Source organism: Cydia fagiglandana, chromosome 19, assembly GCF_963556715.1.
Source record: "Cydia fagiglandana chromosome 19, ilCydFagi1.1, whole genome shotgun sequence".
NCBI lineage: Eukaryota > Metazoa > Arthropoda > Insecta > Lepidoptera > Tortricidae > Cydia > Cydia fagiglandana.
In genome coordinates, this window is record NC_085950.1 from 7,088,940 (window position 1) to 7,377,297 (window position 288,358).

At 38.1% G+C, this 288,358-nt stretch overlaps 5 protein-coding genes across 8 annotated transcripts; 3 read left to right on the top strand and 2 right to left on the bottom strand.

Annotated features, from left to right (window-relative positions):
* Positions 1-17,039: 17,039 nt before the first annotated feature.
* On the top strand, positions 17,040-150,494 carry LOC134673980 (RNA-binding protein fusilli). 3 transcript variants are annotated; one of them, XM_063532024.1, is made up of 16 exons: positions 17,041-17,470; positions 67,338-67,430; positions 91,409-91,491; positions 97,658-97,809; positions 102,915-103,004; positions 103,285-103,339; positions 124,177-124,287; positions 128,734-128,866; positions 129,505-129,642; positions 130,524-130,739; positions 135,449-135,610; positions 136,248-136,328; positions 136,996-137,112; positions 137,526-137,610; positions 145,079-145,219; positions 145,777-150,494. In XM_063532024.1, the coding sequence occupies exons 1-16, from the start codon at positions 17,342-17,344 to the stop codon at positions 145,941-145,943; spliced, it is 1,953 nt and encodes a 650-aa protein (XP_063388094.1). In that variant the 5' UTR covers positions 17,041-17,341; the 3' UTR covers positions 145,944-150,494. The 3 variants fall into 3 exon arrangements, with proteins under 3 accessions (XP_063388093.1, XP_063388094.1, XP_063388095.1); XM_063532025.1 differs by having other exon boundaries at positions 17,043-17,470; positions 145,079-145,206; XM_063532023.1 differs by lacking the exons at positions 145,079-145,219; positions 145,777-150,494 and having other exon boundaries at positions 17,040-17,470; positions 137,526-142,248.
* A 1,001-nt stretch (positions 150,495-151,495) lies between these two features.
* LOC134673984 (zinc finger protein ubi-d4) lies at positions 151,496-191,188 on the bottom strand. Of its 2 annotated transcripts, none has more exons than XM_063532036.1 (12): positions 191,096-191,188; positions 190,828-190,937; positions 190,627-190,720; positions 189,428-189,608; positions 188,670-188,873; positions 188,006-188,087; positions 176,633-176,803; positions 173,678-173,832; positions 173,222-173,327; positions 162,963-163,075; positions 162,451-162,583; positions 151,496-160,766 (listed from the first exon to the last, which is right to left on the bottom strand). In XM_063532036.1, exons 1-11 carry the CDS (start codon positions 191,149-191,151, stop codon positions 162,455-162,457), a joined length of 1,401 nt encoding a protein of 466 aa, XP_063388106.1. In that variant the 5' UTR covers positions 191,152-191,188; the 3' UTR covers positions 151,496-160,766; positions 162,451-162,454. The 2 variants fall into 2 exon arrangements, with proteins under 2 accessions (XP_063388106.1, XP_063388105.1); XM_063532035.1 differs by having other exon boundaries at positions 176,591-176,803.
* Positions 191,189-191,932: 744 nt separating this feature from the next.
* Positions 191,933-213,706, top strand: LOC134673829 (nuclear transcription factor Y subunit gamma-like). The gene is made up of 8 exons (XM_063531857.1): positions 191,933-192,196; positions 192,792-192,927; positions 194,409-194,594; positions 196,290-196,418; positions 197,225-197,302; positions 198,000-198,095; positions 200,258-200,365; positions 212,090-213,706. Exons 1-8 carry the CDS (start codon positions 192,171-192,173, stop codon positions 212,159-212,161), a joined length of 831 nt encoding a protein of 276 aa, XP_063387927.1. The 5' UTR covers positions 191,933-192,170; the 3' UTR covers positions 212,162-213,706.
* A 7,875-nt stretch (positions 213,707-221,581) lies between these two features.
* Positions 221,582-232,334, bottom strand: LOC134674134 (uncharacterized; the record flags this gene model as incomplete). Its single annotated transcript, XM_063532190.1, has 4 exons — positions 221,582-222,111; positions 224,102-224,227; positions 224,659-224,752; positions 228,539-232,334. Coding segments are annotated over 4 exons (4,149 nt in total), but the record flags the coding sequence as incomplete, so codon positions are not given.
* Positions 232,335-245,931: 13,597 nt separating this feature from the next.
* LOC134673988 (ceramide glucosyltransferase) lies at positions 245,932-247,645 on the top strand. Its single transcript, XM_063532041.1, has one exon. It carries the CDS (start codon positions 246,226-246,228, stop codon positions 247,417-247,419), a length of 1,194 nt encoding a protein of 397 aa, XP_063388111.1. The 5' UTR covers positions 245,932-246,225; the 3' UTR covers positions 247,420-247,645.
* The last annotated feature ends 40,713 nt before the right edge of the window (positions 247,646-288,358 follow it).

The following is a 288,358-nucleotide window of genomic DNA, read 5'->3' on the forward strand; positions in this document are numbered from 1 at the left end:
CCCCGTCACGGCTGGCCGCCCGCGCTTTTTACTCGTCTATCCGTTGCAATGCAACTCGACAAGTGTATTTCTAATTTCTATGCATCGTTGGGGAACGGACCATATTAGATATTAGCAACTATAGTACCAGTGGCATTTTACTTAACCTCTTGAGGTTCAATGTCCTAATACTAGTACAAATTACCTCCAATGAAATTTAAATCTTAATGAAATGGAATAGAGTTTCTTTTATTTTGTTTCGTTCGATTTTAAAACAAAACAAATTCAACTCTATTTTCTAATACCGTTGATTCAAATTCGATTGCCAATTTTCCTTCTATGGTGGGCCGCTAGAGGTTAATGGGGTTGGTCATCGGTGTACCCTTGTTTTGCCGACAAACTTTTCATCGAATATTATTTCATCGACAACGATTCATCGAAACGTTAGTACTAGTAATATTGTTTGGCGTTATTTTGTTTCATATACTATTTATTTCAATTTTTCTTACTGCGTAGAAATACTATTCAACGAATATTACTTGATCACTAATTCGTTTCAAAATATTTTAATTGGCACAACTACTAAACATCGCAATTCATTTGTTCGACGTATTACTTTAATACATTTTTATATGTCGTACTATACATTTATACATTTTTCTGTTGTAAGAATTTTAGATTTAGGTTACGAACGGCTTTCAATGTAGGTTTTGGTTAGGTTAGAACTGTGACCCTACACAGAAAAGGACGGCTTTTAAAGTAGGTTTAGGTTAGGTTAGAACTGCGATCCCACACAGAAACGAACGGCTATCAAAGTAGGTGTAGGTTAGGTTAGAACTGCGACCCCACACAGAAACGAACGGCTTTCGAAGTAGGTTTAGGTTAGGTTAGAACTGCGACCCCACACAGAAACGAACGGCTTTCAAAGTAGGTGTAGGTTAGGTTAGAACTGCGACCCCACACAGAAACGAACGGCTATCAAAGTAGGTTTAGGTTAGGTTAGAACTGCGACCCCACACAGAAACGAACGGCTTTCAAAGTAGGTTTAGGTTAGGTTAGAACTGCGACCCTACACAGAAAACTTAAATTATACCTATTTATAATTTGGCCAAAATGAAAATGGCAGCCTTGTTTCGATAAGAAATATTACAAATTGAAGTAATTTTACGCGTAAGAAATTTTATTAAATACAATACAACATGAAATAAGAAAACCCGTAAAGAAATACCACGATATGAACTATATACAAAATAACTCAAGTACCAATTAAAAGTCCCCGATTTAAATTTACAAGTATCGATTCTTCGACGCAATAACTTGTCGATGAAATGAAAATACTTGAAACGTTGTCTTCGAAATAACATTCGATGAAATGTCTGTCGGCAATTCAAGGGGTAAACCTTGGTCATCGAAGTAATTTTTCAGTTCAGATAGTGTCAGCATATTACATGCCAATCTTATGACTCCTCTACACGATGGGCCAACGCCGGCCACATGCTAATCTTATGGCTCCTCTACACGATGGGCCAACGCCGGCCACTCCAAGGGAGGCATTTATGCGTTAGAGGGAGCAAGTGATATTGCTATCTCAATCTACCGCATGGCTGCGTCCCTTGGAGTGGCCGGCGTTGGCCCATCGTGTAGAGGAACCATTACAAATAGTGTCAAATTCTTGTTTTATTTGAGAATTTTATGGTCTGGATGCTATCCCTTTAAGCCAATTTCATAGAACAAAAACTAGCGACACGTAAAGCCTATGCTGGTGTTATCTATAAAAACTTGTGTGTGACATTGCTAATCCTATTGTTAGGGGCTCAACACTTCTCCGAGCAGTATTAAAATTTAACTTCTAGCCGCCCAGAGACCTATAAAAAGGTCTCCTGTTCCATTCTAATTTGAACTTTGTGTTCACAAAATAAAATTTAATTTTGCTTGGCAAGAACTGTGGTTCTAGACCGATGGCCTGCAAACGAGTGGTGGTCCCCGGAAGCACTTATTCTGCGAATTTGCAAGTGCAAGGTTGAGAACAACTGCATGAAGGCTTCTATAATATCTTCTATCTTCTTCTATCTTCTTATACCACAGAATAAATATAAAAACAGCTTGTAATACCATGGATGCAATATATATAATAAACGAATATTGAATATGAAAAAAAAAAAATAAGTAGTACAGAAGACTCACTCTCAAACAAAACGCGTCTGTTACGATCACGACACGTATGGCCGCTAGGTGGCGAGTGACTGGCGACAGCGCCACGCACGGCTTATGGCTAGCCACCAAAATTGGTGTGGAACGGAGGTACTTTTAGCTACCTGTTGCAAAGCGACACAATCGCGGAGTGAGCCACGCCTGCTTCTACAGACCTTGCGACAAATAGGTAGCTTGAGATTTAAGATAATTTGCGGCTAAGTAAGAGAAACGATGTCAATCTATCGATCAAATGTCGCAATGTATTTGCAAATTGCATGCGGTGACGATTGGAGAGGTGTCCGGTGTAGATACTATAGTTGGTCAAGCAGAGCATGTCAGTAAAAAATGCGGCAAATTTTAAAAATGTAGGCGCGAAGGGATATCGTCTCAGAAAATTTGAAGTTCGTGCCTTTTTCTACTGACAAGATTTGCCTGACCATCTATACTGGGTACAGCTTCGCAAAAAAGAGTAGAAATTAAAAAGTGGCAACACTGTAGTGTCGTCCCTTTCAAACCAATATATATAAGAAAACGAGACGACACTACAGTGTTGCCACTTTTTAAATTCTACTCTTTTTTACCAAGCTGTACCCACACCACACCATCTCCTAGTGAGTATTATATTCTTTGCACACCATTCTATGTTTCACAAAGCTTCGCCCTCTATTGTCTAAGCAAAGATTTGTACTTATTAAGCCCCCTCCAGACTATGCGCGTGAATCGCGAGCGAAGCCGCAAACGCGAGTGTGGAGTCGATTTCGCTGTCTGCGAAAATCGACGCCACACTTACGTTCGCGGCTTCGCGCCGCGATTCGCGCACGAGTGTGGAGGAGGCTTTAGGCAAACTATGTGGTTAGAAACTAGAAAACCATTATTTGTGTTCCCTTTCCTTAACACGCACAAGGAGAGGGCCTATCGCGAATATCGATATTGGAAATTTCACTTTTGCACTCACTCTATCCCGGGACCTGGGTATGTCCTTAAACAACGTCCAAGACCACCGGTGGACGGGCAGCAGCGTCCCTCAAATTCGGTGTACTCGACTGCTATCGCCAACCCGCCTGCCAAGCGTGGCGATTATGGCATTCACCCCCCATTAGGGGGAGGGAGGCCTATGTTCAGCAGTGGACGTCTTATGGCTGAGATGATGATGATGATGACTCACTCTATCACTCTTGCATATTTGGGCGATAGAGGCAGATAATAAAATCGCAGATCAGTTGGTTTCTCGTGACCTCTTCTCTATATAATAAGTCAATGCGACAAAATGTTGGCTGATTGATTGATTGTACGTGCACGTGCCTTTTGAATATTATCACCTCATCATCATCATAGGCCTTTTCGTATATTGCAGATAATTTATGGTGTAACACCGGAGAAACACTGTTTTTGGTGGCTGAATAGAGAAATGCGAGAGCGACATGGTCTACCACAGCCACCACAGGTCTGACTAGAAAAGTTTGCGGAAACGGTACTTGTGAGACACCTTGTCGTCGTTTTTGCCTCTTGTCAGCAAGTGCGGCGAACCAGAGCGGCTACCGCGAAAATCTCGCGATCTTTCTCTTCTACTCCAATGAAGGCGTAATTAGATTGACAGAGAAAAATCCCCGCAATTTGCGAACTTCGATTTTCGCGGTTACCCCAAGCGCGCACCACGATTTTAATTTTTGCGACACGATTTTAGAATCGCGCTGTAATTTATCGCAGAAAATTCAGTACGCGCACTGCGATGAAAAAGTCGACGATTTGTTCATTCTCGACATGGATGTCGTACCAGTCGCTTGTCGTGAAACAATATGCAATCGCTGTACCTATGACTGAGCATTTATACCACAAAGGTGATCTCCTTCTATTTCTATAATTACACAGTCAACATCTAGCGTCTCATCTTGTAACTCCATTGGGGAAGCAGGTTCCGATATGTTGACGCTTGGTATGGAGAGCGAAATGCCGACTGAGGTCCGGGGTGCGATTTTATTATCGCAGTGCGCGCGGGGCCATACAACTCCGTATGCTGCAATTCACTTTGCGACAATCGCGTCGCGAGCAGTCGCGGAAAAATGTGACAAATCACAATTTTAAAATCGCTGCGATTTTTTTTGTCGCATATGCGCGCACTGCCATATAAACACATACGTTACATTTCTGCGACTAATTTATCGCGCGACAAAAAGTCGTGGTGCGCGCTATTATTATGGCTTTCCCCAAAATTGGGGTGGAACGGACGTACATTTAGCTACCTGTAGCGGCTGTAGCAAAGCGACGAAATCACGGAGTGAGCCACGCCTGCCAGTGCCTAGGTCTCCTATAGGTATTTTATTTATTATTACTTATAGTCTTAAGGAAATTTGTTTTGCAGGTGTGAGCTTGAGATGCTTAAGTTTGTCCGTAAATAAGTACTTACATAGACATTTACATGTATGCAAACAAATGTGTTTGTTGTAGCACTTGTACCTTACTTCCCTGGTAAAAATAACGATCTTAGGGCGACTGGCGCTAACGTCTTAAAATATTGCATTTGTAGTACCTAGTATATAGGTAGTAGTAGTGGTGAACTCTTACTGTACAAAAATACATATTAATAATTATTAAGAAAAAAAAACCGACTTCTATGGGGCCCGGTGAAAGATTATGGTAGATGGTACACTATGTAGAAAAGGAGGTAAAACCAGTACTTTCTAGTAGCATTTCGTTTCCGTGAGGATCGCAGTTCGAACCTAATCAAACCCACTTTTCTAGTAGCTTTTCGTTTCTGTAAGGCTCGCAGTTCTAACCAAACCTAACCCACTTTTGTTCGGTTCTGTGAGAATCGCAGTTCAAACCCACTTAACGGCGCATGCGGTGCGGTGTACGGAAGTTTGAGATAGGGACGGGTTTGGCATCATCATACTTTATACCTACATTTTATGGTAGGTAATCATAGTGGTTGATATGGTTTAGGTATCATAGTGGTTTCCGGGTCAAGGTCCGGGTCTGAGCCCGAGTCCGAGTCCGGGTCCGAGTCCGGGTCCGGGTCCGAGTCCAAGTCAAAATCGAAATTCGAAATCACTAAACGTGTACTATATGCGTCGTTGAAGAGTTCTGTTCTGATCATCATCAGCAGTTCCACTTCATCAAATGCGACAGTTTTTAATGGTAATGCTTTATTTTATGATGAAAAATACAGAAAATTAAGATTTGAGGAGTTCCCTCGATTCCTCATGGATCCCATCATCAGGACTCGAGCTTGAAAAAAATGTGGCTTAAAAACTTAACTTGCTTAACAAACATAACGAAGACGACAAATCGCCAAACGTGAACTATGCGTCGTTGAAGAGTTCCGTTCTGGTCATCATCAGCAGTTCCACTTCATCAAATGTCACGTTTTTGAATGTATATGCTTGATTTGTTGATAAAAACACAAAAATCACCATATGTATGCCTTTAAGATTTGAGGAGTTCCGTCGATTCCTCATGGATCCCATCATCAGAACTGGATTTTGACAAAAACGGGACCAATCTGTATGCATATACATACAATCAAAAAAATAATTTTCAAAATCGGTCCAGTAATGACGGAGATATGGAGTAACAAACATAAAAAAAAAAAATATATACAACCGAATTGATAACCTCCTCCTTTGGGATTTGGAAGTCGGTTAAAAAGTGGGTTTGATTAGGTTCTAACTGCGATCCTCACAGAACCGAACTGCTATCAGAGAAGTGGGTTAGGTTAGGCTAGAACTACGACCCTTACGGAAACGAAATGCTACTAGAAAGTACTGGTTTTACCTCCTTTTCTACATAGTGCACCATCTACCATAATCTTTCACCGGGCCCCATAGAAGTCGGTTTTTTTTTCTTAAAAATTATTTATTTTATGTTTGTTACTCCATATCTCCGTCATTAATGGACCGATTTTGAAAATTCTTTTTTTGATTGTATTTATATGCATACAGATTGGTCTCGTTTTTGTCAAAACCCAGTTCTGATGATGGGATCCATGAGGAATCGAGGGAACTCCTCAAATTTTAAAGGCATACATATAGTGATTTTTGGGTTTTTATCAACAAATTAAGCATATACATCCAAAAACGTGACATTTGATGAAATGGAACTGCTGATGATGATCAGAACGGAACTCTTCAACGACGCATAGTTCACGTTTGGCGATTTGTCGTCTTCGTTATGTTTGTTAAGCAAGTTAAGTTTTTAAGCCACATTTTTTTCAAGCTCGAGTCCTGATGATGGGATCCATGAGGAATCGAGGGAACTCCTCAAATCTTAATTTTCTGTATTTTTCATCATAAAATAAAGCATTACCATTAAAAACTGTCGCATTTGATGAAGTGGAACTGCTGATGATGATCAGAACAGAACTCTTCAACGACGCATATAGTACACGTTTAGTGATTTCGAATTTCGATTTTGACTTGGACTCGGACCCGGACCCGGACTCGGACCCGGACTCGGACCCGGACTCGGACTCGGGCTCAGACCCGGACCTTGACCCGGAAACCACTATGATACCTAAACCATATCAACCACTATGATTACCTACCATAAAATGTAGGTATAAAATATGATGATGCCAAACCCCTCCCGCTCAAACCCCCGTACACCGCACCGCATGCGCCGTTAAGTGGGTTAGGTTAGGTTTGAACTGCCATCCTCACAGAACCGAACTGCTATCAGAACAGTGGGTTAGGTTAGGCTAGAACTACGACCCTTACGGAAACGAAATGCTACTAGAAAAGTGGGTGGTTTTACCTCCTTTTCTACATAGTGCACCATCTACCATAATCTTTCACCGGGCCCCATAGAAGTTGTTTTTTTTTTCTTAAAAATTATGTTCAGATTGATCCTTTGACACTAAATCTCCTTGACATAAGCAATATTGACCTTCAAAACAAGATTCTGACTACTTTGATGGATTCTAATAAGCATTTACTTTATTTTTATTTTGTGTACTTTAAGTACTTATTCGTATTTCTCGGTTGTCAAAAAGGTTTTCGGTTTTTGTCTGATGATTTAATTTAACGCAAGGTTTTTCAACCTTTGGGGTCATCCATTAATTACGTCACACGAATTTCTAGGTTTTTTGACCCCTCCCCCCCTCCTTGTCACACTTGGTCACATTTGGCAAACCCCTCCCCCCCAGTGTGACGTCACATATTTTCTTCGAAATCTCCAAATCGAATTAAATAAGTACCTAAGTATTATTAATATTTTATCAAAATATTTTTGACGATATAAATATTACTAATTTTATAACCCAAAACTGCTTAGGAAAGAAAATTTAACGAATAGAAACGATTATCGTTTTAAAAACTTGTTAATTTAAATGTACAGCGAATAATATAATTTAAATAAATTTTCGGTTACTGATGAAGTTAAAGTGACGTCACAAAGTTTGTGTCTCCCCCCTCCCCCATGTCACAATATGTCACAGTTTCTTGACCCCCTCCCTCCCCCTAAACGTGTGATGTAATTAATGGATGACCCCTTTTTCGTGATGCCATCGCTTGGCGTGAAATAGTTAATTATACAAGGGGATAAAACCTCCTTTTGAGATTTGGAAGTCGCTTAAAAAAAGATATGATTGGTCACATTCTTAAAGTACAACCACAGAATAAAGGCTTGGCCACACACAGAGCGTGACGCAGCGCCGCGTGATGCCGACGCGAAGCCTGGTCAAACAGGACGCGCGCCGATCGCGCCGGCCTCACGCTCTCAACACGCCCTCAAGGCGCGCGTGAACGCGGCGCGGCCGCGCGGGAACGCGGCGCACCGCTCGCTGCCTAACGTCCGATCCTACTGATGTGACCTTGCGCGACGCGGCGGGCCGCCACGTTCGCTCGGCGCAGCGCTGCGCACGCGCCGCGCGGACGCAAGGGGCCGCGCGGCGCGGGGCGCGACAGAAGCGGGGCGTGATACCGGCGGGACGCACAGTGTTGCCAGATCTACTGATTAAGCAGTAGATCTATCTGATTTTAAAAATATCTACTGATCTACTGCTTTTTGCTGCTGAGCTACTGATTTTTCGAAAATGAATGATTATTCGTCGTACGTCTCTCTCGTGTACGTCGTATCGTGTAGTCTAGAGAACAGTGCTCGATAAAAAAGCGCCGCGCTTAAAAACCGCCTGCGTGTGACTACATATACTTGGTCAAACAGATATTATTAGTAGAAAAAGGCGGCAAATTTAAAAAATGTAGGAGCGAAGGGATATCTTCCCATAGAAAATTTGAACTTTGCGCCTTATTTTACTGACAAGATTTGTTTGACCGGCTATACATGATTATCCATTTGTGTCATTCAAACGCTTTTTTAACGCGCGGTGAAAAAGCTCCCGTGCGAATGTCCCACAAATTTTCTATGGGAGGTTGGTGTCAGGTCAGAGCATAATTTTTTTTTTGTTTAATTTTACCTATTGCAGACATCGCTTTTTAAACCTACTGAGTTTTTCCCCTAACTACTGCTAAACCGATTTTTTTTCTACTGAAGATTTCAGATTTCATCTGGCAACACTGGGGACGCAGTCTGTTTGACGTCGGTAACCTGTTAGCATGTGCCGCGGTCGCGCGGCGTGGACGCGGCGCGGACGCGGCGCTGCGTCGCGCTCTGTATGTGGCCAGTGGCCAAGCCTTAAATATTAGTACTAAGTACAGAAGACTCACTCCCTAACAAAACGCGTCTGTTACGATCAGCACAGATATGGCCGCTAGGTGGCGACAGCGCCACGCCGGGCTTATGGCAAACCCCAAAATTGGGGTCGAACGGATGTACTTTTAGCTACCTGTAGCAAAGCGACGAAATCGCGGAGTGAGACACGCCTGGTACAACTACTAATGATCGGCGAGTTATTTCCATTTTTGCGTCGACATAACACAATTCAATGGACAATTTAATCAGATTACGAATCTTGTTTCGTCTCTCGGGTAATAATGTTGTAGGGACCATATTACTGCCGGGCTAGCACATGATTGGCGCGACAGTATCTCGCCGCGATATAGACTATACCCGTCCCTCTTTACTTAATTATTATTATTTGTATGTCTTTTCCATTTCTCGGGACCATGGGGTCCCGGACCTTTGGGAGGCGTACGTGGGGCCGAAGCCAACAGCGCAGAGGCCCTTTAAGACACTTTAATCTAAAAGCAAGGGATACATATTATTAAGCCTATTCTTTCCTTAAATTACAAATATTTTCAATTGCGTTTGGTTGAATATGTAGTTGAAGTTGTCTCATTAAGTTAAGGCCCCTGTCCGGGTATAGGCCTCCTCCAGTGATCTCCAGATTTTACGGTCTCCTGCTTTGTTTTGCCAGTTTTTTCCTGCTGTTTTTTCTATGTCTCCAACCCACCGTTCCCGGGGGCGCCCTTTATTTCTATAGTTAACTGGGCCAGACCATGTAGTAACCTTTTTAGTCCATCTATCTTTTGGTGCACGTGCCACATGGCCGGCCCACATCCATTTCAGGTGCAAGGAGTGCTGTACAGCATCTATTATATTTGTTTGTTTTCGAATGTCTTTACATTTTTTCCTTTCCCTTAGTTTGATATTAAGTATGCTCCTTTCCATTGACCGCTGGCATGTTTTTCTTTTTATTCTGTTGTCAAATGTCCAAGTTTGTGAGGCATAAGTTAAGCTGGGTAATATACATGAGTCTATAACTTTTTTCTTTAGTTTAACTGGCATTTTTGATTTAAGAATCTCTTTGTATCCCCAGAATTTTCTCCAAGTTATATTTATTCTTCTTTCTACTTCGTCTAAGTGCCTTGAAGGTTTAAATGATATTTGTTTTCCTAGGTATATGTAACTGTCTACGTATTCCAGTGGCGTCTCTTTGACTAATATAGGTACCTGGGATCTATTTGTAGCAACTTTCGTTTTTGAGGTATTTAGTTGAAGCCCAATATTTTCACTCACTCTACAAAGATCATTTATCATGTGTTCCAGTTGTGACGGTGTTTTTGAAAATAATATTATGTCGTCTGCAAATCTAAGGTTTGATAAGTACTGCCCGTTGATGTATAGTCCTTTTTCTTTCCAGTTTAGGTCCTTCATTATATCCTGTAGCACTGATATGAAAATCTTTGGGGAGAGTGGGTCTCCCTGCTTCACACTGCTGCTTTACTTAATACAGTTAGAATAATAATATTATATTCTAGAAGCCAGTAAATTTGTCCGCAAGAATCCAAGTTTATATACAAAAGCAACAGACCGCCACACGTGTGCCATAAATATAAGAAATAAAGATAAAATAGCCGTACCATCAAGTAACTTACAAATTAACACGTCAACGTAATGACTATAAGAATTTATAATTACCTTCCAAAAAAAATAACCAACGAAAAAAAACATACACAAAATTTGTTACCAAGTTAAAAACCTACCTAATAGACTACAGTTTTTACTCCCTGCAACAATTTTTCAATGAAAATAAGTATAATTCTAAGATACTAAAATAATATTTTTGTTATATATGATAGGCATAGAAATAGATAAATTATAGTGTACCTTTCTTATGTGTAATACATATTTTATATGCACGTGTAGGGTAGCATGTTGTAATCTTATTGTACTTGTAGAGTAAGATCAATATGTGAGCAATAAACTTATTCTTATTATTATTCTTCTAATTCTTATTATGACGGGTAGTCTATCTCGCGGCGAAATACTGTCGCCCCAATCATGTGCTTGGCCTACTGTTACCTCAGTGCTTTACAATCTTTTGTTTGCCGGTAAACTCGGTAAACCCAACAGCACAATAGAAAGTCATAAAAATAACTGGAGGGTAGGATACATTGTAAGTTTTTATAACTTCACTTGAAGATAACAACTCTGTAATAGCTTTTATCTATTCTAGATTAATTAGGTAGGTACTTCGTTGCTTTTAAGTGATTTTCACCATCAACTATCATAAGTTACCATGGCATTTGCCAATGACGCATTTTTATGACTTGGCTTGACTGTTTTGATTATACGTACGGCTCCCTCTCTCAATGTAACTATCGGGACCGTGCGCGTTGTAGGGTCTGCCATTTTTTGGCCTGGATCGGAAACATATGTGCACATGTACAATTGTACATTGCCATAGCAAGTGCTATCATCTACCATTCTCGTCGGTACGTTTCCTTGTGCATAGTAGGTTTTGCTATCTTGTGGGCTACATATACATCGGAAGCATAAACAACACATTTACGTCTCGCGCCAAAAATCTATGCTGGCCCTCTATACTTATAGTTCGTTTTTTTTAGCATTAGAAAGAACTTGAAAGAAGGTAAGCGATCTTGACATGACTTTTAATTGAAAGACGCTTATTAAAAATCAATAACTATTACTTATGAAAGCAGAAGAATATAAATGATCGTATTAGATTCATAATTGTTACATATTTGCCGTAACTTATTTTTAAAATGTGTTTGTCAATTAAAAGACACATCAAGATTGTTTACCTTATTTCTAATGGTAAAAAAACGAACTATAGTTCATGCACGAGGCCTATATGTAGGATTGACAGTATTAATTTATAACTTATAACCCATATACTTAGAGAAAAACCAGCTGTTATTTTAGAAATAACACCTTGCGGAATTATGACGTTTAAATAACACTGGCACTGCGTGTGCTATCAAAACGTGTAGGTGACAGTTCCGAACAACTGACAGGCTGATATCGTCCGGCGAACTGGTAATCAGTGGGCCCCTTTTAACTCTAGTAACCTTACCCGTGTGTCTTTAGATATAGTTTTTTTTACTAAAGGTTCCGTCACACAGGGGGGGGAGGGCGTGAGCGTTTTATATGTAAGAGCGGCCATACACGGACTGCTCGAGTAGTAAAGTAGGTAACCCAGTGATCAACATACACGGACTGCTTTTGCAGCTTGACCGCATGATGATATTTCACCGCGCAGCCAACCGCCCGAAGCAGTTCAACTGCTTGAGCGGTTCGTGTATTGCGAATGACGATTTTGTATTGAAACTGCAGATCACCCAACGGCGACCGCTTGAACCTGCCGGCACTGATTGCTGAAAGCTGAAAGCAAGTGTATGATGGCGGCCCTAAAACGCTCACGCGCCGCCCGGAAAACGCGCCTGTGTGACGACTGACGAAGTTTTAAAGGTTTTGCGAGGCTCAGTGACCCTCTAGGATTCTCGACTCCCAAGGCCCCGTCCAACAGCACGACACGTAATTTGTTTATTTATTATTACAAGCTTTTTATTTACTTTCACCTGACCGTTGTCTGTTTGTCGGTCTGTAATCAAATCTTGCAAGTTAAATTTGATCCACTTCCCGGTTTCCGATTGAGCTGAAATTTTGCATGCATGTATAAATCGGATGACAATGCAATATTATGGTACCATCGAGCTGATCTGATGATGGAGACAGGAGGTGGCCATAGGAGCTCTGTGATGAAACAACGCAACCTATCCTATCAATATTTGCCCAGTCCGCTGTGCTCGAGGCATCTGAAGGGCTTCGTAAACAGTTAAACACTTCCCTTCTGCATAATAAAGCTACTATAGGCACAGACAAAACATCCACCAGACTGAGAATACTTAGTCGCGCTACCCCCTCTGCCGCGCATACGGCAATTTTACTCCATGTTCGAGTCGAAAGTGTCTTTGTGTGACGTCCGTGTCTTTGAACGGACCAATCACGGCACGGGACTTCGCTCACCTCGTCCCGCGCACCCCCGCATTTTTGGCATCATCGGTTGCATGAAATAATTGCTCTAAACTCGGTCTAGAGGATTCCTAGTCTATGACTATAGGTACTGGTGGCTTAGCGGTAAGAGCGCGTGACTTTCAATCTGGAGGTCGCGGGTTCAAACCCCTGCTCGCACCAATGACTTTTTCGGAACTTTTTTTTTTGACGTAATTCTTTTTGGTGATGGTCAATCGGTCCTTTTTCGGAACTTATGAGTAGGTACTCACAATTAATAACATTTGACATTTACCAGTCGCTTTTCGGTGAAGGAAAACATCGTGAGGAAACCGGACTAATCCCAATAAGGTCTAGTTTACCCTCAGGGTTGGGAGGGCAAATGGCATTTCGCTTTCGTAAAAACTAGTGCCTACGCCAATTCTTGGGATTAGTTGCCAACCAGACCCCAGGCTTTCATGAGCCGTGGCAAAATGCCGGAACAACGCGAGGAAAATGATGACGTAATATTAATATTTTCCTTGCCGTGGTGTGGTGAAAACTCGCTACGCTCGTGGTTCAATTTTGGAATCTTTCGCTTGCTCGGGTATCAATATTAGCACGAGAGGTTAAACAACAACTTTGCCCCCTTGTAAAACAAATAACTAAGTATTAATTAATGTAGGCACATAGGCACAAGGTGAGATGTGGTGCTTACGTGACTTAGGTACAGTCGACGTCAAAGATATGTTTACACTTTTGCACCTTACTCCTTTTTAATAAGGCGAAAAGTGTAAACATATCTTTGACGTCGACATACTATAATATAGAGATGGCACGGGGGAGGGGCCAAACGACCGAACGAGATGCACTTATGGAAATTTCAGTAGGAGTAGCAGAGAAAGCGGTAGTTATTATTGCTTATTGTCCACTTTTTGTTTGTTCCCCACCAAAAATTTAGTATGGTTTATGGTGGGTAACAAATAACCCGACCGAATTACGTAGATTGTTTTTGGTATGTTGTCAGAAATGTTAAAACGTGTTTTTAATATTGTCGCTTTTTGTATGTTTTGTCCCTCACGGTATGTAATATGTATATGTAATACTAGGTCTATGGTCGCTATTATTATGTGGTAAGTCCATAAGCCAAATACTTAACTGAATCCTATAGTTAATACGATATCGCTTGGCGATAATTGAAACGCACCAATCATTGTGAAACCGTTGATTGGACTCAGTTCATTCATACCTACACTCAGTGAAATGGGTCACATAAATGTGTCAGTAACGCGAGAGATGGGCCGCCATCTTTGAATCCCACCAATGAGAGCGCGGGGCGGCGCGCGCAGCGCACGGGAAAAGATGGACGAAAATGAGAGTTTAGCGAATTAGAACTTGGAAGTTGATTAGAATGATTAGTTGGGATATTTCATAGGCTAGCTGTAACATACATGTAACTTTAGAGTTTGATTCTCTATATGCACTAATGAGCATTTCTCAAAAAGCAAATTCCCAGAATTGTATTTTCCTTGAATTCAAATATGGTGGAAGTTGTTCAGCTTCATGTACTTTACCAGCATACCAATTTTTATAGAAATCTAAGAGGTGATCGAAATGTACAAACTTTTTGAGAAATGCTCTAATATGCAGTTTTCAAAGGGCATCATAATAGGTAATAGCCTACCCTTCAAGTTTCGAGTTTTGATTTTGACATGGGATTTCCTGTTATAACTCGGTAGATGGCGCTATATGGTGTAGAATTGTTGTTCTGAAATGAGCTAAGTTTATGTTTTCCCAAGTTTGGATGTATTTGTAAGTATTTTTAGAGTATTCGAAATTTTATTTAGTAGAAAATAATATATGTAGACGTATTTACTTTACAGCATACCAATTAAGTCTACCAATCTCGAAGGTAGGTAACCGTATTTTCAGCAGATTAGGCAAGTTGTTTAGGATTATTGCAAAATATTTACTGGCGACAGAGGCGACCTTAATACCCAAGTCAAGTCTTAACCCAGTGACTTAAAAATGTAGGGAAGTATGTCTAAGTTATTTTTAATACAGTTGCTCAAAAAGTGCTACTTTACGTAGCTGTTTAGCGTGCGGAAAGTTGGTTATCTCGAACTAGTGCTTTTTACTTTTCCAATTTTTTTAAATTTATACTTGTTCCAATTCACGACTACTTATTGATGAGTGTTAATATTAGTTTCCTTTAAACGTCGTAATCAGCATAAAAACCTACCGTATAATGTAAGAATACGAAAAATATTACATATTTCATATTTAACTACTTACCTTTTCATCATTATAACACGTTTATTTTTTAATATTCAATATTGAAAATTCCGTTCTTAATAAGTTAACTGAATGGAACGGAATAGCTGCCAAACGCCCATAGATATAATATACTTAAAGACGACGTCTAACCGAGCTGTCACTGTTACCACTTTTGTTTAGTGTACGATTAACAATGTTTTTCTTATTTTTTCGCAACTGTATTAAAAAACGTCGTTCGATACACGTGCGGAAATGTCATTCTTCACTCGTCCCGAGTCTTGCCACTCGCCTGCGGCTCGTGGCAAGATATCTCGGAACTCGTGAAGTAATGACATACCTTCCGCACTAGCATCGAAATGTACTATTATGGATCAATATTAACTTCATCTAAAACATTTTAGTGACGGCCATTAAAATCAACTTCAATCCAAGATTTATTACTTGAATGTCACGTAATTACCTCTTACCACATACTAAATATAAATAATTATTTTATCCATCCATCTACATTGTATATAACCAATATAAGATGGACTCTAAGCCGTATATAGATTGCCGAGAACTACGGGTCAAGTAAAATTGGTGTTTTTCAACGTCGTTGAAGTCGTTTACATGAGGTCAAGAGAGGTCTACGGAAAAATACTGAAAATATGTTAATTTGTAAACAATGTTACCTTCGGAATAATGGAAAATCATTTAACAATAGGACATTATGCAGTTGAGAAAAAAAAACTTTTGGATTTATGTTTGAATATTATTTCATGTAAGTAGGTAGGTTAAAATAAATTGTACATTACGTCCTTTAATCACATATAAAATAATTATATCGAAGAAAAACAATTAGGAACATTTTTTTAGGTGGCGAAGTCCTAATCGTCCTTCCTCCAAAATCTAAATCATGCTTATAATATAAGTTTTTTTTGCAACCTGACATATACATATTGCTTGACAATCTTCACATATCCTGCTAGTGATACCACGCATGAGATCAATAGTTATTTGTACAACAAGAGATCAAAGTTTGATATTTCTTCGAGTGCTTATTTTGAGTCCCGTGCAAGCGAAAGATTCTATAATAGATTCACGAGCGTAGCGAGTGAATCTAATTTAGAATCTTGAGCGTAGTAAGGGATTCAAACGCGCACGAGATGTAAATAACTTTGATCTCGTGTAGTACACAACATTTTTCACCCTAAGCCCTAAGCAGTGAGAACATACCTAGAGGAACAGAGATAATAGAACCCAAGTATATCGAACTTGTTATTAGACCCCGCATGTTGAAATGACATTTGACTATGAAAGTCACTTGAATGACATTTTGTCTCACTCAGTGAGCAAAATGCGATTTTGCTCACTCATACTGTCTCACTAAGTGGGCAAAATGCGATTTTGCTCACTGAGTGAGACAAAATGACTCAGTGAGCAAAATCGCATTTTGCTCACTGTTTTTAAGAAGCAAAGTACCCTTGTTCGAGCTGCTGAGGTGAAAAATATAATGTTTTTTATACATTGCTGTACTTCATAAGAACTTTATAATTAGGTAAAGCAATCGCGCAATGTAAGTGATTGACAAAAACGCTAACCGGTCGAGTCGTTACGTATCAATAACGCATACACAGCAAGATAGCGATATAGGTTTCTAATATCACGATAATAAATAAACAAATCCGGATGTTCCATTAGTACAAATATAAGCCTTCTCGTAAGGGGTTAAAGTGCATAATCGAATGGTACGAGACATGTGAAAAGGGGCGAAAATGCTGGCCGGTAACTTTTATATTTAAATAAACAAAACGTTCCATTGACGTTTCAAAAGGGAATATTTGAATTTGGAATGTTGTCGGAGAGGTAATGAACCGCGTTGGCAACGACGCGTGGATAAATTCAAGCTATCTCATCAATGATAATGGCGGAGCGGCAACGTCGCCTCACCTGGCTTACCTGCGCACGCACTGACAAGGGGGCAAGCGAGCGGCACTCGCAGTCTCAATCATACCATCCCGCAGACAGACCGTTTTAAAAAACAAAACGAAATTATTAAGAAAAAAACACCAGTCTGTGTTTTTCCGTGCGGGCTTTTAAAAACTACAGTTCCAAACAGTGCAACGTACAAAAGTGATGTGATTATTCGATTTTCAAAACGGATGCTCGATTAGCGGTACATTGCTCAACGAGTTTCTAGCGGCAAAACGGTGGGCATAAACGAGAATTCGGGCATGAGAGTGTAGTTTTTTTTAAAGTGTTGTCATCGTTGTATGGCACGATGATATCCGGAGGATGGGTTTGCGCGCTGCACGTGAGGACGGCAGGCCTAGGGGGCGCAGCCCTGGGCTCGGATGAGGAGGAAGTAGTCTACCTGGCCTATATTGTCATTGACGTGAGCAATAATCAGGTAAGAATAAGAAATATAAGAATCTTGCCTCGTTAACAAAAGTCTAGTGTTGTAAGAGACGCGTCAATTGGCTGTATGGTCTATAGTCTGTGTACAAACATAATTAAAAAAAGTTCTTGACCAGTGATGCGAATGAGACGAGCGCCTAACCACCCTATCTATAAGGCCTGCTACACGGTCGCCGACAAACCCCCAAACCGCGTGGCCTTGGTCTGTCCCGGACCGTGTAGACGGTTGTTACCAACAAAATTTGACCAAAACTGTCCAAGGACAGACCAAGGTCAGACGGTTAGATGGCTTGTCGGCGACCGTGTAGCAAGCCTTTATGGCTTTAGCTTGCCACTGTAAACAATTTAAAAAGTTAAACCTAACCTAAAAGCTAACCTATAACCTAAGTGAGAAATTAATAATATTCGTAGGACATAGTTGTAGGTAGGCTATTTTTCTCTGGTAACAGCTGCCTCCCGCTCTTACCGAACCTAATAACAAGGTAAACATGATTTAATCTTATTATTTTTTCAATTGCGCGTGCCAAATTATAACTATAAGGTAGAATGACTGTCATATCCCAAAGCTGAAAAAGTCATGAAAATGTATAACGACCTGTAGGTAGGGATCCAGTAGACCAGTATCCACCAAAGAATAACGTTGAGAAAACTTTGTATTGGCTATGTGTTCATTGCTAAAAGATTCAAAATATTTTAATTTTAAAAGGACAGGTTGATATGTCACAGTTGTCACACTGACAAATAATGTTGCCAGCTTTATTACAAAAATAGTGCTGTGCCATCATCAGATACCGGTTTCAGCAAGTAAGAGTAGCTATCGTTTTTTCGTAGGGACATTTTTCGTTCTACTAAGAGTGCTGAGACTGCTGTCACCACCCTTTAGCAAAAAAAAAATCCTTAAGCAAATAAATACCTATTAACGCTACTTGTACCATCCCACTAATCCGGGGTTAACCGGTTAAACCTGGAGTTACCATGGTTGCCAGTACAATCTGACACTGGGTTAACGGTTTAACCGCTTAATCTCGGGTTAGTAGGATGGTGCTAGTGGCCCTTGTGTATTTGTGTCAACGAACTGACTACCGGTCCTACCGGGATCATAATTGGTTTCTCTTTCACACCTGCTGCGACCGTACAAGTGTGTAAGAGTAAGAATTATAAAAAAATGTCTGACTGTACGGAACTTTCCGTGCGCAAGTTCTCCCGCACTGAAGATTTATTTTTGGCGATAATCTAGACACGCGGCAGCGTGTCAAGCCAAGTTCAAGCAAAGGAACTGGCTAGCCAGCGCCGAGTGTAATATTACACGAACCACTTGGTGCCACTTTTGACCCTTCTATAACTCAAAACATCTTTGACGTAAACACATAAAACTACGTGTGTTTAATTATATCCATAAGGATATCTAGAAGCCCAAATTTCATGAAGCTAGCTCAAACGGATACAAAGGTATGAAGGTCAAAAAGTCGTAAATTTTAAGACTGACTTATGACTTATAGTACCTAAACCTAACCTACTTCCAGATGACCTAGAAGGATGAAATTTGGAATCCAGCTTGGTTATTGTGTGTAACCGTAGGAAAAAATCTAAAAATAAAATAAAGTTTAAAAATAGGGGGGGTCCCCATACAAAAAAACCATTTTTTATTGGGACTGATATAAGTACCTAAACCTAACCTACTTCCAGATGACCTAGAAGGATGAAATTTGGAAGCCTGCTCGGTTATTGTGTGTAAGCGTAGGAAAAAATCTAAAAATAAAAAAAAGTTAAAAAATAGGGGGGGTCCCCATACAAAAAAATATTTTTTTATTGTAGCGTTGGAACCGTTACAAGCAGATATTTGAAACTACCCCAATATATGTATTATTATATTTGCTATATTAAAATAAAGTTTAGTCAAAAAATAAGTGGTGCCCCATACAAAAAACTTTTAATACGCTCTAAACAACCGGCCAACGGTGTGTCGTCGGCGGCGCGCGGTACCACATAATTATACAAAGAACAGAAGTAAAAACCATACAGCGGAAACACAAGAAAAAACATTAAATCTCAATACCTGCCTAGTTTTCTTTACAAAAAGTATTGATATCCCACCAAAAACATAAATGTAAAAAAGGAGAGCCAAGTTCAATACAAAAATTATGCTTGGCTGTGGGGCTCGCCGCAAAAAGAATGGAGATCTAAATGAGTGCCACTGCCAAGTTCTATGCAAAATCCAAATATGTATTTATAGGAACAAAATAACATTATAAACAAGTATTAAACTCTATTTCTTTGCTTTATTGGATACCTATAACAATTGCTGTTATTTAAAAAAATGTGAGATCTTAAAGTAGGTTAGATTTGGCTTGGCCAGGTTTTATCAGAATTACAATATATATATATAAAATGATTGATATAATGAAAACTGGCCAAGTCAAATCTAACATACTTTAAGGTCTCACATTTTTTTAAATAACAGCAATTGTTATACGTATCCAATAAAGCAAAGAAATAGAGTTTAATACTTGTTTATAATGTTATTTTGTTCCTATAAATACATATTTGGATTTTGCATAGAACTTGGCAGTGGCACTCATTTAGATCTCCATTCTTTTTGCGGCGAGCCCCACAGCCAAGCATAATTTTTGTATTGAACTTGGCTCTCCTTTTTTACATTTATGTTTTTGGTGGGATAATAATTAAAAAAACCGTCTTGATCATAACGGACAGAAATTATTAGAATAATTTGGAAGTAGAGTAGATAGAAGTAAATAAACACATTGTAACAACTGATAATATGATTCGTAATCTCAAAAACCTTGACTAAATTATCGATTGTGAAGCTAATCCTTAACCGATCATCATTACTTTGGATATTATTAGATCATTTCGCATTCTTTTGCATAATGGTACGGAACCCTTCGTGCGCGAGTCCTACTCGCACATGTCCGGTTTTAGCAATAAATAAGAAATGATGTCGATACTCGCGTTTTGTATAGAGACGATTCTTCTTTATTTTTATTTTCTCTTCTTCCTCGCGTTATCCCGGCATTTTGCCACGGCTCATGGGAGCCTGAGGTCCGCTTGACAACTAATCCCATGATTTGACTTTTTCTTTGATGATTTTTTCTTTATTTTTATTTTATTTCTCTCTTTCTCATACTTAGTAATAACTAACTTATTTCGACGAAAATTTATTCGTAAAGGCATAGAAATCCTGATTAGCGCCAGTTCTCTCAGTTGTGTATCCAACAATCCCACAGCAACTGCGCATTGCCTCAAAACCAACATAACTTGAAATACCTATAACAATATTTGCGAGCCAGACATTTGGTATACCTATACCAAATGTATATTTATAATATATTTATAGTACATTGGGGCATTTTATCGATCCATTGAATTCGTTACACCTACTTAGGCCCACCTGCACCCACTAACCCGGGGTTAAGCGGTGAAACCGTAAACCCAGTGTCAAAATGTACTGGTAACCATGGTAACTCCAGGTTTAACTGGTTAACCTCGAGTTAGTGAATGGTGCATGTGGTCCTTAGTCGGCAATTATCGAAAATCGCACAGGATTTGTTACTAAATCTGTGGCTAATAAAAGTTAAAGCTAATAAAAGTGGACGACCGCGCGATAACACATTTCCATACAAACGTAGTTCCCATTTTCTCTCTGAATGTTAATATTGAGTACCTACTAAGGAATGCAAACCGGTTATTTTTTGTATGGAAATAACCGCGGTTTCGGTTAAAAACCGATTATTTCCATACAAAAAATAACCGATTTGCATTCCCTAGTACCTACCTATAGAAAATTTATTTATACACAATGCTTATTGTGTGTATGTATATGTATAACCACGTATATACCCTGTCGTTTGATTTTTTTAATTATTATCAAACTTGGGAGCTTTTGCTTTTTTTGCATTTGGGGGCTTTTTTAATTATAAAAATTTGTTTTTCGCTCATAAGGTTTTAATATCCAAAATGTCAAACGATGGGACATCGCTTTAGTGAATATACATATATTAAATCGTGCAAAGATATAATGTCAATGTCCAGAGAGGAAAATGGGGACTACGTTTATCTGTCCTCCACTATCCCCTTAGTCACTAAGGCTTAGTGTAATCAGAGCTCACTGTTTCATTGGTCAGGCTGAGATGCGCTCAGAAGCGAGTTCCAAGATGGCGGATGGTCTAGGGGTCAATATCCCACGAAATTGCCTAAAAAAGAAGAAACGAGCTGTGACGAACAAGTCAAAAGCCAAACCTGTACGCCTACGATTAGTGTCTATGGTTGGATACTTTCATAAAATAATTTAATTAGCCGGGAATTGTTAACTCGTTTGTGTACTTATGTACCTTAACAATAATAGCAAGTAATTTTCCATGTTTGACCATTGCACCAAAAATAATTACATGAGCACAAAAAAGTTTCGTCGTAAACATACCTTTTTGGTAGTAGTAACGAAAGCACGAATCGTTATAACACTATTTAGCAGGTCTCTATTGTTTCCCAAATAGTTTTAAGTCATAGAGTCAGACCAAGAAAAGTCTGCAGCGGATTTGATAGCCCACGCAGTGCAAGTGTTATTATAAACGTCAAACTTCTATGAAATTATGACGTATAAATAACACAATTATACTGCGAGTGCGTGGGCTATCAAATCCGCTGCAGGCTTTTCTTGGTCCGACTCTAATGTATTGTATGTCCGAATTTTCGTTAGTCATAATTAGTTTTTCTCAGAAACGCGTAACTTTTCAGGATTGCCATAGAATAAATCTAACCTAACCTATCTATAGAATATCCTTACGACTTACTGAAAAGTTAATGGTTTCAGTTTTATGAGTAACGATAATATGACAAACAGTACATTATGACTTCAAACTTTATGGGAAACAAAGGGATCCCCTATTTAGCACTATTTTACAAACGATATTAGCAAAAGTTTCAAGACCCTAAAACAGGTCTACTCATTACTCAGGATAATTAGTTCTTTGTCAGGATTGCGGGGGGACATGGCGAGTGTCAGGATTTTTAGGGTTCCGTACCCAAAGGGTAAAACGGGACCCTATTACTAAGACTTCGCTGTCCGTCCGTCCGTCCGTCCGTCTGTCACCAGGCTGTATCTCACGAACCGTGATAGCTAGACAGTTGAAATTTTCACAGATGATGTATTTCTGTTGCCGCTATAACAACAAATACTAAAAACAGAATAAAATAAAGATTTAAATACAACAAACGTGATTTTTGACCAAAGTTAAGCAACGTCGGGAGTGGTCAGTACTTGGATGGGTGACCGTTTTTCTTTTTGCTTTTTTTTTTGCATTATGGCACGGAACCCTTCGTGCGCGAGTCCGACTCGCACTTGCCCGGTTTTTACAAACTTTAACTAAAAGCAAGCTGTTTGGAGCAGGGACCGAATACCGGTATATTTTTCATATAAATTAACCGGTATTCAACTTCGGTATCACGGTTGTTTATGTTTATTTTTGCACTAAATTTAGCTGATCTGGATAAATCATTATCGTTACCTAAATACTATTCTATAATAACAAAAAAATATTGTGAATTTTATGAGATATTTTGATTTTTAGTTATACCGGTAACGGTCCCTGGTTTGGAGTCGGAAAGACGGGTTTTATGCTACTAGCTACAGCGTTTTCTGGCGAAATAAGGATTTGGAATTAGGGGTCTAATAGGAATAAGTTACCGTTTAGGAAATGTCGGTATGTTTCATATGTAAACGTTAGGTCTACGGTACGCACGGTAGTTGTATTTGAAAAAGTTCTATACCTAATGCGTTTATACTTATGAAATCTTTGAAACATCTTCCGACCCTTGCTTTCCTGCAGCTAAAAGTCAGATTCTTTTGATTTGAATAGAGATATAATAAATCTTAACGATTCACTGTATGTATACAAAAATAAAAATAACAATGAATTTTAGAGCAACGAGACTTGAAAACCTAATGCCATATTGTTTTAAACAATTTTACGACAGAGTATGCATAGCCTAACTTGATCAAAGTGGTGTTTAAATCAAAAATGGTTTTTACGACGACATTTACTACTTCTAAACGGTCGAATAATGTGTAGTCACGAAAACTGAGCAAATTATATTTAATTTATAGTTTTATGTAATCAAAAACAAGCACAAAGACCACCTGATGGTAAATTTATGGGCTGGGATGACTTTGGAAATATGCTAATTATGGAAATATTTATTCTCTCCAAACGAATTGCGTATATCCAACATCTTTTATATTATCAGGTGTTTAATTATTATTAATTATTATACAGTGCTACTTAAATAACCTAATTAATAAGATTCTTACGAAAAGAGAATTTCATTTATTAATTTTATAATTGGCATGTAAATTAGTTTACATATACTTTGCACGTGTGCAGTATATTATATACATTTATCAAATCATTACTAACAAATTGACATGGTGTCACAACAAATAATTCACAGATTTTTTTAAGTCATGTCACATCACTGTTAATAACTGAAAAACCGGCCAAGTGCGAGTCGGACTCGCGCACGAAGGGTTCCGTACCATAATGCAAAAAAACCACAAAAAAATGCAAAAAAAAACGGTCACCCATCCAAGTACTGACCACGCACGCCCGACGTTGCTTAACTTTGGTCAAAAATCACGTTTGTTGTATGGGAGCCCCACTTAAATCTTTATTTTATTCTGTTTTTAGTATTTGTTGTTATAGCGGCAACAGAAATACATCATCTGTGAGAATTTCAACTGTCTACCTATCACTATTCGTGAGATACAGCCTGGTGACAGACGGACGGACGGACGGACGGACAGCGAAGTCTTAGTAATAGGTTCCCGTTTTACCCTTTGGGTACGGAACCCTAAAAAGCAGACAACATCCTATTTATAATTTTAGTATTTGGAAGCTAAAACATTTAGCTAGGCAGGTATAATGTCTAACAACCAAAAAACTCGTTACATGTTTGTAGAATAACTTAGAAGTAATGTTTTTAGACGTTGTATTCGTTTGCCATTTACATACAAAGACCTGTGCAAAAACGTCAGTTTTTCTAACCACATTAAATATTGCGTTTTACGTTGTTTTTTAGGGTTCCGTAGCCAAATGGCAAAAAACGGAACCCTTATGGATTCGTCATGTCACTTTTTTCCCAAACTATAAGAACTATACTGTTGAAACTTGGTAAGTAGATGTACGAGTATTCTGTGAACCGCATTAAGGCTTGGCCACACACAGAGCGCGACGCAGCGCCGCGTCCGCGCCGCGTGATGCCGACGCGAAGCCTGGTCAAACAGGGCGCGCGCCGATCGCGCCGGCCTCACGCTCTCAACACGCCCTCAAGGCGCGCGTGAACGCGGCGCGGCCGGCGGCCGCGCGGGAACGCGGCGCACCGCTCGCTGCCTAACGTCCGATCCTACTGATGTGACCTTGCGCGACGCGGCGGGCCGCCGCGTTCGTTCGGCGCAGCGCTGCGCACGCGCCGCGCGGACGTAAGGGGCCGCGCGGCGCGGGGCGCGACAGAAGCGGGGCGTGATACCGGCGGGACGCAGTCTGTTTGACGTCGGTAACCTGTTAGCATGTGCCGCGGTCGCGCGGCGTGGACGCGGCGCGGACGCGGCGCTGCGTCGCGCTCTGTATGTGGCCAAGCCTTTAAGATTTTCACACAAAAATAGAAAAAAAAACAATAAATTTTGGGGGTTCCCCATACTTAGAACTGAAACTCAATTTTTTTTTTCATCAAACCCATACGTGTGTTATACGGTATCTACGGATAGGTCTTCAAAAATTATATTGAGGTTTGTAATATCATTTTTTTCTAAACTGAATAGTTTGCGCGAGAGACACTTCCAAAGTGGTAAAATGTGTGTGCCCCCCCCCCCCCCCCCTGTAACTTCTAAAATAAGAGAATGATAAAACTAAAAAAAATATATGATGTACATTACCATGCAAACTTTCACCGGAAATTGGTTTGTACGAGATCTAGTAACTAGTTTTTTTTTAAATACGTCATAAATCGTAAACTGCAATTTTATTATGTTACTTGCTGCTACGGAACCTTTCATGGGCGAGTCCGACTCGCACTTGGCCGCTTTTTTTGTTTTATTATAGGCAGCTTAGGTGTAAACAAACTCGTTTCAAGTATGGTAAGATGCAATAACGTAAACACGAATGGCAAAAATATGTATACATACATAGTTGGTTGTTAGGCAGCTTATTTTCGTAAAGAACGTGTACCTTTACGAAATTTGTTTAAAGTGTATACCTCTGTAACCAGAAACCAAAAAGAAGAATCATTTTCCAAACAGGTGCTGTAGCCTAAATGGCAATCGATTATCGAAAAACGCCTTTGACATTTAGCGTCGCATAAGGCATAAATGTTAGTAGACGAATTGACAAACGTATAATAAAAAAAAAGAAATAAGTTCGTAGCTTACCGATCTCGCACTCTCAATTAAAAATGGTCTCACACTGGGAACTCTTGGTTCGTGATAAAATAAATTCTGTAATAAGTAATCTGTAATACTTGTTTGTTTTTAAACGGTTCTCACTGCACCCATCTTGACATTTTTCTGTTTGACCCTATGGGTGACTAGTAGAGCAAAAAAATGCCGCAAGGTATTAAGTCCGCCTTTTGTACTTATTTTTATGTGAAATAAAGTATAAAATAAATAAAATTTAGGTTATTTAGGACAACATTAATGCAGGATGGCCGGGTTAGGATTCTCCAAAATCAGGATCAAACGTAAACGCGTGTGCTCCGAATGCTCCGATACCATCCTTTAACTGTTTTATATAGTAATATAATGTAATAATTCAGTATACGTCCCACGGCTGGGCACAGGCCTCTCATACGTGAGAGAGCTTGGGCTATAGTTAACAGTTTTAACACTTTTAACATTGCCGCAATCAGGTAAAACGAGCAACAGGATTTTTAAGCCATTCCTCATATGGATTGATTGACAGCAAATCATTGCCTTACACAAGCAACTCATCGACGAGGTCATCGCTAATTGTCCATAGCTTCATTAAAACATCGCGTGTCGATTCCATTACGAATGCAATGTGAAATTGGATACAGGTAGGAAAGGGATTTATACCTGTTTAACACCCTGTTCTTGCCTAATCCCTGGTTTCGATTTATATCGAGTTTAGTAGGTACATCACTATTTAAGGAACGCAAAGAACTGGCAACACCTGAAATGTCATTCCTCACTCTAGTCGGAATAACTAATAGTACTACGAAGTTCAGTATATGAATGGTACACGGAAACTGTAGGGAAGGAATACCTACGTCTAGGGTCAGGCCAAGCTAATTTTGCAGCGATTTTGATAGCACAGACTGTGTTATTTTAAACGTCAAACTTTTATGGCATTTAAAATAAGTCGCGCAGTCATACATTGACATATATCTAAGGACGGGCCTTACGGGCACGAATAATGGTGCTAGTTCAGCGGTGTCACTCACAAATTCGAGCCAATCGTGTAGTCTAATAATTCGGTCAAATTGTGTTTTTTGAAAAACTAATTATAGCCAGCATTCTATGAATGTAGTATGATACCTTTAGGTATGGTGCTTTACGCAGGCTAGCGTCCCATCCCCTCCCCCTGACGCAACCCCCCCCTTTTAGCATAAATATGTCCCGATTGGGAGTTTTTTTTGTTTTTTGGGGAAAGTATACAATATAGGAAAAAAGTGTCAATGAAAGAAATGTTTCCTATTAAATTCTAAACAAAAAAGGTTATATTCATTTTTTTGATACGACGCACCATATTCATGCTATGGCTAGATGAACTTCGACAAAATTTAACCGTTGAAAAACTTGCAGAAGATCAATATAACATAGTACGTGATAGTACTAAAAGAAATCATACAGGACAATAACCTTGCAAGCTTATTTTCCGTATAAGATTTTTTTCAGTACTATCACGTACTAACTTATAGTGAACTTCAACAAGTTAATACATGAATATGGTGAGTCTTACTAAAAAGTTGCATATAACCTTTTTTGTTTAAAATTTATTAAGGATTATTTCTTACCTTGACACTTATTTCCTAACTCTAATACTTTTCTCAAAAATAAAAAAAAACCGTAAACCGGGACATATTTCATGCTAAAAGGGGGGGTTGCGTCAGGGGGAGGGGGAGGGACGCTAGTGTGCGTAAAGCACCATACCCAAAGGTATCATACTACATTCATAGAATGCTGGCTATAATTAGTTTTTCTTGCCCATACATTAGAACATAATTTAACCGAATCATAACGCAACTATTTGCGACCAATCGCGCGCGTGACTTGAACTTAGCAACCAGTCGCGTTGCGGCGTTGCGTTGCGTATGCGAAATCATATATATGTCGGAGCGTGACTCCAGAAGGACGTATTGCAGCGTTACAGTTCATAGTTAAAGACGCCTGTATAAAGTCGATTAGCAATGTTTGGCTACGTATTACTGGGTTGTAACGAAATTCATAATGTTGCGTAGAGAGTAACGCCATCTATTGGCGTGTTGTTGAACTAAAATGACAGGTAGAAGGCTTTGGAACGTCAAGAGGGTTCTCTTGGGTGAAGGTAGGCACGAGTTGGTAGTTTTGTCGTTATGTTGGTGGACCGGTCGAGCAGGTGTGCCTGCTTGACTTAAAAGGCGGGAGCGGTGAGGCTCCGGAATCAGACTTGATCGGACCGCGCTAGAGATCGGACGTTAGCCAACCTCGTGCCTAATTCGCCACGTTCCTGAAGGCTTATACCTGAAGGATTATTCTGAAAGCTTATAGAATCCAACGTTCTTTAACCATTTAGCTAAGTGTTTTATTCCAAGTGTTATTTTGATTTCTTACGTGTGATTAGAAGCTTACCTTTGTAAAGAGAAGAAGTTAGTGTTGTTTTCAAAAGATGTGAATAAAGACTTGAACGATTTTATGCGATCCTTTTGTTTGAGTGCTATCCAAATACATCCCAATAGCGACTAGATATTTTAGTAGGCACTAGTATGGTTAACAAGTCCGAAAGTTTATTTCATGCACTGGTAGCATACTGAGTTGGCTGTGAAGTAATACATTGAGATACTACGCCCACCCGCCATCCTGTGTAAACACCCGTGCTGCCTGGTGCACTCCGTCATATATTTCAGGTCCAAAAGTTCAAAACAGAAAATCTTGCGGCACAAAAAACAATGTTAGATTGTTTTTGTTTTCATTGAGCTGTTTGAGGACCTTGGTATTAATTATCACTAACCAATATAATATTAAATTTATTGTGGAAACAAGGAACCAATAAGCATTTAACGCTTTGGTGTTAAACGATGTCATTCTCATATTCTAATAATAATGGCTGAAGAGGTCTAATTGAGGTATTTGTATTTTATTGTTACTGAATATACATTGATTACTGATTACAATCACTTCTCTTTGTTTATTTATTATGACATACTAATGCCCAATAGATGACACCCTGCTGTCACCTCTATTGACAATGACTTAAGTTTCAAGATGACATGTACTGGGACCGCGTCGAGCACCAGTACGTTTACCTTATACAGTAAAAAACACCAGTATTACTACCACCATACCAACTGGTAAAAGCTCTCTCGATTGTTCAAAAACTGATAAGAAAGTTGCATTTTATCCACATGTGAGGCAAAGTAATCTGATGTAAATTTTGAGTTGTGTCCTTACTTTTACTGATAGAATTTACTTTTAAATTATGATTTTGGATATTTAATAACATTTATTTTAAATTGATTTTGTTTGATCTTTACAGTTAGTATTTTCCCTGTGTTGGTGAAAAATGTTGTGTTTCATTCGGGGGCAAATTTTGTTTAACCCTCGTGCTTTGAAACCCTCGCAATGCTCAAGATTCTCGCTGCTCTCGTGGTTCAATTTTGGAATCCTATGCCTGCTCGGGTATCAATCTTAGCACGAGCCGTGAAACAACTACTTCGCCGCTTTGTTCGTCTTGGCGTAGGCACTACAGTGCCCCCTGATTTTACAATTATGTACAAATAAGAGAGAAAGAGAACGCTTCATAACAATGACTTTGCACTTTAACAGAATAGATAATAATAAAATAAGATTCATAAGGTACTTAATATGATTAACTAGCGACTTTGTTCTTCGATACAACATAATACTTGTAAAAAGAAGACTGACAACCAAGGCTCGGAACCGGTTTTTCCTTCATACAAATAATACCGGTATTACTACGTTCTTTTTCGTTCTTTGGTTTAATATTTAATTTCTGATGGGTCAATCTAATAATACGAAGGGTACCTAAAACCATGATTCAGTCCAACGGAAAGAGCATACAACTATTAAAAATATTGGGCTATTTTGGGATTAAAAAAACCGGTTCGGAAGCCCTACGACAACTAGAAAACTAAAATTCTATAGGATTTTGTCACGTGTTGTTAGTCACTCGACATGTTAATATTAGTATGTCTCGCGACAGTTTAAATTCGTTTAAATTTTGAGGTCGTAACATGTAGTTTTTTTTATCTATTACTTGTATATTTTTAGTATATTTTTAGCGTCAAAATTATTGTGATTAATTGCTCATTTTCAATAAGTATAACTACATTTTGTTATAAAATTCAACTGTAATTCAATTGGACTTATCTTTTCCTACAACCAATGATGGGGCACGCGGAAAACGCGGTGTTGTATAGATGTTTTACGTCTTGAACATTTACTTGTCTTTGATAACACTTACTCTTTGAACTGTAGTCCATAATCTGCGGATAAAAAAACATAACACCTGCTGATACCGATAAGATTTAGCACTCAATCTGATGGATAAAGCATTTGACATATACATATTTATATTCAGACACATAAGTATATACAGGGTGTCCCAGAATTCGACGTCAAGCCGTAAACGGATGATAGACCAAGTCATAACAGTTATCATAAAAATACAAAAAAAAATCCAACTCATGTTCTTTAAAAAATATGGTCACTTTAAAAATTCACTAAAAAATCCACACCCTGTAATTATTCAAGATTACACAATAATAAAAAAAATAGAATAAATTATGGAATTTGTAGTAACAAGAGTTAAAGAACCATTACATAGGTGTGGATTTTTTAGTGAATTTTTAAAGTGACCATAATTTTTAAAAAACGAGTTGGATTTTTTTTTGTATTTTTATGATAACTGTTATGACTTGGTCTATCATCCGTTTACGGCTTGACGTCGAATTCTGGGACACCCTGTATGTGTATTAAATGACTCATTAAAATATAAAAGGATATTGAAGCGGATAGCGATAGGTTTGCTATTATTAACAATTGTTCAAATGTGACACTGCAACTTAAGGATGACTCACTTTAGACCGGGCCGTGTCCGGGCCGGAGCTTCGTTTTCTATGGAAAGCATCACGTGATCACCTGTCATAGAAAAATAAGCGCCGAAAGCTCCGGTCCGGACACGGCCCAATCGGCCCGGTCTAACGTGAGTGATCCTTTAAGGGGCACTCACGCTTGAACGGTCCGGGCCCGAGCCGAGTGCCCATGGCTAGGGTTGCCATATGGAAGAATAAATGTCCTGATAAAAATCCGGACATCACCCTAAAAATCCGGACATTTCTTGTAGCAGAGATTTGGCGTAGCTTGAACAACGCCCCGGCGGCGCGCTGCTCTCTGTGGTGTGCTGTATCGTGGATCTACTTTTCCCTTTCCCTTCGCCCGATCCCGTAGCCCTCGTACATTACACGTACATTACATCCCTCCCCGGGCGCGCATTTTATTTTTATAAGGTCATTCCTAAAAATCCGGTCACATGCCAAGTCCGGCCGCAATCCGGACAAAGGGTCAAAAATCCGGACATGTTCGGATAAATCCGGACGTATGGCAACCCTACCCATGGCCGACATGCAGGCGCCACTGTCGTACACACAACCGATAACGGTAACATTTCGATTTCCATTTTAGTTCTAAATTGCCCAAGCATTGACCAAAAATGGGTTATTCCGTACAGGTAATCTATTATTAATTAATTACATCACTTAGGTTCTAATATCTTCCAATTACTTCGTTCTAATGTAGGAATCGATTAGAAAGCCGCATCGAAATCGGTTAAGTCATTTGGAAAATGATAAACGGATATTAGAAGGTAAGAATTAATGTACAAACAAATCTACATCCTATTGCGTTGACGTTGAGGAAAATCGGTGCTTAAGGCTCCGTCACACAGGTACGTGAGCGGGGCGCGCCTCTTTTACTAAAGCGCTCAGAGGGCCTACCGCGAGACACGTTCGACGTGTTACATCCCTGTCACACTTACGTACGAATTTACAAGTGCGACATAGAGGCCTTAAAACCTTATAAATACACGTTCTTGGGAAAAAATGCGACTTACGCCAAATGTCCGGGTTTTTTCATGTTTTTTTAAGTCTGTCGGGTTCGGCGAATTTCGAGATGGCAGCCCTACCCTCAAATGAACAAATCTAAGGTTGAAACAAATGAAAGTTGCAGACACAGAACATATACCTAGATGGTCAAGCAAATCTTGTCAGTAGAAATAAGTTTTTGGCAAAAATTTCATTTTTGGTACAAGCTTTTATCGCTGACTGTACTTTTCTTCCCACAGGCAACTAATACTCATCGAGACAATTCTAAAAACCCCAAACACAATAAGGTTTCGTTGTTTTATCATAGAGTTCCTATGCACAACTCTGGTCTACATCATTAGATCAGCTCAATGACACCATAATATTTCATTGTCACCCGACTTACGTATGTATGCAAAATTTCAGCTCAATCGGAAACCGGGAAGTGAATCAAATTTAACTTGCAAGATTTGATTACAGACCAACAGACAACGGTCAGGTGAAACTAAATAAAAAGGGCGAAATTCAAATTTTTATGAGACGATTCAGAAGATATCCCTTCGCGCCTATATTTTTTCAAATTCGCCGCCTTTTTCTACTGACAAGATCTGCTTGACCAACTATATTAATAACGATGCAGATCTCTGCTATCCTCAGTCCTCACCATAGACCTAGTATTACATAGACGAGCTATACGCGTGCCTCCGTGAGGGACAAAACATACGCAAAGCGACAATATTAAAAACACGTTTTAACATTCCTGACAACATACCAAAAACAATCTACGTAATTCGGTCGGGTTATTTGTTGCCCACCATAAACCATCCCCAATCCGCATTGGGCTAGCGTGGGGACTATAGCCCAAGCCCTCTCGCGCATGAGAGAAGGCCTGTGCTCAGCAGTGGGACGTATATAGGCTGAAATGATGATGATGATGATGATGATGATGATGACCATAAACCATACTAAATTTTTGGTGGGGAGCAAACAAAAAGTGAGACTGTGACAAGGACAAGCAATAATACCGCTTTCTCTGCTACTCCTACTGAAATTTCCATAAGTGCATCTCGTTCGGTCGTTTGGCCCCTCCCCCGTGTCATCTCTATGTTATTGTACTATCGGGTGCAGCGACGGTTGAGCATTTCTCAACGAAAATCGCTTGCACCCAAAACTTTAAAACGTCACGCCTTCTTATATTACAAGTATTACAACCAATCACAGTCGTGCCTTAAGTATATTGCATCGATATTGTTTTTGGGTTCTTACCTGACCAACCCAAACATGTGTTGACCATCGTTATCAGTTGCATTTTAAAGGGCATTCTATGTTAGAAAGATTACACATCTGGTGCCCGTAAAACAATTGTGCGACCAAGAATACGTGGAAACTTATTTTAATAGCCATAATGTTTGTCCAGAATTGTTAAATTTTGCGCACTTTGCGTGCAGAGACCGACCGTGCGGCGTCTTAACTTAACATCTGCCCGCTTGAACGAATCTTAAATTGTTTAACGACCCTTACTTTTTTGGGCACGTATTTAACCGGTCAACTAATTAATCGGATTTCAGTAGCTTAAAAAATAGAAATAGGTACTAAAATGAATACCTACTTTGGCAACAAAAGCGTTAAAATATTTCAATATGAGCAAGCTACCAATTATTTATTTGGCAACTGAATTATTATGACTCGCGCACGAAGGATTCCTTACCATTGCGCAAAAAACGGCAAACAAGTCACGTTTGTTGTATGGGATACCCCACTTAAATATTTATTATAAAAGTAGTTAAGTATATTTTATTCTAACCTATATTATAATATAAATTAAACACATCAATAGTATTATTTATTGATCTTTGTTGAACTCGTTAAGCACTCAACTTTTATGAGACTTAGATATAAAAATGTGTCTAGAAAAAAGGAAAGTCGTCAAGAGATTTAATTTTACAACCGAAACTGCGAGGTAAGGAATTTGAGTTGGGTCATTAGAATGCATTCAATTTTAAGTGTTACTAGCCAGATGTTTCTTGGCGGTTTACTTATAAAAAAAGGTAAAAAAAGCTACTCCTTTCGATTTCATATCCGTTGCAAATTGTACCGTATTGTTAGGCACGTTACGTTTATATTAAAAATTTAGACTTACTGGTCAAAAATTTTGGACTGTTACCATTGGTGGATAATGTAAATAAGTGACCGCGTCTGGGGTGCATTTGAAATCGAACTGAAGGATGCTCAACCGTCGCTGCACCCGATAGTACCTCTATGGTCCTCACTCAGTAGATAAGCAACAAACCTTACGTAGCCTTCCTACGCAAAGACAATCACATAACTTCCTTTTTAGGGTTCCGTACCCAAAGGGTAAAACGGGACCCTATTACTAAGACTTCGCTGTCCGTCCGTCCGTCTGTCACCAGGCTGTATCTCACGAACCGTGATAGCTAGACAGTTGAAATTTGATGATGTATTTCTGTTGCCGCTATAACAAAAAATACTAAAAACAGAATAAAATAAAGATTTAAATGGGGCTCCCATACAACAAACGTGATTTTTGACCAAAGTTAAGCAACGTCGGGCGTGGTCAGTACTTGGATGGGTGACCGTTTTTTTTTTTTTGCAACGGAATGGGTGACCGTTTTTTGCGTTATGGTACGGAACCCTTCGTGCGCGAGTCCCACTCGCACTTGCCCGGTTTTTCTTACGCAAACGGACTGGAATCCTAACGGACGTTACGTGGGGGAGCGTTGTAAGAATCTCCGTTAGATGCGCGGGAAAGTAAGGCCGACACACTCCGTCATATGTTGGTTATACACGTATACTGCAAAACGTAATTCAAGACCAAAAAAAGTAAGAAATGTTGCCACTTTTTTACTAGCGCGTCTTGTATTTATGTACAAATAAATAAATAAAAGTACTTTTTTAAATAGTAGGAGTAAAATTACTAATGAATAAATTATCTTAGCGTGATTATTTATCAAAAGGAATTTACAATTTTAGAAAGAAATTATTGCAATGGCAACATTGTCTCACTTTTTTTGGTCTTGAATTACGTTTTGCAGTATAGGTATTAATATATGTGTACTGTAAGATTTAAAATACCGTAAAATGAGGTGAGTTGGGTGAAATTTGACTTTCAAACCTCGTTAAAATTTTATTTTTAGATGTGAAAACTGAATGGTGTATATAATAAGTGGTTCGGACGTTTGTATTTTATTTTGGGTAGTTCCATTTCATAACTTTGACGATAAAGAGGAAAACCCACCTCACCCCGTAGTGCCTCGTATTTGGGGTGAGAGGGTTTTTCATACAAGGGTGATTTTGGAAGATTGTTGGATCGTTTTTTTTATTATCCGTATTACTATAGCCCCATTTTAAATTGGAATACATTATTTTTGTAGCAGTAGCCTTAAAATCCTTCTCACCCCCCTCTCAAACCTTCTCTCCCCATTCATAACCCAACTCTCCCCGCGAAACCTACTCACCCCGTTTTACGGTACAGTAAACATACAATAAACTTTAATTCTTAATTTTGGTACCTATATCTTATACCTTTAAACGAGCAATCCTTGTTTAAGTGTAGGTATATGGGGCTGTCCATAAATTACGTCATCGATTTTTGACGATTTTTGACCCCCCCCCCCCCTATAATCATCCAAAAATCATGCTTCAAATGACCCCATTTCCTCCTACTTCATGCTACCGTCATCCGATGCTCAGACCCCCCCCCCCCAAATTGAAATGACGTAATTTATGAATAGCCCCTATGTATATTTATTTATATCTTACTCGTATATATACCTTTAAATATTTCGGGGATCCCGGAAACGGCTAACGTTTTAGATGAAATTTGCTATATGGGGGTTTTCGGGGGCGATAAATCGATCTGGCTAGTCTTATCCCACCAAAAACATAAATGTAAAAAAGGAGAGCCAAGTTCAATACAAAAATTATGCTTGGCTGTGGGGCTCGCCGCAAAAAGAATGGAGATCTAAATGAGTGCCACTGCCAAGTTCTATGCAAAATCCAAATATGTATTTATAGGAACAAAATAACATTATAAACAAGTATTAAACTCTATTTCTTTGCTTTATTGGATACCTATAACAATTGCTGTTATTTAAAAAAATGTGAGATCTTAAAGTAGATTAGATTTGACTTGGCCAGTTTTCATTATATCAATCATTTTATGTATATTGTAATTCTGATAAAACCTGGCCAAGCCAAATCTAACCTACTTTAAGATCTCAAATTTTTTTAAATAACAGCAATTGTTATAGGTATCCAATAAAGCAAAGAAATAGAGTTTAATACTTGTTTATAATGTTATTTTGTTCCTATAAATACATATTTGGATTTTGCATAGAACTTGGCAGTGGCACTCATTTAGATCTCCATTCTTTTTGCGGCGAGCCCCACAGCCAAGCATAATTTTTGTATTGAACTTGGCTCTCCTTTTTTACATTTATGTTTTTGGTGGGATATCAATACTTTTTGTAAAGAAAACTAGGCAGGTATTGAGATTTAATGTTTTTTCTTGTGTTTCCGCTGTATGGTTTTTACTTCTGTTCTTTGTATAATTATGTGGTGCCGCGCGCCGCCGACGACACACCGTTGGCCGGTTGTTTAGAGCGTATTACAAGTTTTTTGTATGGGGACACCACTTATTTTTTGACTAAACTTTATTTTAATATAGCAAATATAATAATACATATATTGGGGTAGTTTCAAATATCTGCTTGTAACGGTTCCAACGCTACAATAAAAAAATATTTTTTTGTATGGGGACCACCCCTATTTTTTAACTTTTTTTATTTTTAGATTTTTTCCTACGCTTTACACACAATAACCGAGCTGGATTCCAAATTTCATCCTTCTAGGTCATCTGGAAGTAGGTTAGGTTTAGGTACTTATATGTCAGTCCCAATAAAAAATGGTTTTTTTTGTATGGGGACCCCCCCTATTTTTAAACTTTATTTTATTTTTAGATTTTTTCCTACGGTTACACACAATAACCGAGCTGGATTCCAAATTTCATCCTTCTAGGTCATCTGGAAGTAGGTTAGGTTTAGGTACTTATATGTCAGTCCCAATAAAAAGTGGTTTTTTTGTATGGGGACCCCCCCTATTTTTTAACTTTATTTTATTTTTAGATTTTTTCCTACGGTTACACACAATAACCAAGCTGGATTCCAAATTTCATCCTTCTAGGTCATCTGGAAGTAGGTTAGGTTTAGGTACTATAAGTCATAAGTCAGTCTTAAAATTTACGACTTTTTGACCTTCATACCTTTATAACCGTTTGAGCTAGCTTCATGAAATTTGGGCTTCTAGATATCCTTATGGATATAATTAAACACACGTAGTTTTATGTGTTTACGTCAAAGATGTTTTGAGTTATAGAAGGGTCAAAAGTGGCACCAAGTGGTTCGTGTAATATTACACTCGGCGCTGGCTAGCCAGTTCCTTTGCTTGAACTTGGCTTGACACGCTGCCGCGTGTCTAGATATCTCTTTTTATATGTTTTCCGAGCAAAGCTCGGTCACCCAGATATTGTTGGTAATACACGTAGTTATTAATATCTATGTAGGTACTCTAAGATTTAAAATACAGTAACTTACATTCATAAGTAACATCTTACGAAAACACAAAAGGTGTAATCTACATACATTCAATATTAACCTACAGGGTGGCTAAAAAATAAGTGCATTCCCGTTGCCAGGGAGGTTTTGGCGGTATACACCCACTTGCCAGAATTTCATTTGCCATAATTTCACTTGCCATAATAGTCAACAGCCATTATATTGTTTCCCATAATTACATATGCAATACTTATTGTTTACTATATTAGTCACGTGCCAGAAACTTTGTTTCCCATAAAATCAATTTCAATAATATCGTTTGTCATCATCATTGTAAGCCATAATTATCACTAGCCATAACATAATTTTTTTACAAAAACCAAATGCTACTAGAAAAATGGGTTAGGTTAGGTTTGATCTGCGACCCTTACAGAAAAGTAATGCTACTGGAAAAGTGGGTTAGGTTAGGTTTGAACTGCGACCCTTACAGAAAAGAAATGCTACTGGAAAAGTGGGTTAGGTTAGGTTTGAACTGCGACCCATACAGAAAATAAATGCGACTAGAAAAGTAGGTTAGGTTAGGTTTTAACTGCGACCCTTACAGAAAAGAAATGCTATCAGAAAAGTGGGTTAGGTTAGGTTTGAATTGCGACCCTTACAGAAACCAAATGCTACTAGAAAAATGGGTTAGGTTAGATTTGAACTGCGACCCTTACAGAAACCAAATGCTACTGGAAAAGTGGGTTATGTGATGTTAAATATTCGATTAAATAGTATTATTACAATTAATAATATAGACAACAACACGTATGGCACTCGTACGTTCTGGAATCTAATAATCGGGTAAACAAAGAGTATGTCAAATCATTTTTATGGTAAACAAACAATTCGGGCAAATGAAATTCGGGCAAATAAAATTCGGGCATATGAGTATTATTTTATATAATTTTCGGACAAACAATAGACAACCAGGTTTTGGCATTATACTGAGCAACTTTTACTATGGGATCAACCTCGAAATCGCGAAATTTTGGTCCCATCGATATTTATGGCCTTGACTCTAAAGGCCAGTAAGGCCACAATAATTGTAATTTATAATGATAATTTTATAAAGTTCGTGAAGGAACGTAAATTGCTAAACTAGAGGATTATAATGTTGTTGTCTGCAATAGTTGCAACGAATGATGACGTTGCACTACTGCATCGGCGTCACTGAGAAGGCTGGGAAAAACACAGTATTGAAATAAGTATTTTATACAATCGTGATATAATATATGACGTTACAGTCGAGAACCGTGTTTAGGCTACGGAGCTTGCTGAGTGGTAACTTCGGATTTCGGATCCCTACACTGAGCATAGCCCGACATGCACTTTGTCAGTTTTTTTTTCTTATACAGGCTGTCCCAGAATTCGACGTCAAGCCGTAAACGGATGATAGACCAAGTCATAACAGTTATCATAAAAATACAAAAAAAAAATCCAACTCATGTTTTTTAAAAATTATGGTCACTTAATAATTCACTAAAAAATCCACACCCTGTAATGGTTCTTTAACTCTTGTTACTACAAATTCCATAATTTATTCTATGTGTTTATTATTGTCTAATCTTGAATAATTACAGGGTGTGGATTTTTTAGTGAATTTTTAAAGTGACCATAATTTTTAAAGAACATGAGTTGGATTTTTTTTTGAATTTGTATGATAACTGTTATGACTTGGTCTATCATCCGTTTACGGCTTGACGTCGAATTCTGGGACACCCTGTATAAGGTAAACGTATTGGTGCTCGACGCGGTCCCAGTACATGTCATCTTGAAACCGAAGTCATTGTCAATAGAGGTGACAGCAAGGTGTCATCTATTGGGCATTAGCATGTCGAGCACTAAGTTTACCTTAATGTGCCGAAGATAACTATATGTAATCACCGACCCTTTTTACCACCTTCATGATTTCTTCCTATTTGATGTCACAATGCACAATGGGATAATAAACTTAAGTTTATTGACCATAATTGAGATGTTAATTCACACTTGTAATAAAATATCTTTCAATAGGAAACATAATACAAAAAACATTTATTTACATACAAGATACTACTAAACAAAATTCATAACTAGCTTTAATCTAAAATAGGCCTCAAGAGGCATTGTACCAAGGATGCTGGCGGCATTTCCTCGCTGTATCGCAATGCTGATACGTTGTGCGGGGAAGCCGCCAGCTCTTCGGTCACCAATTACGTCAACAAGACGCTTCGCGATTTCTGCGAACAACTTGTGCGCGCTTGGACCCCATGGACCTAGAGTTTCAAGTAGTTTCAACTCCAAATGGTACAAAATGGTACTCTCTCTACCGACGCTCTTATATTTGTTACATTTTTAAATTTCGACGCTTCCGGCCGCCCCGCCCGCTTTTACATTAGCACAGAATAAATAATAGTGCTAGGTACAGAAGACTCACTCTCTAACAAAACGCGTGTGTTACGATCAGCACAGATATGGCCGCTAGGTGGCGACAGAGCCACGCGCGGCTTATGGCAAACTCCAAAATTGGGGTCGAACGGATGGACTTTTAGCTACCTGTAGCAAAGCGACGAAATCGCGGAGTGAGCCACGCCTGACATTAGTCCGTTGGAGGTGGGACGGTGCCACTGTGTCTACGCAGGTAGCATCCCACACTAACATCCGACCCAAGCTCCAAGGAACCAAGGACACCTCATCGGGCCTCTTGCCATCATCCCTGATAATGCAAGTCCTCTCATCGTCTCAAGAAGAGCAAGCACATTGATTGTGGCAACTTGGCAAGGGACCGACGGATTATTCTAATTAAAATTTGTCCAAATTGTTTGACCTTAGGCTGCCTAGACCTTGGCAGCGACTTGGTCGCCATTGAAACCGCCATTTTTGTCATAATTGTCAAATTGACCAATTAGTAAAATAATCCAGTCACGTTTCTAAAATATTTGATTGCACCTATTTATAACACGTGAGTATACCTACCATAACTATACATTGACTATGTACAGTTAGCTACAACAGAACTGAATTAGCTACAAAAGACTCCACTCCAGATAGTGGAGTCTTAGTAATAGGGTCCCGTTTTTACCCTTTGGGTACGGAACCCTAATAAAAATGAACACTAACTATACTATAGGTACTTAGTATTCTTGCTTTTACCTATATTTATTTATTCGTATGGTAAACATATTGTAAAAATATAGAAACAAATTTATGTAATTAATGTCTATATTTATTTTATTATAATTATATGGAATATAAGTAATCAATTAACGATAATATAATTATAATTTTCTTTCTATTCCCCTGAAATTACCACGACAATGCTAGGTCGCCTTTGTGACTTTTTTCTGCAAATAAATATGTAATTATGTGTACTTACTAGGATCCTAATTGGGCGATAAAGCGATGCCATAGACAATTTATTGTTTTTATTGTCACAATTACGTTATCTCGTGCTTCGTTTAATTTCCCTCCACGTTAAATATGCCACGGCAATCAAACGGACTCCTTTATTTATCAATTGGAAAAGGTTTAGGTATTGAAATACATACTTTTCTCAAAAATGGACGGCAAAGTCGACCTTGCCGTCTAAAAAATAGGTCGCGAAGCACGTAGTTTATGGTCAGTCAAAAATTAAAAAGTTAAAAACATTGCAGTCTCGATTTTGGGACTGCAATGTCGCATACAAATTCCATTATTTGTCGTGTTCCAAACTTTTTAAAAGTTCTAATGGCCATATCAAATAAAGGCACCGGCCCATTAAACAGCCAAACAGATGATAAGTACAGCGACTATTTAGCTGTCTCAAATAGGTTGGCGTATTTTTGGCAGAAAAATACACTTCTATTTTTTTAATAAAAAAATAAAAAGGCGGCAAGGGCTTTTTTCTGTGAAAATATATACGTAAGAACGTTGCTTTTGTAAAGTATTTCTATGATATTTATATTTCTTGCACCATTTTTGAGAAAAGCACTATATATGACTCGGCTGGAAGGCTACTTGCTGGCTTCGGATTCAATTAAACGGACTCCCAAGGTCGTCCGTTTAAAACGAATCCTCAGCCTGCAAGTAGCTACTTCCGAGCCTCGACAATAATGGACTATTAAGTGTTTCTTTGTGATATAATTCATACTGAACAGTTAATAGAATAATGGAATCGGGCGTTACTTTGCGGAAATCCGAAATAAAATAAAATATTACTTCGCTAATCCGCGAAATAATGCCGTGCTTAGGCTCACTTGCACCATCCCACTAACCCGGGGTTAAGCAGTCAAACCGTTAACCTAGTGTCAAATTGTACTGGTAACCATGGTAACTTTAGGTTTAACCGGTTAACCCCGGGTTAGTGGAATGGTGCAAGTGGGGCTTAGTCAATAAGTTCTTTTAAACCCGCTATACTTAAGTACTTGCGTATTTGTTGCATGTAATTAGTGTTAACACCACAAAAAAAAATATAAAAAACAAATATAAGTATTTATTTTCACAATGGGAGGGTGGGAACATTAAATGCATGCAAAAAACGTATAAGTTTTTTTTATACTTATATCGTAAGTAGTAAGGTTAGCAGTTATTGACTATTAGCACGTTATCATTTCGCGGATTAGGGGCTGTCCATAAATTACGTCATCGTTTTTTGACGATTTTTGACCCCCCCCCCTAAAATCATGCTTCGAATGACCCCGTTTCCTCCTACGTCATGCTACCATCATCCGATGTCCAGACCCCCCCCTAATTTGAAATGACGTAATTTATGAATAGCCCCTTAGCAATGGAATAAGTTAGTTTTAATTCATATTAAACAGTTATACCCATTCCCTATTGGATTGAGTTGACTGTACAAAGTTCATAAATTATTTACGAACTAAGATCTTAGAGATCACTCGCGCGTTATGAGAAAATAAAAATAAAAACAAACCAAGGCTAGGACGTAAAGGAAGACTACAAAAACTAAACATATTTGACTAGTTTTAACCTGAGTCAAAAATCGGATCCTATTAGCATTAATGGGTATCTATTCAAATTAGTTTTTATCGTAGGTTTTTAGGGTTCCGTACCCAAAGGGTAAAACGGGACCCTATTACTAAGACTTCGCTGTCCGTCCGTCCGTCTGTCACCAGGCTGTATCTCACGAACCGTGATAGCTAGACAGTTGAAATTTTCACAGATGATGTATTTCTGTTGCCGCTATAACAACAAATACTAAAAACAGAATAAAATAAAGATTTAAGTGGGGCTCCCATACAACAAACGTGATTTTTGACCAAAGTTAAGCAACGTCGGGAGTGGTCAGTACTTGGATGGGTGACCTTTTTTTTTGCATTTTTTTCCGTTTTTTTTTGCTTTATGATACGGAACCCTTCGTGCGCGAGTCCGACTCGCACTTGCCCGGTTTTTATTTTTACGTCTGCTGTTAAAGATATAACTTCGACATATTATTTATGTCATTGTGAGAATCAAACGCCCAGCACGACAATAATGCATATCTTACCTACAATACCTACATGAATATCAAAGGAACATTGTTTCATAAAGAGGTATTTTAAAATGAGGTTTCATTTTTCATGGGTCAAAGTCATGACCTCTGTTTTCTTGTAATGGAAATATATTTAGGAATTGCAGTTTGGTTGACACTTATGGTTAGGGAGGCGAGGTAGCTAAATGGCGTAATTCAACGGCGCCGTCGAGACCTATCAAAATCGAAAGATAAAATAATTTCGAAAAGAAAAGCTCGTATGGCAAAAACCATTTTAGCGGTGGGTTTGGCGTGTACGGTTTTTCAAAAATGTTAAAAAAAACAGTTACTTGGGCATTCTCGAGCGCGTCAGATATTCATACTACGTATGCCCCGAGTGCCTCTGATAACAACGGTATACTAATCTGCCGGTTTGCGTGGTGGGGGTAGGCATATAAAGTAGTCAAAAATGCAAAAAAAAAAAATTTACTCGGGCGCGTCTGATTTTCGGAAGGGGTGTTAAGTAGGCCCCAAGGAAGCTTCCTTTAAAAAAACTGACGATTTCGGCGTGACGATAAGTTACGATGAATTTTTGAAAATGCAAAAAAAAAAAGTTTTTTTGAAATACTCGAGCGCGTCAGATTTTCATAGGGGAGGTTTATCTCGGTATCCTGAAAGCATATTTTTTTAATCTGACAAAAATGTTGGTGGGTTCTCTTAATCTGACCGATTTTATGATGCTTCAAGTCAAAAAGTTTTAACTTTGGACAAAAATGTAAAGAGACCTTTTTTGTGTAAAATAAAATTACCTTTTTTGTTTATTTAAACTTTTTTTTTGTAAAATGTATCGTTCGCGACTTATATGCCGCAACGCGTTCTTAGGAAGACGAAATGGCTCCTCCACACTTCCGGTCATGCGGAAACCGGCAGATTTTGTATTTTTAGTAAGTTTTAGATTATATTCTTCAAAATAAAAAATAAAAAAATCGCGCTCGAGAATACCGGATTAACGTTTTTTTTTTACAAGTTCGCGACCCTATAACTCGGCGGCGTCAAGGACTTATCGTCAGATTAGTTAAATTTAGTCTTTAAACACTAAAATCAAACCCCAATATCTTAATCTGACGCGCTCGAGTATTTCAGACTATCCATTTTTTTTTACTAATCTGATCGTCTATCCTAGGCGCGCGTCACTACATATAGAGCTAAATACTTTACAAGGTTGTTCTATTAGGTCTAAGGTATCTCTCATATCTTAAACTGCCACGCTCGAGTATTGCAAAAAATTCCCCTATTCGCCTCCCTAACTATTATGTTTGTGTATTCTTGTAGTTCTATTTTTTTTAGTTATTATTAATTGTTAATTTTACTTTAATGGTTTCTGAAATGGTTACAAATTTTATTAATATACTACTAATGTAGCAAGTTTATAAAATACTATATTGAAGTGTATAATATTTTTCACCACACCAGCTCGGAAAGGCTTACTTTGCACTTCGAAAACTGATAGCAAAGTTGCATTTTATTCACATGTGAGACAAAGTAATCAAATGCAAATTTTGAGTTAGTTTCTTATGTTTGCTGGTAGAATTGACTTTTAAATAATGATTTTAGATGACAAATATTTAATAACATTGATTTGGATTTGATTTTGTTTGATATTTTACATTTAAAATTTGCTTTGGGTTGGTGTGGTGAAAAATTTTGTGTTTCACTCGGGGGCAAATTTTGTTTAACCCTCGTGCTTTGAAACCCTCGCAACGCTCAAGATTCCATTTTCGAACCACTCGCTGCTGAATCTTTCGCTTGCTCGGGTATCAATATTAGCACGAGCGGTTAAACAACAACTTTGCCCCCTTGTAAAACAAATAACTATAAATAGGTAGAGATACTAAAAGTAACACCTACATATTTTTAGGGTTCCGTACCCAAAGGGTAAAACGGGACCCTATTACTAAGACTTCGCTGTCCGTCCGTCCGTCCGTCCGTCCGTCCGTCCGTCCGTCCGTCCGTCCGTCTGTCACCAGGCTGTATCTCACGAACCGTGATAGCTAGACAGTTGAAATTTTCACAGATGATGTATTTCTGTTGCCGCTATAACAACAAATACTAAAAACAGAATAAAATAAAGATTTAAATGGGGCTCCCATACAACAAACGTGATTTTTGACCAAAGTTAAGCAACGTCGGGAGGGGTCAGTACTTGGATGGGTGACCGTTTTGTTTTTGCTTTTATTTTGTTGTTTTTTTTTTTTGCATTATGGTACGGAACCCTACGTGCGCGAGTCCGACTCGCACTTGCCCGGTTTTTTAATTAAACAAGCCTTTGATGAGATGAGACTAAAATGTTTAGTTAGCATCTGAAAGCTTTATAAAAAGAAATTGTCTCTATATGTGAGATAACTAGGGTGACATATGTCATCTCCATATATTTTATAACCTAAAATTTCATTCTATGGAACTTGCTAACCATGCCAAAGGGATAAGGCACACAAATGTATACATATTTATGTAGACGGGGGCTTGTAGAGGCGCGTGGGCGACAGGCCGTTTATAATGTTCATATGTATAACCATAATTAAAGGGACTCTGCCGCAGAATAAATAATAGTACTAGGTACAGAAGACTCACTCCCTAACAAAACGCGTCTGTCACGATCAGCACAGATATGGCCACGAGGTGGCGACAGCGCCACGCGCGGCTTATGGCAAACCCCAAAATTGGGGTCGAACGGTTGTACTTTTAGCTACATGTATGGAACTTGCTAACCATGTAAACAAAAGTCACTAGTAAATTCATCATTCTTTGACAATTTCAATATGGCGGTTTGTTTACATAGTTAGCAAGTTCCGTAGAATGACACTTTATAAACGCCTGGGGCCCATTTCTCGAACGATATTAGTCTAATATTATTAGTGTGTTGTCATGGCAACCCATACGATTTGACAGTTCGTGGACTAATAATATTAGTCTAATATCTTTCGAGAAATGGGCCCCTGGAGCCCATTTCTCGAACGATATTAGTCTAATATTATTAGTGTGTTGTCATGGCAACTCATACGATTTGACAGTTCGTGGACTAATAAATAAGTCTAATATCGTTCGAGAAATGGGCCCCAGTTCTCGCGAAATTGAGTCTGACTTTACCCATCGCGTTCTGACTGTACTCCTGAGTTTCGGCTGACACCTGCGTTGCTGCGAAGGAAGTCCAGTCAAGTCTAAACATAGTTTACAATTAAGTTAGCGCAATTTGCTTAAACGGCGCCGTCCGCTCACTCTTACTTAATGGGCCAGTGAAATTATGTTTACTGTTTGCTTATTATCAGATAGTTAACCTGTAAAGTGTAAACAATTATATAGTTACGTGAATTAGGAGCGGCAGATATATCTGAAAATGCCAATGTCTTTTTTTAATATATATTTTTGTGCTTTCGGATGCATTACTATGGTAAAAAAAAATTGTGCGTGACAAGCAAATAAAGAAAGTGACGATCCGGAACGGTTACTTTTCGAGCTAAAGAAATATATTTGTCTAAGAATTAAAAGTAAGAAAATTTGAAAATAATACGCTCATTTTGACAGAAGTAGAAATTTACACCAATATCAATAAAAAAAACAATAAATATACGTTTAATATCGTTGCTGCATTCAGAAAAGAAATATCAAATAGACATTCCCGTTGCCAGAGTTTGCCAGCCTAAGGGTTGATCCACGCAATGCCAGCTAGGCGTGTCTCACTCCGCGATTTTATCGCTTTGCTACAGGTAGCTATAAGTACACCCGTTCGGCCCCAATTTTGGGGTTTGTCATAAGCCGCGCGTGGCGCTGTCGCCACCTAGCCGCCATATCTGTCCTGATCGTAACAGACGCGTTTTGTTAGAGAGTGAGTCTTCTGTACTTAGTACTATTATTTATTCTGTGCCAATGCTTGAAATGATGCAAAGTAACAAACGCATTTGTGAAGTAAAGGCACTGAAAATAGGTTTTTCTTACAATTACATTGTAATTTTTTATCTAGTCACGTTCATTATGTTACAACCTGACGTGACCTAACCCACCGGTTAAACCTAGACCACCTAGTCTAATTGCTAGATCTAGTTAAGCCATTAAGCTAAGTACTAGGGCGATATGAACGCGAGAGGCCTTCGTAACGCGGGTGACGCCTCGCAAATCATAAAAATCATTAGAGGCCGATGATTTACTTAGATGTCGTTAGTTAACCCTTTAGCGCCACTTGTACTATCCCACTAACCCGGTGTTAGCCGTTTAAACCTGGCGTTACCGTGGTTACCAGTACAATTTGACACTGGGTTAACGGTTTAATTTAACCGTTTTTAAACCGTTAAATTAAACTTTTTAATGGCTTTCTCCTCTTGTGTGTATTGACAGGAGGGATTTTGCCAATGACGACGTTTTAAATAGGATGGTGCAAGTAGCGCATAGTCGTCAAAGACGTCAAACGTCAAGTGACGCGCGCTAGCCCAGTATCAACCTTCGTGCATTACGGACTTCAATACAATTTTCGTGAGTTGCGACACTCGACACATAATATCAAGTAGCGGTACTGATAAATTCCGCTACTCGATGCTAGATGTTGACTACGTAAATTAATAGTCGTTTTAATTGCATTAGTTTTACCAAAACTAATCAACCAAAACTAACCATCAAAGAAATATACACTCGTGGACGGAATAGCCCCTATCTCCTACGACGCAATTAGCCACATTGACTCATGAAGTGAGCACTCTATACATATACCCCGTGTGGCCTGTAACATGAGCAAATAATTACAACATAGATTGTACTCCTCAAACGGTGACACTTTTGTTCAACAACTTTTAAAAATTATGAAGTATTTAGTCTCCTTATTTTTCATACAAAATAAATATTATCTTCAATGGACGCCATATCATTGTGATTGACGTTGCTTGTCAAGCCTTAAACATAACAAAATTCGCAATACATTGCGTCTTTAAATAACCTTTTGAACAAATGTTGATTAGTATGAGGAGTACAGCCTACAGTTAATTTTTTTGCTCATATTACAGGCCACACCCGGTATATAATATATAATGCTATATTCTTCTATGGTAATAGGGACATTCTATGCGAGAGGTACAGTAAGATGATGACATCCTCACGGATGAGTTGAAATGTTAAAATCATCTCAAATGAGCCGATTACGAGTGAAACCGCAGGCCGGTCTAAATGGGGTGACCGCAGCGGACATTAACTAACAATTTTCAGACTATTGCGTTCTACTAAAAATATGGTGAGCGTCTAGGAAACGTGACGTTAAGGACACTGAAATATGACGCTGCACTGCAACGCTGCATGTACGGGCCATTTTATTTTAAGTTGTAATATGTATAAAGACCCATGTAAGACCCAGTGCCTAACAAAGCCTACTTTTTAGTTACCGTCAACCGGGGTGAATAGGGATGGATGGCTGGGGTGAATAGGAACAAAATTTAAAACGTGATTTAGCTGACAATTTCTTAAAAAACCGGGCAAGTGCGAGTCGGACTCGCGCACGAAGGGTTCCGTACCAAAAAGCAAAAAAACAAAAACAAAAAAAAAGCAAAAAAAAACGGTCACCCATCCAAGTACTGACCCCTCCCGACGTTGCTTAACTTTGGTCAAAAATCACGTTTGTTGTATGGGAGCCCCATTTAAATCTTTATTTTATTCTGTTTTTAGTATTTGTTGTTATAGCGGCAACAGAAATACATCATCTGTGAAAATTTCAACTGTCTAGCTATCACGGTTCGTGAGATACAGCCCGGTGACAGACGGACGGACAGCGAAGTCTTAGTAATAAGGTCCCGTTTTACCCTTTGGGTACGGAACCCTAAAAAAATACCCACAAATTGTATCACACAAAACCTACGATTATTTTCAATCGAATAATACAATTTGTGCGAGTGTTTTTTAGAAATTGTCAGGCAAATCACATTTTATATTTTGTCCCTATTCACCCCAGCTATCCCTATTCACCTCAGCCATCCCTATTCACCCCGGTTGACTAATTCTCTGAGAATATGTCTGCGGTTAGTTCTAATTGCCACGACTCTTTTCATACATTTTGTATGGGTCGCGGCATTAGACCTAAGATATTATTTAAATATTAGATCCTTTTTGCAAAAAGGGTCTCAGTTTACGGTCAATATTATTTAGTACTTTAAACATGTTAAATAATATGTATTTTCTTTTCCAGGTAATTTATCACACGTATGATGTCATGTGAACGATTGACGTGTGTCCCGTCCTTGCCAAGTTGCCACCATGAGTGGCCTTATGGCCTCTGAGAGCTTCGCGAGTATATTTAATACACAGTGCAGGTATACTTACACATACAGTATGTTAAATCATGATCTAACGCCCAGACCATGGTCTGGGCGTCCAATATTTTGAGATTCATAAACTATGCCAAAAAGAATAGATAGTATAGAGGGGTCCTGTCATTGTAAATTTTGTAGTCACAGTACATTTACCGCCATCTATCGACACGACTAAAACTCAAAATGAAAACGTATAAAATTATCACAAAAAATATATATATATATGGATAAATGATTTTATCATTTTGATCCATGTTCATTCACTGATATCTATGTGTTAAAATTGTTAAATATGAAACGGTGTCGTCACGCCATCTAGCCGAGGATAGGCTAAAGGTGTGTGCAGCGTCTATCCGAGAATGACTTTTTCTTGATTTCCGAGGCACGTTTTTTCCTTGGACTTTATTCATCTTATACGAAGTTACATATATCTTTGACTATGCTATGCCATTGTATTGTCCGCGTCAGATTACCGTTGCTCATAATATTTTTGACGTGATAACGTCTTATAAATCGATGAACACCGGTAGCATGCATGAAAAATTGTCACGGTGTGGACAAATCTCCATGGTAAGGTTGTGGGCAGATCTCCATGGTAATGTTAAGGCCGTGTTTTCCACAACTCCCGACATAGCGCGTGCTCTGGCAAAGTGGCCAGTTACTGAGAAAGGTGTGTAACTGTCTAGGTCGTCCCGCCGTCTCCGTCTGGGCCAGCCGCGTCCGCGCCCTTCTTCTGGCATCCAGGTGGTAGCAACGCTAGCCCAAAAAAAAAATTTACATAATTCATCGTCAGAAAATATATGTAAGTAACAGACGATCCTCTGATCGTACTAAGTTACTATTAACCCATTTTAAACAACATACTTTTGTGATGAATCAAAGTCCTTCGTACAATCAATTACCTTTATTTTACTCTAAGTTCTTACTTCAACACTTTCGACATTCTTAACTTAACAAGCAGTAAGCCTTGCTACTCAATGTTACCGGTTCAAGCGCCAAAGCGAGAATGCCCCTTCCGCCCCATCGTAAGTTATATAAATTTATCCTTTTTCATCATTAGAATTGGCGGGTAGGAGAGAAGGGTCATTTTCGCGACTACCGACAGATTAATTAACAAATATTCGGGCAAACACAAATCATAATTTTAATCACTACCCATTGAATGCCAAAAGTTTAACATACCTCACACAAAATAATTACAATTTATTCTCGAAATCTTATGAAATATCACACTTTTAGGTAAGAAAGAGAACTAAGTGGTTGTGCTGAATATTTTAACTGTGTTGGATGCTTTTCGTTATTTGCCTGTTTGCTATGTAAATCCACTTTCCTATTTATACGTGTGTATTAAGATGTCTAGCATTGTAGTGTTGTACCTGAGTCAACAGTAAACACGTTTAGGTAGAGCAATTGTTAAATGTTATTATAATTATTATGTGGGGCATTATCTATGAAAAGGGACCTTATTGTCGATGGCGCTTACGCCGCACAGCGTCGCGCGGCATTTGTATTTATATCGGAGCATCATTAATAATAGTGTAAGCGCCATCGACAATAAGGTACCTTTTCATAGATAACGTCACATATGTATAAATATAGATAGGTATAAAAAACCGGACAAGTGCGAGTTGGACTCGACCAACCAGGGTTCCGTACTTTTTAATATTTGTTGTATAGCGGACATAGCGGGTAAGTCGCCAATAGCGACTAAAAATTGAAGTGAGTGAAAACCGTTGTCGTCTAAATAGTTCAACTTAGCCCTACTGGAAGGGCGTTCTAAAATGCCCTAAACCATTCACCTGTCACTCGTTCATTTAATTCACGTATGCTTTTGCAACGTTCATACGAGGCCGCTCGACTCAGTATGATATAACTTAAAATTATCTAATCTAATCGGAGTGTTTATTTGCTTTAGTTTGCATTTTTGTCCCTAGTTACGACAGGTAGTATAATAGTGAGTCATAAATAGAGTAAACTATGTATTTACCGTCTGTATCTTTAGGTATTTAAATAAAAGTAAACAGATAATTTGTGCATTTTCGGGTAGTACCTATAACGTTTATTGATTAACCAACCAAATACCAACCCCACCTGGATCTGTCACTGAACGACCTGACTTTAACCTACATTATTTGTTCATGTAATGTTTTCATCTACCCTCAACTGGCTTAAGAGGCTATATAGCGAACTTTAGGTAATAACCTAAAACCAATTTTAAGGCAATTTCGAGATTCGCTTCCATGTTTTTTCCACCCACTAACAACAAGTCAACACGCACGTACTTAAAAAAGAAAGTAACTTGCAACTTTCATGTCTGTCGTATCATTTTACCGCATAATTTACGAAAGGTCGTATCTACCTAAGCATTGCATAAGGAGTTTCGTCTTTTTGTGATTATTTTTTGTCCCTTGACTTCGTTGCCAAAAAGTCGTAACAGCCGACGACATAAAGCCAGTAGGCCGATTCAGTCAGATGTAACATTTTGTTATGGTTTTTAAACTGGTTTTGACACGATTTTGAAGATGACGACGACTTTTACTTCATATGCACCAATCAACTGGAGCGATTTTCAAAGCCGCATCAAACCCATAACATGTTTTGAAATCTGAATCGTATCGGGTTCCTTCCATGTTCCTTCTTTGTGTTACGACTCCTTAGAGCATTTAGAAACTGGAGACGCCTTGGCTGTCATTTTCTGTACAAAACAGTCTGCTGATTTTTGAGGGGGAGGGGTACGTCCAATGTATAGCTATTTGTACATGATTTGTACGTAGGTAACGTACAAATGTGTCGCTTAACTTCAAACTCGGGTAAATCCATTGGACCCTCTCAGCAAATATCTACCCTATTACATTTTCTTAATACTAAAATCGCATAATCTGACAGATGGATTTACCCGAGTTTGAAGTTAAGCGACTCAAATAGCCATGTCAGATAAACGTCAGTCCATACAAAAGTTTGCTCAATTGTGCAAGGTTTTTTGGCAGAGGGGTGACTGGGATAAGCTCTTAAAGGCGACTCCGGCTATTAAATACTCTATAGTTCGTTTTTTTTAGCATTAGAAAGAACTTGAAAGAAGGTAAGCGATCTTGACATGTCTTTTAATTGAAAAACGCTTTAAAAAAATCAGTAACTATTACTTATGAAAGCAGAAGAATATAAATGATCGTATTAGATTCATAATTGTTACATATTTGCCGTAACTAATTTTTTAAATGTGTTTTTCCATTAAAAGACACATCAAGATTGTTTTCCTTTTTTCTAATGCTAAAAAAACGAACTATAAGTACGACCATACTGACCATAGTACGACTCCCTTCGGCTGTTACGCCTTTACGAAAGTCAGTTTAGTCGTTTTTTTGGTAAAGTTGTCACCTTTATTTTGTTTTTGCGGTCTATTTTGTTGCACAATCCGGTTGTAACCAGTTATTTGGGAGTTAATAGCCATAAAACTGGTATAGAGGTAGTTATTACGGATCTTTTCCCGCGACGTAAGTATAATCAATACACCTTTGCACTATAATGACTGATATAGTACCGTAAAACCATCCAATTATAGTCTAAAATACAGGGTGTTACTGACCATCAGGCTTTAAATCCAGGGCTCGATTGTACTCGCTAAACTGAGCTACTTTTATTATGGCACCAACCCCGAAATCCCAAAAAAAATTTTTGAGTTTTCATACATTTTGTCTGATCAGATGTCGACGTTTTCTATGGATAAGCCAAAAAAAATTCCCCGATTTTAGGGTTGGTCCCATAGTAAAAGTATCTCAGTTTAGCGAGTAAAATCAAGCCCTGGAATTAAAGCCCCACGGTCAGACACATACTGTATGTATAGCCGAACACTAACTCTAGTATATTATACTCTGCTGTATCTTTAGGTATTAATATAAAAATAAACAAACAATTTGTAAGTTTTCAGGTAGTTATAACATTTATTGGTTAACCATTAACCAACCAAGTACAAAACCGCCTGGATCAGTCACTGAACGACCCGACTTTAACCCACATTATTTGATCATCTAATGTTTTCATCTACCCTACTGGTTTAAGGAGCCATTTGAGGGTAGATTTTGTTTACTTTTATTTAAATACCCTAAAGATACAGACTAGTTTAAGAGGAATATACCTATCTTGTTTGTAAATAAATGATTTTAAGATGCCTACACAAATTTTTACTAAATTTTATGTACTTATATTAACCATAGCTACATAACGTCCATTACGTTTGACTTTTTTAGTATTTAGGGTTCCGTACCCAAAGGGTAAAACGGGACCCTATTACTAAGACTTCGCTGTCCCGTCCGTCCGTCCGTCCGTCTGTCTGTCACCAGGCTGTATCTCACGAACCGTGATAGCTAGACAGTTGAAATTTTCACAGATGATGTATTTCTGTTGCCGCTATAACAACAAATACTAAAAACAGAATAAAATAAAGATTTAAATGGGGCTCCCATACAACAAACGTGATTTTTGACCAAAGTTAAGCAACGTCGAGAGTGGTCAGTACTTGGATGGGTGACCGTTTTTTTTTTTTGCTTTTTTTTGTTTTTTGTTTTTTGCATTATGGTACGGAACCCTTCGTGCGCGTGTCTAACTCGCACTTGCCCGGTTTTTAGTTTTTTTGATTACTGTAAAATTTCTTGTAAGTTTTTAAACTTTCCTAACTCTTATAATAATTTTAAATTCGCTGTGATTCATATAAATACAACAAATTGTGTCTAAATATTTTCAATAATGTTAATATCCAAAGAAGCGCTGGTGGCCTAGCGGTAAGAGCGTGCGACTTGCAATCCGGAGGTCGCGGGTTCAAACCCCGGCTCGTACCAATGAGTTTTTCGGAACTTATGTACGAAATATCATTTGATATTTACTAGTCGCTTTTCGGTGAAGGAAAACATCGTGAGGAAACCGGACTAATCCCAATAAGGCCTAGTTTCCCCTCTGGGTTGGAAGGTCAGATGGCAGTCGCTTTCGTAATAACTAGTGCCTACGTCAAATCATGGGATTAGTTGTCAAGCGGACCCCAAGCTCCTATGTGAGCCGTGGCAAAATGCCGGGATAACGCGAGGAAGAAGAAGAAGTTAATATACAAAGAGAAAAATGGTTACTACCAACCACTTTCATCATTTTAGAATAAAGACTAATATTTGAATTAGTTCATAAATGGCGAATAGCACCCAATATATACTAAAAATAACATTGGTATTGACACTTCATTAATTGTTTTGAACTTGTAGGCCACAGTTCTTATTGGACAGAGGTGAAACCACCTCACGTTTCGATTTTTATCAAAGTTAAAATACTGGTTATGATAATTAGACTAGTCTACAGCATGACTGGATTCTAGACTTCTAATTTTAATGGCTCCGGTTTGGTCATTTGCGGACCATTTCTGAATACACGTGCATAATTATAGAAATATGATTGGTATGCGTATATGTTTGAAGAACACTTTAAGACAACACTGACACCACAACAGACTGGGTGCCTAGCCAACGTGCCAATTTTGAGCTTTTGAGGAATTACTTTCTTATGCGACTAAATATAATGCAATTCAAGATGGCCGCCATTTTATGATCGTGAAAAAAAATAACAAAACGCTTTTTATGGATCTAATATGATTGGCCTAGTAATATTTATATTTCTAGCAATTTTTTAAATCGGGCAAATAATTTGCATTATTACTAATAATTCGGATACAAGTATGAATAAATATTAGCGCTTTATATTCGCAAATATTCAATTAGAATTCAGTGCAGTAGCCTCAATACTTAATTACAGGAAACGACTTTCAAATGGATTTAATAACTAGCAAGGCGCCATTCATTTATCACGTAAGACTGTTTTTGCCAGATTTTGACCCCCTCCCACCCCTATGTAAGAAAAAATAAGAATAGTCTGGCCCCTCCCTCCAAAATTACCATATGTTACGTAAAAATGTAAAAGAAAAAAATAGTACACGTGTGGTTTATTTAAAAAAAAAAAACGTGTGTGTGTTTTTAAAAAAAATGTTTGGCATGTTTATTTGTACCTACAAAGGTACTGGAATTCTATCTACCAGTAGACATAAGAAAGCAATTCAAAATTTGCATTTTTTTACTTTGCTTCACATGTGAATAAAATGCAACTTTGAAGACTTTTTGCAAGTGCAAAGTAAGTCTTTCCCAGCTGGTGTGGTGAAAATGATCTTGACGCCACTCTATTGTTACGAGAATAAGAGCGCGTCAAGGTAATTTTGAACACCTCGCCCGCTTAGCAAGTTCTGCTGTTGAATGTAGTACCATTAATAAGACTTATAGTACCATTGACTAAGTTCCAAGGAAAATAAAACTAGGCGCAAAGGTCTAAGGGCGAGTTCAAGAGCAAAAAACCACGTATAATTACCTACAGAATAACACAACGTAAACAACTAGTTAAATAGGTTTCTGAGAAATGTACGGACATTTTACGGCGAACTAGGTATAAGCGGATTATAAATGTTATAAAACTTATAAATTAAAACACGACTTTACACGACTCATAAATATGTAGGTACATTCGCCATCAGATATATCGGAGCGACCGAGGTGCTCAAAAATATCTGAACACGCACTCTAAAGGTGGGATCAGACGGTTCACTCGGATGAATGTTCACTCGAGTGAATGTTTCATTTTACTTTCACTTCACGTTCACACGGCTGCTGAAAAGATTAATTAATTTTTTCCTTGCCCTTTGCTGTGCCCATGGCATGGGCATTGGGCACATAAGAATTTGGAGCCCTTTTGGAAAGTAGAGAAAGCTAATTAAACTAACATTTTTGCTCTATGATCTTCTATTTAATAAGGGTAATTAAATATACTGTTACTCTCTGTCCTTTGGGGCCCCCTGAGGATGGGGGCCCGGGGCTCGGGCCCCGTGTGCCCTTATGGTAAAGACGGTACTGCGTTTAGTAATAGGTACCACTGTTGTATATGTACATTGTAAATAAAGGCATAGGATTAAAAAAAAACGCTAACTCATACTAAAAAAGTGTGGATTTCGGTCCGTCATTTCGTTTTATTGTTGTCATATTCGCACCAACGAATCATATAAAACATTAAATTCATTAAACATTCTAAAATTATATGAGAGCTAGCCGTGTCAACGACCTTTTGTGTTATGTAAACTAGACGAACATATACAATAAACTGTAATAGATATAATACCGGGTGTGGCCTGTACCACGAGCAAAAAATTAAAACATAGATTGTACTCCTCAAACGGTGGTCCTCAAAATTATGAAGTATTTAGACTCGCTATTTTTCATACAAAATAAATATTATCCTCAATGGACGCCATCGCCACGCCATATCATTGTGATTGACGTTGCTTGTCACGCCTTAAACATAACAAAATTCGCAATACATTGCGTCTTAGAATAAACTTTAAAGTGTATTAAAAATCAAACCACAAGTTATTTTTAAAAGTCGCTGAACAAATATTGGTCAGTATGAGGAGTACCTACAGCCTTTTAATTTTTTGCTCATATTACAGGCCACACCCGGTATAATACATTACATATGACTAGTTTCGTAATGTCTAGCGGATTATGTAGATTGTATTGTAGCTATATATAGCTCTTATTTAATTTCACAGTGTAAACCAGCGGTTCTCAAACTTTTTTGGTGACGGAACCCTTTTGGAAAGCGAAATATTTGACGGAACCCCAAATGTAATATTTTCGTTCGTCACTGTCGACCAGATATACCTATTGTTTTTTTCTTATCACAACAGAGGCTTTGCGGAACCCTAGGGTTCCGCGGAACACACTTTGAGAATGGCTGGTGTAAACATATATCAGATATATGTACCTATATAACATAAACAAAACATACAGTATGTATATAAACAATACATGTTAATATTTTAACAGTAAATATTACTTCTTACTACGTATTATTTGTTTTACAAGTCAAGTCAATAATAATTATATGTTTTACAAAGTTTTACATCGTACTAATATTGATACCCGAGCAAGCGAAAGTTTCCAAAATATTTTTTTAAACGATTAAGGCCTGGATGCGTCAGCATGTTTTAGGTTTTTACTATAATTAAAGGCGTTTGGTTAAATTAATATTGATTTAGGTGTGTGTTCACACATTATAGTTCGTTTTTTTTAGCATTAGAAAGAACTTACAAGAAGGTAAGCGATCTTGACATGTCTTTTAATTGAAAAACGCTTTATAAAAATCAGTAACTATTACTTTTGAAAGCAGAAGAATATAAATGATCGTATTACATTCATAATTGTTACATATTTGCCGAAACTTATTTTTAAAATGTGTTTTTCAATTAAAAGGCCCATCAAGATTGTTTATCTTATTTCTAATGCTAAAAAAACGAAAGGTAAGAGTTATTTTCGTCTAATTTCTATCACGCGCGATCCACATGTCTATAAATAACCAATAAATTCGTATTTCTTAATTATTGGTGCGCGAGGTTGTTGTGCAACTGTACAGTCAGCATCAAATATATCGGAGCGGCCGAAGCGCTCACAAATATCTGAACACGCCTCTATTGTCAATGCGTTAGAGTGCGTGTTCAGATATTTTGACCACCTCGGCCGCTCCGATATATCTGATGGCGACTGTACTGTATCGTCAATATCGTCATCGTCTGCGGTTTTTCCTCTTATTATACCTCATAAAAAACTGGCATGTAATGATAATGACAGATTAAAGTTATTAGGAGGTTGATCGGTCATTATCATTGCTGCTTATCTGCAATTATAATAACTATAAAATTAAAAAATCTCCTTGCCTAGAGAAGAGTCGTGGAACGTAAGGATTTTCCATGGGTGCCATACATTCCACGATTCTTCTCTTTCCTCGAAGATTCTAAGCTACTTATACATACGCTATAACTAGCTAGGGAATCAAATGGGTTATTAAGTAACTCTCACTAATCTTCCGTAAAAACCACGCTTTATGAGCAAGTATGATGAAAAGAAAATGAATAAACTCTCGAAAGTTATTTGGCACCTTCCATTTTTCGGCTATAAAAACCTTCGTTAATTATACAAAAAATTATCATATTCATTCAATGAAAGGGCTTTAATAAAAATAAGGAAATATGTATGTCAAATTTGAAAGGTTTCCATCAGATACAAACAAACATTACGTCAAACCGGGCCCGTCAAGTTTCTTAACCACAGGTATAAATATCTGTACATATTGGGACCTTATCACAAAGGGATAAGGCACACAAATGTATACATATTTATGAAGACGGGGACTTGTAGAGGCGCGTGGGCGACAGGCTGTTTATAATGTTCATATGTATAACCATAAGTAAAGGGACTCTGCCACAGAATAAATAATAGTACTAGCTACAGAAGACTCACTCCCTAACAAAACGCGTCTGTCACGATCAGCATAGATATGGCCGCGAGGTGGCGACAGCGCCACGCGCGGCTTATGGCAAACCCCAAAATTGGGGTCGAACGGATGTACTTTTAGCTACATGTATGGAACTTGCTAACTATGTAAACAAAAGTCACTAATAAATTCATCATTCTTTGACAATTTCAATATGGCGGTTTGTTTACATAGTTAGCAAGTTCCATAGAATGACACTTTATTTGATTTGAACTTTCACGATTTTCACAAATTATTTAATTGTATAACGGGACTTAAACCCTAAAATCCTTTCACAGAAGAGCGGAGAGCCATTAAAATAAAAAAAACATTGCAATTTCAATCGAGACGAGGATTTTAAGATCTCATCCACATGGAATCCAGTCATTAGTGTTTTTCAATTAAAAGACACATCAAGATTGTTTACCTTATTTCTAATGCTAAAAAAAAGCAAGCAGATAAACAAAACCAAGTGCGGGTAGTTCGATAAACTCGCGCGGCAGATGTTAGCCAGTCTTCTCCGAGACCACGGGGACAACACCGTCCTCGAAACGTTGGAGGTAAATCTTAAAACTTACATATACGCGCGATTAAGACCCGTTATACAATTTTATAATTGTAAAATCAGTGTTTAAAGAAAAACTGCCTGTAATGCACCCGAATAGTCGTGGAATCTCTAATCGCATCAGCTATACACAGGGCGCCGTCTTAAACTATGCTGGGGCCCCTGGGCACTTAAGAATTTGGGGCCCTTTTGGAAAGTAAAGAAAGCTAATTAAACCAACATTTTTCCACTAATGATCTTCTATTTATTATGGGTAATCAAATATACTGTTACTGTCTGTACTCTGTAGTTCGGGGCCCCCTGAGTATGGGGGTGCCCTTATGGTAAAAACGGTACTGGCTATACTGATTATCTTAATAACACAAACCTGTTTGGCATCGCATCGCACTGATATGATAACTACATTAATATACGTATGAATCGCCTCCTAAGGCCCGGACATACAAATCAAAATTCTAAAATTTGCCATGGAAATTCGAATCTATAGTGTAGGAAATAGAGTTGATTTTGCGTTCTTGGAAAATTTAACGAAATAAAGAAAAAGCGACTCTGTTCCGATTGAATAGGATTTAAGTTTCATCGAACTGATGAGGTACTATAGGTAGGACTTTGGGCCTTAGGAGGATAGGATTGTTGTGTTTACGTGTTAAAAGAACAGGTTGCAGTGTTATGTTTACGAAGCGACATCGCCGTAAGTCTTAGCCAAGGTAAACAAATAGTGTCAATTAGCAGATAAATCTGGTTTTTAGTTTTAAGCCGACTTGCACCATTTCACTTACCCAGGGTTAAGCGGTTAAACTGTTAACCCAGTGTCAAATTGTACTGGTATCCATGGTAACTCCAGGTTTAATCGCTTTACCCCGGGTTAGTGGAATGGTACAAGTCGGCCTTAGTGACCCATTATTCAAAAACCGGTCAAGTGAGAGACGGACTCGCCCACCTAGAGTTCCGTACTTTTTAGTATTTGTTGTTATAGCGGCAACGGAAATAACGTGTGAAAATTTCAACTGCCTTAGTTATCACGGTACATGAGATACAGCCTGGTGACAGACAGATAAATAGACAGTGGAGTCTTAGAAATAGGGTCCCATTTTTAACCTTTGGGTAACCCTAAAAAGGCAGTTTCAATTTAAAGGTCCTTTTCAAATCCTGGGTGCGTATCGTTTCGCGAACGAAACGCAACTGTCACTGTCGCACTAACATAGAAGAGTGAAAGAGCTAGAGACACAAAGCGTATCGTTATCGTAGCGCAAGAGATTGTCACCTTAGCTAGACTCCCAGGGATTACATTGCAAGTTTATAAATTTACTATAATTTAGTCTGTATTATAATTTAATTATAGTATATTTATGACTCTGCGTAATGCCTGATCAAGGTTTTCCACTCGAGTTGAATAACCTAGTCAGAATAATAGATGCATTAGAAACTCATTCCTTAATTCTATACCTATACATTTGTGTAATAACCTAGGTAATAACATACCTTAAACAGCTTGTATCTACATACATACTTGTTGATGGAATTTTTATCGATGCTTTTCTATGTACATATCTGTTTTCTGATTAGTCTGTACGGAAAGAGAAGAGTCGTGGAATGTATGGGGTTAAACGAGATACAATAATAGTAGGTATATATGTCAGCGGCCGATCGTAAGATCAGGCATATCGTGAAATTTCTAGGCATATCGTGAAACGTGAAAATCTTTGACTCGTTCCCTGAGTCGACGGACCCCCGCTACGCGGGGCTCCAATTTCTGGGCAGTTTGCCCTTCGGGCATCTGAAGCAACCTAACGAACTTATCTTACCTATAGATATTGGTTTAATGTGACTAGTTATCCTCAAAACAATACACAGGAACGATCTGTTTGATCTTACGACCGGCTGCCGACATATATATCTGGATCTCGGTAACGGCTTTAACGATTACGATGAAATTTGCTATATGGGGGTTTTCGGGGGCGATAAATCGATCTGGTCTTAGGTATCTTTTGGAAAACGCGAATTTTTGTATTTTTATGTCCCCCAGATATTATTTTAAACGTCAAACTTTTATGAAATTATGACGTATAAATAACACTTGCACTGCGTGGGCTATCCAAATCGCTGTAGACTTTCCTTGGTCTAACTTTACCCATTATTTAATGGTAACATTCCATTTCTAACCGCAGCTGCATAGAGCTGCACTACCGGTACTAAAAGCGTCGCTGTCATTGTCAATTTCCATAGTAAAATTGACAGTAATGCAGCTGCGGTTAGAAATGGAATGTTACCATAAATCTCCAGTCTCATAAAACCAGAAACGAATGAACAATATCAAGTACACAAGCATTATAAACATATGTGACTCATCATCAATTGCACGTGCAATAAATGAATTAAATTTACTACTTGAGTTGTCCCATTCACATGTTTATGGGCAATTAAGTCATATAATTTATAATAACTTATAATTTATAAGCGGAGAATCATAGGTACTATCTCTTTCTGTCGCCATTACTATCACCTAGAAGAAATATAGTGTCTGTATCTTTAAGTATTTAAATAAAAGTAAACAAACAATTTGTAAATTTTCGGGTAGTTATGACATTTATTGGTTAACCGACCAATTACAAAACCGCCTGGATCAGTCACTGAACGACCAGACTTTAACCTACATTATTTGATCGTGTAATGTTTTCATCTAAAGTGTCATTCTATGGAACTTGCTAACTATGTAAACAAACCGCCATATTGAAATTATCTTTGAATGATGAATTTACTATAGTTAATTTTTTTTAGCATTAGAAAGAACTTGGAAGGAGGTAAGCGATCTTGACATGTCTTTTAATTAAAAAACGCTTTTTAAAAATCAATAACTATTACTTATGAAAGCAGAAGAATATAAATGATCGTATTAGATTCATAAATGCTACATATTTGCCGTAACTTATTTTTAAAATGTGTTTTTCAATTAAAAGACACATCAAGATTGTTTACCTTATTTCTAATGCTATAAAAAAACGAACTATAGTGACTTTTGTTTACACGGTTAGCAAGTTCCATAGAATGTCATTTTAACCTCAACTGGCTTAAGGAGCCATGTGACGGTAGATTTTGTTTACTTATGTTTAAATACCTAAAGATACAGAGTATAAACATGGGCAAATAGGCACTAGAGTTCAGTGTTGCCAACTTGGCATAAATGATGCCAGATCTGGCATATTTTCACTTGCTTTGGCACCAACATTTCCATTTAGCATCTGGCATATTTTTTAGCATAATCTAGTCTAAGCCAAGTTTGTACCAACTTGGCAGCAACAATATGCGCCATCGCCTTATGTGGTTCATATTTTCATATGAATTTTGACTTTTGTGGACGGATGGACGTCGACGGACTATATAAAGTTGGTAGGTAGATCTTGTCAGTAAAAAAAGGCGATGTGTTTTTTTTTTGTGTTTTAAGTGATTGAGTAATTTCAAGTGATATTTTATAACGCCACCTAGCGGCCATATCTGTGCTGATCGTGACAGACGCGTTTTGTTAGAGAGCGAGTCTTCTGTACCTAGTACTATTATTTATTCTGTGTCTGTGGTTAGAGTACGTGTTCAGATATTTTTGAGCATCTCGATCTCGGCCGCTCGACTAAGATGAGCTTCATTCGATAGGTCGGTAAGTGGTAGCGGTTAGTTTCCGATGCGCACACGCACGCTATGCTTGTTAGGTCCGATGATTCAATGTAATATGGTATTCGAATGTTATGTAATGGCAATCATCATAGATTACTTTATCATCTTGATTCGATGAAGGATGACAGCGTGAATGTCGATTTTCCGACCTGAGGGGCTACCGCGAAAACCGAAATTCGCAAATTGGGGAGATCTTTCTCATTTACTCCAATGAAGGCGTAATTAGAGTGACAGAGAATGATGCCCGCAATTTGCGAACTTCGATTTTCGCGGTTATAGCCCTGGAAACGTAAAACGTGACTCACAGCACGTTTATTCACTGAAAGTAAGTGAAAAATACTCTGTCAACTGATGGTAGAGGCACTGATCTGGGTGTGTAGCCAAGGGGTCGTCCAGAAATCACGTGGTCATATTTGCCCTATTTTTGACCCCGCGTTCGCGTTCACCACAATCTTCAAATTTTATTGGGTAAATACGCATATAAAATAGAGCCGATTATTTGAGATGATTAAATTTTTGAGTAATATTGCAGATTTGGCTTTCCCGTTTTGAAAAAAAATTACACGTGATATCTTCTCTGACCCCCTCTACCCCATCGTGTTCATTCGTGATATTTTTCTTGCGTAGGTATTGGCAAGAAATAAGCGGTTTTGGCTTATTTACAATGTCAGTGGTGGTTATTGCTATAACTGTTCCAAATTTTAGGTATTTACTCGTACGTCAAACGGTGTCCGAGAAAAACGCGTTTACCTAACTGATTTGCAAGACCGAAGTGATCCCATAAGTGTTTTGTCACAGAATAAATAATAGTACTAGGTACAGAAGATTCGCTCTCTAACAAAACGCGTCTGTTACGATCAGCGCAGATATGGCCGCTAGGTGGCGACAGCGCCACGCGCGACTTATGGCTAGCCACCAAAATTCTTGTGAGACGGATTGTAGCTACAAGGCCTGCTACACGGTCGCCGACAAGCCCCCAAACCGCGTGGCCTTGGTCTGTCCCGGACCGTGTAGACGGTTGTTACCAACAAAATTTGACCAAAACTGTCCAAGGACAGACCAAGGTCAGACGGTTAGAAGGCTTGTCGGCGACCGTGTAGCAAGCCTTTACCTGTTGCAAAGCGACGAAATCGCGGAGTGAGCCACGCCTGGTTCCGTGAACAAAGTTTTGCACGGAACACTAAAAATATGAAATATATCACCGAAAAGTCACAAGAATTTTCATTCTATTAATGCAGCTCGACACATACGTAGTCTTAGAGTCTAATGTCTCCTCTACACGATGGGCCAACGCCGGCCACTCCAAGGGACGCAGCCATGCGGTAGAATGAGATAGCAATATCACTTGCTCACTCTAACGCATAAAAGCGTCACTTAGAGTGGCCGGCGTTGGCCCATCATGTAGAGGAGCCATAAAACGCAATAACAAATAGTTAAGGTGACAGTCTATTTCCAACGACAGCTGCATTACTGTTCATTTTACTATGGAAATTGACAATGACAGCGACGCGTTCAGTACCGGTAGTGCAGCTGCGGTTAGAAATGGAATGTCACCATTAGGTATCCATTCGGCAGCAAAGTAAACGAAAAACTAAGACATAACCGGTAATTTAAAATCTACAATTGTCTCTACACCCATGTTTAATAACAATTAATGTCAATGTCGAAAGACAGACGTAGCATTATCTAAATTAATTTGTGTGCTCAGATCCAAGATGGCGGCCCATTGTCGCGATGACATTTGGCCGTACCGAGCATGCGCAATGCGTGTCGCGACCCCTCTTTGCATACAATGCTTAAAAAAAAACGCTAAGCTCTCTGGTTTTGGAAAACATATGGGAAATTAGGCGATGAATAGCGAAAACGTTTGAAAAATGTGTGATTTCGTGTCGTACTTTCTATTTTTTTCCTTTTTAAGGACGTCGTTGTCCTTATCTGTCATTTTGACTTATGTATTTGTAAGAAACAACCCCTGTTTTATGAATAACCCCTTATTCATAAAACTTTATGGGCCTGATTTATCCTTTTCTTACAAATACATAAGTCAAAATGACAGATAAGGACAAACGATTATTAGCTAATTGGGGTTTGTAGCGCGTTTATGAAGAAGGGGGTAAAGGGGGTTAATTAATACAGTAGAGTAGGGTTTAAATTTTGGTAGGTACTTAAGTTCTGTATGATAAAAATACGAGATATAAAAAAGTTATTCTGTGTGTGTGCGTCTGTGTGACTATATTTTCACAAACATATTTTTTATTTCAAATTGGGATAGAGTCGCACCAAACAAAGTCTGCAGCGGATTTGATAGCCCACGCAGTGTAAGTGTTATGTAAGTATAAGTACGTCACGATTTCAAAGAAGTTTGACGTTTAAAATGACACTTGCACTGGGTGGGCTATCAAAATCGCTGCAGACTTTTTACGGTCTGACTATAGCGAAAATTATATAGTGATTGTAAAGATAAGGCCCACTTGCACCATCCCACTAACCCGGGGTTAAGCGGTTTAACCGTCAACCCAGTGTCAAATTGTACTGTTAACCATGGTAACTCCAGGTTTAACCGGTTAACCCCGTGTTAGTAGAATGGTGCAAGTGGGCCTAAGATAAATAAAGTCTCAAGATTATTCCCGCCTCTTGTTTACTAACATTGACTGGAGCCTGGAGCTGATTGGTTAACGGTTCAAATTGAAAATTGCATTTCACTACCACGAAATTAGACTTTAGCATCGTAGTAATAAGATTTAAAATCAACTACAGCATAAATAGTTGGCAAGCTGGCTTCTCATTCGCCAGGCGTTTGAAATTGGAACATGCTGGTCGCATGTGGGTTCGGATTGCGAGAAACAATATGGCTACCGTTTCTCCGTAAAATATAGGAGGATTAGAGATGAAAACTCTAAGGCAATACTGATAAAGATTATATTTGAATGACTGACGTATCATGCCGTTTTAAAATAGGACGTTAGCTAGTTATTTAAGCAAAAACGTATTTGCCTAGATGGTATTGCATTAAGGACATTAGGTTGTTTGGTTAAAGTTCAAATTTTAACTAAGTTGCCCATGTCAGCTAACCACTTGTAGCAATAAAATGACTACATAATGTTACAAGTGTTACATACAACCTATGTAATCCGTAATTCCGCACGAAAAGGGACTTTTTGTAGAATGAGGTATACGTCATTATTCAATAATAACAAGTTTTGTGACGTACCGTAAAATGGGGTGAGTAGGGTCAAAACTGAAATTCAAACCTCGATAACATTTTATTTTTACATATGAAAACTGAATGGTGTATATAATAAGTGTTCCGGACGTTTGTATTTTAGTTTTTATTTTATTTTGGGTAGTTCCATTTCCATTTCATAACTTTGACGATAAAGAGGAAAACCCACCTCACCCCGTAGTGCCTCGTATTTGGGGTGAGAGGGGTTTTCATACAAAGGTGATTTTGGAAGATTGTTGGATCGATTTTTTTATTATGCGTATTACTATAGCTCCATTTTAAATTGGAATACATTATTTTTGTAGCAGTAGCCTTAAAATCCCTTCTCACCTCCCTCTCAAACCTTCTCTCCCCATTCATTACCCACCTTTCCCCGCGAAACCTACTCACCCCGTTTTACGGTACGGTAGTACAATTAGTTATTCTGTGGCACAGACCTGTATTACTGGAACCACACATTTATCAAATATAGTCTGCCACAAGACAACTTTTCAACGTTTCACATGTAGAAAATACATTGTTAAAAATTGGGTAATGTACGGAAGTACGGAACCCTTGGAACGCGAGTCCGACTCGCACTTGGCCGGTTTTGGATACGCATTACGCAGATTGTTTGATAGCGAATTAGTGTGAAGTGAACCCTCTAATGGCGTGTGACGTAACGGATCCCTCTATTTTTGGCGTTTTTATAGGACATGTATTACGCAGTATTAGTGTGAAGGTGACAGAGGTTTCAATGATTGTAAGGGCGTTAATTAATTTGTTTATTTTATTAAATTACAGAAGTTGTAATCTAAATTGTTTATACGACAACGGTTTCACTCACTTGAATTTTTAGTCGCTAAACAATAAACAATTTAAAATATCACGAAAGTTTAATATCGAAGTTGTAATCTATCTGCGAAACTTACTGATTATACGAGCCAGGATTTGAACCCGCGATCTCATTATTGGAAGTGAGAGTGAGAAGTCAGATCCACTCGGCCATCATTGGCCTGTCACATAAATAGGATGATGGTTTAAACAGCGTCTACAGTGCGGCACTTCCGCAAATGACTATTAAGCCCAATGCGAGAGCGGCAGCCGCGACCGCATAGCTGGCAGCTGGCAGGAGAATGCCGAGCCCGGTGACGAAGGTGGGAGAGCGGCGCGCTGGTGTGTGTCTCAGTTCTCGCCTAGTGTGAAGTAGGCTAAACCACGCTTTATCGTGTGCAACTACCCCTTCACCCAGGGTTTTCCTCCAGTGGTCGCGATCTTCAGCCTCCCTTTCCCACTCGGCCACCACCGCTCATATTACGTTCTATTTTGTTTGCAGGTGATCGGAGAACGGGAGTATGCCGTCCGGCCGACGCGGAGGCCCTCGGAGGAGCTCCAGACCGGGCAGCCCCTAGAAGTAGTTGTACAACAGGTGAGTTGTGCTAAAATAACCCTTTTAGGGGTTATTTGCGGACGGTCTACAACGCAAAATGACTAGTGTAATAGCTCCTCTACACGATGGGCCAACGCCGGCCACTCCAAAGGACGCATTTATGCGTTAGAGGGAGCAAGTGATATTGCTATCTCATTCTACCGCATGGCTGCGTCCCTTGGAGTGGCCGGCGTTGGCCCATCGTGTAGAGGAGCCATAATATTTTGCCTAATATATCACTTTTAGTCTACATCGCGAACGGTCCGCTTTCGCGGGTCTCCTATTCTATGCTGTTTGGCCTTCGGCTATTTAAACATAACTTACGAACCTAACCTACCCTAGTGATATAAAAAAGTGGGCATTTTGCGATCTAGACCGTTCGCGACGTAGACTAGAAGGGATATAAGCAAAATATTATACTAGTCACAGACAAAACATCCTCGTTACAACAAAACATAGTCGCGCTACCCCCTCTGCCACGCATACGGTAATTTTACTCCATGTTCGAGTCGAAAGTGCTTTGTGTGACGTCCGTGTCTTTGAACGGACCAATCACGGCACGGGACTTCGCTCACCTCGTCCCGCGCACCCCCGCATTTTTGGCATTATCGGTTGCATGAAATAATTGCTCTAAACTCGGTCTAGAGGATTCCTATTAGTCTGTGATACTAGTCATTATGCGTCCTAGACCGTCCGCGATTAACCCAATTTTAGGGGCTTTGCTTCCAACTTTGAAAATTACCCTAATATGTCTCCGACTTAAGGAATGCAATCTCGCACCGAGATTGGCGATTTGAGATCTCGCACGAAAAATGTGAATCGAGATTGAGTGTTTCGATATCGAAATTAATCTCGAACAGGTTAGTTTGTATGTTTTTAATTGGTATACATAAAAGACACTTGACAGGTCATATTTTAACACAAGTTTATGACACTTTTGAAGGTCAACGCGATGTAAATATATGCTAAATACCGAGTATGGGGCTCACACAGTTATCAGATGCACTTTCTCTGAACCTGAACTGTAAACAATATAGGTATGAGGAACTTATTATGTGAATACAGATTAAAAAATGAATTCAGCTTACCCCTCTCAACCCTCCAAATTTCCCCCTAAAATAAGAAATGAGCAGTATTTACTTATTTACAATGTCAGTGGTGGTTATTGCTATAACTGTTCCAAATTTTAGGTATTTACTCGTACGTCAAACGGTGTCCGAGAAAAACGCGTTTACCTAACTGATTTGCAAGATCGAAGTGATCCCGTAAGTGTTCCGTGAACAAATTGCACGGAACACTAAAAATATGAAATATGTCACCGAAAAGTCACAAGAATTCATTGTAATGCAACTCGACACATACTTAAGAGTCTAAAATATCTGCACAAAGGCTAGAGTTAGACCAAGAAAAGTCTGTAGATATTTTGATAGCCCACGCAGTGCAAGTGTTATTTATACGTCATAATTTCATAGAAGTTTGACGTTTACAATAACACACTGCGTGGGCTATCAAAATCGCTGCAGACTTTTCTTGGTTTAACTTTAACTGCGCAAAGGGTATTGAGGTTGAATGTTACCACACCCGGTAGTCTGTATCATAAACCTTTGTTTTTACGGCTGGTAACATTGTAATAATTATATGGCAACCTTGACTCTTGCGCAGCTGACGTCTTCGCGTGAAAACTGACGCGTTTTTACTACACTTGGTGATTGCTTTGTATCTAGAGTTAGAACAAGAAAAGTCTGCAGAGATTTTGATAGTCCAAGCAGAGCAAGTGTTATTTTAAACGTCAAGCTTCTATGGAATTATGACGTATAAATAAATAACACTTGCACTGCGTGGGCTATCAAAATCGTTGCATATTTTTCTTAGTCTAACTTTATCAATACATTTCTTCTAAGTAAATATGTGACGTTCCACGGGCAAAGGTCGACATCGGCGGTCGGCGCTTATGCTCTGAGGGCCTACCGCGAACCACGTTCGACGTGTTGCCTCTCTGTCGCACTTGTAAATTCGTACGTAAGTGTGACAGGGAGGCAACACGTCGAACGTGGTTCGCGGTAAGCCCTCTGGTTTCCTAGGATAGCGGTGCCGTCATATAGCGGCTGTCTCTATACAAATACTACGACATCCATATTTAGCCGTATTATTTAGTATGGAGACGGCCGCTATGACTGCACCGCTGCTGTCCTAGGAAAACCGATCTTTACTGTTATTAACGAGGCCCCAATACTGCGTTGCTACGCGATATAAGCGCCAACCGCCGCCGCCGTTGGAACCTAATGAATTTCAATACTTAACAAATTAACACATATGCGTGAAAGAATAAGGATCAAAGTCAAATGGCGTTTTAATTTAACAGTTTAAGGGCGATTGTGCACTACAATGAATTTTACTGTCCGGCAGTCCGAGTTTTCATGGTCCGATATGGCATGAAAAAAACGGATGATTGGCTTGTGCACTTGTCCGTCTTTTTACTCGCAGGTAGGTACTTACGGCGCAGTGGCATGAAGCACGTTTTTCATACCTGTCATCTCAGACCGAAAAAAAACTGTCCGGAATGAGGTAAAGTAAAATGTCGAACGGTAAAATTACGTCTAGTGCACAAGCTACTATATACATTTAATGGTGTGCCATATCGGACCGTAAAAACTCGGACTGCCGGACAGTAAAATTCATTCGCCCACATTCGTGCACAATCGCCCTAAATCTTCTGTCGAAAGATGGCAGTAAATTTACTGTGGCTACATAATTTACTTTGACAATCCGCGTCTATTTAAAATTCTCTTTGGTTTTAGTAAATAATAATGTTATACAGGGTGGCCAACGGGCATGCAGTTATTTTTTGGCCACTGTGTATATTCCATGTTATCGAATTAATATACTAAATCTACTTATTCATGATAATCAAAGAGAGATCTTGTATAAAAATGTAAATAAACTAGTTTCGATGACAGATCGCTGTTGAGATACCGTAATTAAGTTGATTTATATTGAAATATGCAAAATTTAAATTTCAATACCTGTTTCGCTAGTTCTTCGGAAAAAAGTGACGGGTGCTGTTTGTTTTGCTAATGATAGTCGATGTTACCTAAAAGGGAGCTAATGGGAAAGCTAATAGGAAATTAGAGAGAATCAAAAGATACCGGGTCGCCGCGCGAAATTTGCGACGGAAAATATAGCCGTCGCGCGTGTTTTTTTTTTCTCTTTGAAAATAACATCTGTGCCATTGATCGTTAGATCTAGATCCCTCGAATAGGTAAAATTCTACTGCTATTATGGCATGCAAGGTAACGATATCTGAAGGTAGGTACAACTAAAAATAAGTAAAAAAAAAAAATTTTTAGGGTTCCGTACCCAAAGGGTAAAACGGGACCCTATTACTAAGACTTTGCTGTCCGTCCGTTCGTCCGTCCGTCCGTCCGTCTGTCACCAGGCTGTATCTCATGAACCGTGATAGCTAGACAGTTGAAATTTTCACAGATGATGTATTTCTGTTGCCGCTGTAACAACAAATACTAAGAACAGAATAAAATAAAGATTTAAGTGGGGCTCCCATACAACAAACGTGATTTTTGACCTAAGTTAAGCAACGTCGGGCGGGGTCAGTATTTGGATGGGTGACCGTTTTTTTTGCCTTTTTTGCATTATGTAACGGTGCGTGTAACGAAACGTTACACTATCGACCTTCATACTATTTCTGGCACCATACAAATTCTAAATTCCCTTTTGAAATTCAAATCCTATTCCAAATTCCATTCAATGATTTTTATTTTCAGTTCGATCACATACTTTGATCGATAAACATCATTTTATCTAACGGACTGTACTTCCCAAGTTTCTAAACACGACCGTTTAAGTGTGATTTTTATTAGTAAACGTAATAATTCATAAGTGCGTGCAGTTCAGTATAGTGCTCGTTTTGTGGCCCTGCACACCTTCCAGATATATATCTACATCATCACCAAGGCACATATTGTAAGTTATTTGATTTCTAACCTTCTGAATTACGAAAGTGTTTTTATACATACCTATCTGTTAACACGTAACCTGTATTGTTACAGGTGCCTTTTTATATAATTAATAAATACCCCTCATCGCTCTGGATCCTGCCTTTTTATTCCCATCATCCCTGTGAGGCTCCTCTACCTGCCCCCTCACACTGGCGCCATCAACGTGATCAAACCCACCCGCCCTACGACGCAGAGCAGCCCTTCTCTTCGTGCCTCCTCCGCTACGCTCGTGCTCCTACTCCACGCCGACGCCTGCTACTTTTTGAAGACATATTTTTTTTTTTTTATCAATTTTATATATCTTGTAATAGTTAGCATAAGATTTTTTTCAAAATTCTAAAAGGTTATAGTCGACCCAACTCAAATTTTCGCAATATCTCTTGGCCTAACATCATTTTATTTAATTTTCTATTTTACAACCAACCTTTTATCTAATCCTCAACCGTTTAACCAAAATTCCCCCCTTAAATAACCAATTACATATACATCTATCATCATTCATCATCTTATACCAATTTATCTATATCTATTTTCTAATCCCTATTATGCCAGCGTCCTACGCTTTTTGTCGCGCCACATAACAAAACTCTTAACATAGTGATTACACAAAACATCTATCACATACAATTACACAATCCAAGATTTCCACTGAAATCTCACAAATTGGTTTCAATCCTAAGTGTTTTTAAAACTCCTTGGAGTCACTGAAGTGCGAACCAATCCTGACTTACGGCAGTACTGTTGGAGATAATCCGATAGCTTATCCTTCACCCGATTAAATAAATATACACAACTAAGCCTAATATCACAATAAACTTCTCCTTTCGATTCAATAAAAAATAAAATTTAATAACTACATATTTTATTTATATTGATAACATCAATTATTCTCTTCGTAATAGGTATCCACTTTAATAAACAATGAATCCAGCACTATTAAATAAACCTGAACTCATCTATGAGCTCAAACTCAGGAACATTCAGTTCCCAGCCACCGCGCAGGCTGATGATTTAAGACAGCTCCTAACTCCAAATTTATTCGCGGACCCGTGTTCGAATCTCTCCAGCCCATATGATCTTGAACAGGATATCACCGAAATTAGCAGATGCCTCACAATAGTTTCTTCTCAGCTACAGCTTGCGACCACCAACCAAGCGAAGCACGATAGAATAGCGGTTTTCTTATTTCATTTATATAACAGAATAGAACGTCTCTCTATTACCACTGAATTATCTCCAGAAATTATTGACAACTATTCGAAAATATGCGAATTATTGTCAAAATGTCAAACAAAATTTAACATGTCACAACCGTCAACAACAACGTCAACTTACGCGTCAGCAACCTCTTTGATAGATGATTCCACAAATTTAGACCTACTTGCTCGAAAATTAACCAACCTCTCTGAAGCAAAACCAAGCGATTTTAAAAAATTCAACTATAAAGGCGATAGTTGCCCTTATGATTTTATTCGAAACATCGAAGAGTTTGCAATTGCGCGTAACATTGACGACAAACGCTTACACAAATATATATACGATTTTTTATCAGGCACTCCTTTAGATTGGTATAGGTCAAAGAAAACAACCCTTACAGATTGGAAATCATTTAAAACCCACTTCTTAAAAGATTTCGAATTGCATGACCATGACCACAACTTACTACAAAATATACATTCCCGTAAACAAAAACAACATGAACGAATAATAATGTATTTTTCAGCCATGGAAGCCCTCTTTTCCAAATTACATGAACCCCTTTCTGAAAAACAAAAAATAGATATCCTCCGTAGAAACATGAGCCCTTATTACAGTTCCAGATTAGTTCCTACAGATGTTACGTCTATAGACACATTATTCCAATCGTGCAAATGGTACGAAAGCTGTAATACTACCTCTACTTATAGCTCTAGCAACTATACCAACATTCAACAAGATTCTAACCATACCCCCCCTTCCCAACCGTATATACCACCATTCCCATTTAATAAACCGGTCCATACTGTAACAGCACCACCTTCTACGTTACGTTACTCCTGTCCGCGTTGCAGAACAAACGATCATTCTTTAGATATTTGTACAAGTAAAAATATAGTATGCTTCCGCTGTGGCAAACAAAATGTCACTTTTGCAAAATGTACAGTTTGCCATAAATTTCCAAAAAACGCATAAAGGAGAAAAGTAACTTAAATAAAACTACTGCTACAGAATGGAACCAATGGTTAGATACCATTAAATTATTTATGTCATCATACAATACTACATCAGCACTTTTCACTCAAGATCCATACGATGAACGACCTTATGTCAACATCCAGACAAATAATTTAACTTTATGTGGCCTCTTAGACAGCGGCAGTGCTTTAACTATTTTCGGAAATAATTCCCATAAAATTCTCTTATCCCACAATTTTACCATAAATTACGACCATAAAGTCGTAGGCTCTGTAGCCGACGGCTACCCTATATACTCTATTGGTACAATTCAACTACCAATTTCGTACAAAAATATTGTGGCTATTATTACCGCTCATGTTATCCCTACTATAAAGCAACCCTTGATTCTAGGCACAAATTTTTGGAGAAAATTCAATATAGCTCCCCACATATTACCTGACATAACGTCATATTCTGATAAACATATAGATACCCTAGTTATTTCCACCTGCGACCAACACATCACTAATTATGACAACCTTTCTGAAACTCAACAGTTAATTTCAGATACTATTATTGAAAAATTTAAAAATATTTCAACAGAAACCAAACCCTTAGGACGAACCCACCTCATTGAACATCACATAGATACCGGTGACCATCCACCAATCAAACAGCGATGCTATAGGCTTTCTCCAGAGAAACAAAAAGCTTTATGCAAAGAAGTTGATGAAATGCTAAAGCTTAATGTTATCGAACCCTGTGAAAGCCCATGGCTAAACCCTGTCATAATAACTCCTAAAAAAGATGGAACGTGGCGTTTTTGCATCGACAGCCGTAAACTAAATTCGATTACGCGCAAAGATGCCTACAAACTCCCACTCATTTCTGACATTTTAGATAATCTAAAAAATGCTAAATATCTATCATCGATAGACATAGCAAAAGCATTTTGGGAAATACCCCTACGCCCTTCTGATAGACCTAAAACTAGTTTCCATGTACCCTCAAAAGGCATGTACATGTTTCGCGTAATGCCTTTTGGATTGACTAATGCCCCTGCTACCCAACAACGCTTTATGGATGCGTTATTCCCTTCTGAAAACCTTGATAACTCAGTATTTACCTACTTAGATGATATTATCATCATAAGTAATACTTTCGATGAACACATCACTTTACTTAATAAAGTTTACCAAAGGCTAGTACAAGCCAACATTACTATAAACTTCCCCAAGTGTTCATTTTTCAAAAAAGAACTTAAATATCTTGGTTACATAGTTAATGAACACGGCTTTCAAACAGATCCTGACAAGGTTAAGGCAATACTTAACATCCCACCTCCCACAACTCCTCGAGAAGTTAAAAAGTTCCTAGGTACAGCAAGTTGGTATAGACGCTTTATCCCCGATTTCAGCACAAAGGTTGCACCACTAACTAAACTTACCTCCACTTCCAAAAAAGCACCACCATTTAAATGGACATCACTAGAAGACAATGCCTTTAAATCCATTAAAGAAGCTCTAGTCTCTACCCCTGTTCTTGCTTGCCCAGACTTCTCAAAACCCTTCGCAGTCCACTGTGATGCATCCAGCTTCGGCATCGGTGCCATGCTGACCCAAGAATTTGATGGCGTTGAGAAACCCATTGCTTATATGAGCAAATCCCTAACTGGTCCCCAAAGAAATTACTCAATTACAGAAAGAGAACTCTTAAGTGTCTTACTAGCCCTAGAACATTGGCGTTGCTATCTTGACAACGGCTTAAAGTTCACAATCTACACAGACCATTCCGCATTACAATGGTTTCTCCATCTAGATAATCCAACCGGACGTCTAGCCCGCTGGAGTATTCGTCTATCTACATTTAACTTCGAAATTAAACATAAACGTGGTAAAGATCATCTAATCCCTGACGCTTTATCACGCTTACCTTCAGTAGACGTTATTAACTACAATAGTTCTAATACCAATGACGACTGGTATAATAATATCTACGCTAAATGCAGTTCTAACCCCAACACCACTCCAGATTACATAATACATAATAATAAATTATACCGATACTCAAAAACCCCTTCGTTACTCCAATCTGAGTATAATTGGAAAGAAGTTATCCCACTAGAGTACAGAATACCCATTATCACAGAAAATCATTCCACCCCAACTTGCGCTCATTTCGGAACATTTAAAACATACAATAAAGTTAAATTGAAATATTTTTGGCCAGGAATGTACAAAGATATTTCAAATTTTATTGCCAAATGCGAGACTTGCTTAGCTTGCAAACACCAAACCCAACTAAAACTTGGCCTAATGGGTAAACCTAAGCAATGCTCTCGACCCTTTCAATGCATTTCAATAGATTTGATCGGCCCCTTGCCTACTACACTAAAACACAACAGATTCATCTTTGTCGTTACTTGCTGCTTTTCAAAATACTGCCTCCTCTTTGCGATTAAACGTGCTACGTCATCAGTAATCGTTCATATTCTAGAAAACCTAGTTTTCCTAGTGTACGGAATCCCACAGACCATAATTCTTGACCATGGTCCTCAATTCGTTAGTCAAGAGACAACGGATTTATTCCACTCCTATCAGATCCCAAAAATACACTATTGCGCAATTAAATGCGCCCAACCAAATCCCGTGGAGAGATATAATAAAGTTGTTACCACAGCAATATCCTCATTCATACAGGATGATCACAGGAATTGGGATATCAACCTACATAAGATACAATTTGCTATTAATACTTCCGTAAATGAAACAACAAATTATACTCCTTCTTTCCTTGTATTTGGTCGCGAATTAGTCACATGTGGATCAGCATACGATAAATCTGATCTCACAGATGATATTATATTCGCGCCCAGAGACGAATACGCTGATAATCTTGGTCTTCTTCAGCCTGTCTTCTCCGAAGTACAAGCCCGTCTTTGGAGAGCACACCAAACCAATTCTTCATCGTATAATAAACATCACCAACATTTCGAATTCAACGAAAATGACATCGTCTGGAAACGAAATTACGCAATTAGTAATTCTCCTAAACACTATTCTGCTAAACTTGCACCCAAGTTTATTAAATGTTCTATCCTAAAAAAAATATCACCCTTAGTATATGTCCTACAAGACATGTCCGGCAAAATGCTCGGACGATGGCATATTAGAGACCTTAAACCTCTCCCCAAAATTCTAAAATAAATAATATACTGTTTTTCCTTAATTAGATTCTTATTTGGCTCAAACTTAGCTACTTTTCTCCTAAGCTCCTAACTTGTAAAATATTGTATATAATGTTATACATTTATAATTATATCTCATCCCCATTATACATTTCGGACTCATTACATTTCGTACATACCTACTTAGTACGAATTTATACGTTCATTTATACTATTTAATTTATATAACGTTATATTACGTTCATATAACGTTATTCAAAGCTAACTCTACCAGAGTTAGAACAATACTTATTTATATATTTCTTCCCTTGACATAACGTTCATATTTACGTACTTAGGTACATACGTACCGTACAGTACATTTATTAATTCCATTAAGGAATTATCTTATGATATTTTGTAGTAATCCTACATTCCATACGGCATTATTTTGTTGAATAAATTTCAACAATCGTACTCTTTGTAGGTACACATTATTGTAGATATTATATTTAGATTCATTAATATTCAGCGGGTGGTTACTGATTAATAAGCCTTAATACTAATGGAGAGCGATTTAATGAGTACGTCCTCTACTTAAAGGAGTACTCTATTGAAACTTATTTTGGTTAAACAATTAACCAAAATTTTATAAGATGATGTATGAATGACCTTTGGTATGCATGTTTAAATCGCCTCTCTTGTATGATAAACATTGTATATAACATCCCCACCTTCTAAATTTATCACTCATACCCATATTCATTACATTATATTTACATTACGGAAAAATCCTTTGGCCATAAGCCCCAGGATTTTCCCTTCCAGGGCGACCCCGGTAGTGTAACGGTGCGTGTAACGAAACGTTACACTATCGACCTTCATACTATTTCTGGCACCATACAAATTCTAAATTCCCTTTTGAAATTCAAATCCTATTCCAAATTCCATTCAATGATTTTTATTTTCAGTTCGATCACATACTTTGATCGATAAACATCATTTTATCTAACGGACTGTACTTCCCAAGTTTCTAAACACGACCGTTTAAGTGTGATTTTTATTAGTAAACGTAATAATTCATAAGTGCGTGCAGTTCAGTATAGTGCTCGTTTTGTGGCCCTGCACACCTTCCAGATATATATCTACATCATCACCAAGGCACATATTGTAAGTTATTTGATTTCTAACCTTCTGAATTACGAAAGTGTTTTTATACATACCTATCTGTTAACACGTAACCTGTATTGTTACAGGTGCCTTTTTATATAATTAATAAATACCCCTCATCGCTCTGGATCCTGCCTTTTTATTCCCATCATCCCTGTGAGGCTCCTCTACCTGCCCCCTCACACATTATGGTACGGAACCCTACGTCCGCGAGTCCGACTCGCACTTGCCCGGTTTTTTCTATAGAGCCAACTTTAATCATTTAAGGCAGCGGTCGGCAACCTTTTAGCAGCCATTAAGGTTTTGGTTAGAAACTGTACCCTTGCAAATATAGTTTAGTTTCCGAGTGATTTATTTAATGGCATTTGCCCTCGATTAAAACGCGTCATTTGCCTTGATAAAATGAGTGACGGATTGAATGTCATTAACCGCTGAATAATTTTACGGTCGACTCACTTGTTTTAAGTCACTCGCGCGACATGTTTCTAGCCTAGGTCTCCTTTCTCAAGCACTAACAGTGCGAGCAGCGTTCACGACGGCCGTGTAACGCAAGTGCATTAATACAAGTGAGACTAAACCGTAAAATAATTCAATGTTAGTATGTCTCACAACAGTTTATATTCGGTCATAATCGCTCCTGTAATGCGGCAGCGAACGTCACCACGGAACGTCACTCATTGATCAAGCAAACTGACAGATACAGCGTAAATTCAGCTGACATTAATGTCACAACTGTATAATGCACCTGCAGCTGCCATCCGAACGTCACTTTAAGCTATAGTCGCACCAAGAAAAGTCTGCAGCGGATTTGATAGCCCACGCAGTGTAAGTGTTATTTATACGTCATAATTTCATAGAAGTTTGACGTTTAAAATGACACTTGCACTGCGCGGGCTAGCAAAATCGCTGCAGACTTTTCACGGTCTGACTCTACTTTGCTATAAGTAAGAAAATAGTTACTTGTTTTACAAGGGGGCAAAGTTGTTGTTTAACCGCTCGTGCTAATATTGTTACCCGAGCAAGCGAAAGATTCCAAAATTGAACCACGAGCGTAGCGAGTGGTTCGAAAAATGGAATCTTGAGCGTTGCGAGGGTTTCAAAGCACGAGGGTTAAACAAAATTTGCCCCCGAGTGAGACACAAAATTTTTCACCACACCAAACCGAAGCAAATATTAAATGTAAAATATCAAACAAATTCAAACCAAATCAAATCCAAATAAATGTTATTAAATATTTATCATCGAAAATCATCATTTAAAAGTCAATTCTACCGGCAAACATAAGAAAACAACTCAAAATTTGCATTTGATTACTTTGCCTCACATGTGGATAAAATGCAACTTTGCTATTCGTGTTTGAAGTGCAAAGTAATTCTTTCCGAGCTGGTGTGGTGAAAATGCCCTTGTTAGTATACTGACCGTACAAACATCACTAAATGTTTCCAAAACCGAGTTAAGTATGGCATTTATATTCGCTCGGATTAGTCGTTGCCCAACCTTAGGTACTCATATGCTTAGAACGTGACCTGCAAGGGTACAGCCCTATCATGGCACAATGTCGACTTTCCTAATTTTTGATGGAAACGCCCTTTGCCTCCTACCCATAGTCTGTGCTCCTACTTCAATAAGGCTCATCGATCCTACCTAAAGTCCTGCCTAATAAGTTTGATAAAATTGTAATTTAGTTCAATTGGAACAGAGTTGTATTTCTTTTGTTTGTTTCAATTTTGAAATAAAACAAAATCAATTCTAGTCAGGCGTGTCTCACTCCGCGATTTCGTCGCTTTGCTACAGGTAGCTAAAAGTACATCTGTTCGGCCCCAACTTTGGGGTTTGCCATAAGCCGCGCGTGGCGCTGTCGCCACCTAGCGGCCATATCTGTGTTGATCGTGACAGACGCGTTTTGTTAGAGAGTGAGTCTTCTGTGCCTAGTACTATTATTTATTCTGTGCTCAAGTTCCTATCCCTATATTATAAGCTCAATGGCAAATTTTGGACTTTGCTTCTTCTTCTTTCTTCTTTGTCGTCACACTCTTGTCAGAGTGGTCGTGGTCGTCATGTCAGGGCCGGTGGCAAGCTTCACAATCCGTCGCCATTCCTCCCGTACTGTAGCCCTTCTTGTACATTCATGGAGTGGTTCATTGAATGCACTTTTGACTAGGTCTGACCAACGCATTGGTGACCTACCGCGCCTTGTGCCTTCGACTTTTCCCTGCACTACAAGTCGTTCCACAGATGTATCATCTCGACGCGTAATATGTCCAAAGAAAGTGAGAATACGACACTGGACGATGGAAGAAAGACGTTGTTTAATACCAAGTTCCTGGAGAATTGAGACGTTGGTTCGGAACTTTGCTTCTATGGAATGTGAAATTGTTCAAAATCGAGGCACGATTTTTTCGTAGACTTTTCTACCTCTACAGTCAATTAAGTACCTGTTGTTTGATTCGGCTCAATAATTTAGTCGAAAAAAAAAGAAAAGCCTCATTACAAAATTAACAAAGATATCCAGCAAATGTAAACATGTAAAAAACACAATTATATGTTCCATAAGCAGAAATAAGGACCACCTTTTTAAGTCGGGGTGATGAAAATAAACTTTCTTCTTTATATTGGTTGACTGTACGAGTATTACCTCATTTCGTTGAAAAATTCACTTGGCAAGCGCGAGACGGCTCTGTTCTTTAATGGTTCCATAAACTCTAGCAGAAATAGCAAAATAGCAGAAACTGACTATCAAAAATCATAAACAATAAACACTACACAATAACAATAATATTTTCATCACACTCGCTCAGTAAATGTGGAATTGCACGCAGGTTTAGCGGGAGTTATAGAAAAAGCGTTCTCCCTAGGGAGTTATGAAGTATCTAGTGCCATAATTAACAGTTTTTTGTCTTTATACTTAATTTTTGTATCGCAAGTGTGATGAAAAACATTGTGTGTAACTCGGGGCGTAATAATATTGCAAATTCGAGTCTATTAATCGCTCCGGCAAGCCGTCGCGATTTAACTTACTCTCGTTTGCAATATTCAACTTACGCGCCATGTTGCACAATGTACTATTATAATATTATAAATGCGAACGTGTGTCTGTCTGCATATTACCTCTTCAAGAGCCAACAGGAGTGGTTATTTGTCCATACAAACGTACGTACGTACGTACTCGACTGTTTCCTCCGTGGTTTTTGAAGCTAGAGCAATTTTCTTTTTCAATACAGATTAATAGTACACATACATACAATATAAATACACATACCTTTATACATATTTACCATGTAGGGTTAGGACAAAGTTGTATGGTTGTATGGTATCGAAATGAATCTCAAACCTCTCAAAATTCGGTAGAGAGGTCCACACGAGTACGGGACCCTAAACCTGATTCGTGAAAGCCAGTCCGGAGCCCTTAATTATGGGATACGCCCGAGCCGAATAACTGTGAAGGGAAATCGAAAAAAATGGCGGTGACGCTCTCGATCAGGGCCCACCGCGAACACCGAAGTTCGCAAATTGCATCTTACTCTGTTACTCCAATTAAGGCGTTATTAAAGTGATAGAGAAAGATGCCCGAAATTTGCGATACTCGGTGTTCGCGGTAGGGTCTCTGATAGCGGTCTTTTAAAAGAGTCCCTAGTAAGCTCGGTTCTCCATACAAACGTAGTTTCGCTCCCATTTTAAAACGACTAGCTAGATTGCTCTGAAACTCGGTACTTACAATAGGATACGGTATATCTAGTCCCTGTGATTAGGCCGGAAGATCAACGCTGCCTTTCGGGTCAGTATTGTGCTGAGGCGAGACCATTTCGTGGTAAACTATTTTATGTATATTTGTAGTTTTTGTATGTTATTTTAGTTTTAAGTTTATCACTAATAAAATACTTGATACTTGATTCTGTAATTAGTTTACTTATCTTCAGATATAATAGGTAAAGAAAGGGTATTAAGTTTTTCATACAAAACTTGTTTTTGATATATTTCGTTTGTTTTATAAACTGAAGCTATATAAACTAATTACAGGACTAGATATACCTCATGCATATCATTGTATGTGCAAAGTTTCATTACAATCCAACACGTAGTTTTATAATGAGAACGATACTCCGTTTGTATGGGAAGGTGGAAAGTTTAAAATTCAAATAGATTTTCAGACTTCAAATACAGTTTATAAGATAAGTTCGCCTTTATACAGTTAACTGTAAAAATATGGGTGTAGCTAACTTATTCAAAAATAGTTCTTAATTCACTGACATAAGAGTTATGGGACATATTTTTGAGATGATTTCTGCACCCATATTTTTACAGTTGATTGTACTAATGACGAATGTTATTTTTTCTGTTTTGTTTTGATTTTTGTACAATAAAGTGTTTTACTACTACTCCTAATTTATTCATGTAGCCCTAGAAAGGTCTAGGGTCCAGCTTCTAGGCAGGCCTGAAATTCGGCCGAGCTTGCTGTGGATTCTTAACATAACTAATAGGAAGCGGAATTTTTCTATCGGCGCGATTCGGGAAATGTATTAGACATTCACAAGATATGAAATAGTAACGATATGTGACGTTCCACGGCAAAATGTACCCTATGGCGGTTGGTGCTTAATACGCTATTATTAACGCCGCTCCAATATGATTGCGGCCATAAGGTACCTTTTGTCGTGGAACGTCACATATCGTTACTATTTCATATCTAGTGAATGTCTAATCCATTTCCAGAATCGCGCCGTATGTCTATACTCTGTATCTTTAGGTGTTTAAATGAAAGTAAACAAAATCTACCCTCAAATGGCTCCTCAAGCCAGTGGAGGGTAGATCCAAACATTACACGATCAATTAAATAATGTAGGTTAAAGTCAGGTCGTTCAAATAAATGTTATAACTACCTGAAAATGTACAAATTGTTTGTTTACTTTTATTTACATACCTAAAGATAGATACAGACTAAAGTGTCATTCTATGGAACTTGCTAACTATACGTATAGCCTGACAACAGTTTATTTGACCCTCGCCATTTTGCGGATTTTCAATGGTACTAATTTCTTTTACTGGCAACAAGTACTCTTTGACAACGAACGTTGGATGTCATCGAATGTCACCGATGTAAACAAACGGAAAATATCTACGAATATATTCAAATATAAACGGTTTTATTTCAAAAATGCCAAAAATAATTACCAAAGATGCGATAAAAATTTTAGTGCATGCAATCAAATACTTACAGCTTAAAAAAGACGAAGGATTACATATCATTCCAATAAACAATGTTTTAAATTTGGTTGTTCACATGACCGGTGTTGACATTTTATAGTGTGGTTTTATTGAACTGGTTAGTTGTTTGTTGTTTGGTTTAAACTTTAATATTTCATTTTAGGTTTATGTAGATCGACGATAAAAATCCTATAATCGAATTGGAGACTGAACGTTTTATAATCGAGGTTGGTGGTCCTGAAAGCGACACAACATTGAAATTGAAAGAACCGAATTCTCTGTAAGCAATGTTTTGACATTATACGAGTATCAACATGAAGCCAATGCCCACTACCCCGACTATACATGACTTACGCACATTATTGCCATACGTAAGCTGTTTGCAGCGACACTATCTCAGGGTTAAATAAACTGTTGTCAGGCTTTTAAATTCATCATTCAGAGACAATTTCAATATGGCGGTTTGTTTACATAGCAAGTCCGATAGAATGACACTTTATAGCAAATCTAGCAATGCAGGAAGACCTTTGAATTAATGTTAAAGAATGTTAATGATGACAATAATGATAACATCTGCTTTAATTATGAAAAGTACTTGAGCATGAGAGAATATTATGCATCTAATGACTTCAATCATGTCTAATATCAATAGATTGTACATCAAATCATTTGTAATTTTTATGTAATTTTACCAGCTTCCTCATCCTATAAGCTATTGTATTACAGATAATATACTATTTTACAATGTGAATCGTGTTCGTCCTATTGTTCGTATTAACAGGCATAATTATAATAATTATTATTGCCAATAAATACTCTTTAATTGGTGACCGAAGAGCTGGCGGCTACCTCGCACAACGAATCAGCATTGCGATACAGCGAGGAAATGCCGCCATCATCCTTGGTACAATGCCTTAAGGGCCTATTTTAGATTTAAGCTAGTTATTAATTTCTTTTAGTAATACCACTGTAGGTATATATCTTGTTTGTAAATAAATGTTACAAGCTTTTATTTAGTTTCACCTGACCGTTGTCTGTCTGTGTGTAATCAAATCTTGCACGTTAACTTTGAACCACTTCCCGGTTTCCGATTGAGCTGAAATTTTGCATACATACGTAAGTCGGGTGACAATGCAATATTATGGTGTCATCGAGCTGATCTGATGATGGAGACCGGAGGTGGACATAGGAACTATGTGATAAAACAACGAAACCTAATTAATTGTGTTTGGGGTTTTTAGAATTGTCTCGATGAGTAGAGCATTAGTTGCCTGTGGAAAGAAAAGTACAGTCAGCGATAAAAGCTTGTACCATAAATTATTTTTTTGCCAAAAACTTATTTAATCTTTAATCATTACTTGTTATAGATATAATGCATAATTGTTTTCCATCGTATTTTAACGGAAATGTACGAACGTGGTTTGCAAGTAGGGTTGCCAGATGGTCGGAATTTGGCGGGATTCTCCCGATTTTTAGCATGTGTTCCCGATTCCCGACAAAGTGTAAACTGTCCCGAAAAACAGCTTCACGTTTTAAAACAATAATTTCAAGCTCCGAACTGTCGTCGAGCGAGTGAGCTGACGTAGTGCCAATAATGTAAAATATCGTTGTTTTTAATACAATTACTTTAATTTGAATGTTTTTATTTTTCCCGACTTAAGTCCCAAAATCCCGAAAAATTTCTCATGTTTCCCGATAATAGCGCCTTTCGATCTGGCAACCCTATTTGCAAGTAGCGTCTGCGTGAACTCGATCGCATGGCCCTCTAACGAACGCATCAATAGATTACGGCTACCATCAGTTTGGCATTCATCATCGTGAACGTAATTTACTTTCTATGCATCTCGCTCAGTGTTGCTAACTCGGATTTTGAAAAAATGCTAGACTAATGTCTAGATTATACCAAAATTATGCCAAAGTTTTTTGAAATACCTATGCTAAAAAAATGCTAAAATATCACTTGAAATTAGACACTTAAAACACATACATTTTTCATATTTGCCGCCTTCTTCTACTGACAAGATCTGCTTGACCAACTTTATATAGTCCGTCGACGTCCATCCGTCCACTAAAGTAAAAATTCATATGAAAATGTGAACCACATAAGGCGATGGTGCATATTGTTGCTGCCAAGTCGGTGCAAACTTGGCTTAGACTAAATTATGCTAAAAAATATGCCAGATGCTAAATGGAAAATTTTGGTGCCAAAGCGAGTGAAAATTTGCCAGGTCTGGCATCATTTATGCCAAGTTGGCAACACTGATCTCGCTCGTACTGACATATTAGTGCGAAAGAGATATATAGAAAGTAAACTACGTTCACGATAGCGTTTATGTCAATGCCAAACTGATGGTAGCCGTACAGTTGTAGAGTTTTAATACCTACCTACGCAGGCGCTAATGAAAACGTCAAGTGTCGACTTGTGCTAGGGCTACTAATAATTCGTCACTACTTTGAAAAATTCTCGTATCTCGCACTGCTACCCAGAGTTAAAACGCAGGAACTCTGTACGCATCCCATACATTAGGGGTCATCCATTAATTACAGCACACGTTTAGGGGGAGGGAGGGGGTCAAGAAAATGTGACATATTGTGACATGGGGTAGGGGGGAGACACAAACTTTGTGACGTCACTTTAACTTCATCAGTAACCGAAAATTTATTTAAATTATTTTATTCGCTGTACATTTAAATAACAAGTTTTTAAAACGATAATCGTTTTCATTCGTTTAATTTTCTTTCCTAAGCAGTTTTGGGTTATAAAATTACTAATATTTATATCGTCAAAAATATTTTGATAAAATATTAATAATACTTAGGTACTTACTTAATTCGATTTGGCGATTTCGTAGAAAAAATGTGACGTCACACTAGGGGGGAGGGGTTTGCCAAATGTGACCAAGTGTGACAAGGAGGGGGGGAGGGGTCAAACGACCTAGAAATTCGTGTGACGTAATTAATGGATGACCCCTTAGTTACCACATTTTTCTTTTTATTGACAGAATAAGATAGGTACGAGTTTTTTTCAAAGTAGTGACGAATTATTATCATAAAGTAATTTTATGATTCTTATTATATTTATGTAGGTAACTTGTTTCATTATTTTATTACTAGGTAGTATTAAAGATATAAGCTGAGATAAATGTCAGAGACTGACTTAATCAGCTATAATATCATTAACCTACATTAATTAAGACACTTAACTATAAAACTAGTCCAAGATATAATCTTTTAGTTTATAGGTACAGTCACCTGCAATATGTACACAACGAAGGCCGCATAAATATCTGACACGATCTTATTTGTAGAGCCATAAGAGCGTGTCACATATTTTTGCAGCCTTCGAAGAGTAACATCTGACTGTACCTGGGTGTATCATTTTTGCGGATACGATAACGATACCGATTTTTAGGGTTCCGTACCCAAAGGGTAAAACGGGACCCTATTACTAAGACTTCGCTGTCCGTCGGTCCGTCCGTCCGTCCGTCTGTCCGTCTGTCTGTCACCAGGCTGTATCTCACGAACCGTGATAGCTAGACAGTTGAAATTTTCACAGATGATGTATTTCTGTTGCCGCTATAACAACAAATACTAAAAACTGAATAAAATAAAGATTTAAGTGGGGCTCCCATACAGCAAACGTGATTTTTGACCAAAGTTAAGCAATGTCGGGCGTGGTCAGTACTTGGATGGGTGACCGTTTTCTTTTTGCATTTTTTTCCGTTTTTTTTTTGCTTTATGGTACGGAACCCTTCGTGCGCGAGTCCGACTCGCACTTGCCCGGTTTTTGAAGTACCTAAATAATCGGCGATACCGATATTACCGATACCGATATCGGTGGTTTACTAGTTAGTGAATAAATCAAGATAATTATGTAGGTACTTTAAAAAGTTGCGTTGCGACTTGACCGAAACTCTCACCATTTCGATTCCCGATAATTTAACCAGAATAAAAACGCCAACAACCTTCACCCAAATCCTAACCTTATTTCTACAGCTACACGGTTGTTTTTCGCTCAACAGGCGTTTTGGCTGAAAAGGAACCTGTTCCCGGTAACTGTACCATGGTACAAATCATTGACCGTGGTTAAACCTTATTCTAAGGGGTTAAGGTCGACATTGGGTCGCTGTTCCCGGTAACTGTACTATGGTACAAATCGCTGACCGCGGTTAAACCTTATTGTAAGGGGTTAAGGTCGACATTCAGCTGTTAGGCTTTGCGCAAGGGTTCACTGGCCGCCATTGCTGTTTTTCAACTGTCAATGGATAGACACGTGTATAATAATGTAGCGTAATACCGTAAGCTGTGATGCTGTCGTCTCTTTCTAGTTGGTACGTGTGAGAGAAGAAGGAGGAATGCGTTTTTGCATGAAGGTTAGATACGTAATCGTTATGGGTCTCGGAGTAATTAACAATGGAGCCGCCATTAACAGGCGTTCCCCTCTGTCGAAAATAGGCGGCCAATGGTCAACCACATGTCAACCATATGTATGGACTGACGTTTATCTGTGCATTTCCTAGTTTTTATTTAATTTAATTTTATTGACCGAAATTCCCACTAGATGTCGCTGTGTTGTGTAACGGGCAGCCTAAATAAAACAAGTATATGGTTACGGACCCATAACTCGGAGTAATTAACAACGGAGACGCCATGTCTAAAATTTTCGGTACAAAATAGTCTGCTGTTTTTTGCGGGGGAGGGGCACATCAAATGTATACATAACACAGCGACATCTAGTGGGAAATTCGGTCAATAAAATTAAATTAAATAAAAACTAGGAAATGCATGCAACGATTAGATAAAGCATAAAACGATTAGTTCGTGGCCATTGAATGTTCTAAAAACTAACAATTCGTTAATTACCAGAGCTCGGATAGGGTGAGCTATTTGCCTTATATATGACATAAGACATGTCAAATTATAAGGCAAATAGCTCACCCTATCCGAGCTCTGTTAATTACTGTTACTATAAACAATAACATTAGCATATAAACAACTCTTGGTAATTGTAAACAATATTTGCTTACGTTTTTTGGTGGTTATTTTTTGTACCCATAACGCCACGCATTATACGGTAACATTATTATAAACGGTACATTAACTCTACGCCTGACGCTTAAAGGATGACTCACATTAGTCCGGGCCGTGTCCGGGCCGGAGCTTCCGGCGCTTGCTTTTCTATGACGTGACAGGTGATCAGGTGATGCTTGAGAAAACGATGCGCCGGAAGCGCCGGCCCGGACATGGCCCGGTCTAACGTGAGTCATCCTAGGCCTGTGCACACCGGCTGCGTGTGCGTGCGGCGCTGTAGTATACATAGCCTTACGAGAGACGGCACACCACTTGCGTGACGTGTGCGTGTGCAGCTCCAACATTTTAGAGCACGCGCATGTGCACGTCACGCACACGCAAGGCGGTGTGCACAGGTCTTAATTCGGTTCCTTTCCTACGTTAGGAGGAGAGGTGTAAGCGCTTATAATTTTTATTACAGTTACTTCATGATACATGATGAGATAGTTCAACAAGATTTTTCTGAGGAGTGTAAAGCCATTTTGATAGACACAGTGTGACAAAATAGTCTATGACAACTATGACATCCAGCCATGCCCCACTTTCGTTAATGACGGCAATTAGCCTCATGCGTAACTTTTTTAAATCATTATTTATATCGTTTCTTCTTCTTCTTCTTCCTCGCGTTATCCCGGCATTTCGCCACCGCTCATGAGAGCCTGGGGTCCGCTTGGCAACTTATCCCATGATTTGACGTAGGCACTAGTTTTTACGAAAGCGACTGCCATCTGACCTTCCAACCCAAAGGGTAAACTAGGCCTTATTGGGATTAGCCCGGTTTCCTCACGATGTTTTCCTTCACCGAAAAGCGACTGGTAAATATCAAATGATATACATATTTGATATTTATATTGTTTGAACACCAAAAAAATAAAAATATTTTTTAATACAGTTGCTCAAAAAGTGCTACTTTACGTAGCTGTTTAGCGTGCGGAAAGTTGGTTATCTCGAACTAGTGCTTTTTACTTTTCCAATTTTTTTAAATTTATACTTGTTCCAATTCACGACTACTTATTGATGAGTGTTAATATTAGTTTCCTTTAAACGTCGTAATCAGCATAAAAACCTACCGTTAATGTAAGAATACGAAAAATATTACATATTTCATATTTAATTACTTACCTCTTCATCATTATAAGACGTTTAGTTTTTAATATTCAATATTGAAAATTCCGTTCTTAATAAGTTGACTGAATGGAACGGAATAGCTGCCAAACGCCCATAGATATAATATACTTAAAGGCGACGTTTAACCGAGCTGTCACTGTTACCACTTTTGTTTAGTGTACGATTAACAATGTTTTTCTTATTTTTTCGCAACTGTATTAAAAAACGTCGTTCGATACACGTGCGGAAATGTCATTCTTCACTCGTCCCGAGTCTTGCCACTCGCCTGCGGCTCGTGGCAAGATATCTCGGTACTCGTGAAGTAATGACATACCTTCCGCACTAGCATCGAAATGTACTATTTTTTCTGTGATAAAAGGTGTATAGTGTAAACATTCTCTTGGGATTTGTCTGCGTTTTTTTTCCATTTGTAATAATGTTTAGCCATAGAACTATTAGATTTAAATGATAGTCCCACCTAAACGAACGTAGGTACTTATGCAAGTTAATTTTGTACCATAGCTGGGAAGTTTTACGATAACAAACAGCTAAACGTTGCTGTCAGTGTCAATATACTGGTATTTATAATTAAACTATGGTTTTGTTTGCCATGGCAACGGAATGGCGTCATTGCGCGTCGACTGCGTGGGCATTACGTAAGAATGCCGTATGTTTTTAGGCACGTTTGTATTTGTATGAATTCTACATGAATTCTAAATATAGAAACCGATATTGCAATAAAATATAATTGTTAAATAAAATTGTTATTACCGGAGGTTATCGTGTGTTTCTACTTGAAATAAACACAAAATTTGAATATTTTGACACTTGTTTGACACTGACACATCTAATCTAATCCATATCGTTTCTAGATCTATTCATTGACGTATCTTACTACGTATTCGAACTTTAAGATACGTCAGTTAATAGATCTAGAAACGATATGGATTAGATGTGTCAGTGTCAAAAGTGACGTTTCTTCAAACAATAACGTCACTTTTGTCACTGACACATCTGATTCATCGTTTCTAGATCTATTCATTGACGTATCTTAAAGCTCGAATCGGGCAGTATACCTATTTATCGCAATCAGTGCATGGAAATAATCTATTCTCACATCTTAATAATTAGAATTTGTAATTAATGTACACCATAACCTGTTTACTTACGTAATCTCATCATAATGTGTCCGATTGGAAAGTGTTATTTTGAAATTACAACTTTGCCCATTAAATAGCAACTATGTCATAGAACAAATACTTCCCATTTAAAAGTTTTAATTTAATGACGTTACAGACGGCATCGTCTGTAGCAATGTCTGCCTATATTATGTATGTATATGTTTTCACAACGATATTACCAGTATTATTTACCACACTAATATGTGTCCGAGTGGAAGGTGTTATTTTGAAATTAAAGTAACCTATCAAAATTGCAAAGAGTAGTATCATAATTGTACAAATTTGCCCATTAAATGGCAACTCTGCAATAAAACAAATACTTCCCATTTAAAAGTTTAAGCACATTTGTATTAACGTGACGTTACAGACGTCATCGTCAGTAGCAAAGCATAGATTTAGAATTATTTATTTCATAATATGAAATTACAGTATAAATTATTTTACACTAATCTATACGAATTTATATTATGATCGTTATATTATCTATGTTTTCACAAAATGAAAAAAAAAACTAAACGTTAAAATTAAAACTTAATTATGTTATACTAATCTTAAACTAAAGTTATAACGATATTATCAGTATTATTGACCAGTATTTGCCACACTAGAAACGGGCGTTTTATTACATAATTAACTTTTTTGTAGTTATTAATATTAGTTTCCTACTATTCGGAAACCTTCAACATTATACTTTTTTTTTCTGCTGAATGGGCTATTGTTTTATAAATTTATAAATTACAGACTTTGCCTAATAACGCGCGTTATTTTGTTAGGTACCTATAGGTATTAGGTACTTACAATTTATTTTTGTAACTACCTATACCTACCTAATTAATCTTACATAACTTTGCCCACTTGCCCAGCTTTGTTTTTTTCCCATATGCTTACAAGTGTGTTTTGATCATGTTTCAGTTCGACGAGTTTGCGCGCTCGCTACAAGTGGACCCCCACTCCCCCCTCTTCAGGCTAGTCACAGACGGACAACCTCCACTTAGGTGTGTATACAGTTAGACCAAGAAAAGTCGGCAGCGAATTGGATAGCCACGCAGTGATTTATACGTCATAATTTCATAGAAGTTTGACGTTTAAGCTTGCACTGCGTGGGTTTTCAAAATCGCTGCAGACTTTTCTTAGTCTAACTCTTTATAAGTATTATTTACTAATAATCACTAGACGTATTTTATTTAGATTTCTGAAATATATTTCTATAGAGCTGTACTAAAATTGCTATAAAAGTTACGATGTCTGATAATCGTCGCCTATCATTTTCACTTTTTCAAGCCATTATAGGTATAATGATGAAATTACCTAGCACTTACACCGACGCTAAGACGTTCCTGTACCGGATGTCGAACACATCCGCATTAAGCTCCGCATTGATTTTATGCGGATGCAGATATTGCAGATGCGGATATTGAAAAAAATGCGAAAGTTCCGCGGTTGTGGATGCTAATGAGAATATTCGCAACATCCCTGGAGTTAGGGTTGCCATATGGAAGAATTAAATGTCCTGATAAAAATCCGGACATCACCCTAAAAATCCGGACATTTCTTGTATCAGAGATTTGGCGTAGCTTGTACGACGCCCCGGCGGCGCGCTGCTCTCTGCGGTGTACTGTATCGTGGATCTACTTTTCCCTTTCCCTTCACCCGATCCCGTAGCCCCCTCCTCGGGCGCGCATTTTATTTTATAAGGTCATTCCTAAAAATCCGGGCACATGTCAAGTCCGGCCGCAATCTGGACAAAGGGTCAAAAATCCGGACACATGTCAAGTCCGGCCGCAATCCGGAAAAAGGGTCAAAAATCCGGACATGTCCGGACAAATCCGGACGTATGGCAACCCTACCTGGAGTAGACGTATAATAGAAATATTGGATCGCTTTGTTTTAGTATAGACAAAACAAACAATTTCAGTGCTCTTAAGTATAGATTACGTTCTAATTTTAATACGTATTATCCTCTTCCGTTTGATCCATATCTTTGCCTTTTTTGGTATGTAAACAGGCGCGGATCCACCGTTGTGGGCACGGTGGGCATGCCCACAACCCTAATAGGGTGCCCGATTGTTTCCCCGAGTCGAATTACGCCGATTTTTGTTTCGCAGACGCTTTGGCAGAGGAACATTTGATAGAATTTCATTAGGTAAATATAAATACGCAGAGTAGGTAGTCAGTTGATCGATAGGTAAGCAGATTTACTTATCGTAGAATGATCGTTGAGTTTGGTAAAAGTTAAAATTGCCCGAGTAAATTCCATTGGCTGAAACACGGTAGGTACCTTCAACTCAAATTATTAGTGATACAGAATATAAACAGCATTTTTTTTAAATTGTTAACTTATGGAGTCTTAAATTTAAATTTTAAACGTGCCATGCCAGCTTTTAAATGACTTTGACTGTCATAGGAGTTTTAGAGCGCAGGTCTATATGGGCATGGAAAGGGCTCCATAGACCTTACAAAAAATCGCATGCCATTTTTGGTAAAATTCCGACTACTTAAGTGTAGGGGCATGTGCTCTACATGTAGACATTTTCCAGATTTTGGCCTTATTTTGTTCATAAATCATAAACTATTGACAATGTCATAAACTTATTTATTTCTTTTGAATAATTATTATATAGTCTATAATTGCAGACTAGTTTTCCCACGTTAGCTTAATAGGAACCATAGACATAAAATATAAATGTTAAAATTTATATTTTTGTCCATAGGTACAACTACTGTTTGCATAGGCAGGGTTTGTACCTATGGACAATATTTTTGGTGCAACTTTTCAGCAATTATTATGGACTTGATATTGTCTCCAGGGTCTACAAAGACCTCGAAATCATCGTTTAGTATGCAAAGCTTTAGACAAATAAAGCTTGATTTTTCGTTAGTCAGGGTGTCCTAACTTCGCTTCACTTCGGAGTTTTAGGCCCAGATGAAGATTGATACCCGGCCTTTTTGCGATATTGTTAACAAAAAATTCACAATTTTTTGTTAACAATATCGCAAAAAGGGCCTATTTTCACAATTTGCGATATTGTTAACAGAAAATTTCGCGCTCGCTGCGCTCGCGTTTCTTTTTTGATTCTTTAGATGACCCTGTATCTACATATTAGCTTGACTAGTAAATGAATAGAGTAAGACCAAGAAAAGTCTGCAATGATTTTGATAGGCATACGCAGTGCAAGTGCTAATTATAAGTCATAATTTCATAGAAGTTTTGAAGATTAAAATAACACTTGCTCTGCGATTGTATATAAATTAAAAACGCAAACTTATTACCCTGTACTGAATATTGTGTGTGCAGAATTGACTGTAAGGGGCCCCGTGCCTCGCACTGCCTAGGGCCACATGCTTAATCCGGCCCTGGCTGCGTCCCTTGTAGTGGCCGGCGTTGGCCCATCGTGTAGAGGAGTCATAAGCAAATGCATTTTTTTAAGTTCACGATGGTAGTCTATCTATCGTTAGTAGTTCTTTAAATACCGGCAGTGTCTACAGGCAAAACCGTCCACAATACTTATATGTAGTGTGATCGAGTGCCACTTGACAAAAACTTTAAAAAAAGTTATATGTATAACGTTACTCGACTGAAGGTTGCTTGATGAAAAGATTACTCTACCAAATTGGTTTGCTAATTTAAGTACACAGAAGCGATCTGAATGATATGTGAATCAAGAGTCTACCAAAAGTTAGTCGACCAAAAGTTACATCTACGAATAATTGACTCTGCGAAACCATTTTCGGCGAAACGTTGTAAGCGAATCGACAATTTGCTAAAAATTGGTCGGAGAATTATTAGGCTAGGTACCCCAGCTGAATACAGAGCCCTAATTATTTGCAAGAATTATATATTTACTAACAGGGGCAATTATTTCTAGCTTAGTTTTTAGCTTTTTAGCGTAGTAATCTATCTAAGTGTGTATAAGTAGACTGAAATAAATCGCTTGCGATCCCTCTGCGAATTTATTGGTCGGGGATCATCAGGTACCCTCGACTCGCACTTGGCTGTTTTTGGAGTGGCTGTGACCACAACCCTTTTTGAGGGCTGGATCCGCGCCTGTATGTAAATAAACATTCCAACAATAGAATATGAATATATGCCGCGATTCCACTATCAAGTCTATTTTTAAACTTCAATACTATTGTCATTAGTGATATTGTCATCCAAACGTCATTAAAATTGAACGACGCTATTGTATACCATATCGAAATTATCTATCGCTAGATTACAGATTTACTAGATACAAAACATACCGGATGTTTCTGAATTGTATCTATTCTGTCGCAAACATATAAATTTAGCTTAATATTAGCTTTGTAAACATACAAAATAAATTTACTGCATTAATGAGACATGTATTTAGGTAGTAATTTATTTTTAGAACTCGCACGTGATGATTGTTTAATTTGCACAATTTTCGATGACCACAAAAAAAGTATGGGCCAACTTTCAACTTTGCCCACTGTGTTGACTGCCAGCTGGAGAAAAAGTCACAAAATAGGATAATTCCGTAGTAGCATTTGTAACATGAATATAAGTAAAAAGAATATCTATTACAAAAATTGCATTCCAAAATATATCCTCGTTACACTATGTTTTATAACATTTTACGTCTGTTAAGTGGGCAATGTTATAATTTGAGAGTTAGTACCAATGACAAAAAAAAATGTCTTTAAACCGAAATATCTTATCTTATACTTACCTTTAAACGAGCAATTCTTGTATATATTTTATTTTTTGGAGATCTCGGAAACGGCTCTAACGATTTCGATGAAATTTGGTATATGGGGGTTTTCGGGGCCGAAAAATTGATCTAGCTAGCTCTTATCTCTGGGAAAACGCACATACAAGTTTTGATATGTTTTAGGAGCAAGCTCGGTCTCCCATATATTACTATTACACATATTACACATATACACATATTACTTGGATAAACATAGAACGCGAGTATAGGGTTTTTGACTACTAGTCAAATCAGTTTCTTTTTTCGAACTGTCTAAACGATTTTCTGCAGTCTGCAGCGGATTTGATAGCCCACGCAGTGCAAGTGTTATTTTTACGTCATAATTTCATAGAAGTTTGACGTTTAAAATGACACTTGCACTGCGTGGGCTATCAAAATCGCTGCAGACTTTTTACGGTCTAACTCTACTATGGAATTTATATGAAACACTAGCATGTGGCGTCACAATCAAATTACCTACTCTTTATAGTTTTATACGGGTTTTAAAATAGAAATTGTGTCTAACTAAATGTAAATGCTGTCTATGTTCCTCTATTAATCTTCTGGTGCTTTATTTCTTGCACGATGTAGAATAATTTATTTTAAATACAGTCAAATACCCTATTATGTTTAAACTGCTTAACCGTTTTCGTTTCGAACGACACGTCATCAGCGGGCCTACCGTGAACCACGTTTGACGTTTTGCCTCCCTGTCACACTTGCGTACAAATTTACAAGTGCGATAGAAAGGAAACAGGTGGAACGTGGTTCGCGGTAGGCCCTCAAAGTTCAATGGAGTCGCACCTGAAACTAATGTCATTCACGCATTAAAATGGAAGCGTCTCGCTTCCTGCGCCAGAGGTCACGGGTAACCTGGAGCCATTTAAATACACAAAGCAATTGAGTATTATCCTATACTCAATATAAATTATTTCACACCGTGCACGAAATAAAGCACCAGATAATTATTAGAAAAACATAGATAGCTGTTATTTTTAAACATAATTTATATTTAATAAATCGGATTAAAATATAAAAAGTAGGTGAGTTGACTGTGACGTCACTACACAAGGTTTCATATAAATTCCATATTAGAAAATAGTTTTGACAGTTCTAAAAAAGAAGCTGATTTGACTATAGTTCGTTTTTTTTAGCATTAGAAAGAACTTGCAAGAAGGTAAGCGATCTTGACATGTCTTTTAATTGAAAAACGCTTTATAAAAATATAAAACTATTACTTATGAAAGCAGAAGAATATAAATGATCGTATTAGATTCATAATTGTTACATATTTGCCGTAACTTATTTTTAAAATGTGTTTTTCAATTAAAAGACACATCAAGATTGTTTACCTAATTTCTAATGCTAAAAAAAACGAAGTATAGTAAGTAGCCAATTGGGTGTTTGACTGTGTTTAAAATAAATTATTTTACACCATGCATGAAATAAAGCACCAGAAGATTAATAGAGAAACAAAGACAGAAGTTGACAGAAGTTACTTTAAGCCTCAATTTCTATTTTAAAATCTCTATAAAACTATAAAGAGTAGGTAATTTGATTGTGACGTCACATGCTAGTGTTTCATATAAATTCCATAGTAAGGTTTACTCGGGTAATTCCGAATGTCGAAAACTGTCGGATAATTCCGAAAAGAGACTTTTATTATGATGGAATTATGGGTGACTTTCATCTGAATTTCGGAATTATCCGACATTGGGTATTACCCGAATACACCTTAGCAAAATCGATTTGAGAGTTCGAAAAAAGAAACTGATTTGACTAGTAGTCAAATACCCTATTAAATGTGCAATTCAGCAAAACGGCACTTATTGACAGCAGTCAAAAGGACGATATTGCCATAAAAATTGGAATGGAAATCGACCTTATCGACAATTGATGTTCAATACTTAGATAAGTGAACTCATTTGGGAAATTTTGAACCGGATTTGTAATGTTTTGTTGATCGTCATTCTTAGTCTTGTCACCTAAACGAAGCAATACTTATTTATATACATTTCGGGGATCTCGGAAACGGCTCTAACGATTTCGATGAAATTTGCTATATAGGGGTCTTAGGGGTCGAAAAATCGATTTAGCTAGATCTTATCTCTGGGAAAACGCGGAGGCCGTAGAGGTCCTTTTAACAGTTTTAACAGTTTGAATTGATATATCCCGTGTCATGTGCGGCACGCAGAGGCAGCATTTGCAAGGGTTTGGACTATTGGGAGTTGATGGAATCTAGAATGAACTAGGCTATTGAGAGAAAGCAATTAATACTGGGCCATATGTTAATTTTGTATAATTCTGTGTACCGTAAAAAGTACACTTTCTGATCTGTAACTACTTCTAAGTTATTTCGCCTTTACTGAACTGTGACGAGGTGGGCAAAGTTACGTGAAAGGGCAAAGTTATAATTTTACGATACTAATAATACCCTCTATCATTCCAGACAATGTCTCCACCCGGAAGCGTGCAGTAAGGAGTTAACGCTGCCCGCGTATTACGCGCGTTTCCACGACCTGCGCAAGGAGTTCATGCGCGCGTACGCGCTGCGCGCCGTCCCGCCGCCCGAGCCCACGGCCCTACAAGACATGCTTACTTGTATCCTTTACCAAATGTTCATGAATGAGATCCGCGATCGAGATTTTCACTAGATGGCAGCACCGTGACGAGAGGCCTTTTTAAGGTTCCGTACCCAAAGGGTAAAACGGAACCCTATTACTAAGACTTCGCTGTCCGTCCGTCCGTCTGTTTGCGACCAGGCTGTATGAACGTGATAGCTAGACAGTTGAAATTTTCACAATGTATTTCTGTTGCCGCTATAACGACAAATACTAAAAACAGAATAAAATAAAGATTTAAATGGGGCTCCCATACCATACATACAACAAACGTGATTTTTGACCAAAGTTAAGCAACGTCGGTCGTGGTCAGTACTTGGATGGGTGACCGTTTTATTTTTGCTTTTTTCCGTTTTTTTTTTTGCATTATGGTACGGAACCCTTCGGGCGCGAGTCCGACTCGCACTTGCCCGGTTTTTTACAGCTGCTGTCAAAATTCACTAATAAAAAAAACATGGTTAAACATGATTGGTGGATTATGACAGGTAATAGACCTCTCACCACGGTGCTGTCATCTAGTGAAAAACTTGATCGCGGAAACCCTTATTGGGAGACACAATTAAGAGCCCTTATTCCTTAGAGCGTTCGCCGATTTTGCGAAATAACACTCGATAGATGGCGCTGGCGCTTGATACGCGAGCGCCGGCAAAGCTATGCGCGTTTCAACGCAGACGAGAATAATATTGATACTTTTCAATTTAATTTGCAAGTAAATTTATTTTAACGTTATATTGGCACTCTTTTATAAGCATGATAGTAGTGAATAGAGTGTATGTGTTGAGAAAATATATAACCAACGACGAATAAATAATAATGATTGTTTACCTATGTCATGGAATTATTGCGACAAGTTCATCCATGAAGTCAAGGAACTATTCAAGTCAGTTCACCAAGGAAGTTGAATAATTAAATGTTTGAAAGATAATATTATACTAAATTATAGTATATACAGGGTGATTCAGGAGACGTGAGCAGGACTAACACTGCGCATTTTGTAAATTATAAGCAACTGTTTCGTATCACTATTAGTGAGATTAACGTTAATTTTCTACTAGTGTTGAAAAAAAAATTAATAAATTTATTTACGACATGCATAACATATACAGACATGCTAAAATTAGAACACTAAACTACCGATATTCTGTGTCAAATTAAATGTCATCACGGCCTGGTTACTTTTGAAAAATCGTATCTCACTCAAGTTTGACAGTTTATTTTCTTCGTAATCAAAAAACTGTCATTACGGTTAAAGAGGTTTTATGTTTATTAATTAGGTATTGTAGGGTAACCATGATTGTAGAGAGTTAAATTTGCCCTCACCAAAAATATAAAAATAGGAAAAAGTGTCGTTGTTTCACCTAAATACGACGGTGATCGATCAATTATCAGTTACTGAGTGTGCAGGATTAGTCCTGCTCACGTCTCATGAATCACCCTGTATACATACGGTGTTGCTTATTTCGTCGAAATTGAAATTTTCTATGTCTCAACCCCTTAAATTGTTCTCTTTCACTAAAAAACAAATGTGTATTTTTTTCAGAATTTTCAATTATGTTTTAGGGGTCGCTACCGAATTTTGAAAATTTGCACCCTCCATACAAGATTATTTTTTTTAGTCTTTTTTCTTGTTTTTTTTTTATATGAATCAACGGGTCAGGATCAGGGTGTATTAATGTGCAGTTTAACATAAAATAATACCACTATTTTTTTATAGCTTATTATGCGTGTTTTAGGCGTTCTAAATATTCATTCAGCAGTGCGCACTCCTAAAATAGGAATAAAAATTAAAATATATTGACTATACCTAGTATTGAATTACATGTAAATAGCTTCCATATACTTTGACTCACTGTCTCACTAATTAAAAACTAAAAATTAAAAAAAAATCATAATGTATGAAGGATTCAAATTTTCTAAATTCAGTAGCGACCCCTAAAACGAAATAAAAAATTCTAATTGTTTTTTAGTGAAAGAGAACAATTTAAGGGAGTGAGACATAGAAAATTTTAATTTCGACGAAATAAGCAACACCCTAATATATACCTGTATGCATATACAGGGTACCCAAATATAAGGGCATTCCCGTTGCCAGGGAGCTTTAGTGATTATACTGAGCAACTTTTAGTATGGGACTTACACCGAAATCGCAAAAAAAAAATTACTGTTTCATAGATTTTGGCTAGTCCATTTTCTATGGGAGGGTACATTTTTTAGCAACCATTTTCTTGCTAGCAACGGAAAAGCACTTATTTTTTGGCCACCCTGTATAAAAACAATAAATTTGAGAGTACTAACAATGTAACAACTCTCTGCCACCCAGATTTTTGATGTAAATTTTTAGGGGGCGGAGGGGGCGGGGGGGGGGGGGGCGGGGCTCACAACTTGATCTTGATATCTGTATCATTTAAGCCACTAGGCCAAGTTTAGTATCATTTTCGTATAAATCGGGGGTGCCGAATTCATTGTCATTATCATCATCATCATCAGGTGTCACCATTCCGAAGTAAAAACACATAAAATATGAAGAAAAAAAATACTTTTTTTAATTCCTCTTCACACTTAAACTGCTGAACCAATTTAGTTAAACCCACATTATAGACGGGTCTAACGCGGGTATGTGAGTTAATATGTGTTCAAAACGCGAAAGTTTAAAATATTCAATTTAGTTCATATTTGGTAGGTACAGAGATAGTTTGAGTCCCGGGGAATAACATAGCAAACTTTTAATCTCAAAAATTATCCCTTAAGGATGTGAAAAGGGAGGAAGCAAATGAAGCTTTATTTGTAAGTATATAAAATAAAATAATATTAATAATCTATCAACCGCATCTAGATCGATAGTACTCGTCAAGGCAAATCTATTGAGCCCAAATACGATGGAGTTATGATGAGTAGATTCGGAGTTCTGGTGACCAACTCCTGACTCCATCATGAGAACCTGGGCTTCATCTAGATCGATGGTGCTTGTCGGGGCAAATCTATTGATCCCAAACACGATGGAGTTATGATGAGTAGATTAGGACTTCTGGCGTCCAACTCCTAACTCCATCTCATTAATGGAGTCAGGAGTTGGTCACCAGAAGGGGCTCGTGACTCTGGACATCATCTAGATAGATGGTGCTCGTCAGGGCAAATATAATGAGCCCAAACACCATGGAGTTATAATGAGTAGATGAGGATTTCTGGTGACCAACTCCTGACTCCATCATGAGAACCTGGACTTCATCTAGATCAATGGTGCTCGTCGGGGCAAATCTATTGAGCCCAAACACGATGGACTTATGATGAGTAGATTAGGACTTCTGGTGACCATCTCATCATGGAGTCAGGAGTTGGTCACCAGAAGGGTCTCATGACCCTGGACCTCATCTAAACAGATGATGCTCGTCAGGGCAAATCTAATGAACCCAAACACGATGGAGTGATAATAAGTAGATTAGGAGTTCTGGTGACCAACTCCTGAGTCCATCATGAGAACCTGGACCTCATCTAGATCCGTGGTGTTCGTCAAGGCAAATCCATGGAGCCCAAACACGATGGAGTTAAGATGAGTAGATTAGGAGTTCGGTGGCCAATTCCTGACTCCATCAAGAGAACCTGGACATCATCCAGGTCGTCCGGGTATAATTAAAATGCAAACCCTAACCAGAATTCAAGTAACACTGAAAATCTATCACATAAGCGGGAGTCGGTTGTTAAAATTTAATATGGTGTGAAAAATGTACTCTCCCTTGGATCAAGATTTTCTAATCATAGTATACAACAGTTCTCGGAACTCGCTCAATGTTTACGAAGCAATGAGCGCCTGACGATCGAGCGCAGGTCCGTTCCCTAAGCGCGCTCGGCGGAGAATGAGCGCGCGGCGTCGCTGCAGCGTGATTTATAGGTCTTTTAAAAAAATATATATTTACGGCAAGGTAGGTCCTATAGTTATGATTTTTTTTTTAATGACTAAACATAAAGTTACAGTTTGTTAAAAGATTTTTTTTGTGGCAAAATATAAGTCCAATTAGCGATAAAAAAATGTAATGTAACCCTGTTTTCACCAAAAAAATGAAGAAAACTCGGAAGGTATTTTATCATGTTTTTTAAATGAAAGTTCGATTTTCAAGCATGTAAGCCCCTCGTATAACATATGATGAGTTGAATTGTAATCATTCATATACCAAATGATTCTTGTTTACTGCAAAATTGATAGCCGAAACGACCCTTCTCACAGCAAATTTTGAAAAAGACTTCTAAGAAAACTCATTTATTTTAGGTTCAAAAAGAGAAAATGAAAATTAGAACGTTTGCAGCCCCTAGTTTAAGAAATGATTATTTAAGTACGTTATCAGTTTTTGAATAAATACTAATAGTTACGTCGTAATCTTGAATGAAAAAGGAAGCATTTTGCAAAATACGCTCGTCTGTAGGAGTAAGGACTCTTAATGTTATTATTTTAAATTAATAATGTATTTTTGACGATCATGATGAGAAGATAAACATAATTTTGACGATACATTCGTTTTTTAATGTCTTGTTTAGGACTGGAGAGACTTGCTTGACCAGGCTAAGGCCCACCCGCGGCTGTAATGCCTCAGACAATGATGATGAATCGTTTAATGTTTATATAGTACCTAGTGTTTCTACGTGAAATAACATAAACCAAAGTATTTTCATAAAATAATTTGACTGGTTTACTAAGTACTGGTTTACTTACGAAGCGCTGGTGGCCTAGCGGTAAGAGCGTGCGACTTCCAATCCGGAGGTCGCGGGTTTAAACCCCGGCTCGTACCTACCAATGAGTTTTTCGGAACTTATTACGAAATATCATTTGATATTTGCCAGTCGCTTTTCGGTGAAGGAAAACATCGTGAGGAAACCGGACTAATCCCAATAAAGCCTAGTTTCCCCTCTGGGTTGGAAGGTCAGATGGCTTTCGTAAAAACTAGTGCCTACGTCAAATCATGGGATTAGTTGTCAAGCGGACCCCAGACTCCCATGAGCCGTGGCAAAATGACGGGATAACGCCAGGAAGAAGAATTTGACTGGTTTACTAGTAATGTTATCATATTACAATTTTTTCTTACATCCGTCCATCAGATTTAGGTATACCCCCGTACACGGGAGACAATTTTTACGCGGCTGAGGTCAAAGACATGGCCAGTGTCATTAGAAGAATAATTTCAGATGGTGAGCTTTCATTACATTTATTATTTAATTATATTATAAAAAGTCCCCATTTCAATTAAATTTTAATCTTTTGAGGGTTACTTTGCCCAACGTCTTTTAACTTTGCCCACTGACTAAATATGTGTGATAACATAGGAGCAAAATTAATCGGTTATGATTGTTATGAATATATAAATTCTTACCTATTTTTTATGATAAATGAAAAAAAGGAAATTTTTGCAATTGCATATTATTGTAGGTACTATATAATTGTACAAAAAATGTCATATTTACTTTCCAGGTTTCCGGTTAGAGCTACCGGAGACGGTCGACTTAGTATTAGAAACTGGAATATGGTGAGTTTATTGTAATCATAAAATGAAATGAAATACACTAAAGACAAAGGGCCCAAGTCCACCGGTGGCGAGGCGGAACCGAACCCGCGTTCAGCTTACGCGGCTAACGTCCTGATCACTAGACCACCCGGTCACGGCGGTACCGGTACCCGTCCCAAATTCTCTGGTGTTTGGGGTCATCCATTAATTACATCACACGTTTAGGGGGAGGGAGGGGGTCAAGAAAATGTGACATATTGTGACATGGGGGAGGGGGGAGACACAAACTTTGTGACGTCACTTTAACTTCATCAGTAACCGAAAATTTATTTAAATTATTTTATTCGCTGTACATTTAAACAACAAGTTTTTAACACGATAATCGTTTTTATTCGTTTAATTTTCTTTCCTAAGCAGTTTTGGGTTATAAAATTACTAATATTTATATCGTCAAAAATATCTTGATATAATATTAATAATACTTAGGTACTTACTTAATTCGATTTGGCGATTTCGTAGAAAAAATGTGACGTCACACTAGGGGGGAGGGGTTTGCCAAATGTGACCAAGTGTGACAAGGAGGGGGGGGGGGGTCAAAAAACCTAGAAATTGGTGTGACGTAATTAATGGATGACCCCTTTGCTATCAACAATCACTGTTTAGACGACAACGGTATCACACACTTGAATTTTTAGTCGCTATTGGTGACATGTTTCGGGCCCGTCGGGGGTCCTTCCTCAGGCTTGAGTGCTCGCGGCGGCTGCACAACTGTTGTCGTCTAAACAGTTTAAAATATGTCTCACGTAAGTTTAATTTCGAACAATAATCACTTTTATGAATATTAACAATGTCAATATATTCGCATCTGGTTCTCACCGTAACTTTTGTACCTCTCTCATACAAGCATACAACAATACAATACAATATTATACAATAAGATTAGGAAACTGTTATTTTAGGTATTTGACTCGAAGTGTTTTTATGTAGCGCCTACGCTATTTCTCATAGCTATAATCTCTTCGTACAACATTCAACCCATGCTTATAAATATCTACAGGCGTTATGGATGTATTTTTATTATTGAAACGATTTATTTTCTTCTATTATCATTATTATCGTCCTGTAATCAAATAATGATTACCCCCATTGATAAGATTCGCTGACATATATGTTATATACTTTAATCCATAATTACTGTCGATAAATATGATCATTTATAACACAATAATAATGATTCATGTTGTTCATGGATTTATGACGAGAAGAGTGATTCATTCAGTTTTAATGAGTTATTGTAAAACTGAGTTGAACCTGAAATTGAGATAAATTGTGACGTTTATATGAATAAGTTTTTGGCTCGGATTTAGACGTATATATCTAGGGACTGGCCTTACGGGCACTAAAAATGGTACTAATTCAGCGGTGTCACTCACGAATTTCAGCCAACTAGTTGCGACCAATCGCGCGCGTGTTGCGAACTCATCAACCAATCGCGTTGTAGCGGTGTCACACCGCCGTACTGGCCCCCGTCGTGCTTCATCATTATTGCCCGTACCAGGGGTGCGAAACTCCTGAGATCGGTCAAACTCGGCTCCGCTCGGCTCACCATTGCTCCGAGCAATTATTAGGGTTGGCACCACTTGACTTCCTTCTGCGTGCACGACCACAGATAAGATAATCACTTGAATTTTGACAACCCTAAATAGCCGAAAGGGATAGTGTCATATATTAGAAAGGGATAGCATGATTCGACCCTGAACCGCTGTCAAACTTCGGTTTTGTAGGAAGTTTCCTTTCTGTACGGTAGTACTATTATTTATTCTGTGCCCGTACGGCGAGTCCCTAGATATCTTATCTATGTCATTGATCTACACTCACTTATATTTTTAGAGTAGTTGCATTTGCCCCATAGTTGCAATTCTCCCAGGCTGACCGTATAAAAATGTAAACACACGAGATGTAACATTTTTGCCACGGCAATCACTTCCACCACTAATTTCCTACTCATAAGAATAATTATAGATTTAGCCCACGAAAAGTCTGCAGAGATTTTGATAGCCGACGCAGCACGCAGTACAAGTGTTAATTTAAACGTCATAACTTCTATGAAATTATGACATATAAATAACACTTGCAATGCGTGGGCTATCAAATTCGCTGCAGACTTTTCTTGAATCAACTCTAGGTCATAAAAAATACAGAAATATCGTTCTTAATATCGCTTTTAAAACGCAGGAAAATTTCATTTTTTGAACCAATATAATGTTGACCTAAAATCCATAATACTTATGTATAATTGGGGATCAAACTTATAATGGTTCTCTGTTTTGGTTCGGTTGGTTGTTAGAATATTACTCAAGACGTTAAAACATAGATTACCTCCGGCAGACTTTGCATTGAAGCATTTAGGACTCAAGATCTCCACGTAGAGACGATTTTTTACTTCTTTGTGTTTGTGTTTTTATTCGTGCGTCTTAAACTTCGAAAATTCGCTCTCACGTATACGTATCTTTTGTAATTATGAATGCCGTTCTCTAAAATTTTGTAGAAACCGCATTTGACACATGACCTTTTGTGCATTTATTTAGACCCGAAAGTGTACCTAGAACCTCCAATTTTATAAATTTCAAAGGGTTATTGAGATACCTACAGACATCCAAAAATGGGCAAATTTTATCACTGCCTAACTGACACATTATGCGAGCCTTAATGGATACGCATTGGATCGAGCATAAACCAAGCTAACTCTATATGGCATTTAAAATTTATGAAAATATGACGTTTATAATGATAATGACACTAATGACACACACAAAGTGACGACTTTGTATAGCCTGACAACAGTTTATTTAACCCTGAGATAGTGTCGCTGCAAACAGCTTACGTATGGCAATAATGTGCGTACATCATGTATAGTCGGGGTAGTGGGCATTGGCTAATGGCTTCATGTTGATACTCGTATAATGTCAAAACATTGCTTACAGAGAATTTGGTTCTTTCAATAGGGGATATTACTGCAATGTTCTGCCGCCAGAGTGCAGCACTATCGAGTAAATTCATAGACTAACTTATACATACTGTGCCTTAAACTGTTTATTGACAAGTTTTCACAGACAATAAAATATGACATTGATGCATCAAGGCGGTTTGTTAACAAGGGCCTACCGGTAAACGCGAAAATCGAAATTTAGTTATCAGCCTCTTTATCGCTCGAATATGCAAGAGTGATAGAGAGATTAGATAACGAAATTTCGATTTTCTTGTTTCGCAGTAGGCCATGTGATTGACGTGACGTGTGATCTGTCAATGTGGTTTGTTTACTGTATATGCCACAAAGGTGCCACCTACGCAGAGCTTTGCCTAATATTCCCTATTTCCTATTCGTCGAAATCTGATTCTAAATATTTAATATTAAACCAAACAGCTAACCCGTTCAATACAACCGCACTATAAAATGTCAATCCCGCGGTCATGTCAACAACCAACTTTAACACATTGTTTATTGGAATGCTCTGTAATCCTTCGTCTTTTTAAGCTGTAAGTATTTGATTGCATTCACTCCATTTTTTTCGCATTTTGGATTTTTTTTTTGGCATTTTTGTAATAAAACCGTTTATATTTGAATATATTCGTAGATATTTAATAGAAAATATCTACGAATATATTCAAATCAAAATATATGTTTACATCGGTGACATTCAACGTTCGTTGTCAAAGAGTAAGTACTTGTTGCCAGTAAAAGAAATTAGTACCATTGAAAATCCGCAAAATGGCGAGGGTCAAATAAACTGTTATCAGGCTTTACTGGTCAAATCTAGCGCTTCACATTCACCTATCTTACTTAACCTGCCGTCTACCAAGATTTCATAAAAAAGCAGCTCTCTATCTACCCCGGCCGGAGATCTCCATCAATTATTTCGTAAGGATAGGTTTCTCGCCCCCTGAACTCCAGGCAAGTCGAATTTTTCGAGTGTTCTATCTACCGTGTGTGCTCTGCGATGCCCCACCACGTCCCCACTCCGTCCCCAACCGCCAACTCGTGCGCACGTCGGTAAACAGTGTGGTGATAACGTGTTGTTACTTGTCAGTGCTTTAGGGAACGATAAGGAGGTGAGTGCCGATAGCTTCTTGATTACGTCTGCTTCTGGGATAGTGGAATTATCCTCGCGTGACTTTTGCTTTAATGTCGGCGGCCGATCGTAAGATCAGGCAGATCGTAATGTTCCTGTGTAATGTTTTGACGATAGTCACATTAAAGCAATACCTATATAGGTAGGATTCGTCAGGTTGCTTCAGATGCCCGAAGGGCAAACTGCCCAGAAATAGGAGGGGGCTGGGCTCCGTCGACTCAGGGAACGAGTCAAAAATTTTCAAGTTTCACGATATGCCTAGAAATTTCACGATATGCCGGATCTTACGATCGGCCGCCGACATAATATATATGATAAAAAGTCAAAACGCACGTAATGTGAGTGTCCAAACATGTTTTCAAGAAAACATTTTATAGCATGGAATACTTGTAAAACGCTGAGACTGACTGCTTGAAAGCAATATTTCTTTAACCTCTAGGTACTACCCAAGTAGCACAGATTAGCTGTATAGCAGCCGCATAATGAAGTACGAATACGCTTGAAGCTGGAATATAAAAGCTGCATAATAGTTGTATAATCGTCTATTCAGCTTTTATAACTCTTAAATGGGCACAAATTATGCAGCCTTAAGTTCACATAGCTGTTTAAGAGCATTGTAGCAGCAATTTAATGGAATTATAAGGGGTAACAGGAGTTATAAGAGGTGTATATTGACTGGGTAAGAGACCACCAGTTACCCTTTATTCAGTTAATATGTCACATGTGCGCCCTAATACCGGGAAAGATTGACGTTGGGCTGAATAAAAGATAATTATTAACATACTTTTACACCTCTGCCTTAAAAAACATATTTATATTGAAGCAAAAACGTTTAGCGCAACGACACTAAGTATAAGTCATTTTGTTAAAGTGTTTAGTTAAATGTTAGTACATGATCTTTTATATATGAATGCGCGAAAGATGTTTGGGAATGCAAGTTTATTGACATTATATATATACATTATCTAAGAAAATTTCAGTGCGCCACGAAAATAATCAGGATTTATTTAAATTAATGATATAATTAAGCTATTGTGTAAAAACTATTTTAGTGGTTTGGACAGAATTATGAGATAAAAAGTCAATAATACGTTATAGGAAGTGCTAAACTAATGATTTAGGTTAAGAACTCATGCACAAAACGTTATTGTTGCCCTTAAAAGTTGGAAAAGTAATTTCAATTTTGTAGGTTATATACAATAAATGGCGGTCAATGTTAAAAAGCAACGTGAACCGTTAAAATTCTAATATGCAGCATACGACTGTTATATATCTGATAAAGATACTTAAGTGAACCACTATAAACTCCAAGTCGTTATTTCGATACACTAGTGAACCTCTAAACAGTAATAAGGTATCTTGTGAACGTTTAAACAGCCGCTATACACACAGTCTCAATGGTAGTATAATAGGCTGCTTAGCGGTAAGCATGTTCAGCGCTAAGCCATATTATGCGACACACGTGTTTGATTATACGTCTATTGGTTTCATAATAGTTCACTCGTTCTCCCTTATTAATAAGTCAGCGAAATAAAAGCTGCTTTAGCGGTAAACATCTTCAGTGATAAGCAGTATTATGCACCCCATGTGTTCCATTATACGTCTATTGGCTTTATAATAGTTCATTCGTGCTTCCTTAAAAAGTCAGAATAATAAAAGCTGATTAGCGGTAAACATGTTCAGCTATAAGCTGTATTATGCACCACATGTGTTTCATTTATAGGTCTATTGGCTTCATATTAGTTCACTCGTGCTCCCTTAAAAGTCAGCGTAATAAAAGCTGCTTAGCGGTAAACATGTTCAGCGATAAGCTGTATTATGCGCCACGTATGTTCCATTGTACGTCTATTGGCTTCATAATAGTTCATTCGTGCTTCCTTAAAAAGTCAGCGTAATAAAAGCTGCTTAGCGGTAAACACGTTCAGCGATAAGCTGTATTATGCGCCACAGGTGTTCCATTATGCGTCTATTGGCTTCATATTAGTTCACTCGTGGTCCCTTAAAAGTCAGCGTAATAAAAGCTGCTTAGCGGTACACATGTTAAGCGAAAAGCTGTATAATGTGCCACATGTTTTCCATTATACGTCTATTAGCTTCATAATAGTTCACTTGTGCTCCCTTAATAAGTCAACGTAATAAAAGTCCACAATTACCTCCTTATACAGCACATGGCGTAATTTTATCCACTAAACAGACCTTATAACGGTTAAAGCATTTGATAACCCTTAAAGCTGTATAGGTTCGTAGCAAATATACCTTTATATCACTCTTTGCGTATTAATGGTAGTTTTCAGAGCCGTAATGCAGCTTTTAATCAGCCCTAAGCTATATAAATATCACTGAAATCTATTATACAGCTGTAGGACCACGAGTGTGCTGTTATAAGTGTCTTAATACGCACAGAGCGTTAGATAGAACTAAAAGTGAGTAGTTATAGAGCTATCTGTGCTACTTGGGTAGAGTCTAGTAGGTATGCTTTGTGGTGAAACTCCGTGAAATAAACCACACGAGCGTTAAGTACTGGTGTACGCAATGTCTCCAAACCGTATTAAAAAGAGTGAAAAAACACACACTTGTAAAGCGCGAACATTCCGTGACGAAGTGTCGCAGTGCCACAATAAACTTTGTATTTTCAATTTTTCTATCATTGCAAAATACTTGTACTTCGGTCCGACTCTGACGACCCTCTGAAGAATGTTTCGATTGACATGAAATATTTGCGTTTGAAGAGTGATAATATATATACATGATCATATTACCTACTTGTAATTAAAAAGCTGATTACATAAATATATAGTGTAAAGGGAACAGCTCAACTAAATTTAACCGAAACAAATATATTTTATCTTTATGCCGTTTAGTACAGCTTTTATGTCTACCGTTCTCCAATTCTCCCTCAATTTCTCAAAGGTTAACTGGAAGAGATCCCTGAAAGGCATAAGTTCGCCTTTGTACTAATGATGTGTGCTCTTTCATGTTTTATGTTTCTTTTTGTTCAATAAAGTATTTTACTACTACTACTACTACTAACTACAAAGCGAAGTTCTACAAGAAATCGACCGCGGAACTTACTTATATTGAGTTAAAGGTTACCTGGAGGAGACACTACTTACTTAATAAGATGTCACTCAAGAACTACCTACAGTACCTAAGATGGTGGTGCTAGCGCTCGACATGCTAATGCCCAATAGATGACACCCTGCTGTCACCTCCATTGACAATGACTTAAGTTTCAAGATGACATGTACTGGGACCTCGTCGAGCACCAGTACCTCACCTACCGTTTTGATTTTTCTAAGAACTCTATTAAGGATTGTAAATGCTACAAGATTCTGTATAGAACTGCAGACCAAGTGCAAATAAATCTATACCTATATCTAGATTGTTTCAAACTTGGATCTGGCTTACGATCTCAAGTTTTAAATAAATGCTTTATGCCGTGCAGTATGATTCTGTGCAGACGGCCTACCGTGAACACCGAAATTAGCAAATTGCGGGCATCTTTCTCTAAAATGCAAAGGAGAAAGATGCCCTCAATTTGGGAGCTTCGGTGTCCACGGTAGGCCCTCAGTCAGCAGAAGACCACATACATACATATAATCACGCCTATTTCCCAGGGTAGGCAGAGACCACGGATTTCCACTTGCTACAATCCTGACATACCTCTTTCGCTTCCTTCACTTTCATAACATTCCTCATCCACGCTCGCCGGATTAGGGTGCTCTTGACCTGGCCTTTCTTCAGGATTTCCCCGATCTGACCAGAGAAAGTCCGCCGAGGTCTACCCCTTCCAACTCCCACTTCCACTTCAAGACCAAAGTATGTCTAGTGATAGATGGATTACATAACGTTCCACCTCCAAACTTCTTATTCTGGGCCGTCTGGCTATTTCGCGGTTCGAATTGTGATATAGAATTTTCCAGTTTTCTCGGGCCAAATTGGTAGCCCAAGAAGCATCCAACCCGCGACCGGCAGTTTGTAGCTCGCTGGTTTAATAATAAATAACAATAAAATAGCGTTTTACTTCCACATTTTTAAGGTTACAATATTTTAAATAGATTTAAGTTATACATTTTGTTTCACGTTTTCTTATGTGGATCCCTTATGGATGAAAGCCTCCTCACACTTCTTCCATTTATATCTGTCTTGAGCTGTATTAATCCATTCTGGACCCGCTACTGAGATAATATCATCTATCCATTTCTTTTTAGGGTTCCGTACCCAAAGGGTAAAACGGGACCCTATTACTAAAAGACTTCGCTGTCCGTCTGTCCGTCCGTCCGTCCGTCTGTCACCAGGCTGTATCTCACGAACCGTGATAGCTAGACAGTTGAAACTTTCACAGATGATGTATTTCTGTTGCCGCTATAACAACAAATAGTAAAAACAGAATAAAATAAAGATTTAAATGGGGCTCCCATACAACAAACGTGATTTTTGACCAAAGTTAAGCAACGTCGGAAGTGGTCAGTACTTGGATGGGTGACCGTTTTTTTTTGCTTTTTTTTTGTTTTTTTTTGTACGGAACCCTTCGTGCGCGAGTCCGACTCGCACTTGCCCGGTTTTTGGTTTTCCTTGGCGTCTCTTCCCTGCTGGTCCCTTCCATTTTGTCGATTCAAGTGTCCACCTTCTGCCCATTTCCATTTGAGGCATAGACAGACATCGATGGAGGGCATCTGTTAGCTTAGTTTTCTTTCTTATGTTTTCACTTCAAATTTTTTGTATTTTTCTAATTTTAAGGAGGCTCATCTCGCTCGCTGAGCACCTTAACTTTATTCACTTCGGGTTCTAGAGGGATTTGCAAGACCTGCAAGGGCAGATTTAACTGACGTCATTTCATTAAAGAACGTCATATTGTTTATATCAGAAATGTCGTTGCAAAGGATATCGCATTGAAATACCTACGTCGTACGTTTGGAATGTTACTAGCAATATCACTACAATATTTCATACATATTTGTGCTTGAAAAGGAATGTCAAGCAACTACGCAATACCACGATCGGTATAGCCCATAATACAAGTATAGGCTTTTAAATATCGGCATAGCTAACCATGTCAAGTTTCGTGCTCAAATTTTTGCAGATTAACATGATAGCTGTTCAAATCAGTAGGGTACCGATAAAAATAAATGTTAGGTTATGACAGGGTTCAAGATAGGGTTCAGTTTCAGGGTACACCTGAGGAGAACTCGTCTATTACCAACCTGTCAACCGGACATTTCACCCAGATGGCTCCAGCCGTCTTATTAAACACACATACACGCATGCACCCTTTTTTCATTCCTTTTTTCTTTCTTTGATTTTCATAATTTCCTTAACTATTGCCTATTAGATTAGTTACCACGTCACAGGCATAGGCTTAGCCATAGCCTAGGGTGGGGCCACAGGATATTGATACATTTCTTAACAAGGGTTTTTTAAATAAATATTATTCTTATTCTAAATCACTAGTCCGTGAGTCTGTATATTTACGACCTAGTATTTTTATACAATACCTAACTGGCTTGAGCACGCATGTGATATCGACGATAAATGTGACCTAGAAGACCTAGGGTCAAAGATCGTAGCGTCTCGGAACTTAAGACAACATATCAGCCGATCGGTGTTTATTATCAATACTTAACAATAATTTAACAACAACTATATATTAACCTTCAGTTCATTAAAATAGTCGTACCGTAAACGTAGGTTTCGCGGGAAGAGTTGGGTTATGAATGGGGAGAGAAGGTTTGAGAGGGGGGTGAGAAGGAATTTTAAGGCTACTGCTACAAAAATAATGTATTCCAATTTAAAATGGGGCTATAGTAATACGCATAATAAAAAAAATCGATCCAACAATCTTCCAAAATCACCTTTGAATGTAAAAACCCTCTCACCCCAAATACAAGGCACTACGGGGTGAGGCGGGTTTTCCTCTTTATCGTCAAAGTTATGAAATGGAACTACCCAAAATAAAATACAAAGGTCCGAACCACTTATTATATACACCATTCAGTTTTCATATGTAAAAATGAAATTTTATCGAGGCTTGAAAGTCAAATTTCACCCAACTCACCCCATTTTACGGTACTCGTAATTTGCTAATCATCTTCATCTTTTACATATAAAACACTCACGCGCCGCGCCCGTAAAACGCGCCTGTTTGAAGGAACCTTTAGTGTATGTGCTTAATCATTGTTGTAGATGCTATTTTACCCGACTACGGCAACGAAAAAAAAGGAGGGTTATGATTTTGACCGGTACTTTATTATTTCCACGACTGGAATGGAGGAAACTCTGATTACACTAGTTCGTTTTTTTAGCATTAGAAAGAACTCCACAGAAGCAAGCGTGCAGTTTTTATCAGGCTCTTTAATTGTTAATAATTATTGAATTATCTAATGTAGCATGGTCAATACTCGTACATACAATTTACTCCAAATTATTACCGCTAAAAGTGCCAGATTTGGAACCACAAGCTTACTTCTGCGAAGTTCTTTCTAATGCAAAAAAAACGGACTATAATTTAGAACCAAATGAAGGTATTAAGACGATTTAAGACGAAAAAATCTAATTTGTTTGGCATATTAATGAAGATAAATTATAATTTGTAGCTACTTATAACAAATCTTTTTCAAAACAAGCGCACACTTAGGACGGTCTTATCATATCATAACCGTAATGTTATTTTTAACGACACGCAATGTATTTCGAATTAGCCCTTATCGGCCCACGTTCCGAGTTAACGGCCGAGCGTAAACACTCGAAGGTGACGATGACGGACGGACTGTTCTTAGTAAAATGATCAATGATTCTTGGTATGTTTTGTGAATCTTAGCGTTCCCTGCCTCTCTTAGGTGCCGTAAAAGTATAAAACTTTGCTCTTTAACATAACTTTGCACACCGCGTCACAGTTCAGTAAAAGCAAAATAACTCAAAAGTACTTAATCTTATACCTAAACGAGCAATTCTTGTAGGTATATTTATTATTTATATATTTCGGAGATCTCGGAAACGGCTCTTCAATTTCGATAAGATTTGCTACTTATATGAGGGCTTTCGGGGGCGAAAAATCGATCTAGCTAGGTCTTATCTCTGGGAAAACGCGCATTTTTGAGTTTTTATATGTTTTCCGAGCAAAACTCGGTCTCCTAGATATTGTTATGTTAAAGGGCAAAGTTTTATACTTTGAAGGTACTGTAAGTCCCTCGTGGCCATAGCTGCCCAATGGACAAATATATCGTAACATACATTGATACCATGGAAATGAGTTTGTGTCCTCATATATTTGATCACCTTGACCGTCACTATCTATTTGATGTTACAGTCAACATTAATCTGATTCTAGAAAAAGGTTGGATTTAAAATTATTTTGTCTTCATTTTCGAATGCCATCTATTCTCATCTATATCATAGAATTCATAGATATTCTAATCTGTATGCTTATTTAAATCGGTTCGGTAGTTGAGCGCGGTAGAAAGGTATCAAAAATACATACAGAGAGTTACATTTGCCTATTTATAATATTTGTAGGTATGCATTGATAGGGTTAGTTTTGACCTTGCAAATCTTTTGTCCAGTTTAGTGGCATCAATCTGTCTAGAGTTTAGTTTCTGTTTTTAATCATTTTAGAATTTAATTCCTATCCTCTGATCCTCTCTATGACTACTAAAGACCTATTTGTGTCGAAACCGTTAAACTATGGAACCATAGCATCGCCTTAATGATTTAGCCAGAATGTAATCGGACTCACCACGTCGCCCGAGCACGTTTTGCGTGCCCAAGCGCACCGCGCGCGTAACCGAACACGTTCGGAAACCTACGCGTATTACATCCTAACTAAAAACTGTTTGCGTGTTAAAATAAACCTTATTAGTATCACAGTAAGGTTTTTATTTGATTGTGATATTTGTGAATGTATTAAGTTTTAGATTGGATGAAATTTAGTGCTGATTTTGAGTAGCTAACATAAGCTGTTTGGTAAAGTAGTCGTTGTTATGTTTCGCATTAGGTAGATATTCGAGTGTGATTTTTATTTATTGTGCTCTTAAGGTTAGATTATTATTATTTATTATGTTTAATGCTGATTTGAGAAACGTTCATTTTTAAATTATTATTATGTATATTATTTTTCTGTCATTTAGCTCATTTCAGTGGACTTATATAAACAGTCCGATTGGTTTATATATTATAATCAGCAAAACGGTATGAAACCATTGAGAAAACACCATCAGAATTTGATTAAAGGGGCCCGTCAAACTTCTATGAAATTATGACGTATAAATAACACTTGCACTGCGTGGGCTATCAAATTCACTGCAGACTTTTCTTGATGTAGCTCTAGAATGTAAAGGGCCCCACTGATTAACAGTCCGCCGGTCGGTATCGGCCTGTCAGTTGTTCGGAACTGTCAAAATGTTGTTCTAACTGGCAGGCCGATACCGTCCGACGGACTGTTAATCAGTGGGGCCCTTTACATGCTAGAGCTACACCAAGAAAAGTCTGCAGTGAATTTGATAGCCCACGCAGTGCAAGTGTTATTCATACGTCATAATTTCATAGAAGTTTGACGTTTAAAGTAACACTGGCACTGCGAGGGCTGTCAAAATCGCTGCAGACTTTTCTTGGTTTAGACCACGTCTACAGTCTCTAAAATAAAAGAATTTAATTCCTATTAGTAAGTAATAAAGTTGAGAATCGGTTAACACGTTGGATATGTTTTTTGTACGGATATTGATGACTTTCACATGGTGTTAACGACTGTCCTTTTCTTTTTGGTTTTGTTTTCACTTAGCTTAAAGTGTTTTGTCCCTTTTTTGTACCATCCGACTACTTGAACTATTTGTGACGTTATCTATGAAAAGGGACCTTATTGTCGATGGCGCTTTCGCCATTATTAACGATGGTCCGATATAAATACAATGCCGTGCGACGCTTTGCGGCGTAAGCGCCATCGACAATAAGGTCCCTTTTCATAGATAATTAATGCCCTATTCAGTGATGCACCTACTTAAACAAGTGCGAGTCGGGGTCGCTCATGAAGGGTTCCGTAGCAGCAAGTAACATAATAAAACTGCGGTTTACGATTTATGACGATTAAAAAAAACTACTAGATCTCGTTCAAACCAATTTTCGGTGCAAGTTTGCATGGTAATGCACATCATACATTTTTTTTAGGTTTATCATTCTCTTATTTTAGAAGTTGCAGGACACACACACACACACAGACACACATTTTACCACTTTGGAAGTGTCTCTTGCGCAAACTTTTCAGTTTAGAAAAAAATTATATTAGAAACGTCAATATCATTTTTGAAGACCTATCCATAGATACCCCACACGTATGGGTGTGATGAAAAAAAAATTTTTGAGTTTCAGTTATATGTATGGGGTACCCCCAAAATTTATTGTTTTTTTTTTCTATTTTTGTGTGAAAATCTTAATGCGGTTCACATACATCTACTTACCAAGTTTCAACAGTATAGTTCTTATAGTTTCGGAAAATAGTGACTGTGACATACACGGACAGACAGACGGACAGACATGACGAATCTATAAGGGTTCCGTTTTTTCCCATTTGGCTACGGAACCCTAAAACCTACTTATTCTAGCACAGATGGGTGTGCGAGAGAAAAAAAATGAAGATTTTGCTGTCAATATTTCTTCTCATAGTAACTATGATTGTGTGAGAAACAAAATTGACGATGAAAATGTATACTTACTTAATTATTTATTTTTCGAAAATCTCTTTAAGCACCGATTATTCAGCCTTCGCTGTCTTATCCAGTCGTTCGTTCCCCCCATCGGCTCCATCTCTCAAATCCATAGCCTCCTAAGGCCTAAGGTCCTACCTATTAGCCCCCGATCAGTTCGATGAAATATAAATCCTATTGGAACAGAATCGCTTTTGCTTTGTTTCGTCCAATTTTCCAACAACGCAATATCAACTCTATTTCCTACACTATAGGTTCAAATTACAATGGATAATTTTGTACATTTCATTTGTATGGCTGGGCCTTAGGAGGATATTGTTATTACAGCGCGACGCGACTGGCGATTGTTCGCCGTTGTTATGGACGACGTTGGTAAACTTGCGGGATTGTTAGCATAGCGCTTTCAAAACTGACCGCTTGCAGTCTTTTGAGTTCCCACTGCCTTATAACTGAAACAGATGTCATCCTATAGCCGCCCAGAGGCCAATAAAAAGGTTTCCCATTCACTTACTATTCATTTATTAATTAACAAAACCAATAAACTAGTAAAATAAATGTCTACCAAACTCTCACCAAACTAGTCTTACAGTTGGTTTTTTTTTTAGCATTAGAAAGAACTTGCAAGAAGGTAAGCGATCTTGACATGTCTTTTCATTGAAAAACGCCTTTTAAAAATCAAAAACTATTACTTATGCAAGCAGAAGAATATAAATGATCTTATTAGATTCATAATTGTTACATATTTGCCGTGACTTATTTTTAAAATGTGTTTTTCAATTAAAAGACACATCAAGATTGTTTACCTTATTTCTAATGCTAAAAAAAACGAATAGTGTCTGGCGGCCTTACCAGCAGGCGCATTTTTTGCACAAAAACGCAGCCTCGCTATGCAGAGGGGGAACGCGGCCAGTGTCCTGGAAACAATGCCTCAGGCTAATTTAGGATTTGATTTATGATAATTCTCTAATTGTGTAATAACTAATAACGAATCAATAAATAAATAATACTCATTTCTTATTATTTGCTGCAAATACATCTATAACGATAGTATCTACAGCCAAGGGTGAAATGGCAGATCCCAATCTATCTAATATTCGCCCTTCACACAACCTCCTTATCAAGTAAACATATTGATTTAATCGTCTACTCATTGAGAAATTGCATGTACCTACTGCTACTTAACCTCTAGCCGCCCATACGTCAAACCTTGCCAAGCAAAATAAAATTTTATTCTGTCAACACAAAGTTCAAATTAGAATGGAACGGGAGACCTTTTTATAGGTCTCTGGGCGGCTAGAGGTTAAACCGGGCGTGGCTCACTCCGCGATTTCCTCGCTTTGCTACAGGTAGCTAAAACTCCATCCGTTCGACCCTTTTGGGGTTTGCCATAAGCCGCGCGTACCGCTGTCGCCACCTAGCGGCTATATCTGTTGATCGTGACAGACGCATTTTGTTAGAGAGTGATCTTCTGTACCTAGTACTATTATTTATTCTGTGCTTAAACCGAGAAAACATGTACCTACTGACATATGGAATATGTCACTAGATTCTTACCAAGCTAGCAGCAATCAAATTGTATGGCGACGTGGGTACTACTAAGGGCCAATACAGATGGACTGCAACCCGACTGCACTTTGTATGGGAACTGCACGCCAACTGCAACGTCCGACCGTCCGTCTGTACCGGCCTTTACCGTATTGCACTTTACATTTTAAAAGTTTTACAACTATTCCGAAACAAGATATATATACAGTGGTATTACTAAACGAAATAAAAACTAGCTTAGATCTAAAATAGGCCCTTCAGGCATGGTACCAAGGATGCTGGCGGCATTTCCTCGCTGTATCGCAAAATGCTGATTCGTTGTGCGAGGTAGCCGCCAGTTCTTCGGTCCCCAGTTACGTCAACCAGACGCTTCGCAATTTCTGCGAACAACTTGTGCGCGCTGGGACCATGGACCTAGAGTTTCAACTGCAAATGGTACAAAATGGTATTCTCTCCATTGGAGAAGTGAATGTATAAATACATAGCGATAACGGATAACCGTTACGAGTTCTTATCAATAACGAGTTGATAATCTTGCCCCCGATTACACGATAACTATTAGTGGTTGTCAAGTGTTACAAGTGTCTTAATACACTTGGAGACGCCATGGTGTCATTTTCTGTACAAAACAGTCTGCCGATTTTTGCGGGGACGGGCACGTCAAATGTATGGCTATTTGTACGTTATATACGTACAAATAGCCATGTCAGATATACGTCAGTCCATACAAAAGTTTGCACAATTGTGCAAGGTTTTCGGCAGAGGGGTAAGCTCTTAAAGGCAACCCCCATAGGCCCCAGCCATACAAATGAAAAATGCAAAATTTGCTACAGAAATTTGAAACTACAATGTAGGATATAGAGTTGATTTTCCGTTGTTCAAAATCTGAACGAGACAAAGCAAAAGTAACTCTGTTCCAATCGAATATGATTTAAATTTCATTAAACCGAATAAGTACTATAGGTAGGACCTTGGGTCTTAGGAGGTTAAATGTAATTCCCCTCACCTTTTCCTACACGTATGATACCTATTTGTTTGACAACACGCCAATAGGTGCATATTATGACAATGAAGTAAGACTGCACGTAATGTCGCTGTTAAGTTATTTTGTCATTGTAGTAATATAGGCATTTAGAACTATTCAATTGTATGGCTTCACGGTCAAGATAATATGTGACGTTATCTATGAAAAGGGACCTTATTGTCGATGGCGCTTACGCCATTATTAACGATGCTCCGATATAAATACAATGCCGCGCGACGCTGTGCGGCGTAAGCGCCATCGACAATAAGTTCCCTTACCATAGATAATGCGCCATATACTAGTAGTAATTGTAGTAGTAGTAACAATACTACCTAAATATGACACACCGCTCGCCGTCCGCACTTCGGCAGGGTGTTTATCTTTACATCCTAGAACTTAAATGGACCCGCACTGTGCGTTTTTAGAGATACTAGCGGCCCGCCCCGCAGAGGCGTAGCTAGAGGATATGGCGCCAGGGGCAGGCACCAAATTTGCGCCCCCCCCCCACACAAACGAAATGAACTTCAAAAGGGTTACTTTTTTTTAACTAAAATTTACTTTTAATTTAGACAATACAGTGTATATGTGTTTTTTTAATACATCGGCAGGCGTGGCTCAGTCCGCGATGTCGTCGCTTTGCTACAGGCAGTTAAAAGTCCATCCGTTCGACCCCAATTTTGGGGTTTGCCATAAGCCGCGCGTGGCGCTGTCGCCACCTAGCGGCCATATCTGCGCTGATCGTGACAGACGCGTTTTGTTAGAGAGTGAGTCTTCTGTAACTAGTACTATTATTTATTCTGTGACATCGGTGGGTAACATGTTTACGACCCACCTGATGGTAAGTGGTCACCGCATCATATGGACGTCTACACTCCAAAAGAGTTACAAGCGCGTTGCCGACCATTTTAAAACTTATGCACTTTTTTGGAGATCTCCATACTGTAGCCTCTCGAGAAAAAGGAACTTAATCAATTTATTGTGGAATGAGCTCCCTTTTTTCGACAAATTTCCTCCCGACCACTGTGGAAGGAATTCCTCTTAAACCGCACAGTACGCGACCATTTAGGTTCTAGGGTGTGAGGATAAACACTCTGCCTATCCTAATACGGCGAGCGGTGCAGTGATGGCAAGCTGTCACCGTTGGCAACTAGGCAGCATGTCAAACAATTCTTCAGACAACAGCTCATTGTACTTACCTACGAGCGGTAGAGAACATCCTGTATACAGGGTGGCTAAAAAATAACTGTATTCCCGTTGCCAGGGAGGTTCTGGGATTATAATGAGCAACTTTTACTATGGGACCAACCCCTCAGTCGCGAAAAAAAAATTTGGCTGGTTCATACATTTTGGTTGGTCCATTTTCTATGGGAGGGTAAACTTTTTTTTTTGAGATTTCGGGGTTGGTCCCGTAGTAAAAGTTGCTCAGTATAATCCCAAAACCTCCCTGGCAACGGGAATGTAGTTATTTTTAACCAGCCTATATAGGAATCCCCGTACCTACTGTCGTCCGATAGACATGTCACAGATATGCAGCATTGCAGCAGCAGCTATTGGAGTAGGTTCCGTCTACTACGGCTCATATATACTTATGCGCCTGCCGGACAAAGGGCTAGGGATCCATTTGCATAGGTAGTCTCTTGGACTGTCCATAAAATGGTAACTTCCCGACAGGAGACCCCTGAGGGAAAAGACGCGCTAGCACGGAACACAGCTCTGAACTCTCTGAAGCACTCGGCCCGCTCGCCTTATAAAATGAAAGCATAGCAACTCCTACCGAATATCCCTCTGCTTGATAGAAGTTTCTGGCATAGAGTATTCGCACTGAAGGATGGTGGGCGGTAGGGCGCTACCGTCGTCTTTTAAGGTCGAGTTCTAGGCAAAAAAGAGTACCTAAAAGATCGGCTTTCTCTTTGCTTTTCTGAGCTGTGGGCCAGATTACCAGGATGAGGGGTAGTCTTTTGCCCATTTTGGCGCCCCCCCCTTGGACGGCGCCCGGGGCACTTGCCCCCTCCAACCCCCCCCTAGTTACGCCTCTGCCGCCCCGGCTTCCCACGGGTTACACAAAACCTTAACAAATTATACACCTAAACCTTACTCAAGAATTGGCTACTTTCCTACTAGTCAAACCAGCTTCTTTTTTAGAACAGTCAAAACGATTTGCTAATATGGAATTTATATGAAAACTTGTGTAGTGACGTCACAGTCAACTCACCTACTAAAAATAGTATTAGTTAATAGTACTAGTATAAAAATACTTCCATCCGATTTATTAAATATAAATTATGCTTAAAAATAACTGCTATTATGTTTTTCTAATAATTATCTGGTGCTTTATTTCGTGCATGGTGCGGGATAATTTATTTTAAGTATAGGAAAGTACCCAATTACTCTTTTGTTAGGTGAAACCCGCATGAAAATACGACCATTTTTATAGTAGTGGTTTTCGAGTAGTTTTTGAGTTTATCGCGAACACACACGCGATACATACAAACAGACAGACGAGGCGGGGGACTTTGTTTTATAAGGTGTAGGGATTTCCCGGTTTAGAATGAGCTCCCATCCGAGGTTTTTAGGGATAGGATAGGGGTTTTATAGGAGTATAGGATTCTACAAAAAAGGAGTGTATAGCTTTTTAAAGGGTTGGTAACGCGCATGTAATGGCTCCTCTAAGCGATGGGCCAACGCCGGCCACTCCAAGGGACGCATTTATATAGAGGGAGCAAGTGATATTGCTATCTCATTCTACCGCATGGCTGCGTCCTTTGGAGTAGCCGGCGCTGGCCCATCGTTTAGAGGAGCCATAAAGCCGACCACTGACTAACAGGCCGCCGGACGATATCGGCCTGTCAGTTAGAACAAAAATTTGACAGTTTCTAACAACTGACAGGCCGATACCGTCCGGCGGACTGTTAATCAGTGGGCCCCTTAACACCCCTGGAGTTGCAGGCGGCCGACCGCTTACCATCTGGCGGGCCGTATGCAAGCATTGCTGAAATCTACCCAAGTTTTATTATGTTATATGTTGAACACAGGTACATAAACGAATTTCGATAACGTAAAAGACTTTTATATTGATAAGAATATCGGTGCCAAGTAGGTATTATTTAACTTCGCTGAAAGTGTGTTGATTTTGAAATCCAATCGATCAGTAATCGGTCGTTGTAAATTTTTATCGATAAGAGTAATGATGACATAAATGTTTAAGATAAAGAATGATGAAATGTAAAATAAGTAAGTTGAGTTGTAAGTACGTAGGTAGAGTCGGACGTCATAATTTCATAGAAGTTTGACGTTTAAAATAACACTTTCACTGCGTGGGCTGTCAAATCCGCTGCAGACTATTCTTCGTCTGACTCTATATGTTCCGTTTTTAAGGAAAAAGATAACACACACGTTACAGACTTACAGGTGTAGTGCATAATTGTTTGGCATCGTATTTTCACGGAAACGCACGAACGTGTCAAGCTATTTCAGTTAGTCTCAGTCATAGACTAGGAATCCTCTAGACCGAGTTTAGAGCAATTATTTCATGCAACCGATGATGCCAAAAAGCGGGGGAGCGCGGGACGAGGTGAGCGAAGTCCCGTGCCGTGATTGGTCCGTTCAAAGACACGGACGTCACACAAAGACACTTTCGACTCGAACATGAAATAAAATTACCGTATGCGTGGCAGAGGGGGTAGCGCGACTATGCTCAGTCTGGAGGATGTTTTTTCTGTGGTCTCAGTACAATAATTACTGAGGTTGACTGAAGTAGCATGCGAAATACGAACGTTTCCGAGAAAATACGATGGAAAACAATTATGCACTACATCTTTACTTCTATAAAATACCGCCAGTGACTGAAAGAGACACCAGTACGACTACGCTCCAGCTTACCACTGACGACACTGTCATATTCGCTAACGTCTGCGTAATTTACTTTCTATATATCTCGCTCTCACTAATATGTAGTACGAGCGAGATGCATATAAAGTTACGCACAAGCTAGCGAATGTGTCAGACAATATGTTTTCATGGTCTATCTTTCGCCTGTTGGCTGTGAAAGAGGGACCCTATTACTAAGACTTCACTCTCCGTCTGTCTGTCTTACCAGGCTGTAAGTATCTCATGAACCGTGATAGCTAGTCGGTTGAAATTTTCACAGATGACGTATTTCTGTTGCCGCTGTAACAGGCGTGGCTCACTCCGCGATTTCGTCGCTTTGCTACAGGTAGCTAAAACTCCATCCGTTCGACTCCAATTTTGGGGTTTGCCATGAGCCGCGCGTGGCGCTGTCGCCACCTAGCGGCCATATCTGTGCTGATCGTGACAGACGCGTTTTGTTAGAGAGTGAGTCTTCTGTACCTAGTACTATTATTTATTCTGTGGCTGTAACAACCAATACTAAAAAGTACGGAACCCTCGGTGGGCGAGTCCGGCTCGCACTTGGTCGGTTTTTTATTTAACATCATGTTTTTGTTCCAGTTCAAAAGACGATGAGATCGACGGCAACTGTATAGTTCGCGCGCGGGGCCTGCCCTGGCAGTCTTCAGACCAGGACATCGCCAAGTTCTTCCGAGGGCTCAATGTGGCCAAGTAAGTACAAACAGCTGCAGGGAAAAGAGACCCCCCCCCCTGCTGTAGAAGTTTGTATGCTAAAGTGCTAAGCGAATACATAGTATTACTGACTGACAAGAACCGACTTTAACCTTTAACGACCGGTAATTTTGTACCCAACGATGGTTCGAAATAAGTTCGGAAACTTATATTTTGACTGTGACTTACAGCCTGTATAAATTAAAAAGTGGCAACACTGTAGTTTCGTCCCGTTCTCTTATATAAAATAATTTGAAACGGACGATACTACAGTGTTGCCACTTTTTAATTTATTTTTTGCCAGGCTGTATTTTGAATGATGCAGTTTGAGGCATTTTATTAATATAATGTGTTAGTTGGACTGCAGCTTTCTGAAGTATGACTAGAAAAAAAATATGCGTCTACCCTCAAACATTTTTTTTACCGATAATAATTTTTATTTCGATAGTGTAATCAAAATCATTCTAATTATTTGCATATTATATAAAGTTTCAATTAAATATTTGTTTATTTCCTAAAAGCATACAATTCCCGCTAACGGACTGCGTAAGTATTCCCAGTAGGTACCTAGTTATCGAAATATTGTTGTTTTTCTTTAAGCTGTATTATCTTTTACTGAGGGGAGCCAATAAAGAGTACCTATTCTATCTATTTATCTATTGTCAGGAGTGGCTCACTCCGCGATTTCGTCGCGTCGCAACAAGTAGATCTAGACACGCGGCAGCGTGTCAAGCCAAGTTCAAGCAAAGGAACTGGCTAGCCAGCGCCGAGTGTAATATTACACGAACCACTTGGTGCCACTTTTGACCCTTCTATAACTCAAAACATCTTTGACGTAAACACATAAAACTACGTGTGTTTAATTATATCCATAAGGATATCTAGAAGCCCAAATTTCATGAAGCTAGCTCAAACGGTTATAAAGGTATGAAGGTCAAAAAGTCGTAAATTTTAAGACTGACTTATGACTTATAGTACCTAAACCTAACCTACTTCCAGATGACCTAGAAGGATGAAATTTGGAATCCAGCTTGGTTATTGTGTGTAACCGTAGGAAAAAATCTAAAAATAAAATAAAGTTAAAAAATAGAGGGGGTCCCCATACAAAAAAAACACTTTTTATTGGGACTGACATATAAGTACCTAAACCTAACCTACTTCCAGATGACCTAGAAGGATGAAATTTGGAATCCAGCTCGGTTATTGTGTGTAAACGTAGGAAAAAATCTAAAAATAAAATAAAGTTTAAAAATAGGGTGTTCCCCATACAAAAAAAACATTTTTTATTGGGACTGACATATAAGTACCTAAACCTAACCTACTTCCAGATGACCTAGAAGGATGAAATTTGGAATCCAGCTCGGTTATTATGTGTAAGCGTAGGAAAAAATCTAAAAATAAAAAAAAGTTAAAAAATAGGGGGGGTCCCCATACAAAAAAATATTTTTTTATTGTAGCGTTGGAACCGTTACAAGCAGATATTTGAAACTACCCCAATATATGTATTATTATATTTGCTATATTAAAATAAAGTTTAGTCAAAAAATAAGTGGTGTCCCCATACAAAAAACTTGTAATACGCTCTAAACAACCGGCCAACGGTGTGTCGTCGGCGGCGCGCGGCACCACATAATTATACAAAGAACAGAAGTAAAAACCATACAGCGGAAACACAAGAAAAAACATTAAATCTCAATACCTGCCTAGTTTTCTTTACAAAAAGTATTGATATCCCACCAAAAACATAAATGTAAAAAGGAGAGCCAAGTTCAATACAAAAATTATGCTTGGCTGTGGGGCTCGCCGCAAAAAGAATGGAGATCTAAATGAGTGCCACTGCCAAGTTCTATGCAAAATCCAAATATGTATTTATAGGAACAAAATAACATTATAAACAAGTATTAAACTCTATTTCTTTGCTTTATTGGATACCTATAACAAATGCTGTTATTTAAAAAAATGTGAGATCTTAAAGTAGGTTAGATTTGGCTTGGCCAGTTTAGTTTAGAACAAAATAACATTATAAACAAGTATTAAACTCTATTTCTTTGCTTTATTGGATACCTATAACAAATGCTGTTATTTAAAAAAATGTGAGATCTTAAAGTAGGTTAGATTTGGCTTGGCCAGGTTTTATCAGAATTACAATATATATAAAATGATTGATATAATGAAAACTGGCCAAGTCAAATCTAACCTACTTTAAGATCTCACATTTTTTTAAATAACAGCAATTGTTATAGGTATCCAATAAAGCAAAGAAATAGAGTTTAATACTTGTTTATAATGTTATTTTGTACCTATAAATACATATTTGGATTTTGCATAGAACTTGGCAGTGGCACTCATTTAGATCTCCATTCTTTTTGCGGCGAGCCCCACAGCCAAGCATAATTTTTGTATTGAACTTGGCTCTCCTTTTTTACATTTATGTTTTTGGTGGGATTATAAGTACACCGTCACACACCAATGTTGGTGGTTAGTCATAATAAATAAATAAATATTACAGGACATTTTTACACAAATTGACTGAGCCCCACGGTAAGCTCAAGAAAGCTTGTGTTGTGGGTACTCAGACAACGATATATATAATATATAAATACTTAAATACATAGAAAACAACCATGACTCAGGAACAAATATCTGTATCATCATACAAATAAATGCCCTTACGAGGATTCGAACCCGGGACCATCGGCTTCATAGGCAGGGTCATGACCCACTAGGCCAGACCAGTCGTCGATAATGGCTCCCCTACACGATGGGACAACGCCGGCCACTCCAAGGGACGCATTTATGCGTTAGAGGGAGCAAGTGGTATTGCTGTCTCATTCTACCGCATGGCTGCGTCCCTTGGAGTGGCCGGCGTTGGCCCATCGTGCAGAAAAGCCATAAGCCGCGCGTGGCGCTTGCGCCACCTAGCGGTCATGTCTGTCCTAATCGTAACAGACACGTTTTGTTAGAGAGTGAATCTTCTGTTATCATACTTCGTTTTTTTTAGCATTAGAAATTAGGTAAACAATCTTGATGTGTCTTTTAATTGAAAGACACATTTTAAAAATAAGTTACGGCAAATATGTAACAATTATGAATCTAATACGATAATTTATATTCTTCTGCTTTCATAAGTAATAGTTTTATATTTTTATAAAGCGTTTTTCAATTAAAAGACATGTCAAGATCGCTTACCTTCTTGCAAGTTCTTTCTAATGCTAAAAAAACGACCTATAGTAGTTACTATAATTTATTCTGTGCTATTGTTGTACCTACTTAAAAACTCATTATACGAATAAATAGGGATCAATTAACTATTAATCGACGAAAAATGTGAATAATTAAAATTTACCGGAATCCAATTAAGTTTATATATAATATATAATATATATTATGTTTATATATAATATTTGACTTCTCGGTTACATTTCTCTTTATAAATTATGTATCTCCTGCACCAACATTTGTCTCTGTTTGACCCAATGGTTGACTGGTAGAGAATGCCTTTAGGCATTAAGTCCGCCATTTGTACATTTTTCCTGTGCTTGTGCAATAAAGTTTAAATAAATAAATAAAATAAATAAGTTTATAGTTGATTTTAACCACTATCGAATATTTAGATAGAAAGTCGTTCAAATCTTGCTGGAAGCTATGAATTCCATTTGCATTTGCATTTTTCCTGTAATTAAAAAAAATTCAATTTCCTCAAAAACCTCAAAAACTGACTTGAATCAGGCGTGGCTCACTCCGCGATTTCGTCGCGTCGCTACAAGTACATGTGGCCCTCACCAAATTTGGTGTCTACTGTCTAGCAGTAGTAATAGTTGCCGCGCACCGCTACGGAACGAGCGCCTGCTCACGCTTGCGCCACCTCGCGGTCATATCTGTCGTGATAGACGCATTTTGTTAGAGAGTGAATCTTCTGTACCTACTACAGTAGAATCCGTTTATTATGACTCCGCTTATACTGACCAACCGTTTACTATGACGTAATTACTGTGCGAAGTTTGGTTTCATATAAAATTCTTAGTGACAAATTCGGATAAGATGACTTCGCTTATATAGTGACAAATCGCTTACTATGACCGAAAAATCCCATTTTCATGAAATTATGTCCGTTTATACTGACACTTATGCTGGTTTTCGTGGCCGTCACCACGTCTTTCCCTGCGAGGACGGTTGGTGCGTTCGTGGCGTGTAAGGTATTTTAGTTTTGATCATCAGTGACAACAAGTTACAAGTTTAATAAAACTTATTTCTCACAAAGGAATTTGAGATTAATTTGGAAAACATAACAAAAATAATAAGTTGTACAACTATGTCTTACATGACATCCGCTTAGTATGACGTGTTTGTCACTTCCCTTCGATGTCATTATAAGCGGATTCTACTGTACTATTATTTATTCTGTGCTTGAATTAGAACCTAACCTTGATTTCTGTTGACCTACAGGGGCGGAGTAGCGCTCTGCCTGTCCCCCCAGGGCCGCCGCAACGGCGAGGCGCTGGTGCGCTTCGTGTCCCAGGAGCACCGAGACATGGCGCTCAAGAGGCATAAACACCACATAGGCCCGCGGTACATCGAGGTGAGCCTTCACTAACAATATTGTGCCAATCTCGGACTGAGTGAAGAAGAATATCGCTTAGTATGGCGGCGCCAAAGTTGCCTGGTATAAAAGCGCTAGCGCCCTCGAGAAAGCGCGAGAAAATCGAGAAATATATTTGTTCTCTCGTGTGTGCTTGTAAACGGTGCAAATGTCATCATGCGCAGGTAAATTGTTGTATTAGATTGCATCGCAAACTATGACTCTTTGCTTGGAACATCAGATTCATATTTTTCCTTGCAGCATCTAATTCTCGTCATTCTCTACAACCACAACTCAAAAGCAATCTTGTTTCTATCAAACCTTAGTTTTTAGCTTAGTTACAGGTACATTATTATGTTGATTTTACTATAATATTCCTGTAATTAAAACTACCTACTAAACTAACATTAAAATAAACCTACTTGAAAATTGAACAACAAAAATAAAAAAATACCCACCTATGAAAGGTTCCAAGCCTCAAGCTCCAAGTCTGTGCCCTGCGGAAGGGTGCCCATGAGGCTCTCTACATTACCCCGCTGTATGGCTATGCCTATTCATTGACCTAAGAATGAGCCAGACCAAGGGTCACCCGAGGTCTAAAGTATTTTTCTTTAGTAAGTGTTTTAATGAATTGACAGGTGTACCGTGCGAGCGGCGAAGATTTCCTCTCGGTGGCTGGAGGTGCGACGTGCGAAGCGGCCGCGTTCCTCTCCCGCGGCGCGCAGGTCATCGTACGCATGCGCGGACTGCCCTACGACGCCACCCCTGCGCAAGTGGTCAGTATGCTTCTAGTCGCTTCTTATCTCCTGGTACTTTTTGACGACCGGTCTGGCCTAGTGGTGACCCTGCTTGCGAAGCTGATGGCCCTGGGTTCGAATCCCGGTAAGGGCATTTATTTGTGTGATAACACAGATATTTGTTCCTGAGTCATGGTTGTAATCTATGTATATAAGTATGTAATCTATGTATATAAGTATGTAACTATCTATATAAGTATGTATTTACAAGCTTTGCTTAGTTTGGGGCTAGGTTGATTTACGTGTAAGATGTCCCCGAATATTTATTTACTTGACGACCGGTCTGGCCTAGTGGGTAGTGACCCTGCCTGCGAAGCCGACGGTCCTGCGTTCGAATCCCAGTAAGGGCATTTATTTGTGTGATGAACACAAATATTTGTTCCTGAGTCTTTGTTCTATGTATGTATTTATCTATATAAGTATGTATATCGTCGCCTAGCACCCATAGTACAAGCTTTGCTTAGTTGGGGCCTAGGATAATATGTGTAAGATGTCCCCTAATATTTATTTATTTATTTGCTGTGCACCGACAAGCACCTACCACCGAAACTTTCCGTTCACGTTCTGATCGACCTTTAGCAAAGGTCTCCATTTCAGTTTGAGCAAAAATGCTTTTGTATGTCCGGAGCCATACATTCATTTAGTTTTAAAGCCTGTACACACCGGCTGCGTTTGCATGACGTGCACATGCGCGTGCGGCGTTGTAGTATACAGATCCTTATGAGAGACGGCACACCGTTTGCGTGGCGTGTGCGGCTCCAACATTTTAGCGCACGCCACACACACGCAGCCGGTGTGCACAGGCCTTTAAGCTCTGCTCGCGAGGTCCACCTCATTCGAACCAAATATTTCCTTTCCAGCTCGACTTCTTCGCAACCGGCGACGACCCGGTGCAAGTACTAGATGGCGCTGAAGGCGTCCTCTTCGTCCGGCGAGCGGACGGCCGCGCCACCGGAGATGCCTTCGTGCTGTTCTCTAAGGAGGAGGATTCTCCTAAGGCCCTGTCCCGGCATCGGAAGCTGATCGGACAGAGATATATAGAGCTGTTCCGGTCTACTACCGCTGAAGTTCAACAGGTAGTGTTTTCATGCTCTAAGCGCTTTTCAGACATCGAAATACCTACACTCTCGGTAGAGTTAGACCAGGAAAAGTCTGCAGCCATTTTGATAACCCCCGCAGTTCAAGTGTAATTTTAAACTTCTATGAAATTATGGCGTATAAATAACACTTGCACTGCGTGGGCTATCAAAATCGCTGCAGACTTCTTGGTCTAACTCTATACTTACTAGTTACTACTATGGCTCCACTGTAGCCTATGGTGACGAAGGATGTCCTTATAACAAGTAATTTGAAAAATATCTCCAAGTTGCTACCTAATATCAACTAATATGTATGAGGGCATGTTAAAATTTAGCACCTAAACCTACAAAATGTTCATCTGCCGAGACGCCGCCGTTCGGTACTTCTACCCCCCTTATTCATAAACGTCTACGTCGTCTACTGAAGTTGACAAGCCGATAATAATAGTTTGTCCCGACGTATTGGTATAATGGGGCTCTAGGGTGTGAAATAATTTATGAAGCATCCCAATATCACAATTCACGACAGTAGTTTAGTGGCTTACTTGCACTGTTTTCTGTATAAAATACTTATGGAAAACGCAAATATTGTTTAGCCATCGCTTCTCCGAAGCTACTCTCCAATCAAATCCAGAGGTCATTCAGGTGCTTACGATCAATCATAAAACGGTTTCATTAGTTCTTATCGGCCGTAGACACTTATTTTCATCATTTAACTGACATTTGTATGTGCTTACTATAATACTAGGCACACTGTTTATTAAAGATCAAAAAGAATAGATAGTATAGAGGGGTCCTGTCAAAGTAAATTTTGTAGTCACGGCACATTTACTGCCATCTATCGACACACGATTAAAACTTAAAATAAAATTGAAAATGTATAAATTAATCAAAATATGTTTACGGATAAATGATTTTTAGGGTTCCGTACCCAAAGGGTAAAACGGGACCCTATTACTAAGACTTCGCTGTCCGTCCGTCCGTCCGTCCATCCGTCTGTCACCAGGCTGTATCTCACGAACCGTGATAGCTAGACAGTTGAAATTTTCACAGATGATGTATTTCTGTTGCCGCTATAACAACAAATAGTAAAAACAGAATAAAATAAAGATTTAAATGGGGCTCCCATACAACAAACGTGATTTTTGACCAAAGTTAAGCAACGTCGGGAGTGGTCAGTACTTGGATGGGTGACCGTTTTTGTTTTTGCTTTTTTTTTGTTTTTTTTTTGCATTATGGTACGGAACCCTTCGTGCGCGAGTCCGACTCGCACTTGCCCGGTTTTTAATTTTTATTGTTCACACTGATGTTCTTTCACTGATATGTGTTAAAGTTGTTAAAAAATATCAAACGGTGTCGCCAACGCCATCTAGCCGAGAATAGGTCAAAGGTATATGGCGCCATCTATTCGAGAATGACTTTTTCTTGTTGTCCGAGGCACGTTTTTTTCTTATACTTTATTTATCTTATACGGAGTTATAAATATCTCTGTTAGAGATTGCAATAAATTGAACTTATGTTACGAAATATCATTTGATATTAACCAGTCGCTTTTCGATGAGGGAAAACATCGTAAGGAAACCTGACTATTAATCCCAATAAGGCCTTGTTTCCCCTCTGGGTTGGAAGGTGAGATGGCAGTCGCTTTCGTAAAAACTAGTGCCTATGTCAATTCTTGGGATTAGTTGCCGGGATGCCGCGATAACGCGAGGAAGAAGAACAATCTCGTTATTAATATTTTATAAGAACATGATCCGGTATGTTCTGTACAAAGAAATTAAAATCTGAAACTTAAAGGTTCGTCCTAGTTTTTCAATTATACAGTGGCGGTGGTATTTGTACGATTAAAATCGTTTTAGTGTAAAAAAATTCATCAAAAAAGCGAAGCAACCATCACTTTGCTTGAATCAAGCCCCAAGGTGTAGAATCTAAAACGGTGCTCTTATCGGTATGCAATTCTTTCGATAACGTATCGATAGGTATACTTAATGCTGCACCACGGCCCATGAACATAATGTTATCGAATACTAACACTGCTGTATGCAGACTTGTAAATAATACATTCAGTGTGTGCTCTACGCAAGGTTTCATATAAGAAAATTATATCATTTAACAAAATAAATACTCTAAACATTAAAATGAAAACTAAACTCTCACAACTATATACACATATTTACAAGTAAACAATGGGAGCAAGCTCGGTGCCAAGAAGGCTGATAGAACTGCCGCGCTGAATGGTATAGTCGCGGACGGTCTAGAACGCAAAATGACTAGTGTATATGATATAATTAGGCAAAAGCCTATATATGCCCTTTTAGTCTACATCACGAACGGTCCAGAACGCATAATGATGGTTATTCGCAGACGGTCTATGACGGTCGGTATGTGACGTTATCTATGAAAAGGGACCTTATTGTCGATGGCGTTTACGCCATTATTAACGATGCTCCGATATAAATACTATGCCGCGCGACGCTGCGCGGCGTAAGCGCCATCGACCATAAGGTTCCTTTTCATAGATAATGACCCATATTACTATAACGCAATATTAGATATCATAGGAACTCTAGCATTTCGGAAGAAAAAGCTAATTACCACTGTTTTTAGGTTATAAAAATTCTAATCTTTAAAAAACCTACTTATAATCATAATCATAAATCTTTATTTCCAAAAATACAAATTACAGAGTGTGGCAGGGGTCTCCGCACTAGGCTTCGCCTGTGTCGCGGGGTACCAGGAATACATTGAACAACAGAATTACCTATACAAACATAAAGTCCAGCTTATGGCAAAATAAACTTATTATAACTAACAATCAATGAAAGGTGTAGTACTGATATATAACATTAATAAGCTAAAGTACATTATCTAAGATAGCTTCTGTCTCGGCATAACTAAGAGAACTTAGGAATTTAACTTATAGAAGAGATAGGTATGAGAAACAACTATTATTTACTTAAAAGTCTGATCAGAATCATTTTGTCTTGATAGCCAGCCAAAGAAAGACGGTAAGTATTTTTTGGTAGGTCTTTAGGTCTGACACTATAAGGACTAAATAACAGGTAACTAAGTGAAAAACCGGGCAAGTGCGAGTCGGACTCGCGCACGAAGGGTTCCGTACCATAATGCAAAAAAAAAACAAAAAAACAGCAAAAAAAACGGTCACCCATCCAAGTACTGACCACTCCCGTTGCTTAACTTTGGTCAAAAATCACGTTAGTTGTATGGGAGCCCCATTTAAATCTTTATTTTATTCTGTTTTTAGTATTTGTTGTTATAGCGGCAACAGAAATACATCATCTGTGAAAATTTCAACTGGCCGCGTAGCCAAAATGCCAATCGCTAACGCTTCGTAGCGATCGAAATGCATCTGTCACTGTCGCACTAATATGGAAGAGTGATAGAGAGACACAAAGCGATTCGATGGCGAAGCGATAGCGATTGTCATCTTGGCTAGGCCGCCTGTCCAGCTATCACGGTTCGTGAGATACAGCCTGGTGACAGACGGACGGACGGACGGACGGACGGACGGACGGACGGACAGACGGACGGACGGACAGCGAAGTCTTAGTAATAGGGTCCCGTTTTACCCTTTGGGTACGGAACCCTAAAAATGGATCGTAACACTATGAGCGTGAAAATTAATCTTCGTGAGACCCAGTGCAGAGTGCAATGCATTACAAATTGAAGAGGCATTTCTTTTATTTCGTTGTTGTTTTAAACAAACGAAATTCATCCCAAATTTTTACTAAATTCTCGCCTCTATCCTCTATCTAAAATAAATAATGGATAATTTTAATATGTTGGCCTTACGAGGTTATAAAAATGCTTTTGTAGCCAATATCAAACCTAATGTATCTGGCAAACACATTTTGTCAGTAGAAAAAGGCGAGTACCTAATACAAATTTTCTATGGGAGGATAACCCTTCGCGCCTACATGTTTTAAATATGCCGCCTTAGCTACTGACGGATATGGCTTGCCAAACTATGTAGTGTAAACTCCATATGTGACGTCCCACGGGTAAAAGTACCTTATGGCGGTTGGCGCTTACGCTATTATTAACGCCGCTCCAATATTATTGCAGCGCTATGCGACGTAAGCGCCAACCGCCATAAGGTACCTTTTGCCGTGGAACGTCACATATAACGTCACTCGATTTAACGATTCACTCCCTATAACGTGGACAATTATTGGCTATATGTAGTTGCTTTACTTCATATTCATTTCTCTCTATATAACGAAATCTCTCTATAGCGTCAAAAAACGTCCGGTCCCTTGAGTGTCGCTATATAGAGTTTACACTGTATATATTAATTATTATCAATGTGATGATTAAGAATAGTAGTTAGTGTTACAAGGGATCAAATTGATATATTTCCGTCAAGGGCGTACATTGAACCCTGAATGAAGCGATGGATTCACTACGTTCGGGATTCTATAGTAGAATCCTGAGCGTAATGAGGGATTCAAGTGTTAACGCCCAAGACGAAATAATTTTGATACCGTGTGACACATACCGCTTTTCACATCAACTATGAGGAAATTGTTATGTTCCAAAATATGTATTATTTGACCAAAAAAAATAGTATGCAAGAAATAAATAATCATGTCCTAGAACAGAAAAGTACAACTTTGATTCCTCCTAGCGGGGTAGAAAAAGCCCTTTTTCGAATAGGTGATGTGAAAATATATTTTATCCAACAGGTGCTGAACCGGTCGCTAGAGCCGCGCACGCCAGCGAGCACGCCGGCAGCGCCCGCGCCGGCCGAGGGCCTGCTGCCCGTGGCGCTGGTGCCGCAGCACGTCATCACCTCCGGCACCGCCAAGGACTGTGTCCGGCTCCGCGGCCTGCCTTACGAAGCACAGGTCTTGTATAGGCAAACGTTAATTCTTTGAACGCCATGCCTATTATGTGCGGCGCGGCATCTTGAAACTTGTGGGCATGCACGAATTGGACTGTACGTCTTTGACGGTCAAAGGATTCGCTGAGAAAATAGCAATGGAAGCCATATTATGACTGAATAAATACTGAATACTTTTGGTACGCCTTCAACCACTGATATTATCGACAGGTTAGAACCAAAACTCACTAGGATTACGCGAAACTCTGCGTAGGAGGCGCTACGACTATCCGTCACAATCTAGGGGTCTACCGCGAAACAAGACAATCGAAATTTTGTTTTCTAACCTCTCTATCGCTCTTGCTTATTCGAGCGATAAAGAGACAGAGCACAGTATGTATATGTTACTCTATGGTTTACTAGAGGAGCTAGTGCTACACTCTGGCGCCGAAACATTGCAGTTGCGTTTTCAAAAAAAAAGTGTACATTTCATTCATGTCTTCAAAATATTGACTTCTTGGGCTCATTTTACTCAGAATCAATTGTACATTCACGAAAAATACATGGCAAAACCCGCACCGCTATGGACTGTGCAAAACTTCGATCCTGCCCTGCCTTATGAATTCGTCTTCGTCTGTTTGATTATTAAATTTTGTCTGCAGGTTGAAAACATCCTAACTTTCTTGGACGAGTTCGCGAAGAATATCGTCGTACAGGGCGTCCACATGGTTTATAATGCACAGGTTAGTTCGAAAACTAAGACTTATTAACAATTTATATGTACCTACATACAAGAGTTACTTACTTGATGGTACATATCAATATATATGCTATTTAAATTGCATGAATTCTATAGTATTTTTTTTTATTTACTCGTAATGCAGTTAAATTTTTAGATGTGTCCCGCCGTGTATGTTGCCGGTCTCATATTGGGATGCCATCCTCGAGTTGAGGTGGGATTTAAATCTTCTCGAGGCAAAGGTGTAGAGTTGGAGCCGGTGTAGCTTTATCTGACGTTCATAAGTGCATTGTAATATGCCTACTTGAATAATATACAAGTCTTCGTTGTTTAAAACTGTAAAATTAACATAATATGTAGAGGCACATTATCACAGACTCTTAGAGGATATAACCAACGGAGACGCCATGTCTATAATTTTCGGTACAAAATAGTCAGCCGTTTTTTGCGGGGGAGGGGCACATCAAATGTATACATAACGTAAACATAACCATGTCAGATAAACGTCAGTCCATACATGTGGTTGACATGTCGTTGACCATTGGCCGCCTATTTTCGACAGAGGGGAACGCCTGTTAATGACCACTCCGTTGGTTATATTCTCTAACCACAGACTCTATAACAAAAATAGAATTTTAGGAGATTGTGTCATTGTTTGTTTGTTTCCCCAGGGTCACCCGAGCGGCGAAGCGTTCATCCAGATGGACAGCGAGACGAGCGCGTTCCTGTGCGCGCAGCAGAAGCACCACCGGAACATGGCGTTCGGCAAGAAGCAGCGGTACATTGAGGTAATAATAAAGACATACCGTTGTTATTAAACGGTAATTAACGAAGTTATTTTTAGGGTAACGAGGTATTTATTGTTTTTTTATTTGTTAATGACTAGTGTCCGTCTAAGCTAATTCTGCACAAAGTCGGTGTAATGTCGCTTAGCACTCTAGTAATGTTACTTTTAATAACGATTTTATATTTTATTATTTTTCTAATAATTTTCCATTGTATTCCGAAACTTTTTGATTTAAATTGCACGTAAGTGAGTAGGTGTAAGCTAACTTGTGAAATAAATACAGTGCAATACAATTATATATTATAGGATGGAATAAGTTAAATTAAGGTTACATACAGTTCTTAACTATGTACATTATTTTCTCAATTCATTCAGATATTTGTATCTAGTTTCTGATGAAAATCTTATTTTCAGGTGTTCCAGTGTTCCGGCGACGACATGAACCTGGTGCTGACCGGCGGCGTGACGCCGGCCACGTCGCCCAAGGTGCTCTCGCCCGGTACGTTGGTCTCCCCCCCGCCCCCCGCGCCGCGCCTGCTCGCGCAGCACATCGCCCACCAGAGCCTCCTCGCGCGCCAGCACGAGAACCTGCTCCTCGCCTCCATGCGCCCGCCCCCCACCATGCTCCCCGTCCTCCCCACCTACCAGATCCGCTCACCGTCCCCGGCCCCACAGTATCAGCTCCAACAATTCCTCCCGCAGCCGGTGGTTCCGATCACGAATAAGAGGTCTTACGAGCGCGCTTTCACACAAACTACGGAGGCGCCTCCTGCCAAGCGGCAGTACTTACCGCCCCAGCTAGCGCCCTCTATATCCCTCCCCATGGGTCTGTCCTACGGGACGTCCACTCCTATATTCTCCTACGCGAACACTAGCCCGATGCTTTCGTACGCGAACGCGCTTCAAGCCGGTTTACCGGCTGCCATGCCGGCCGGGTACGGTACGGCGTTGTCGGCGGCGTTACCCCCGACCATGACCACGCCGTTCCCGGCCACGTTTTCAATGCTGCAGTCCATGTATCCGTACTATCCTGGCGTTTAAAGCTTAGGAATTTGCGTTTGTTATAACATATCAATAATAGATTGACGTCAAACGGTAGACGATATACGAAAGTTTCGAATACGTGTAGATATTTTATCTGATGAGAACGAAATAAGGAACTAAACCTATAAAGTTAGCTATGGTTAACTTTTGAAAAATATACGATTTATGATCCAAGGCGCTTTGTATAGCTGAAAAATGCGATGACTTAAAAAGTTAGAATTATTAAAAGAAAAGTTAGAGTTATTGTTGAAATAAGGAACAGTGCCTTGGACGTTATCCGGATTTTAAGTAAAATTTAAGTACATTTTATGAAAATAATCCCCCGTTTTAATAACAATAATATAGGAAGATTAATTAGTATTAGAGTACTAGGGTACTAAGTACTAATATCGTAAAATTATCGACAATTCGTTGAAACAGGGTAAACCAAGCTCAAAGTTTAACAGTGTTGTGTCCGTGTTATTGATATTGTAGCTTATTGAATTTATTAAAATAAGACAGCTATAGATTTAAGCTAAATACACCAGTTGGACGCGTTTAGGAGACACATTCCAAAATAAATACGTTGGCTTTTTTCGGCACATTATTTCTTAAGCTTTATTGGAACTCATAAGTGTTCTCCTTACTTTGAAGTTAGCACGCAAACTATTTTTAGTTATGTTAACATTTAACGGTTATTTTTAACGGCAGTTGTTTTTAGCAGCTTGATATTTTCGTTACGTTAAGTACTTACTATACTACAATCAAGTTCTTGTTGAATTTATACTGACTTTAATGTTGTTGAATCATCGTGTTTTAATCAATTAAATATAAGAATATAAGTAAGGGATGTTCCATCATTTCGTCAAATACGTTTCGCTGGTATATCATTTGGGCAATTTTAATTACCAGAGATTTTAAAGAATAAATAAATAACTGGTTAATTATTTGCTTTTAGTACGGTTAAATAAAAATGTCCAAATAATATTTAGCTGAATTTTGTTTCCCGAGTTGATAGAGCATTTAAAAAATCAGAGGTTGTTTATATTATGACAAGTTAGAGTAGGTGTGATTAGTTAAAATGTGATTACTTTTAACTTTAGACATTCCATGATTTAAAGACAAAGTTTTTTGCCAATTTTTTTAGAGACTGATCAGAAGTCTGAAAAAATATGCTGATTTCTTTTATGTACTTATTTTAGTACTTTTTTGCGTTTTTATGAGTACAATGCACTTTTGTGGTTAGTATACACTTTTTATGTTAGGTGTCTGTATAGATGTTGTGTTTTTTGCGTTTTTAGCACGAGGAATCAATTTAAGTAATATTAAGTGCGTAGTATATACCGCGAGATTTCGCATTTGTAAATCATATTTTGTTTATACTTATACATTCTATACGAGTTCGAATTTTTGCTAAGACGTTTTTGCACAAGCGTAGCTATATCTATAAAATATGTCCTGTTTTTTTGGTTAGCGCAGTTGGTTATTCGAGCAGCAATTTTATATTAGGTTTATCGTGTCGTTAGTAATAGGTCAAGCATCGCTATTCCCATCTCTCTTTCCTTTGATTCCTTTCCCTCCCTTTCCTTTCTAGGACGCATTCACTTTAACAATTTTTTGCATAGATACCAAGCTTAATGTCATCATCATTTACCTCACACCACTTAGTTTAAAAGGTATTAAAATATCAATAGATATTTAGTACGAAATTCCAACATCTGCCAGCAGTGTCATAACGAAAAATAAACGTTTCGATAACGTTTATCTTAAAATATAACGTTATATCATAACTACATCTACATATTTAGTTTTTGTGTAAAATATAAAGCATTCGTCTCTTTCACACTATGGTAACCAAGTGACGAATGCTTTATTTTGCAACAAACATGAACTTATAAAGAGTTTTGGAATTTAGTACTAAATCGGGTGACCTGTATAATGAACTTAGTATTCCTTAAAATAACGTCATGTTGTCTATGGTGTTGCCATGTCTCAATCACTATAGGTCCTGGGCTTTCACATGGTGGAAAGGCTAATATATTTGTTCTGTCATTTCTAAAATGTATTTACTGATAAATTGCCCTGGTTCAAGTTTCTCATCCATCATAGTGTTTCCATTTCACTCTTACATGTGTAAGAGGGAGAGGATACTTTATGTCGATGAAAATTTGTTTAGGGGTGTTCATTATAACCTTGATTTTGCTTTAAACAAAATTATAATGAACATAATATTATACGTACTAAGTATACCATGGAATTGTTTACATGGCGATGAAGTGTGTAACTTGATTGGTGTATCCGAGGGGTCGTGTTTTGGAAAATGGGCATGTTTTGTGGTAAATCGGTAAGTTGCACTCATTACTATATATATTTATGAAGGACATTCTGATCGTTTAGAGTTCTATTCGAGATTTTGGTAATCACTAGTTTTTAGAACTGTCGTTTTGTACGAGACCGGTGACTAATACCGTTTTTCTGTGATTTTTTAACGTTTCAAAAAGAGTGTAACGCTGGGCATTAAATTATTCCACTGTTTGTCCTTCAGTTCCAAACAAAAACGAATCGCTCTTGTTATAGTGTTCCCGCTTACCGTCACTACACCTTATAAAATGCTTATAAAACAAAGTCCCCCCGCCGCGTCTGTCTGTTTCTTTGTTTGTTCGCGATAAACTCAAAAACTACTGAACGAATTTTCATGCGGTTTTCGCCTAGCAATAGAGTGATTTTTGAGGAAGGATTAGGTTTATAATTTGCCGTGCTAAGGCGGGGCGGGTCGCTAGTGATATAATATATAATATTAATATTATATCGGACTCTTTCGTTTCCTTAAAAATCACAGGGAAACGTTGTTCTTAAAGTACTCTTAAAAATGTCTCTTCAACGGCAGACTCTTCACTCGATTAGTGGTTCATTTCTGAATAGATCTAAGGTTAGCATGGATTGCTTAATTTATATTATTTTAAGGACGGGGTTGCATGGCTCGACGTGACTTTCGCTTTGTAGAGTGAACGTTTTCCACAGCACAGCCGCCGGATACAACGACAGATTCTATGAATTGTACAACGTCTTATACTTGGTAATATGGTCTCTAAACCTTACTTGGTAAGTTCTATTTTAAACTGACGCTAAAATCGTTCTTTTACTGGTAGAGAATTAACGTTTATATTGCTAATAGAAGTAATTATGTACTTAAAAGTCAATACATATTGCTACTGGCATCTTTGGTATGTTTTATAAAAATAATAACCATTTTTAATAGTTTTTCATGAACATAACTCTACTCTCCATAACGTTAACGAGTTATCAATTTACCAAGATAACGGTTATCGAGACCATAATGACCATTCCTGACTAGGTATTCGGGTGTCCTCCAGTCATTTAGCGCTATATCCACAGCTTTTTCTTCTGCTATTCTGAGCCTTTATATGCTTTCACTTCGAATTATATATTTCAACGATCTTTTTAGTGCTATACTATAACAATATTTTTGCGTCATTGATGATGTTTATAAAAGTTATGTTTTCTAATGACTTTTAAAATGATCGGTTTATTTTTAAAGTTACGTAATGTGGAGTGGTTGGTACTCTTATACTGTATTGTATTTGGAACTTTCCTGGAATTAAGATTTAATGTTATGTACTAACATCAAATTCTGTAACTTTAACTTATAGTTTAAAGGTAATGAACGCAGATATATGGGTTTAAACACAGTAATATGAAACGATTTAGTACAAAAAGTTGTTGAAATATAGTTTTATTAAACAGTGACTGGGGGAAGTGGTGTGAGGAATAGGTAGAACTCTCGTCAGCATAACGGTTAAATCAACAGTTAATTTTAACGGAAACATTATTAATGATTAAAAATACAAGCTTAATTTCGGTTATCGGTTGCTATTTCTTGCTATTTTTGGAACACGCCCGCAGTTTATATTTGGAATCACTATAACGGAAATTTAGCTTTTATTTTTACTTTCTTAAACATCAATAAGTAGAACTAAGGCGTTCCGTGTAATTTAATCACCTTGTTAGTGTCGCATTGATTTTTATTATAATTATTTTAGTTGGCTAATTATAGTTTATTGCGTATTTTTAAATAAAGCGATTATCTTCGTGATATTGCAAGTTTCTCTGGTTGGTTGGTTGTGCTATTTTTGTTTCTTCGTAGGCTTGTGTCCATAGAATTGGTACTGTGAAGGGTCTAACACACTTGGCTTGTCCTCGCCCTACAAATTGACGTCAGTATATGTTCTACTAACATACGTTATATATCTCACTGCTATATAATCACTTTATTTACCAACCATACCATTAAATTAATATCTACCGATTTATTTTCAGGCATGTAGATATAAGTACACATTCTTACATTTAGGTACCTACTATGGAATACAATTACATTATACCGTATATGCAAATTCTTTAGGGTGCACATTATTACACATGTACAATCGTTCACGGAGCAAATTGTCTAAACCACTGCACATTTTTTATTCATTTGCAGGTTATATCACAAAATATTCCCTTCACAGGTGACCGAGTCATTACTCAAATAGCACAATCATCCCGTCCTCCCCTAACATATAGCTTAAATTAACTATGTTTATGGTCAATAACTAGACGGTTAACAGGCGGAGCTCTCTGATTGGAAGGCCAATTGAAGTCAATTAACCAATCACAGAGCTGCTGCAGTCTAGTAACCCGTAGATAATGCCTATATACCTAAATATATGTAACATTATTACGGCTCCTTGATTTGCTCTGGACTTGTTCGAGGATCATGCAGACTGACATGCATATGTGTTAAAAGACTTCCTAGTTAGAACATTGGCTAAAAAGTCTCCGGGGGAAGGTTCCTTCACAAAAAAGCACAGGTTTCATAAAGGATAATACGTACAATAAGGCCAGCTTAGATTACGACATTATTGTTCATTTATGTGGTGGTTACAATTGCGGACGTTTTAATTACGGCGATTATTTTCTTAAACTTATTTGATATAAAAAATAATTGATGATTACGTATTATGTTGCAAGAAAGCAGCGTAATTTGAACGTTCAGTAATCGCTCCACAGTTACTAAACAAAGAAATTTTTGCAAAATATAAGAAATTGCATTCTTTTCAGATATTTTGCAGAATTAAAGTGGAGCCTAACCAATACCCTAATATATTTGAATTATAACAACGTGCCGTGTCACAAAGTTAACTGGACTGACATTATTCATGTCGCAGTCTATGCTTGCCTTTACATGACCTGCTTCCAAATGCATGTACAGGTGACAGAGATGGATAAACATGTATAACAGGGATCTCCGCTTAGTGTGTTGTAGAAGAAATGTTTTTGTGCTTAATATAGTGGATTTAAGAGGGTCCCTAATGGCCAGGTGTAGCGTACAGCTGGAGAAGTAAGTATACATTGTTGAGGGTTCACAACAAATTTTCCTTCTGTTTATTATCGCACTACAACCTCAGCTTAATGATTTTGCTTTTCGATTTGCTAACGCTGCTTTTGAAATTACCGTATCTAAGTACGAAATTTAAAATTGGATAAAATTAGAAATACGCAACGTGATGTGGTCGATAATTAAATTAATTAAGTTCTCCGGGGTTGCAAAATTCTGTATTAAGTACATATTTAAGGTTGTCATCTGCTTCACTACATTTCCGATTTTATATTTTTACGCTTAATAATAACTCCGCGTTTCAGCTTAATACTTATTATCTTGTTTAAATAAATTTTCTATTATGATAGATCCCCATAGATAGATGGTTGTACCTACTTTTGCAGGCAGACAAAAATAAAATAGTATTCATGCTTAGCTTGAGTTAATCTGAGGTCGTAGTAGGGTACTAGGCAAGCATAAGTCTGGTAAAGTCCGCAGCTTGGTGTCGGCGGCGCCGTGTGTAACCGATTGGTGTAAGTTGCGCACTGCTTTGGTGGACTGTTAACGTACTGAGACTCTGATGGTGAGTGTTCATCTTGTTTTTTAATACATACATTGTGTATGTCTCTTTGTACCGTTACTTACGCAATGACGTATGTTTGTCTGAGAGATTTTGGTTCGTACCGTTATTTACCGTTATCAAAACAACGTTATATTTTTTTTAATATGTAAAGCATTTTGTGTAAATTTTTTGTTACTATTTTTTGTACTAATATAAGTGTCAAAAACTCTCAGTTACACATGTTAACCTTCACAACAAGAAAAAATATCTACATATCTATTTATATGGGCTCTATAAGCACCTAAGGAAATACATTGGTGGGTCCTATTGGGAAATAGCATTTGGCATATTACATATATAATTATACTAAAATATTAACATTAATTCCGAAAAATTAAATACGTCATACATTCTAAATATAGTACCTTGTAGTTATTGCGTGACTAACAAAAATGCATGATTCTGATTTTGTGTACTATTTACTAAATTTACTTCAATGGTTACTTGAAATATTATATGATCCGTCTCCATTGGTAATCGCAAACATGACTTGAGAATAAACGAAACATTTTACGAAAAGATCAATCCTAAACCATGGATCAAATCATGATTAAATATAAACGTAATAAATCATTAGAATATTTGCAAAATTGTAATATGTAGTTTAGAGTCTATTAGACTATCGCCAAATCGCAAAAAATCGATCTTAATGCCGTTCTATAACATGACACATATATCATCATCATCATCATCTCAGCCATAAGACGTCCACTGCTGAACATAGGCCTCCCCCTTTTTTGGGGGGTGAATGCCATAATCGCCACGCTTGGCAGGCGGGTTGGCGATCGCAGTCGAGTACACCGAATTTGAGGGACGCTGCTGCCCGTCCACCGGTGGTCTTGGACTTGGTTTAAGGACATACCCGGGTCCTGGACGTAGTTTAAGGACATACCCGGGTCCCACACACACATATAAGCATGCTGAATTAATATTTATGCACAGGGCCTCTCACATATTACTATCCGACGATGGGACCGACCCTGCCGCCGCCGCTGGTGTACTGGACGTACCCCACGCCCCCCGTGTCGCCAGCTCACTACTACCACCCGCCTCACCATCCGCAGACTATGGTAACGAACACTTGTACGAGTTCTTGTATATCATACTAAATTTATTTAAATTTAAAAGTGGTAAAATTAGTGTCTTGAGTGAGTAATTTTTGCACTTTTAAATTTCTCCTAAGCTTAATAGCATCGCAAGTAAACGTTTCTGCTTTAAAAAATATTATTTTACTAAATTACCTTATTTAATAACACATAACTAAACCGAATCCGCACACCGCAAGCGGGATAAGGCTATTTATGTTCACACAACGTAGAGGCGTGCGACCTCCATTCGATGTAAAAATCTTAACTTTGCCAAGCATTTAAGTATACTCGACACTCGTGTTTTGCAAGCGCACAAACGGTGAGCGAAAGATCAATCAGCTGCTGATTTTTTTTATTTCAAGTCGGTTCCAAAATATCATACAGCCTGCCTGAGCGTAAACAGTTCTAGTAGCCTAGCCCAGTTTCAGTCATGAAACTCATGAAAAAGCATTACTTTTAATTGCATTTATTTTTTCTTCTTTCGTAGCTTACTATGAAAACTCAATCGCGACAGAAACTAAAAATGAAATTCTATGTTTAATTGTTTTGCAGATGCCGGATGTGGTGTCAGTTGGAGGCGGGTCCCCCCTCCCCATCCCCCCTCCCGCGGCTTGTCCGGAATGGCCCATATACATGGTCAATTAGTCAAGCTTCTTGTTGGCTCAAAATTAATTGGACCTACTCGTATAGACCGTAATCACAACAAAACTAAAAATTAACGAACATTATTTTTAAACATTTCGATAGTCTATTTCAAGATGTTTATTAATTGTTAATATTTTTTCAACGTTACAAGCATACGTGTCATTTTAATATATTGACAGCGATGCTTAGTTTTAAAAGTTTGTGAAAATTGTATTTTACGATATTTATGCAACAGAAAGTAAAACATCACTTGCCATCAATGTCTAACAAAATAATAATTTAATGGCTCAAATATAGTGATATTTTCAGACAAATAATTATATCATTATGATATTATTTTTATTACAAACATATTATTTATAAATAGGTAATCTACACGTTACGTTTTTGCAATTTTCTGAAATTTTCAATGTTATTCTATATGTCTGTTGTTATTTTTAACCTTTTGAACGCCACAGACGGTAATTGACGTCACCGCAAAATCGTGACAACTATGCCAAAGACGGTATTTGACGTCGATCGTTTTTTGATGAAAATCTACTGAAAAACACCCCACTTTTAGGTTGCCATTATTTATTCACATAATTAAATTTTATCCCCGTGGCGTCAGTGGCAATGGCAAGGCAATTGGAAGCACCGTTTGACGTTCAACAGGTTAAATACTATTTGGTGGCACATTAACTAATGTACCAGTACGCAAGATTTTTTACAAATATTTTTTTAATATTTACAGATTTTACTAAAACGTAAATCGTGCAAGTCTATTACAATTTTATACATATCTTATTTATAAATTTTATGCAAAAATGTATTTATCTCTTTAAGTAGTTCCTCTCACAGAATTCTTAAAATATGTTTACCGCATTCACTGCCAGGGGGCGTGGTCTAGTATCTTGTATGACGGTGAACGCACATGTGCTTCGGGGCAGTGAATGTGTTAATACATTATTTTGTATTCTGAGTTCTCACTATATGTATAATATTTTAATCTATAAACAACGAAACGCAGTGATATATAAACGGTGCTGTTTGTTAATTATTTTTGTAGAATTAAACCAAATAAATATGTTATCAAAATAATATCTATTATACACTAGACTTATAGTTTAAGACAACGCTCAATTAGAAATAGCTAAATAAATCGAGAATTTAGTTACTACAGAAATAGGCCATACAGTTAAGATTTTTCACCTACTTGAGCATTTTCTCGTGATTATTGTATAAATTAAAGGATTAAAGTTACGTAATACATGTTTGAGTCCATATTTATATGATTTTGAATCTTCAAAACATAAAGACTTTGACTATGTGTTATTTTAACTGAACATTGCTCATTAGACTAAGATTCGCAATATGTTCAAGTGGCGTTATATCTTGAGCCTGCCAAGCCAGATTTGACTTTGTTATTTACGATAAAATACAGGTCCTTTCTTGCCAAAATACTGATTGGGCTCATCATAATAAGCTAGAAACTGTTATATTCGGCTTGCGTAGTTTAGAAGTAAGAGAATTAGATATTTTTTCTACCATGTTGACTGTTTAAAATTTTACTATGTCTGTAAAGAAAACGATTTATCTTATACTTTTTTATATCGCCCTAATGCAAATACAGGAAAAATCATCAACATAAAAGATTTCCATAAAACAATCCTAAATCATAATAGCTATTAATTAAATCTAAGTGATCTACTAGGCATAATACCTAATTTAGATGTTAAATGTAAACAACAATATCTTCAAATGTCTTCCAATTTTGTAAAATAGTATTGTATTTATTTAAGTAGGTATGTCACAAAATATTGTGATAGTTATAATAACTAAAGTTTAGACACAATAATAAATCGTTATTATATGGCGTTAATAAACGTTATGTGAGAAAGTTTGTAAAAACGTTAAAATAACGTTATTTAAGTCTTAAGTAAATTAATATAAAAAATGATATTAATATGAAATCTTAAGAGCGAATAATTTTCAAAATTTGTTATCATTATGTATTAGACAGTTAGTCGTTATTAGTTACGTTCATAAACGTTGAATAAACGTAAAGTTAAGTTTGGTAAAATTTGACAATAAAATTACAATCACGTTGAAAAAGCGATATTATACATGAAAATTTTAGTTCGAAAGAATTTATTTTTAAGTATTGGTCAGTACTTGTTGTTTTTAAGTTTTAAACCATGACGTTGGAAGCTATCATGACCACATATTATTTTAAATACTTACACTGTTATGTTTCTTATTATAACGTCGTTTTCATATCTATGTTTGTTGTTCATACTATCGATGGCAATGAGCCAATGAGTTTAGGAGCATTCCACGGGCTGTCCCGTACAAACGTATTTTATTTTCTGTGTTGCGACTTTTTTCTCGGCATTTAAAGCAGGCGATTATTCTTCTGTGCATATTTTTGACCATTTGTCATAGAAAAGGAAACTCTTATACCTTTAAATCTTCAGAAACTTCGCGTTTGTACGGGACAACGGTAGACAATTTCATGGAATGCTCCTTATCAGATACGGTTGGCCTTAAAGTCGCTGAAAGAAACGCTTCACATGCCCTTACTTAAATGTTGTCCTAGAATTAGACCAAGAAAAGTCTGCAGCGATTTTGATAGCCCACGCAGTGCAAGTGTTATTTACACGTCATAATTTCCTAGAAGTTTGACGTTTAAAATGGCACTTGCACTGCGTGGGCTATCAAAATCACTGCAGACTTTTTACGGTCTGACATATTAAAAGGACGAATAACGAAATTTCGTTATCTGACTCTATCAATAGCCTAGCTATATTGAAGCATATTCGTGCGATAAAGAGGCAGATATCAAAAATTCGATCTTCATTTTTCGCGGTAGGCCCTCGTTACTCAGACCCGTTGTTTGACAACGGTAATTAATATTTATTATGAGTATAGTACTTTTCATTTATCGTTGTTCGTACAGTAAAAATACAAAATATAACATAAAATTCATCATATAATTATATCCATGCACTAAATTACTTTTCGAGGCCTGGACCTGAGGAAACTAGCGCAATGACCCTATTATACCATCTAGGGTAATGCGCCAGTAACTGGCTGGTTTTAGTAACTGGCCGCCCTACAACTAAAAATGAATTCTATTCACCTATAAACAGAATTCATTTCAGTATAAGGCGGCTAGTTATTGAAGGCTGGCCAGTTATTGAAACCTTATACTAAAATCAAAGAGGATTTGAAGTAGAGAGTTACTGTCATGGTAAATTATGTAGCTACAGTTCATTTACTGACATATTTCGACAGAAGATTAACACTGAACGCCATTTGACTTTGATCCTTATTCTTACTACTCGAACATAGGCTGAAGGTTGTGGCGCCATCGCTCGAAAACATGGAACCATACCTTTGGCCTATAGTCGAGTAGATGGCGTGAATATTAATATTTAATAAGTTAACACATATCAGTGAAAGAATAAGGATCAAAGTCGAATGGCGTTCTAACAGTTTTATGTTCTGTCGAAAGATGGCAGTAAATTTACAGTGGCTACATAATTTACTTTGACAATCCGTCTCTACATAGAGTTATTGTTTATGGGTGTATAGAGTTTATTCTCTTTGCTAAAATGAACTCTGTTTATAGGTAAATATATAGTACATTATTGTCGAGGCTCGGAAGTAGCTACTTGCAGGCTGAGGATTCGTTTTAAACGGACGACCTTGGGAGTCCGTTTAATTGAATCCGAAGCCAGCAAGTAGCCTTCCAGCCGAGTCATATATAGTGCTTTTCTCAAAAATGGTGCAAGAAATAGAAATATTTTACAAAAGCAACGTTGTTACCTATATATTTTCACAGAAGAAAGCCCTTGCCGCCTTTTTATTTTTTTAATAAAAAAATAGAAGTGTATTTTTCTGCCGAAAATACGCCAACCTATTTGAGACAACTAAATAGTCGCGGTACTAATCATCTGTTTGGCTGTTTAATGGGCCTGTGCCTTCAATTGATATGGCCATTTCAACTTTTAAAAAGTTTGGAACTGGACAAATAATGGAATTTGTATGCAACATTGCAGTCCCCAAATCGAGACTGCAATGTTTTTAACTTTTTAATTTTTGACTGACCATAAACTAAGCGCTTCGCGACCTATTTTTTAGACGGCAAAGTCGACTTTGCCGTCCATTTTTGAGAAAAATTATTTGGTGGCCAATTACTAAAACGGGCCAGTTACTGGCGAATTAGCCTACATATATCATTTACTTTATATTAATCACACTGCAGTTTATCTGTGTTACCTATTATTTTATTGAGATCTGACAGATTTTTAATACAATTTATTTTCAGAACTATTTTATATAAAATCTTTAGGACTATTGTAATAATTATAAATTTGTTACTTTTTTAATAAAAAGTGCCACTTCATAAAAATATTTTTCGTAGAAGTGGTACTTTGAAATTGTTACCTACTTTCTGTTGATTTTTATATAAATCTGTTGATGCCGTAGTGTTATTTTTAGTAGATAGATTTAGTCAAAATAGAACGTGCAATGTTAGAAATTAGACATGTCTCGATGTTTAATGCCAAAAGTTGTTTGGTTTCATATCATACAAAGTAGTGAATTGTTCCGATAAAAATAAATATAGATCCATCATAGAATGCATTTTTATTGTTAGGTACCCGTTTCTCTAACCCAGCGGTTCTCAATCTGTTTTTTTTTACGGAACCCTTTTGGAAAGCAAAATACTTGATGGAACCCTACAATAAAGCAATAGTTTTTAGAAGTGTGTTTTAAATTCTAAAGCATAGTGTTCTAAATTCTTGCGGAACCCCTGCAGGGGTGTCGCGGAACACACTTATAGTATGGCTGCTCTAACCTAACCGACATTGTTGAAGAATGAAAAATAAGTATCTATAAAAATGTTATTTTTAACACATTCACCGCCTGCTGAGAGCATTTAGTAACTGGAGACGTCATGGCTGTCATTTTCTGTACAAAACAGTGCCGGTTTTTGCGGGGGAGGGGGCGTCAAATGTATTGCTATTTCTACATGATTTGTACGTTACGCACAAATAGCCATGTCAGTCCATACCAAAATTTGCAGGTTTCCGGCAGAGGGGTAAGCTCGTAAAGGCGACTCCGGTTATTAATGCTCTAGTTGCGACCCACTAGGAGGGTTATCTATTCGTAGGCGCTTTTCGCTACATTTGGATTTTCCTGTGTTGTTGGCTCTGCGGAGCTAGCTCTATAGTCTAGCCTCTAAGGGCGAGGGCGTAGATCGCACTGGCACTGAATATATGCTAAAGATTAATTTTAGACAGTGGTGCGAAACTCCTGACTTCGGCCAAACTCGGCTCCGCTCGGCTCAGCATTGCTCCGAGCAATTTTTAGGGTTGGCACCACTTGACTTCCTTTTGCGTGCACGACCACAGATAAGATAATCACTTGAATTTTGAAAACCCTAAATAGCCGAAACGGATAGAGCCATATGTTAGAAAGGGATAGCATGATTCGACCTTGAACCGCTGTCAAACTTCGGTTTTGTAGGAAGTTTCCTTTCTGTACGGTAGTACTATTATTTATTCTGTGTTTTAGATCAAACATCTAATTGATCTAAAATCAAACATTAAAAAGGTTTTGCTAAAATGAAACAACCGCATACATAATTTCGTTTTATTTGTTACGTCACCACACTTAGTATGACACATAATGTAATCTTAAATTTAAGTAAATCTAACACATCTTATAGAACTGGATTAAACGCTATGACAATTTGATGACGCTGCTGTATTCCGCCGAGAACCCGCATATTGTGACCTCAAGGTAGGGACCAGTAATGGACTCTTTAAAATGGGCCTCCTAAGGTCCAGCCATACAAATGAAAAATGCAAAATTTGCCACAGAAATTCGAACCTACAACGTAGGAAATAGAGTTTATTTTGCGTTGTTCAAAAACTGAACGAAACAAAGCAAAAGCAACTCTGTTCCAATCGAATATGATTTAAATTTAATTGAACCGAATAAGTACTATAGGTAGGACCGTGGGCCTTAGGAGGCTAGACCAGTGATGGACACTAACATAATTTAAAGATCTTACGGTTAATTGATAGCTGTTTAATAAATGCAACCCATAATTTTTTTTAAATAATAATATCTTCCGATGTTTTTTGAAAAAAAAAAATTGATGTTCATAATTGGGTTCGTGTCCATAGTTTTTATAATTGGGTTGGTGTTTGTGCTCCTTAGGGTGGTATTCTACCTAATGTGTATTATGTCTCACATTTTTCTTAATAAGAGAGTGAAACGCACTGATATTGGACAAAGAAATTGGAGATTTGGAATACCAAACTTGCTCACGTAATATGCTAGCTATGGACGTCACAATTATACGAGATTCTCGAAATATCCATGTGTTTTATCAGCGCGTAAATAAAAATAACACGAATATATGTTTTAAATAATCAAGAATTTATAGTTATATTCGAAAGTCTACCAATAATAGCCATACATTTTCGCTTCTGGCGAAAGCATTCATGATAATATGAGAATCATAGGTACATGTAAGTACAAATATTATTTACTAGTAAAAGGATGACATTGTGAACAACCAATAATGTTCGAGCTGAATGGAGATAGATATTTTTTTATTTATGGAATTGACTTAACTTGTTACATTCAACGCACCAATAAAACACACGCATATGAAAATGACCAATTATTATACATATTCGATGATTAAGACGTGATACTATGTACACTACTTACTTACAAAAATATTTCGCTCGCGTCGAGTTCAACGCTAGCTACATTTACCCACCTAAGTCACAAATAAACGCAAATTGAATCATATGTTGTTACAAATAGAGTTGAATTTTGCTTTTTTTATATTTTGAGACTTAGGTGGTTATAACACCGATATAATAAGAATAGCTGGCAGGAATATAAGGGCATGGTTATACGAATGTTTAAAAGCACAATAGTGATAATAAATGGTGTCCGCTTAGCAACTCCATAATACGAGTAGACAAAATCATTTGGGATAGGGTGCATTGGGGTAAATGCGAAGGCGGGATAATTCTGACACTGGCAAATATCTACTAAACTAGAAACACTTTCTACTGTAGCAACAGTACGCAAGATGCCTTGTAAGCGTTGCAGCGGCGTAAGTGTTGCTAAAGTATGAACTGTTTCTAGTTTAGTAGATATGTATTTGCCAATTTCGGAATTAACCCGCCTTCGCATGAATGCACCCTGGGTATTAGGGCACTTTCACTTATACCAGTATACGTTTTTTCAAAAATCCATCTACTTTTGGGTTATTTCTATTCAAAATCACTAGGACTATTGATTCAAGAAGAAAAAAAATGTGTCCCAAAAACATGACAATTTTGTAACGCATTTTCGCATACATTTTGTATGGACCGTTACAAAACTGACTCCCAAAATTTGTATGAAAAGCTGGCGACACTTTTTTTCTTCGTCTCATTCAATAGTACTAATGATTCTAAGTCTAAAAGTCTAATTAACCTAAAAGTTGTTGTTTTTTTTTGAAAAAAAAATAGTTAATGGTACCTACAATTTTTTCTGAAAATGCTCATTAACCAGGTCCCTCATTTTCAACTACATTCTCCGAAACCTTTGCAACATTTCGCACCACTATCTGTGATGGTGGTTGGTCTTAATGTTCGACAGCTTAACCACTATTGGGCCTGTGTCAACCACTGGTACACTACCGTTATTAAATATTCGTACAACCAAGCCTAGAAATTGTTCGGCACAATCGTACAAAGCAAAATTCGGATTGATAGACACTACGCTACAGACTTAAAAAATATAAAAAAGCATTAAAAAATGGTGGAAACCCACATTTATACCATCACAACCCCCGTCTGATCACAGTCCTTACCACAGTGTTACGTATAATCTATTTATAGGCCGAGTGATTCCTTTTCTGTATTTTTATCGATCATGTAAAATATGCTTCGCTATAATAGTTATTTACGATACAAGTGCGAAAAAGAAGAAATTCGATACGAGTGGCGATAAATTAATAAAAGATATATAACACGACCGAAGGGAGTGTTTTAAATCGACACGAGTTGCGAATTACCTATTAGCACGTGTATTGTACAACGTTTTACAGTACATATGGCCCTTTAAACTATTGACATACGCACGAAAAGTGTTATTTTACGCACTAGTGCGGGAAAATAGGACCATATGTACTGTAATAGTACATTTCGATGCTAGTGCGGAAGGTATGTCATTACTTCACGAGTACCGAGATATCTTGCCACGAGCCGCAGGCGAGTGGCAAGACTCGGGACGAGTGAAGAATGACATTTCCGCACGTGTATCGAACGACGTTTTTTAATACAGTTGCGAAAAAATAAGAAAAACATTGTTAATCGTACACTAAACAAAAGTGGTAACAGTGACAGCTCGCTTAGACGTCGTCTTTAAGTATATTATATCTATGGGAGTTTGGCAGCTATTCCGTTCCATTCAGTCAACTTATTAAGAACGAAATTTTCAATATTGAATATTAAAAAATAAACGTGTTATAATGATGAAGAGGTAAGTAATTAAATATGAAATATGTAATATTTTTCGTATTCTTACATTAACGGTAGGTTTTTATGCTGATTACGACGTTTAAAGGAAACTAATATTAACACTCATCAATAAGTAGTCGTGAATTGGAACAAGTATAAATTAAAAAAAATTGGAAAAGTAAAAAGCACTAGTTCGAGATAACCAACTTTCCGCACGCTAAACAGCTACGTAAAGTAGCACTTTTTGAGCAACTGTATTAAAAAGGTATTTTTAGCAAGTTTTGTTACACTTTCATAGCGTTTTTTCGCCGTCATACAGCTACAATATTAGGTATTTACAAATACAAACAACATGTAATTTTCAAGTAACCTTAATATCTAGACACTTTTTAGACAACGACAACTACTTATGTAATACTTATGTCGTTCCGTTCATGGCAACATTAGCTATACTAAATAAATCGTAGTTAAATTTATATTCTAAACACCGATTACAAACTGAATTTAGAAGTGATTTTATTTTTCAGTATATTTTTTAAGAATGTGTTTCAAGATCGATAAAAGGGCAGAAAAGACATATTACTTTCATATAAGTCCCATTTAAGTAAAAAATACGCAATATTTTTTATCAATTTTAGGGTATCGTTATACAGTCAGCAGCAGAAGTTGCTAAGCGGGCGAAGTGTTTAAAATCACCTTGACACGCTCTTATTCTCTTAACAATAAAGTCGCGTCAAGATCATTTTGAACACCTCGCCCGCTTAGCAACTTCTGCTGCTGACTGTATCATTTCTTAACTACAGATAAAATATCATAAAAGTACTTTCATTTTAGTAAACCATAATTGTTTTTGTAAATAGTGAGTCAGTCAAGCACTATACAATATTAATCTCATAATTTATCTCCTGACTGATTGATTTTTTTACAAAAACATTTACGCTTTACTAAAATCAATGGCGTAACTATACTCTGTACCTTTAGGTATTTAAATAAAAGTAAACAAACAATTTGTAGTTATAACATTTATTGGTTAACCAACCAAATACAAAACCACCTGGATCTGTCACTGAACGACCCGACTAACCTACATTATTTGATCATGTAAAGTTTTCATCTACCCTCAACTGGCTTAAGGTGCCATTTGAGGGTAGATTTTGTTTACTTTTATTTAAATACCTAAAGATACAGACTATAGGCGGTCAGAGGTCAATGGAAAATGATTACCGTCGCGTGTTTACAAAAAAGGGACTTATACCAAACATGATAAAGGCCATAATCCTATCGACTGCCGGCCGTTTTCCCACCCTATCACAATCTCAATGGCTTACAGAGAGCTGAAGGCAAGCAGAAAACAGTTGTGTCGTTCACAAGCAAAAGGTATCATCGTTGGTAGTCAGAGGCCATACTTACCTACTAGCAGAGAAATGCTATTAGAAATCGCGATTTCTATCAATAAACTGGAAACCTTTTGTTTGGGAACGTCACAATTTTGGAAAAATCTTAGCATTCAATTTCACCGTTATTTTCGAGTACATTATATTACGGATTAGGTTAATAGTATTACAAAATGGGAAAACAACCTTTAAATGTTAGTCTAAACTTTAAACACGTGATTAATTATGAATTATTTCAATCGTTGGCAATTTGTTATGAAAACGCATGAAAATAGAAGCAGATCTACATTCGCTCATAAATATCTACAATACGATCTATTTTTATATCGAAAAATCCACCATATATTTTATTCTTGAAAGTTCATGGTGTAGATATTTTTGAGCTTCACGTCCGTGTAGATAAATCTGCTTACAGAATGATACAGCTATATGAAGTGGAATGCATGTAATTTACAGTGAATTTCATTATGACATACTATATTTAGCATTAAAATACATACAGGGTGGCTAAAAAATAACTGCATTCCTAATGCCACGGAGGCTTTGTGATTATACTGAGCAACTTTTACTATGGGACTAACCCCGAAATCGCAAAAAATAATTTACCCTCCCATAGAAAATGGACCAGCCAAAATGTATGAAACAGTCAAATTTCTTTTCGCTATTTCGGGGTTGGTGCCATAGTAAAAGTTGCTCAGTATAATCCCAAAACCTCCCTGGCAACGGGAATGCAGTTATTTTTTAAGCTACCTGTAGAGATAAACCATTATTAAAATGCCCGCCAACTCACATGTGAATAAATTATATTCATGCAACGTACACATATCTACAACATAAACTCCATATGTGGGCGTATGGTCCGTTTTTTTTCATATTAGAAAATTTATAAGATCAAAAGTAATGGTAACTTTTTACTCCAAAATTAAATCTGAGTGCACTGTAATATTAGATATCATAGGAAATACTAGATTTGGGAACCTAAGGTTATTTACCACTACTGTCGAGGTTAGAAAAATTCGAATATTAAAAATCGCCTCGAAAGAACGCGCACTTGAAATGTGGTTTATCTACCAGATAATATTTATTAGCGGTGTTGAAAAACCAGCCTTAAAGCAAATAAATTATGTTGTAAGTACTGAACCGGCGTATATGTAGGTATTTCAACTTATTATACACGGTGTAACATGAGGAAACCGAATAATTTTAACCACGCATTTCTGAGGTCAAAAGAAGGAAAAAATGTAATATGAGTTTAGGTCAATATAGCCAAAAAAAAATTTTTTTTTGGTTTGTTTTTTCAATTTTTTGAATGTATTTGTACATAAAAAATAAATGTTATTGGTAAACTTGTTACTTAAAATTGATTTTTACCTTCTTTTTGCAAAGTGTTACTTGTCACTTTTTGACATCTATCAATAAGGATACTTATACTACGTCCCATAGCAGCAACATTACCATCAAAAAGGCCTTTTACCTTATGTAAATCAAGCATCATAAGAGCTTGTTGCTAGGCCTACATGAATAAAGTATATTTTGATTTTGATTTTTTGATTTTGTAACAACAAAAACTTGTTTATTTTTAAATTAATAATATCTCCGAAACTAGGCGTTTTTTAAAAAAGTTTATAGGACATTTTTGTCTCTAAATATGATCAGAAATACGCTGTTAAAATTATTCGGTTTACTCGTGTTACACCGTGTATATTATCTGACCAGGAGCTCCCAACTAGCGGTGCGATTATTATTTTTATTATTCTTGTAATCACCCCTATTACCCACTCTTACCCCACATGGCCTAGGTAATATAATTCTTGGTATTTTGGGAACCCCTGTCATAGAGCATAAATACTAGGATAGTAAAACAGTCGTAGCAGTAGTCTCTACTGTAATGTAATGTGTGTTACATTTCTCATATTGATCGCAGACATAAACAGAATAGACAACGCGTCAACATATTATTATGTGCTGTATGTACAGTGCCGTTTATTCATTTTAGATCTGTTTACATATTTTGTGCTTTGAATACTTGTGAAACATAAGAGGGGTGTTTTTCCAAAAACGATGGTACCATTCGAGTTTACAAAGCTTCAGTGTGCCCAGCCTTTTTTCTTCTGCAGGTCGCATTTATAGTAAAATTGACTGAGCAAATTTTGATAATAAAAAAAATGGTTTAAAAATTTACAAAAAGAAGGAGAATATTAAATTTTAATAAAATTAAATTTAGTTACTATTTTTTTAAAGCGTTTTTCAAATAAAATAAGTCAAAAATCGTGTATTTGTGTGTAGTATTTTCTTATGCGAAATAAAAAGGTAGGTATAAGATGGTAGGATTCTTGAGTTTTGTTTGGAAAAATACACCTCAAGTGCGTTTAATTGTTTCGCCGGTTCTAAATAGCTAAAGCAAGCACCGGTGGAGGTAGAAACTTCGAGACTGAGTACATAAGATTTATTACACATTTGCACACACTAACAACTATAATAGACGTTAGAAAATTAATTTACCTGACATTCCGTTACTGTCAAAAATCAAAGTATCTTTAATTCACTAAAAGTCTACAAAAGATGGGTATGTCTTGTCTTGAAAAGCGCACGGTCTGCTCTATGGAAACCAGATACCTATGTACAAAATATTGTATATACTTAATATATAGCAAATTTCCTTACGTCTATTATAGTTATATATCTATGACATGGGCGAGTGTGAGCGTTACTTACTATATTTAACGCATTTTAAGTCTACAATCCGCACTTAGTGCCATTTTTCTAAAACTAAGCAATCATTTGTAGTTCTACTGTGATCCAAGACCATTTAATGTATCGGTATAAAAAGGGAAAAAGAAGCATTCCATGAAATTGTCTACCGTTTGTCCCGTACAAACGCGAATTTTCTGAAGATTTGCCGAAATAAGAGTTTCCTTTTCTATGACAAATGGTCTAAAATATGCACAGAAAAATAATCGCTTGCTTTAAATGCCGAAAAAAAGGTCGCAACACAGGAAATAAAACGCGTTTTCTCCAATATGCTCGGAAATGTTCACCTTACTGTAGCAAAAATACTACGGGAAGTTCTTCGTTAATGTCAAACTCTAATTAAAAAACATCAAACTATCGCTGTCCTGTTCTAGCGGACGGGAAGTAAAAAAACACTACAGTAATAACTTATTACTGTAGTGTTTTTTACTTTTTAATAATAAAATACGCAAACGGCCAATTATTATTGCCGCGAGCCGCTTCTACACGACCCGATCAGCTATCATTTCACGTGTATGATCGTGCGAATACTGCTTAATAAAATCAAAGATTATTTTTATATTTTTTTAAATCTCATCCGTGTTCATAAAGCTTATATAGTTTGTCAAAGGACTTTCTCATTTCAAACATAGACAAAGAGAATCATACTATCTTTGTCTTACACTAGTACTAGCACCTAAAAGAAAAGGATGGGTATAGTTTTCCTGGTTCTTACTGACTGAAAAGTTGGTTTGACCAACTATATTGCACAATTATATTGAATGAACGAATACTGAATGGCAGAATAAGTTTGTAACATTAACTTTAAAAAATTAATTAAAGAGGGAAATTGTTTTTGACATTTTGGATGTGAAGGTTTGATTTGAGTGATGCTTGATGGTTAAATAATAATTATTTTAGCTTATTTCCTCGCATGTTTGGAGAAAAGCACTATATATGCCTCGGCAGGAATAGCAATTCGTGGATTTGTCTTCTTTGTCGGACTCCGCTTCGCGTCGTCCGACAAAATCGAAACTCATCCACGAATTGCCCTTTCCCGGCCTCTGCAATAATGTACTATTGTACGGGACAGCCTGTGGAATGCTCCAAAAGCGTGGTCACACGTTACTTATGTTCCGATGTACGATTTGAAATAAAGTCAAGCCGCCATTTCGCTGGTCCAATATTACAGGGTGCTATGTTACATTTTCAAGAGTTGAAATTCGACTTAATGTCACTATGATAATGTTCAAATTTCAGTTCGATAAAACTGAAACATAGAACCCTGTAATATTGGGTACACGATTTTACTACTGATTTTTCAATGAGATCTCTTTAGGATACAGACATGATTTAAATGCCTTAGAAATTTCATCAATCACAACTATATACTATGCTTGCTCGTTTTATTTTCAAAACGGTCATAATACGGAGTATTACTACAATGTTCTGCCGCCAGAGTGCAGCACCAGCACAAACCGTACACCATAACTTAAACATATATATATATATATAGGGTGATTCAGGAGACGTGAGCAGGACTAACACTGCGCATTTCGTAAATTATAAGCAACTGCTTCGTATGAGTATTAGTGAGGTTAACGTTAATTTTCTAGTCGTGTTGAAAAAAAAAAGTTAATAAATTATTTACGACATGCATGGTCACCCTAAAATTAGAATACAACTAGGTACCGATATTCTGTGTCAAATTGAATGAAATCCCTGTCATCACGGTCAGTTGACAGTTCATTTTCTTCGTAATCAATATACTGTCATTACGGTTAAAGAGGTTTTATGTTTATTAATTAGGTCTTGTAGGGTGACCATGATAGTAGAGAATTAAATTTGCCCTCACCAAAAAGTTAAAAACAAGGAAAAAGTGTGGTTGTTTTGCCTAAATACAACGGTGATCTATCAATTATCAGTTACTGAGTGTGCAGGATTAGTCCTGCTCACGTCTCATGAATCACCCTGTATATATATATTATGCCTTAACTGTTTTTTGACAAGTTTCCACAGATTATTTGTTACGAATAAATATGTCATTGATGCACCAAGGCGGTTCGTTTACAGTTTGTGCTAGTGGCACCCCCTACGCACAGTTTTGCGTAGTATTCCCTATATTCTTGATTTGTATTTTAATGTCCGCCCACACCCGCCTCTAACCTATGGCAACGATAACTTAGTATAATGTTATTAATGTTACGGCAACCGCTGAAGTACCTCGAGTGAAATTCAGCGGACTTTTAACCTGGAAATTAAAACAATAGGTTAATACGCTAGGTAAATTAAGACGAAACAGGAGCTGAGTTTTAAACATTTAGGTAAATATACCTGTCTCGCTAACGGAAGCGGCTAAAATTAGTGCGATAAGAACAAGGCGAAAATCCTGCGTAAAAATCTCAAAGATCGAAGTTTCGTACTCGACTCCACCTCCTCTTCATAAAAATTAACCAATCGTAACCAAATTTGGAAATCTAAATGATTATGAAATTATCTGTGTCGGACCGGTTTGCTTTTTTGGCTAATTGATTTAATTTTTGAATACTACGCCTCTCATTGCGGCGTAGTCAATTAGGCCATTTTTGCCATTTTTGAAGGGCTCTAGCGCCTTAAAAAACAAAAATATCAAACAAAGCAAAACGGTCCGACACAGATATTGACAATATTAATCTGTGTTGAAAAAATCATTGCAAAACCCACGGAGGCAACAGTCGAGTACGTTTGTATGGAGAAATGACCCCTCCTGTTGGCTCTTAATAGTTAATAGTGTTAATGGGACAAACACAAAACTGTGTTACGTCTATCCTGTAGGCATACACAAGAGTTAAGGGCTATAAAGGTTAATTTTCTTATTTAACCCTTGTCCGCGTGAAAAGGTCCTCCTTTTATTTAGAGAACTATGATAAAATCATCACTTACATGCCCACAAGCTGTTAACTATTGCCCACAGGAGAGAAAACTAGTGTGTTCGCGCGAACTGTACATTTTTCTCATATTTATAAATGTTCGTATAGCTTCGATAACTGCCTGGTATTTTTTGTTCCATAAAATAATATCGCTAACTTCACATAATAATTCCCATCTGTATCTGTCATGGTACATAGAGTGCTGTGCTCACTCCATCCAACAGTTGTGGTACCGGAAGGACTATTATTTTCGCAGTCGACATCTAGCAGCGGAGTCGAGTAGCGGAGTGCCTGGGGCACTGGTGGCCTTGTTCACTTTTTCTTAGTGCATGACATTTATTTCAGTTTATTTTATAACACCCTATGTGGTTGGCAGGGTCGCCATGTAAGGTGCTCCGGTACTCAGGTATTGTTCGTTTTTTTTTACAATTAGAAAGAACTTGAAAGAAGGTAAGCGATCTTGATGTCTTTTTTGATATGTTTTTTCTTGATATGTAATTGAAAAACGCTTTGTAAAAATCAGTACCTAACTATTATTATTTATGAAAGCAGAAGAATATGATCGTATTAGATTCATAATTGGTACATATTTGCCATAATTTAATTATAAAATGTATTTTTCAATTAAAAGACTCATCAAGATTGTTTACCTTATTTCTAATGCTAAAAAAAACGAACTATAGGTATGTTCGGTACCTGTTCACTTGGTGTGGAACTCCTTGATGCAGAGCGCACAGGACCTCGAGCCCTCGGGGGGGTTCTCGAGCGGTGGCACCAGGCAGTACATGTGGCAGCAGGGTCGGTACCTGTTCACTTGGTGTGGAACTCCTTGATGCAGAGCGCGCAGGACCACGAGCCCTCGGGGGGGTTCTCGAGCGGCGGCACCAGGCAGTACATGTGGCAGCAGGGTCGGTACCTGTTCACTTGGTGTGGAACTCCTTGATGCAGAGCGCACAGGACCTCGAGCCCTCGGGGGGGTTCTCGAGCGGTGGCACCAGGCAGTACATGTGGCAGCAGGGTCGGTACCTGTTCACTTGGTGTGGAACTCCTTGATGCAGAGCGCGCAGGACCAGGAGCCCTCGGGGGGGTTCTCGAGCGGCGGCACCAGGCAGTACATGTGGTAGCCGCGGTCGCAGTCGTCGCAGAACAACAGCTGGTCCTGTAAACGAACAATAATTACCATATTACAAGTTCAGGATCAATTATAGACCTATATTTTGTTTGTGTTTTTGTTTTGTGAACAAAGTTATTAAGAATTGATCCTCAAATGGCTTATTAGAGCGTTTTCACGTTGTAGGATCCTACATCCGCGTAGTCAGGCCGCAAGGGCCCGCCTGAGCGATGTCTTTAGCGGTCACGCACACTACAAGCATTTTGCCTACACATACGCACACAAACAAATATTATCGGTCCGACAGCTGACGGGAGGGCTGCGACATGGCTGAATTTACCAAAAGCGCCATTCCAATTCCGATATCGTATGTCAGTCATGTTCACAGTGAACTGCAGGCACGTTGTGAGCTGCACACAGTACTCACGTCGTTGTCGCTGGTGCCGCACACGGAGCAGCACTTGCACTCGATGCACTGCCAGCGGTACTTGCGCACCGACACGATCATGTTCACAGTGAACTGCAGGCACGTCGGGTGACCTGAACACAACACACGGCTCAAAACATGTACTAGTGTTCATTGCATTTACAATTTCAGTAGAATTTATCAATGCAATTCTGATCCCTATAACGTTTAAAGATGGATTCAAATATATATGTTGTATGGAAGCATTAAATTAGTTTGACTCTAGTAAGGTTGGACTCCAACCAGTTGGTAGGAATGATACCTTTTAAAACTATATTCCGTTTTTTTTATAACACTAGAAAGAACTCCGCAGAAGTAAGATTGTCGATTTTAATAACGTATTTTACGCGGTATAATTATCAATAAATTTCAACCGATTATTGCTAATTGCTTTTAAGGGTCCCTCAGCAAAAGTGGTAAAAACGGTACCCTCATAGTTCCGCTATGTCCGTCCGTATGTCTGTCTACCAGTGTTGACCGAAACCTTAATGCAGTTGAAAATTCTTGACCATTAACCAGTACAAGTTGAACCGTCAACTGTAGCCTCCGTTACCGTTCACGGTTCAATATAATGGTTGATGGTCAATTGCAATTAACGTTCGGCCAACACTGCTGTCTACCCGTATGACACAGGCATTTATTTTACCGCATAATGAGCTTGATTTAGAAGCTCATGCTTACTTCTGCGAAGCGCTCTCTAACCCTAAAAAGAACTACAGTATAATTGGCTAAGTATTGAATTTAATTTCAGTGTACGTATGTAATTCACTAATTGTAAGGCACATGATATCTTACCTTGTCTCATATCTCGGTCAATCTTCGTAGTTGGAACAAATTCAACGGTTAATATTAAAGGCAATCAGGGTTTTATATAATGTGCCGAACAATAGTGAAACACTTTACAACGACACTAAAATATAACAAAACAATTATCACTAACATAAAGTATCATTCAATGGTGTATGGAAGTGCATTTATTCACTATTCTTCAGCACAACATAAAAAAAGCCAATTCAATTTGTAATTCATACAATTTTTAATGTTATAAAAATCCGATGGTATACAAAAAACGCCGACAGACCTACTTCTTAAGCTAAAATAACTATTTCGGTGTAACAATGAAGCATAACAGTAAACCAGGCTACGGTATGCACTTCCGTACTTGCATTTAAAGATACTTTGGAATATAATCTAGCCAATGAGAAATAAAATTTTAAAGATCGAATAAAAACAAACATAACTATATAAACTTGGCACGTACGATGCGTTAACAAACTATAAAACGCATATCAGTCCATATTGATGAGTTAACTGTCGTTTAGTCACGTTTTAAAAAAAAGTTTACTAGAAGAAAAAAAGAAAAATATGTAAAATCTTCTTAAAACCAAAAATTAAAGTTTTTGTTTAAAAAAAATAAGGGAAAGAAATGATACTCCTATTCCAAACAATATTTAAAACACGATTTAACGAAAGTTAACATTCTCCTTAAAGCTACCATTAGATGCCCTTGACTTGACATGTTTTAGTTAGATCTTTGGAAAAGCTCTTTACAAAAAAAATGGAGAATATTAAAGCAAATTTTGTAAGATCTAATGGTAGCCTTTTAAACATTATATCTGACCAGACTGCACAAAACTACAATAATTTTATGGTATTTGTACCATATCAACTAGCAACGTTGCCTTTGGTTGGTTGTCTTTGACTTGAATTTCAAAATTAGATCAAAATTTTATATTTTCTCAGTATACCAATCATCTAATTTCACTAGTAATTAAAAAAAGAAGGCTTGTATCGACCGGGATTACTTTTTGTATTGTTTTTAAGCTCCCGATATTTCGACGCAGTTACATGCATCTAAATGGTTGTGTAGACCGAGCGCGGTCTACACAACTTTGACACCCGCCCGCTATCATCAGTTACCCGTGAACAAGATGTATGTATAGTATGAAAATTCACCTGAGATTTCAGGTGAATTTTTCGGGCTCGGTATAATCCGTTAAACAAAGCCTAATCTGTTAAACAAAGGATATTGTTTCCTTTATGCAGTGGTTACAATGCTTACTGCTAATAGCCCCGACGTAAGTAACGGGAACAAACCCATTTAAAAAGCAAATTTACCATTCTAATTATATAGTTCAAATTCTTGAATCAACACATTCGGAGAAAACACGTTTTTGTTATCTAGACACGCGGCAGCGTGTCAAGCCAAGTTCAAGCAAAGGAACTGGCTAGCCAGCGCCGAGTGTAATATTACACGAACCACTTGGTGCCACTTTTGACCCTTCTATAACTCAAAACATCTTTGACGTAAACACATAAAACTACGTGTGTTTAATTATATCCATAAGGATATCTAGAAGCCCAAATTTCATGAAGCTAGCTCAAACGGTTATAAAGGTATGAAGGTCAAAAAGTCGTAAATTTTAAGACTGACTTATGACTTATAGTACCTAAACCTAACCTACTTCCAGATGACCTAGAAGGATGAAATTTGGAATCCAGCTTGGTTATTGTGTGTAACCGTAGGAAAAAATCTAAAAATAAAATAAAGTTAAAAAATAGGGGGGGTCCCCATACAAAAAAAACACTTTTTATTGGGACTGACATATAAGTACCTAAACCTAACCTACTTCCAGATGACCTAGAAGGATGAAATTTGGAATCCAGCTCGGTTATTGTGTGTAACCGTAGGAAAAAATCTAAAAATAAAATAAAGTTTAAAAATAGGGGGGGTCCCCATACAAATAAACCATTTTTTATTGGGACTGACATATAAGTACCTAAACCTAACCTACTTCCAGATGACCTAGAAGGATGAAATTTGGAATCCAGCTCGGTTATTGTGTGTAAGCGTAGGAAAAAATCTAAAAATAAAAAAAAGTTAAAAAATAGGGGGGGTCCCCATACAAAAAAATATTTTTTTATTGTAGCGTTGGAACCGTTACAAGCAGATATTTGAAACTACCCCAATATATGTATTATTATATTTGCTATATTAAAATAAAGTTTAGTCAAAAAATAAGTGGTGTCCCCATACAAAAAACTTGTAATACGCTCTAAACAACCGGCCAACGGTGTGTCGTCGGCGGCGCGCGGCACCACATAATTATACAAAGAACAGAAGTAAAAACCATACAGCGGAAACACTACAAGAAAAAACATTAAATCTCAATACCTGCCTAGTTTTCTTTACAAAAAGTATTGATATCCCACCAAAAACATAAATGTAAAAAAGGAGAGCCAAGTTCAATACAAAAATTATGCTTGGCTGTGGGGCTCGCCGCAAAAAGAATGGAGATCTAAATGAGTGCCACTGCCAAGTTCTATGCAAAATCCAAATATGTATTTATAGGAACAAAATAACATTATAAACAAGTATTAAACTCTATTTCTTTGCTTTATTGGATACCTATAACAATTACTGTTATTTAAAAAAATGTGATATCTTAAAGTAGGTTAGATTTGGCTTGGCCAGGTTTTATCAGAATTACAATATATATAAAATGATTGATATAATGAAAACTGGCCAAGTCAAATCTAACCTGCTTTAAGATCTCACATTTTTTTAAATAACAGCAATTGTTATAGGTATCCAATAAAGCAAAGAAATAGAGTTTAATACTTGTTTATAATGTTATTTTGTTCCTATAAATACATATTTGGATTTTGCATAGAACTTGGCAGTGGCACTCATTTAGATCTCCATTCTTTTTGCGGCGAGCCCCACAGCCAAGCATAATTTTTGTATTGAACTTGGCTCTCCTTTTTTACATTTATGTTTTTGGTGGGATCTCAAAAAACAAGATCACCCTAATTGTTCTCTGAACAAGCTGTCATATGAATTTGAACCTTAATACTATCACGATAGTTGCTTTTTAAACGACATGGTTGCTTTGGCACGAGCTGCAGACCGCTCTTAAAAGAAACAAGCTTTTGTTTAACGGATTAGCATCCGAACTCGAAAAAATCATCTGAGAAAATTCATACTATAACTGCGTCGAAATATCGAGAGCTCGAAAACAATACAAAAGGTAATCACGGTTCATATCCCGGTCGATATGAATCTAGTGAAACTAACCGTGAATCATTCACAACTGTTAAAAAAGAATGCATTAAGAAGTTCATGTTCCTTGGCAATGTTACCAGCTTAAAAAAAACGGTAATAACAAATACCGCGATACAGTAAATAATGTTGACAGCCATAACCAAACTACTACGATTTTGTTTATCAAATAACAGCATGCCTATATTGCCAGGAATACAATTTGGTTTTCAATACGATATTAAGCTACTGCATTTCAAATATCTTATTAGTCTCTCTCTGTTTTAAAAGGAACTTTCTCAGGTAATAAAATGTAAATGTAAGTTTTGACTTTGTCAACATTACAATAGTTTCAGTCGGGCCAGGCTCTGTAATGAGAAAGCGTGACTCTGCAATGACCAGCGTCAAGTGTCTATCAAAATACGACGTTTATTCTGGCAGTTTTGGTATCGTCTAGGGTCGTCTCATTCGTTTTTCGTCAAGTTCTTAAATTAGTCCTATTCTGCTTTCGTCACTCATTCTACATTGAAAGCCACCGACGATAGTGACGAATGTAGAATGGGCGACGAAAGCAGAATAGGACTAATTTAAGAACTTGACGAAAAACTAATGGGACGACCCAAGACGATACCGCAGTTTTGGCCGAAGAAATGTGTCAAGTTCCGGTGGTTCCGCGGCCAGCTCCCTGACCCTGCGGGGTTGCGTAATGCATCGCAGCTATGGCGTGTTTTGTAGTTTTTAGTCATATTTTTTTTATAATATGGGCCACTAGTTGCCTGAATTAAAGATTTTTCATTCCAAAGTCAGTGCTGTGTTAGTGTGTAGCTTTCAAATAGAGCTCGACGGCTAAGAGTCGAACGCTACAGAACCAGTCTAAAATGTGTCATCGAGATGCGTAACAAAGGCGCGTTATCGGAGAGCGCACCTACACTGGTTTTTTGAGCGTTGGACTAGCCCGCGCTCAGGTGCCAAATAGAATAATGAAGACCCTTTTTTTGCAGGTAAGTAGCACTTGCGGTTTTACTTAACAATAGACAATAGGATTAGCCGTCGAGCTCTATTTGAAAGCTACACACTATACCTTGGTCTGACTGTGCGGACTTTTGAATATTAATTTATAATTTTCTGAAATGCAGCAACTGGTAAAACAACGCATTCAAGGCACCGATGGCAAACGTTCAATTATTGCACGACAACACAAAACATACAATACCAAGTAAGCTAACATACATGTATACCTCAATTCACTATATAATATTAAGCTACATGATATATGTTCGCAAATAAAACTCATAACATTCAAATACCTTAATTGTCAAACCTTAAAATATCTAAAATTTATATTTAAACAAAACAAAATTACACTACAGGAATGATATAATATATTTTAATTGATAACATCAAGTTAGTCTTTCGTTGAAAATAAACATTTAGAATTTAAGTAAAATTTCGTAACAGAATCTTTGGGTTATAATTTTATAAGGTATATAATTATATTAAAGATATGGACTATCCTAACGGTGTCAGATATTGCTTTAACAAGGCACTTACTAAGCTCGTACCGTTATAGTGTTGGGCAAGACTCGAGTCCTTTGAGTCCTCTGCTTTAAGACTCGACTACGTTTTCAAACTCAAATAAGTAAACTTGAGTTCTTTTCAGCTATTGAGAGATCCGATTCTTGTCTCGAGTCCGTTTCAGAGGATTCATTTTTTTACAAAATTTGGAATAGAATAGAATAGTTTTTTCACCTCAGCAGCTCGAACAAGGGTACTTTGCTTCTTAAAAACAGTGAGAGTCATTTTGTCTCACGCAGCGAACAAAATCGCATTTTGCTCACTTAGTGAGACAGTATGAGTGAACAAAATCGCATTTTGCTCACTGAGTGAGACAAAATGTCATTCAAGTGACTTTTATAGTCAAATGTCATTTCAACATGCGGGGTCTAATACAAGTTTGATATACTTGGGTTCTATTATCTCTGTCTCTCTAGGTATGTTCTCACTGCTTAGGGTGAAAACTTTTGTGTACTACACGAGATCAAAGTTATTTACATCTCGTGCGCTTTTGAATCCCTTACTACGCTCAAGATTCTAATTATAGAATCTTTCGCTTGCACGGGACTCAAAATAAGCACTCGAAGAAATATCAAACTTTGACCTCTTGTTGTACAAATAACTATTTTTATTCGTAAACACACAGACAATAGACAAACATAGAAAAAAAATATCCTGAGGTAAAATTCATGATATAGAATAAAGCTGATTTTGTTTATTGCTACTAGTATTTAGATACTACTTGAAAATTGTGACGGGGTCTTTATTCGGAGGCTTTGAAAAGCGCTTAAATAAAAGACTCGATAAAAGCCTAGACTCGGGCCTAAGACTCGGAATTTTTTTAAGCTCCGAGTCTGGTGAAACGAGTAGTTTTTCAAATTTGGACTCAAAAGACTCGAGTTCCTACCAACACTGACCGTAAGTAGACATCCGATCATTTTGGTAATATATCGAATAACTAAAATAATGTATAGGAAAGTCTACTATCGGCAGATAAAATATTACTTTCACATATATCTGTTGCAAAGCTGTCAATATACAGGGTGCTTCCTGTAACAGGAGCAATAAATTAAACTAAAGGCTGTACTCCTCAAACTGACTAACATTTGTTCAGCAACTTTTAAAAATTATGAATCCTTTAGACTTCCTCTTATTCATACAAAATAAATATTGCCTTCAATGTACGCTGACATCAGTGTGTTTGACGTTACTTGTCACGCTTTTAACATAACAAAATTTGCAATACATTGCGTCTTAGAATAAACTTTAAAGTGTAATAAAAATCAAAACATGAGTTATTTTCAAAAGTTGCTCAACAAATGGTCAGTTTGAGGAGTACAGCCTACAGTTTAATTTATTGCTCCTGTCACAGAAAACACACTATATAGTCTACCTTGCAAGTGTATAACAATAAAATAATTATTCTCTCTATGTTAATATATTTCTCTGCAATATTGAAACAATCTTAGTATTGTTTTTTTATGAATCCCGTCAAGCCATCAATGATTTTACATACAAAAATGTAAGTAGAAGTTAACGCAAGTACCTATATTGGTATTAGGTGGCCCTACTGACCCTTCCTCTCATTCCACAGACTTAAAGTTTGTAACTAACTTTGTAAATAATTAAACACATCAAAACATGAGAAAATAATAAGTCGGTTATTTGACTTGTCTGAAGACAGACAGACAAACATCAAAAACACGAGTTAACATGACTAAAACATTAATATTTCATATTTATATTACTATAGATAAATGTGTTTTGTTTAGATAAAACATTATATAAGAGTGCGTGTCGATTCGTTTTTAATAAAATAATATTCGAACAATTTACCAAATTAAAATAATCAAAGAAATATTACATTTCAATCATGCAGAGTAAAATCATATAAATATACCATTTCTTAGCTATAGAAATATGTATATCAGTTATACCAACTCATTTATTTTTGATCATTTTAGTTTAATAAAGACCTACGTTAAAATATGAATTACGATATGTCGAATTAACTAATTCATTACGATATATGTCTGATAGATACGTTTATCACGAGATAAGTACAAATTAAAACAAAAGACTCGGAGGTCATTATACTCTTTCACCAAGTCACACAAAAAATAACAATGCTTTATTTGGTTATTAGACAATGGTAAACTTTACCAAAATGTTCCTTTAATATCTGGTACAGATTTTGGGACAACATAGTCAAATCTAAGGGAGTCGATTATGCTCTAGGAGTCGCAAGCGGTATTGCTATCTTATTTCTCCGCGTCCCATAGATTAGCCTAAGATGTCCGCAATATGTGTACCGGGCATAATACACCAAGCAAAGAGAATAGAGTGTATAGAGGCGAATTGTCAAACTAAAGTATGTAGCCACTGTAAATTTACTGCCATCTTTCGACGGAAGATTAAACTGGTAGAACGCCATTTGACTTTGACCCTTATTCTTTCACTGATATGTGTTAACTTGGTAAATACTAATATTAACGCCATCTACTCGACTCTAGGCCAAAGGTGTGGTGCAATCTTTTCGATCTATGGCGCTATAACTTTCAGCCTACTCTTGAGTAGATGGCGTTAATATTAAAATTTAACAAGTTAACACATATCAGTGATATAAAAAGGATCAAAGTCAAATGGCGTTCTAACAGATTTAATCGTCTGTCGAAAGATGGCAGTAAATGTACTGTAGCTACATAATTTACCACGACTCCTGTCTATTTCAAATTTCCTTTGCACCAAGTTAGCGAACGCTACCTCCGAGCAAACTGCACGAGCGGCTTAAACGGACGCTATTCGAGTACCAAAACTATTTAAAATTATTAACAATCTTTTTATTCAGTCATTCGACACAACTTACATGCTTTATCTAAACCTCGAACCGGGACGCGTGCACTCTTTTTTGGCGCAGTGACTAGATAAGCTAGGTAATGAAAAATTTGGCTTGCGAGCAGTAAAAGCAAAGCTACTAACTACTATAATGTAAATAAGATCTATGTTTGGCCGTCGTAGAACCAAGGCACATGCGACCACAATCTTACAATACAACAGATAACATGTTAAAATATTTGGCATCCTTCACAATAGAAAATTTAAAATGGCAACATTAACATCACATTTGCTTTAATGTATACCATAGACGAAAACTAAAATAAAACTTAATATATGAACGCGGCTAAATCTATTGAGAGTATGATTTCTGGAATGTATCATGGATAGATTAAATAGATGAAGCTATGAAAATAATATATTCTGCTCTTTGGTTAGCAAGGCCGCAGGAGTAAAGAAAATAACAGAGTGAAAGCTTCATATATAAGTCTGTGAGAGTATACTAAAACCAGAGGAAACGCAGAACTTGAGACCAAATAAGGCCCGGTTCTTAAGCTTGCTAAATTTAATTGTAAGTGTGAATGTGTTAAAATTTTGCGTTCATGTCCGCTAGTGCCATAGACGGCAAATTCATATAAACATAATAGAAACAAAAAATAATAAACACGATGTCATTATTCGATGCAAGTACCTTACATGCTCAAGTGTTGGAGCGCAGTTATATGCTTCTGTCACTCTGTTACGTTCGTTAGCTTCAGCGGCAGAGTACCAAATTCTTGTGATGAACTTTGTGACACACAAGATAATACTCGAATCATGAATGTAAGTATATCGCCCGATTCAGATAGTGCGATCAATATGATCTAGAAGCGAGGGCTATAAATAAACGAGAATCTGTTGATTCTAAACACGGACCACCGAACTAATAGTGCAAGATTTGAAGAGAATAACAGACACTAGATAGTGACGATATGACGCCATCTATACTCAAATTTGCACTGCAAAAATCCTACGAAAAATTTCATTTAAATCGATTTTGCGTTGTAATCGTTTGAGGAATTTTAGATTTTTTTTTACAAATGTATTTAGACACACAAATTTCAATTGTTGTTATATTACATACGTATTGTTAAATATGATCTTCCCTAATAGTTCCACTTTTCTAAAAGTCCCTTTCCAAAACGCGCTCTATAAAATAAATACCTAAGAGCAGTGTAAGCGTGCTTTTCTTTTCCAAATCAGCCAAGCCGTTATTGAAAAACGAAAGTGCATACATTCGAATGAAGGACCTCCCTTAAATTTTTAAAGTAGGTTAACCTTTTGACCGCCACAGACGGCTGTGGCCGTCTTCGGAAAGTCTTGCCACGGAGCCAAAGACGGATAAAGCCGTCAGCATCGCCAATGCAAGGGACTTATGTAATGCAGGACTCCGTTAAGTTCAATTTCGCTTAAATAATTGCGATCGCCTGGCGTCCGTGGCTTGGCATATTCTTTCGCCGCCTGGCGTCCAAAAGGTTAAAAGCAAATTCAGAGTATAGTGAAGCTATTTCCTTCACACCTTGCACTAAGTTTCTAAAGTACACAGCCTACCGCCACTCTCTTGGCGACGACGGCGGCGACAGATAATAGGCGTCATTCTCTAACAGTTTAGTCTGCGTCGCGAACTTATCGAACGCGTCCGCGGGGTAACTCATGGAGTTTATAATTTCGACGACGCCATTGAGTTTTATGTTGGCGAGGTGTTTGTGGGCGGGGCAGGCGCGGGGCTCGTGGCTGCACGGCCTCTTACCTGATCGTCCGCAGTCGGAGCACGAGACGAGCTCTTCTGGAGTGCCGGTCTTTTTGTTTTCTCGGTCGTCGCCGAGGCAGAAGTCGCAGTAGGGGGAGGGGGAGGCCTGTAAAGGGGTTTTAGGTTATTTCTGATGTAATAGATAAAGGAATACTCAGGAGCTCTTCTTGTAATGTAATGTAGATTTAGCCTTATGAACCAATTTTGCATGTATAACTGGCCTTAAAATTTATAGTTTATGATGGTTCATTATTTTGTAAGTGGGTAGTTTTTGCACAGTGTAGTTTTTCCTAAGTCCTCGTTGACCACGAACGCTGTAAAGGGTTCGAAACGTCGGGATGTAGTATGAATTCAATCTACGCGATATGAAAAAGTTTTTGATTGAAATGCGGAAAAGTGCCAACACTTAACTAATCAATGATGGTCCTTACGCCTTTAGAGTAAGGTTCTATATACCTTGACGGCGCTGTCCTGCAGCAGCTTGAGCTCGGGCACGGAGGAGCCGGGCGGCACGAGGGGCGCGTGCGCGGAGTCGGAGGAGCTGGTGTCGGCGGAGGCGGGCCGCGGGGGAGGGGTGGGGCGCCGCGGGGGGGCGGCCGCTGCTGGTTTGTCTGCGGGGTGGACGTTTGTTGAGTAATTGCTATATATTGTTTATCGGTAATAGTACATTATTGTCGAGGCTCGGAAGTAGCTACTTGCAGGCTGAGGATTCGTTTTAAACGGACGACCTTGGGAGTCCGTTTAATTGAATCCGAAGCCAGCAAGTAGCCTTCCAGCCGAGTCATATATAATATAGTGCTTTTCTCAAAAATGGTGCAAGAAATATAAATATCATAAAAATATTTTACAAAAGCAACGTTTTTACATATGTATATATATTTTGACAGAGAAAAGCCCTTGCCGCCTTTTTATATTTTTAATAAAAAAAATAGAAGTGTATTTTTCTGCCGAAAATACGCCAACCTATTTGAAACATCTAAATAGTCGCGGTACTAATCATCTGTTTGGCTGTTTAATGGGCCTGTGCCTTCATTTGATATGGTCATTTCAACTTTTAAAAAGTTTGGAACTCGACAAATAATGGAATTTGTATGCAACATTGCAGTCCCAAAATCGAGACTGCAATGTTTTTTACTTTTTAATTTTTGACTGACCATAAACTACGCGCTTCGCGACCTATTTTTTAGACGGCAATGTCGACTTTGCCATCCATTTTTGAGAAAAGGTATATTAAAGCCAGGCATTCATGCCGGGGCGCAAAAATGACGTAGTTTAAATTACTACAAATTGAGATACTTAACTAATCTATTCTATTGACGCGTAGAAAAATAAATATAGTTAGACCAAGAAAAGTCTACAGCGATTTTGATAGCTCACGCAGCGAGTGTTATTTATACGTCATAATTTTATAGAAGTTTGATGTTTAAAATAACACTTGCACAGCGCGGGCTATCAAAATCGTTGCAGACTTGGTCTGACTCTACTTGTTACGTAAAATACACTGTATTATTTAATAAACTAACAATCTATTCTATTATTTAGTTGAGTGACAGTAAGATAAACGTTATTTAGACGTTATTAACTAATTATTTCAGGTTGACCAATTATTAATTACGAAAATACTAATTGGAATCATACTCTATGCAGCGTGACGTCATTTGCCCTGATTGAATCAAAGTAATCAAACAAGACAAAATTACTTTTTGGTTTGTGATATTTTTTTTTTATGAAATAGGAGGCAAACGAGCAGACGGATCACCTGGTGGTAAGCGATTACCGCCGCCCATGGACACCCGCAACACCAGAAGAGTTGCAAGCGCGTTGCCGGCCTTTAAGATGGGAGTACGCTGTTTTCTTGAAGGTTTGAAGGTCGTATCGGTCCGGAAATGCCGCAGGCGACAGTTCATGTGTGTAATAGAAGCACTTCACTAGAAAACCCCTTTTATAACCTTCTGTTTTGTCGGCGGCGAAATCTTTGTCGCCATCGATACCAATATAAAAGTACGATGAAGCGTGGATCCATCTCAGACGTCTGCCCACTGCGACGACTGCGTGAAAACTGTCGCGTCGGCGTGTAAACGGTTATTAAAGGCACTGGTCCCACCGCGAGCTAGTAAGCTATGAGCTATCGGCTATAAACACGAACAAAAGATAAGCACTCCCGTGTAAATAAAAGAGACACGGCGATATTTATAGCTCACCGTTGGGCGAGTAACTATAAAAATTGCCGTGTCTCTTTTATTTACACGGGAGTGCTTATCTTTTGTTCGTGTTTATAGCCGATAGCTCATAGCTTACTAGCTCGCGGTGAGACCAGTGCCTAAGACGAAACAGGAGCTGAGTTTTAAATATTTTAGGTAAATATACCCGTCTCGCTAACGGAAGCGGCACCTTAAAGTAGTGCGATAAGGACAAGGCGAAAAATCCTGCGTAAAAATCTCAAAAATCGAGGTTTCGTACTCCTCTGTTTCCTCCTGAAAAACTTAACCAATCGTAACCAAATTTGGAAATCTAAATGATTATGAAATTAACGGTTGCTTTTTTGGCTAATTGATATCAATTTTGAATGCCACGCCTCTCATTGCGGCGTAGTCAATTAGGCCATTTTGGCCATTTTTGAAGGGCTCTAGCGCCTTAAAAAACAAAATATCAAAAAAAGCAAAACGGTCCGACACAGATATTGACAATATTAATCTGTGTTGAAAAAATCATTGCTCTAGCTTCAAAAACCACGGAGGAAAACGAGGAGTACGTTTGTATGGAGAAATGACCACTCCTGTTGGCTCTTAAACGCATGAAAATCTACCGTGTGAAAACCCGACTGGTTGTAAGTTTAAAATCGAATACGTAGAAAAACGTGCACGACGTTCCCGTGTGAACCTAGCCTTAGTGTTGTGCACACCAGGGATGTTGCGGATGCAGATTTTTTTACATCCGCGGATGCGGATGCGGATATTTAAAGCCTCACATCCGGGGATGCGGATGTCAAGATTTGGTACTTAAAAAACGTAAAATATTACATTTTTAGCATTTTTTATTTAAAAAAACGAAAAGTTTGGTAAGTATTTGAGCAAGAATATAGGTGCGTTTTATTTAATAAACAGTAACTTGGCAGACTTTTTGGGATATAGACGATTTCGTTATAGTTAATGACGAAATCACCTAGCACTTACGCCGGCGGCGCCGCCGCTAATACGTTCCTGTTACCGACTTGGTCGACATCCGCATCATGCGGATGTTCCGCATCGATTTTATGCGGATGCGGATGTTCCGCGGATGCGGATATTCGCAACATCCCTGGTGCACACATCCCTTATGGTAAGCGTGGGCCCTAGCCAACGGACGCTCGCCGCGCTGCTCGGTACTAACCTGCAGCGGGCCCTCCGGGATTATTCAAGAATGTCACGTAACTGTCTTGGTATTCTGTGGCGGGGGGCTGCGGCGCGGGCGGCGTGTGCGCCCCGGGGCGCCCGTGGCTGTCGCGGGAGTCCCCGTCGCTGGTCGCCGCGGCGGCCGACTCCTTGTGTGTGTGCGTGAAGTGGTACGTCAGGCCCGGCCGGGTTTTATATTTCGCGCCGCACACTGTTGAGAGAAAGTTTGGTTAGTGTGAGGCGATTTTTAAATGTAGAAATATGTAATAAATAAATAAATATTATAGGACATTCTTACACAGATTGACTAAGTCCCACAGTAAGCTCAAGAAGGCTTGTGTTGTGGGTACTCAGACAACGATATATACATATAATATATAAATATGTACTTAAATACATAGAAAACAACCACGACTCAGGAACAAATATCTGTGTCATCACACAAATAAATGCCCTTACTGGGATTCGAACCCAGGACCATCGGCTTCACAGGCAGGGTCACTACCCACTAGGCCAGACTGGTCGTCAAATATATGCGTCAATATATGCACACTCAGATGTATTGAAAATGTATGTATAGTCCTCCACATCGATTTCGATGACGGCGTCCTCAGCAATAGAGGGTTTTTCCTCGTATAGAGTTTTTAATATCAAGTTTGGCCTGGCCAGCCGCCAGGCCAAACTTGATATTATAAAACTCTGTCACATTCACGGCAGTAGCTGTGTTGCATCAGCATTGCGATACAGCGAGGAAATGCCGCCAGCATTGATACAATGCATCAAGGACCTATTTTAGATTCAAACTAGATATTAATTTCTTTTAGTAATACCACTGTATTACTAAAATTATAGTAATACCGCTATTAACAAAGTGTCTCACAGTTTGGCGAAACACTATATTAAGGTATTAGATATTGTATTTCTTTTTGTAAAATTTTAAATTAAAAAAAAAAGTATATATATCTTGAGTTATAAATTTCATTCTCGATACATCTGATAATTTAAAAAAAGTAAAAAAACGTACACATTGTATTAAAATAACAATATCAATCGACTTACCGCAGTAGTGCCTCCATCTGCCTTTTTCACTCATCAAGTCATTATCATTATTCAAATAATCATTAAATCGGTCTACACATAGATGCTCCACTCCGGTGTGCGAGCGGGCCATCGCTATAGCGGTGACCCGCTCACACACCTGCGTGTCCGGGCATCGGTGTGATGACCACGTAAAGGGATACCCCTACCCCTAGGGGTGGGGGGGGGCCTACGTCATCAGAACAGATCAAGGCACTACCACGGCGGCGGATCGTCATCATCATCATCTCCAAGCATTTTCCGTCATCAATCAATACCTATACTACAAAAGTTGACTTATACAAGAACGCAATGTTTTGTATGATTTTAGCCCTTAATCATTTTTTTTTTTATATTATGTAGCCATTTTTTAATTTTAGCATTTTAAAGTTTAAAATCTTTGTTCAAGTGATATCGTTTTTTTGTGAGACTAGAATGCTTTTGAAATTTCGGTAAATTAATCTAGATTTAAACCAAGATAAGTCTGCAGAGATTGACAGCACACGCAGTGCACGTGTTATTTTGAACGTCAAACGTCTATGAAATTATGACGTATAAATAACACTAACACTGCGTGCGCTGCCGAAATCTCTGCAGACTTCTTGGTCTGACTCTATCCTCTAGCCGCCCAGAGACCTATAAAAAGGTCTCCTGTTCCATTCTAATTTGAACTTTGTGTTGACAAAATAAAATTTCATTTCGCTTGGCAAGGTTTGACGTATGGGCGGCTAGAGGTCATACATCTTTTTGACACAAATATGAACCGCAAAAGATTTACAGTTATTTGGGTCGAACCAAGCTCTGCACAGACTTGAACTGTCAAAGTCAAAGTCTAAAGCATCACTAAAAACGTCACATTTACACAATAACCATCTGTTTAGTGTCCACTTTCATAATATATCACAGCAAAACCAAAGTTAGCTGGTCCGACTGTATTTTTCAAACAAAATATTCGTGATTCAACTTCTCTTGGGTTTTTAAAGGTAATTTTTTTGCGTTCTTGTATAATGTCATAGATAGCCGGCTCGCCGTAATAGTCTATGGTCAGTTCTAGAGGACGCAGGCCGCTGGGAGGGTTCGATTGATGACTTCAAATCACTGGATCTGCCACAAGGCTACAATTATGTACACACTTTCACCAAAAAACATTACGGTTTCGTTAATAATGTACGAGTTGCGGACAGATTCCAAAAAGTTTACACAAATCTGAGAAATATTATTAAAAAAGTTTTTTGATACAAGTTTTTATTGCCGACTGTACTTTTCTTTTAAGGTTTAGTCACGCAGAGGCGTTTTCTGGGCGGGGCGTGGGCGGTTTTACTTATAAAACGCTCACGCCCCGCCCGGAAAACGCGCCTGTGTGACGAAGCCTTTAAAAAGCAAAAAATAATCATCGAGACAATTCTAACAAACGCAAACACAATTAGGTTGCTTTTTTTTATCACAGAGTTTCCTATGGCCACCTCCTGTGTCCATCATCAGATCACCCCGATGGTACCATAATATTGCATTGTCGTCCATGTATGCGAAGTTATAGCTCAATCGAATAATGAGAAGTGGGGCTAATTTATCTCGCAAGATTTTACCCGAATATACGTAAAAATATGGCAAGTTAAATGTGACGTTCCTTAAAGGTACCTTATGGCGGCTGGCGCTTACGTCGCATAGCGCCGCAATAATATTGGAGCGGCGTTAATAATAGCGTAAGCGCCAACCGCCATAACCTACCTTTACCCGTGGGACATCACAAATAAAAGCTCGTAACAAAGGCAATTTTCCAGATTCGTAAAAAAATTTTGAAAAATATCCGCAAAATGCACATCCCGAAACTAAAAGATCATTCAACAAAAGATCCAAACTTGGAGTCCAATCAAAATTAGCGAACAAATAACAGGTACATTGGATACTTTTATTTCTTATTCAACATAAATATTCTTGTATAAATTCATAACAATCTTTGGGTGCTAATAATAGTTTGGATCTAATTCCCTAATAATTTACAGCTTTTTTTTATATAAATAGATTAAATAAGTTGCCAAACGAACACATCCAAAAATACAGTGGCGAAAGTTTTGCTTCTAATATGATTACTTCAAAAACTAGTAAAAAATGCAGCGAGTAGTGATTTTTTTTCTGCGCAACAAGAATTTTCAAATAGAAAAAATACTTAGTTAATAAATTGGTACCGACATGTTATTTTAAGCGAGTTATTCACCTATTATTAAGTCGGATGAATGATCGACATGAGTGTACACGTCGCGCGCTCGATCAGTAGAAATTGTGCTCCAGTTGAAGAGCCTCAAAAGAGTTCGAAACGTCGTCTTAATATGTGAGTAACCGTTTAAAATAATTTTCAATGGGTACATTTATTAGGTAGTTTTCGAAGTAAGTCATTACGAAACTGAGTAAAACATTTAGGCACTGAAAAATACATGTAAAATTCCTAGTACATATAAATTAGTTGAGGATGAAATAAATAATGTATCACAGACGACAAACCGATGAGTGCACGATGAGTTAGGTACTACTAGGATTGTGATTACAATTGTGATTCTCATAAGATCCCATTTAGAATAATGATAGGGCAGGCTGCGACACGCCTAAGATCATACATACAATTTTTCTTAAATGCCTTAACTTGCTGCTTACCGCCGCCATACATTAACGGCGATGAGTGAAAATTATTAAAATCAAAAGTTGAATAGAGTGTCCTTATTCATCATCATATCAGCCAGGGGACGTCCACTGCTAAACATAGGCCTCCCCCAAAGAGTGCCACAATGACCGGTCTTGCGCCACCCGCATCCAGCGGACTCCCGCGACCTTCACCGGGTCGTCAGTCCACCTTGTGGGGGGTCTACCCACGCTGCGCCATCCGGTACGTGCTCGCCACTCGAGAACCTTTCCGCCCCAACGGCCATCTGTTCTACGGGCAATGTGCCCCGCCCACTGCCACTTAAGTTTAGCGATGCGGAGGGCTACATCGGTTACTTTGGTTCTGCTGCGGATGGCCGCATTTCTGATGCGATCACGCAGAGATTCCAAGCATAGCCCTCTCCATTGCCCTTTGGAGTGTCATTATTACCGTGCATAATTTTTCATATTATGATCTGAGTATTTTACATGAAAACTCAAATTGGACCCTACCCGTTGGACCTCCACTCGTACCGGTTGGAAGCGATCTATATGCGTATACGCTCAAAAATGAAAGAAGTGTATTCTGGTACACATTGCCGTTAAAAGTGTTAAAATGTGATTTTTTTTGATAGAAGAAAAACCAACGATGATCATAAGCCAATCGCAGCCGCTCATTACAATCTACATTAAAAACATAAACCTATGCTAACCTACACAATATGCCAACAGTACAATACAATACGCCTACAACCGATCCGTACAAAATATATTACGTGGCAGTGTCAATTTTATATTTTATTTATATAATTGGTGTCACAAATTCCTGTCACATTAACATTTTATATATGTGTTATACAAATTTTGCACTTTCGGTTTTTTTTTAATTGACGCTAAGGGCCCTTACACATTAGGATTTGCTAGTGTGTAACAGCCCTTATGAGAAATTCAGCTACGTTAAACTACAATAAATACTTTGCCTAAGCCGTATTTTATTTAAATGCAATCCGTTTTGGATCATACATTTTAACAGGTGATCTAAAATTTTTGATAAACTTACTAATTATTTAATTTAATAGCTGCTAATAAAATATGCCGAGTATCTTATAAATAAAACGAATTTTAACTATTACATACAACACAGAGTAAAGAGTAGAAATGAGATAAAGAGTTACATAGAAAAGCCATTTAATTTTACGTTGTTGATATAGACTGATCTTTAGGTATTTAAAAAACAGTAAAGAAACAATTTGTACATTTTCGGGTTAGTTATAGCATTAATTGGTTAACCAACCAAATACAAAACATACATTATTTGGTCGTGTAATGTTTTCATCTACCCTCAACTAAGGAGCCATTTGAGGGTAGATTTTGTTTATTTTCATTTTAAATACCTAAAGGTACAGAGAATAGTATGATTTGCCTTTGGATGTATTTTTACTAAAACCTCTTTACTCTCTGATTACACTAAGAAAAAGGCAACCATATTATAATATAATAAATATGGCGATAAATCTAAACATTAAAAGTAAAACCAATAAGCGTTTTCTAAAATTGCGAATAGGTACATTTCTAACGTTTTTAAAGTCACTATATTTTTTACTAATTTATTTTTGTACCTGTTTCGACACTAAATATAATGTTTCGGCTGAACTTCAGTTCTGATCAAAAAACTTGCTAAACCTTTCGGTCACGCCGAAAGTAACAAGATTTTATAGTTTCGGTTTCGGCAGGTTAAGGCATAAAAATCTATCATATTCTATTATTCGGTATATTTATTTATTAAATCATGTTTCGGCTGGAGGTTGTTACCGCCGAATGTACAGCAAAACGGAACCTTCCGTTTCCACAAAAATCCAATTTCGGTCGAATGCTGTTTAGATTATCATCTTATTCATCTTGAACTTCGACAATTCTTGCTCTAAGTCCACATTTTTAAAGAAGCATTTTAAAGAAGAATAAGTTTAAAAACGGCACGACTTTAAAAACGTCCTAATTTAACTTTCGTCCTACCATAAAAACATTGTAATGGTACACAAAAGTGAAATTTAAAATCTACACACATGATTGGAAGTCAAATACAATAAATATTTATATAAACAGATAACCATTAAGAGATTCGCTTAAACTATACTATCATACACGTCCATACACTATAAAAGGCATGACTCAACCTGCTATGTACATACCATGTGTGTAGTTCTCAAGCGAAAGGTCCGTCGGATGTCAATAGAGACAGTTGACTTTTGCATGAAAACTTCACTTGTTTTTCTTGTGTGTCAAATTAATATTAAAGGACCAATCACACCGAACGTTAAATTGGAGTTATATTTGACACACAAAAATATATCAAATACTGAATCGAGTAGAGCGACATTAATAAAGTATTTCTGTGACCGACGAAAAGTCACTCTACACGAAATATCTAAACGCAATTCCAATATAAGGGCGATTTTTAGAAACATATACCCTAAAATTAAAATGATTGTCAACCTTAGGTAGACCCGACACTAGCGTCTTTTGAGCGTCGACGTCTACTCAGCGCTATGAAAAATGGCGTTGCTGCGCAGTTGCGTCTACCAACAGCCACAGTTGAGTAGACGCCGACGCTCCGGAGACGCTATAATAGTGTGGGGTGGCTCTAACTAAAGCCTTGTACCAAAAATTTTGATAGGGCGATGTAGAACTCCAAGTCGTATGCATAACCGGCACACTAGCGCCATCTATCGATACTATCAAAAATCGGAGCGACGTGCGAATCGGATCCAGTGTGTTAAGTGCCTAAGGCTAGAACCGATTCGTTGCGTGTTCCATTTTTGAAAACTTTTGGCTGTGGCGCAGAACAACCATTTCATGACATGGCAGCCATGCCATGCGCCATAGAATATGATGACACTCCTCCCGTGTCATACGCCACACGTAAAAAACATTGATGACACGGCAGGCGTGTCATCAGCCCCGAATCGGTTAAGAGATGACAAAAGGCACACCACAGTGATTACTTCGCATCGAAATATTTGAAATTAATTTATGGATATGTAAAATAATACTGTCTAAAAATCGCCCCGGATTTATTGCACGCCTGAGTCGATTATTATTAAACTACAGTACTCATTGGCCCTGCGCTACTAGACTATAACTATTACCCTTACTTTACTTGATATAATCCGTAAAGGAATTTATCTAGAATTACCTATTCGACCACAACCTTCCCAATCATAATCATGGGGTCCCTTTGTTTCCCATAAAGTTTTAAGTCATAATGTATTGTTTGTCATATTATCGTTAGTCATAAAACTGAAACCGTTACTTTTCAGGATTTTCCTAAGGTTATTCTATAGATAGGTTAGGTTTGTTTTAGGGCAATCCTGAAAAGTTACGCGTTTCTGAGAAAAACCAATTATGACTAACGAAAATTCGGACAAACAATACATTATGACTTAAAACTATTTGGGAAACAATAGAGACCCATAATCATATGTAATTCTTAATTTGAACATACAATTACTACATAAAACGGGTCTTGTATTAAGCTTCCTAGAGTTAGATCAAGAAAAGTCTGCAGCGATTTGAATAGCCCACGTAGTGCAAGTGTTATTTACACGTCTTATTTCATAGAAGTTTTGACGTTTAAAAGGACACTTGCACTGCGTGAGCTATCAAAATCGCTGCAGACTCTTCGCGGTCTGACTCTAATAACTATTTAACACCGCCGTACTAAATTGAATGATAGCAGCGCCATCTAGTGACATAAGTTTTAAAACGACGCTTATAAAACACCTTAGATGACTTCTCTCTTCCTTTTTATTTTGTTTTAGACAATCGATGTTAGCTTATGAGAAGATTGTGGCTAAAAATTTGGCCTACATTACAGGGATGACTTATTTCGAGTTGAAATATTATAAGATATTTACTGAGAAAACCAATTTTTCATTGCAATGCATTGACGTATTATATCTCAGGACTGGTCTTAGGCACTGGTCCCACCGCGAGCTATAAGCTATGAGCTATCGGCTATAAACACGAACAAAAGATAAGCACTCCCGTGTAAATAAGAGACACGGCGATATTTATAGCTCACCGCTGGGCGAGTAACTATAAATATCGCCGTGTCTCTTTTATTTACACGGGAGTGCTTATCTTTTGTTCGTGTTTATAGGCGATAGCTCATAGCTTACTAGCTCGCGGTGGGACCATTGCCTTACGGGCGATAAGAATGGTGCATGAATAGGGCCAGTACAGCGGTGTGACACCGCTACAACGCGATTGGTAGATGAGTTCGCATCACGCGCGCGATTGGTCGCAACTAGTTGCGTTATGGCTCCTCTACACGATGGGCCAACGCCGGCCACTCCAAGGGACGCAGCCATGCGTTAGAAAGAGATAGCAATATCACTTGCTCCCTCTAACGCATAAATGCGTCCCTTGGAGTGGCCGGCGTCGGCCCATCGTGTAGAGGAACCATTAGACTGCACGATTGGCTTTAATCCGTGAGTGACACCGCTGAACTCATAGAAGTAGCATCCTATAGAAGTGGTATACGCGTGCCTCCGTGAGGGACAAAACATACGCAAATGCGACACTGTGATTGGTCGAATTCATTTGTTGCCCACCATTATCAATACTAAAAAAAAGGTGGGGAACAAATAAAATGTGAGACTGTGACAAGGACAAACAATAATAGCGCTTTCGCTGCTACTCCTACTGAAAGATACATAAGACTATCCCGTTCTGTCAGTTATCCCCACCACTCATGCCCAATCCAGTTTAATACTAGATTCATGGCTGAACTAGTGCTATTTTTAGTGCCCGTAAGGCCCGTCCTGAGATATAAGTCTATGTTGCAAAGAAAATATTGCATTTCCTACTCTCAATCTATACTAGTGGCCTAATAATATAGTCATCTCGGTAAACCTAAGCGGATGTGAATCGATTATTGTACGATGAAAAGATTAAAACGTTCACTATTACTGGTTTGTCGATTCTTGGGTTAGATTAAATTCGTACTATGTCAGGCGTGGCTCACTCCGCGATTTCGTCGCTTTGCAACAAGTACATCCGTCCCACACCAATTTTGGTGGCTAGCCATAAGCCGCGCGTGGCGCTTGCGCCACCTAGCGGCGTTATCTGTCCTAATCGTAACAGACGCGTTTTGTTAGAGAGTGAATCTTCTTTACCTAATACAATTATTTATTCTGTGACTATGTTCAGTTCTATATAACGTTGGGCCGGTATTTTTTATCATATCATATACTATGCCTTAAACAGCTTTTATCCAAATTTTCATATTATTTGTTACGAATTAATATGATATACATGTATCAAGGCGGTTTGTTTACAGTTAGTACTAGTGTTGCCCTTAACCCAGGGTTATGCGTAATATTTCCTACGTTCAATCATGAAATATTTCAGAAATGTTAAGAACTAAGATATTTCAGAAAAGTTTGCGACGTTTCTATGTCAATAATAGATTCACATCCGCATTTTTAGTGTTCCGTACAAAACTTTGTTCACGGAACACTTATTTTATTCTACGGAAGCTCAGGTCCTATTCAAACTCCATGTATTGCAATTAGTAACTATTGAGCAATGAATATAGTTTTCACCTGAGGTACAGTGTATCATGTAAAACTCGCCTATAAAACCAATTCTATTATTTACTCTAAGACTTGGTATCGTCTTGGGTCGTCCCATTCGTTTTTCGTCAAGTTCTTAAATTAGTCCTATTCTGATTTCGTCACTCATTCTACATTGAAAGCCACCGACGATTGGGACGAATGTAGAATGAGTGACGAAAGCAGAATAGTACTAATTTAAGAACTTGACGAAAAACGAATGGGACGACCCAAGACGACACCTAAGATTTTTCTAAGGATTACCGACCAATCTTACATTTCAACTAAGGTCGGCAATCGCGACTTGTCAAATCACTCAAAAAATTATACTGTAGGATAATAGATCTTAAGTTTGATTTTATTGGTATTGATTCATCATCATTCTCTTGCCCTTGTCCCATTCACTTGGGGCCATTTTTATTGGTATTGATTAAATACGAATAATGTACCTTGGTCAACTATATGTATAGAACACATTAAGGCATTAAATCCTCAATTGTACTGTAATTACTATACAGTACTCGTGAACACAATTTAATCGAATAGCCATGTTTGTGCCTAACTTTTTGTGGAAATACTTCAAGCCTATCTTCTTTAATTAGTTTAGTGAGTATGTATATAAACTTAGTTTTTTGCTACATTTCTGGAATCAGATTAAACTACTCAAAATCATATACTTATTTGGAAACACAGGAAAATTTCACCGATATTGTTATAGCGAGAATGCTAAAAATAATATTTATCTAAGCTGTTTGTTTTTTTATTGATAATTGTTTATATATATTCTATGGTTGCGGTTGCTACAAAACTATTCAGGAGACGTTCGGATACCTTACATGCTAAAAAAATATAGAACTAATTAATATTCATTTATAACAAAATCAGAAAAAAGAATGTGTGTTGTGTATGTGATTGGTTGAATATACAGGTTGGGCAAAAATAATGCACTCCCGTTGCCAGGGAGGCTTTGGGATTATACTGAGCAACTTTTACTATGGGGCCAACCCCGAAATCACGAGAAAAAAATTGGATGTTTCATACATTTTGGCTGGTCCATTTTCTATGGGAGGACAAATTTTTTTTTCGCGTTTTCGGGATTGGTCCCAAAGTTACATTTGGGTAAAATATTGCTTGTTTGAGGGTAATATCCGAACATCTCCGTCTGGCAGCAGACTGGCTTGGAACTGGTACACAGGAATGAACTAGTATTGGGTATAAATGCTTAGGATTGCTTCTATTACACTTCAACAGTTTATTCAAGAAGCTGACGGTCTCCACGAAAACTAAAGAGGCGAATTGTGACCTATTTAATGTAAATATATCCTCCTACCTCCTAAAACCATGCAAATGAAAAAGTTCAGAATTTGCCACTGAAATTTTAACCTTTCGTGCGGGGAATAGAGTTAATTTTGGTTTTGTTTGAAAATTTAACAAAACAAAACAAATGCGACTCTGATCCAATTGAATGATTTAAATTTCATTGAACTGAATAAGTGCTATAGGTAGGACCTTGGGCCTTAGGAGGTTAATAATTAATATATTAACAGGCAATTATGAAGATTTTTTCTTTTCATTTGCGAGTAATTACAGATAAATATTTAAAGTCACATAAGAGACCGTCAACTGCTATTTCCCTGTAACTCCATAGAACTGATCTATTTTTAGTTTTACGGTAATACCAATAGAGAAATGAAGGTAGGATAATACGCCAACTGGCCACTTTTAGTAACTGGCCGCCCTAAACTAAAATTGAATTCTATTCACCTATAAACAGAATTCATTTTAGTATAATGTGGCCAGCTATTGATAGCTGGCCACATTATACTAAAATGAATTCTATTTATAGGCGAATAGAATTCATTTTTAGTCTGGGTGGCCAGTTACTGGCGAATTACCCTATATTTTGTGATATAATAATAATGAGGTAGTAATTTCCAGGGTTTTCAGGACATCCCGAAAACCTAAAAACGACTACCACCTTTAACTCTAAAATTAGTAAAGTTCTATGGAACTGAGTTGTCAACTATATATAATTGTAGGACCTGAGCAGCGAAGATGAGACTAGTGTCTCCTCCGGCTGGACTTACGTTCGCATCCGAAGGGCTTGTCGCCCTCGCCGGGGACCTCGTAGGGCAGTGTGGCTTGACCCACGCGCTTGCGGCCGCGGCCCTGTGGAAAAGGAGTTCATTCAACTGATTGCTAAAATGTAAAATTGTTAATTGTGAAAGCCTTTATTATTTCTGGGTAACAAAACTTAATCTTGGGTTCTAACTTAAAGCTTAATTCAACTGTCGTAAGTTACTCCCGAGCCCTCCTAAGAGGTATAGCCCTCTTCCAGATTCTTCCATTTTTTCGGTCTTGGGCCTCCCATATCCAGTTGGCCTCTGCTATTTTAATTATATCATCAGACCAGCGTGCCAATGGTCATCTTGTCTTCCTTTTTCCAACTGGACCTTTCCAGGCTGTTGCGTGTGAGGTGCCAGCCCATCTCCATTTTTGCTTCTGAGCCTGGCTTAGTGCGTCTATAATCTTAGTTCTCTCTCTGACTATGGAATGTCTGATCTTGTAAATTTTTCTTATTCTAAGTAGACTCCTTTCCATACCCCTTTGGCATGAAACTAGCGTCCTTTAGCCTTTGATGATAATTTGTTTAGCCTCAGAAAATGTAAAATAACTAAAAATATTTTACTATTTTGGGGGCTGAATGCTTATTTGCCACCGATCTAAATAAACATTAATAAGTCCACTCACCGCTCTGCCTCTCTTAGCCGGCGTATCATCCGGCTGTGATTTCCTAGTGCGTCCGCCTCGGGACCCGGGCCCCGTAGGCGTGGCGCCTCCTCGCCGCTTACGCCTGTTCGCGTATGTGTCGTCGAAGTAATCCTCATCTGACTCCGCATCCTGGTCGTCGCCGGCCTCTATCTCGTCCATCGCTAGCTCGTCGTAGAACCATTCCTGTGAATCGAGGTTAACATTAGAACGAGGCTCTCCACTGTTTGCTCCCAACGTGTACTTGGTTTCTTCGGCCATCTGAGCAGAACAGGGCCGGATAGCCTGGAAAACTCCGTATTACTGGCCGCTAGGCAAGGAAGCGTAGCGGTGGACGTATGGCCACGCGTTGGACGGACCGAATAACGTCAGTGACAAACGCCACATTGCATGCTAGCATGCACTGGGCCCAAGACAGAGTGGCTTGGCGAGCGCTGGTGAAAAGTGTCCACATTCGTCATGTCCCTCAGCCATGAGGATACCAGGAAGAAAAAGAATCGAGGTTTTGTTTTGTTTGAACCTCCTTCTCAATCTATTTTGAACTTTGTCTTTTTATGAAGAGACGGTCCCACAGAGAATGCCTTGCGAAGAAATTGCCACGCGAAGCAACTGGTAGGCTGTTTCGCGCGACAAATTCCTCGCGAGGCGGTTCTTTCTGTGTGGATTTGTGATCTTTCTGTGATGGATAACAAGAAATTAAGCCCATCATGGAAAATAAAATAGTAACTAATTCTAAATACCTTAGGGTCATCCTTAGCAGCAGTTTGTGATCCGTCACGACTGTCTTCCGCGACCAGTGCCTCGCCAGGTATCCCGGAACTATTCTCGCCCTCCCCCGTGTTGTCGGCCAAGTCTGAGGCCCCGCTCCAGCCCCATCGTGACGAGGCCATGGTGAGGTACTGCCGACGGGCTTTGCGCCATCTACAAATACATCCATATTAAATTTTGGGTAAATAACAAATCGGCAAATATCAAATGTGAAAGGTTTTCACCATTAATAGATAGTCGACATTTCTGTACTTGAAGGATTATTCAATTCAATTCAATATCTTTAATGTCAAAAACACATGTCAAAATACACAATACAAAATAAAATTAAAATTAAAAATAGTAACATAACTTACACTAAATTAAAAACAATATATATATACAAATGTCAGAGGAATATTTACAAATGTCGAAATAGTAATATATACAAATGTCAATAAGACCATTAGAAAACAAAAAATACAATTGTCTAAAATATTACGGAATCATATTATATATTATTACAACTAACAAATCCAATAAGGTTCAGTTTCCTTGTTACAATGTTTGAATTTAGGACTTAATCAACTTTGTTAGTTGTGCAAATGTGCAGTATTGCACTATCCCTGACAATATGGAGTTTAGAATAAATCTAACCGCCGTTTAAGAAGGGTAACACTCTTATGGTAGCTGTCGCTAGGACCCCTTGACCCATAATATGGTAGAATTTCTGGCTATGGATGAGGTCTTGGTGGCTCAGATGGCAGAGTGCTGGAGTATCAAACCAGAAGCTGTGAGTTCAAGTCTCACCCAAGACAGTAATTTTTCCTCTTTTCCATTTATTCTAAGATTAATACCATCGTTCGCAGCCTGACGTTCCTGCTTGTTAAAAATTAATATGTAGTTTGTTTTTAAACCCAATTTTTTATGGCATTTATATTTCTAAATTTAAGAGATAAGAAATGGTAATACAAAGCCTACATACACTGCTGGGCACTGGCATCCTCTTATACATATTTGAGGAAATGGGTGGTTTCAATTATGTATTTTGCAAATTATTGTCAATGTTTCTTAACATTTTAATGAGAGATACCTACCATACCTAGATGCTGTGTGTTATCCAGCTTTGATTTTGCCATAATTTTGTAACATATTTTAATTAACTTACAAGATAATGCGTAACAACTATTACCTCTGTGCAGGATATGTATAAACTTGGCCCTCCTTCTGACCCGGCATACGCTGCTTTCTGCTCATAAACAGATTGCAGTGTGTCTGAGCGACGCCTAAAAACAACAAGTATTACATCAATCGCCCTCTCTTTCCCTCAACAGTGATGCACATAAACATAGACGAGAGACGCACTATGCAAAATCAATATTTTTTAACATACCTGTTTGGGTGTCTATAAACGGCATACGCATCCTTCTTTCGGCACATAGTCGTGTATTGAATGTTGAAGAGTTTTCTATAATTTCTTTATAACTAGGATCACTGAGAAAACTGAAACAGGAAAAGCGAAAATACAACAAACAGTAAACAAGCGATGTCGAACTAATTTGACCAAACGGGATTAATAACCAAGAAGTTACATGTTATTTAATATGTAAAGAACATCTGGTTCATTCTAATGTTAAATACATAAGAATTATTGCAATTACCTCTCAATTTTTGCTAAATTTGCTGGATTCACGATCTGAATCTCGGCGGCCGCCATTTTAGCAGACGCTTGACGTAATGACGTTGACGTTTCTAGTCTGGGATGCCACATGTGTTGACACCCTCGCGCCGTCCCACCTTCCGGGCACCAGCAGAGATGCTGGTCATGCCGCGTCCATGGCAGAAGACCTCAAACGCCGCAAATATGCCACCCTTGGCAGTAGTTATATTTTTGAGGCGTTTGGGGTCGAAACGCTGGGGCCGTGGGGGCCAAGCGCGCGCCGTATGTACAGGGCCTTAGCGGAGCGCCTTATAGATGCCGCAGGAGACCAGAGGGCTGGCCAGTATTTTGCTCAACGCATAAGTATTGCCATACAACGTGGCAATGCGGCCAGCCTTCTGGGCACACTGCCTATCGGCAGTGACTTGGGGGACGTTTTTTATTTATAGGCTTTTATTTTAAGTTTATTTAGTTTAGAGATAGTTTGTATTATTATTTGTAAGCTAATTTAATGTTTTATATTTACTTAATTATTCTTTGTCAATATTAATTATGATTTGACATTAGTAATGACGTAGCCTTGATTCATTTCCGGTTAATGTTGCCTTTAAAATAAATGTTCAAAAGGCTAACTTAATAACTACTATCCACTACTATCCAAGATCTAGGCTGGCAGCAACTTAACAACATCAGTGTAATTCGTTTGAATGGTTAAAATATCACTTTTAAAAAGTCTAAAATCAATTATTCATTGTGATAAAGTTGTAGTCAATTGTTACGTTACCGGAAGTACGAACAACCAAAAGAGCATCCAATAATCTAGCAACACCATCAATACGTCAAGCTTGTGACTGGTCATCGGTGGACGAATCGTGGAGGTGGCGCATTTTCAGTAATTGGTGATTGGAGATCTCCAAATATTAGTCTGATTATTGGTTACTGTGTGTGTCCCATTAACTTTGGACCGCGGCTAATATTTTTCTAAAACACTTTGTAGTAAATTAAATTCGTTATTGAATTGCTGTAATTTATTTTGACGAGGTCGTCCATTATCGCTGTTGTAATTGTAATTCAAGATGTCGGTGTGCTTCTTCGTACCTGCGTAAGTTCCTGAATAGTTCCGATTAATCTTTTTACCTCAACCTACTTGTTCAAATTCGATTCAAATTGTTGTTGTTTGACTATGTTTGGTCACTGTTGTGTGTTAAAGCTCATTTCGCCAAGTTACTTTGTTTCGTCTACTTTAGTAAAGTAATACAATGTCCAATGTAAAGGCTTTACGTGTTTTTATTCAAAAGATAAACCTAAAATGAAACTTTATACTTACTTTTTCACTTTTCAAATCATGAATATAACTTTAATTAATACTTATAGGATTGTTTTCATATAAAAAAAAACAATCCTAAATTAATTATAGGTTGTTAATTAGTATAATTACCTACTGATTATAAAATGAATAGGTTTGATAGCTATAATATTTATAAGTATGTAAATTAAATAGGGTAGTCCTGATCCATATTTTTTTTGTACTATTTATATTATTTTTATAATGTAAGGAAATACAGATTAAGTAATATTTTATGTTTTTTCTCTAGATAATATCAACTATGGTGCTTCTGTTATGTCTTACAATCAAATCTAATACTTATAAAAAAAGCTAAATAGTTCATAACAATAGAAATAAACCGTACTTACAGAGACCAAGCTGGGACCTCAACTGCGGAGGAGTCTCTCGAGCAGGAGGGGCCAGCAGAGGACTCCGCTGACACCCAGCATCAGAACCTGCAGCAGTTCTGGGCCAAGGTCACTGATGATATCAGGAAGGTCACTGCGGTGAGTTTAGATATGAATATCAAGAACCTTGAAGATGTAGCTAACTATAAAGGCCGAGCCACACCGGCTGCGTGTGCAGCACGTTGCGTGGAGTGCGCTGCGTGACGTGCGCAGCACCCCTGTCACACCGGGTGACGCGCACGTCACGCAGCGCACGCCACGCAACGTGCTGCACACGCCACGCAGGCGCACGCTGCAGCTCAGTCATGCGTGCAGTAAAATAAAATACTCCTGCGACAGTACCCACATCATGTTATTATAACTCCCGTTGCAAATGGATGCTGCTCACCTATGCCGCCATTGCAATTAGAAGAAAAAAATGTCTCATATTTGAATCGAGATAGTTGAGAGTACATAATATTGTTCACCGACGCAAAATAGTTCACAATACTTACAACAACCTTGTTTTCCAATAGTATCATTAATACCTAAAATCGATTCTTTCCCACAGGCCAAATTAATTTTTTTTAAGACGTATTTGTGGTAATCTTTGTGCTATGTTGTAAATATACATTCATATTAACGAAAGATTTTAATTCGTTTTTCTTTTATCACTGAATCCGTATTAAAAACCAGCACGCGCACCGGCCGAGTTGTAAATAAATACAAGTGGCTGCGCGTGTACACGCACAGCACCTATGCAGCACCGAGCTGTGCGCGTCCGAACCTGCTCGGTTCGCCCTCTCATAGGGAACGCAGTTAAACACAACGTCATCACTGCACGCAACGAAGCGACGTTGCCGCTCCGCTGCGTGGACGCGTGCACGCAGCACGCAGCCGGTTTGTCTCGTCGGAGCTGCGTTGCGTGCAAGTCACGCGTACGCGCACGTCACGCACACGTCACGCAAGCGGTGTGTCCTCTCTTATGAGTTTTCATATTATACAACGCAGCGGGACGCGTACGTGCACGCGCACGTCACGCACACGCATCCGGTGTGGCCTGGCCTTAAACTTAAGTCTATTTGCCTCAAAGGTTAAACAAATAAACAGTAAACAAACAAAAGTAACAAATACATACATAAAGGGCTTGTGTTGTGAATAGTAGATGAAGATACATATTGTAATACTTAAATACATAGAAAACATCCATAACTCAGGAAAAAAATATTAAGAGATAGATAAATATACAAACAAATGCCCATGTTTGAATCTGGGACCTCATGCTTCGTAGCCCGTAGCATATTACTTATTTTTTATAGCCTTGTATCAGAATATGTGCCGTATAAAATGTATACTGTAGCGCTCGACTCGCCGGCACTCGGTAATTACTTATTATGTGGTAGAGGGACCACACAAGAAGTGACAAATTATTTTTCCATGTGTTCATTTTGAATCTTATTGCAATTTCCATAGTAGTTGTAATTCAATAACGCGCCGTTTTACTTAACAATAGACAAAAGATTAACCGTTCGGGCCAGCTACGAATCTAACGACTATATCTTTAGAAGTCCGTCATTTCTAAACCGATTCGGATTTTTTAGGAAGACTTCAAAACCCAAGCACTGCCTCTAGCCCGCATAAAGAAGATCATGAAGCTAGACGACGAAGTGAAGATGATATCCGCCGAGGCCCCAGTCCTCTTCGCCAAGGCGGCCGAGATCTTTATCCACGAGCTCACCATGCGGGCCTGGAACCATACTGAGGATAATAAGAGGAGGACTTTGCAGGTACTTGCTAAGAGCCAACCACGACAAACATTGCTTCTCTGATTTGCATTGCATTTCTGATCAAATCGACCGATTTGATCAGAAATGAAATTGGCGTCAATCGCCAATTTTAGATTTATGGTGATATTAGAGTCCTCTAAATTGAAATAATGTCCTAGAACGAAAATACTGGCCTCTCAAATTGGTATTTTTGCGTCGGCACCTCATTTTATCGGTAATCGGCGAGCCAAATTGGCGTTTGCGTCTGCACGTCCTGATTCGATCGAGCAATTTAATGAGATTGGCGAAAAATTGACTAGTCTGGATACGCCTTAATAGAATCATGAACTTAGACGACGAAGTGAAGATGATATCCGCCGAGGCCCCAGTCCTCTTCGCCAAGGCGGCCGAGATCTTCATCCACGAGCTCACCATGCGGGCCTGGAACCATACTGAGGATAACAAGAGGAGGACTTTGCAGGTACTCACAATAGCCAACCACGACAAACATTGCTTCTCTATATCTAAAGCGGTATCCAGACGGGACTGATCGAATCGGTCGATTTAATCAGAAATGAAATTGGCGTCAATCGCCAATTTTAGATTTATGGTGAAATTAGAGCCCTCTAAATTGAAAAAATGCACCAGAACGAAAATACTGGCCTCACAAATTGGTATTCTTGCGTCCGCGCCTCATTTTGTCGGTAATATCGGGCATTATCGGCGGTTGAATTCGGCGAGCCAAATTGGCGTTTGCGTCCGCACGTCTTGATTCGATCGGGCAATTTAATCAGATTGGCGAAAAATTTACCAGTCTGGATACGCCTTAATAGAATCATGACCTTAGACGAGGAAGTGAAGATGATATCCGCCGAGGCCCCAGTCCTCTTCGCCAAGGCGGCCGAGATCTTCATCCACGAGCTCACCATGCGGGCCTGGAACCATACTGAGGATAATAAGAGGAGGACTTTGCAGGTACTCACAATAGCCCACGACAAACATTACTTCTCTATATCTAATTCCTAATAGGCGATTTCTTCTTCTTAGTGTTAGGGGTTATATAAGGCTCCACAGCCTATGTATTACTGCGACCATCCCTGATCTATTTTGATCGCCATCTACTACACTGCACTCTCGATCCAAACCAGCAACTTCAATAGGCGATTTACATACGCGGCTCGTGGCTCGTCTCGTGGCTCGCCTCGAGCGCGTAAGCACGTCGAGCTAATGCTTACACTCTCGCCTCGTGGCTCGTCGAGCTAATCGATTTTAAACACTAATGGCACGGTATAAGGTTTGTACCTGAATGCCAGTCTATACGCAAACGCGCGTCCCGCGCGAGCCCATCGCGAACGCGAGCCCCTTTGACTCGTACCCAATAAACCGCTCCTCCACGCGAGCCACGAGCCCCTTGCTTACACTCGCGTCTCCTGGCTCAGCTCGTGGCTCGCACGATAGGCAGTTTATGAGTTTAATACCCGTGTCATATTTCTGTACTATAGAAAACATGTAATGCAGCAGAAGTATGATTTATTACGGATTATGTATAGTCCTAAGAAATATCTAATGGCTCCTCTACACGAGTAACACTTATTAAAACTCATGTAATTTAGAGGCCCAACGGAGCCGACAGTCTCATTGATAAATGCTCCTTTTAAATACGTAGATAAAAAAAATGTAATAGTCCTAAATAACCTGTTGTATCTATATTTGCAGCGCAACGACATAGCGATGGCGATATCCAAGTCCGACCAGTTCGATTTCCTAATCGACATCGTGCCGCGACACGAGGTGAAGCCGAGCAAGCCGCGAGAGGATCCTCCCAGGCATACCGCCACCGAACATGTGAGTTTATAAACCGAGCGGCTCAGAAGATTCTAACGGCTCGGCCACGACATTGCGCGACTTGCGACGGCGGCAGCGATAAACATAGGTGGGGCGTATTTAGCCTAGGGCCACTCGGGTCATGGCGCGAGGCGCCTGCGTATAGCGATTGGGACTTTCGTTCCCAGCTATGCTTGTCGCTGCCGCCGTCGCCAGTCGCGCAATGTCGTATCGTAGCCAAGTCGTAAGTATTCAGTTCAGTGTTGTTTTTAAAATCACAAACCGGACGCGCCCTATATAAATGAAATACTATATCACATAGATAAAAAAAATGGGGAATCAGTGGGACCTACTCTCTCCCTCCTCTCACCTACTCAAAGGTAAGGTACTGGAAGAGATCCCTCAGAGGGATAAGTGCACCTTTGTACTTCTTACCAATTGTATGTAATTTTTGATATCTTTTTGTACAATAAATACTTGAGGTGCTACTTCTATTGCATTAATATACTGGATTATACAGAAATGGATTGGTTTATTAGAAAACACAATTCCCCTAATGAGAGCGCCACTGGACGGTAACTCATTGTTGTCGAATAAGGGACAGTTAGGGTCGGTTGCACCAACTGCAACTGACCCTTGCACCAACCACATTTGACAGACTGATCAACGTCAGCCGGCGCGCCACTATGAAACTTTCCATACATAAAAATTTAGCGAACTCTTTAACGATACGAACAGTTTGCTGCAACCGACCCTTAGTATTTTATTACTTTTACGACTAGTAGTCTGTTATTTGTAAATAAATAAATAATAATTGTGTATTGTAGGTGGTGCAGCAACAGCAAACGCTGCCGACTTCAAACCAGCAACAATTTGTCATACAGCCGTGCGCCCAGGTTGTGCAGGTAGGTTGTGTAAATAGTTACACCTCTAATATCTGGGAGATCGAGCTTTGCTCAGAAAACATATAAAAACTCAAAAATGTGCGTTTTCCCAGAGATAAGACACCTAGCTAGATCGATTTATCGCCCCCGAAAACCCACATATAGCACATTTCATCGAAATCGTTAAAGTCTAGCCGTTTCCGAGATCCCCGAAATATATGTATAACTGCTCGTTTAAAGGTATACTCCTCTATTTAAAATGTAGCCGGGCAAACATAATTTATGAAACTGCACAACGGGACTTAATCGCGTATTTAAGTTTTAAGATTTACCTCCGACGTTTCGAGGACGGCGTTGTCCCCGTGGTCTCACCCACCCCACCCGTGGTTGTGCAGTTTCATAATGTTAAATAATCGTGAAAGTTTAAATCAGTGTCAAACATAATTTGTCAGGAAATAAGGACAAAAAAACTAAAGCATCTCTTTCTTTTGGGTGCTGGTAATAGCGTAAGACAAATACAGTATGATTCTCTCTGACTATATTTGACATAAGACAGACCGTGGCCAAACTACAACATCAGGGTATTTGACTACAAGGCAAATCAGTTTCTTTTTTCGAACTGTCAAAACGATGAAAACTTACCTACCTAGGGTATTTGACTATTCGGCCAAAATGACACGAGTGACCCGTTTTGAACGTATAATGTCGGTTGTTGCAGCAACAGTCCCACAGCGCGGCCCCTAGCGTGGTGCCGCAGCCCGTGACGCTCGTGCAGCAGGTGGTGACTCCGCAGGGCGACGTGCAGCAGCTGCCGGTACGCTATCACTCTATAATGTCGGTTGTTGCAGCAACAGTCCCACAGCGCGGCCCCGAGCGTGGTGCCGCAGCCCGTGACGCTCGTGCAGCAGGTGGTGACTCCGCAGGGCGACGTGCAGCAGCTGCCGGTACGCTATCACTATAATGTCGGTTGTTGCAGCAACAGTCCCACAGCGCGGCCCCGAGCGTGGTGCCGCAGCCCGTGACGCTCGTGCAGCAGGTGGTGACTCCGCAGGGCGACGTGCAGCAGCTGCCGGTACGCTATCACTCTATAATGTCGGTTGTTGCAGCAACAGTCCCACAGCGCGGCCCCGAGCGTGGTGCCGCAGCCCGTGACGCTCGTGCAGCAGGTGGTGACTCCGCAGGGCGACGTGCAGCAGCTGCCGGTACGCTATCACTATAATGTCGGTTGTTGCAGCAACAGTCCCACAGCGCGGCCCCGAGCGTGGTGCCGCAGCCCGTGACGCTCGTGCAGCAGGTGGTGACTCCGCAGGGCGACGTGCAGCAGCTGCCGGTACGCTATCACTCTATAATGTCGGTTGTTGCAGCAACAGTCCCACAGCGCGGCCCCGAGCGTGGTGCCACAGCCCGTGACGCTCGTGCAGCAGGTGGTGACTCCGCAGGGCGACGTGCAGCAGCTGCCGGTACGCTATCACTCTATGATGTCGGTTGTTGCAGCAACAGTCCCACAGCGCGGCCCCGAGCGTGGTGCCACAGCCCGTGACGCTCGTGCAGCAGGTGGTGACTCCGCAGGGCGACGTGCAGCAGCTGCCGGTACGCTATCACTCTATAATGTCGGTTGTTGCAGCAACAGTCCCACAGCGCGGCCCCGAGCGTGGTGCCGCAGCCCGTGACGCTCGTGCAGCAGGTGGTGACTCCGCAGGGCGACGTGCAGCAGCTGCCGGTACGCTATCACTATAATGTCGGTTGTTGCAGCAACAGTCCCACAGCGCGGCCCCGAGCGTGGTGCCGCAGCCCGTGACGCTCGTGCAGCAGGTGGTGACTCCGCAGGGCGACGTGCAGCAGCTGCCGGTACGCTATCACTCTATAATGTCGGTTGTTGCAGCAACAGTCCCACAGCGCGGCCCCGAGCGTGGTGCCGCAGCCCGTGACGCTCGTGCAGCAGGTGGTGACTCCGCAGGGCGACGTGCAGCAGCTGCCGGTACGCTATCACTCTATAATGTCGGTTGTTGCAGCAACAGTCCCACAGCGCGGCCCCGAGCGTGGTGCCGCAGCCCGTGACGCTCGTGCAGCAGGTGGTGACTCCGCAGGGCGACGTGCAGCAGCTGCCGGTACGCTATCACTCTATAATGTCGGTTGTTGCAGCAACAGTCCCACAGCGCGGCCCCGAGCGTGGTGCCACAGCCCGTGACGCTCGTGCAGCAGGTGGTGACTCCGCAGGGCGACGTGCAGCAGCTGCCGGTACGCTATCACTCTATGATGTCGGTTGTTGCAGCAACAGTCCCACAGCGCGGCCCCGAGCGTGGTGCCGCAGCCCGTGACGCTCGTGCAGCAGGTGGTGACTCCGCAGGGCGACGTGCAGCAGCTGCCGGTACGCTATCACTCTATAATGTCGGTTGTTGCAGCAACAGTCCCACAGCGCGGCCCCGAGCGTGGTGCCGCAGCCCGTGACGCTCGTGCAGCAGGTGGTGACTCCGCAGGGCGACGTGCAGCAGCTGCCGGTACGCTATCACCCTATTTTTATTTATATAAGACATTTTTTACACAAATTGACTAAGCCCCACGGTAAGCTCAAGAAGGCTTGTGTTGTGGGTACTCAGACAACGACATATATAATATAAATATAAATACTTCAATACATAGAAAACAACCATGACTCAGTAACAAATATCTGTATCATCATACAAATAAATGCCCTTACCAGGATTCGACCCCGGGACCATCGGCTTCATAGGCAGGGTCACTACCCACTAGGCCAGACCGGTCGTCTCGGTTAATGGACCTATTCACTTATATTTCAACAGAATTCATTTTAGTATAAGGTTTTAATAACTGGCCAGCTTTAAATACCTACTAAAATAAGGTACATTGCAAGTTAATAAAAAGCTTGTAAATAAGTGAGCTTCTTGCGGAATGAAATAAAACAACTTTTCTTTTTTTCTGAACTATAACGTGCTTATATAAATGTGTTGGTTACAGTTGCAGCTAACGCAGGCCCAGCTGAACATGATACGGCTGCAGGTGCAGAATAATCCCACACAACCCATCATCATACAAGCGCAGCCACACAACTCGCAGATTATACAGGTCAGCTTTTAGCTTTGGAAAAAGACTAGGCGATCTTCGAGTGTCTTTTAATTGAAAATCGCTTTTTGAAAATCAGTTACTATTATTTATAAAAGCAAAAGAACGTACATAATCGTATATGATTCATAATTGTTAAATATTAGCCGTGACTTATTTTATTATTAAAAGAGTTTTTCAATAAAAAGACACAAGATTGTTTACCTTTTTTTCTGGTGCTAAAAAAAACAACTATATATATCAATACATTTTCCATTTTACCACAGAATAATTAATAGTACTACCGTACAGAAAGGAAACTTCCTACAAAAACGAAGTTTGACAGCGGTTCAGGGTCGAATCATGCTGGCCCTTTCTAATATATGACACTATCCCTTTCGGCTATTTAGGGTTGTCAAAAATCAAGTGATTATCTTATCTGTGGTCGTGCACGCAAAAGGGAGTCAAGTGGTGCCAACCCTAATAATTGCTCGGAGCAATGCTGAGCCGAGCGGAGCCGAGTTTGACTGAAGTCAGGAGTTTCGCAAGCCTGATTTTACCAGTGGGGAGACACTCTTCCTTTCGGGCAAACTCGGCTCCATTTGGCTCAGCATTGCTGCGAGCTTGCGAGCAATTATTAGGATTGGCACCACTTGACGTCCTTTTGCGTGCACGACCACATATAAGATAATGACTTGAATTTTGACAACCCTAAATAGTCGAAAGGGATATTGCCACACAATAGATAGCGACAGCATGATTCATCCCTTAAACGCTGCCAAACTTCGGTTTTGTAGGAAGCGTTCTTTCTGTACGGTAGTAGTAGGTAGTACTATTATTTTATGGCTACAAATATAATGACCACCAAAAAATACTTTGGTACCCTAAATAAAAAAAATCATGCTTACCAAAAAAAATTACTGAACACCAAAAAAATAAGGCCTAAAAATACAAAAGTACCACCATTTTAATTACGAATGTACTTCAAATTGTATTCAAATACCAAATATATTGAATGATCACCAAAAATCATTAATGATCACCAAATCTTGAAGACCAAATTAATGCGATATTTTCACCTAAATAAACCACTATGATTACCAAAAAATGTATACATATTACCAAATAAAGTAAACTGATGTCAAAATTACTAGCCCCTCCCGCTCAACCCCCTTAGCCCGCACCGCATACCTATAACCTAACCTAATCTACTTTTCTACTAGCATTTCGTTATGCTACTAGAAAACTAAGTTAAACTGTGTAATAGGGGAGGGTGAGCTCTGGGTAAGTGGTCCAGAACCCCCAAGATCTACCTACTTAAAAATTCAAAAATGCTTACGGCTAACTACGAGCATAGATAGGGTCGTGGTTTCTGCCACTATGGAGTGAGAATAGCTATCCAAATATTTAAAGTAGGACGCCAGGATACTATACTCATCAAACGTATGACATATCCAAATGAAAATACAAATTTATTTACTAAATACTTTTATTCACTTTACATCACAATAAGACCTGCTGCGGCCTCGAGACTTAACATTTAAATTACGTACCGTAACTATTACTAATTAAATTTAACTTAAGTACATCTCAGGCATATTTGGGCCTGTAATACACACAAAATCCTACATAGGAATTACAGGTTTCTTATTAATAATAGAATTTACCATGTAGAAAGTTCACGTTAAAAAGAAATTCAGACTTAAATATTGTTTATCCTTTCCAGCAAAGGAACACAGTCACTAATGTAAATATAAGTTTTTAACTCACAGTTTTATCGTATAAACACTTCACCTCGAGTCCAAAAATTAAGTGGAGAAGACGGCTTCTCAACTAGCATGGTGCGACACCACCCTAGATCTTCCAAAAGCCATAGGGCCAAGAAGATGAAGAAGGCAAGCCAAGGGACAGGCCAAGCCAAGAAGGGATCCTAGAAACAAAGAGAATGTTCTAGGTTTTAGAGAGGTTATGTTATAACAAGTTATATTTTAAATTTAATTGGGACAAAGCGCGATTTAGCTTGCGGAAATAATTAGATTAAAAAATCCTTACCGGTTTCTAAGCCGAGTCCCTTATATTAGACACCAGACGTGGCGACGTATGCGCACGCGGTGAAACAAAATGATCTCTCATCTTTGTCAAGGGATTGCTGGAAAATCACACCAAAACACGACATTAGCTAATTGCAATTGACAATAAACAACTTCGCCTTTCCTTCCGTATATTTAGAAAGTGTGGACAACTCACCAAGTTGGTTTGAAAGAGGTGAAAAGGTTATGCCGCCATTACCGGCGCATAGGAAGCTAGGTTAATCATATTTTGGGCCAAGCTGGAACAAAATATATCAACGATTAAAACATTGAACACCGAATTTAACAGAGTTTTAGGAAATACAATCTTTAGATAAAATACATACCCCATGAATCAATTGCCGACATGATGTACAAATTACGTCTTACATCTTGTCTCGAAAGATAGTAATGATGAAGCGAAATTGGAAATGGCAAAAGCCACAGACAAAGTGGTGAATGGAAAACCTCCCATTCAATGACATCGCAACTGACCGGATCCAATTTACAGAAAACCGAAGTCACCAAAAATAAAAAGAATTACTAATTTCGAAAGCTAAAAATAAGGACATTATTTATAACTACGAATTGCAAAATATAAAAGAACACATACCAAATGTTTATTCATAAATACTCTTTATGTATGACTGATTGTCTGTGCAAAACCACAGACAACAAACCAACTGTCATTGACAGACGTCAATGTTTACTGCGACAGTAATAAACAACACCGATTCAACCCGCTTTACCAAGTCAAAGCTATTTATATGTAGTGTAACCATGTACAAATGTATTTCAATTGTGAAATGTGTAAACTCCAAAGAAAACAAGGTATTTATGTCCCAGCACAATGCAGGAACGAACAATGGATGCGCTAAATGCGACGATTTATAGATGATTGATGGCCTACCATTCCGGTAAGTTTTATCCTCTAAATATAGCCAAAAGCGTATATGTGAAGATTAAAAACAACATTTCTGGTCTCCGACCTTGACCTATCTACTCTAATACCCGTGTAGAACGTATATTAACCACCAAATTCTTACCAAACAAACATCTACTTTTCTAACCTATAACGTATCTATCTATAATAACATTCAGACGTTTATAACACTGGGTGGCTACCCTAAAGTGTTACAGTTCATCTTTAGTTGGGTTAAAAAAAATTTTTTTTTTGGAAAAAAAAATTTTTTTTTTTAATTTATACGTCTAATATGAAGTTACACCTTAACCTACCAAACTTAACCACGAGAACACAGATAATCCGTAAAGAAAACACCTTATGACAAAAATTATACCTATGACTTGGTGAATGGCCAATTCAACCAAGGAAAACTAACAACTAATTTTGATCCGGGTCTACTTATTCCTAGTGAACACTTACCTAAATCTAGAAGAGGATGTCAAAGACGGCAACCCGAGAAAAAAAAACTTTCCCTTTATTAAAGAAATTGCCTATCACCGACAAAGGTGGAACTAAGTAAAGAGCTGCATCATCTAGCCAATACACAATTCCTATATCGACAAACAAAAGTTTAGTCACAGTTTATTGAGAACGTAGTCTCGTTTCACGATTTAATAACGTTTTATAGAGTAGTCCCACTTAAGGGTTTATAAGTAAAGTAAGTTTCTGTAGTTTATTCAGATTATTTATTGTTTTATGTCTTTATAAGGACATATCAAGATTAAGATTGGTCCGTATGCATCCGGTACCAATATATATAGAATCAAATACATGGAACAATTACCCGGTCTGATGAAAACAAGCTTGCGCCAGGCTGCATTCAGTTCAGTAGGTAAGTTCAGTATTTTGTATCATATAGGATATTTCAAATTTAAATATTGAGCCAACAAGTGAAAAGACGAGTACCGCTACGAAGACGGCTCGGCTTCACCAGGACGTACAATATCTTTTATATGAAAGTTACCTAGAAGTTTTCCTTCTAAGGATTTTAAAGAGTATACAAGAGGACTTAATTTTTTGTGAATGACACACTTGTCATAACGGGGCGCTAATTTAGCGGAGAAATGTTTTGCTGCATTTGACAATGGGAAACATCTTTTATAAACGATTTGTCCTTCTTCTAGTTCTACGTGACGCTTCCTCATGTTGTAATACCTAGCGTTACGTTCATGGGAGGCGATCAACGAGTTACGCACTTTTTGATATATAGTTTTAAGCTCTTTAAGTTTTTCAGAAAACTCACCGCTGGTATCTAATTCGAGCGCGTTTTGATCTATAGGACCTTCACTATTATAAAGAGAACCATCTAGAATCATCTGACGACCATGTGTTAGAAAATACGGTGTATCTTTAGTTACTTCGTGACGAGCTGTATTTAATGCACATTGTATTTCCGATATGTTCTTATCCCAGTTACGGTGATCAGAACGCACGTATGAAGCAATAGTTCTTACAAGTTCACGGTTCACTCGTTCCGTTTGATTCGTCTGAGGATGATATCTAGGGTTATAGAAAATATGAGGGACATTATATTTGGACATTAAGTCTCGAAAGTCTTTTGAAGTAAATTGAACACCATTGTCGCAGAATATATATTTAGGAACCCCATGTATAAGAAATATCCCTTTTTCCATACACTTAACTATAGCTTTCGCAGTTATGTTGCGTAGTGGAAACAAAGTCACATACTTACTGAAATAATCAGCACATACAAAAAGATACTGATTTCTCAAATAAGACGGAGGAAAGGGACCAAGAATATCACAAGATATGGCTTCGCCTGGTGACGATATACGTCGGGTATTACCCATCAAGCCAGGACGAGCTAAATTAACAGGTTTATAAGTTTTACAAATTTCACAAGAATCGACGTATTCTTTCACGTCTTGAAACAACGTAGGCCAATAATATAAGTCCGCTATTTTGGAATGGGTTTTAGCCACGCCAAAATGACCGGCAGTAGGATCATCATGATACTTATTTAAGATTTCATTTCGATGCTCATAAGGGAGTACCAGCTTCCAGTCAAATTGAGCTGTCAGACGATACTTATTCTTAGAGTAACGGAAAAGTTTATCATTTTCAATTTTAAAGTTGGGAAAGAGAGAAGGTTTTTCAGATACCTTTTTATATATATCAAGATACCAAGGGTCTTGAGTATTAACAGAATTTATAGAACTGACCTGAATACGAGAAAGACAGTCAGGTATGACATGTTCTTTGCCCTTCCGATGAATAATTTCAAAGTTAAATTGACTTAATCTACACGCCCATCGATTTAATCGTCCAGTAGGGTTTTTCAAGTTTTGGAACCATTTTAAAGATGCATGATCAGTTATAATATAGCATTTTCTCCCTTCTACATATGCACGAAATTGCTCGAGACCATAAATCACAGCTAAGAGTTCGCGCTCAGTAGCCGAATAGTTCGTTTCTGGTTGGTTAAGTGTACGGCTGCAGTATGCGATCGGATGATCGATTCCATTATAAGACTGAGTCAAGACCGCGCCTACGGCGTAAGAAGATGCATCCGTATGTATATAGAAGCTTTCATTAAAGTTAGGGCATTTAAGAATAGGAGAAGAAACTAAGGCAGATTTAAGTATGTTAAAAGAATCGTTAACTTCATTTGTCCATTCAAATTTTACTTTCTTACTCGTTAAGCGAGATAAGGGACGAGCTATCTTTGCGAAATTATTAATGAAACGACGGTACCAACCGCACATTCCAAGAAAACGTTTAATATCCTTAGCATCTTTAGGCGTAGGAAAATTTAAAATTACATCAATTTTAGATGGATCGGTTCGCAGACCGTATCTATCAACTAAATATCCTAGATATTTCAGTTCACTCCTACAGAAGGATGACTTTTTCATATTAATAGTTAAATTTGCTGATTTTAATTTTTCAAAAACCGCTTTAAGTAATCTTATGTGTTCATCGAAATCGGAAGTACAAATAATTATGTCATCAATATAACAGAAAACCTTGTGATCAAAATGGGAAGTAAAGAGGTTATCCATGAGACGTTGCATAGTCGCAGAAGCGCCTACCAAACCAAAACACATTCTATTATAGTGGAATAACCCTTTTCCTGGTACAGTAAAACTAGTTTTCTCCTTGGAGTCTTCACTAAGAGGAATCTGATGATATGCCGCACTCAAATCAAGAGAGGTAAGGAATTTCGCATCGCGTAAATTATCCAGTATGTATTGAACATGTGGTACGGGATACGCATCAGATTTTGAAACTGCGTTTACTTTTCTACTATCTAAACAAAGTCTTAAGTCTCCGTTAGGTTTTTCCACCATAACGACAGGAGAATTCCATGGGGAATGAGAAGGTTCGACAATTCCTTCTTTCAGCATACGATCTACTTCTTTAGCTAGTGCAGCTTGTTTAAAAGGACTAAGTCGATAATATTTTTGTTTTATCGGAGGAGTATCTCCGGTATTTATAACATGTTCCATTAAGTGAGTCTTTCCCAAACCAACCTTATCAGTATCAATTTGATCAAAAAGAGATTTAGTAGCCTCAAGTCGAGACTTTTGTTCAGAAGATAAAGAGTCATAAGTAGTAAGTCCTGTCTCTGACGGTAAAGCGTCAAGACTAGCAATATAATGAGAATCAGTTTTTTCTATATCAGTAATGAGGCCTGGAGCTAATCCATAGGCTCTCCAAAAGTTTAAACCAAGTACCATTGGAGTGGCAATCTCCGGTTGAATATTAAAGTGTATAAGTTTAACTTGACCTTTATAATTTACTGGTAAAACCATATATTCAGTAGATACGATTCGATGATCGTCAGCTACGTTCACCATAACAGGTTTCGTATGTTTTTGAATAGGAATCCCACCTGTGGCGAATACTAAATGGCTGTTGTGGCCCAGGAAACTAACACTGGCACCACAATCTAACAATGCCTTGAAATTCAAGTTAAGTATATTCAATAGCGCATATACCCTATTGTCTCCCTTTGGAGGATTAAAGAAAATCGTCTTTTCTGCGCGATAGGGAGCAGAAGATCGACATTTATTATTAGCAGAAAAGACCTTATTTAGTTTTTTGTCTTGGAGTTACATTTAACACATTCGGGAGTTTTCACCCCTTTTTCTCCACATTTAAAGCAAACGATATCTCTAGAGCTCTTGCACTCTTTAGTGTTATGGTTGGACCTACCACATCTAAAACATTTTAGTTGAGAAGAGCTTTGTGCTGCCGCAGCAACAAAGTTTCTGGAAGAATTAGGAAAACGAGACTGGAAGGACCTATTCCTAGGTTCAACGTTCTTTGGTGGATGTTCTGATGAAGAATTATTTGACTGGTTTGATAAAACCGGTTCACGAAATTGTTTAGCCTTAACCTGAGCTAGTTCTATGCGTTTACACAACGACTTCAACTGCTCAATCGATCCTATGTCATGTAAAGCTAAATCTTTGGAATACTCCGGACGAATGTTTCTCATCATAGTATCCAGCTTTTCTTGTTCAGGAACCTCTTTTGCAAGACGCTCATACATTCCTAGAATGGTCGATACGAAATAAACAATAGTTTCAGACTTGGCTTGAGTCCTAGCCCGTATTTCCTGTAACAACTGATGATCCAAATCAGGTATATCAAATTCATCTTGTAAAGCCGCGGTGACTTCTTTATAAGTAGTAAGTTTCGTACGTTGCGACCGGAACCACGACAACGCAGGACCTTCGAGAATCTCAGGAAAACCTCTATATATTCGGCTTTCGGAAATTCTTCTAGCATCTCGCAACTCTTCGAGGCGAGACAGGAAAGTACGAACACAAGTGTCACCTTTAAATTTCAAATTTAAAGAATTTATATTAAAAGTCTTATCCGTTTTGTAAATAATCTCTCTAACAATACGAGATTCGTTAGGAGATTGAAAGTCATCATTCGAACCAGACGACGCAGAAGAGCCTTGCTCATTCAACCGATCCAATAAAGAAGTAATTAACGTTTTCAACAGAAGTACCGCTTCGGTCTCCTGAGGCAACCGTGAAATACGACACAATAAATATTTGCAACGCGAGGATAGCCTGTCGATCGCCGCTGCTGATAATTCTCCTTTTGCTTCTATCTCTATCTCCTCTACCTTATGCTGACAGAGTTCTAATTCGGAAGCTTCATTACTTATTACCAAGTCCTGGAACTTTAGACTACCCTTTTTGGCTAAATCTGCAGTCTGTTTCAAAGCTTGACACAGACTGGATCTACGTGAGATGGGATTAACCGGAAGTCTGCGAATCGCTAATTCATGTGACATTTCGTCTTTATGTAAATGGGTGATTTTACAACCCGCTTTTATGAAATCCATTTTTCAAGATTGATATGTAATATCAGAAGTAAGTCAGTATAGAGTTATAATATTTTAAAGATTAGTTAAAATTTTATTAGATTTTAACCCTTTTAAAGTATTTTAAAATATTGAGAAAATCTCTTTAAGTATAGCTAATTATTTAGCGTATAAAGTATAGCTTTATTTATAAGTTGGTTAAATTTATAAGTTTAACCTCCAACACAAACAACATTTTAAAACAACAATTTGCAATTCCCTTTACATATAACAACCTTAATACTAAAATATTTCTAAAATGTTTCACTTGGAAATGTCATACTCCATAGGCCATACGTTGGGCACGCCACTGTAATAGGGGAGGGTGAGCTCTGGGTAAGTGGTCCAGAACCCCCAAGATCTACCTACTTAAAAATTCAAAAATGCTTACGGCTAACTACGAGCATAGATAGGGTCGTGGTTTCTGCCACTATGGAGTGAGAATAGCTATCCAAATATTTAAAGTAGGACGCCAGGATACTATACTCATCAAACGTATGACATATCCAAATGAAAATACAAATTTATTTACTAAATACTTTTATTCACTTTACATCACAATAAGACCTGCTGCGGCCTCGAGACTTAACATTTAAATTACGTACCGTAACTATTACTAATTAAATTTAACTTAAGTACATCTCAGGCATATTTGGGCCTGTAATACACACAAAATCCTACATAGGAATTACAGGTTTCTTATTAATAATAGAATTTACCATGTAGAAAGTTCACGTTAAAAAGAAATTCAGACTTAAATATTGTTTATCCTTTCCAGCAAAGGAACACAGTCACTAATGTAAATATAAGTTTTTAACTCACAGTTTTATCGTATAAACACTTCACCTCGAGTCCAAAAATTAAGTGGAGAAGACGGCTTCTCAACTAGCATGGTGCGACACCACCCTAGATCTTCCAAAAGCCATAGGGCCAAGAAGATGAAGAAGGCAAGCCAAGGGACAGGCCAAGCCAAGAAGGGATCCTAGAAACAAAGAGAATGTTCTAGGTTTTAGAGAGGTTATGTTATAACAAGTTATATTTTAAATTTAATTGGGACAAAGCGCGATTTAGCTTGCGGAAATAATTAGATTAAAAAATCCTTACCGGTTTCTAAGCCGAGTCCCTTATATTAGACACCAGACGTGGCGACGTATGCGCACGCGGTGAAACAAAATGATCTCTCATCTTTGTCAAGGGATTGCTGGAAAATCACACCAAAACACGACATTAGCTAATTGCAATTGACAATAAACAACTTCGCCTTTCCTTCCGTATATTTAGAAAGTGTGGACAACTCACCAAGTTGGTTTGAAAGAGGTGAAAAGGTTATGCCGCCATTACCGGCGCATAGGAAGCTAGGTTAATCATATTTTGGGCCAAGCTGGAACAAAATATATCAACGATTAAAACATTGAACACCGAATTTAACAGAGTTTTAGGAAATACAATCTTTAGATAAAATACATACCCCATGAATCAATTGCCGACATGATGTACAAATTACGTCTTACATCTTGTCTCGAAAGATAGTAATGATGAAGCGAAATTGGAAATGGCAAAAGCCACAGACAAAGTGGTGAATGGAAAACCTCCCATTCAATGACATCGCAACTGACCGGATCCAATTTACAGAAAACCGAAGTCACCAAAAATAAAAAGAATTACTAATTTCGAAAGCTAAAAATAAGGACATTATTTATAACTACGAATTGCAAAATATAAAAGAACACATACCAAATGTTTATTCATAAATACTCTTTATGTATGACTGATTGTCTGTGCAAAACCACAGACAACAAACCAACTGTCATTGACAGACGTCAATGTTTACTGCGACAGTAATAAACAACACCGATTCAACCCGCTTTACCAAGTCAAAGCTATTTATATGTAGTGTAACCATGTACAAATGTATTTCAATTGTGAAATGTGTAAACTCCAAAGAAAACAAGGTATTTATGTCCCAGCACAATGCAGGAACGAACAATGGATGCGCTAAATGCGACGATTTATAGATGATTGATGGCCTACCATTCCGGTAAGTTTTATCCTCTAAATATAGCCAAAAGCGTATATGTGAAGATTAAAAACAACATTTCTGGTCTCCGACCTTGACCTATCTACTCTAATACCCGTGTAGAACGTATATTAACCACCAAATTCTTACCAAACAAACATCTACTTTTCTAACCTATAACGTATCTATCTATAATAACATTCAGACGTTTATAACACTGGGTGGCTACCCTAAAGTGTTACAACTGCTATCAGTTAAGTGGGTTAGGTTAGCACTGCGACCCTTACAGAAACGAAATGGTACTAGAAAAGTAGGTTAGGTTAAGTTTCAACTGCTACCCATACAGATACGAAATGCTACTAGAAAAGTGGGTTAGGTTAGGTTTGAACTGAGACCTTTACAGAAACGAAATGCTACTACAAATGTGGGTTAGGTTAGGTTTGAACTGCGACCCTTGCAGAAAAGAAATGCTACTAGAAAAGTGGGTTAGGTTAGGTTTGAACTGCGACCCTTACAGAAAAGAAATGCTACTAGAAAAGTGGGTCAGGTTAGGTTTGAACTGCGACCCATACAGAAACGAAATGCTACTAGAAAAGTGGGTTAGGTTAGGTTTGAACTGCGACCCTTGCAGAAAAGAAATGCTACTAGAAGAGTGGGTTAGGTTAGGTTTGAACTGCGACCCTTACAGAAACGAAATGCTACTAGAAAAGTGGGTTAGGTTAAGTTAGAACTGCGACTGTTACAGAAATAAAATGCTACTAGAAAAAGGTGACGAAGTGGATTAATTAATTTAATAGGATAACGATATATTAAATATTTGCACATTTTAAATTAATGGGGATGGGGTTACAATTTTTGTGACCATTTACTATTTTTTAGGTTTACAATGATTATTTTGGAGTCATTTGCTTTAATAGGATAGCAAGATTTAAAAATTTGGTTATAATTTTACATTAAAATGGAGTTCTAATTTTGGTGGTCATTTACTATTTTTGGGTTTACAATGATTATTTTGGTGTCATTTTCTTTAATAGGATAGCCAGATGTAAAAATTTGGTTATCATTTCACATTAAAATGGGGTTTGGAATTTGGTAATCATTTACAATTTTTGGGTTAATAATGATTAGTTTGGTGTCATTTCCTTTAAAAGGATAGTAAAATGTAATAATATTGGTAATCATTTCACATTAAAATGGTGTTATAATTTTGGTGATCATTCATTATTTTAGGGTGGTAAAATATATTTTTTTGGTATTAAATTTTACTAAATCTGGTGATCAGTTAAATAGCAGCCTTATTTTATTCTGTAATTTTACCTTTATATCTAAGCATCATAGTATTCTGTGTCAGGTATCGTCGCAAGCGCAGCACCAGCCCCAGCAGCAGGTGTTCCTGCAAGTCGCCAGCCAGGAAGACTCCTAGTAAACTCGACGCGGGACTCGAGTCGAGTCTTTCAAAAGACTCAACTTCCTTCCAACACCAGTTTCAGTCTTAGCGCATTCACTGCCACCGACGCATATTTGCGTCGCCGTGACTTTCACCCTGTGCCTTTGACGCACAGACGCGTTCATACTATATAGTGACAGCAAAGTGCGGCACCTGGTGAATGTACAGGAAAAGAGGGTGGCAGTGAATGCGTTAACCAAAGAGAATTTGAAGTAGAGAGTTACTCTCATGGTAAGTTATGTAGCTACAGTTCATTTACTGCCATATTTCGACAGAAGATTAACACTGCTCGAACGCCATTTGACTTTGATCCTTATTTTTTCACTGATGTGTGTTAACTTGTTGAATATTAATATTAACGCCATCTACTCGAGCATAGACTGAAGGTTATGGCGCCATCGCTCGAAAATATTGCACCATATTTGGTCATCTTTGGCCTATAGTCGAGTAGATGGCGTTAATATTAATATTTAATAAGTTAACACATATCAGTGAAAGAATAAGGATCAAAGTCAAACGGCGTTCTAACAGTTTTATGTTCTGTCGAAAGATGGCAGTAAATTTACAGTGGCTACATAATTTACTTTGACAATCCGTCTCTATACACTCTATTCTCTTTGGTATTAACCTTTTCGACGCCGTGTCAAACACAATAGCTGTCACTCGGACGCCACGTCACCGAAGTGTCCAAACTGAAATTGAACTTTATGCATAAGCACGTAGGTCTATGTTGCTCTGTGGTCTGTGACCGATTAACCCTCTTTGGCGTTGGACCTGCAGTGCGGATACACCGGTCATTGGCGTCCAAAAGGTTAAAACTGCTACCTTCGACTAGAAAATCAGTAATTTCTTTACTAACCGCCTGAGTAAGCGGTAGTTGCCATCAGAAATGTCGGAGCGGCGAAGGTGCTCACAAATATCTGTACACGCCTCTATTATCAAGGCAATTAAGTTCCCATATCGTACGCCTCTCTGGGGCAGGACATTGAAAACCGTTGTACATTAGAATAGGGATGATGACACATGTTGAATTTTATAAAATCTAGTAAAATAGCAAATGAGCAATTTATTACAATAATGTGGATATTAAAATAATACAAAAATACAAAAAAAAATCGAGAAAATAGTAGGTACATCTTTAGGGTTCCGTACATCAAAAGGAAAAAACGGTACCCATATAGGATCAATTTGTTGTCTGTCCAGCCGTCTGTCTGTCTCAATATAAAGGGTCTTACACGACAGAGGGCGGCAAAATCCACAAATAATGCTCGTTATTTAAATTTTACAAATAAGTATTACTTATTGGGGAGCCGTGATATGTGAACACGCAACCATGTTCAGATACTTTTGAGCATATCGGCCGCTCCGATAATATCTGATGGTGCCTATAAAACTCGACGCAGTTTCGAGAAGCTATGTGCATATGCGCCATTCACTGATGAGATGACAGAAGCTATTGATTGAATGTGTACAGTTATGTGATTTTGTAAATAATTTATTTTTAATATATTATGTTTGAAATTAATGGAGTTTATTTCAAAAAAAATATTAAGGTTCCGTCACACAGGCGGTTTTCCGAGCGGGGCGTGAGCGTTTTATATGTAAATGTAAAAGCGGCACGCCCCGCCCTGAAAACGCGCCTGTGTGACGAAGCCTTTAAACGGCTCATGAAAGTCTTAACTATTCAATATATTCTATGTGTGACCTCATACAGAACCAAACTGCCATAGAGTAGATACATATATTGAATAGTAGGGTAAAGCAACCTGCTGCAAAAAAAAGTAAATATAGATGGTCAAGCAAATCTTGTCAGTAGAAAAAGGCGCGAAATTCAATGAATTTTGAATTTAATAATGCCAGCATGGTATACAGACGTGTTATTTTATAACCATCAGCTGTTGTTGAATATCCAAGTTTTTTGCTGTTTCTCCACACAGCATTACAAAAATGGTAAAAACAGCCAGTTATTTTAACTTCAGGAAATATTTCTCTTAAGCCTTGTATTTGTGCAATTTCATAGTCGCATTTATAATGTGTTATCTGCATTTTAAATTGATCTCGTAAAACCTTGAACATTCTTTTGTATGTCTGTTGACATTTCTTTGGAAGTAAAACATATACCAACGGTATAAAATTCACAGTATGATCTCCGCTAGAGAAATTAACATGCAAAGTAAACAGTTGATAAAATGGTCTAGGATCCATTTCCATCCAGGATCAAAAGCTAGTATGATACCAAAAAAAATTTCCGGTTAGAAAATCCACAAATTGAAGAAAACTTTCCCCATACAATTTGTACGAAAATGAAAAAAAAAATTGCATAATGTGATTGTTCTGATCGACTTTTAAAGTTTTTGGTCGCGACTGCCCAATTTCTGCCCAAACACGAATCTGCCATAAAAAGAATCTGCCGTTACCAGAATCTGCCCAAACCAGAATCTGTCCTTAACCGAATAAAGGAAATTTTCTATGGGACGATATCCTTTCGCGCTTACATTTTTCAAATTTGCCGCCTTTTTCTACTGACAAGATCTGCTTGACCCAGTATATATAGTCGCACCAATAAAAGTCTGTAGCGGATTTGATGTGTGCTGCTCTGCAGCGGCGCCACCATAATGAATACCAATGAATTATATGGTGAAATGATGTACCTAAAAGGTACATCATGTACATATAATGTTTATGGCTGTACCTGTGATACGAAACGAAATAATCGGCATTGAAAGTGGCGCCGCTGGGGAGCATACTCCCCAGCGGCGCCACACAGTACTCATAGATAGAAATGATATTAGCTATTTTTTTCTTATGTAAATTGATGTACTATAGTTCGTTTTTTTAGCATTAGAAAGAACTCCACAGAAGTAAGCGTACAGTTTTTATCAGGCTCTTTTATTGTTAATAATTATTGAATTATCTAATGTAGCACGGTCAATACATATAATTTACTTCAAATTATTACCGCTAAAAGTGCCGGATTTGGAACCACAAGCTTACTTCTGCGAAGTTCTTTCTAATGCTAAAAAAAACGAACTATAATGCTGTTTATTACGTACCTATTGGAAAAAAGAATTATTTTGCATTGATTAGTGATTTTATTTACATTTTAATTCCGCGTTCCGCCTAAACGGTACGAGTTGTAAGAGAGGCGCGCGGGTGAGCGAGATGGAGATAGAAATTCTTCCCGCGGGACCGCGCTCCCGCGGCTCGCTCCGATTTTCAATAATGAATATTTTTGTTTATGCTTTCGTTATGTTTCTGTGTCTGTACTTCTGTATCAAAAGGAAAATTATATTAAGTACGTTGTATTTTTTTATATTTAAAAGTATATAATTAAATAACATTTTCTGTATGATAGAGTCAGACCACAGAAAGTATGCAGCGCTAAATAAAAAGTAGCTTTTAGAAATCAGTATGTGCCAACACCATAGAAAAAGGATTAAATAGTCTTGATACTTGTGAAATTTCGACCATATTTCGTCATACGTTGTATTTTTTTATAATTAAATTATACTTTTAATTAAAAACATTTTCTGTATGATAGTTTGAGATCCAGGTCGATCCAGATCGAAATCCACGAGAACGCATGGTTTCAAGACCTTGCCCGAAAACGCGCAAAGAGGCACAATCCACCTAATGATGCCGACATGACTCCCTGCTTCAGCTGCCATAAATGCGGTCGCAAATGCCGGTCCCGCATTGGCTTATACAGCCACGAGAGACGTTGTTCCTCGCTAACAGACGCTGCATAAATCATCTGCCATGATGCTAAAGGCCTGAATGATGAGTTTGAGATAAGAATTTTATCTTGTTTCATTGCGATTTTCGGTAGTCGGGTTTTGGTTTTTGAACTTATTATTATCAATAATATTTTTGTTCTGGCTTTCGTTATGTTTATGTTTCTGTAAAAAGAAAAATAGTTGTTTTACAAGGGGCAAAGTTGTTTAACCGCTCGTTTTCAAGCTAAAGCATGGTTTCAAAGCATGAGCGATAGTTTAAAAGTCAATTCTACTAACAAACATAAGAAAACAACTCAAATTTTGCATTTGATTACTTTGCCTCACATGTGAATAAAATGCAACCTTGCTATCAGTTTTTGAACAATCAAGAGAGCTTTACCGGTTGGTGTAGTGAAAATTAAATTACTTAATGCAAATTTTGAGTTGTTAACTTATACGTTACGTATTAGGTATAAAATAAACTAGCCAAGACAAATCCTTTATAATTTCAGGATTTTTTACACAGCACATGAGCACAGAACTTGGCACGCATATAGATCTCAATTCTTTTGTCGGCGAATCAACAACGACACATATTCTTAATATTGAACTTGGCTCTCATTTCACATTTATGTTTTTGTTGGGATATCATTACTTTTTGTACAGAAATTACTATAGTAAGTATTCTATTCATTAGGGTGATTCACTTTTGTATGGAGAAAAAAAAGTTGTAATATTTTTCCTGACTTTGCTCACCAATGGAGTCTCCCCACACAAAAAAAAACTATCTATTTCAATTATCCAAAGAATCGAATAACGTTTAGAGGTTGCACAAGTTGAAAAGGTAGAGTGATGTTTTAAAACGACAAAATATAATGAACTGATACTAAAATCGAATGAGTAAACTGAATTTGGCGTCTAAAATACGATAAAAGCACTTTTCCTTTGGAGACAGGTGGAAAAACTGAAAAATCTTAATTAGAACATTTATCGAGTAACCAAAATCCAAGTTTACTACTAATTTTAAAATTTATTTATATGTAGAAGGTTCAGTATCACACTACTCTCTGCTTTGATGGTAGCCTCTTAAACCATTTTCTACCCTCCGATGTAGAGTCGTTGGTTATTTGAAAAATCTTGAAAAGTCTTGATGTTGTGCAACCTCTAAATGTTGACCGATTTTAATTTTTTTACGTATAATATTTTTTTATCAGTTAAAATTCGAGCAAAGTCAGATGAAAATTGAAAATTCGGAAAAATGAAACACCCTACTATTCATCATGAAAGCAGTTTTTTTTTTTATTATGAATGGGCTTACTCATGGCCACTAGCCGAGGCGTAGACGTGGCCTACGATGGAGCGAGCTCGCCCAGAAGGTGCCTGTTCACTCTTGATTTGAAGGTTGCCTCAGCTGAAAAGAAGACCCTCGCTAACGCGCGGCCAATTGTCAAAAAGTTTCAGTTTTCAGATTTTTTTCTTTTGTATACGCCTAATAATCTACCTTGATGCCAAATATCAAGTTTCTAAGTCATCTAGAAGTGGGTTAGGTTTTTGGTCTATAAGTATTTTTTTTTCCATCGAAATATCAATAATTTCCAGTTTTCAGATTTTTCCCTTTATATACACCTAATAGTCTACCTTCATGCCAAATATCAAGTTTCTAAGTCATATAGAAGTGGGTTAGATTTTTGGTCTATATGTCAGTCAGTCACAAAAATGCCGGTTTTTACACGTTGATTTATCAATAACTATATGAGCTATGTTTATAAAATTTTGTATTTTGGACAAGCTAAGGGGTTTGAATACATGTGCCAAATTTCATTTGTGTAGGTAAAGTAGGTTTCAAGTTGTGAAGGGGTCAAAAGTAGCTCGAAATGGTTCGTGTAATATTACACACGGTTGCTGCGTCGCCAGTTCCTTTTTCTTTGAACTTGGCTGGACACGCTACCGCGTGTCTAGATATACTTTTAATTATAAAAAAATACAACGTACCTATGACGAAATATGGTCGAAATTTCACAAGTATCAAGACTATTTAATCCATTTTCTATGGTGTTGGCACATACTGATTTCTAAAAGCTACTTTTTATTTAGCACTGCATACTTTCTGTGGTCTGACTCTATCATACAGAAAATGTTATTTAATTATATACTTTTAAATATAAAAAATACAACGTACTTAATATAATTTTCCCTTTGATACAGAAGTACAGACACAGAAACATAACGAAAGCATAAACAAAAATATTCATTATTGAAAATCGGAGCGAGCCGCGGGAGCGCGGTCCCGCGGGAAGAATTTCTATCTCCATCTCGCTCACCCGCGCGCCTCTCTTACAACTCGTACCGTTTAGGCGGAACGCGGAATTAAAATGTAAATAAAATCACTAATCAATGCAAAATAATTCTTTTTTTCAATAGGTACGTAATAAACAGCATTAGTACATCAATTTACATAAGAAAAAAATAGCTAATATCATTTCTATCTATGAGTACTGTGTGGCGCCGCTGGGGAGTATGCTCCCCAGCGGCGCCACTTTCAATGCCGATTATTTCGTTTCGTATCACAGGTACAGCCATAAACATTATATGTACATGATGTACCTTTTAGGTACATCATTTCACCATATAATTAATTGGTATTCATTATGGTGGCGCCGCTGCAGAGCAGCACACGATTTGATAGCCCACACAGTGTAAGTGTTATTTTTAATTAATTAATTTCATAGAAGTTTGACGTTTAAAATGACACTTGCACTGCGTGGGCTATCAAAATCGCTGCAGACTTTACGGTCTGACTATATCATAATTATGTGAACACTAAAATTTTAGGTTATTTACATATTAGTATCGTAACTTTTAGAATATTTTACAGTGTGTGAATTTCACACTTATGCTAAAGGTACGGATTATGCGTAGGTATAGAAAGATTCAACATAATGAAATTATAACATCTAACCCGTAGGACGGATAACTCATATCGCTACTTCCACCCACTAACCCGTGTTTAACCGGTAAACAGTTAACCCAGTGTCAAATTGTACTGGTAACCATGGTAACTCCAGCTTTAACCGGTTAACCCCGGGTTAGTGAATGGTACAAGTGGCCCTTAGGCGAAACAAGTTTATGCGCATAAAAATTAGGATACGCAATGAACTCGGATCAATTGATGCGTAATGAAAATAGGCAAGAAAAAATTATGCATTCCAATATAGGGTAATTCACCAGTAACTGGCCGCCCTAAACTAAAAATGAATTCTATTCACCTATAAACAGAATTCATTTTAGTATAAGATAAGGTTTCAATAACTGGCCACCTTATACTAAAATTAATTCTATTTATAGATGAATAGAATTCATTTTTGGTTTGGGGCGGCCAGTTACTGGCGAATTACCCTATGTAGACCCGGGACAGACATTTAAAAAAAAAGATAAATATCAACGCAATTTATTTGTAAAGTGAGTAATGGTATTCAACTTCAACATATTCAGTCTTTTACATCAGTAACACTTAACACTATAACAATTATCAACTTTGATATATCTTAGAAAACATAACATAAATTCATCAATGAAAAAAAACAGCCGAATTACACGAACGGCAAAATTATGTAATAATAAACGAATTAGAATAAATTGCATTTTTATAATATACGAATTAATTCATGAATTAATTTTGAAAATAAACGAAGAAGGTATGTACCTACAGTCATCTGTAAAAATATGGGTGCACAAATCATCTCAAAAATATGTCCCATAGCTCTTATGTCAGTGAATTAAGAACTAATAGGACATATTTTTGAATAAGTTGGCTACACCCATATTTTTACAGTTCACTGTACCTACGTAAAATTAAATATAAACAATATTCTTTAAAATAAGACGCCCCAAGTCTTACCTATATGAGTAGGTGCATATACAACAAAAATGGTGCGAACAAAATTAAAGAAATTCATTAACGGCAATAATTATTTGCCACCTAGTGAAACACATAAAAACTCACCACACCAACGCAAGGAAAATACTACTTAACTGTACCTAAAATGTCAAACAAAATCAAAACAAAAAATCTAAATTAACGTTATTAAAAACATCATTTAAATAAAAGAAAATTCAACCCATAGACTTATAATATATAAAGACGGGGTCTCAGCGAGCTGTCACTGTTGCCACTTTTGTTTAGTGTACGATTAACAATGAGGCCCACGTTGCTGTAGCCATGTCGATAAAGTCATATCGATAAACTATCGACATTTCTTGCAATTTTAATTTTACTTCAAAGGCTTAACGATACCTAAAATGACCAAAAACGCTTTTATTCTTTATTGTGGTTATCAGATCACAATTTTATAGTCACGCCCCAGCAGGGAACCAAGGGAAAGTTCAGATATTTAATTAAAATACATAAATACCTCCTAAAATAGGTGTTCCGCAATAATTGAATTATATTATAATATATTCATTATCCATTAGCATTTCAATTATGTTTATGTTTAACGAAGATATTGAAGCTTCAATTAATCGCTATTTCGTTCCACTGTGTAGCGTTTATCGATATATAACATGATTAAAATCGACTTTTCACATCCCTAAAAGAGCACACATATACGCTTATACGCACACATACACAGCCTGGGCGCATCAAGAAAGGCAACACTTTATTTAAAGTCCACCTTGTCAACAGTATGGTTGTCCTTTTTTGACAAACGGCATTTTAAAAGAGCGAGGAGAGAGAAATGATACTAGTTGCTGCGTCGTGAAAGAGAACAGAAAACGTTGGGCCCTTGATTCAACCGGCCAACATATAGATTATAATATATTTTTTTTAAATATTCACTTAGATAATATCTATGCTAATTACATCCATATATTATATGGATGTAATTAGCATTTTCACTGAAGTTATAAGAAGCGGACTTGATAGGGCCGATATGTACAGTCAACAACAGAGCTATGAATACAGGCAAAGCGTCAAAAATATGTATACAGTACTTTATTGCCTGTACATTAAGGTCGTGTATACATATTTTTGACACTTTGCCTGTATTCATAGCTCTGTTGTTGACTGTACCATTGTATAAAGGTCCTGTTAAATAATAAATTAAAAAAAACGCAAGGAAAATACTACTTAACTGTACCTAAAATGTCAAACAAAAAATCTAAATTAACGTTATTAAAAACATCATTTAAATAGAGAATTCAACCGGCCAAGTGCCAACATAAAGAAATGACTCAAATCAAATGCAACTGTCTTACCTCTTTTGAAACAATCAAGAGAGCCTTTAACTAGCTGGTGTGGTAGTATATATTTAAGTAATAATAAACGCAAATCCATATAAAATTATTACAATAAAACAAACGAAGTAGGTACAGTCAGCAGCAGAAGTTGCTAAGCGGGCCTGCCGGCCTAGCCAAGGTTACAATCGCTATCGCTTCGACAACGAAAAGCATTATGTCTCTCTATCACTCTTCCATATTGGTGTGACAGTGACAGTTGCGTTTCGATCGCTACGAAGCGTAAGCGATTGGCGTCTTGGCTACGCGGCCAGGTGTTCAAAATGATCTTGACGCGACTTTATTGTTCAGATAATAAGAGCGCGTCAAGGTAATTTTGAACACCTCGCCCATTTAGCAACTTCTGCTGCTGACTGTACCTATCACTTATGTACCTACGTAAAACTTAAATATCAATGATATTTTTTTAATAAAACGATTTATGTATTTTGCGATTAGAGTGAGCAGAGATAACTGACCCCCCTGCATAGAAACTTGTTTGCACGGTCAATTATTTCTGCAGCTTACTGAATACAAAACAAAAATTGAGGAAGCAAAATAATAATTCTGCTTATAGGTGAATATAATTCATTTTTAGTTTAGGGTGGCCAGTTATAGGTCGGTGGCCTGTTACTAGCGAATATACCCTACCTAAGTATACGTTTATTATTTTGCTTCCACAATTTTTGTTATGTACTGTAAGCTGCAGAAATAACTGAGCCCCCTGTTACATGTTTCTATGCAGGGGGTCAGTTATCTATGCTTACTCTATACCTTCGAAAAAATTACTAATTAAAAAGGGTTTATTTTAATATGCGGTCGATGTCCTCCTTAAGAAGTTCCACCAGTCGTGCCTTCTTCTCGGCGTCCGCGCGAATGACAGAGCAATCACGATCCATTTTGTTTTTCCGAAGGGCGGTGATTTGCTTTTTAAAGCTGAAAATTGCAATATACATTTTTGGCAATAATTTAATGTTTGGTACAAGCTTTTATCGCTGACTGTACTTTTCTATCCACAGGCAACTAATACTCATAGAGACAATTCTAACCCCAAACACAATTAGGTTGCGTTATTTTATCACAGTGTTCTTATGGCCACCTCCTGTCTCCATCATCAGATCGGCTCCATCATGGCATAATGATATTGGCATTGTTACGTTACCCAATTTACATATGTATGCAAATTTTCAGCTTCACTGGAAACCGGGAAGTGGGTTAAATTTACAAACATAGTTACATACGTAGGTACTGTCAGCAATGGTATTAGCGTATAACTAGTTCCGTTTTTTAGGGTTCCGTACCCAAAGGCGGGACCCTATTACTAAGACTTCGCTGTCCGTCCGTCCGTCTGTCTGTCACCAGGCTGTATCTCACGAACCATGATAGCTAGACAGTTGAAATTTTCACAGATGATGTATTTCTGTTGCCGCTATAACAACAAATACAGAATTAAATAAAGATTTAAGTGGGGCTCCCATACAGCAAACGTGATTTTTGACCAAAGTTAAGCAACGTCGGGCGTGGTCAGTACTTGGATGGGTGACCGTTTTCTTTTTGCATTTTTCCATTTTTTTTTGCTTTCTGGTATGGAACCCTTCGTGCGCGAGTCCGAGTCGCACTTGCCCGGTTTTTAGCATTAGAAAGAACTTGCAAGAAGGTAAGCGATCATGACATGTCTTTTAATTGAAAAACGTTTTTTAAAAATCAAAAACTAGTACTTATGAAAGCAATAGTAGTTTATGTGACTGCTACATAATGAAAGGCATTAAAATACGAGTGTGGGTTTATGAAACGAATGAAATGAGTTTCATAATAGTATCACACGAGTGTTTTAATGCCTAATTATGTACAGTTACATACACTGCTTTATCTATACACATATTATAAACTTTCTATGATATATTCACTAACTTGATATTACAGCCGACTTTGCTCTCTGGCGGAACTCGCGGATATGAGATGGCGTCTCCGAAATATCTTTATCGCACATTTTACACGAAACTTTTGTTATAGTTCCTTTAAAAACAACAAAACAAATTATTTTTTACTTGTAAACTAATTAAAAGATAAACTGTACGTCAAATGGCGGCAAATGAAAACTTTTTTCACGCACGTCACGCATCCGTAGTTTTTTTTTAATTCAGAGACAAACTAGAGTCGGGGTCGATTACCATATCGTCCGATACCAACTTACGTGCGAGATTTGTCAATATTGTATGCAATTGTCGAATAAAACGTCATCTCAACTGATATTAGAATAGGGGTCAAATCAAATTGCTTTTTTTTCAGAGATGTTCGAAATTTGAAATGCATTACCAAATCGATTTTGATATAGTAATGAGGTATTACCACATTTTCACAGATAAGAAATTTGCTGTAACAAAACAGTTTATCGTAATGTGGGCCATTATTTACGAATTTTGAAGGCATCATAGACAGTATATATGTGTGTAGATAAAAGAATATAAATGATCGTATTAGATTAATAATTGTTACATATTTGCCGTAACTTATTTTTAAAATGTGTTTTTTAATTAAAAGACACATCAAGATTGTTTACCTTATTTCTAATGCTAAAAAAAACAAACTATCGTGATTTTTTTATTTTTATGAATGGGCTTACTCATGGCCACAGACTAGCCGACGTAGACGTGGCCTACGATGGAGCGAGCTCGCCCATAAGGTGCCTGTTCACTCTTGATTTGAAGGTTGCCGGGTTATAAGAACACGGAAATATAGACGAGACGCCGGCAAGGAATTCCATTCCTTGGCAGTGCGCATAAGGAAAGTAGAAGCAAAGCGCTTCGTGCGAATTGGTGGAATATCTACCAAGTAAGGATGGAAACCGGCCGTGCGTATTTTGTATTTAAGTACCTCTAACCAGTTTTTATTTTGCTGGAGAAGGAATTTACTGATATAAATTTACCTGTCGACAGCGTCTGCCAGAGAGCGAAGCAGTTCTACCGCACGGGTCACAGTGTCTCCCATAGAGCTAACCTGTTCTGCCACACATGTCAGCTCTTCTTGGTCCTTTACGAAGGCCGCTTGCATCCTAAAGTGACGTTAAAGTCAGCTAAGGCCCACTTGCACCATTCCACTAACCCGGGGTTAACCGGTTAAGCCTGGAGTTGCCATGGTTACCCATACAATTTGACACTAAGTTAACGGTTTATCCGCTTAACCTCAGGTTAGTGGGATGGTGCAAGTGGGCCTAAGGCAATAGGAAATATAAAGCAAAACACTGCGTAGAGGGCGCCACCAAAGAGAATAGATAGTATAGAGGGATCCTGTTATAGTAAATTTTGTAGTCTCAGTAAATGTACTGCCACCTATCGACACACGATTAAAAATCAAAATTAAAATGTATATGTATAAGTGATTTTTGCTTAGCGTTAGCGTCCTGCTTTTCAGGGTTTCCAAAAGGGTAAAAACGGGACCCTATTAGTTTTTATTTTAGATACACAAATAAAAATATGATCTTACGCTTCACGAGTATCTGCATTGATTTCCTCCAAGCGCGTGTCCAGTGTCTCCATCAGCTCTTGATACAGCATTTCTTTCATTGTCGCTTTGTCTCCTGAAATGTCACAATGCATTTAGCCATATAAACCTAATTTATTTATAATTTTGTGTGGTGTCCACCCGGTAGGTTTCTAAGACAGTAAAATTATACATTTTGCGTTTGCGTCAAATCCGGTAGTTCTGATTTTTTGTAGGCTTGTACATATATGATGTAGGCCCAATGAATAATCCAAGTTTGTGACCTCGAGCGCCGAACGCAACTTTGTCAAAAATCGAATAAACCGCAATTTTTTTAGATATGGGCGATTATAACCCAAAAGTACTAGTTTTTGATAGTAACTTCCTAGGGTGTATTTAAAGTAGACTAAATTTGCTACAGTAACTAAGACACTAGAAATGATTCGATTTTTGACAAAGTTGCGTTCGGCGCTCGAAGTCACAAACTTGGATTATTCATTGGGCCAACATCATAAACAAGCTTGCAAAAAATCAGAACTACCGGATTTGACGCAAAAGAGCCAAGTTACAAAATTCGACAAAGTTACTGGATTATTCTAGGCCCACAAGTCGTTTGGCATACGGCAGATGTGTCCGGCCCATTTAGTATTGTATTCTATTCAGTATCGTTTTTAGGGTACCGTACCCAAAGGGTAAAACGGGACCCTATTACTAAGACTTCGCTGTCCGTCCGTCCGTCCGTCTGTCCGTCTGTCTGTCACCAGGCTGTATCTCAAGAACCGTGATAGACAGTTGAAATTTTCACAGATGATGTATTTCTGTTGCCGCTATAACAACAAACTAGATTTTGCCCTGTGCGCGGGGCCCGAGGGCCCCGCGGTACGCGTGTTGTTTGCTGTTGTTGATGTGTTGTTGTTGGTAATGTTATTGTTGCTGTTGTAATTGTGTAGTAGTTTGTTTTCCAAAGGGAAAATTAAATGAATTTCTACTTTTGCTAAGACGAAAAGATCCGCGTGAGAGCACTTCATTCCCGCAGCTCGGCCTTCGGCCTCGCGTGCTTGGGAAATCGAAAGGGACGCTCCGGGCCTTCGGCCCTACGCGGAGCTCGGCCTTCGGCCTTCGCTGGGTTTCGAAGCTCAGCGTCGGGCCTTCGGCCCGCCGCTTCGCTTATTAAAACACTTGGAGGGTTGGTTTTGCTTTGGGGCGTAAGCGGGAAGTTGGAGCTTAAACACGACCCAATAGTAAAAGTGTCTTGACAAGCTCACGTCGGGCCTACGGCCTTCGGCCTTCGGCCCGCCGTTTCGCTTGTCTAAGACACTTTTCCTATTGGGTCGTGTTTAAGCTCCAACTTCCCCCTCTCGTGTGACGCTTCGGGCCTTCGGCCCTACGCGGAGCTCGGCCTTCGGCCTTCGCGAGCCTCGACGCTCCGCCGTCGGGCCTTCGGCCCGCCGGCTTCGCTTATCAAGACAGTTGACTTTGTAGAACGCTTGCAGGAACTGCATTCACGCAGCTCGGCCTTCGGCCTCGCGTTTTGGGAGTCGGGGTGGAGGCTCCGGGCCTTCGGCCCTCCGCCGGGGTCGGCCTTCGGCCTCCCGGCCTGAAGCTCGCCCTTCGGGCTCGCTTAACACACTTTTTGTATAGGATTTTGCTTTGTTCGTCATTCCCGCAGCTCGGCCTTCGGCCTCGCCCAAAATTACTGGGGGTGGCGCACGCTTGGACATTCGGGGTCAAGCTCCGGGCCTGACGGCCCTCCGCGAGGTCGGCCTTCGGCCTCCCAGCCTGAAGCTCGCCCTTCGGGCTCGCTTAACCTACTTGGAAATTTGAATTTGGCCCGTGTCCGCCGCCATTTTGGATTTTTCCAAAAATTTTTTTTCACATGGTAATCTTGGGCCCCCAAGCTCGCCGCATGCCAAATCTCAGCGCGCTCGGACCAACTTGAAAAAATTAAAAAAAAAAAGTCGGCCATTTTGAAAAATTTTAAATGCAGTTTGATTTGTCTCGGGGCCCACTATGACATTTGGTCGAGCACCCCCCACCCATCTCGCACCGTTTAAAAGTTGCCATACAAAATTAAAATGCCCATTATTTCCGCCATCTTGGATTTTTTCCAAAAAAAATTTTTTTCATTGGAATCTAGAGCCCACTATCTTCCGCCATGCTAAATATCAGCGCGCTCGGATCAACTTGAAAAATTAAAAAAAAAAAAGTCGGCCATTTTGAATTTTTTTTTAATGCAGTTTTATTTCTCTCGAGGCCCTCTATGACATTTGGTCGAGCACCCCCCACATATCTCGCACCGTTTAAAAGTTGCCATACAAAACAAAAGTGGCCAGTTTTCCAACAATTAGAGCATTTTTCCAAAAATTTTTTTTTCGTAGGAATCTAGGGGACTCCGAGATTCCGTGACCAAAATTTCAGCGCGCTAGGACAAACTTGAAAAAATTAAAAAAAAAAAGTCGGCCATTTTGAAAAAAAAATGGTGGCTTCAAAAACTGCCAGGGTCCCTCTATGACATTTGGTCGAGCACCCCCCACCTACCTCCCACCGTTTAGCCGGGCCGTTCAACATTTTTGTGACGAAAGACGGTAGACCAAAAGTCGGATTTTTCTGGAGGTCACCAGACCGCTCTCTATACGATCGTACCAAACTCGAATACCCCACGAACCTCCTTCTGGGAGAACAATCATGTCAATTAATCATCGGGTTGCGGCTTTATATAATATAGTAAAAATAGTAAAAACAGAATAAAATAAAGATTTAAGTGGGGCTCCCACACAAAACGTGATTTTTAACCAAAGTTAAGCAACGTCGGGCGTGGGCAGTACTTGGATGGGTGACCGTTTTGTTTTTGCATTTTTTTCCGTTTTTTTTTTACTTTATGGTACGGAACCCTTCGTGCGCGAGTCCGACTCGCACTTGCCCGGTTTTTAGCAAAGGTTAGTTCCCGATTCGCTGGATTCTGCTGTACTCTGATTGTGACTTCCTAAAGTAAATCCGACGAGACAAGAATCCGGAGATTCGGGAACTAACCTTTGTAAAACCACAGAATAAATAATAGTACTAGGTACAGAAGACTCACTCTCTAACAAAACGCGTCTGTCACGATCAGCACAGATATGGCCGCTAGGTGGCGACAGCGCCACGCGCGGCTTATGGCAAACCCCAAAATTGGGGTCGAACGGATGGACTTTTAGCTACCTGTAGCAAAGCGACGAAATCGCGGAGTGAGCCACGCCTGGTAAAACTACAAACCGGAGGAGGTATAAATTCATCGAATGAGCAGAGTTTCAGTTAAAAAGCTAAGGCTATACACGGTGTAACATGAGGAAACCTAATTATTTTAACAGCGTATTCCTGCGGGCGCAGCACGGTTCCATTTTTATCGACTATCACTAAGCGCGTCCCTTTCGCACTTACATACTTGTTAGAACGTGACAGGCATGGTGACAAGCGATAAAAAGGCTACCGTGCTAAGCCGCCTGATCATATTTAGAGACAAAAATGTCCTATAAACTTTTTTGAAATTCGCCTAGTTTCAGAGATAATATTAATTTAAAAAAAGCAAGTTTTTATTGTTACATACTGTATAAGGCCTTTTTGATGGTGACGTTGCTGCTATGGGCTAACACTTTGCAAGATGTAGGTTTTACAAAAAAAAATGTAAAAATCAATTTTAAGTGACAAGTTTACCAATAACATTATTTTTTTATGTACAAATACATTCAAAAAAAATTAAAAAATAATCAAAAGAATTTTTTTTTGGCGAAATTGACCTAAACTCATATTACATTTTTCCTTCTCTTAACCTCAGAAATGCGTATTGCGTGGTTAAAATTATTCGGTTTCCTCATGTTACACCGTGTATTTATTTATGTATATTTACCCGTCTTTGACGACCCCGCCTCAGCATTCTTCTGTATCCAGCTCTGTACGCTAGCCACACTATTACTCCTTTCAGACGGAGCTACAGTGGACCAAAGAGTCATCTCCTTATTAAATATATTGTTGGTTTGAGGGGTCTCAGCTGATTTGGCCACAGTTTCTTGACTGCTTACACCTTGGTCGTTTACTTCTTTTGCCAAAGTCTCTATACTTTTTGATCTAGATTTTTCTATATTTGAACAAGATTTAATTGTTCTAACGGAAGATTGTCTTCTGCTTCTGACTGTTCTGCGCATTCTAGTGTCTCTAATTTGAGTTTCGTTGGTAAGATCTACAATTTCGAAATTTAATTTCACTGGGGAAATTGTTTTATCAAAGTTTTCACATGTAAAACAAGGTATTGATACAGATATGCGTCTTTCTAGGGTTCTTCTAGGGGTTATCTCAGGTTCTATTTCGGCAACATCTTTCGTTTTTGGCAAAGGGAGCCATTTGTTAATTTCGTCAGAAGAAATCCTATTCAGAACGACTACAGGTGATTCTGTGGTGCTTGATTTTTGTGTACGGGTGGGAGTTACTAATTTCTCTATCTCTTCAGACGATATTCTTTCCAATACAACTCTTGGGTTACTTTTATCGGACCCGATATAAGATGAAGTAACGCTTGACTTCCTATTTAATTTGGATATTTTTTTGGGGCTTAAATTAGACCGCGCACTATCTTTTGTGGACATTCTAGTAATAGGAATGATAGGAGAAGTGCTTTTTACAGTTTTACTATTTATTAGCTGATTCCTCATTTTAACCAGGAAATCCGTTATGGATTTTCTCCTGTCCTCAACACCTACATCTCTGTGTTGGAAACTCTCGTCCAGTGCGTCCAAATTTGGTGGAGATTCATCAAGATCGTTATGGCCAGTAATGGGAGATCGACCGCCTGTTTCTATTGATTTCTCCGAATCTACATCTGGTATATCCACAGCCTGTAAATTATCAGCGGCGATTGCGTTGTCATTAGAATTGTCCAGGTTAATGATCGCATTTTGAGTATGAGAGGTTTTATTTAATAAATCAACTTCTACTCTATCATTATCTTCGTTAAGCAACAAGTTTTGAGTTGCACAGCTCGTATTCAAATCTTCCACGTCTGTGTATATCTTTTTGAGTTTCTGAAGCAAATTAGCGTCTAAGGAAGAAGTAATTTCCTCTTTACGTGGTTCTGTTTCTACAACAAGTCCAGGTAGAGGGCTCACTGTTGTACTTTCTCTTTCCGTTGGTACATTTTTAGTTATTTTCTTGCTCCTCTTGGTTAAAGTTGGCTTTGTGAGTTTTTCGCATCTCTTTTTGAAGCTCTTGTCAGCCTTAATTTTGATTATTTCCGGTTTATTAGGTGTTTGAGCTGTCCTTTCCGACACTATCGACTCATCATGTGAATCATCAGCAATTGCTTCCTTGCTCATCTCGTTTATCTTTGCGAGGTATTCGCATCTCTTTTTGAAGCTCTTGTCAGTCAGTTTGATTATTTCCGGTTTATTAGGTGTTTGGGGTTTCCTTCCCGACACTATCGACTCATCATGTGAATCATCAGCAATTGTTTCCTTGCTCCTCTTGGTTATCTTTTCGAGGTTTTCGCATTTCTTTTTCAAGCCCTTCTCAGTCTTAATTTTCATTATTTCTTGTTTATTAGGTGGTTGGGGTTTCCTTCCCGACACTATCGGCTCATCATGTGAATCATCAGCAATTATTTCCTTGCTCCTCTTGGTTATCTTTTCGAGGTTTTCGCATTTCTTTTTCAAGCACTTCTCAGTCTTCATTTTCATTATTTCCTGTTTATTAGGTGTTTGAGGTTTACTTCTCGACACTATGGGCTCATCATGTATATCACCTGTAGGTATGGTTTCTAGAACGGGTACGTTTACCGAAGGTTGAGGTTCTTCGGGTACATTCATTTCGTCCTTTTCTTGGACGAAGGAAGTTTCTAACACTTCAGGTTGATCAGTTCTCATTCTTTCATCAACCAAGTCAGTCCTCTGTATTATCTTAGCTTTACGGCTTCTGGCTCTCGTTTGTTTAACCGCTTTGGGTTTTACGACCCTCTGGCACTCATCTTCCGATGAATAGAACGAAGTATAATCAACTGGCTTTACCGATCTCCTACGTTTAGTTACGGACTCTAGACTGGACGAACTAATACGTTTTTGGACTTGGATCTTTTTCTTCTGAAAAACTTCATCGTCGCTTTCACTCGACATATTATAAAGATCTTTGTCACTTTTCTTATTGACGAGCGTTATTTTTTCGTTATTAACAACATTATCTTTGATTTTATCGAATAAATCGTTCAATTTCCTGGTGTTTGGCGAAATAACAGGTTGGGTACTCGCTCTCCTCCTAGGAAGTCTTATGCGAGATTTGCGGGCGTTCTCCAATTCCTTGTAGCAAGCCGCTATTGGAGATTCAGTGGAACTTGATGGTCTCGGTTCTTTTCTGGACCTAGGCATGTCATTGTTTTCATTTACGTCGTCCTTGGGTGAATAAAGCTTGCGCTTTTTGCGAATTGATTGTTTTTTTGTATTAGTTGGGGATTTTGCATTTTCTTCCGAGTCTCTATCTTCTTCTATATTATTTGGCTTGACACATTTAGCCTTCTTTTCCCGAGAAGTGTTCTTTTTTGGAGCTTGTTTTTTAGGCTTATATTTCAGGGTGACATTTTGAACACCGTCAGTATCGAGTTCGTTTGTTATGTTTTTGGGTGATTTTAATGTGTCTTTATTCATTTTCAGTATTTTATCCGTGTTATCAATATTCTGTACAGCTCTCAAAACATCAATTTGTTGCTGCTGATCTGCCAGTAGATCAACACATTTCTCGATATCATAACACACCTTATCTAACATGTCATTAACGCAATTGACAACATCTCTTTCAACAGCTAAATTGAGCTCATTATCTTCTTCCTCTACTAAATCTATGCCGTGGATTATACAGCAATCATCATCGCTATCTTCTTCCAGAGAAAGACTTTCACTGATTCTCTTAATTGTAGCAGGACTTATTAATTCAACACAATTTGTGTAAAAGTCTGAGTCAACTGCTTTCTCATTTAAAGTTTCATTTTCATCATTATTATTCTTATTTGTTTTGTCACTTTTAGTTCGGCCTCTTTTTCTCCAATCATACTCATAACCTGGGGTAACATCGACGACGTCAGAGTCATCGGGGAAATATCTGATATTTTCAATATCTTTAGGTGTGCGTTTTAAGCCAAACTTTTTGCGTTGCGCTGTTTCTACAACTGGTGTGTTTTCTACGATGTCGGTATCTTGTGTATGTTTACCCGATATTATACCACTATCTTTGTCTTGTCCGTGGTCTAGCGCCTCTTCTACCAACAAATCAGCAAGATCGATTTGGGGGTTGGTATTGTGTAGTTCTTCGAATGCCGCGATAATAACTGATTGGTCAGGACTGGCAGTAGCATCTAGAGCCGCAGCCACGTTTAAGCTAGCTGAATGTTCTTCAACAACAGTCGGAAGCCATCTGGTATTATATTTAACATTTTGAGCCTCGCCGTCGCTATGGTATTGCTTTCTACGCGCCACCCCGACGCGTAGAGGAGGTTCGCTGTTGCTTGAACGCTCGTATTCTTCTTCTTTGAGTATAGATAGGTCGGGGGTGGCGGAAACTTTTGGGTGCACTTTAGTGAAAGTTAATGAAGTTAATGCGTTTAATTTATCGCGAAGCTGGAATAGAAAAACAGCAGGTAAAATTTGTACTGCCCCCCATAAGGGGGTGGGGGGTTACAAATAATTGAAAAGCTTAAATATTGTACATTATGGCCTGATTTTCATTAACAATTTTAAAACGGCACTTAATCGCGTAAACTTATTTTTATGGTTCCGTATTATTATTAGGCCTGACGTTTCGTTCGTGGTCACAGGCAGACTGGCAAGAAACTGCTGGCTGGGACAATAAAAGTAAGTGCACGCAATAGGGAGTATTAGTGCAATGTTCTGCCGCCAGAGTGCAGCACTAATTTGTTGAGTAAACCATAGAGTAACTTATACATGCTAGGCCTTAAACAGTTTTTTTGACAAGTTTTCACTATGACATTGATGCACCACGGCGGTTTGTTTGCAAAACGCGAAAATTGCCTCTCTATCAATCGAATAAGCAAGAGTGATAGAGAGGCAGAAACCGAACTTTCGATTGTCGTGTTTCACGGTAGGCCATGTGATTGACCTAGTGACGCATGATCTGTCATTGATGATGTCAATGAGGTTTGTTTACTGTATGTGTTAGTGGTGCCACATACGCAGAGCTTTGCCTAATATTCCCTATTGGGTATTTGACTGTTTTTAAAATAAATTATTTTACACCATGCATGCAAAGCACTAGAAGATTAATAGAGAAACGTAGACGGCAGTTGTTTTTAGACACAACTTCTATTTTTAAACCCGTATAAAACTATAAAGAGTAGGTAATTTGATTGTGACATCACATGCTAGCGTTTCATATAAACTCCATAGTAACAAAATCGTTTTGACAGTTCGAAAGAAACCGGCCAAGTGCGAGTCGGACTCGCCCATGAAGGGTTCCGTAGCAGCAAGTAACATAATAAAATTGCGGTTTACGATTTATGACGTATAAAAAAAAAACTACTTACTAGATCTCGTTCAAACGCAATTTTCGGTGGAAGTTTGCATGGTAATGTACATGTACCTATACATCATATATTTTTTTTAGTTTTATCATTCTCTTATTTTAGAAGTTACAGAGGGGGGACACATTATACCACTTTGGAAGTGTCTCTCGCGCAAACTCTTCAGTTTAGAAAAAAATGATATTAGAAACCTCAATATCATTTTTGAAGACCTATCAATAGATAACCCATACTGAAACCCAAAAAAAATTTTGGGATTCAGTTCTAAGTATGGGGAACCCCCAAAATTTATTGTTTTTTTTTCTATTTTTGTGTGAAAATCTTAATGCGGTTCACAGAATACATCTACTTACCAAGTTTCAACAGTATAGTTCTTATAGTTTCGGAAAAAAGTGACTGTGACATACGGACGGACAGACAGACAGACATGACGAATCCATAAGGGTTCCGTTTTTTGCCATTTGGCTACGGAACCCTAAAAATAAACTGATTTCACTAGTAGTCAAATACCCTATTAAGTACCGTTTCAGTGTTAAAATTATGAATTCGACTTAAATGCCATGCTTTGAAGAGCAAACCTTAAGACGAAACAGGAGCTGAGTTTTAAATATTTTAGGTATATAGCGAGACGGGTATATTATATATTTATATAATATACCCGTCTTATAATATAACCTTAAACGGTATATTATATATTTATATAATATACCCGTCTCGCTAACAGAAGCGGCTCCTAAAACTAGTGCGATAAGGACAAGGCGAAAAATCCTGCGTAAAAATCTCAAAAATCGAGGCTTCGTACTCGACTGTTTCCTCCTCCAAACCTTAACCAAATTTGGAAATGTAAATGATTATAAAATTATCTGTGTCGGACCGTTTTGTTTTTTTTTTTGCTAATTGATGTCAGTTTTGAATACTACGCCTCTCATTGCGGCATAGTCAATGAGCCCATTTTGGCCATTTTAAAAGGGCTCTAGCGCCTTAAAAAACAAAAATATCAAAAAAAAAACAAAACGGCCCGACACAGATATTAACAATATTAATCTGTGTTGAAAAAATCATTGCTCTAACATCAAACCCACGGAGGAAACAGTCGAGTACGTTTGTATGGAGAAATGACCACTCCTGTTGGCTCTTAAGGTTATATGTAAAAGCGGCGCGCCACGCTCACGCCCCGCCCGGAAAACGCCTGTGTGACGGAACCTTTACTAGAGAGACAGAAAGCGTATCGTTATCGTAGCGTGCGTTTGTCATCTTGGCTAGGCTAGAGGCAGGACCCCTGTTCATATTTCTATCACACGCGCGTAATTACGCCATATAATAAAAAAAATATTATAGGACATTTTTGCACAAATTGATTAAGCCCTACGGTAAGCTCAAGAAGGCTTGTGTTGTGCGTGCTCAGACAACGATATATATATATATATATATATATATATATATATATATATATATATATATATATATATATATATATATATATATATATATTATATATATAATACCTATATTATATGCCTATACCGCTATGCTGTATTATACCGTTATGCTGTATTATATACCTATGTTTTTTTTTTATTTTTTATTTTTTTATATAAATACCTACACAGAAAACAACCATGACTCAGAAAATTTGTATCATCATACAAAATAAATAAACGCCATCATAAAAAAATGACAGCAATGCAATTATGCGCGTGCGAAGAAGATAGGGGCTGTCATTGAATTAACTCATCTATTTTTGACCCCCCCCCCCCCCAAATCATCCAAAAATCATGCTTCGAACGACGCCATTTCCTCCTACGTCATGCTACCATCATCCGATGTCCAGACCCCCCCTAATTTGAAATGACGTAATTTATGAATAGCCCCAATTGCCCCATAGGAACAGGCGGGGTCAATGTACGATATTATTCGTGCTTAACCTCAATTTATTACCTATGCTACTCTTACCTGTGCGAGCGACGTGGTGGAGGCACTGGAGGGAGAGTTACAATTCGACAGAGACTGGAATGTGAACCGTGTGGCGACACCTGTAAGATATAATAGGTGGTATTACTGCAATGTTCTGCCGCCAGAGTGCAGCACTAAGCTAGCTATTAGTAAACCATAGAGACATACTTCACATACTGTGCCTTAAACTGTTTTTTGACAAGTTTTCGCAGACAATAAAATATGACATTGATGCATCGAGGAGGTTTGCTCTTTACCGTTTGAATATAGAGGTTAGATAACGAAATTTCGATTTTCTTGTTTCGCGGTAGACCCCCGGATTGTGATGGATTGTGATAGTAGCGCCCCCTACGCAGAGTTTCGCGTAATATTCCCTATTGGGCCATATTTAGACTTCTGATTCTAGGGGGCATTATTAGGGGGCATTATTTATTGAGCGGTAGGTTTAGAACGCACCGTTATTAATTTCTTACGGTTTTAGTCTTGAAAGTGCGTGAGCTCAGTACCGTCTTTACCATAGGGGCACACGGGCCCCGTGCCCAGGGCCCCCGTTCTCAGAGGGCCCCGAAGGACAGTCAGTAACAGTATATTTGATTGCTCATAATAAATAGAAGATCATAGTAGAAAAATGGCCCATCGGCGGAAAGTCGCCAGCCTGTCGGTATTCTACAGGTTTCACTTCGGGGAGTGTGCCCAAGAGCTACACGAGCTTATTCCAACGTCCCCATTCTACCATCGGACTTTTAGACGCACGGCCGGTTTCCATCCTTACTTGGTAGATATTCCACCAATTCGCACGAAGCGCTTTGCTTCTACTTTCCTTATGCGCACTGCCAAGGAATGGAATTCCTTGCCGGCGTCTATATTTCCGTGTTCTTATAACCCGGCAACCTTCAAATCAAGAGTGAACAGGCACCTTCTGGGCGAGCTCGATCCATCGTAGGCCACGTCTACGCCTCGGCTAGTCTGTGGCCATGAGTAAACCCATTCATAAAAAAAAAAAATGTTAGTTTAATTAGCTTTCTTTACTTTCCAAAAGGGCCCCAAATTCTGGGGCCCTTGGGCATTATGTGCCCAGCATATAGTTCGTTTTTTTAGCATTAGAAATAAGGTAAACAATCTTATTGTGTCTTTTAATTGAAAAACACATTTTAAAAATAAGTTACGGCAAATATGTAACAATTATGAATCTAATACGATCATTTTATATTCTTCTGCTTTCATAAGTCATAGTTTTTTAATGTAAACAAGCGTTTTCAATTAAAAGACATGCCAAGATCGTTTACCTTCTTGCAAGTTCTTTCTAATGCTAAAAAAACGAACTATAGTTTAAGACTGCCCTCACTGTATGTGGTTCTGAAACCGCAAGAAATTAATCGTATGATTCGCGTGCATGAAACTAATTGTACCTACTTTTTATTATACTTTCAAATAATTGAATTATTTTTACCTGCTCTGAACCATTCCGGTTTAGGAAGACTCCGTTCTTGCTCCTGGACATTTTAATGGTATATTATATCACAATGACATTGGCATATTCACGATTTATCTAAACTACCCTCAATAAACGCATTTATCGATCGTTATATATTAGACACGGTGTAACAAGAGGTAACAGAATAATTTTAGTTTAACAGCGTATTCCTGATCATATTTAGAGACAAAAATGTCCTATAAACTTTTTTGAAATTCGCCTGGTTACAGAGTTATTACCAATAAAAAAAAATACAAGTGTTTATTGTTACATAGTGCAAAACGCCTTTTGGCTACTATGGGACGTAGTCTAAATATCCTTATTGACAGATGTCAAAAAGTGACAAGTAACACTTTGCAAAAACTAGGTTTTACCACAGAATAAATAATAGTACTGCCGTACAGAAAGGAAACTTCCTGCAAAACCGAAGTTTGACAGCGGTTCAGGGTCGAATCATGCTGTCCCTTTCTAATATATGGCACTATCCCTTTCGGCTATTTAGGGTTGCCAAAATTCAAGCCATTATCTTATCTGTGGTCGTGCACGCAAAGGGACGTCAAGTTGTGTCAACCCTAATAATTGCTCGGAGGAATGCTGAGCCTGAGTTTGGCCGAAGTCAGGAGTTTCGCACCCCTGGTTTTCAAAAAAAAAGTAAAAATCCATTTTAAGTGACAAGCTTTCCAATAAAATTTACATGTTATGTACATGTACAAATCCATTCCAAAAAATGAAAAAAAAAAAACAACAAAAAAATTAGTTTCGGTGAAATTGACCTAACCTTAGGTATATATTATGATTTTTTTTCCTTCGTTTGACCTCAGAAATGCGTGGTTAAAATTTCTCGCATTCCTCGTGGGCACCTTGTATGGCTCCTCTACACAATGGGCCAACTCCAAGGCCGGCCACTCCAAGGGACGCAGCCATGCGGTAGAATGAGATAGCAATATCACTTGCTCCCTCTAACGCATAAATGAAAGGAAGGAAAGGGGACGACCGTTTCTCCATACAAAAGTAGTCCCCATTGTCCTCTCTGAAATCCCCCCCCCCTGAATGATATTGGTTTTTTTTTATAAAAAACCGGGCAAGTGCGAGTCGGACTCGCGCACGAAGGGATCCGCACCACAATGCAAAAAAAACAAAAAACAAAAAAAAGCAAAAAAAAACGGTCACCCATCCAAGTACTGACCCCGCCCGACGTTGCTTAACTTTGGGCAAAAATCACGTTTGTTGTATGGGAGCCCCATTTAAATCTTTATTTTATTCTGTTTTTAGTATTTGTTGTTATAGCGGCAACAGAAATACATCATCTGTGAAAATTTCAACTGTCTAGCTATCACGGTTCGTGAGATACAGCCTGGTGACAGACGGACGGACGGACGGACGGACGGACGGATGGACAACGAAGTCTTAGTAATAGGGTCCCGTTTTACCCTTTGGGTACGGAACCCTAAAAATTGATGTGTATGAAATACATATGTACTTAGCGCCACTTGCACCATCCCAATAACCCGGGGTTAGCCGGGTAAACCTAGATTTACCATGGTTACCAGTACCTACAATTTGGCTCTGGGTTAACGGTTTAACCCCGGGTTAGTGGGATGGTGCAAGTGGGCCTTAATAGTTAAGCCCCTTAGATTAATTTAATTCGATTTGTCTGATTATTATATATGTAAGAACAAAAAACAAATAACAAACAAAAATATTAAAAACTCCTACAATAACTCTTACCTTTGCGAGCGACGAGGTGGGGGCAACGGGGGGAGAGTTAGAACTCAACAGTGACTGGACGGTCGATCGTGTGGCGAAACCTGCAAGACATAATAGGGGGTATTACTGCAATGTTCTGCCGCCAGAGCGCAGCACTAAGATAGCTAGTAAACCATAGAGTAACTTATACATACTGTCTTACACTGTTTTTTTGACAAGTTTTTACAGACAATACATTCATCACACGAATTTCTAGGTTTTTTGACATCCCCTCTCCCCCACATTGTCACACTTGGTCACATTTGGCAATTGGCCCTGGTGTGACATCACCAACTCCATTTTTAGGGTTCCGTACCCAAAGGGTAAAACGGGACCCTATTACTAAGACTTCGCTGTCCGTCCGTCCGTCCGTCCGTCTGTCACCAGGCTGTATCTCACGAACCGTGATAGCTAGACAGTTGAAATTTTCACAGATGATGTATTTCTGTTGCCGCTATAACAACAAATACTAAAAACAGAATAAAATAAAGATTTAAATGGGGCTCCCATACAACAAACGTGATTTTTGACCAAAGTTAAGCAACGTCGGGAGTGGTCAGTACTTGGATGGGTGACCGTTTTTTTTGCTTTTTTTTGTTTTTTTTTTTTGCTTTGTGCGCGAGTCCGACTCGCACTTGCCCGGTTTTTATTTTCAACGAAATCGGCAAATCGAATTAAGTAGGTTGTACCTACCCATTTTTAATATTTTATCAAAATATTTTTGGAAAAAGAAATGTTTGTAATTGTATACTTAACCCAACCCAAATCTGATTAGGAAAGAAAATTAAACGAATAAAAATGATTATCGTGTCAAAAACCTTTTACCTATTAAACTTTACATCAGCGAATTAAATAATTTAATTTAAATAGAGTGACGTCACAAAGTTTATGACCCCCCCCCTCTCACAACATGTTACATTATCTTGACCCCCTCTCCCCCCCTAAACGTGTGATGTAATTAACGGACTACCCCGTTACACTGTATGTGGTTCTGAAACCGCAAGAAATTTATCGCATGCATGAAGCTAATTGTACTTTTAATGATGTTTACAAATAATTAAATTATTTTTACCTGTTCTAGGCCATCCCGGTTTAGGAAGACTCCGTTCTTGTTCCTGGACCTTTTAATGGGAAATTATAGATAACACAATGACATTGACATATCCACGATTTTTTAAACTACCCTCAAAAAATAAGTTTTTGGCAAAAATTTCATTTTTGGTACAAGCTTTTATCGCTGACTGTTCTTTTCTTTCCACAGGCAACTAATAATCATCTAGACAATTCTAAAAACCTCAAAACACAATTAGGTTTCGTTGTTTTATCACAGAGTTCCTATGGCCACCTCCGGTCTCCATCATCAGATCAGCTCCATGACACGATAATATTGCATTGTCACCCGACTTACTTATGTATGCAAAATTTCAGCTCAATCGGAAACCGGGAAGTGGATCAAATTTAACTTGCAAGATTTGATTACAGACAATGGTCAGGTGAAACTAAATAAAAGCTTGTAAAAACTATTGAAACGGATTGTATCGCGTATATTGATTTCATACTAAATCCCGACATTTCGAACCCTTTACAGCGTTCGTGGTCATCAACGGGTGACTAAAGGTTCCGTCGCACAGGCGCGTATACCGGGCGGGGCGTGAGTGTATTATGTATATGTAAAAGCGGAGCGCCCCGCTCACGCGCCGCCCGCAAAACGCGCCTGTGTGACGGAGCCTTAAGGCAAAACCACACTGTGCAAAAACCATCCACTTACAGAATAATGACCATCATAAACTATACATTTTAAGGATTTCGGGGTTGGTCCCATATAAAAAATTGTTCAGTATGACCTACCTAATCACCTCGCACAATATGGCTAACGGTCCAAAAATGACCCTGTATATAAGGGTGGACCCGGGTATGTCCTTAAACTACGTCCAGGACCCGGGTATGTCCTTAAACCACGTCCAAGACCACCGGTGGACGGGCAGCAGCGTCCCTCAAATTCGGTGTACTCGACTGCGATCGCCAAGCCGCCTGCCAAGCGTGGCGATTATGGCATTCACCCCCCAAAAAAGGGGGAGGCCTATGTTCAGCAGTGGACGTCTTATGGCGGCGATGATGATGATGATGATGATATAAGGGTAAATTTGTAACTGTCAAATATGTGATGTTAGAATAAATTCACTGTTGGTATACCGTGAATGTTGTCCCAAAAAGTGTTACTATATTGCAGCCATTCTCAAAGTGTGTTCCGCGGAACCCTAGGGTTCCGCAAAGCCTCTGTTGGGGTTCCGCGAAAATATACTTGTAATAATAAGAAAAAAATCAGCTCTTCTATAGGTATATCTGGTCCACAGTGATGAACGAAATTTTTTAATTTGGGGTTCCGTCAAATATTTCGCTTGCCGAAAGGGTTCCGTCACCAAAAAAGTTTGAGAACCGCTGCTATATTGTCATATTATTTTCAAATGTTGTTTTCTATTGTATTTTAATTGTAATTGTATTTTATGTGCATTTCAAACACAATCTTGTAATGTTGATGAATAAATATGATATGATTGTATCATAAAAAATAGCTATAAAATTGTACTATTACTTACAAAACCAATGGAGAACCGGCGGGGCCTGACTCGTCGAGTGTCCTGTGAGCTGTATCCAGGCTGCCTAGACACCTGTATTATGTCTTCTTGGTCCCTACACAACAAAAAAACATATTCTTTAAATTTAAGCAGACAATGATAATCTGTTCCATACTTCTTTTGCTTGTGGCCATGTAGTTACACTATAGTCTGTACCTTTATGGCTCCTCTACACGATGGGGCCAACGCCGGCCACTCCAAGGGACGCAGCCATGCAGTAAAAATGAGATAGCAATATCACTTGCTCCCTCTAACGCATAAATGCGTCCCTTGGAGCCATTAGGTATTTGTTTTCAGAATGGTACCATATACTTTTTTTCGAAAACCATCAACTTTTGGGTTATTTAGACTCGGCATCACGAGTACCATTGAATGAGACAAAGAAAAAGTGTCCCAGTATACTAAAATGAGTTCTATTTATAACCTATACCACCCTAAGCCACCCCAAACCAAAAATGAATTATATTCACCTGAATATAATTCATTTTTGGTTTGGGGTGGCCAGTTACTGATGAAATTACCCTATAAGTAAAACATGAAATATGTAACTAACAATATACTGTTGATCGTGGTTATCTAAATAAAGAACTTTATTATTATTATATCAATTTGTACAATTCACTTCTAATGTATTTATTTTACACATTCAATGTCACCACAGAAGCGACAGACACAAATTAAATAAACTAAGAGAAGAATTAGATAATAGACTAAATTAATAAACAAATTAAATTATATTAAGTATTTATTATTACTTTGCCAGATGGTAGATCTATGTACAGTCAACAACAGAGCTATGAATACAGGCAAAGTGTCAAAAATATGTATACAGTACTTTGTTGCCTGTACATTAAGGTCGTGTATACATATTTTTGGCACTTTGCCTGTATTCATAGCTCTGTTGTTGACTGTACTTATAATAATAGAACTTTTACTACAAAGATTGATACACCATGTAAATAGCTCAAAATTATTGGTTAGCTTTTTTTTCTATTACACGAAAGTAAATGTACAAGACTACAAGCAAAAACTTTAAAAGCCAAATGTTGCCTGAGGCATTGTCCCCAGGACGCTTGCTGCCTATCCGCTGTATTGCCAGACTTAACCTCTAGCCGCCCAGAGACCTATAAAAAGGTCTCCTGTTCCATTCTAATTTGAACTTTGCGTTGACAAAATAAAATTTCATTTTGCTTGGCAAGGTTAGACGTATGGGCGGCAAGAGGTTAACGCTGAGCAAAATATTTGTTTAAAATTCAAAATATATTTATTTAAAGAAATTAGTATACCAAGAGAGGCAGTATAGTGATCCCCACACTAGGCTCAGCGTGTAACATGGGAATCTTAGAGAAATATTGAAGTGGCTCTTAATTTGACAGAATATATCTTTCTCATCTGTCTGCCCTCGGAATACCCAACTGGCGTCAAGTGGCGCAGAATAGGGCAGAATGGCGCTCTCGTGTCGGAGGCCAAGATCCTCTTTGGGTCACTGAGCCAGTGATGTATGTATGTATGTATATCTTTCTCATCACGGAACAATGGTGTTCCGGACCTTTGGGAGGCGTGCGCGGAGCCAAAGCCAACACATAACACATAGAGGCCCTTTTGTCACTTTAATGAAATGTAAAGGGTACACCAATCGGGTGCTGCCTTTGCCCGTCTCATACACACAGAATAGATATTATAAGCTACTACATTATAAATGAGAATAATTATTATATGACTAGCTATCCAACTAAGTACACACTTAGTTGGATAGACCATTGTAAACCAAAGATTAAGCACAAATAAAGGTCCCATAGAAGACTTTTAGAATAAAATAACACCTAACTGATATACATAAAATCACTGAGTGTTTTAACAAAATATTTGGAAGTGTTGCTATAAAGTTTTCCAGTATTTAAATATTATAATATTATAAGAGAATTGTCAGAAACAGAAATAGCTACATTTGACATTACCTAGACATTTGGCAGAATAGACAGGCTTCAAGTGCTCTGTAAGATTATTTTACTTTATTATTTTTGAAGTAGCTTTGACATCAAAATCAGCGTAAGATTGTCCTGAAACTGATTTGAGTATTGGCGAATCGATGTTTACACAGTTTGTATTCTTTGAAAAACTAAAGCGGGCATATAGCTACCTGTATAGCGCACTAGAACGCAGTGTATTTTACTTTAACGCACTTAGCACTTACTGTGCTTAACTGGCCATTTTTTTTTTCTCAACAACAGGGCATCAACAGGGTCGATTGTACGACTCAGCGTTTCCTGCGTCTCTTTATACAGTTTATACTCACAGAGACACCGAGACAGGCCGAGAACGAGTGTACATACGGCTCCCTTCTCGAGGCTTCCGACGAGTGTACAGCTTAATTTAATATTTGTATACATTGTAGAGCGGTACTACAATGTATACAAATATTAAATTTACTCGCTTAAGTTTGGTAGAAACATTCCGTATTGACAACTTACATCTAAACAATTACTTTTATAACAGTTTACCGCAGACAAAAAGGTTACTTACATGCCAAATTTTATTCTATGAGATCCCACACAGTGTATATAATCTATTTATTTTATTTTATTTAACTTTTATTCGAGTTATCTCCCGCAACACAGTTAAGTCAAAAAGTTCCCGCGAAGGACGACGAAGAAGAAAAAACAAAAGATAAATAGACGCTCTCTATCTTGCCAGACCAAAAAATACAAACGGCTCGTTTAAAGCCCCCTCGACACTCGTACGCGTGTGGAGTAGGCTTTAATCCCACCAAAAACATAAATGTAAAAAAGGAGAGCCAAGTTCAATACAAAAATTATGCTTGGCTGTGGGGCTCGCCGCAAAAAGAATGGAGATCTAAATGAGTGCCACTGCCAAGTTCTATGCAAAATCCAAATATGTATTTATAGGAACAAAATAACATTATAAACAAGTATTAAACTCTATTTCTTTGCTTTATTGGATACCTATAACAATTGCTGTTATTTAAAAAAATGTGAGATCTTAAAGTAGATTAGATTTGACTTGGCCAGTTTTCATTATATCAATCATTTTATATATATTGTAATTCTGATAAAACCTGGCCAAGCCAAATCTAACCTACTTTAAGATCTCACATTTTTTTAAATAACAGCAATTGTTATAGGTATCCAATAAAGCAAAGAAATAGAGTTTAATACTTGTTTATAATGTTATTTTGTTCCTATAAATACATATTTGGATTTTGCATAGAACTTGGCAGTGGCACTCATTTAGATCTCCATTCTTTTTGCGGCGAGCCCCACAGCCAAGCATAATTTTTGTATTGAACTTGGCTCTCCTTTTTTACATTTATGTTTTTGGTGGGATATCAATACTTTTTGTAAAGAAAACTAGGCAGGTATTGAGATTTAATGTTTTTTCTTGTGTTTCCGCTGTATGGTTTTTACTTCTGTTCTTTGTATAATTATGTGGTGCCGCGCGCCGCCGACGACACACCGTTGGCCGGTTGTTTAGAGCGTATTACAAGTTTTTTGTATAGGGACACCACTTATTTTTTGACTAAACTTTATTTTAATATAGCAAATATAATAATACATAAATATTGGGGTAGTTTCAAATATCTGCTTGTAACGGTTCCAACGCTACAATAAAAAAATATTTTTTTGTATGGGGACCCCCCCTATTTTTTAACTTTTTTTATTTTTAGATTTTTTCCTACGCTTACACACAATAACCGAGCTGGATTCCAAATTTCATCCTTCTAGGTCATCTGGAAGTAGGTTAGGTTTAGGTACTTATATGTCAGTCCCAATAAAAAATGGTTTTTTTTGTATGGGGACCCCCCCTATTTTTAAACTTTATTTTATTTTTAGATTTTTTCCTACGGTTACACACAATAACCGAGCTGGATTCCAAATTTCATCCTTCTAGGTCATCTGGAAGTAGGTTAGGTTTAGGTACTTATATGTCAGTCCCAATAAAAAGTGTTTTTTTTGTATGGGGACCCCCCCTATTTTTTAACTTTATTTTATTTTTAGATTTTTTCCTACGGTTACACACAATAACCAAGCTGGATTCCAAATTTCATCCTTCTAGGTCATCTGGAAATAGGTTAGGTTTAGGTACTATAAGTCATAAGTCAGTCTTAAAATTTACGACTTTTTGACCTTCATACCTTTATAACCGTTTGAGCTAGCTTCATGAAATTTGGGCTTCTAGATATCCTTATGGATATAATTAAACACACGTAGTTTTATGTGTTTACGTCAAAGATGTTTTGAGTTATAGAAGGGTCAAAAGTGGCACCAAGTGGTTCGTGTAATATTACACTTGGCGCTGGCTAGCCAGTTCCTTTGCTTGAACTTGGCTTGACACGCTGCCGCGTGTCTAGATAGAATGGTGCCATATGGGTGCCATCGGACTTAGCCACGAATACATCTTACATACATGGTTATCCATTTCACACGGTAGATAAAACTGCGCAAATCGGACTGCACAGATTAATCGCTACGATTTATAGTTATGTGTGTAGCCGGCATAACAATACGCAATTATTCGCTATATTATTCTTTTTCTATCTATACAACTTGCTATGCTCACTAACGCCAACGAAGAAATTATAGTTGGTTAAGCAGATCTTGTCAGTAGAAAAAGGCGACAAATTTGAAAAATGTAGGCGCGAAGGGATATCGTCTCATAGAAAATTTGAATTTCGCGTCTTTTTCTACTGACTAGATTTGCTTGACCATCTATATCAAATTTATTTTAATATTACAGCCTGGCAAAAAAAAGTACAATAGGTAAAACATGGTAAAACTGTAGAGTCGTCCCTTTCATCAAATAAATCCATAATAAATCCAAGAGAACGGGACGGCACTGCTGTGTTGCCACTTTTTAATTTCTACTCTTTTTTGCATGTTGGAATGTTGGCTGCAGTGTAGAGGCGGAGCTGCGTGAAGTGGAGGGGTTACGATGATAGCGATAATGACGGGAGTTGTACGATATGTAAAAGAGTTTACATTTAGTGATTCGGTAAAATCGTAGCCGAGCGGCTGACCGGCTAAAATGATACGGTAGCTTGCTTAGTTTATTATAATGGTGTATATACTTACGAGACTCGAACGTTCTCTGCAGCTTTTTTATCAGTCAAGTCAATTGTGACCGCGTCAGGAAAGACATTCGGGGACACTCGATATTATGCGGCCCGACCAAGAGAACTTTATAAAAAGATCACAATTATGATGCCGATGGTGTACACAGTGTATGGTTTCGCCATATTCTTTATGCTAGCATTTCTGTTTATATGGACAATTCACATAGTGGCGTTATCGTACTCGAAATGGAAGCTACATCGGACGGTGGACCGGTCGCCGCCAGAGCAGCCTTATCCCGGCGTGTCGATACTGAAGCCGTTGACCGGCGTGGACCCGAACCTGTTTTCGAACCTCGAGACCTTTTTCACGCTGGATTACCCGCTCTACGAGCTACTGTTCTGTGTCGAGGACGAGAACGACCCGGCTGTGATGCTCGTACATTCCTTAATGCAAAAGTATCCTAACGTAGACGCGCGGCTGTTCACGGGCGGCGTGCGGGTCGGCGTGAACCCTAAAATTAACAATATGCAGCCGGCGTTCCTGGCCGGGAAGTATCCTCTAGTCTTGGTGAGCGACGCCGGTATCCGGATGCGAGAAGACACCCTGCTGGACATGGTGCAGCACATGAAGGACGACACTGGCATAGTGCATCAGATGCCGTTCGCGTGCGACGCGGAAGGATTCGCCGCGGTCTACGAGAAAGTGTTTTTCGGGACCGCACAAGCTCGTATGTACTTGGCAGCGGATTTTCTAAGGATAAACTGCCATGTGGGGATGTCGTCGCTGGTGAGGCGCTGCGCGCTGGAGGAGTGCGGCGGTTTAGCGACGTTCGGTGAATATTTGGCGGAGGACTTCTTCATAGCGAAGGAGGTGACGTCGAGAGGGTGGAAGATGCGCGTGTGCTCGCTACCGGCGCTGCAGAACTCGGGCACGCGGTCGGTGGGGCAGCTGCAAGCGCGGCTGACGCGCTGGGCGCGCCTGCGGATAGCCATGGTGCCGACCACGACGCTTATGGAGCCGCTGAGCGAGTGCCTGCCGCTGGGCGCAGGCGCCGCGTGGGCCTCCGGCCAGCTCTTCGGCGCGGAGCCGCTCCCCTTCTTCCTCGTCCACATACTGCTGTGGTTCCTCTCAGACTGGCTCATGTTACGTACAGTGCAGAACGGCTCGCCGCCGTTCACTAAAGTGCAATTCTTAGTTGGTTGGATATGGAGTGAGTGCTGTGCGCCGTTCATTCTGTTCGCCGCGTTCTTGAACCCGGAGATCTCGTGGCGGACGCGGAGCTACCGGCTGGACTGGGGCGGGAAGGCCCACGAACTGAAACCTAAGCTCAAATTCTGAGCGTCCTCTGTTAAAGCTTTAATTTGGGTGCAGTGTTAACTGCAAGTGCTGCAAGCTTGAGTGAGTTGTATTATTATTATAAGTTTTTATTCCTATATAACGCTTTTGATTTAGAACTTGTACATTGGATATGTTAAAGGTATTTAATTTTATGATAATTATTACCGTGCCCCCTTGAGTAAGTTAGTGAAGTGATTCACTCATTATCTATAATAGATGCCGGTACTGAACTATGACTCATATCATTTATATTTCAACTCTACTGCCCTTCAAACTATCAAAACCTTAAAATGACATCTACAAAAATTACCCTGAAAATTTCTAGAACTTTTTCAATGTTATAGTTCGTTTTTCTAGCATTAGAAAGAAGGTAATCGATGTTGACATGTCTTTTAATTGAAAAACGCTTTTTAATATTGAGTAACTATTACTTATGAAAGCAAAAGACTATGAATGGTCATATTAGACTCATAATTTTGTTACATATTTGCTGTGACTTATTTTCAAACTTGTTTTTCAATTAAAAGACACATCAAGATTGTTTACCTTATTCCTAATGCTAAAAAACGAACTAAGTATAGTCTGATACATTTTGTCATGGTAAACTAACATGTTTATTTGCCATATGTTATTTCAAAAGTAAATAGCGCTTAAACTATACTTGCCATATGAAAATGGTTTAAATATTTGACTAAATAAAGACCAAATACATATGGCAATGGTAACTTAGTCACTTGATACTCCATATTGCATTTCAATTTGAATGACAAAATTTTATCTACTTATGGCCACTTGCGCCATCCCACTAACCGGAGGTTAAGAGGTTAAACCGTTAACTTAGTGTCAAACTGTACTGGTAACCATGGTAACTCCAGGTTTAACTGGTTAACCCGGGGTTAGTGGAATGTTGCAAGTGGCGCTTATGCCTGGAGGGAAGAATGATATCAGCTGTCTATACTGCCCTATCATTCAATCAATTTATTTTGCTATACTTAGGGCGTACTGAAAATTCCTGGACTGGCCACATAGAAAAAAATTGTTGTCTCATTTATCAGAATCCAGAAATTTTCAGTATGGCCCACGTAATAATAATAAGGGTTGGGTTATATGATTACCTACTTTGGTTCTTGTGGCTGTAAATGACTGTTCTGACCATAAATATAAATGAATACTCGTACAATAAGTTAATAAAAGTATCTCATTTAATAAATGGTCTGTGGTGAGGAGATTTAAGGCTTTGTCAATAGGTAGGGTTGCCATAATTAGTCGGAACTGATAAGGGACAGTGGTATTCTAGAGCGCTATTAATAAATAGATAAATATAATAGGACATTTTTAGACGACCGGTCTGGCCCGGTAGTGACCCTGCCTGCGAAGCCGATGGTCCTGGGTTCAAATCCCAGTCAGGGCATTTATTTGTATGATGATACAGAAATTAGGTCTGAGTCATGGGTGTTTTCTATGTATTTAAGTATTTGTATAAATTATATATATCGTTGTCTGAGTACCCACAACAGAAGCCTTCTTGAGCTTACTGTGGGACTCAGCTATCTGTGTAAGAATGTCTTATAATATTTATTTATTTATTTTTACACAAATTGACTAAGCCCCACTGTAAGCTCAAGAAGGCTTGTGTTATGGATACTCAGACAGCGATATATATAATATATAAATACTTAAATGTATACATAGAAAACAACCATTACTCAGGAACAAATATCTGTATCACCATACAAATAAATGCCCTTACCAGGATTTGAACCCGGGACCATCGGTTTCATATTCTTCTAGGCAGGGTCACTACCCACTAGGCTAAACCGGTCGACAAAATACGGCCAGTAAAATACGGGATGTGATATTTAAATACGCTGACAGTCCCGTGTATACGGGACGTATGGCAACCCTATCAATAGGTAAAGAAAGACAAGAGTATAATTTTATGCGTGAGGGTTAGAGATAGGGAGTGACGGGTCAAAGAATGAAATTCTTCATGCTGAGCGTCCTTACTTTAGGGCTAGATAAATATCTCTGGAATTTTTAAAGCAGCAGCGTTTGATGTTAACTTATAAACACAGAAGTGTTATGGTGGCCCTTGTGAACGTATTGTATAATTTTAGCCCTAGGTTCGTAAACAAGAGATTGAACACGAATATTTTAGGGCAAAAAAGACGAGGTGAAGACGCACTAAGGGCTCCGTCACACAGGCGCGTTTTGCGGGCGGCGCTTTTACATATAAAACGCTCACGCCCCACCCAGAAAACGCTTGTGTGAATGAACCTTAAGAAACTACGTGTGTTCCATTTATTTGGTAACTTGTTTTGTCTGTTATGGTCGTGGGTCATTTGCGCAAAATAGTACATTTCCGCACGTGTATCGAACGACGTTTTTTAATACAGTTGCGAAAAAATAAGAAAAACATTGTTAATCGTACACTAAACAAAAGTGGTAACAGTGACAGCTCGGTTAGACGTCGTCTTTAAGTATATTACATCTATGGGCGTTTGGCAGCTATTCCGTTCCATTCAGTCAACTTATTAAGAACGGAATTTTCAATATTGAATATTAAAAAATAAACGTGTTATAATGATGAAGAGGTAAGTAATTAAATATGAAATATGTAATATTTTTCGTATTCTTACATTAACGGTAGGTTTTTATGCTGATTACGACGTTTAAAGGAAACTAATATTAACACTCATCAATAAGTAGTCGTGAATTGGAACAAGTATAAATTTAAAAAAAATGGAAAAGTAAAAAGCACTAGTTCGAGATAACCAACTTTCCGCACGCTAAACAGCTACGTAAAGTAGCACTTTTTGAGCAACTGTATTAAAAATTATTGTACATATTAGATGAATACAAAATTAGAAATAGGTACAGTCGACGTCAAAGATATGTTTACACTTTTGCACCTTACTCCTTTGTAATAAGGCGTAAAATGTTAACATATCTTTTACGTCGACTGTACAACACGAATATTTTGACAGTCAGCGTTAGACTACCTCAGTACAATCACCCGCAATAACATGTTACTCTTCGAAACCGCAAAAATATGTGACACGCTCTTATAGCTCTACAAATTTAATAAAATCGTGTCAGATATTTTTGCGGCCTTCGTTGTGTAACATATTATTGCAGGTGACTGTACCTACGCGTCAAAACTACATATGTATCTATCATTCTCTACTTTTGAACTCAAAGAGAGAGAGAGTCTGTAGAGAGATGTAATATATCTATTTGGAAAAGTACCTAGGTATTCGAAAGTGGCAGATATTTTTGGCGCGATGTTTCATACGATACTATTGAAACTGACTGGATAAATAAGGCGCGAATTGAACAAAAATCTTGTGAAACAATAGTTGTAGTTTTTTCATCACTCGCTGGAGCGTAACTAGATTTAAGAACAGCCTTGACGGTTATCTACTTACGTACAGTCGAGTTCATAAATTTGTATACATTTTTGCACCTTATTGTTGTGGATTAAGATTATATTAAACGAATGTATACATCTTTATGAACTAGGCTATACGCAACTGGACGTTTACTACTTCATATTTCGTGTAGCTTCAAGATTAGAGAGGTAGATTGATGGCGGTGGATGAAGGGCGAAATACTCATCCTCATTTTTTTTGCTAGTTAATGTATTTTTTAATTAACGGAAGGAAAGATTTGCGAGGTTCTGGTAGGCTTCCTTAGCTCAATTGGTTCCTCGCTCGAAAAATATTACCCTCCTTTTGACGCAGTCGGGTAAAAAATCGTACAACTTTAAATAGAATGACCCAGGTACCATTACATTACATACCTATAGTATAACCACCACAAGGCAAAGCCTACGAGGAAATTAACGTCACCGCAACCGCTCATACCTACATTGTAATAGGGAAGCGACAGCCACATTTGAAGGTCACTCGTAACGCGCCCACGCTTTTGAACAGCTGTTCTTTTCTCTTATATCTTTCGATACTTTTCACCTCTGTTTCTAACGAAAATGATCACACGCGTCTCATGTGCGTCATCACAAAGACATCGATTAAAGGCACAGTGCACGTGTGCGTGATATGTACGAGCCGTGCACGCACACATCACGCAGGCGGTCTGCCGCTTCTCATGAGGCCAGTCCAGACGGGGACAATTTTTCGCCAATCTGATTAAATTGTTCGATAAAATCAGGACGTGCGAACTCACACGCCTACTCTACTGTAATCCTTTGCATGTCTATCAAGTACTTCTCAAGACCTTTCAAATGAGCCTAAACCCAATGGGTTTATGTTTTCCATCGAAGAGTTCCTTTGGCTACTTTCCGATTGCATCATCAAATCACTTCCATGTTAGCATATTATTGTATTGTCATCGGAAATATGTATGCGAACTGAACACGCCTCTATTGTCAGGACGCTAGAGTGCATGTTCAGATATTGTGAACACCTTGGCCGCTCCGATATATCTGATGGCGACTGTACGTAGTGAAGCTAAATAAAACTGTGTAAAAAGTCAAGTGCAACTACTGCACGAACCCACTGTGTTCTATAAATGAAACTGTTGGTACTCGGAACTGGGAGCAGAGTGCCAAATCATTGAGGAGCCATTTAGGCCGCAATTTTAGCGCCGTCACCCGTCAATGTCAGCCATTGTAATGTTATGTTATTTTTATCTTTGTAATTGAAGGCACCATGATGGAAGTCAGTGGTTCCTAATCTAGTAATTACACTAATTTACCCCCTTTGGGGTAAAACTGGTATTTTGCGGGGGTAATAAGCTGACCTAATATGACAATACAGCAAACGTACATGTTTTATTTTTTATTACCATCGGGACGGGGGGGTAAAATCAGGTTCCCTAGTTAGTCATAGTCATGACCGGACTGAAAAGATTAGGAACCATTGCCCTATAGTTCGTTTTTTTAGCATTAGAAAGAACTTGCAAGAAGGTAAGCGATATCTTGACATGTATTTTAATTGAAAAACGCTTTTTAAAAATCAAAAACTATCACTTATGAAAGCAGAAGAATATAATAAATGATCGTATTAGATTCATAATTGTTACATATTTGCCGTAACTTATTTTTCAAATGTGTTTTTCAATTAAAAGACACATCAATATTGTTTACCTTATTTCTAATGCTAAAAAAACGAACTACTTACAGATGGAAGGCTAGGTTGCATATGTTACATTTTGCTGTCGAGACTGGATTATAATTATGTATTTGCTCGAATTGATAAGAGCGATACAGAGGCAGATAACGAAATTTCGATTTTCGTTTCTCACGGTAGGGATATTAACAATGAAAGCCCTAACTATATGAATGGATCCACGATTCTTGAAATAATTTTGTCAACGCTACCTGTATGTTTCCTAATATCGTAATACCACCCTAGTATATTCCAAAACCTCACATGTCCAAATTAATTAACTCTAAAATCTATCGTTATAGTTTATTTAGAAATGCGAGGAAAAATTCAAGCAATATGAAAACCAGCGCCATGGCTAAGGACATTAGTCATCGGCATATGCTGAGTGGCATCCATTTTGGTGTCTTGTACTAGAATAAGATGTATTATAGGTTAAGCATGTATTTCAACACCAAATAAACCATTTCTATTCTATTCTATTCTATAAAGAACATCAGTTTTGACTTAAATACCTATTGAACTTAAGCACCATAGTTGCGGTATTGGAATAAACTTGGGTGGTATTGCGGTATAGTTCGTAGGTTTCTAATAGAGCCCGAGCTAATCCTATTGTCTATTGTTAAGTAAAACCGCTCGTGCCACGTGCCACAACCACCTGCATAAAAACCTGCGTACTTCGGTTACTGAGTGCCGGCGAGTCGAACACTACAGAACCAGTCTAAAATGTGTCATCGAGATGCGTAACAAAGGCGCGTTATCGGAGAGCACACCTACACTGGTTTTTTGAGCGTTGGACTAGCCCGCGCTCAGGTGCCAAATAGAATAAGTATGACCCTTTTTTGCAGGTAAGTATATATAGCACGTGCGGTTTTACTTAACAATAGACAATAGGATTAGCCGCCGGGCTCTGTTACAAAGCTACGAACTATACCTACTGCTAGTAGGTAACTAGGTACTTACTGCTATTTATTTAGGACCAACACATTAAGTTTGCGACCAAAAAACTGAGTGACAACTTTAAGTTTGAAAATGATAAGAATTCTAAATGTATAATTTTTTTACTACAATTTAAAAAAAATTGTGTCCGCATGCAATACGAATACAGTCGCCATCAGATATACCGGAACTGCCAAAGTGCTCATAAATATATGCAACTGAATAGAGGCTTTTTTTAGATATTTGTGAATACCTTGGCCGCTTGTATTTATCCGATGGCGACTATGTAGAAGCCTTGTCTATGAAAAGGACCTTATTGTCGATGGCGCTTACGCCTCACCGCGTCGCGCGGCATTGTATTTATATCCGAGCATCGTTAATAATGGAGTAAGCGCCATCGACAATAAGGTCCCTTTTCAGAGATAATGTCACAGTTACTTCCGAGGGGTTCACAATTTTGTATGTAAGTAGCAGATCTTTTGGAACTGTATATAAGTACTTGGCATCATTAACTTTGATTAAAGCATATTATTATAAGGGAGGCCGGTAAAGTCAATTTAAAAATAATTATTTGCCCTAGTACATATTATACGAGCAATAATTGTTAAAGTATTGTTTTGTACACTTGTCCTGTGATTTCTACTTTAAGCTTCGATGTTTTAGTTTTATATTTTTTTATACTGTACAAATACTGAAGGTGTGACCCTTAACTTTAGTAAGTACTGAGCCTTGTGACCTTTTTTGCCACTACATCTCGCTCGCTCTAATACTTATGGGGTCATCCATTAATTACATCACACGTGTAGGGGGAGGGAGGGGGTCAAGAAAATGTGACATATTGTGACATGGGGGAGGGGGGAGACACAAACTTTGTGACGTCACTTTAACTTCATCAGTAACCGAAAATTTATTTAAATTATTTTATTCGCTGTACATTTAAATAACAAGTTTTTAAAACGATAATCGTTTTTATTCATTTAATTTTCTTTCCTAAACAGTTTTGGGTTATAAAATTACTAATATTTATATCGTCAAAAATATTTTGATAAAATATTAATAATACTTAGGTACTTACTTAAGTCGATTTGGCGATTTCGTAGAAAAAATGTGACGTCACACTAGGGGTGACAAATGTGACCCAGTTAGATATGAGCGCCGATAGGCATTTAGCCGGCGACGGCGCGCCGGTCAAAATCGGTCGGCGGCGGCGGCGAATCGGCGGCGTGGCCTTGGAACACCTTTGATTAATGAAAAAATAATTCAAAGCAAAATTTTACCGAAAAAACATGTTTTTGCTGTAAGAAAGTTATAAAATAAGTGAATTTTTAATTTCAAGGATAATTTATGGAATAAAGGTACTAAAATAGTTTTATATAGTATAAACGGTATCGCGCTTCATCAGAGTCGGTCTTAATCTTGGTGAGGCCCTGGCCGGAAGATCTTTGCGAGGCCCTTATCTTTTGTGCTAAGTAAAAAGTAGCGGATTGACTGTATCATCAGGAAAACGTCTTGTCGACATTCTAAAGAGCCGAAGTGAGGAAAATCAAGCTCCGTCGTTAACCAAAATCAACCCAACAAAACCGATTTATGTCTAAAGGTGAAGCCCGAGGCCGAGCTCCACCTAACACCGAAGACCTGATTCCGACGCTTTCCTATGCGAGCATGCGAGGCCAGAGGCTGAGCTGCTGGTATTAAGCATAAAGCTTAGAATCGAACGCCAATTGTGAGCTTGGCTCACGGCCGAATGCCTGGAGCGCCGATTGCGGTGCGCTTCTGTGCGAGGCCGAAGACCAAGTTGCAAGAGAGCAGAGCTTAGAATTGAACTAGTGGTCCAGTGTAAGCAAGTCCGAAGGCAGATAAAGACCGAGGCCATAATGTTAAAAACTTGAAGATGCAGGCGCATTCGTACGAGGCCAAAGGCCGTGCTGCAGTGGAGCTAAGATCGGACAATAACCAATGACCAAGCATTTTAAAAGAGTGGCCGAAAGTTGAGCTCCAAACAGAGCCGAAAACTTGGAGGTTCAGATAGCGGCATTCATGCGAGCGATGCTAGGCCAAAGATTGAGCTGCGAGAGAGCAAAGCTTGAAATTTGAACAATGGCCAAGTTTAAATGAGACCCGTTTCCGTTTCCGACGCCCTTCCGTGCGAAGCCAACGGCCGGACCTCTGAACGTGAAAACGCTTAATATCTGAAATTACCCTTTTTTTACACCTTTTAAAAACATTCAACCATGCTTGCAATTGTTAATTTCGCGGTGAATGACGGATGACCTAACCAGCTGGCAAAATTTGTAATTTCATTGTCCTAAGATTAGTAGCGCGGTTACCAGACAGAAAAGTTTGAATTTACCTTCGATATTTTTGAATTATATGGACCTAAACTACCTTTTTAATGTCTATAAGCTATTCAGAGTGGCGCTGTTAAAGATCTAAACTAGATAAAATATATATTATCTGATTCTGAAAGAAGTAGTATTTAACAAGGTCACGCCGATGCCACGCCGATAGCGCAGCGTCGGCGGCGGCGGCGCGAAAATTTCGTCGGCGGCGGCGGCGCGCCGGCGCGGCGCTCATATCTAGACCCAGTGTGACAAGGAGGGGGGAGGGGTCAAAAAACCTAGAAATTCGTGTGACGTAATTAATGGATGACCCCTATGCAATTGCAATGCAATTACGTGCGAGATGCATACATATTATGCATTGTTATCCAAAATAATACCTAAGCATTTCATCCGCGCAGCGTGGAAAAGTAATTTAAACTTTGAATTGCTTTTGCATTCTAGTGGATAAACTTTTGCGCGCTAATAGTAATTTTAATTTTAAATATGTATAATTGAAAACGTTGATTTAGGATTCGTTTTTTTTAAGTAAGCATTCGTTTCAAAAACTGATAAGGTTGCATTTACAAGAGTAGCAAAGTCATTTCATGATAAATTTGAGTTTCCTCATGTTGACTAACTTTTAAGTGACTAACTAATTTTGAATTATATTTAATTGCGTTCATTTGGATTTGAAATGACATTTTTCGTTTTTTTTTTTTAATTGACCGTTTTTATGCAGAAAACGACCAACTCAATTTTTTTATCAATGCAGAAAGCGACCAAAACTACTGAGTTAGGGTGTAAGGGGGCTGTCCATAAATTACGTCATCGATTTTTGACAATTTTTGACCCCCCCCCCCTCTATAATCATCCAAAAATCATGCTTCAAATGACCCCATTTCCTCCTACTTCATGCTACCGTCATCCGATGTCCAGACCCCCCCCCCTAATTTGAAATGACGTAATTTATGAATAGCCCCAAGTCACTTTGACAAACATAAAAAGTTGGTCGCTTTCTACAGAACTACGGTCAATTTGTCCCCCGTGCCTTAAAACACGGGTCCCTCGTAAAACAAATAATAAAAGTATAATATTTTTTTCAACTAAGGCTTTTTAGAGTTAAGGGTCGACTTTCCAAAAAGGCAGAGCGGTTGTGTGATTTTTTTGTTAAATTATTGTAAACTGTGCTTGTATCTGTGAAAGTATGCGTTGCTTATCGCAGTTTCGAAATATTTTTCTCCGAACTAAAGAGCTGTGCAAACCGGATGCGTGTGCGTAGACATGCACGTTGTAATATAAAGAACCTTATAAGAGACGGCACACCGCTAGCGTAAGCACGGCTCCAACATTTTAGCGCTAGCACGTGCACGTAGCGATTGTTGCGCCATCTAGGGTGCTAGCTAAATTGGTTGGTCAATACTTACGCTATAGAATTTCCAATTTAGCAAGAACCCTACATGGCATAACAATCCCGTGTGGTGACTGTACTATGGCCTTTTAAAACTAAAAATAAAATTCGCAAATGACGGATGTATTCGGAGAAAAATAATTCGCAATGCCGATTTCCGAAAGTATGAGCAATACTTTATCCTCTAGTGTCCCACGCTCTTAATACTAAGTACAAATTACTTACCTCCAATGAAATTTGAATCATAGTCGAATGGAACAGAGTTCCTTTTGCTTTGTTTCGTCCGTTTCAAAAACGAAATAAATTCAATTCTATTTTCGAATACCATTGATTCGAATTTCGAATTCAAACTTGACTGCCAATTTTACGTGTATCTTGATCCGCTAGAGGTTATACGGTTGTACCTACCTACAGTCAACAGCCGTAGTTGCTAAGCGCGCCAGCGGGCTATTATGGATAGAGTCGAGGGTTGCCAGATGGTCGGGATTTGGCGGGATTCTCCCGATTTTTAGCATATGTTCCCGATTCCCGACAAAGTAAAACTTGTCCCGAAAAACAGCTCCACGTTATAAAACAATAATTTCAAGTTCAGAACTGTCGCCGAGCGAGCGAGCTGACGTAGTGCCAATAATGTAAAATATCGTTGTTTTTAATATAATCACTTTAATATGAATGTATTTTTTTTCCCGAATTAAGTCCCAAAATCCCGAAAAATTGATATTGTTTCCCGATAATAGCGCCTTTCAATCTGGCAACCCTAATAGAGTCGGACCAAAAAAAGTCTGCAGCGGATTTGATAGCCCACGCAGTGCAAGTGTCATTTATACGTCATAATTTCATAGAAGTTTGACGTTTAAAATAACACTTTCACTGCGTGGGCTATCAAATCCGCTGCAGACTATTCTTGGTCTGACTCTAGCTTTATACATCTTTATCCACGTGATAAAATAACTGTCACTGTTTAACACTGTGAGATAGAAAGTGACGGACACCGTTTTATCACGCTGTCACGTAGACAAGAACGATAATTATACCTATCCGTACAGGTGCTCAAAATGATCTTGGCGCGACTTTTTTTGTTAAGACAATAAGAGCGTGTTAAGGTAATTTTGAGCACCTCGCCCGCTCAGCAACTTCTGCTGCTGACTGTGCCGGTAAATGAATAAATAAAATAAGACAAAATTGTAATTTGTGTTACTGTAACTTATTGCCGACGTCGATTGCGTATACTATGTATACTGTATAGTCCGTAAATATAAGCGAAAAAGGGAAATAAATTCAATGCAAGAAAAATACTTTTGTATTTTATTTTACACCTATTAATTAACCTAAGAGAGAGAATGTGTGTTCATGAGATAAAGCCTGGTGACAGACAGACGGACAGACAGCGAAGTCTTAATAATAGGGTCCCGTTTTTACCCGGGTACGGATCTTTAAAAAAGACAAATCAAAATATTAATAAAACTTGTCAATAATGCAAAAAAAGGCAAAAAGAAAACGGTCACCCATCCAAGTACTGACTAGACGTGTGCGCCGCGCCGGCGCGCCGCCGCCGCCGGGCTTTTTGACCACGCCGCCGCCGCCGATAAATGATCGGCGTGAAATCGGCGTGACCTTGAGTGTTGTTAATTAGCTATTCCAAGTTGGTTTTTGGATTACATTATGGATTTTTTGTATTATTTATATTACAGTTGTCAAATATACATCAATTATTAATTAAATGAAACTGAATAAGTAGTCAGTTGCAGAAACTATTCGACAATTAAAGTAACTGAGTAATCCTAAATATTCACCGTCAACTGTTAAAGAACGAACGAAGACTGCTGCTAGTGCTGCCTATACCTTGGACAGCTAGAAGAACAAACCCCTCTATTCTCAAAGAACTCTATATCGCCACTCATCTCTTCCCAAAATGCCATGGGTGAGGCCTTAGATTCTTCGGACATATTATCCAACATGTGGAGAAACACATGAATTTAAGCCAAATGAATGGCAAACGTACTCGAGTTGGAGCATGGGTGAGATGGTCGAACGCTATGAAGAGGTCGGCTTGCAGCAGTCTGCACCGTGCAGTCCATACGGCTTATGACCGCACGAAATGGAGACAAATTACATGTGGTCGCGAGCCTCAGTAATGTGAAAACGAGAAAGAAGATACGTGTCAGTGAGCCTGGTGCTTGTATGACAAGAAAACCATTACAAAGAAGCCGTAGCAGTCCACTATAGTCTAGCAAATGTGAAGGATATGTGGAGTTCTGTTTTGTTAAAGTTCGTAATTTTTAATAGGATAAGCCATGGAAAGCTTGAGAAAACGGAGAGTTACAGATCGGATCGAAGGTCATTGGTACCAGGTAACCTCTTAATGCAAGCGAGTTACTAGGGAAAATAAGTTATTATACCTATCCTATATTCATTTACAAACCCTATTTTACTCACAGCATATTCAAAGTCAAACTATACGTAGTTAACTGACCGTGACCAGTAACCTGCATTGATAAAATTTTCAAGAAAAACAACAAATTAATGATTTTTCTTAAGAAACCTGAAAGTCAAGGTCACGCCGATTTCACGCCGAAAACACGCCGCCGCCGCCAATTTTTTGGCAAACGCCGCCGCCGATCATTTTTTAATCGGCGCACACGTCTAGTACTGACCCCGCCCGACGTTGCTTAACTTCGGTCAAAAATCACGTTTGTTGTATGGAAGCCCCACTTAAATCTTTATTTTATCCTGTTTTTAGTATTTGTTTTATAGCGGCAACAGAAATACATCATCTGTGAAAATTTCAACTGTCTATGATTCACGGTTCGTGAGATACAGCCTGGTGACAGACGGACGGATGGACGGACGGACGGACAGCAGAGTCTTAGTAATAGGGTCCCGTTTTACCCTTTGGATACGGAACCCTAATTAGGAGGGGGGGTCTGGACATCGGATGATGGTAGCATGAGGAGGAGGTAACGGGGTCATTCGAAGCATGATTCGAATCGAGCAAAAATCGATGACGTAATTTATGGACAGCCCCTAAGCTGTATTTTACAGTTAAAAACCTGGCCGCGTAGCCAAGATGCCGATCGCTTACGCTCCGTAGCGATCGAAACGCAACTGTCACTATCGCACTAATATGGAAGAGTGATAGAGAGACATAATGGTTTTCGTTGTCGAAGCGATAGCGATTGTAACCTCGGCTAGGCCGGCTGCGTCGCGTCCTACTGTTACAAACACTAGACGTTTTTTCTTTAACTATGTCCAATATTGCGATCAATACTGTCAGCATTCGTGACCGAGTCTCGATGGCTTGCCTTCATCATAAATTCATAGTCTGTGATTAGTAGAAACCGTATCTTCAGTAATTTAACGGAGTGAAGGTCATTGTTTCAATAACATTGAACAGACCAAGCATGCATAAAATATACGTCAGCCATCGAACTAGAATATCTATATTATGGATCATCTACACGTTGGGCCAACGCCGGCCACTCCAAGGGACGCATTTATGCGTTAGAGTTAGAGGGAGCAAGTGGTATAGGTATCTCATTCTACCGCATGGCCGCGTCCCTTGGAGTGGCCGGCGTTGGCCCATCGTGTAGAGGAGCCATTAAAAGTCTGACTAGAGCTTATAAATGACCCCACGTGTGTTGCCCCACGAGAGACTCAACCGTACACCTGTAAGGTGTATTCGGGTAATACCGAATGTCGGATAATTCCGAAATTCAGATGAAAATCACCCTTAATTCCATCATAATAAAAGTCTCTTTTCGGAATTATCCGACAGTTTTCGACATTCGGAATTACCCGAGTAAACCTTATAGGTTGCGCGCATATTGACAACCACGGAATAATACTACTTAAGTATACCGGAGACACTCCTGACTTCGGGCAAACTCGGCTCCGTTCGGCTCAGCATTGCTCCGAGCAATTATTAGGGTTGACACAACTTGACGTCCCTTTGCGAGCGCGACCATACATAAGATGACTTGAATTTTGACAACCCTAAGTAGCCGAAAGGGATATTGTCATAAGTTAGAAAGGGTCATGATACGACCCTGAATCGCTGTCAAACTTCGGTTTTGGAGGAAGTGTCCTTTCTGTACGGTAGTACTATTACTTATTCTGTGTTTATACCTACTTAATGAGGTTACCTTAACTTATCTTACCATACATTATTAACTAGTTCTGTGTAAATATTTCAAACATCCTGCACAAAAGACACGTGTTACTGATTACTGATATATGTAGGTACTTATTTGCACGTGTTGATAATAACGACTATATTTGCACACACATGCGGGCGCAGCACGGTTCCATTTTTATCGACTATCACTATGCGCGTCCCTTTCGCACTTACGTACACGTACGTACGTACGTACGTAGAACGTGACAGACATGGTGACAAGGGATAAAAACACGACCGTGCTAGGCCGCCATTAGCAACTATACACTTTATTACCTACAGTACCTTCCGCAAGACTTGACTCATAAATAATACTAGGTACAGTAGAACCCGCTTAAGACGATTCTGAGGGGACCTAGCAAAAACAGCGTCTTAAACGGGAAATCGTATTAAACGTGAAAAAATAACTAGTATTATTTCATGTAGGAACAAACACCGCATCGGTGATAATGAGCGAATGATATCTAAGTGTAGGTAGGTATAAGTTCACACGCGGTTATTAATCTAGGAACACTAACGATAGAGGCTCAACCCGAAAGTCGTGGAGTACCTAACTAATTGCAAATAAAAATCTGGGAGCGATAGCTCCGACTCCGTGGTCCAGTCCATATTCCATAACCGTCAAGCAGATGGCATATTCGCATTCTCACGCCGATAAGGACCCGACAAAAGATATTAGACAAAACAAAAAACCTAAGGGTTGGTGATAAACACATTAAAAAATGTTGGCTAACGGCGCATTGCGTAACAATACGACCGTACGACGGTTATGTCAATAACACAAACGTGCAGATGGTGCGCAACGGGAATTTTAGATGGCGTATTAAGCGGGACGCGAGTCGTATTAACCGTGAAAAAATGTATGAAAACAGGCCTAAAGTTGCAGGGACCGGCGTTAAATGGTGTATTATGCGGGAAATCGTATTAAACGTGATCGTATTAAGCGGGTTCTACTGTAGTATGAATAATAAACATAGGTACAGTCAAGGAATTTAAATTCCGACCCATTTCGTACTTTGTCACAGTGACAATCAATATGAAAGCCGCTAGAGACCTCATACGGTTGTCACTGTGACAAAGTACGAAATGGGTCGGAATTTAAATTCCTTGACTGTACTATACTATGACGACCGGTCTGGCCTAGTGGGTAGTGACCCTGCCCGCGAAGCCGATGGTCCTGGGTTCGAATCCCAGTAAGGGCATTTATTTGTATGATGATACAGATATTTATTCCTGAGTCATGGGTGTTTTCTATGTATTTAAGTATTTGTATATTATAGAAGTGGACCCTATAATGGACGTGGAACCAGTAATGGGACAAAAAAAACATAATTTCTCTAAAATAAGTATCTAAAAGTAGTTTATAAACACTGGCTGTATATTATCATAAATAAGAGTCCTAGAGCTGTTTCAGTTTGAAGTTTTATTAAATTTGGTTGTTTTTTAAGAAATTGGCGTCAACCTAAAAGTTGTCGTTTCACTGAAAAAAAATACCACTACGAATTCTTAACAACTTCGCTAAGAGAGGTGACTTAATTTATTAAATTTTAATTAATTAATACTTGATGAAAACTAGAATGTGTTTTGTTAATTGCATTTACCATGAGATAAGGGATACAACACACTATGTTGTGACTCCACAGATGTAAAAAAATAGTGGTATTTGGCCCAATCCCATTATAGGAGCCGTAAAACTGCGTGCCTCCTATGATGGGACAAATGAGAGAATGATGCTTGCTATGCCATAATTTCATGTTTAAACAATACAGAAATAAAATATAGTTAAGAAATATGTCAATCAGGAGGTATTCTCGGACTTCGGATAAATTAATATCGTTTTTCCAAACTTTTATTTAACTTGCCCTGTTAGTTAGTGTGGGTCCAATCTTGGTAGCTGAATTTGAGCCACTTTTCGATTTCCGATTCAGTTGAAATTTTGTGTAAGTACGAAGTACGTAATTAAGTATGCAAATCGGATGATAATGCAATATTATGATAACATGGACCTGATCTGATGATGGAGACAGGAGGTGGCCATGGAAACTTTATCGCATTAAACCCTAACAAATTGTGTTAGGGTATATTAGAATTGTCTCGATGGATCTAATACAATAATAATTGGCTGTGGAAAGGAAAATACATTCAGCGATAAAAGCTTATACCAAAAATTGTTTTATTTTGCCGTAATTTATTCACCCCAGCAAACATTTTTGGTCAATATTCCGAAAAGGGCACCTATTTTAGGTTGCACAAATTAGGGGACCAAAATGAGGCACGTCGAATCGACGTCGTCGGCACGTCGAGTCGACATAAATGGGGAAAAAACGCACGTGCCGGCGACGTATTTATTGACGGTAAATTAGTGATTACAACCATTAGGTCAACACTAGGTCATGTTTCCGACGTCGATTCGACGTCGCCACGACGTGCCGCGTCGTTGAAATGTACTAATTTGGTAATCTTTACCACAATTAGACGTGATGGTGACATATTTTTATCCATATAATTACTCTGCGAGGCAATATTTAGATGAGACGCGATGAAGAGAAAAAGAGACACAAACATTACGCTTATATATTCTTTTCACTCAGAAACAAAATGTCTAACAAGAAAACAACTTTAAGTTGTGCAATGATAATGTCGGCCACTAAGTCATGTAAAATAATTTAGGCCGATTACGCAGATGAAGAACGATGAAATCTAGTGCACAGAAAATTTTTCGTGCAGTATGTTAGGTTTACACACAAAACTATCGATGGGCTTTTGAAATATTTAAGTTTTCAACATTTTATAAAATCAAAATGCATATATTTGCTTGTAATTGAGTGTTGTAATTGAATATTTGTGTGTGTGAGTATATTGACTCGATCAAAAATATTGTTTTATTTTGAATATTAGCACAATGAAGTACCGTGCGATGGCACCATTCAAGATATAACAACTTAAATAATGCAATTTCATATTTAGCATCTCGTTATAATGAAAGAAAATGGCGGCACAACCTTATGGTATTGATAGTACTTTACAAGTGATTTTATCTGTATGGTCGCAATTTGGTATCTATTTTAAGTAACATTTACCTAAAATTAGTAGCTAAATCGACATATAATCGACGACCTAAAGGTCTCCGTATAAGAAATAATTACGTCGCAAATACACCTAAAATGTCTTATTAGTACATTTGACCTATTGGTCAGACATTGCAGTTAATTTTACCTAATATTTCGACTTATTTTCAACCATTAAGTCCCTGACTTCATGGCCCCGTATAAGAAATAATTACGTCGCATATACACCTAAAATGCCTTATTAGTACATTTGACCTATTGGTCAGGGTTCGAAGTTAATTTTACCTAATATTACGACTGATTTTCAACCATTAAGTCCCCTGACTTCATGGTCTCCGTATAAGAAATAATTACGTCGCATATACACCTAAAACGCCTTATTAGTAAATTTGACCAATTGGTCAGGGTACAAAGTTAATTTTACCTAGGAATTCGACTTATTTTCAACCATTAAGTCTGTGACTTCATATTCTCCGTATAAGTAATAATTACGTCGCAAATACACCTAAAATACCTTATTAGTAGATTTGACCTATTGGTCATGGTTTAAGGTTAATTTTACCTAATATTTCGCCTTATTTTCAAACCCTAAGTCCCTGACTTCATGGTGTATTTATGAAGTGAAATTTACGTTTTATTGTCCCTATATTTCGACTTGGAAGTAAAAGTGTACAATACGTAAAATAATTGGTGACTTAGGACGTAATTTTTACTTAAATTGGTAAAATCTTCTTCGAGCCTAGGAAAAAATACTTAAAATGTTTGCTGGGCCATTTCAATATTTTATACTGATAGAGCAATGTCCATCATAGGGGGCCTATTACTGGATCCACGTCCATTACCGGGGGCCCATTACTGGAACTTTGGTGTCCATGACTGGAGAAAAAAAGCATAGTTTTAATTTGTTAAATATGTGGAAACTAATTGCAGTATCTTTGATACAACACGCCTAAAACATGAAAGACGGATAGGACTTTCATCTTTTAACACGCTAAGCGGTAGACCATTTACATGTATAAGGGAAATATCATAAATACTCCAAATTTCCTCTTAAATGTCCCATGACTGGTGCTGTTACTATATATATATCGTTGTCTGAGTACCCACAACACAAGCCTTCTTGAGCTTACTGTGGGACTTAGTCAATCTGTGTAAGATTGTCCTATAATATTTATTTATTATTATTATTTACTATGATTCTAACAAATACAAATACATACAGGGTCATGGACCGTTAGCCATATTGCGCGAGGTGATTAGGTAGGCCATACTGAACAACTTGTTCTATGGGACCAACTCCGAAAACACAAAATTTTCTGGCCGTTTCATGCATTTTGGTCGAGTGGATGTCGACGTTTTCTATAGACGATTGACGCTTAAAATAACACTTGCACTGCGTGGGCTATCAAAAGCGCTGCAGACTTTTCTTGAGTCACTACCAGTTGCGTCACCCGCGAGTCGCGGTACAATGGGGTCAATTTTGAGTTCTGGCAGGGGTGCGAAACTCCTGACTTCGGTCAAACTCGGCTCCGCTCGGCTCAGCATTGCTCCGAGCAATTATTAGGGTTGCCACCACTTGACTTCCTTTTGCGTGCACGACCACAGATAAGATAATCACTTGATTTTGACAACCCTAAATAGCCGGAAGGGATAGTGCCATATATTTGAAAGGGACAGCATGATACGACCCTGAATCGCTGTCAAACTTCGTTTTTCTAGGAACTTTCCTTTCTGTACGGTAGTAGGTATCTACTGTTAATTGTTCTGTGGTTCTAGTCAAGAGTGTCAAGACTTCTATAGTTATTTAGTTCTAGTTCGTTCCTCGAAGTAAACTGCGGTAACGGGAACTCCGCGTTCCCGTCTGGACTAAAATAACCAACATTGGAAATTCCCGGAATCTCTTATCCGGGCTATAATTAGCTTCTGCAGTTGTACCTTATTGCCCTTGTGTTCGGGGTTTCCCGACGTAAACAACTCATTCATAATAATGAATAAAGGCTGCCAAGAGTACAGCTCGGGATCTGAGGGCCTGCCGCGAACATCGGAGTTCGCAAATTGCGGGCATCTTTCTCCTTTACTCTAATCAAGGCGTAATTAGAGTGACAGTGAAAGAAGCCCGCGTTTTGCGAACTTCGGTGTTCGCGGTAGGTCCTCTGCCCACACACTCAACCATAAAAATGTGTTTAATCACGTCACAGAATAAAATGTAGGGTATTCGCCAGTAACTGGCCACTTTTAGTAACTACCGTACCGTAAAGGAAACTTTCTATAAAACCTTTCTAATATATAGCACTATCCCTTTCGGCTATAGGGTTGTCAAAATTCAAGCCAATTCTTATCTGTGGTCGTGGACGCAAAGGGAAGTCAAGTTGTGTCAACCCTAATAATTGCTCGGAGCAATGCTGAGCCGAACGGAGCCGAGTTTGACCGAAGTCAGGAGTTTCTCACCCCTGGTCACGTCACAGAATAAATAATAGAGTACTACGTCACTACAAATATGTTATTGATATTATTAACGTTCGGTGTTTGTAAAGGACGAAACTTTCTTTCATGCTGAATGTCAATATATAGCTTCCGCGTTGTCGGAAACGAATCACCTTGATTAAAATAGGCATTATGTAGGTGTAGGCCAGGGGTCACCAATTAGTTTCTTCAGGAGTCCGGTTATAAAATAAAATATGACTATCGCTGTCCGTTTTTACTTGAGTTTATTAAATAAACAAAAAAAAAATATACCGCTCGTGACCGCGGTTATCCATTTGGTGTAGGTGACCCCTGGTGTAGGCGGTGCATTACTTATGTGACAAGCAGGCCCGAATTTAGAGATAGGGCGCCTAGGCACTTTGTATGGCACTTGGAATTTAGGAGGCCCCTATATTCTCCATCTCAAAAGCAGTGCTAGGTTGCCTGTGGGCCCCTAGTTAACCTTGTGGGCTTAGGCGGATCCGTCAGTGGTGACAAGAAATGAATACGGAGTATTTTCAACACACCAGCTTGTAAAGGCTTGTACCTACTTCAAAAACAGATAAGAAAGTTACTTTTTATCCTCATCTGTGGCAATTTGGCAAAGATATCTGATGCAAATATTTAGCTTGCTAGCATGCCAACCCCGTTGTAAGCCGTTGATAGGCCGCCGAAGAACCACACACGGTCAGTCATGGTCATGAAGCCCCGGCCCTTAGAATAAGGGCACCAAATAGACCCGCCCGTAGTCACGAGCGACTACAAACCGCCAAAAATTCAAGAAGGATGGAAAGGCATCTCATATCCCGCAGGAGGTCGCCGCATCACATCGCCGCGCCGCCCCGTTGCCTTCTGGTAGGTTTTGGCTTTGATTCATCGTTTTACTAATGGCTCCTCTATACGATGGGCCAACGCCGGCCACTCCAAGAATAAGAATAAGAGATGTTTATTAGCACAAATAATAATAACTAATAACACAAAACTAAAATTCAATTACATAAATATTTGTGCCAAAAGGTCCTCACTCAGCTTATTGTCACGTTGTGTATCCTAGGACACACAACGTGACGCTGATTTTCAGTGAGGCCTACTTAAAGGGACGCAGCCATGCGGTAGAATGAGATAGCAATATCCCTTGCTCCCTCTAACGCGTAAATGCGTCCCTTGGAGTGGCCGGCGCTGGCCTATCGTGTAGAGGAGCCATTAAACATACTTAGGGCCACTTTCACCGTCCCACTAACCCGGGGTTGAGCGGTTAAATCGTTAACCCAGTGTCATATTGTACTGGTAACCATGGTAACTCCAGGTTTAACCGGTTAACCCCGGGTTAGTGGGATGGTGAAAGTGGCGCTTACCAGTTAGTTTTACCTGTCGCATATAAGTTTAGTTTACTGCTTCTACTTGGCCCTTTATCTCTCGTTGACAGCTTGATAAAGCAGTTTACATTGAGCACTCGTTTTGTTTATGAGTGCCACTCTGCTAATATGTGCATGTTGCTAAACTGTGCGGAAATAATAAAATAACAGTTTTTGAAGGTTATCTAAGTACCTATATTGAAATTCCTACTTTTTCCTCATTCCCACATTAGGTGGGGTCGGCTCTACTATGACATGACAGGCGATCACGTGATGCTTTCCATAGAAAACGATGCGCCGGAAGCTCCGGCCCGGACACGGCCCGGTCTAACGTGAGTCATCCTTAATTCTTCTGCGCCATAAGACGAAACAGGAGCTGAGTTTTAAATATTTTAGGTAAATATACCCGTCTCGCTAACGAAACCGGCACCTAAAAGTAGTGCGATAAGGACAAGGCGAAAAATCCTGCGTAAAAATCTCAAAAATCGAGGTTTCGTACTCCTCTGTTTCCTCCTTCAAAACTTAACCAATCGTAACCAAATTTGGAAATCTACATGATTATGAAATTATCTGTGTCGGACCGTTTTGCTTTTTTGGCTAATTGATATCAGTTTTGAATGCCACGCCTCTCATTGCGGCATAGTCAATTAGGCCATTTTGGCCATTTTTGAAGGGCTCTAGCGCCTTAAAAAACAAAAATATCAAAAAAAGCAAAACGGTCCGACACAGATATTGACAATATTAATCTGTGTTGAAAAAATCATTGCTCTAGCTTCAAAAACCACGGAGGAAAACGAGGAGTACGTTTGTATGGAGAAATGACCACTCCTGTTGGCTCTTAACATTCTGTCTAGGTTTGTCGGATCAGGAAGCTTCTCCTTACATCTAATAATATAAAAGTGAAAGAGGTTGACTCACGCTAGACCGGGCCGGGACCGGGCCGGAGTTTCCCTCGCTTCGTTTTCTATGGGAAGCACTAAGTGATCACCGATCAACCGTCATAGAAAATAACATCAAATACATGTCGGACGCCTCGGCCCGGGTACGGCCCGGTCTAGCGTGAGCCATCCAACTCTGTCTGTCTGTAACCTCTTCACGCTTAAACCACTCAACCAAATTACTCGTAGATAAAATTTCATATTGGGGAAGGACAATAGGACATAGTGTAGTTTAGATCAATCATCATCATTATCGGAGCCATCACTCTTACTATAGGTACCTACAGTCTATAGTAGGTAGCATCCAAAGTATTCGAATAGTTCGGTACGCCATACAAACAATATGGTGTACCGAATTTGAATACTTACTTTGGATGGACCTACTATAGTTAGACCGTAAAAAGTCTGCAGCGATTTTGATAGCCCACGCAGTGCAAGTGTCATTCCATTTTAAACGTCAAACTTCTGTGAAATTACGACGTATGAATAACACTTACACTGCGTGGGCTATCAAATCCGCTGCAGACTTTTATTGGTGCGACTATATATGACGCTGACTGTACTAGCTTCGCTACTTCAAGAAATTGTATTGAAAACACAAGCTCCTAAAAAAACCGGGCAAGTGCGAGTCGGACTCGCGCACGAAGGGTTCCGTACCATAATGCAAAAAAAAAACAAAGAAAAACGGTCACCCATCCAAGTACTGACCACTCCCGGCGTTGCTTAACTTTGGTCAAAAATCACGTTTGTTGTATGGGAGCCCCATTTAAATCTTTATTTTATTCTGTTTTTAGTATTTGTTGTTATAGCGGCAACAGAAATACATCATCTGTGAAAATTTCAACTGTCTAGCTATCACGGTTCGTGGGATACAGCCTGGTGACAGACGGACGGACGGACGGACGGACGGACAGCGAAGTCTTAGTAATAGGGGTCCCGTTTTACCCTTTGGGTACGGAACCCTAACAAGTGCGAGTCGGACTCGCGCACGAAGGGTTCCGTACCATACAGCAAAAAAAAAAACAAAAAAAAGCAAAAAAAAAAACGGTCAGCCATCCAAGTACTGACCACTCCCGACGTTGCTTAACTTTGGTCAAATATCACGTTTGTTGTATGGGAGCCCCATTTAAATCTTTATTTTATTCTGTTTTTAGTATTTGTTGTTATAGCGGCGACAGAAATACATCATCTGTGAAAATTTCAACTGTCTAGCTATCACGGACCGGTGTGAAGTTATCGGCCAAAGTTATCGGCGAACAATAACCCGACCAAATTAAGAAGTCGAGATTTTCAATGTTTTTATTCGTGGTTAAAAAGAGCGTACGTACATTAGTTTAAGGAAAAGTTGAATGTCATCAATTCTATTAAGAACATTTCATCATAAATTTTACTACGTAGCTAAAAAAACATGCATCGTGACTGGTCGTAGAATTTTGTGCTTATCAAACAAAGAAAATCCTACTTTCTAGCCTACAAAACGCTTCAAGTCTATTATTTGTAAAAGCTATTGACAAAAGCTTACATTTTTCTGTTAAAAAAACTTACTTTCTTTGATCAAATCAGAATCAAAGATTTAACGATTGATAATAGTCAGCGCTCTAAAGATTCTAGGCATAAATTTATCAATTTGATCAACTTCCGGGCAGAAGACCACTGTCTAACTGATATCATCCGGAACTGTACATCAGAATCTTTCATAAAACACCTTCAGAACCCACTTCGCGAGCTTACTGTAGTTGCATCAGCTGAAAGAAAGTTATCGGCGGAACAATATTATATCCTTTATTAATTCAGAAAAAAACTTTCAATCTAACATAATTTGTGAATATAAATCAAGAGCTTCTTCATAAAGCTTTCAGAATGTCTTTTTGTAGGTGTTCTAAGATTTATTTTTTAAATTATTTATGACCAAGTCCGTGACCAAAATATTATAAATGCACATCACTAATTTTGACCCACTTCTAGATTAAAGACCACTTTCATTTTGACATCATCCGAAATGGTACACCAAGATCTTTCATAAAACACCTTCAGAACCCACTTCGCGAGCTTACTGTAGTTGCATCAGCTGAAAGAAAGTTATCGGCGGAACAATATTATATTATCTTCTATTAATTCAGAAAAAAAAATAACTTTGAATCTCACATGATTTGTGAATGTAAATCAAGAGCTTTTTCATAAAGCTTTCAGAATCTATTAACCTAGGTGTTCTAAGATTTTTTTTTTTATAATTTATGACAAAGTCCGTGGCCAAAATATTCCGAATGCACATCAATAATTTTGACCCAGTTCTAGACGAAAGACCACTTTCATTTTGACAACATCCGGAACTGTACACCAAGATCTTTTATAAAACACCTTCAGAACCCACTTCGCGAGCTAATTGTAGTTGCATCAGCTGAAAGAAAGTTATCGGCGGAACCATATTATATCATTTATTAATTCAGAAAAAAAAAACTTTGATTCTTTCATGATTTGTGAATGTCAATCAAGAGCTTTTTCATAAAGCTTTCAGAATCTCTTCTTCTAGGTGTATTAAGATTTATTTTTTTAATACTTTATTACCAAGTCCGTGGCCAAAATATTCGAAATGAACATCACTAATTTTGACCCACTTCTAGATGAAAGACCACTTTCATTTTGACATCATCCGAAATGGTACACCAAGATCTTTCATAAAACACCTTCAGAACCCACTTCGCGAGCTTATTGTAGTTGCATCAGCTGAAAGAAAGTTATCGGCGGAACAATATTATATTATCTTCTATTAATTCAGAAAAAAAAAAACTTTGAATCTCACATGATTTGTGAATGTAAATCAAGAGCTTTTTCATAAAGCTTTCAGAATCTATTAACCTAGGTGTTCTAAGATTTTTTTTTATAATTTATGACAAAGTCCGTGGCCAAAATATTCCGAATGCACATCACTAATTTTGACCCACTTCTAGACGAAAGACCACTTTCATTTTGACAACATCCGGAACTGTACACCAAGATCTTTCATAAAACATATTCAGAACCCACTTCGCGAGCTTACTGTAGTTGCATCAGCTGAAAGAAAGTTATCGGCGGAACAATATTATATTATCTTCTATTAATTCAGAAAAAAAATAACTTTGAATCTCACATGATTTGTGAATATAAATCAAAAGCTTTATCATTAAACTTTCAGAATCTATTAACCTAGGTGTTCTAAGATTTTTTTTTTTATAATTTATGACACTTATTGTAGTTGCATCAGCTGAAAGAAAGTTATCGGCGGAACGATTTTGTAAACTCATTTTCAACAAAAGAAAATGACATCACTTATATAAACTGATAATTTACATCGAGAGCTTTTATTTTAAGCTTTCAGAATACACCAATCTAGGTATTCTAAGTATTTTTTTAAATAATTCATTGCAGAGTCAATGTCTGAAATATTCCAAATAACACATAACTGATTTTGACCCACTTCTAGACGAAAGACCACTTTTACTTTGACAACAATCGGAACTGTACACCAAGATCTTTTATAAAACACCTTCAGAACCCACTTCGCGAGCTAATTGTAGTTGCATCAGCTGAAAGAAAGTTATCGGCGGAACCATATTATATCATTTATTAATTCAGAAAAAAAAACTTTGATTCTTTCATGATTTGTGAATGTCAATCAAGAGCTTTTTCATAAAGCTTTCAGAATCTCTTCTTCTAGGTGTATTAAGATTTATTTTTTTAATACTTTATTACCAAGTCCGTGGCCAAAATATTCGAAATGAACATCACTAATTTTGACCCACTTCTAGATGAAAGACCACTTTCATTTTGACATCATTCGAAATGGTACACCAAGATCTTTCATAAAACACCTTCAGAACCCACTTCGCGAGCTTACTGTAGTTGCATCAGCTGAAAGAAAGTTATCGGCGGAACAATATTATATTATCTTCTATTAATTCAGAAAAAAAAATAACTTTGAATCTCACATGATTTGTGAATGTAAATCAAGAGCTTTTTCATAAAGCTTTCAGAATCTATTAACCTAGGTGTTCTAAGATTTTTTTTTTTATAATTTATGACAAAGTCCGTGGCCAAAATATTCCGAATGCACATCAATAATTTTGACCCACTTCTAGACGAAAGACCACTTTCATTTTTACAACATCCGGAACTGTACACCAAGATCTTTCATAAAACACATTCAGAACCCACTTCGCGAGCTTACTGTAGTTGCATCAGCTGAAAGAAAGTTATCGGCGGAACAATATTATATTATTTTCTATAAATTCAGAAAAAAAAATAACTTTGAAGCTCACATGATTTGTGAATGTAAATCAAAAGCTTTATCATAAAGCTTTCAGAATCTATTAACCTAGGTGTTCTAAGATTTTTTTATTTTATTATTTATGACAAAGTCCGTGGCCAAAATATTCCGAATGCACATCACTAATTTTGACCCACTTGTAGATTAAAGACCACTTTCATTTTGACATCATCCGAAATGGTACACCAAGATCTTTCATAAAACACCTTCAGAACCCACTTCGCGAGCTTACTGTAGTTGCATCAGCTGAAAGAAAGTTATCGGCGGAACGATTTTGTAAACTCATTTTCAACAAAAGAAAATGACATCACTTATATAAACTGATAATTTACATCGAGAGCTTTTATTTTAAGCTTTCAGAATCCACCAATCTAGGTATTCTAAGTATTTTTTTAAATAATTCATTACAGAGTCAATGGCTGAAATATTCCAAATACACATAACTGATTTTGACCCACTTCTAGACGAAAGACCACTTTTACTTTGACATCAATCGGAACTGTACACCAAGATCTTTTATAAAACACCTTCAGAACCCACTTCGCGAGCTAATTGTAGTTGCATCAGCTGAAAGAAAGTTATCGGCGGAACCATATTATATCATTTATTAATTCAGAAAAAAAAACTTTGATTCTTTCATGATTTGTGAATTTCAATCAAGAGCTTTTTCATAAAGCTTTCAGAATCTCTTCTTCTAGGTGTATTAAGATTTATTTTTATAATAATTTATTACCAAGTCCGTGGCCTAAATATTCGAAATGAACATCACTAATTTTGACCCACTTCTAGATGAAAGACCACTTTCATTTTGACATCATCCGAAATGGTACACCAAGATCTTTCATAAAACACCTTCAGAACCCACTTCGCGAGCTTACTGTAGTTGCATCAGCTGAAAGAAAGTTATCGGCGGAACAATATTATATTATCTTCTATTAATTCAGAAAAAAAAATAACTTTGAATCTCACATGATTTGTGAATGTAAATCAAGAGCTTTTTCATAAAGCTTTCAGAATCTATTAACCTAGGTGTTCTAAGATTTTTTTTTTTATAATTTATGACAAAGTCCGTGGCCAAAATATTCCGAATGCACATCAATAATTTTGACCCACTTCTAGACGAAAGACCACTTTCATTTTTACAACATCCGGAACTGTACACCAAGATCTTTCATAAAACACATTCAGAACCCACTTCGCGAGCTTACTGTAGTTGCATCAGCTGAAAGAAAGTTATCGGCGGAACCATATTATATCATTTATTAATTTAGAAAAAAAAACTTTGATTCTTTCATGATTTGTGAATGTCAATCAAGAGCTTTTTCATAAAGCTTTCAGAATCTCTTCTTCTAGGTGTATTAAGATTTATTTTTTTAATACTTTATTACCAAGTCCGTTGCCAAAATATTCGAAATGAACATCACTAATTTTGACCCACTTCTAGATGAAAGACCACTTTCATTTTGACATCATTCGAAATGGTACACCAAGATCTTTCATAAAACACCTTCAGAACCCACTTCGCGAGCTTACTGTAGTTGCATCAGCTGAAAGAAAGTTATCGGCGGAACAATATTATATTATCTTCTATTAATTCAGAAAAAAAAATAACTTTGAATCTCACATGATTTGTGAATGTAAATCAAGAGCTTTTTCATAAAGCTTTCAGAATCTATTAACCTAGGTGTTCTAAGATTTTTTTTTTTATAATTTATGACAAAGTCCGTGGCCAAAATATTCCGAATGCACATCAATAATTTTGACCCACTTCTAGACGAAAGACCACTTTCATTTTTACAACATCCGGAACTGTACACCAAGATCTTTCATAAAACACATTCAGAACCCACTTCGCGAGCTTACTGTAGTTGCATCAGCTGAAAGAAAGTTATCGGCGGAACAATATTATATTATTTTCTATAAATTCAGAAAAAAAAATAACTTTGAAGCTCACATGATTTGTGAATGTAAATCAAAAGCTTTATCATAAAGCTTTCAGAATCTATTAACCTAGGTGTTCTAAGATTTTTTTATTTTATTATTTATGACAAAGTCCGTGGCCAAAATATTCCGAATGCACATCACTAATTTTGACCCACTTGTAGATTAAAGACCACTTTCATTTTGACATCATCCGAAATGGTACACCAAGATCTTTCATAAAACACCTTCAGAACCCACTTCGCGAGCTTACTGTAGTTGCATCAGCTGAAAGAAAGTTATCGGCGGAACGATTTTGTAAACTCATTTTCAACAAAAGAAAATGACATCACTTATATAAACTGATAATTTACATCGAGAGCTTTTATTTTAAGCTTTCAGAATCCACCAATCTAGGTATTCTAAGTATTTTTTTAAATAATTCATTACAGAGTCAATGGCTGAAATATTCCAAATACACATAACTGATTTTGACCCACTTCTAGACGAAAGACCACTTTTACTTTGACATCAATCGGAACTGTACACCAAGATCTTTTATAAAACACCTTCAGAACCCACTTCGCGAGCTAATTGTAGTTGCATCAGCTGAAAGAAAGTTATCGGCGGAACCATATTATATCATTTATTAATTCAGAAAAAAAAACTTTGATTCTTTCATGATTTGTGAATGTCAATCAAGAGCTTTTTCATAAAGCTTTCAGAATCTCTTCTTCTAGGTGTATTAAGATTTATTTTTATAATAATTTATTACCAAGTCCGTGGCCTAAATATTCGAAATGAACATCACTAATTTTGACCCACTTCTAGATGAAAGACCACTTTCATTTTGACATCATCCGAAATGGTACACCAAGATCTTTCATAAAACACCTTCAGAACCCACTTCGCGAGCTTACTGTAGTTGCATCAGTTGAAAGAAAGTTATCGGCGGAACCATATTATATCATTTATTAATTCAGAAAAAAAAACTTTGATTCTTTCATGATTTGTGAATGTCAATCAAGAGCTTTTTCATAAAGCTTTCAGAATCTCTTCTTCTAGGTGTATTAAGATTTATTTTTATAATAATTTATTACCAAGTCCGTGGCCTAAATATTCGAAATGAACATCACTAATTTTGACCCACTTCTAGATGAAAGACCACTTTCATTTTGACATCATCCGAAATGGTACACCAAGATCTTTCATAAAACACCTTCAGAACCCACTTCGCGAGCTTACTGTAGTTGCATCAGCTGAAAGAATGTTATCGGCGGAACCATATTATATCATTTATTAATTCAGAAAAAAAAAACTTTGATTCTTTCATGATTTGTGAATGTCAATCAAGAGCTTTTTCATAAAGCTTTCAGAATCTCTTCTTTTAGGTGTATTAAGATTTATTTTTTTAATAATTCATTACCAAGTCCGTGGCCTAAATATTCGAAATGAACATCACTAATTTTGACCCACTTCTAGATGAAAGACCACTTTCATTTTGACATCATCTGAAATGGTACACCAAGATCTTTCATAAAACACCTTCAGAACCCACTTCGCGAGCTTACTGTAGTTGCATCAGCTGAAAGAAAGTTATCGGCGGAACAATATTATATTATCTTCTATTAATTCAGAAAAAAAAAAACTTTGAATCTTACATGATTTGTGAATGTAAATCAAGAGCTTTTTCATAAAGCTTTCAGAATCTATTAACCTAGGTGTTCTAAGATTTTTTTTTTTATAATTTATGACAAAGTCCGTGGCCAAAATATTCCCAATGCACATCACTAATTTTGACCCACTTCTAGATTAAAGACCACTTTCATTTTGACATCATCCGAAATGGTACACCAAGATCTTTCATAAAACACCTTCAGAACCCACTTCGCGAGCTTACTGTAGTTGCATCAGCTGAAAGAAAGTTATCGGCGGAACGATTTTGTAAACTCATTTTCAACAAAAGAAAATGACATCACTTATATAAACTGATAATTTACATCGAGAGCTTTTATTTTAAGCTTTCAGAATCCACCAATCTAGGTATTCTAAGTATTTTTTTAAATAATTCATTGCAGAGTCAATGGCTGAAATATTCCAAATACACATAACTGATTTTGACCCACTTCTAGACGAAAGACCACTTTTACTTTGACAACAATCGGAACTGTACACCAAGATCTTTTATAAAACACCTTCAGAACCCACTTCGCGAGCTAATTGTAGTTGCATCAGCAGAAAGAAAGTTATCGGCGGAACGATTTTGTAAACTCATTTTCAACAAAAGAAAATTACATCACTTACATAAACTGATAATTTACATCGAGAGCTTTTATTTTAAGCTTTCAGAATCCACCAATCTAGGTATTCTTAGTATTTTTTTTAAATAATCCATTGCAGAGTCAATGGTTGAAATATTCCAAATACACATAACTGATTTTGACCCACTTCTAGACGAAAGACCACTTTCACTTTGACAACAATCGGAACTGTACCCCAAGATCTTTCATAAAACACCTTCAGAATTCACTTCGCGAGCTTACTGTAGTTGCATCAGCTGAAATGAAGTTAGCGGCGGAACTATTTTGTAAACTCACTTTCAACAAAAGAAAATTACGTCACTTACATAAACTGATAACTTGCATCGAGAGCTTTTATTTTAAGCTTTCAGAATCCACCAATCTAGGTAAGTATTCTAAGTATTTTTTAAATAATTCATTGCAGAGTCAATGGCTGAAATATTCCAAATACACATAACTGATTTTGACCCACTTCTAGACGAAAAACCACCTTCATTTTGACAACAACCGGAACTGTACACCAAGATCTTTCATAAAACACCTTCAGAACCCACTTCGCGAGCTAACTGTAGTTCCATCAGCTGAAAAGAAGTTATCGGCGGAACAATATTATATCCTTTATTAATTCAGGAAAAAAAAACACTTTGAATCTTACATGATTTGTGAATGTAAATCAAGAGCTTTTTCATTAAGCTTTCAGAATCTTTTAACCTAGGTTTTCTATGGCCAAGTCCGTGGCCAAAATATTCAAAATGCATATCAATAATTTTGATCCACTTCTAGATGAATGACCACTTTCATTTTGACATCATCCTAAACTGTACACCAAGATCTTTCATAAAACGCCTTCAGAACCCACTTAAAGGGCTAACTAACTGTAGCTGAATCGGCTGAAATAAAGTTAGCAGTGGCGGAACGATTGACTTTTTAAATTCAGAAAAGGAAAATAACTTTGAATCTCACATGATTTGTGAATATAAATCAAGAACCTAGGTATTCTTTTTTTTTTTTATAGTTTATGACCAAGACCATTTTTTATTGTTTTGTTTGTTTTTTTTTTGGATATTTTTTTGTTTTTTTTTTTATTTGTTAAGTACAATTGTACTAATTTTATAATTATATAACAAATTTTGATATTCCCATGTTTGGCTGCTTAATTTCCTTTTTAAACTTAAGTCTACGTTTGAACGTTTTTTTATTTTATTAAAAAATATTTTTAGTATGTATTATAAATCGAATTTTACAGTTCCCATGTTACGCTGGGTAATTTTCACTTAAAACTTAAGTCTACGATTAATTGATTTTTTATTGTGTTTTGTAGACGACCGGTCTGGCCTAGTGGGTAGTGACCCTGCCTGAGAAGCCGATGGTCCTGGGTTCGAATCCCAGTAAGGGCATTTATTTGTGTGATGACACAGATATTATTTAAATTATTTATGGCTAACTCCGTGGCCAAAATATTCAAAATGCACATCACTAATTTTTACCCACTTTTAGATTAAACACCACTTTCATTTTGACATTATCCGAAACTGTACACCATGATCTTTCATATAACGTCTTAAGAACCTATTTAGAGAGCTAACTGTAGCTGCATCAGCTGAAATAAAGTTAGCGGCGGAACGATTTCCTTTATGAATTCAGAAAAATAAAAATAAATTACAATCTTACATCTTTTGTTAATATAAACCAGGAGCTTTCTCATAAAGCTTTCAGAATCTATTAACCTAGTTGTTCTAATTTTTTTTTAATTATTTATGGCCAAGTTCGTGGCCAAAATATTCAAAATGCATATCAATAATTTTGACCCACTTCTAGATGAATGACCACTTTCATTTTGACATCATCCTAAACTGTACACCAAGATCTTTCATCACACGCCTTCAGAACCCGCTTAGAGATCTAACTGTAGCTGCATCAGCTGAAATAAAGTTAGCAGCGGCGGAACGATTTCCTTTTTAAATTCAGAAAAGGAAAATAACTTTGAAACTAACATGATTTGTCAATATAAATCAAGAACCTGGGTGTTCTTATAAATGTTTTTTAATAATTTATGACCAAGTCCATTTTTTTATTGTTTTGTTTGTTTTTTTTTTGTTAGGTACAAATTTACTAATTTTATAATTATGTTTGGCTGCTTAATTTTCTTTTTAAACTTAAGTCTACGTTTAATAGTTTTTTTTTTTTATTTTATTAAAAATATTTTTAGTATGTATTTTAAATCGAATTTTATAGTTCCCATGTTATTTTTTATTGTGTTTTGTAGACGACCGGTCTGGCCTAGTGGGTAGTGACCCTGCCTGTGAAGCCGATGGTCCCGGGTTCGAATCCCAGTAAGAGTATTTATTTGTGTGATGACACAGATATTTGTTCCTGGGTCATGGCTGATATCTATGTATTTAAGTATTTATATATTATATATATATCATTGTCTGAGTATCCACAACACAAGCCTTCTTGAGCTTACTGTGGGACTTAGTCGATCTGTGTCAAGAATGTCCACACCCTGTATATGTGTATATAGATAATAAAGCCTAAATAAATTACATGTTACCGGACATATTCGTGAAAAAATGTAAAGTAAGCTGCAAAATTACAAAACCACATTATAAATAGTTAATTTTTAATTATTTTCTAGTATTCTTTGCACAATTGGCAAGTTTTGTTAAGGTGTGTGATTTTCTCAGATACAGTTATTGATTGAACTTTATGAGAAAGCTCCTGGTTTATATTAACAAAAGATGTAAGATTGTAATTTATTTTTATTTTTCTGAATTCATAAAGGAAATCGTTCCGCCGCTAACTTTATTTCAGCTGATGCAGCTACAGTTAGCTCTCTAAATAGGTTCTTAAGACGTTATATGAAAGATCATGGTGTACAGTTTCGGATAATGTCAAAATGAAAGTGGTGTTTAATCTAAAAGTGGGTAAAAATTAGTGATGTGCATTTTGAATATTTTGGCCACGGAGTTAGCCATAAATAATTTAAATAATATCTGTGTCATCACACAAATAAATGCCCTTACTGGGATTCGAACCCAGGACCATCGGCTTCTCAGGCAGGGTCACTACCCACTAGGCCAGACCGGTCGTCTACAAAACACAATAAAAAATCAATTAATCGTAGACTTAAGTTTTAAGTGAAAATTACCCAGCGTAACATGGGAACTGTAAAATTCGATTTATAATACATACTAAAAATATTTTTTAATAAAATAAAAAAACGTTCAAACGTAGACTTAAGTTTAAAAAGGAAATTAAGCAGCCAAACATGGGAATATCAAAATTTGTTATATAATTATAAAATTAGTACAATTGTACTTAACAAATAAAAAAAAAAACAAAAAAATATCCAAAAAAAACAAACAAAACAATAAAAAATGGTCTTGGTCATAAACTATAAAAAAAAAAGAATACCTAGGTTCTTGATTTATATTCACAAATCATGTGAGATTCAAAGTTATTTTCCTTTTCTGAATTTAAAAAGTCAATCGTTCCGCCACTGCTAACATTATTTCAGCCGATTCAGCTACAGTTAGTTAGCCCTTTAAGTGGGTTCTGAAGGCGTTTTATGAAAGATCTTGGTGTACAGTTTAGGATGATGTCAAAATGAAAGTGGTCATTCATCTAGAAGTGGATCAAAATTATTGATATGCATTTTGAATATTTTGGCCACGGACTTGGCCATAGAAAACCTAGGTTAAAAGATTCTGAAAGCTTAATGAAAAAGCTCTTGATTTACATTCACAAATCATGTAAGATTCAAAGTGTTTTTTTTTCCTGAATTAATAAAGGATATAATATTGTTCCGCCGATAACTTCTTTTCAGCTGATGGAACTACAGTTAGCTCGCGAAGTGGGTTCTGAAGGTGTTTTATGAAAGATCTTGGTGTACAGTTCCGGTTGTTGTCAAAATGAAGGTGGTTTTTCGTCTAGAAGTGGGTCAAAATCAGTTATGTGTATTTGGAATATTTCAGCCATTGATTCTGCAATGAATTATTTAAAAAATACTTAGAATACTTACCTAGATTGGTGGATTCTGAAAGCTTAAAATAAAAGCTCTCGATGCAAGTTATCAGTTTATGTAAGTGACGTAATTTTCTTTTGTTGAAAGTGAGTTTACAAAATAGTTCCGCCGCTAACTTCATTTCAGCTGATGCAACTACAGTAAGCTCGCGAAGTGATACGATGATGACGAAAGCTTTATGATAAAGCTTTTGATTTACATTCACAAATCATGTGAGATTCAAAGTTATTTTTTTTTCTGAATTAATAGAAGATAATATAATATTGTTCCGCCGATAACTTTCTTTCAGCTGATGCAACTACAGTAAGCTCGCGAAGTGGGTTCTCAATGTGTTTTATGAAAGATCTTGGTGTACGGTTCCGGATGTTGTCAAAATGAAAGTGGTCTTTCGTCTAGAAGTGGGTCAAAATTAGTGATGTTCATTTCGAATATTTAGGCCACGGACTTGGTAATAAATTATTAAAAAAATAAATCTTAATACACCTAGAAGAAGAGATTCTGAAAGCTTTATGAAAAAGCTCTTGATTGACATTCACAAATCATGAAATAATCAAAGTTTTTTTTTCTGAATTAATAAATGATATAATATGGTTCCGCCGATAACTTTCTTTCAGCTGATGCAACTACAATTAGCTCGCGAAGTGGGTTCTGAAGGTGTTTTATAAAAGATCTTGGTGTACAGTTCCGATTGATGTCAAAGTAAAAGTGGTCTTTCGTCTAGAAGTGGGTCAAAATCAGTTATGTGTATTTGGAATATTTCAGCCATTGACTCTGCAATGAATTATTTAAAAAAATACTTAGAATACCTAGATTGGTGGATTCTGAAAGCTTAAAATAAAAGCTCTCGATGTAAATTATCAGTTTATATAAGTGATGTCATTTTCTTTTGTTGAAAATGAGTTTACAAAATCGTTCCGCCGATAACTTTCTTTCAGCTGATGCAACTACAGTAAGCTCGCGAAGTGGGTTCTGAAGGTGTTTTATGAAAGATCTTGGTGTACCATTTCGGATGATGTCAAAATGAAAGTGGTCTTTAATCTAGAAGTGGGTCAAAATTAGTGATGTGCATTCGGAATATTTTGGCCACGGACTTTGTCATAAATTATAAAAAAAAAAATCTTATAACACCTAGGTTAATAGATTCTGAAAGCTTTATGATAAAGCTTTTGATTTACATTCACAAATCATGTGAGATTCAAAGTTATTTTTTTTTCTGAATTAATAGAAGATAATATAATATTGTTCCGCCGATAACTTTCTTTCAGCTGATGCAACTACAGTAAGCTCGCGAAGTGGGTTCTGAATGTGTTTTATGAAAGATCTTGGTGTACCATTTCGGATGATGTCAAAATGAAAGTGGTCTTTCATCTAAAAGTGGGTCAAAATTAGTGATGTTCATTTCGAATATTTAGGCCACGGACTTGGTAATAAATTATTAAAAAAATAAATCTTAATACACCTAGAAGAAGAGATTCTGAAAGCTTTATGAAAAAGCTCTTGATTGACATTCACAAATCATGAAAGAATCAATGTTTTTTTTTCTGAATTAATAAATGATATAATATGGTTCCGCCGATAACTTTCTTTCAGCTGATGCAACTACAATTAGCTCGCGAAGTGGGTTCTGAAGGTGTTTTATAAAAGATCTTGGTGTACAGTTCCGATTGATGTCAAAGTAAAAGTGGTCTTTCGTCTAGAAGTGGGTCAAAATCAGTTATGTGTATTTGGAATATTTCAGCCATTGACTCTGCAATGAATTATTTAAAAAAATACTTAGAATACCTAGATTGGTGGATTCTGAAAGCTTAAAATAAAAGCTCTCGATGTTAATTATCAGTTTATATAAGTGATGTCATTTTCTTTTGTTGAAAATGAGTTTACAAAATCGTTCCGCCGATAACTTTCTTTCAGCTGATGCAACTACAGTAAGCTCGCGAAGTGGGTTCTGAAGGTGTTTTATGAAAGATCTTGGTGTACCATTTCGGATGATGTCAAAATGAAAGTGGTCTTTAATCTACAAGTGGGTCAAAATTAGTGATGTGCATTCGGAATATTTTGGCCACGGACTTTGTCATAAATAATAAAATAAAAAAATCTTAGAACACCTAGGTTAATAGATTCTGAAAGCTTTATGATAAAGCTTTTGATTTACATTCACGAATCATGTGAGATTCAAAGTTTTTTTTTTTCTGAATTAATAGAAGATAATATAATATTGTTCCGCCGATAACTTTCTTTCAGCTGATGCAACTACAGTAAGCTCGCGAAGTGGGTTCTGAATGTGTTTTATGAAAGATCTTGGTGTACAGTTCCGGATGTTGTCAAAATGAAAGTGGTCTTTCGTCTAGAAGTGGGTCAAAATTAGTGATGTTCATTTCGAATATTTAGGCCACGGACTTGGTAATAAATTATTAAAAAAATAAATCTTAATACACCTAGAAGAAGAGATTCTGAAAGCTTTATGAAAAAGTTCTTGATTGACATTCACAAATCATGAAAGAATCAAAGTTTTTTTTTCTGAATTAATAAATGATATAATATGGTTCCGCCGATAACTTTCTTTCAGCTGATGCAACTACAGTAAGCTCGCGAAGTGGGTTCTGAAGGTGTTTTATGAAAGATCTTGGTGTACCATTTCGGATGATGTCAAAATGATAGTGGTCTTTCATCTAGAAGTGGGTCAAAATCAGTTATGTGTATTTGGAATATTTCAGCCATTGACTCTGCAATGAATTATTTAAAAAAATACTTAGAATACCTAGATTGGTGGATTCTGGAAGCTTAAAATAAGCTGGAAGCTTAATAAAGCTCTCGATGTAAATTATCAGTTTATATAAGTGATGTCATTTTCTTTTGTTGAAAATGAGTTTACAAAATCGTTCCGCCGATAATTTTCTTTCTGCTGATGCAACTACAATTAGCTCGCGAAGTGGGTTCTGAAGGTGTTTTATAAAAGATCTTGGTGTACAGTTCCGATTGTTGTCAAAGTAAAAGTGGTCTTTCGTCTAGAAGTGGGTCAAAATCAGTTATGTGTATTTGGAATAATTCAGCCATTGACTCTGCAATGAATTATTTAAAAAAATACTTAGAATACCTAGATTGGTGGATTCTGAAAGCTTAAAATAAAAGCTCTCGATGTAAATTATCAGTTTATATAAGTGATGTCATTTTCTTTTGTTGAAAATGAGTTTACAAAATCGTTCCGCCGATAACTTTCTTTCAGCTGATGCAACTACAGTAAGCTCGCGAAGTGGGTTCTGAAGGTGTTTTATGAAAGATCTTGGTGTACCATTTCGGATGATGTCAAAATGAAAGTGGTCTTTAATCTACAAGTGGGTCAAAATTAGTGATGTGCATTCGGAATATTTTGGCCACGACTTCGTCATAAATTATAAAAAAAAAATCTTAGAACACCTAGGTTAATAGATTCTGAAAGCTTTATGAAAAAGCTCTTGATTTACATTCACAAATCATGTGAGATTCAAATTTATTTATTTTTCTGAATTAATAGAAGATGGTTCTCTTATTTATCGCCGAAAATGGTATGGCCGATTATCACTTCCCAACTCACGTTTGGCGGAATTTCATTTCGCCGAATATTCATTTCCCAACTTATCAAATGGTTTTTTTTTATTTGCCAACCGCACACTTACCAACTAAACGTTTGGTCTGTGTTTTATAATGCCTATTTTCAAAATGCCAACTTTCATGTCGTAGAATGTTTTAGCTGGTATAATATACACTTAGTTGTTTATTGTCTACCAATTGTTTCATTTGGTCAGACTGTGCCAAAGGAGGGCCGTTTTGAAAGAATAACTTTTCTCTAAAATCAAAAATGGCCGAGATATTTGACACGAAAGTTGGGATATTTGACCCGGAAGTTGCTGTGTAATTACGTTTTTTAGATTGTTGAAAAAAAAATAACCTCGAAGACTAAGGCGGGAGCAAGCTCCCGCCTTAGTCTTCTAACCTAACCATGTCCAAGTCGGCTCTGCCCAGGAAGGTCTTGCTCGCTCGCTTCACTCGCTCGCTGCCACTGGCTTCAAATATTAAAATATACATTATAAAAGTCGAACAACTCGGCCATTTTTGATTTTTTGGTATGTATCTTTTCCTTATTTGTAACTTGCCTAATGTATGAAAAGCGAACTGTAGCTTCAACGAAACGTTATTCGTCCAAGAGTTGTTCGACCAAGTGAAAGATTTGACAAATGATAAGTCTTCCAAAAGTTTAGAGGCGTTATAATAATCTGCTTTATAATAATTCTACCAATTGAAACGTTGTCATACAAAAATTTGCTAATCGTTAGTTGTCAAAGTGAAACGTCGGCGAAATGTTGGTTGGCAAATGAAATTCCGCCAAAAATAGTTCTGCGAAAAGGCAGAACACCATAGAAGATAATATAATATTGTTCCGCCGATAACTTTCTTTCAGCTGATGCAACTACAGTAAGCTCGCGAAGTGGGTTCTGAATGTGTTTTATGAAAGATCTTGGTGTACCATTTCGGATGATGTCAAAATGAAAGTGGTTTTTCATCTAGAAGTGGGTCAAAATTAGTGATGTTCATTTCGAATATTTAGGCCACGGACTTGGTAATAAATTATTAAAAAAATAAATCTTAATACACCTAGAAGAAGAGATTCTGAAAGCTTTATGAAAAAGCTCTTGATTGACATTCACAAATCATGAAAGAATCAAAGTTTTTTTTTCTGAATTAATAAATGATATAATATGGATCCGCCGATAACTTTCTTTCAGCTGATGCAACTACAGTAAGCTCGCGAAGTGGGTTCTGAAGGTGTTTTATGAAAGATCTTGGTGTACGGTTCCGGATGTTGTCAAAATGAAAGTGGTCTTTCGTCTAGAAGTGGGTCAAAATTAGTGATGTGCATTCGGAATATTTTGGCCACGGACTTTGTCCTAAATTATAAAAAAAAAAATCTTAGAACACCTAGGTTAATAGATTCTGAAAGCTTTATGAAAAAGCTTTTGATTTACATTCACAAATCATGTGAGATTCAAAGTTATTTTTTTTTCTGAATTAATAGAAGATAATATAATATTGTTCCGCCGATAACTTTCTTTCAGCTGATGCAACTACAGTAAGCTCGCGAAGTGGGTTCTGAATGTGTTTTATGAAAGATCTTGGTGTACGGTTCCGGATGTTGTCAAAATGAAAGTGGTCTTTCGTCTAGAAGTGGGTCAAAATTAGTGATTTGCATTCGGAATATTTTGGCCACGGACTTTGTCCTAAATTATAAAAAAAAAAATCTTAGAACACCTAGGTTAATAGATTCTGAAAGCTTTATGAAAAAGCTTTTGATTTACATTCACAAATCATGTGAGATTCAAAGTTATTTTTTTTTTCTGAATTAATAGAAGATAATATAATATTGTTCCGCCGATAACTTTCTTTCAGCTGATACAACTACAGTAAGCTCGCGAAGTGGGTTCTGAAGGTGTTTTATGAAAGATCTTGGTGTACCATTTCGGATGATGTCAAAATGAAAGTGGTCTTTCATCTAAAATTGGGTCAAAATTAGTGATGTTCATTTCGAATATTTAGGCCACGGACTTGGTAATAAATTATTAAAAAAATAAATCTTAATACACCTAGAAGAAGAGATTCTGAAAGCTTTATGAAAAAGCTCTTGATTGACATTCACAAATCATGAAAGAATCAAAGTTTTTTTTTCTGAATTAATAAATGATATAATATGGATCCGCCGATAACTTTCTTTCAGCTGATGCAACTACAGTAAGCTCGCGAAGTGGGTTCTGAAGGTGTTTTATGAATGATCTTGGTGTACCATTTCGGATGATGTCAAAATGAAAGTGGTCTTTCATCTAGAAGTGGGTCAAAATTAGTGATGTTCATTTCGAATATTTAGGCTACGGACTTGGTAATAAATTATTAAAAAAATAAATCTTAATACACCTAGAAGAAGAGATTCTGAAAGCTTTATGAAAAAGCTCTTGATTGACATTCACAAATCATGAAAGAATCAAAGTTTTTTTTTCTAAATTAATAAATGATATAATATGGTTCCGCCGATAACTTTCTTTCAGCTGATGCAACTACAATTAGCTCGCGAAGTGGGTTCTGAAGGTGTTTTATAAAAGATCTTGGTGTACAGTTCCGATTGTTGTCAAAGTAAAAGTGGTCTTTCGTCTAGAAGTGGGTCAAAATCAGTTATGTGTATTTGGAATATTTCAGCCATTGACTCTGCAATGAATTATTTAAAAAAATACTTAGAATACCTAGATTGGTGGATTCTGAAAGCTTAAAATAAAAGCTCTCGATGTAAATTATCAGTTTATATGAGTGATGTCATTTTCTTTTGTTGAAAATGAGTTTACAAAATCGTTCCGCCGATAACATTCTTTCAGCTGATGCAACTACAGTAAGCTCGCGAAGTGGGTTCTGAAGGTGTTTTATGAAAGATCTTGGTGTACCATTTCGGATGATGTCAAAATGAAAGTGGTCTTTAATCTAGAAGTGGGTCAAAATTAGTGATGTGCATTCGGAATATTTTGGCCACGGACTTTGTCATAAATTATAAAAAAAAAATCTTATAACACCTAGGTTAATAGA

Coding starts and splice junctions, on each gene's coding strand:
- LOC134673984 (XM_063532035.1), bottom strand. CDS start 191,151: ATGGCGGCCGCCGAGATTCAGATCGTGAATCCAGCAAATTTAGCAAAA. Junction 189,609..190,626: donor TATACATATCCTGCACAGAG/GTAATAGTTGTT, acceptor ATGTATTTGTAG/ATGGCGCAAAGCCCGTCGGC. Junction 173,833..176,590: donor TCCCGGAGGGCCCGCTGCAG/GTTAGTACCGAG, acceptor TCCACCCCGCAG/ACAAACCAGCAGCGGCCGCC.
- LOC134673829 (XM_063531857.1), top strand. CDS start 192,171: ATGTCGGTGTGCTTCTTCGTACCTGC. Junction 194,595..196,289: donor ATAAGAGGAGGACTTTGCAG/GTACTTGCTAAG, acceptor CTATATTTGCAG/CGCAACGACATAGCGATGGC. Junction 198,096..200,257: donor GCGACGTGCAGCAGCTGCCG/GTACGCTATCAC, acceptor TGTTGGTTACAG/TTGCAGCTAACGCAGGCCCA.
- LOC134673988 (XM_063532041.1), top strand. CDS start 246,226: ATGATGCCGATGGTGTACACAGTGTATGGTTTCGCCATATTCTTTATG.
- LOC134673980 (XM_063532023.1), top strand. CDS start 17,342: ATGATATCCGGAGGATGGGTTTGCGCGCTGCACGTGAGGACGGCAGGC. Junction 97,810..102,914: donor CCTACAAGACATGCTTACTT/GTATCCTTTACC, acceptor TCCGTCCATCAG/ATTTAGGTATACCCCCGTAC. Junction 103,005..103,284: donor TAGAAGAATAATTTCAGATG/GTGAGCTTTCAT, acceptor TTTACTTTCCAG/GTTTCCGGTTAGAGCTACCG.